The sequence below is a fragment of the Armigeres subalbatus genome, chromosome 3 (assembly GCF_024139115.2).
Source record: "Armigeres subalbatus isolate Guangzhou_Male chromosome 3, GZ_Asu_2, whole genome shotgun sequence".
Lineage (NCBI taxonomy): Eukaryota > Metazoa > Arthropoda > Insecta > Diptera > Culicidae > Armigeres > Armigeres subalbatus.
The window spans coordinates 326,746,639-327,034,996 of NC_085141.1; the positions used below are offsets into that span (position 1 = coordinate 326,746,639).

Below are 288,358 nucleotides of genomic sequence, written 5' to 3' on the forward strand. Positions count from 1 at the left end.
GTTTCGTGGATCGTGGTTGAATGTGCCTTGTTTGGCAGGAGGTGTCACGTTATTGGGGTTCCATTTACTCGAGCTAGGCATTTGACCACTCGGTTGCTTATCGAGTTTTTGTCGATATGCCGCGTTGGAGTACTGGAGAGTTATGTTATAGGCTTCTTCTAAAGAATCTGGCCTATGGCTCCTCACAAACATAGATAACTGTTCTCCCAATCCATCAACAAATCTGGTTAGAGTCATAAGGCTAATGAGTTTGTTGACTTCTGTTAAAGCCAATTTGTAGTCTTCAAGGGATCCGACAGTTGTTTTTATCGACGTGTCGATAGATTTAATTTTATTATAGTACTCGGTAAGAGAACGTTTCCTTGCCTAGCATAAAATAATGATAGGATGTGGGACGGTAAGTCTCTCCTATCGCCGTAAGAATTTAAAAGAGTGTTTTTAATAGAATCCCAATCAGAAGGATTACCCGCGGCTATTAAAATTTCCTTTGCTTCTCCTATAATTTTTCCTTTAATTGCCCTCACAATTTGAGTGTACATGGGTGTGTTCCGATAAGGTTCAAATAACTGCAAGGTGGTTTCCGCGTCTTCCACCCAGGCGTATGTTTCTTTTTATTTCCACTGAAGGGTGGTAGATTCTTAATGGGGTCGGTGTTCTAAATTGTAAGAAAGGATCCTCGGCCTTTCGTTGGAGTCCGTTTATTACATCAATCATTTTGCTTTGAGTTTCCGTAAGGGATTTTAGTTGAGCGATTAACTGCTCTTTCGTAAGTTCAGCAGGAGATGACGCTGGCGAGTTAGCCATAGCGTTCTGCTGGGAGGCTTGATCGTTCATTTTCGTTTCGCTCTATATATGCGCTATCGAGCTTAGAAAAAATTGATCTGCTTAGTTCGTTCACTCGGTATGTGAGCGTGAAAATTTGATCTGCGTAAGTCTATTATTACGCTTCGTGATCACTTTTTATGTTTATAATAACCCGTTAAAGCTCTTGACCCTGTTACTATGATTCACTTTTTTCTAATTGAGCCGCTTTAGTAGTGGTTGGATTAAATAATTTGGGAACTTCCAAGATGGTTCCTTTCATCAGGGAGTCCGATGTTCGTTGCGTCGATGTAGTAGGTTCCGAGGGCGGGATTAGTCCTCCAGATGATCACAAATTCCTGATATTCGCTCAGAAACAGCTAAAGTTGGGTCATCGGTGTCTTCCGTCGACTTAGGTCTGTTCCTCTTGATATAGATGCGTTATAGTTGTCCTAGATGTTCGCTCCAAAACACTTTTAACACTTCTAGCCACTCAAACTCCGTTAGACTGCGCCAATTATGCCGTGATATTCCGCGGTATAATAAAAAAATATTTATTTCACTTTAATTATTAACTATTACACTTTTACTTAAACTTCGGTGGATTACAATTAATTACATATGATATATCTCTGCAACTAGCACTGAATCGAGACTGAGCTTGCATTCCTATCGCTAACCCTTTTATAAACTATTACCTGCTAAGTAGACAAAAATCAATACCGTCGATGATGATCGGCCACGTTGTCCTCTTCAGGTGTTGAACCCTCGAGCTCCTGCTGTCTCAGCGTATCCGTGGTGTTCCAATTGACGTGTCGAATGTCCGTTACCATGTGGGTTGTGGGTTCGGTACTGTTGCTACGGGTGTAGCGGGTTCGATATTCCATAACTTATATATGTTGGCGAGGAGGTAACGAAACACCCCGTTCATAGCCACTCAAAGCATTGTCACGGATAGAACGGATCCCTGTGGAACTCCTATTTCCTTCGGAAAGGTCCTCGAACTATGATTACCAATCATAACTTGAAAAGAGCGCCAGGTAAGAAAATTACGGGAAAAAGCAAGGGTGTGTGTGTGTCCATTCTAACCCCCACTGTCTGGCATTTCAGTCGACTGATCCATTTCAGAGTGCCTGGTATTTCATGACCAGTCCAAGGTTACTTTTGCGTACAATAAGCTCCGCCTGTTTATGCTACCATTATCAACTGAATAATGGATCCATAAACAAACTTTCGGATTTATCAATCCGGCACGTATATAGTTTTTAAAATGACATTAAAGTACAAACAAACAAATCGAACAATCTCACCAAATCACAGCAAATCCAGAGGACCACGAATAGTCTTGATATTATCTTGAAAGGGCAAGTGAACTGGTAGAAATCACCGTCCAAATCTTGGATTTCTGCTGGCATAACTATAATTCCAAATAGACGATGTGGATGTTCACAATTGACACTACATTATACTACGGAATCCTTTCGTCCAGAACGGCACTAAATTCAAAAAATCTATGACCCGTCGCGAAAATCGTAAAAATTTAAAAATTCAGGAAAAACGCGCAGCGAGAAAATGTGACATGCGGTCTCAACCGCGGCACACTACGATCCTACGGGAAAAAGCAAGGAGGTTACCGGAAAATCCCCACTCTTTCAACTGCTGAAGGACGTAAGGGGTCCAAGTCCTGTTGAAGGCTGGTTGAGAAGGTCTAATGTTTCGGGAACAATATACAGTTTATTGATCCCGAAACATTAAACCTTCTAATGTTAAGATAGGGGTAATGACGGCTTTGGCAGGTTTTGTTCTATTATTGGCAGGGGGTTTTTTATGACTGATTATGCTCAAATTTGGCCCAAACATTCTTTGTATATCAAAGAATATTGTGGCCAAATTTCATAAAATTCGGACGACAAAAACCCCCCTGACAATAATAGAACAAAACCTGCCAAAGCCGTCTGTTCCCCTACTTACAAATCTGAAAACTGATTTATTTTCTCGTATGGTTATAGTATGGTACAGAGGTTAAATTCAATCTGAAAAATTCTTCGTGAAATTGATACGTGGCAAAATAACTTCAGAAATGCAGCTCTGAGAACATTTGTCGGCATCTGTGTTAAAAAAAAGGTTGTTCAAAATCGAAAGGCAAGCCGATACCAAAACACCGTTCATCATCGCACTTCAATCATTTCTTTTACGTGGGTGACGAAATAGTGGGTTAGTTTTCTTTTCGCGATGGCAAAACTATCCTCACTCGCAAAATTCTCGTAAAATTTTCGAAAAACGTGTTGGCATTTCTCGCTTACCTTTTCAAAAGGACCTAAGTAACATTTTTTTCATGAATTAATTTGAATAGCGCAATCAACAAAACAACATGAAAGCTTTTGATTGCAGTACTCAAATTAATTCATGAAAAAATGTTACTTAGGTCCTTTTGAAAAGTTAAGCGAGATTTTTTTGGTGGCATTTGAACCCACGACCCCATTATGTCAGATGATAGGTGTTATCCCTACCAAGCTACGAAGGACCTCCGTCGTCCTCAGCAACTTAGCGAATACTGATGAGTGATGAGCTATCTGTTGTAAGAAACAGGGGTTTCGATATGATTTACCGACGATTTGTCAAGGGAAGGTAGCAGATCCCACTCCGGCATTAATATGAATGAGAATGTTGTTTGGTCATATGATACTTCACTATACGTACAAAATATTAATCTCAAAGGTTTCCACAAATTTTCAATCACCGGGTTGGTTGATTGCTTTGTATTAAGAATTCACATTTATCTGTTACAGTTGTTACAATATATAATAGCAATAATAATAATCAGAGATACTTCTGGTTGTGATTTTTTTCCTCGTTCTGGTTTATGACACATCGATTCCCAATTCTGTACGAAACTCACATCTTCAACATTGATTATTGGGATTTTATTGTTAAAATAAAATTTGCTTCTCTGCGGCAAAATATAATAGAATACCTAAAAATAAATTTAACAAACTTACGATTCTTTTAACTTAACGAACGGAACGGTGGTGCAATCACTTCTTTAACAAAACAATATATTTTGTTGTTTTTTGTATCTATGAGTTTTGAACTGCTATCATGATAAAAATGGCAAGTTTCAGTGTGTGTAATTTTGGTTGTTTTTAGAAAATATAACCACATTTTGTACGTTTTTGTGTCTCTTTCTCTTGCTGTGTGTGTGTAGTTTTCAGTATCAGTCGAAAATCAATATATAGGAATCTATAGATTGCACGCCTTGGCTTAGCCGAACAGGAGTTTGTCTTTTATCTCTCCAGAATTGGATTGAGCTTGATTCTGAGGTTTCCGTTGGAAATAAAAGGAAAAAGGATTATACAAGTTAAGAGTAAGAAGTATTTTGTGCGAAAACACACATCGAATCTCTGGTCAGCAACTATTAAAAAGTAATGCTAAATTATGTTTGTGTGACCTGCGCTGTACCTAATCGATGATTACACGGTTCTAGGAGATTCCGCTTACACTTATTCGATCCACATCTTATAATACAAAACAGCTATCCGCTTCATAGTACACTCGATATTTAAAATAATGTTCAAAATCTCTTTACAGCTACGCTCTACTTGAGTCGCTTACCGATGCTGCTTTTGGCGCCGGATCGACTTTTGTTGGATTTTCGTTTCCGTTGCTTCTTGTTAGCAACGGATTTCTTCTCCGGCGCCTTCTTCGTCTTGGATTTCGTTTTGACCGCAGACAGCGACGATGATTTGCGGTTGGTGTGCTTCAACCGCTGATGCAGGATAAGCTTGTACTTCCGATTGAAACTGGCGCGACACAGATGGCACCGTTCTGTCTTCGACCAGGTGTCGTGGCGCCAGCGATTGTGCAGAATCAGCGAAGTTTTGCTGTGGTAGTGGCAGTTGTCCATGTGCTCCAGACGCTGCTGGTTCTGGCAGATCCGACAGCACAGCTTTCGCGTAATCAGCCGAATCATGTGCTTGTCCCGAATGACGTCGCCGATTTGCTGTCCATCGGGTGTACCACCAGATGGCGTCGTTGGTGGCGGTGGCGAGGCATTTAATTCCGAATCTGGCGCCTGATTGCGCTGAGGCTTCTGCTGCTTGCGACCGAGCCGTTTCTCTTCCTTGATGAAAACCACTTCGTCATCGTCCGCAAGTTTATGTGGTTGCGACGCGTGGCGGACGTCGGCCAGAGTGCTGATCGAGACCTCCTTGTGGTTTCGTAGAAACTCGGATAGGGAGAAGTTCTCATCCTTCGTAGGGGCGTTCTCCTTATCGGCGACAATCGGGGCGGGCTTGCAGAACGCATTCGTTAAAATCAAATTGTACGGTTTCTTATACACTCTATCAAAAATAGCTTCGTTTATATTCTTATTGTTAACGCTACTATTGTTATTGTTGCTGCTGCCGTTGTGGTTGTTGTTCCGTTCAATTCCATGTTCCGCGGGTCCTGTTAGGGTGCCGTTTGAGATGCTAGTGGTTAGATCTATGACTTTGCCGCCGGAGATGACTGCGGCGGTAGCGGTCGGATGGCGCTTGACGAGATTCTCCTTGTCGTTTCGGGAACTGCTTTTGCGACGTCTTTGCTTGGAACCATTATTGTTCGCCGGATCGCTGGTCACGTTGTTTGTACTATGCTGGTGGTGGTGATGGTTCTGTAGTTGTTGGTGAGGATGATGCGCGGGAGGCGAAGTGCTAATCGATGTCGACGTTGCCTTCTGTTGCAATTGCAGCTGCTGTTGTTGTTGCTGTTGCTGTTGCAAATGTTGCTGGGCCACGGCGGCGGTGGCCAACAGTTGGAGCAACGAGAGATGCTCCTCAGTCAGGTTGGCCATTGCCATCCCATTGGCGATGGGAAGTTTGCCGCCGCCACCGCCACCGGAGTGGTGAAGCTGCTTCTGGCTAGCTGTGTAGCAATCAGACGGAGCAGTAGTCGCCGGTCCCATCGCCGGTGGTGTCGACCGGGACGAGGACGGCGGTGATGGCGATCCCGTTGGCGAACAGGATGCCGACGAGGACGCTGCTACCAGGAGCGATAGCTTGTTGGTTCCCTTAGTACTGCTGCTGTGTTTGTTGCTAGAGTGTTGCTGGTTTCCGCCTCCCGCATTATGAAAATCCTGCGTAACGGAAGCTTTGTTGCGCCCTATCGCTTGCATGTTGAGTAAGCTGTAACGAGAAAAAGGTAGATTCGATTGAGCTAGGTGCATCTTTAGATTATGAATTGATAATGAATTGTGAAATTAAATTTAAAAAACTACAAAATGATTTTAAATATGTCTAGTTTAAGAGAATCAGAATAAATAGATTGCAATAGAACAGTGAGATGTGGACGTCTTTTTGGTACGGTCCGCAATTTAAATTTTTGTTTTTACTTCAACGACACAACCGCGTTGTGCGCTTCTCGTACTTCGCCAGTAACTTTTGTTTAAGTTTACTTTTTTTGTTACACTTACATAATCTTTCGACGCGCGCGAGTTATCGAGCCAACTGTGTCGTGTGAGATTTATTTTCCTCTACAATTGTTAAATCTTACGTGTGATGTTAAATCTTGCAACATAAACGACGACCGTTGTTTGTAGAAATGCGAGTACCGTGACCTGCCCTAATTCCGCGCATCGCCTAATACCGTGGTTTTCATCAAAAATCAGAACCTGGCTATCATAGACATCGTACTATTTAATGAAATGTTCAAACATAATATAAACATAACATTTCACCAAATAGCCAGGTTCTGATTTTTTATGAAAGCCACGGTATTAGGTGATGCGCGGAATTAGGGCAGGTCACGGTACAGTAATAAGTGATTCCATGCAGCCTGTATCGGAGTTCAACGACATCGGGACAAAGTTATCATGCGTTTCTGGTCCTTTTATGTGCGGACTGCCAGGACATACTACGGAAAGAGGCCGACGTGCGTATAATGCTACATCAACAGGAAGAGCTTTTAAAAGCTATTTGACCCAGATGGACCATCGTATTATTGCCGACCTGAAGAACTTTTCTTCAGTGTCATTGCTCTTTGAAAACATTGAGCACCTGCTCAATGATGCAATAAACGTGCTGGCTACGAGCAACAAAAATAATGAAGGCTTATGCATTTCGCCAGGCGATCGACATCCCCATCCAACTCCCGTAGCTTGAAAATAGCCACTACCGAGAGGCTGATTTGCCTACAAAATGACATGGTTCTTTTACCAAAACTTTGGGAAATTCACAACGAAGTAAAATTTGTGTCCGCAAATATATCCACCCCAACATTAAGTGCAGCGGGAACCAGTGCTTATCAGCTAAAATGCTTTCCTGGCGGGAAAACGAAATGTAGGTGGAGCCCAGACTGGAAAAAAAAAATTGGAACAAGAACGGCGTCATCGTCATCAGAACATCTCCATGCTATACAAGCGTCTCATCAACAGCATCAATGCCCGAGACATCAATATCAAAAATAATATCAGACAAATGTCAAACGAACCATTGAAATGGTTAAGCGACGCATCAAGAAATCAAATGATAAGCAAATGCTGCTTATGGTCAAAAGTCAATTTCCGATCCTCCAATAACAATCGAACATACAATTCTGCAAAATCTTTCATCAACTTTAAGAAGGGTGCAACCATCAATCCAACTAAAAAAATACAAATGGGACCCTAACCACCTTACGTTAATACTCGACAGAATCAACAGCAACGGCAGTAGCAGCAACTACAGCAACAAGAACAACCACCGAATCCTGACGGCCAATTCGAACTTGACCCATCGTTCGTTTGACGCAGCAATCTACGGAAGGTGACGGGCGGTTCCCAAAAAGCCTGAGTACGTGACCCTACCATAATGAGGGTAGTTCGGATGCTTCGGTTGTACCTTACGTACACGAAAGGCCAACCCCCAATTATTGTATGCATCGATGAAATGACGCTCCTTGCATCTGAAGAACTATCATCGTCTTCTGAACATCTTTATAGTGTATTCACCTTATCTACAATAGGGTATCCAATTATGGTTTGAACCAAATGGCGAGTTTCAGATGAGCCGTCAAAATAAAGTTGATTTATTTCATTAAAGGGACATGTTAGAACTGCGATTTCTAGTTTGTATGGAAGCTTAGTTCATTATCTTTCTAAAAACATTCTGGGTGCACATATTTATGCTTAGTTTCATTGAAAAAACTTAATAATTATATAACTTTGGTTCGTACCATGGTTTGAACTACACTGCTCATGGTTTGAACTAAATTCGTACCATGGTTTGAACTACTGCAGCAGCCAGCAGCTCCTAAATATAATACTAATCGCATGCATGAAACGCTGAGGAAATTTGTAGAAAAGCAAATTTGTTTTACTATTCATCTTCTCGCATTCGATTAGTAACTCGAACGTGTAGAAATCGTCTAAATTATCGATATGAAAATTGCGATTTTTTCATATTGGAAATGTAAACAAAATGCTCCAGCTAGGCGCATGCAGCGCTCCTAGCGGACAGCAGCAGAACATGACTGCATTTACAAGTTCAAACCATGGTACGAATTTAGTTCAAATCATGATCAGTTTTTACCTTGTATAAATGTTACTATTTTAACTATTTAAAACTGTTTCTCAATTGTATGATGACGTCAATCAATTACAGATTAAAATAGCTTTCTTTTGATATATTGATCTCACTCCTGTGTCATAAAATGCGTCCTTTACGAGCTTTTTAAAGTTATGCCACTGGTGGGGGCGATTTGGCGCAAATTCAGGACGTTTTTAAATCGCTTTATTTCAATACTTAAATAATATGTACGAATGTTTAAATAAACTCTATCACTTCCAGTATACCTAAATATTCCATTCATACTGTTTTAGGTTTATTTCCTGTCAATGAGATGGTAATTTCTACTGATTTCAAAATGGTTCAAACCATGATACGCTTTTCACTAGTTCAAACCATGATTGGATACCCTACTACAATATCTGTCCAGTGGACGGAAACATCGCTTGCGACAGCTAAGGGAGAAATTTTCGACTGAAGAAAGTAGCGCTATTTCATTAATCGAGGGGCTGCCAAAAACTTCTTCAGAATTTAAACAGAATGTGACTGAAGTTTTGATATACCGTCAAAATTTCAATCGCATGAAAAGTCCAGTCCAGTCCAGTCTAAAGGAAATTTATAAAAAAAAACATTTTAAGCACATCTTTTTCGGCCATTTTGGCTACCGAATCTAGCTGGGACGAACGCGTAAAAAGTGAAGTTTTTGGTAGCAGCTTTAATGTATTTCGAAGCGACAGAATTTTTATGAGTCCGATAGGAAATTAAGTGGGCCGCTTATTTGCTACATACATCATCTTTGTGAATAATTTTCTGCAGCAACTACTCGTCGACGGACGTCAATGGCAAATAAACCTCTTAATGTCCCTTCCCAGTCACTAACAGCAGGAAAACGAAAGTAAGAACATTGCGAGAAAATTTCACTTGTGCAACAATTTCCAATACAGCAAAAAAAAACTGCTTCTTTATAAAAGTGCTGTACAATGAGAGCTTGAAGTAGCTCGAAGTTTCTCCCTGTCCTGCTCATGCCCATTTGTTAACAAAAAAGAACGAGCGGGACGGGAACAACTTCGAGCTACTTCGAGCTGCTCATTGGACAGCATTAAAATGATGATCCTGAAAAGGACTAATTAAGTATGCGAGAAAATTTCGCTTTAATACTGCTTCCACCGACAGCGAGATTTCCGCAGCAACAACCGCCGACGGACATCAATGTTGGAGGAATTTCGAAATCTTGATGGTATTGATCTGCAGCATCTGCCAATTACACGAGCGAACATCACTGATGTCGATACTGTGACCGCTCTCCGAAGCACCTCGAACTAACTGGGGTGGCATTGCGCATCTCGAATCGAATCACTCGATTCGTACGTTTTTGCATTAGTTTCGAAAAAATTGCGGCATTATGTATTTCGTTCGACTTAGGCTGTAAACCATTCCACCGATTCGTTTAACTTTTAGTTAAAATTTGACAGTTAGATGGTTGTTTTCCCATTGTGGTTAAAATTGTACCCCGAAGCCGACCCATTTGAGTTTTGACAGATTGATGGTTAATTGGAGCAAAATGGATTTGGCGCCAATTTTCTCGCGAGCAAAGTTTTGCTATCGAACTGTCAAATCTAACCATGCTCCGGAGGAGGGTTGAATATTTTTAACCACAGAAAAATAACCATCGAACTGTCAAATTTTAACTAAAAGTTAAACCACGTTAAACGAATCGGTGGAATGGTTCACAGCCTTAATGCAGTCGCAGTACAAGATTTCGAATGGTGCTGTACTAGCTCAATCGAGTATATTCTGTCAAACGAAATGTAAACAGAGAGAAACATATCTCAGGATAGAGTCCTATAAAAAGAGTAACGTCATGTGCCGCGTTTGACAGGTCTCCTGCTCGTTTGGAACGCGCATTTGTATGGAACTGACAGACGATTCTGTTCTAATTCTGACACTTGACGACACTGTTATTATAGTCACTGTATCTCAGGACATATAGTGCTGTCCAATGAACAGCTCGAAGTAGCTCGAAGTTGTTCCCGTCCTGCTCGTTCTTTCTTGTAAACAAATGGGCATGAGCAGGACAGGGAGAAACTTCGAGCTACTTCAAGCTCTCATTGGACAGCACTAATAAGAGATAGCTGTCTCCGTGTTTAGTATGCCGCCCGCTGGAGAGACAACCTTCAGCGCATGGCGAATGTGAGTAAACAGAGAGAAAAAGAGTAATTTCACTGCGTGTAGCATGCTGCCTGTTGGAAAGAAATCCTTCGGGGCATGAATTGGCAGTTAATTTATAAACAAGCAAATTGTGCTCAATTACTATAAAAAGCAATATTATTTATTGATCAGTTGCAACCGATTAAAATGTTTTGTCGATACGATATGTTTTGTAAATTGAGATATAGTTACGACACAAATTATAAGTTTTATGTTTATTCAAGTTTATGCCACATATCCAATTTTGAGCTGAATAATTTAAAGCTAAAGAAGGATTCGATAATAAATTACTTTGATGTTTCCATGTGTTTTAGTTAAATGCACTTGGGTCATTTCTTAAGCGTTTTTTTTTTCAACTCAACTATTTTTACGTAGATGTTGGAATATACACGTTTTTACGCAGATTTCCCCAAAGATTTTTTCACGCGGTTTAGTGAAATACGCGAAATACGTGAAAACTGCAAAAAAAAAAAATTTTAGTTGAAGTTGTTTTTATGCGGATTTCGGGATAATTACATATTGCATATTGTCAGGAAACTATAAAAGTAGGTATACTAATGTCATTATTTTCTTCAAGATACAATAATGAAACATTTATTCTCTTCCCGTAGAGAAATAATAACAAATTTAATTAAAAACATTCAGCAAGAAATTATTCTCGAACAACATTCAAAAGCTATAAAGGTGACGAGTGTTTTTCATTCGAATTGAGTCGTTTTTCATTGTGCTATCGAGCTTCCATAATGCCAAAACATCTCGTTATTCTTGTACCTCTTCGAGCATACTCGAACGATAAGTCGTTTTCGAGATCGAATCGAAAGCCATAATGTCAAATATGTTCGACTCGATAGAATTACGTTCGAATCGAGATGCGCAATGCCACCCCTGGTTTCAGGTTGCGATACTGGAGCCGCATTGGACCGTTTTTTGTGAAATCTCGAACGAAGTGGCTCGCGCGCAGGAAAGCTGCTTTCTTGTTTCTAATGAAGTAAGCTCATTAGCTCCTCCCCTCCGTTATTCGTAATGAGTGCACATAAAATTTGCACTCACAAAGATTGACAAAGGGGCTGGGCTCACTATATTGAATACAAGAAAGCAGCTTTCCCGCGCGCGCGAGCCCTATTGTTCAAGATTCCTGCATCGGCATCAGTGGCAGTCGTCGGAGTCTGTTGCGTCCAGCGGGTTGTGGTCCCAGCATCGATATTGAACCACTGCGTGGCCATCCGCAACAATCGTCAGCGGATATGTATCGAGGCGCATAAACCGGTCATTTTCAGGATCAATACTTTAAATGGAAGACACTGGATATGTGACGAATATTATTTACAGGAACAGAGAATTGCATTGAAAAGTGAAATTTTAATGCTAGATTGTGTTTAATATTTGGAAAGGCGCATTCTTGTCTATAATTTTCTGTTGCATCTACCTGCCAACGGCCGGCACAGAGGTCAAGTACGAAGCTATTCCAAATTTTGACAGTGGTGAAAACTTCCCGCAATATTAAACTTGCTCTTGTATATAATAGTGGATTAAGAAAAATCCGATGTAAAAAGTGAAAGATTCTCGCAAGATTCGGGCAATCGCTTGATTGCTGTTAGTAGTTGTAAATGCTGAACAAGGTTTTAAGAAGCATAGATCAGTTCTTCAGCATAGATCAGTTGTGGGCCCTCCTTAGCCGTGCGTTAAGACGCGCGGCTACAAAGCAAGACCATGCTGAGGATGGCTGGGTTCGATTCCCGGTGCCGGTCTAGGCAATTTTCGGATTGGTAGTTGTCTCGACTTCTGTTAATAACTGTGGAAGTGCTTAATGAATACTAAGCTGGCGGCTTTGTCCCAGTGTGGGGATGTAATGCCAATAGGAAGAAGAAGAAGAAGATCAGTTCTTCACAGAACCCTCATTTGAAACGGAAGAGTTGATTGTACCTGTATTTCCTTCAAAAAGACAAACAATTAAATGGCAACGATTACGTTGTTATCGATCCCAATTTATTCAAAAATTTATGATTATTCGCCGCGATAGCATCTATAGCCATTCAATGGTAGAAAGTTAAAATCGGTTTCTGATATTAATTGTAAATATAAAAGATATTTTAGTTACTAGATAAACATTGTCGCTTCGGTTCCCTTTGTTCTGCTGTCCGAAACATGTGTGGTATCAAACTGTCAAATCGTATGTATTTTTCCTTCATTGACATTCAGATCCCCTATCCTCGCCAGCAGAAGATATTTCGGACAGCAACGACAGCGACAATCTTTATCTAGTAACTAAAATATCTTTTGTAAAGATGCATAATTGAAATAAAACAAACATTTTCTGATGAATCTTTTTCATTGGATATGAGCAGGGAATCATTTTTTTGGAATGCGCATGCGAAACAAGCGACAAAAGAGAACCAACGACAAAGCTTTGTTTTTGTCGGAGATAATGACAAAGATCCGGAATTTTTGTCAGCAACAAAAAAGAAGACAATCTTGTTGCCAACTTTTCATCCCGTTATTTTGCATTATTTATAGAGCAAATTTCGGTTTTATGCTATCATAGTTTCTGATTTTATGGAAATATTTGAGAATCGAACAATGATTACAAAATTAGCATCGTATTTTCGGAAATATCAGAGCATGCAAGGGAAATGATTCTTGTCATATTGTGTTCGGGTTCTGATAAAGGTTTGTCGCTAGGTGCGTTTGTCAGTAACAAACTCTGTTGATGACAGAGTGTAAAATAATCGAAAGTTTTTGGTGACGCCCACTTCTCTTCACTTGTCAGCTCACTTCCTGACACATTCATAGTCGGCTCTGGACTGTCAATATTCGATTGAATATTAGTCATTGAATATTTATGTACGTTCTACAAATTGATAAATTATCTGAAATCTGAACAAGTTTTAAATGAGTAAAGTAGTTTATCACATAGAACTGAATCCGATTTTCATCCACGAGGCACTTTCAACGGTAAACATCAATATAAACAATGCTAATTATGTTTTTTCCTGCACATAGTAAGCACATTCAGTGACAGCCAAATGAATGAGTTGGTGGAGTAGTCGTCTGACTATGTCATTCTATGTTTTGAATAATCATGCGATGTTTGTTAAAATTCGGACTGAAATTGCTTCATGAAGATGAATATTTCATGCTCTTGTTGATGATAAAGAGTATATTGTTATGGAACGTACACACGGTCAAGCAGTTTGATCCACATTGACTCCACCTCTCGTTTATTCAAACATCCATCAAGTTTTACCAACAGCGGCACGAACAATCAATTATTCGACCAACAATATCACACACGAGGGGGGTCCCGTAGCGTAGTTGGCTACACGTTCGCCTCATAAGCGAATGGTCATGGGTTCGATTCCCAGCCCCTCCACCAAACCATTGTCAGTCGCCAGAAGCGCAGTCCGTACGGTGGCGTTTTGGGGAACGCGCGTTCCCAACGTTCTTCGATCAATGGCAACCGAACAAAGCAACGATCACTGGATTCACCAAATGGACAAATGAACACAATGGACTCACGATGATATGGACTGGCAACGACAACAATAACGATTTATGGACATCTAAAAATAGATTCTGTGTGGACTCTGTACAGCAGAGTACCACAGTAGATTACGGCACAGTAGCGGTTACGAACACAGAGTGCCTGCCAAATAAACATACGAAAAAAAAAATATATAACACACGAACGACCAACTTGACCACCAACCATCAAAATATATATGGGAGTTTGTGCAACTTCACTACAAATGCTCAAACATATTCGGCGAACATTGACTCCGCCCCCGACTACTCAAACCAAAATCAAACCGTTTTAATTTTTTCCAACCGGGCCGCCAACTGTCAAATGGTTGGTCGAACAACTTCACACACGTTCAAACAAAGCAACAACCGAAGTGTTTTCTTGAAGGCGGGGTCACGTCAAACTGCTTGACTGGTGTGTACGTTGCATTATGCAACGTACACACCAGTCAAGCAGTTGGACGAACATTGGCTCCGCTCCGTTGTCGGGGGTGGAGTCAAGGTTCGTCGAACATGTTTGAGCATTTGTAGTGAAGTTGCACAAACCCCCATATATTTTTTCATGGTTGGTGCTCAAGTTGGCGCTTCGGTCGTTCGTGTGTGATATTGTTGGTCGAATAAATTGATTGCTCGTGTCGCTGTTGCTAAAACTTGATGGATGTTTGAATAAACGAGAGGTGGAGTCATTGTTGGTCAAACTGCTTGACCGTGTGTACGTTCCATTAGGCGTTGCTCGAATATTCAGAACAGAGTTAGACATAAATTTGATTCGACTCACATAGTTTACAAATCTGAAACCCAAGAATTATTTCAAAACCCAAAGAAATTTTTTAGGACTTACATTAATCTTTCTATGGGGATCCGTTACACGCTAAGTTTTTATTTCTGCAGCTCGACAAACATCCGCTCAGCCGTGTGCCCACACTCTAAATAATCATCACGTCATATTCACGTGAAAAATCACGTAACTGATCTGTCTTGAACAAACGACGATTGTTACGTGACGTTAGTAATGTTCACTTGAAATTCGCGTAACTTTTACTCAAAATTTAGGTGAATATGTTTGTATGTACTCGTAAACAACTTAGTGTATCATTTTCTCAACTGCATATATCCACTTTTCACAATTCCGAAAAAACAGCAAAAAACTGTTTTTGAACGAATTGGCACTGAATCTTTTGATTTCTTTGATACAGATCAATGGTTTTTGGCAAAACTCATCATCCTGAGAAAAGATATTTTAGTTACTAGATAAAGATTGTCGCTTCGGTTCCCTTTGTTCTGCTGTCCGAAACATGTGTGGTATATACCTGTCAAATCGTATGGATTTTCCTTCTTTTACATTTAGCTCCCCTATCCTCGCCAGCAAAAGATGTTCCGGACAGCGACGACAGCGACAATCTTTATCTAGTAACTAAAATATCTTTTATCCTGAGGCACTTCTAGTTTGAAAACTGCAAGCAGTACTTCATAATTGCTCTTTAAAGTGCTTGTACATATGTAGTTTCTTAAACAAACAAAAAATTCTTCATACATTTTCGAACATTTTTTTTCGTCTTTTTTGCCAGAATACGTATTTTTGGACGAGGATTCAGAATATGTATATGAAAATCTCAATTTGGCCAAAAATGTCACATATGCTGTTTCTCAAACAAACGGTTCAATTAGAAGTAAGATTGTTTTTCTTTCTTCTTTTCATATCCTGGAGCGTATAAAAAAATTAGAATTTTAATGTCTAACTACAATTTAAAAAAAAACGCAAACTAGTCTATTACATGAAATACAATTACTTAAAACTAAAGACTAGCGAATGATCCAACTTGAAATCATGACCAAAGCAACGAAACCACAAAGAGGAACAACTGTAACCAAAAAGCGAAAATCTAAAACGAACCAAAGGAAAACCACTCGAACGTTTCAAATTTACCGGGCATAATCCTCCGAGTCGCTTCCGTCCGCCTCCAGATAGCTGTAGAGGAGCTCAGCTCCCCGTTTTCGGTTGACCTTTGCTATCCAATGGTGGGTTGTTTGTTGTTGCTGCTGCTGCTGCTGGGGCTGCGATTGTGAAAGTGATGATTGTTGGTGTTGTGATGATGGCGTTTGCTGCTGTTGCTGCTGCGGTGCTTGTTGATGCTGTTGCTGGTGGAGGTGGTGCTGCGGGCCATTTGTGACCACTTGCGTTACCCCTCCACCTATCCCGTTTCCCGAATTGACAACAACGGTATTCTGGGTCGCCACCACCGCCGTCTGCTGCGCCAGGTGAGCGTTGATCGTGTCGATCAGGTTCGACGCGTTGCTGTTGGTCAGGATGTTGCCCGTCGAGGCGGATGTCGTGATCGTGTGGTAGATGTTGGTGTTGGCGGTCGTCCTAGTACCGTGGAAGGTTCATCGCACAGCGTAGGTCCGGAGGGGCAAGACATGTTGTTTGTGATCGATTTCAAAGAGATTGGGAACGAATTCTTTAAATTATTAATTTGGTTAGACGGTGGGTTGGAGACACGATTTACTGCGAACTGAGAATTTCGAACCTAATGCAATCCAAAGGAACAAATCTACACACACGGTGGCTTCGGTTCATGCCAATTTCACTAGTAGGAAAACTGTTTATTTTGCGTCCTTTAATCATTGACATTGGATAGAGCTGATTTAACATACTGTAAAATGTTTATAATTGTAAAATGTTTAATTATAAATTAATTCATTCAAAAAAGCTTTTGTAAATTTAATTTAAGATTTCACAAAAATGTACATGTTATAAACACATCCTAATGTATATCAAAATCAGCATGGTCCGTTGAAAACGTTCCAAGCGCCTGAAATTCACCCGACTAATGTTACCAATGAACCGAAGCCGATCTGGGCTAACAAAGATCCACTCAAATTGAACAGAAGAAAAAAAGGTGAAACTACCAAATACGAAACACTGCTCACCCGAAGGAATTCCCACTGATACTTCCTGTGGGGATATTATTGGTAACGAATGTATTTCCTAGATTGCGCAGCACGTTCCCCGTTCCGCCGCCTGCAGTGCTGATAGCGGCGGACGATGTAGTCGCAGCCACCACCGTCGGAACGTTTTGCGTGATTCCGCCCACGTTCAACACATTGCCGCCCGTAGGAGGATTCGCGCTGATAACAACCGTAGTGGTTTTAGGTTGTTGTGGTTTGCTTGTATCATGAGGACTGAACGATTCAGGTTAGTAAATCATGCTTTACTTATTTACAGTTGATAGTTAGAGTTAGAATGCTGTTAACGATTACTGAAAAGATACTCACTGTGACTCCAGCATGTGCGTGTTAAGCTGATCTTGGTCCTCGGCAAAGTAGTTACACTTGTTGCAGGCCTTCTTGTTGTGCACTTTGAACACGTGCGTGGCAAGCCGTTCGGAGCGGGCCGCCTTGTAGTCACACAGCATACAGACGAACGGTTTCGTGTGGGTGTTCAGATGGCGTTTGAGACCCCAGTTGTCGGCACCTGTAATGGGCATAAAAATTGGAATGAAAAAAAAATGACATAGTAGGCTAAGTTCTCCAGTTTGTGTAAATCTGACATGTTTTGGTTGTGTAAATTTTAAATTTCAGTAAAAATAAAAATGGGATTTGGAAACAAATAATAAATTCTTGTGAACAATGTAAGTAACAAAGTAACAATGTGGAGACGAGCCAGCCTCGGGTTGAAAGTCTCCTTAATAAAGACACAAAAAAGTAACAATGTATTGACAGAAAATTCGAATTGTCATTGATCATCAATCGTCAAAAATCATTTTTTGTGGCGTAAGGCTGAGCAGTTAATAGTGAGTCAATATAATACGTGTTATCAGTGGCGCAGGGAAGGGGGAGGGTGTTGGTTGGACATGACCGCCCCCTCAGAAACAAAATTTTCAGAAGAAATAAAAAAAAGGTCAGAAACACCCCCCCCCCAGACCAATTTTCTGGCTACGCCACTGCGTGTTATACACAGATAATACACTTAAGTGCATTGCTTCCATTTATTGATAATTGTAAGGACATAGCTGAACGTCATTTTTCTTTTATCAAAATCGATAACTAGAATAAATTAAATTACGAAAAAGCAATCCTAAGCATCATTCATTAACTTCCAGCAGATCAACTGACTGAATCAATTTCATCATTGCAACATGGCCACCGAACATGAACTTTCACAATTTCTGTACCAACTGACTAAAGAAATCTTAACATCTGGAGACTACTCGGATTGTAACATCAATCAAATTTGTGGCAAACACTATGAAACATCCAGCTATCCGGATAGGGATCGACTGCGCCGATTAGTTTCGGAACTGAAGCGTAAACTCAAAATTTTACAATACAACGAAGTCTCCTGTCCGTCTACTATTGTGCCCACTTTTGCTCTTTCTACTTGCCCACCTAGCCAATCGTCCGTCATCTCGCACAACTATCACCGTTGCGGTTGCCCAAGATCCCGGGATCACATCGACGACTACTGTCCGTACCCTCCACAGGCCTCATCCGTCAGGAAAACAACATCCGACAAGTGTGTAGAAACGACCTTCTCCACCCCGGTTTTCTCCCCAACAAGGTTACTAATCAATGACTCAACTCAGTTCTCGGCACCACGATCCTTTCAGTCCTACGCGACGGGGACCGCTTGTGGCAATTCGGCCTGTTCAAATTGCGGCAATTTAAATAAGGCAAAATCTCAACTTGAGGAACCATTCCGTACAGATTCGCCACGATCTTCGGAAGACTCGAACACGCTGGTAGAACAGTTGCTGCTCAAACATGCCAGCGCATTACAGGGTGATACGTCCAGTGAAATTCTGTTGCGCTTAGCTGCCGGCGATCGGGTTTTGTGCGAAAGCTGCCATGGAAAGTGTCCACTGCATCAGTGTGGACGGATTCGTGGCAGAGATGAGCAACCACCAGTTTGTTCCGGGAAGTGCGACTGTGGACCATCGTGTCGTTCGCCGAGGATGCCTACCCGAAAGAAGCAGAATTGTGACTGTCCGTTGAAGAGGTGCAAGCATTTTGATGAAGGTGGTGGACTGGACGGGGGAGGCAGTGGCGGAAGCGCAGGCCTGGGGAAACAAAGTGCAATTTTGCAACAGGAGAATGCGACTCCGCCCATAACGTGCTGTGGAGCGAGGAGGAAGAAAGAACGGGCACAGAGGAACGAACGCGGAAGGAAGAGTACCAGGAGGTAGGCTTGAAGGAAATGTAATACAGAACCTTGCTCGTTGATGATGACAATTGATCAGAACCGTAAAATTGAAACATCTTGTATTATCTTGGAATAAAATAAATTTCTAAGAAAATACACACCAAATTTTATCTCCATCATCCAGCTATTTGAATTATGTACTGAACATGGTTCAGCAATTCACTGAATTCCTTACAACATTTCATCCATCAGCCATGAACACATATTATTCTGCAGGTAAAATAGATAACACCCCTGATACATAATGTGTAGAGTATAGAGTGTAGATATACAGCTAAAACTTTGTACTGTAGACTTCCGCTAAGAAGCTGTCGATATAATAAAAATCATTATACGTCGTTCGCTTGAACAGTCCGGTCGTTTCATTCCACACGTGGAACATTATTATCGGAAACGTCTCGATAATTCGGCTCTTGCAAGGCTACAATATTTCAGAAGTGGGATAAATCCGCGAGTGATTACGATAACATGTCAGACGGAGAAGAGTTTCATGGATTCGAAGACGAAGAACCCGAGCTGCAAGCCCAAACTCGCCGGACGCTATATTGTGATGGCGCGGCAGGACGGAAAAGACGTTAAAAGATGGTGTGCACACGTGAACCATTTTAAAGCACTTTATTATTGGAAGGATCAGACAACTCGTCAAATCTAGGGAGGAAAGCTACGAACAATTTGTTTTTCGAGTGGAAGCTATGGCAGCGAACGTACAGATGAGTGAAAGAGCCACATTGTTAGAGGATTATCGGTAGACCCGATACATGATCAAATTTGCACCAATCGTTTCGAGAACAGTCTCGAGCTGCTCAACCACATCCGTCTTTGAAGCCAACAACAGCATTAGATGCTAACACACACCATTTTCTAGTTTCCCTTCGATTATTGTTCGCAGAACTTTTCTCTCAAAAACCCCGAAAGCTCTCCGGTTCGCCTCTTCATGCCCATAAAGGGCCACTGGTAGAATCAGAGCTTTGTATAGAGCAAATTTCGTTTCCGTCTGCATGTTGCGGGACCTAAGCTGGTTACGTAATCCGTAAAAGGCCCTATTCGCAGTAGCAATACGTCTTTTCACTTCACGGGAAACGTCATTGTCACATGTCACAAGCGTTCCAAGGTAAACAAATTCTACAACAACTTCAAACACATCCCCATCAAGCACTACCTCTGCACCAACACCACTAGGGCTTCCCCTATTTCTACCTGCCACCATGTACTTTGTCTTGGTAGAGTGATTGGTTAAACCTATCCTCGCCGTCTCCCTCTTCAGTGGGACAAAAGCCTCTACTACTGCTCTGCGATCGATTCCAATAAGGTCGATGTCGTCCGCAAAGCCCAGGAGCATATGCGACCGTGTAATGACGGTGCCGCTCCTCTGCACGCCAGATCTTCTAATAGCGCCCTCGAGTGCAATGTTGAACAATAAATTCGAAAGTGCATCACCCTGCTTCAATCCGTCTAAGGTCACAAACGAGGTTAACACTTCGTCTGAAATCCGAATACTATAATTAATTTCGAGAACTTAACTTAAGAACAAATTAGATCGGAACTCATCAGTAACAACTCTCGGGTTGATCTGGCTGCCAACGACGGATAAATTCATGCTAAAGTTAAATATCTCTCAGATAGATTCAGAGCATATAATCACTAAGCGAAATGTACTGTCAAAAATTGCATCCATTTTTGACCCTTACGGATGGTTTGGTGCAACAATAGTGCTGTCCAATGAGCAGCTCGAAGTTGTTCCCGTCCTGCTCGTTCTTTTTTGTCAACAAATGGGCATGAACAGGACTGGGGGAAACTTCGAGCTACTTCGAGCTCTCATTGGACAGCACTAATCACAACAGCAAAGGTGATCATGCAACAATTGTGGACGTTGTTAGATACCAACGGAAAACAATTGGATTGGGATCAGCCTATACCGTCAAAGGTGGGTGAGAGTTGGAGGAATTTCGAGGATCAATTACCAGTTCTTAGTTCAATAAGGCTAGCGAGATGTGTGGTCATTCCCAACGCTACTTCAATGGAAATGCACTGTTTCTCAGACGCATCAACCAAGGCGTACGGTGGATGTGTTTATTTGCGAAGCAGAAACGCAAATGGAGAGGTAATGGTTCGTCTGCTGAGCTCGAAATCGAGAGTGGCACCGCTCAAAATTCAAACAATACCGAGGTTGGAACTCTGTGGAGCACTCTTGGTGGCTCAGCTATTTAAAATTCTACGAGAAGTGCTGAACATTTCATTGGACGCATATTTTTGGACTGACTCTACGTGCGTACTCTGCTGGGTTGGAAGAATTCCCACGACATGGAATGTTTTTGTCGCAAATCGAGTGTCGAAAATTCAAACCATAACTGAAAACTTTCGATGGCAACATGTCCCTGGAACTCAAAACCCTGCTGATCTAATTTCCAGAGGTATTAAACCCCAGGAGATCGTTGATAACCGTTTCTGTTGGAATGGACCAGATTGGCTGGAATTAGGACCAGAGCATTGGCCGAATGCAGGAAACATAGCTGAAGATGAGTCTGTGGATACAGAACGACGTCAGTCGGTGATAGTGAACGTTTGTTCAGTTGTGCAAGAATTCAACGATTTTTATTTTGCCAAATTTTCGTCATATTCAGACTTAGTTCGTCGGACTGCTATCTGGTTGCGGCTATTTAAACTGCTCCGTAGTCCTCGCAAACGTCGTACTTCTGGGTTCCTTATGGCTGCGGAGTTGAAAGAGGCTGAAAATGTTCTAATTCGACGGGTTCAGAAGGAAAGTTTTCCGGATGAGTTGAAGGCGTTATCTGCAAGAAAAACGGTAGCTGTAAAATCACCACTACGCTGGTTTAATCCCTATTTGGACTATGATCAAATACTAGGCGGACGACTTGGCCATTCAAATGAATCAGAAGATGCTAAGCATCCAGCTGTCTTACCGGCTCGCCATCATTTCACACGGCTGGTTCTGCATTACTGCCACCTACGTTTATTGCACGCTGGACCGCAGCTGCTATTGAGTGTAGTCAGATTTCGCTTCTGGCCCTTAGGAGGGAGAAATGTTGCACGGAAGTGCCAGAGGTGTTTCTGAATGAAGCCGAAACCGGTGCGACAATTCATGGAAGAATTACCATCAGCGCGGGTGACAATTGCACGCCCGTTCTCGAAAACATGCATTGATTATTTTGGTCCCGTATATGTAAGACCTGGGCCACGGCGTACAGCGGTAAAGGCGTACGTTTGCTTGTTCGTGTGTATGGGTACAAAGGCAGTGCATTTGGAGCTCGTGTCTGACCTATCAACGGAACGTTTTCTTCAGGCACTCAGTCGATTCACGTCTCGCAGAGGACCAGTCTCTGAGATCTGGTCTGATAATGGGACCAATTTTGTTGGCGCTCGAAACGTAATAAGCATCACCAGGAGAAGGTCACTAAGGCATGCGCAAATCATGAAATACGTTGGATGTTTAGTCCCCCAAGTGGACCACATTTTGGTGGACTGTGGGAGGCAGCCGTTCGTTCCGCAAAACACCACATCTTGCGGGTATTAGGAAATGATCCTGTTTCAATCGAGGACATGAATACGCTGCTAGTCCAAGTAGAAGCCTGTTTGAACTCAAGACCAATCACTCCAATGTCAGATGACCCAAACGATCTTGAACCGCTCACACCAGCACACTTCTTGGTAGGATCGTCGCTCAACGCCTTACCCGAACGGAATTTCATCGATGTTCCAACAAAAAGATTAACAGCTGCAGCAAAAACAGCAGAGTTTTTGGAATCGATGGAGGCGGGAGTATTTATGTCAACTGCAAGGGCGCACAAAACGATAGCAATCTCCTGTAAAAATCGAAGTCGGTAAATTAGCAGTGATAGTCGATGACAATTTGCCACCTACGCAATGCAAATTAGCCCGGATCAGCGAAATACACCCTGACAACGATGGAGTGGTACGCGTTGTCACTCTTAAAACGGCAACAAAGTTCGTCAAACGACCTATAGAGAAGGTTTGTTTACTTCCACTCGACGATACTGAAGAACGAGCAACAATAGAGGAATTATAGTTAGTCCGCATACCCCGCATACCTGTCGTTTCCCATCCATGTCGAAGAGGAACATTCTTTAATTTCAGAAATGCTGTTATTTCTGGTTGGGTGAGGATGTTTAGTGATGACCCTTTGGACTACATCCCTGGAAATGCTTTACGTTCGTATCATCTGTCTCTAGTCAGTTATCCACAAAACACCTCATACCATGATACGCAGCATCACGATAGAACGGAGAATATCTACGCTAATGGTTCGTCATCGGGTGTGATATGAAGAGCTGGGAGAGTTGAGGTGTCGGAGTTCAACCGAACCGATGGTAGCGAGAGCGGATTCAAACATTATCGGCAGAATAATAAATCCGTAGTGTTGTCCAGGTCACTGACTAGAACGGTTTAGCTACCGAGTGTAGTGTTTCAATTGTTTAGAGATAAGTTTAATATGTTAGTCTAAGAATAAACTTTTGTCCGTGTAATAAATGTCCAGTTTGTCCGCGAATATATGTAGTTTGAAACAGTTAAACCGTGTTTAGTGTATCAAGTTTAGTTATGTAGGAGCTACAAGCTGAAGAGAGCGCTTGTTAGCACCATTGCAAGGCGATGTTCGGTTGGTTGCACGAACATAGCAGGAGCTATTGAGCAATCGAAGGTAAAAAGCGCAGAACCGTTCACATTCCAAAACTTATACTTTTCATTAACTTATGAATGTTATTAGGATTTTGATATGGGATCATTCATTAGGTGGCATAATGAAGAGTATAAATATTTTCGAATGGTTTATTGCCATAACATATATTATTTCTTTCCCGACGACGAAAACACGCACTGCACTTACTTGTTCGATGGCTACTCTTATTATCGGCCGCGCAATGTAGAACACAATATTTCGGCCGATCGCGCGATCGTTCTGCTGTCCGAAACAAGAGACCCCGGCACGAATGCGAGCGGTATTGAGGCGAAAAATACCGTGGGTCTCCACCGAACTGGAGGAATGTTCGAGAATGTTTTAGAAACGCGCACTCGTCCTGTGACGACACAAAATTCCGGATCTCTGGTCGCCGCTGGATGATCGGTCCAGTTCCGGGGTCACCAGATGCAGCCCAACGCCACTAGCGCTCCGCCCAATTTTTGAGCGGGGCTGGGCACGGGAAAAGCTTTTATCCAGGTTTTTAGTACGCGCGTCCAACCGTCTGAAAAAACTGCATCCTACCAGCCGAAACTGGTTTCCGCCGAATGACGTCACGGGGCCCAACACACGCGCCGAAAACAACCGTCACAGTTGTCGAAATGAGGGGCGGAACACTAGTCATCCGACACACTCGCCGGGAGATGGGGCGGAATGCCTGTCGTCCGATTTGCCTCAAATGGCTGACAATCAGCCGAGCACATGCCGATAAATAACACTCGATAACCACACGCGAAAACACGACCGACTCGGTTGCTAGCAATGGACTCGTACGCCTGTCACTGGCCCTAACAGCTCTCAAGTAGCTGAAAGCCTATAATTCAGATCAGAGCATAAAATAATCACCTTCACGAAGCTACTTCAGACCGAATATTGACAAACGTCGCATGTTCAGGTAATTCTTGGTTGAACTGAGATGTAACAATAGTTGAAGCTGTTTCCAATTTTTTTTTCTATGGATTACAGACAAGGTCATGAGGTTATGCGTGTAGAACTTAAGCCATGTGCTCCAAGGAATTCTTGAATGACTTTTTTTTAAAAGAGAAAACTGTTTTTTTTGCCTGTAGACCTTAAGACGCATACTTCAGGGAGCTATTGGATGATCTGGAAAGGAACGGTTGTTGAAGGTGACTCCAGGTGAACAGATTAAAAAGAGCGTTTAAAAAACATACCCTTGGTTACGCGTTTAGATCCGAGGTCTATATTCCTATATGGAGCACCTGAAGAGGACTAGCTATTGAAGGCATATTCAGATCAAATAGACCATGAACTATTTTCAAGAAGAGATAACAAACCTTTGGTTACGTGTGTGGATTGGATGGCCTTAAATGCAAAATTATTGAAGGAGTTTCCAATTTAATTTGATGGATCAAATAAAGCAGGTACCATTTAAAAATATATAGACTATCTAGTAACGCGTGTAGACCTTAACCCTCTTTTTCCAAATCATAAATGAAAAAATGCTAGAACAAAAGTTATTTAGCATAAAATTAGTGAAAAACGAAAAAAAAAGTTTTTGATTGTAAATCAATAGTTACTTGACTGTTTTCAATAGTTTCACTATTTTTACTCAAAATTGATTATATTTGCATTTTAATGAAACCATAAAGTTGTGCCAAATATTGCTTTTTGTTGTTAAAATAATTTGATGAATGATGGAAGGTGCCAAATTTAATGGAGCTACAGCTACCATGGGAAGGAAAGGGTTAAGGCCTATACTCCAGGGAATTTTTGGATGGCTTGGAAAGGAACAGCTATTGAAGGCGTATCCAATTTGAATAAATATATAAAATAGGGCATGATCCATTTTCAAAAAAAAAATTATCAGCCCTTCGGTGGCGCGCCCTTAAGGCCTAGACTTCAGGAAATTCTTGGACGATCAGATATTGAAGGCGCATACAGTTTTATTCTACGAATTGAAAAGGGCATGAACCATTTTCAAAAAAACGATATCAGCCTTTTGGTTACGCGTGTAAAATAGTTAAAATAGGGCATGAGCCATTAAACAAACATATCAACACTTTGGTTACGCGTGTAGACCCCATTTCTGTCCCATATGAATAGGAAATAGGAAATCCAGCAAAGATGGGACTGGTGTGCGATCATAGGCAGTATACTTCAGGGAACTCTTGGATTAACTGGAAAGGAACAGCTATTGTAGGTGTATTCAATTTAGTTCACTAGATCGAATAGGACATGAACCTTTTTCAAAAAGAGATAACAGCACTTTGGTTATGCGTGTAGACATTAAGAGCTATACTCCAGGAAATTCTTGGATGACTTGAAACTGAACATGTATTGAAGACATATCCAGTTTTGTTTCATGGATCAAATAGGACATGAACCAGTTTTTAAAAGAGATACCAGCCCTTTGGATATGTGTGTAGATCTAAAGATCTTGGTTAAGACTCCAGGGAATTTTTTGATGACCTGGAATGGAACACTTGTTGAAGGTAAATGTTGAACATTCAAAACAGGTACTTAGTTCTTTGGATTTCTAAAAGTGCTTTCTAATAGGTTTTCTTTTGGATGACAATATTGCTTTAAATTCTTTCCGTAAAAATGGGGACTTAAACGAAGTGACGTATAAAAAAGTGCCATAAAAAAGAGGGTCGAGTGTACTATCGTTGGAATTCCTCACGACAAGGAAACTTTAAACGATGAGAGAAAATAATCTAAAATCCACTTTTCGGGACGAAAAATATATGATTCGATGGTACAGTATAAGGAACGAATGGATACTCACCGGACCAGGGACAGTAGCAACAGGTGAACCGCTTCTCGCCCTTCACCTTCTTGATGAGTGACTTGTCGTCGCAGTTGGCCATATCGTCACCGGTACCGGCGATGTCATGGGGTTGAGTATTGTTGATCATGGTGGTAGGCGTTGCAACAGCGGCCGTCGTTGCGGTTGTCGTGGTGATCGTACTTCCCTTCTCCTGTTTGATGGTTACAATAGGAGGGCCCAGCACGATCTGCGTTGGCTGATGAGGGGGCGGTGCTTGTTGATGTTGTTGCTGTTGCTGCTGCTGTTGTTGCTGGTGTTGGATGTGGTGGACAACACCATTGATGGTGGCAATATCATGGGTTATGGTGTGCTCGATTGCCGTGGTTGCCGTTGATTGATTGTTGTGATGGGTTGGAATGGTGATTTGCGTTGGGAACGTTGCCGTCGGAATGTTAAGGGTGTTGCTGGCCTGGATGATGGTGGTGGGTTGCGTAACTAACGATTGGCTGACCGGTGCGGTTCCGGCGACGTTGTTGACAGAAGAGTTGGCTGCGTTGGGGCTGTAATAGTTGTTTTTTGTGCTAACAGATTTTCGCGTCTTGGCGATTTCGTACTCCATATCGCGATGCATCCGGAGGAAATGTTTCTTCACGTGATCCGCTCGGTTGAACTGTTTTAGACAGGCATAGCAATGGAATGGTTTTTCCTCTTTGTGGATGTTTTCGTGACGGGTGAACAGATCTCGCCGGTCCGTCGTATAAGGACAGGAGGTGCAACTGTAGCGTTTGCCGGTGGCAGCTCCGACGGCTGTGGAACCGAAGTTGGATTTGTTTTTATCATTCCCAGTTTGTGGAATGTTCAGAGTACTAATGGTGCCCACGGTCCCGGTCGGCGAACCGTCCTGTGGTTCGATTTTGGGCTTTTTGAATGGCTTTTGTGGCGTATATGATGTTGACGTGGATGCCTGTTTGCCACCAGACGCCCACGATGGCTCCTGACCAGCTGACTGTTGTTGCTGATCTTGGGGTGGTTGTGTGTGTTGCTGAGTTTGTTGTTGCCAGCGATCATCTGTAGTAGCAATGGCAATGTCTGCGAGAAGAAAAGGAAATAATTCCGCTATATTTCGTTGAAATTTATTTTACAGGCTTTGAAGATTTGAGTTCATTCGTTTCGGTAAATAAAAAAAATAAAGAAAAACTAATTGATATCATAACTTTAAATAGTTCGGTCGAACGGAATTGAAAAGGTTAGCGAAAAAGATGGAACATGACATAAAGTCGTTTGGCGTAATGGTTGACAAAAAAAAATCATTTTGTTTCCGTATGCAGACAAATTGTATTGACGATTTGTACATGATTCAACACTCTTCTGAGTTTAAGTTTAAGCGCCATTCAGTAATTGAGCTAAATTTAGACCGGATTTTGGTAAACAAATGTTACTAGCCATCTGGTGCATCCAGAACAAAAGTTGAGAAGCAACTATAAGTGAATTATCATATTATAAACATTATTTGCCTGGCCTGACAAAAAGCCTGACATGCTTCCAGAAATTTTGAAATTCAATCAGTCTCTAGAAACAAATTATTGTACGATAGATGTGCGGGAACTGCTTTAAACACACAATCATATAAACCTGCATAAAACTATTCTATTCGAACAAATACTGTATGTAAATTTATTGACAGGAAATCAAATATACGTTTTAAAACTAGATTTTAAGATACCGGTAACATAATAAGAAACTAAGAAGCTCAAATCAAAGCATAATTAAAACAAAAATGATTTTGACTAGTGCCGATACGTCAATGCACGTATTGGTTACCTATCTCAAACTCACTTGTGCTTGGTTTCAGCGCTGTTCCAACCGGGAAATGAACCGGATTCAGTATGGCACCTGGTGGAGGAAACCCGTTTTGCATAAGGGCCGCTAAACCGAAGGCCGTCGTCAGGTGCTCTTCGGTTTTGAAGTTTCCTCCCTGTTGTTGAACGCCACCGCCTTGTTGCTGCTGTTGCTGTTGTTGTTGCTGGACGTTGACGGTGGTTGTTTCGTAATCAATCTGCGCAATGTTGCGGTCCGAGACCAGTGTGGTGAAGGACCGTTCGCCACCTTCGGGTGCTGCCGGAGCACCCGAAGCCAGCTGAGCCACCTGGGCTACTTGGGTGTTGTGAGGGTAGAGGCCATGGGCGGATTCATCCCCGTACAGCTTACGGGTGATCTCTTTGAACATGTCCTCGTACGCCTCAACCCCGGTGGGCTGAGACGTCGGAATTAGTGTGGCCATCGTGACCACCCCAGTGTAGTTAGTAGCTCCGTTTGCCACTAACGATTATCTGAAAGAAAAAGAAAAAAACAGTAGAAATAAATTTAGTATTTTTATCCACGTGACACAACAGGCTGGTTTCATTCATAACATTCAACATCACACCACCCACCGTCGCTAACCTAAGCTAATAGACAAAACCCACGTGGTTTTCCAGTGAATCACCACGCTACAGTTTGTACGCCCCATCATTATTATCATCATCACCGTCAGCATCGGTAGTAGCTCCGCTTCGCCCAACCCTCATCTCAGCATTATGAGCCGGCATAAAAAAAATGTTGAAACTTGTTGAAGGCCACCCACTACTGGTGTTGCTGACTGCGTTAGCTAACCCCAACAGGAGGCTACCGGAAATTCCATGGGAGAAGGTAGGATTTTGGTGACGTAAAAATATCGTCCCACACGAACCGGGGAAGCCTTCCAACGCCACCCAGATGCGGTTGGCTTTGTGAAACTTGAGCAGCACAATTTACCGCCCGTATCCGTTGAACCCCACACAAACTAAGTGAGGTCGCTCGCTACTCTCAAACTGAGCTGCACGGAAATGGGCGCATGAATGTGGGAGGACCACCCGCTTTATTTGAGCCTATACCACAGTCAGCATCAAGTTGTTGAATGAAATGGGATTTTGTCGAAGGAGTGTGACGAGGGTGCCATCCCGAATGTGGGCGATGGATGATTATGATGATGATGGCAGTGGTGGATGACGTGAGGGGCCACCCTGAGGTGCATTTACTGGGGATGGTGAAGTTAGTGGAATGCGGGTGAAGATGCCCTAGGGACAATCTTCAACCTGTTGCTTGAGACTTGAAAAAGTAAGCTGTTTGGTAGCCAACAATTTATTCCTAGTTTTCGTCTATTCCACTTGATGCAATTATGTACAGTAGTATTTCGCGACCTTTCATATTTGGAGTTACTGATTTAGTTAACTCCTCGATAGCTCTAATCATTCAAGGTGACATTCAATTTCTATTTTCAAATCTCCAATTTTTTCCCCGGTTTTCCCGGTTCAGATTCTGAAACTTTCTCGACTGAGGTTTTTCAAGATAGGAAATAATTAAGGAAAAGTATTTTTTTAGCTCATTAATCAAATCTATTGTGGGGCTTGAGTAATTTACCATCAGCGTGTGATTATATATAAACACCTTAGCGTGGCAATCGTTGAGCAGCAAGCCATGACTCGGCCTCTAATCGTCAGATCTTCGTGGCGTGCATACCCATACGCATCCACGAAAAGCTGCTGTCATCGGATTTCGTTCAGAGTTACACATTTTGGCAATCCTGCTAGGTTATTTTTTGTATCCTGACGCCCCGGTTTCAAAAGGTGAGTTGAACTCAAGTGGTTAATATGCGCAGAATAAAATATTTGATGGTTTAAAAACCTTGTAACCTGTTCTCTTTGCTTGGCGACTGTGGCATGCAATCATTGTCTCCGCGTACTGAGCATCATTGTGCGCTCACAGCCTCGCCAACCGACAGAGAAGTTTCAGTCAAATGCAGTACCTATGTCAACCACTACACTGAATTCCAACATGCACAACAGAACAACAAGCCATCGGGTTGATCGTTGTCAATTATCGATCGATCGCGCTGCATGCCTCACAGCATGCCCCGCTGGGCGCAAGCTGCTTCTCAGATCGTTTGAATTTAGCCCGGCATCACCCAACACACCAGCTTATCACACCATTCGCCACCGCTTGACCACGACAACTACAATCAAACTAGCCGAAGTCCCTCATCACGAACGTTGACCACTCATGCTCTGTAACTGATAAGCATTCGAGAGGTGACCGCCACGACGCTCCCGTTAACTTGAGTGGCCACGATCCAGATATCGATATCCAGACCGATAATATTCATCTGATCGTCGGAAAGCGAGTTAGTTACCGGTACAACGTCAATCGGATCGTGCAGATCAATCTCGCAACCAAGTTAATTTTCGGTCAGTGAAGTGGGCAATATTAGCAGTTTGTGGAAAGTGGCCGTCTTGCAATCAAGGCAATGACCAACAGTGCAAAGAAGGAGAATATCAATATATTCAATTTTTGATTGTTATCCCAATAGAGCCAGATGGATGGGATAGAGCTGCTCCTGATGAAGATGGTTCGGAAGGAGTAAAATAATCCTTTGAGATCGGCCTTTCTGTTCACCAGCATGTCTCGCGGTGGTACATCGTCCTGGTTGGTTGGTGATGTTGTGGTGTGTGCAAGTCAAGGGCGTGCGAAGCAGCGGGGTAGCCAGCATGGTGCTGGTAGTCTTTGACCTCTAAACTGTCCGGACAGCATGTTTCTAGTGCCGACGCCGAGGGATACATACGAACACAATCACCACACCAACAGAACCCTAGGATAAGTAGGATAAGTACACCAATAAAAGTAAGTACACCTCTTTAATCACTCCATTTTATATTGTGAAACTGGAAGTCCTTTTTGAGTTGGGATGGCCCGTCAAGTACTTAGTTATGGTTCTACTTTGCATATCGAACCAGATTCTTGTTACAGGCCATGTTTTAGGTCGGGATCAAACCTGTGACACCTTTTTCTAGTTTACTGTATTTTTGTCTCCAGGTCTCATGCGCCCCTTGGACTGGGGTCCGAGGGTGGATGACAACCTCACAAGGCAATATCAATATGCCGTCAAAACAGGAAGTACTGCGGCGTGCATTGTACAATTCTTTCGAGCGAACAAAGATTGTGGGAAAAGTATACGAGGGACATATTTAAGCGTGAAAATGTTTTGAAAACTATTAAAGGATTTTTGGTCTACTGATCTCATTGTAAACAAAGGTGATTGGAAGGCCAAAGACACGAAGCAACTCATCAATAGGATCAGAAGCATCATCCGGAAATGGCAGCCGTCCAGCGGTCATGTGATACATGCAAGATCATTCCCAATCTCGCAAACGATCCCAATTCAGGCATGCATTGTCTTTTTACACTTTGTATGGGAGGGTTGATGCTTTTTCTACATTCCCAAGCTAGTAATCTATTTGACGTTATTTAGTAATTCAATTTCACTGAAGTGTCATTCTTCGATTTTGAAATTCCTTTGGATTTTAATTCGGTAATGTTTTCAAAGAAACTTTCCAGAAATTAGTTTGGAAATTTCTTCGGGAATTCCCTCAGAACTTCTGGGGGATTCCTTTACGAGTTCCTTCAGAAAATCGTTTAGCAATGTTTTAAGGAATTACTTTGAAAATTCCTTTAGGAGATCATTTGGAAATTTCTTTAGAAACCTGTTCGGAAATACAGTTGACGCAATAGTCTAAGATTGCTAAAGTCGCTCCCGTTTAACGTGTAACCAACATCTAGTTTGCTCGGACATAGCAGCTCAAGTACCCATGCTATAAATGTTAATGGTTACAGCGCCTCTAGCGTTTGGTAGTTATGTTTCTATTGGAAATACCTTCGGAAAATGCTTTAGAAACTCCTTGGGATTATTTCTTAGGAATTCATTCCGACATTTCCTTACGAAAACTTCAGAAAACACCTTAAGGAATGCTTCCGAATATTCCTACAAAAAATCCTGTCAAAATTCCTTCGGAAATTTCTTAAAAAAATATTTCTTTATTCCTAAAGGAGATTGTGTAACTGCCGGTTGCTCAGGGGGAGCCTTCCTGAAACTCCCTGACTACAATACACCTCAGGGTCGGTATGCTTAACGGGAAGATTAGAGATACAAGGAATGACCGCACGGAAGCACAGAAAAACTCACATTTATGGTATTGCTGACAATATTTATTCGGACTTTTTCGACTCACTTCCACACCGTCCCACCTTCTTAACCTACGCTAACCTTATTTTCCGGTAATCGCTTCTTATCCGCCAATCAGCGGCTAGTTCTTTCCACGCCACGGAATGGTTTCGGTGATATCCTGGCGACCTATGCAAGCTCGAGGCTATGGGGGGGGGGGGCAGTTAACACTACTTCCCGTAACGACTTGGTAATGGGATGCAATGGCGTTCTCTGCAGACTCATACACCATCCAGTATGTTGACGGACTCGGAACTGTACCGAAGGGAAAGGGGAGGGGGGTTCATAAACTTGGCCCTGTACCACCGAATGGCGGCGCACTCTACAGTTCCGGAATTTACTATTTCATTCGCTAGATTAAGGAGGACGATCCTCCACCTTTCGCCATCACCGTGTTACTCTTTTTTCCTCTCTTCTCCCATCTCCCCACCTGCCAAGCGTAGATCATCATGGCGTATTCCTTGCCATCCTTTTGCTACCAATATGGAGTCCGTAGCGAACTCTGGTGGTGGGATTTTAAAACCCATAAGGTAGCGAAGGCTGCGTACTACACAGTGGGTGAACAAAATACCAAAATACGGAGAAAACTGTACTACATATGCGGACACTACTTGTTCGGCTTAAACATTTCACGACGTAAAGTTCACAAAGTATCAAAAACACTCAACACTGAACTACGAACACTTACAATTGTGCCTGTGATTTCTTGAAAATTCCTCCAGTAATTTTTCAGAATTCCTTTGAGAAAACCATTTTATCTTTTTTAGGAATTCTTTCTAGAATACCTTTAGAATTTCCATTGAAAATTCCTCTAGGACAGTGGTTCTCAACTTTTTTCATGAGATGTACCCCTTCGAACTTTTGCAACAGTTGAGGTACCCCCCCTCGAAATTAGGCTTCCAATCCTCATGAAAGAATAATTCCCAGCCCTTAGAAAGGAAACTCCTTTCCCTTTAAAGTAGGCTTCCGCGCCTCTTAAGGTCACTCCTGACGGAATCCAAGTTACAAAGTGCTTGCATTTTCGGGGGCACATCATTCGATACGGAAGCAACGCACAACTGTCATTTTTATTTTTCACGCATGCTGCAACGCAGCAAAACTAAATCAACAAAAATGACAGTTGTGCGTTGCTTCCGTATCGAGTGGTGTGCCCCAGAAAACGCGAGCACTTTGAAACTTGGATTCCGTCAGGAGTGACCTTAATTAGAGGCTTTTGAGCCTCTTGTAGAGAGGCTTCCGAGCCTCTTGAAGGCGGTTTTCGAGCCACTTAAAAGGAGTCTTCCTTTGCATCTTAAAAGGACGCTTCCAAACCTCTTAAAAGAAGAATTCCGAGCCTCTTGAAAGGAGGCTTCCGAACCACTTGAAAGGAGACTTCCGAGCCTCTTAAAAGGAGGCTTACGAGCCTTTTGAAAGTAGGCAACCTATCCTCTTGAATGGAGGCTTCCGAGCCTCACGAAATGAGCCTTCCGAGCCTCTTTAAAGAAGGCTTCTGAGCCTCTTGAAAGGAGGCTTCAGAGCCTCATGAAAGGATCTTGAAAGGAAGCTTCTGAGCCTCTTGAAAGCAGGCTTTTGAAGCTCTAGAAAAGAAGGCTTTTGAGCTTCTTGAAAGGAGGCTTCCGAGCCTCTTGAAAGGAGCCTTCCGAGCTTCTTGGAAGGAGGCTTTTGAGCCTCTTGAAAGGAGGCTTCTGAGCCTGGAAGGAGGTTTTTGAGCCACTTAAAAGGAGTCTTTCTTTGCATCTTAAAAGGAGACTTTTGAGCTTCTTGAAAGGAGGCTTCCGAGCCCCTTGAAAGAAGGATTTCGAGCCTCTTGAAAGGATGCTTCCGAGCTTTTTAGAATGAGGCTTTTAAGCCTTTTGAAGGATGCTTTTGAGTCTCTTGAAAGGAGGCTTTTGAGCCTCTTGAAAGGAGGCTTCTGAGCCTGGAAGGCGGTTTTTGAGCCACTTAAAAGGAGTCTTCCTTTGCATCTTAAAAGGTTCCAAGCCTCTTGAATGAAGAATTCCGAGCCTCTTGAATGGAGGCATCCGAACCACTTGAAAGTAGACTTCCGAGCCTCTTGAAAATAGGCTTCCGAGCCTCTTGAGAGAAGGCTTCCGAGCCTCTTGAAAGGAAGCTTACGAGCCTCTTGAAAGGAGGCAACCTATCCACTTGAAAGGAGGCTTCTGAAGTGCCCAGGAGGCTTCCGAGCCTCTTGAAAGGAGACCTTCGAGCTGCTTTGAATAAGATTTCCGAGATGCGTAGAAGGGTGCTTCTAATCCTCTTGCAACGAAGCAACCGAGCACTAGTGAAAAAAAATCATTTTGTTTATTTTGTGTACAATATAAATTTTTGAAATAAAAATACACAATTATTAAAACTGTAACAATGAGTTTTGATTGGAATTGTAATACGTCCGCCATTACGCATTTTTGTCCGAGGTACCCCCTAGGGCCAGCGAAGGTACCCTCAGAGGTACATGTACCCCAGGTTGAAAACCGCTGCTCTAGGAAAATCTTTACGAAATTCTTTCGGGAATTGTTTCCAAAATCCTTCACAAATTCCATCAGATTTTTGCCTTTCTCGTACAACAAAGTTGTACCGAAAGGCTATACTGCCGTCATACGCATATTTGTCCCATGTTTGCTGGGATTTCCTATGTACATGGGACAGTTATGCGTATAACGGCAGTATAGGACTACTCCAAAAAACAACTTTTGATACAAGGTCCGGAGACCCATAGCGTTATATACCGATCGACTCAGTTCGACAAATCGAGGTGATGTCTGTATGTGTGTGTATGTGTGTATGTGTACAAATTTTGTAGACACACTTTTTGGAACTTAGCATTACTCGATTTACTCGCAAAAAGTAGCATTCGACGGGGAATGCGGTCCCACTGTTTGCTATTGAAAATTGTCCCGATCGGACATTGCATTTTGGAATTATTGAAAAATCATTGTTTTTTCCCAAGGGTCCCCCTTGGAAAAAAATTTCAAAGTCGTAAAAAATTTGTTTTTTCAAGTTTGGTGGGAATGCATACTAATTAATGCAAAAACATGCAAAATGATAGAAAATATGCGATCTATCCCCCTAAAACGCTTTTTTTACCTTTCTTATGTGATTTTTCCAGTACATTTTACGATGCACGAGAAAGGTATCATCGCCGCTAGGTGGATTAATCTGGGTTTTTTGAAAATCCCTTCAGGTTCTCCTTCAGAAATTCTTTAATGAATCCTTCGGAAATTCCTCCTGAAATTTCTTTTGAAAGTCTTCCAGGAGTTATTTCAGGGACTCATCTTGAAAATTTCGCCAGGAATAGTTTAGCAAATTATGCACATAATTTCTAGGCTATTCTCCTTTAGTGATTCCATTGGCAAATCCTTTGGAAATTCCTTCGAAAACTGACCGAAATTCTTTTGCTAAGTTCCTCTACAAAAAATCCCTAGTAATTTAGTATTTTTTTTATTACATTCCTGAAGAATTTTCGAGGGGATTCTAAAAAGAATTTACAAAGCAATACCTAATTAATTTACGGAATAAATATTTAGATTGCTCTACGTATTGCTTCGGGAATTCTCCAGGATTTTCTTCTTCGAAGATGTCAAAACGTTGTTTTGACCATAGATCGGAACAACACAAGTTATGGATCATTTTCATCTTTTGAAAGAGTTTCACTCATGATGTATTAATCACCGAGAAAAGTGTATGGATTAATGTTTAAAGTAAAGAATGCCTTCGTAAATTATCCAGGAATTTGTTCTGAAGCATCTTCAAAGATTATCAAGGATTTTTTTCGGAACGATTTTGGCGTTATATAATCTAATTTAAGCGTAAATATTCTATTCGGTGGGCCGGAAAACGAAAGTGGAGCTTACGTTAGGGCGAAAATCTGTCAACAAGCATTAGACTGGAAACCAGCTGGACAGCAGAGGCGGACCCAGCGATTCATAGCTGTAGCCTCCATAAAGAAATAAAAAAAAGTCGATTGAAATATATCTTAAGCTGGACATCGCTCTCAGAATGAAAATATTTTAAGTCAGCCCTTTGCTCCACTCGGTGTGGACAGGACCCATAAGTAAAAAGTATGTAAGCATGGGGAGAAGTTTAGCCAAACTTTTCTAAGCTAGATCCTTGTCTGAGATAGTCGGACCTGGAACGATCGGCGAGTGTGTTTTGGTGAGTAAATAGGTCGAACAGAATAAGCAAGTTCTAGTTTACTACAATTTGAGTAGTAAATGTAACTTAATTAGGAAAGCTTTTGATCACCGCGTGACTTTATCGAAATTATTTTTTTGCAATTCCTGATCATAATACCTGGTTTACAGTTGTCATTTGAGTGATAAAACGGCCTACTTTTCCATACCAACAGAATAAGTGCTTTAATGACTATTATGCAACTCAAATGGGTTGCATAATATTCATTATAGCACTCATTTGGGTGCTATAATGAAAAACCTACATTGGGACATTAGTTACATGACTACATTTAGCTGAATTAGTTTGGGTGAGTGTTTAAATAGTGTACTCTAAGCGTCTTGTAATAAATGAAAGGGTTTGTTGGACATAACATCACAATTTTCCAAAGGCAATTGCATCCATCGCTTCATAGCTTTTCAAGCTATGCAATTTAGCACGATAAGATGGAATCTTATTGTTCTCTGCCGCAACATAATTTATTGGCATGAATGATCATGTGGAGTAAATTCGATTGTACAATTTTGGTATAGATTTATCATATTAAAGCCCATTTTTCGTCATTGCAAAAAATTGCGTGTGCAACTCGTTGCAAAACTCGATTTTTTCAGCACTCGTAGTATTTATCCAACTCGGCAAGCCTCGTTGGATAAACGTACAACTCGTGCTGAAAAAATCATCTTTTTGCAACTAGTTGCACAAACTACTATATTGACTTTTTTCGGTGATAATTATACTTGAAGCGAAAGGGAGAAAATGAAAGTAAGAAATTTTATTACGATAACTTTCCTTGATTGTGAATTAAACATTTAAGTTTAATATTAAGCCGGTTGAATGACTTGTTGTTGATGTTAAGCACTAGTAATTGGTTTTTCAGGAAGGGCTGGGTTGTATCGTAAGCTTTTCCCAACTTCTCGTTTCGGCAGAACTGAGATGTGAATCCATATCAAAATCAAGATGCATAAAATGGATCCGTTAAGGGTCGACACAACCATATACCTAATTCATAATTAGTTCGATTTAATGAACATTTTTTCATTTTTTCATCACAGATTCACATGACGGACTGTAATAAAAAAAACGAAACCTTGCGTTAATGATACTGATGTATAATTGTATCATTTGTTAAAATATTTCTCGTAATATGTGAGTATACATACCTAGATTTAGGTCTACAAAGTGAGCACCGTACTTCCCCCACTCGGATAACAGTCCCATTTGAATTTTCGTCACTTTTGAGTTAACCCAATGAATAGGGTTCATTTCTAATGAACTTCCATAAATCATAATAAAAAATGTGATTTTGTATGCCCATGAGTGAAAAAAATACCTAGTCCATTTAAAAACTGTGCAGTAATTTTAATTGAATACTGATTTTATTTAATACAATACCGAAATTAATTTCATTCAAATGCAATTGTCTTCATAACGAATTGATATTGGCTAACATGTTACAAGAATATGTAGAACAGATTCGTTTTAGCAACCGCGCAAAACACCACGTGGTCGTATAAGACACATCATAAAAATCACCCAGCGGGTATGGGAGAGGAAGGCGGCTTGAAACGCCAACAAACCATGAAAAAAGATAAAAACGCAAAATCCACAGCACATTTACTCCACACAAAAACAATATCAACCAACCGTACGCATCGTTAGAATAATATTCCAACTGGGGATGATTGGTATCCCTATGTTTTACGTATGGTCGCAGTCGCCAAAACGCCCGCCGCTATTTCCAGTGGGTGGGTGGGCCGAGAGCAGAGCACAACATTCATAAGCCGGTTCTTCGTTGGTGAAATCTGTCTACCAACAACCAGAACTCGTTTGTGTGAAAAAATCAAGTTCATAGTTAATATGTATACCTAAGCACCATAACAACAACAACACCCTCCAAAATAACACCCCATGGACCACAACATAACCGGCGGCGTCGACGGACGTTCGCCTCATTCATTCACCAACACAACTGTTGCCTCGTACTTTGTACTTTGTAGTTGCGAGCAAGCAACGACGCCGACGCCGCGCGAATTGGCATCACGCGGGCGCGTTATTATTATTTATCCACAGTCGAGTAGGTTTTAGGCGAATAGGACTTCTATTAGCTAAACCAAAGCAAGCAACAAGCTCGTCGAGAGAACAGGAGAGACTTGGCGAGAGATTGAATGCCACCGCGGCGCACACGCGCTCGAGGTAAACGTGTCTGCTGCTTGGGCGGTGGGTGGTTTTCGATGAACGAATTTGTGGAGCAAGTGGGCGTTATGATGAGGTGACGACGTTGGTGTGTGAGTTAAGCGAGTTGGTTGATATCCCGCTTTGGCGCTGCCGCATGCCGCCCACGATCACGAGATAAGGTGAAGCGTTGTGACACTCAAATTGCAATGTGATTGTGTCATAAAAATCATCAACCACGGATTTGTAGTGGTGGACACTTCCAATACCAATTTAGTAAGCATACACGTGGGATTCATTTTTTGTTAACATCCAACAACAGTAAACATTGCACGCATTCGGAAGAATTCAGCCCAACTTAGAAGCAGTATTAATCAATACAGTCTAAGCATGGGATTAACTGATGGAATATGTCAGAAAAGCATCAGTTTTTCTTTGGTTTAGGTGAATATTTATGAATTATGTTTTCACGATGCTGGCTGTTTATGTTTACATCCTCAACTGTTGTTGCCAGCTGCTCAAACGCACCAATAACAAGATCATTTTTTGCCCCGATTTTTCAATTTTTAACAATGCACCCCAAAACAAAATCAATAAGGTATGATTATTGCATCAATACATAATGCGTTAGGAAAATAATGATTAATTAAATCGATATTTTACATGTTTCCGCTATGATTTCACAATAGTTCATATCGACATCACTGTCTGCTGCTGATCAATGATTGCTTGCATACGACGCTACCGACGACGTGCAGAGTGTTGGAACCGGCGACGTCGTTGGCATAGTGCGCTACTGGGGAATTTTTTCACTTTGTTCACTTGCTTATATATCTTCCCTAAATTAGCGCTATGTGATAATATCATTATATCGCCGCATAGATTGAACTTAGAACTAAGTCCAGATTTACTTTTTTAGTGAGAAGATGGTCAGGTATGTAGGCAATATATCAATTAAATTTATCTTTGCATATCTGGGTGGGTGGGGTGGGTGATTGTTTGACTGTGTTGGTAAGCCGCAAGGCAGCCATTCTGAATGACATGTCATGAAGCCATAATGTGAAATTTTTGCTCCCCCGTCAGCAGCGGCCGGTTGGGGTTTGTCGTCATGCTTCAGACGAAGTTTCACCATCTCGTCATTATCGTCTTTTCGTCACCATAGATTTAGGTACCAAAACGATAGTTGGAGCATATCCAGCTGTGGGGCATTTAGTTTTTAATTTTGTTTTACTGTCCATTTCGTGTGAATAACATTAATATCGAATCGGAGTAGCCCCAGTAAATTAGTAGATTATTTCATGGATTATTGTGTCCCGAGAATTGCGTAGTATCGTGGAATGAGGTTTCGATTCCTTGTCGAAGAACAATTTGTAAAAAAACTGATCATATTGGGCAATGAAATAGCGTATCATTCTTTTAGTAAAGACTAAATTCATGCGACATTTCGTTTATATAATGTTCGACCTGCTCAGATTGAAGAATGGAATGTAACAAATGAATATTAATTGCCTTATTGTTGGTAATTCTGAGAATTACCCTCGAAATTTTCTTCAGGAATTCCTTCGGAACTTCCTCCAGAATTTCATTCGGAAATAATTTTACAAAAAATTTAGAAAACACCTCACGGAATTGCTTCGGAAATTCCTTCAGGGGCTCCTTCAAACATTTCCTAAAAAAATTTTTTTTACAAGAATTCCTTAAGAAATTTCTTCAGAAATTTATTTTAGAATTCTTTCGAAAATTTCTTTAGGAATTCCTTTGGATTCCAATTCGATAATTTCTTTAGAGAAGTTTATGAAACCTTTCTTTAGGAATTGTTCCGAAAATATTTTTGAGAATTTCTTCAGGAATTCCTTCAGAATTCTTACGAAAACTCATTGAAAAACATTTGGGATTTCTTTTGTAAATTTCTTTACTAGTTCCTTCAGAAATACCGTCTACAATTTCTTCTAAAATGTGTTAAGGAATTGCTTTGGAAACTCCTTCAGGAGTTACTTTGAAAACTCCTTTAGAAATTCGTTCGGAAATACAGTTGATGCAAAAGTATGAGGTTGCTAATGTCGTTCCCGTTCGCGTGACCAACCAAAGTACCGGTATCGGTAGTGTCAAACCTTTAGGAATTCCTTTGGAAAATCCATTCCCTTTAGCCAAAATCCTTTAGATTTTTTTTAAACAATCTATTCAGGTTCTCCTTAGGAATTCATTTAAAAACCATACGGAAATTCCTAAAATTCCTTTTGAAAATACTCCAAAAATTCATTCGGGGACTCATCTAGGAAATTACGCTAGTAGTTTCTATGAACACTCCTTTAGAAAATCTTCCGGAAATTCCTTTGAAAATTGATCCAGAAATTTATTCCGAAATTCCTCCAGAATAGCTTTGAAAAATACTTAGTAATTTTCAATTTTCCCAATAAATTCCTGAAGAACTTCCAAGCGAATTCTCAAAATAATTTACAAAGCAATCGTTGGGAGATGGATACTTGGAAGTAGTGTGTAACGGTGTAAATCCGGCCATATCGTCAGGCTCAGTACAACACTGAAGCTGACAATATGGCGTCCTTAACCCCGAATCCCAAGGTGTCAGGCGACCCGTGCCGAGGGGATGAATGACCTGGGGGGTGAAACAATTAGCCAGGTCGTTAACGGAGCCTGTGGAGGTGAGGGCTGCTTCGGCGGCAAGCGGGTGGCAGTGGGTGGTACCCACACACCCCCAAGTGGTACACATGTGGTGCAAGCGAATGGGAGTTGGAGGTATTACTCGTAATACCCCCACAGAGTGAGGGACCGAGTGTATGGGTGAGCACACAAGTAAGACTCGCATGGTACGTTTGGTCGGTAGTGTTAGAATGACTGAAATCTGGTGAGGCCTGGCAAGAGTGTCGGGTGGCATATACCTCTGCGGCACCTCAGAAGTAGGGGACACGAAAGTCTCGCTACGACTGGCAGGAGTGTCGGGGGGTTGATGCTTCTGCGGCACCTCAGAAATCGGAGACATGTAAGGTAAGTGGTGCCATCCCGTTGCAGGATGGGGAGACCACCACACTGACTGAGGACTATCTGGGCTTCGAAATATCAATAGGTGGGTGCTACCTGCAAATTACCTGTCCTGGTACCTATTGGCAGTATCAAAGCCCGGGTAGGTGAGTGCTAGGCACGCGTTGCATGCCGGGTGTTTCACGCCCAAACGATGCACAGTGGGGAAAATCTGACCCAAAAAGGTACCTATTTATTGCGGCTACTTGCTGCGCCGGAAAAATACCTTTCCTAAAGGGAAAATCCACGACAAATCGAATGGTGCTATTTTCATGCGCCGGAAATTATGGGAACTGACCGTTTTGCCCCATTTACCCCAAAAAATCATATTTTTTCTATGACAGCTACAATTTAAAGTCGATTGCGGCTAACTATTTCTATGTTTTCTGATGCTAATTAAGTAGAAAATACGAGTGGTATCTATTCCGACCTTAAACCATGACTGGAAGTGGCTGTTTTGCCCCATTTACCCCCAGAATCGTATTTTTTCTAAGACAGCTCCGATTTAAAATCAATTGCGGCTGTCTATTTCTATGTTTTCTGATGCTTAGTCAGTAGAAAATACGAAGGGTATCTATTCCGACCTTATACCATGACTGGAAGTGACCGTTTTGCCCCAGTTACCCCTGAAATCGTATTTTTCTATGAAAGCTACAATTAAAAATGAATTGCGGCTAACTATTTCCATGTTTTCTGATGCTAATTTAGTAGAAAATACGAATGGTCTAAATTGTATATAATCGGCCTTGGACTGTCACTAGCAATGGCTGTTTTGCCCCCTTTACCTCTAAAAGTCATTTTTTCATATGATCGCTGAAACTTAAAATCAATTTTGGCTAATTATATCTATGATTCTCAATGCCAATTCAGTAGGAGCTACAAACCTGAAATGGTGAATAAAAATGGCCTATATGCCTCATTTAAAAAAAATCATTTTTTGTATGACCGCCTCGATTTAAAATCAATTGCGGCTAGGTATTTCTATGTTTTCTAATCATGACTGCAAGTGGCCGTTTTGCCCCATTTGCCTCTAAAAATTATTTTTCTAGTACAGCTACTATTTGAAATCGATTGCGCCTTACTATTTCCATTTTAATTATTGAGAAGAGCGTAAAATCTTCCTGAGGTGTGAGGCTACTTTAAGCATCAGAAAACATAGAATTAGCTGGCCGCAATAGATTTTAAGAAGTAAATGAGGGAAAACGGCCACTTCCAGTCATGATTAGAGGCCGAAATATATGACAATTGTATTTTCTTTCAAATTAGCATCGTTATAGCTTAAATCAATTTCAAATTGTAGTTATCATAGAAAAATACGATTCCAGGGGGTAAATGGGGCAAAACGACCACTTCCAGTCGTGGTATAAGGTCGGAACAGATTCTACTCGGCCACTTCCAGTCATGATTTAAGGCCAAACAAATAGTCAGCAGAATATGATTTTAAATTGTAGCTGGCATAGAAAAATAGGATTCCAGGGGTAAATGGGGCAAAACGGCCACTTCCAGTCATGGTTTAAGGTCGGAATTATTATTTTCTACTTAATTAGCATCAGAAAACATAGAAATAGTTAGCCGCAATCGATTTTAATTGTAGCTGTCATAGAAAAAATATGATTTTTGAGGGTAAATGGGGCAAAACGGCCAGTTCCCATAATTTCCAGCGCATGAAAATAGCACCATTCGATTGGCGTGAATTTTCCCTTTAGGAAAGGCATTTTTCCGGCGCAGCAAGCAGCCGCAATAAATGGGTACCTTTTTGGGTCGCATTTCTCCCACTGTGGCGATGCTCAGGAGGTGCACAGAGTGTATATAAATGGGAGATGGGGGTATTACAACCCCCACTGAGTGAGTGACTGAATGTCAAGAGAGTGGTGCACAAGTGGTGCAAGCGATTGGGACTGAATGTATGAGCGAGCACACAAGTCAGACTCGCATGGTACGTATGGTCAGAGTGGCTGCTTAGGCAGTAGTGTGATCCGGCTGCCAGGGACGGATTGAGTGAAGTCTCGCTAGGCCTGGCAGGAGTGTCGGGGGGCACAGAACTAGGGGACACGAAAGTCTCGCTATGACTGGCAGGAGTGTCGGGGGGTTGATGCTTCTGCGGCACCTCAGAAATAGGAGACATGAAAGGGTCTGCCTCGTAGCTGAGGTAGGAGCGGCATAGGAGCCACCAACCTAGGGTCGCCTCCGGCTTGGTAGACAAGTGGTGCCACCCTGTTGCAGGACGGGGTGAACACCATACTGATTGAGGACTGTCTATGTTGTGAGATGGCCCCCCCTGCAGGGGGTCTTGCAATTATTCAAGCGGCATAGGCAGGTGAGTGTTGGGGCACATGTGGTGCCAATGTGTCTTGTGCAAATGTGTTGCATGGGGAGTGTCGGAGAGTTGAGGCGCATACGTGCACTGTACGTCATGGAGGGGACGCAATGCCCAAAAGTCATCCCCCGAAATATTGCTTAATTGCGGGCCGGGGGAATGACTGGAGAGGAAGGAGTTGGTTTTAGTGGGTCGGGATTGGTGATCCCATCCCCACACTACCTGGGTTCGCCTCCCCAGGTTCTGGTTGCAGATTTCCATTACATTCGTTTAAAAAAAAACCTTTGAAAATAAATAAATTCACCCCTACAACACTCCAGTAAAATGCTAATATCTTTGCGTAATGAACTTTAATATTCTCGCGGTTTTCAGCATAACATTCTGTATTTAATTCTACAAGAACTGAATGAGTATCATGGTTCTTGATAGTAAATTGTGCCGTCCAACAGCAAATCACTGTTTTTAGATGCTTCTGCATACATTTTTCCATTTAAACTTCCAACGAGTTTAGCATCGCCCAAACGTTGACCGATTTGGCTGAAATTTTGTCCAGAGCATCAGGGCATCAAATAGAATAAGGGGGCGGCCCATCAAAAAATTTGAAAATGTGTTTTTTGAGCCACCCTACTGCCCACACGAAGGGAGACCCGACGACGAGAAAGAAGCGTTCTATGCACAGCTGGAGCAGACATACGATGGATGCCCACTGCGGGACGTCAAAATCGTCATCGGTGATATGAACGCTCTGGTAAATAGGAAGGGAGGAAATGTATAGACCGGTCATCGGACCGGATAGTCTGCATACCGTATCGAACGACAACGGCCAGCTTCCCGCGGAATGGTAGTCCGAAGCACTTTCTTTTCCCGCAAGAATATCCACAAGGCCACATGGAAATCACCTAATCAAGTAACGGAAAACCAAATCGACCACGTTCTAATCGATGGTAAATTCTTCTCCGTCATCACGAACGTCCGCACTTACCGCAGAGCGAATATTGAATCCGACCACTACCTTGTTGCAGTATGCCTGCGCTCAAAACTCTCGACGGTGTACAACACGCGTCGAAGTCGGACGCCGCGGCTTAACATTGGGCGGCTACAAGACGGTAGACTAGCCCACGAATACGCGCAGCAGCTGGAAGAGGCACTCCCAACGGAAGAGCAGCTAGGCGCAGCGTCTCTTGAAGATGGCTGGAGAGCTTTTCGATCCGCCATTGGTAGCACCGCAACCGCTGCACTTGGCACGGTGCCCCCGGATCAGAGAAACGACTGGTATGACGGCGAATGTGAGCAGTTAGTAGAAGAGAAGAATGCAGCATGGGCGAGATTGCTGCAACACCGCACGGCGAATGAGGCACGATATAAACAGGCGCGGAACAGACAAAACTCGATTTTCCGGAGGAAAAAGCGTCAGCAGGAAGATCGAGACCGTGAAGAGACGGAGCAACTGTACCGCGCTAATAACACACGAAAGTTCTATGACCGTTCACGTAAGGGCCACGTGCCACAGCCTGATATGTGTAAGGACATAAACGGGAACCTTCTTACGAACGAGCGTGACGTGATCCAAAGGTGGCGGCAGCACTACGAAGAGCACCTGAATGGCGATGTGGCAAACGAAGATGGCGGTATGGTGATGGACCTGGGGGAACGCGCGCAGGACATAATTCTACCGGCTCCGGATCTCCAGGAAATCCAGGAGGAGATTGGCCGGCTGAAGAACAACAAAGCCCCTGGGGTTGACCAACTACCAGGAGAGCTATTTAAACACGGTGGTGAGGAACTGGCTAGAGCGCTGCACTGGGTCATTACCAAGATTTGGGAGGAGGAAGTTGTGCCGCAGAAGTGGACGGAAGGTGTCATGTGTCCCATCTACAAAAAAGGCGATAAGCTGGATTGTAGCAACTACCGCGCAATCACATTGCTGAACGCCGCCTACAAGGTACTCTCCAAAATTTTATGCCGTCGACTAGCACCAATTGCAAGGGAGTTCGTGGGGCAGTACCACGGACCAGGTGTTCGCCATTCGCCAAGTACTGCAGAAATGCGGCGAATACAACGTGCCCACACATCATCTATTGATCGACTTCAAAGCCGCATATGATACAATCGATCGGGACCAGCTATGGCAGCTAATGCACGATCACGGATTTCCAGATAAACTGACACGGTTGATCAAAGCGACGATGGATCGGGTGATGTGCGTAGTTCGAGTTTCAGGGGCATTCTCGAGTCCCTTCGAAACCCGCATAGGGTTATGGCAAGGTGATGGTCTTTCGTGTCTGCTATTTAACATCGCTTTAGAAGGGATAATACGAAGAGAAGGGATTAACACGAGTGGTACAATTTTCAATAACAGAAAATTGCTTTCGGCAGCAGAACCATAAGTGCACGTTGGATGGAGCCCCTGCAAAAATGTATTCGCATGGATGGCGTCAATGCAGGGTTTGAATCCAAAGGAGAATGAGAAAATCTCTCACTTATCATGTCTGTATATACTCTCGATAGGTAGCATACCGTGAGAAACATTTTTCGGTAGCTTTTACGATAATGAACTGATTCGGGGGGGCTACAACCCATGATAAATTTCTGTTAATAAGCCCCAATTGCGGGGGCACCGGTTCTGATGATGCATTCACACTTGTTTTACACAGCTGTGCGAAAAAAATATGCTCCCCAACATAAAATGAGCGATTAAAACGTGGTTTATCAAACCCCCTCGGTGGGGGCCGCCTATCCGAATCAGCTTTTTTTCCCAATTTGTATACAAGTGCGATAGTTTTGTTTTCATGGCTTGTTATGATTTGAAGAGGTTTTTGCCTCTCTTTTATCGTTGTTCGTTATCTATCGAGAGCAATTTCTGCAAACCCTGCGTCAGTGGCAGACTAGTGAAGTTTGCTCTCAAGATTCTATTTTAGGTTTGTTGATATCAAGCTCTTAAGGACATTCCTCACTGAATCCAAATCTAAATGCACTCGCGTTTTCAAGGGCACACCACCCAATACGGAAGCAACGCACAACTGTCATTTTTATTATTTCACGTATGCTGCGACGCAGCAAAGCTGAAATAGTAAAATTGACAGTTTTGCGTTGCTTTTCGTTTTGAATGAGGTGGCCTTGAAAACGCGAGTGCATTTAGATTTGGATGCAGTGAGGATTGTCCTTAGCGCAACTCAGCGGAAACGGCAAGAAATTCGCATGAGGGCAAAGCCTCCCGGAATCCAAAACTAAATGCACTCGCGTTTTCAACGGGGGTCTGATGTTTTGGTTGTGTTTTCGTAGTATATAGATGCAGTCTCTTTTCTTCTGTTTTTCGTTTATGGAACTGTCAGTGTGGATCGCACCTATCCCTTTCTTTCTAGTGATTACTCATATGGCTGTCAGTGCGGAATTTCCAATGTTGGCTACGAAACAAACTGTGGCGGAGGTATAAAAGTGTCAGTCCCGTGGTTTTCAAGGCCACCTCATTCAAAACGGAAGCCACGCACAATTATCATTTTTATTATTCCACGCATGCTGCGACTTATAAAATTTGAAATGATGAAAATGACAGTCGCGCGTGGCCTCCGTTTTGAATGGGATGCCCTTGAGAACGCGAGTGCATTTAGTTTTGGATTCCGGGAGGCTTGTCCTTAATGGTCCATTTTTTTCAGAACCATTATTCTTTTCTTTTGAAAACTCTAATCAGATTGCTATCAGAAATCAAGGTGTGTATGTTCCTTGATTTCAATCTAGAACTAAAATCACAAAAGCATGAGGATTACTACTCCTGGCCACGAGAAATCTTCACCGTAACCATGGGAGGGAAGGAAGTGTTGACGTAGTCCTTACTTAATGAGAGGCTCCACGTAAAGGTGTCTAGTCTACCCTCTACACAATATTGAAAATTTACCTCTTCTCGATGTCCATCCGTACTTGACGGAGTCGTTGACGCTTCCATCAATATAAGTTAGAGTAAGTTCGACACTGTGGTTTGACAACGACCTGATTTAAAACGTAAAAAATGACTTCTTTTGCCGACTACTATAAAAGTAGGTACTATTCACCATCCGACGGAAAACACGGTAAAAATGAATGTTTACGTTTGTTTCTCAGGCGATGATGGACCAACAATGAAGAATTCAATGAACAAGAATAATGATGTACCTATGTTCCTTGTAGAATGAAAGGTGTTGAAGGCGTCAATATAATTCTATTTTATCTTACCTGGAAAAGAAGAGAATAACAAAAGAACAAATTAGATATCTTGTATTTTTCAATTTCACGATTGTGTTGAGAATTTGAACTTGTTAATACATATTTAATATATTTTTGTATATTTAAATCCATATTCAGGAATGAATTTGCCTTTCCATGTTAGTAATGCAGCTCCTGAATCAGTCACATGCCGTTCATGAAATATGTTGACATTGAGTAAACAGCCCAGCCCTCATCGCCACTTCTTTCACGAATACCATCATCATCAATATCACCACGCTGATTGAGTCCCGTGCCAGTAGTAGCAGTATCGCAATTTAGTGCGGTAGCAGTTGCCGCCGATTTACCGCCCACTAACACCTCCTCTTTGACCTCTTTCCACACTATTTCCAGTCTCAGTCAGTACGAAACCAAGCGTGAAACATCGTGTGGAGTTATTCTGATTCAAACTCTGGCAATTTGTGACAAAGTTCCTACACACTGAGGGATCATTTATAATACACTTCATCGGCGCAGCAATGACAGCAACAGGATCAAATCAACGGCAAGTCGCGGGTTCCTCATGCATGTTTGTTGCTTCCTTTTGAACCAAACCAAACAACAAAAATGCACGCCGTAGTTCATCGTTGTGTGCAAATACGAAATACACGCTGCTCCTCATCATGGTGCGCGATAGGAAGGAGGTACGCGCGACACCCACTGCGTCACCAGCAGCAGCAGCAGCAAAAGGTTGAGCGTGAACATGCTTTGATTACCTCCGCGCTCGCTTCGTTCGAGCTAGGACGGATGACTTTGAATATATGATCAGCTCCACGAAGCAAACGAGAACGGGTGCAACGTTCAGACAACGTCGACCCTCCGAGACAGCACACGCGGATCCTCCTATAGCCCAGGCAGGAGGCCTGCGAAGACAGCGATGGCAATAATTCACTCGCCTCTTCCACCCATCGGAGGAAATTCATTCGAGTCGTACAATGCCGTGGGGTTCCCCGTCTGCAGTAAGGTGGCGCGACCCTGAATTTGGGATTTTCAACCGATGCGTTGTGTGTTCAATATTGCACACTGAACACGCACCATCGCAGATTCACCTCCTGGGACGGTGGCTCCCTTTCGTCGAAGACTCAAAAGCATTGCGTCAGCCATTTAGGCATTGGGCAAACACCACAACTACGATAATGAAATTTATATTCACGTTTCTGTTGATTTTTCTCCGGATTCCACCCTATACGTTAAATGGCCAAACGGATGGGCATTACAGTGGAAAAGGGCAATCAAAAAACCGCTTCGCAGTGAAGCGACTTCGCATCGCGTCCATAAAAAAGAAGACGCCGTATGGTCGGATGGCTCCACACTCGTGGGGGGACTTATTGCACATGGCGGAGATCAGTTTGTCATTTTTCATCCACATGATATTATACAATTATAAATATATTCGTTAGTGATGAAATCAGTAAGGGTGTTAGCGTTGAATGGGTGGGACGGTGAAAGTTTACGCTACGAATGACTACCTGGGTTTTGAGAAGAGGGTGCACATTGCCTATACTTTTTTGTTGCAGGCGACAATTGACTAAAATCAATAATGATCATATTTTTCAAGATCCAAGATTTCAATTAAAAATAGTAAAAAACACTTGTCATAAGACGAGTTTGTACCATCCTTTTCAATTCCACCACTTGATTTTAAAGATTTGCGATTTTTAATCGAATTAGTATTATCATTCACGTTGTTTGTGACAAACAAGATTTGGGCAAAATCTCTTTCCTCTTTATCAATAGTCAAACACAAATCATTTTTCCTTCTTATGTATCTCCAAATAAATGCAACAGTCGAATAAAAAATTGTGAGTGAATCCACCTCCTAAACAAGAAACACATTCATGGAATGCACTCCCAGCATAATCGTCATCATCATCAGCGGATTTTTCTTTCGAGACGAATGAATCCAAGCACACATTGCGTAGTCCCTAAAGCGAGATCAGCAAAATAAGCATGACGTAAGCAAACTACCATGCACCCAATCAGTAGAGTGGTACCCGTATCGAACCGATGTTTATGACAGAAACGACCCAACAAACCAAACCCAGCCCAAGGGTTGGAAACAACAGAGAGAAGAACTTTCGAGAATTTACGAGCAAGGTTTGCTTGCTATGCAGCGGAGGAGCGTGATCACTCAGTGGGACAGGAAATATGTATCTTTCTTCAATTACCCCCAATTCCTTCATCTTTAATTCATTTTTCAATATTGAATATTAAACCGCTTTTCTGAATTAGCTCCCTTAGCTCAGCGGTAAGATGCATGGCCACAAAACAGACTATGCTAAAAGTGACTGGTTTCAAATCTCGGTCCAGAGGTCTAAAGAAATTCATGGCTGGGATTATTTTCTTTCCTCCCCTGGACATAAAATGAAATTTGGACCTTGTAGCCTCAATATGCATTTCTACAGCCTATTTTTTGTAAAGCATTTAGTTATAAAGCAAATTACAATAAAACTAGTATTTTTCTAAGTTTTTCCAAAAGATTTGCAAATATAGACAAAATCTTAGGGTAACTGAAATAGATCATCATAACATTTTCAACCTATCCATTCCCCACCTTCAAAAATTTAGCCGTTGCTCCCTGTTTTCTGCCTAGCTAGGCACGAAGCAATCAAAACGCAGTGACACAGGTTCCAATCGTTGCAACAACTACACCGCGTGTTGTTTTTCAACCTTCCGAACATCCTGCGGGAACCAACACTGTACGAACTTACGAGTGTGGGAGTACAAACGTACACCGCACTATTAATCGATGGCTGTGTTTGTGAAGTGGTGTAAGATTTCTTCCTTGTCCTTCGCGGGTGAAAGCGATGCGATTGCTGCGTAAAAACATTGCTCAGAAAATGCCATTGTCCTCCTAACGCCTCATCGTGAGTGGGAGAGAGTGTGTATTGGAATATCGGCGGAATGAGTCACGAAAAACTGCACCGTTGACGATGTGGCTCCCGGTTCGGTTGGTGGATCATCAAGTGCGACGGAATTTGTTCTTTCCCGTCCCAAAAATAGAATGACGTCTCTGGGAAAACTGAATGGAAAGCAATGAGGTGGAGGAGTTGTCTTCTTAAATAGGATAGTTTTCCTTTTCTTCGCGGAAGGACATTCACAAAGGAAGCACACATAGGGTGAAATGAATGAATCTCTATTCGATTGTGGGAGTTATTGCGTAGCTGTAGCAATATTGTATTTTAAAATCATAAATGAAAAGCAGCATTATTTGAATCATAAAATAAAAAATTGTCACAGTAATAATTTGGATGTCAATATTTTTTTTAAGTTTAAATATGTAGTCAAAATGTTCGATTTTTTTATTCGTTGGAATGTTGTCATAAGATTACTGCGACAACATTTTATATGACAATTGCATGTCAAAATTCTACCTTCTTAATTTGAATACTTTTCCGATATTTGCTAAATCTGAATTTTATGGAAATTAAAATTTTCAAAATAATGTTGAGTAGATTATAAAATGTTTAAAACGCATCTTTAGGAATACGGTGGATATGTACATAATAAGATACCAGTACGTACCAGTCAAAACGTTCAATGCAAGAGATGGCATTGATTCAGTGGTAGTAAAATCGAAATTTTATCACTATAAAACTACTAATCATTACAAAGTGCAGGAGATCATCTTTTCACCTCATACTGCATTCCTGATCGCCACTTTCTTCCAAAACACCGCCATTTTCCATAAATTTGCGAAATACCTGGTTTTCCCATACATTTTATCGATTTCCAACTACTATTCTTACATGAGCTCATGGATTGGTAAATTAGACACAATCTGACCACAAAGTTTAGTTTAGCTTTGGATGCAAAGATACTGTAGAATCCAGTTTGAACAAGAAACAAATGTTTGTTAGACTGAAATATTGTAAATAATATTCGAAAGAGCCTATCTAGCAAACAATAAACGGTTGGTAGGCATTGAAAATATGTATCTTGAGGCAACATTTGATCAACAACGAAATCAAAAATGATGTTTTTCTTGTAAATCGACTTAATATTGATATTTTTGGTGTAGGAGTGAATTTGGATTAAAAGTCTCAGTAAGCTATGCTGAAATGCGGACGCAAAAATTTATTCCTGTCTTCAAAATGAAGTGTAAATAAAATTGAAAATGAAAACCGAAAACTGAACCAAAGTTTTCCGAAGCTGCAGTGATTGATTTTTGGTTTAGACAGTGGTGGTTGCGAACCGGTTCTGCCCAAGGACCCTATTCCAAAAACTTGCGAAGCTTGACGAAGTTGATGAGACTACAGCAGCGCTACAGCCATGACCAAGATAAATACACATATATACATATCGTGAATTTGGCAGATTGGAACACCTAGTGGTGTATTCATCTTGGCCATGACCTACAGTAGTGAAGAGCTTGGGAGGCATACATCAGGATTCTTCATTGTGAATCAAAATGGCTTTTTCAAGAACTTTTTTTTCACGAACGAAATTCGTAGAGAAATAAACTGATGCCCCACATCCTCGTTACGATCTGGGGATACTGTAGACGGCGACAACTCACCTATTCAAGTGAGATCGGACCAATTTGACCTTTAGAACTCCATTTTAATATAACAATTAGAAGGAAAAAGGTGTTTGGTTATGCAAATTAAAAAAAAATGGTTCCATTTTTGCGTTTTTATCTTATACAAATATTTACGTACGACCCTTGTCCATAGATTCTATTTTCTGACAATATGTGAATAATGTAAACGTTCAAGACCCATGCGGTGAATAGAATTAATGCTCTCTCTTAGTAATCAGCTTCCCACGTCCAACCCGCATGTGCCATATATTATTTTTTTGGCTTAATAAGGGAACCACCCCATACACTGTGTATAACCCATTAATTATTTCCAATGTGTCTATTATACTAAACATACAAATTCTTTTTCATATCCATTCATCCTGTTTCCAAATCCACTCACTATATACTGATTCCTTTTATAGTGTTATTAATACGCTATGCCCAGAAAGTTTGTCTTGAACACATCCTGGTCCAGACAGAAAACCCAAATATTGATATTGTGTATATTTTGGGTAATTTGCCAAATGTTCACCGACTAATTTCTTCGCTTATTGTTGAAAGCACGTGCATTTCTTATGGTATAGTTCAACAATAGGTGACAATTTGGTGGTTCCCCTACTTCCTTGAGCTTCTTAACAATGAGCTCTGTAAATTTAAAGCTCAAATGGTAGTTGAATACACTTTGGCCTGCTGATGCCAGCTAGTAACGATTTTTGTTAAGCCAAATAGTCCATACCCCATGGCTATATGTTAATAAAAGAAAACATATATATACATTTTCTTTTGATTATCATTCATTGTTTTATTTTAATATACATTTGATGCTTGTTATTATGTTTGATACTGCCATCCACTTTTCTCCATCCTTTCGGTATTCAAGATTTTTCATCCGTGAAAGACTTCGGATATCTGGTTCCTCAATCAAGTTCATAATGAAATATACCCTCAGGATATTCATCGAAAGTAAGTTTGGTGAGCTAATTCTAATATATATTTTAAACAATTTATATCTGATATTGATTATGAAACCATTATATGCAACCACCAAGGAACCCGATTGAAGCGATTTGGATAGGAAGAGTGGAATCGCCAACTTCCTATTGTTAACATCTCGTGGATAAAGGGCGGGCTCTTCTCCCCATCTATTGGGTCAATCTGGAAAACGAGGGCTCGATTATATTATTGTATGTACGAACTTTCTTCTGGAAGGAGATTCTCAATTCATCCCGTGGATTCGCATAAGTGTCTCTGCTTATGGAACCACCCCACCCATTTTTGGCCCTTCATACAGGAGTTTGATGAAATACAAACAATAGTATAATCATGATCAAATCGTTTGTCAGATATGGCCAGTGCTATCGGCAGGTGCCTTGCTGCAATAGATGGTAGTATCATCATCATCAGAAGTGATTTTGGATAATTTTTGAGTATTTTTATTCGGAAACTTTATTAATGAGGTCAGTGGTTTGGTGGCTATCGCTTTTGCATTATAAGCTGAAGATCTTGGGCCCTTTTTTTGATACTTTACATCAATCTGAGTACTTTCTGTTTTTCATGTTTTCATGTTTGAAATGATTCCTACTATCGTTTAGATGAAGTGAAATCAAAGAGTAGATTCTTTGCACAGAGTGTAGGACAGTAGGGAGTTGAGGACTTCCGAGCCTCTTGAAAGGAGGTTCCTGGGCATTTTGAAAGTAGGCTTCCGGGACTCTTGGAAGGAGGTTTCCGGGCATCTTGAAAGTGGGCTTCCTCTATTCTTGAAATGAGGAATCCGGGCCTCTTGAAGGGAGGTTTCCGGGATTCTTGAAAGAAGGCTTCCGAACCTTTTGAAAGGTTGCTTTCGAACGTCATGAAAGGAGTCCTCCGATGTCCTCGAAAGGAGGGTTCCGAGCCACTTGAAAAGAGGCTTCCAAGCCTCTGAAAAGTTGGGTTCCGAGCCTTTTGAAAGGAGGTCTCTTAAAAAGAGGCTTCCAAGCAGCTTGCAAGGAGACATCTGAGAAGTGTAGAAGCAGGCTAACAATCCTGGTGTAATAAAGCAACTGACTTTCTTAACATATCATATCACATATCATTCATACACTGTGCTGGTTGTGAAGGGCAGGATTCAATTCGCTTTTACTGACGGCCATACTTATTATGTACAAGACAAACTATTTAAATAAATTGAATAATAATCGTAATACATCCGCCATAACGCTTTTTTGTCCGAGGTACCCCCTGGGGCCAGCGAAGCTACCCTTGGGGTACATGTACCCCAGGTTGAGAATCGCTGCTTTATAACAATCAAACGACTTCACAAAATTAGTTATTCTATAGTCATACATTGCCAATAAAGAATTGTCAATAAAAAAATTAGAAATTTTCAGAAACAAAACAATATTAGCAATTTTGAACGTTGTTTCAAATCTTTCGTTTATTTGGAAGGCTCATTTGCCGATAAACGTAAAAAATGCAATAATAACTTTTCATAAAGAAATCAATATCAACAATAAACGAAATGAACAATTTTCCGCAACATTTTCACTGCAACAATTTGATAAAAATCTCCGAATAATCAATAAGAAGCCATGAAATATTTTAAAATATTTAAAAAATCATTGAAAACCTCTGATTAATCCACCTAGCGGTGTTGGTGCCTTTCCCGTGCAAAAAAAAAATTTTAAAAACCCAGAATAATCCACCTAGCGGTGACGGTGCCTTTCTCGTGTATTATAAAATGTAACAAGAAAAGCACATAAAGAGAGGTCAAAATTGCACTTTAGGAAGATAGATTCAGTTATTTCCATCAATTCACATTTATTTACGTTCATTTGAATGCGTTGCAGCAGTTTTTGAAAAAAAAAATCAATGATATGGAAATGCTAATATCATCTTCCAAACTTGGACGTACATGATCATGATAGCATTAGAGGCGAAAGTATAGAATTGATAGTTCCGTTAGGATACGGCAGGCATGAAGAATGTTTTTATAGAAGTCGATTTGAAAGCGAGCGGAGGGCAATATTTGTGATGGCACATATCGCACGACCTTCCTTCTGCCAAGCTCCCGTATGAAGGGGGAGGGAAGAATATCAGTGTGGAAGCTGATATATCTCCACTGGCAGCTTCCACACTGATATTCTTCCCTCCCCCTTCATACGGGAGCTTGGCAGAAGGAAGGTCGTGCGATATGTGCCATCACAAATATTGCCCTCCGCTCGCTTTCAAATCGACTTCTATAAAAACATTCTTCATGCCTGCCGTATCCTAACGGAACTATCAATTCTATACTTTCGCCTCTAATGCTATCATGATCATGTACGTCCAAGTTTGGAAGATGATATTAGCATTTCCATATCATTGTAAATCGTTTAACTTCACGTAGAAGTAACACACACGAAATCCAGGGTTGTTACGGAGATCCTGAAATATTTTCCGCGCCAAATCCGCGCCGACTAAAATCAAACCCGCGCCATTTCCGCGCGTCATGAAATCCATTCCGCGCCAAATCCGCGGGATCCAGATCTAAATTCTAAGCAAATACACGTTAAATGTCAATTTTTGTATAACAATTTATTGAGCATCTTCTCTTCAAGTTCTTTTTTTACTGATTTCAAATATGATTTTAAACTGCAACAAATGTTTGTATCAAAATGCTAATAGGACTAATAAAACCGCAGTAAGTATTACATCCCTTCTAAATGGCCTTATTCGCCACTAGAAGTACTGAATCTGAGGGAACAAGAACTAAACAGTCAAAACTATTTGCTCCGCTTTTTGGATTAGATGATTGCTTTGGCATGTTTTGTTCCGTTACTATCAGGGTTTTTTTTTGTTGATGGATCTTTATAAAATTCGGCACAAGGTACGTTGATTACAAATGAATGTTAAGGCCAGATTTGATCATAATTGATTAAAGATAAACGTGGCAAATATTTAAAATTTGCCAAAACCGTAATTTTTTAAGCTTTGTTGTAGTTTTGATTACTACTGTGTTTAGATATTAGGGATTAGACAATGATGCTCCGTTTTTTTAACAAAACTTCTGTAAAACAAATATTTGAACCTGTCATAAGACGAGTTTGAACAATCCCATTGAATTCCACCACTTAATTGTATCCTGACAGATACGTATTTCGACCTCAACAGTAAGGCCGTCTTCAGTGTCTTGTACTTGACTCGACTTGAAGAAAATGATCGCAGCTTACACTATTTATACTATGCGTAGGTATAATAATTTATCTAGGTACTTATCTTACTACGGTGCTTATTTCTACTCGCTTGATGCGCTTAATGCTTAGGTATAAACTTGAAGAGCCAGGAGCTACCATTTCCTTGATCTTTATTCAACAACCGCGTTTGTACCTGTCGGTAGATTTCAAGCTCTCAGCAACATCAAGTTTCCACGGAGAAGAGACATTTCTTAAAATTTTAATGTTTGATGTCGTAATTGAATGATTTTCCTGATATACATGTTCAGCTACCTTAGACCTAAACTCATAATTTAATCCCTTATCAGTTTCCCTCTTAGCCTTACTTACTTCTGCAATATGTTCTTTGAACCTTACATCTAACGATCTTTTTGTTTGACCTACATATACTTTATCACACTGTGAACAATTAATTTGATAAACCCCGGCCTTATTTGACATTTCTACTCTATCCTTTGTGGAGCCCAACAGTGTCTTCAGTTGATTGCTTCTGCTGGAGAATACTAAATCGATGCCGAATTTCCTCAGTCGATGGCGTAGCTGGTGGGTGATGTGTCGATCATAGAGGATATCCTCTTCAGCGGTTCATCGATCGGTGTCAGTGTTGGTGTTGTCAGTTCGTTTTTCCGTAGGTTCCTCTGCTTCTTGTTGATGATTGCTTGTATTGTTCTTTCCTTGTATCCATTGATCCTCGCTGTTTCCAAGATGTGTTGTAGCTCCTTCGTTTTTCCTTCTTCGCTCAGGGGAATCGTCTGCATCCTGTGGATCATGTGATGAAAAGCTGCCATTTTGTGCTGATACGAATGATTTGATGAGGTGAAAACATTCCACTAAAAAGCTCAAAATAATTTTCTTATCAAAATATTTGAACTCATATTAAGAAACAAAAACTACAAAATCTAACATAGTTTCTCAAGCTCAAGTCAGAATCAAGCGTAAATTTCTTCAAAATTCAAGAGAAATATTTTTAGAAATTTCAGAAGAAATTTCTTTGGAAATACGGCAGAATAATTTGCCCTAAACTCCAACAGAAATTAGTCCGTTATTTCTCCTTCGATTCTTGTAACAAGCTTTTCTAAAAGTTCATGCAGAAATTTCTTACTGGAATTTCATTTAAAAACTCCGATAACTCCTGTAGAAATTCATCTTTCGTGCGCACATTCATCCCAGAAATTTCTGCGGGTCATCCTCCGGAAATTTCCATGGAAATGTTTGCAGAAATCCAACTGGCCTTGGATCTGCTGAAGTGCATAAGTTGCTCCAAATCGTCTGTGGAAAATCTTCCGAGAACATCTGTGGGAATTCCTCCGAGTATTCTTACAAAAATTCCCCTGGGAAATTATTTTGTAATTAATTTGGGAATTTTGTCGTGAGTTCAAGTAAATTCTCCACAAATAACCTGCGGAATATCTTCAAAGCTTACTTGCAGAATTCCCTTCATGAATTCCTAAAGAAATCGCTTTAGAAATTCTTGCAGAAATTGATTGGTGACTTCCTGCGGAAAAACTCCCGGTTCTATTTTTGAGCACTTATTAAAGAAATTTCTGTGATCATCGCTATAACTCTTTTGTAAATTCAAGGCGGCATTCTTATCAATTTTCTATAGTCATTTCTGCGGTCACCGCTCCAGGAAATTCCTCCAAAATGTCTTAATATTTTTCGGTTTTTAATGCTGCAAACCCCTCTTTACGCTGTGGAAATGTATTTGCAAGGAATTTATACAAGGATCATCATAGGGTCCTTGTGGAAATTACTTTAGGAAGTTTCTTCGTTTTCTGTTGGTAATCCTGTAAAATACCATCGGAGTTAAAAAACCCGCCAGAGCCCAGAAAAAACTATGTTAGACTTTTGAAAATCATCTTCTAATTTTTTTAAACCTTCTTCGGAAGAACTTATTAAAATGAGGCATCTGCATTAAATTACAGAACATTTTTATGTTTTCAATTGTTGTATAAACCTTTATTCGTACTAGATGAATGTTATAAAGGAAATATAAAATGTTCCAATATTATGAAAGAATTCCTGACGACTTTTGAAGAATGATATGCCAATCAGAAACTGACAAATATCTTGGAATTACGAAGAAATTTACAAGATGAAAATGGGTGTTCACGTCCTTCGATAGACATGCTTTGTGTGCATCGTGTTTTAGAATGGATTAAAAATGACAACAAGTGGCGTATCTCTCATCATAACATTTGTTTAAATAATGCTTGAGAGTGTAATGCATGCCATTAAATAAGGACTAAGACATATCCGAAAAATAATGTTAATAACCTTGAAACGTTAATTTGTTCTCAACAACATTTGAAAATAAAGACATAAAACTAATTTTCAAATAAACTTCCGTAGATTTTTTTCTTAGAAATTTCCACCTAAAACTAAATCCGCGCCAAATCCGCGCGAAACCTTAAAATCGTTATGTAAATCCGCGCCAAATCCGCGAAAACCGCGAAATCCGCGAAAATCGCGAAATCCGCGTAGTCGTAACAACCCTGGAAATCATTAATTTAGTTAAAAAAAATCGATTTTGAATATTTTTCCAAGGAAAAATGGGGGAAAAACAATGTTTTTTTCAAAAACTCCGGAACGCGTCGAATGCAATCTGTTGTAAGCAAATCGGATAAGGGTAAGAACAAAAAATTGTGTTTACAATGATACCTTTCTCGTGCATCGTAAAATGTATTGAAAAAATCACACAAGAAAGGTCAAAAAAGCACTTTTGTTCTTGCAATTTACTATGCATTTCCACCATCCTTGAACAATTTTTTTCCTAAGGGGACTTTGGTAGAAATCAATGATTTTACAATAATTCCGAAATGCAATGTCCGATCGGGCCAATTTTCAATAGCAAACAATGGGACAGTATTCCCCGTCGAATGCAAATGAATGCGATTAAATTGGGTAATGCTAAGTTCCAAAAAGTGTGTCTACATCGCCTTGGTTCGTCGAGCTGAGTAGATCGATATATAACACTATGGGTCTCCGGGCATTCTATCAAAAGTCCATTTTTGGAGTAATTCTATAGCCTTTCGGTACAACTTTGTTGTACGAGATAGGCAAAAAATATAAATGAGTATTTTTGTATAGTGTTTTGGGCTTAAAAAATAGTATTTTGGCCATCACTTCTGGTTCCATTGTGCGATCAGTCCAATTTTTAATAGCAAAGAATGGGACAGGATTCTTCGTCGAATTGAACCTGTTGCGAGTAATTCGGACAATGCTAAGTTTCAAAAAGTGTGTCTACAAAATTTGTACACATACACACATACATACATCACTGAGCTGAGTCGATTGGTATATAACACTATGGGTCTCCGGGACTTCTGTCAATAATTTGTTTTTGCAGTGATCATTTAGCCTTTTAGGTTCAACTTTGTTGTACGAGAAAGGCAAAAATTTAAAAAGTGATGTCATTGATTTAATTGTCCATGAACAATAAACGCTTTTAATGGCGGAGTCATCTATGGAACGAATGCTCAATTTTACTATTTTCTTTGCTAAATACTAATTTTTGCTTTTTAAATATGTACTGATAATTATTTTGGTCTGAATAGACTCAGGTCGTTTAATTTTTGTCGAATGTCCATGAAAAATGGAAAATATCAACAACAAAAATTAGGACATGTTTGTGAAAAAGTGGCATAATTAGTCTCAAATGCTAATGGGAGCTACACCTTTTTTTAGTTGTTTGTCAAAAGTGAATCAATGGTCTTAGAATTCCAGCATTGTTTTATTTATAGAAAGTTCAAATACTGTCAACTAGATGTCAGGCAACTACAACAAGCAATGAAACTTTATAACATCTTATGGAGTTTTCTGAAGAACTCGTAGAAACATGTTCCTAATTTGAGTAAATACCATACAATCTACTAAGTTTTTGAAGCGGAACAAATCTACTAAACATTAATTGAGGAGCTCCAGGATAAATCTATAGAAAGAACTCTTGGAAATTCTTAGAGATTTTTTTTATGTTAACGGGGAAATTTCTGAAGTAATTTGGAAAATTTTGTGAAAGGAATAATTATCTTCACAAGATATCCTAAAGCATTTTCACTGAAGTAATTTCTGGACAAAATTCTCAAAGATCAATCAGAATATTTCCTGATAAAATTATTTTATAAACATCAAAAGCAGTGAATGTGAAACTGAAACATTGCCATTGAAAACAACATTATCCTCCTCTTGCGTCCGAGTATGGTTGGTTATGAAGTTTCGAGTAACGTTTAATTGAAACAATCGCCACCTACGTAGATGAGGTGGACCATATGATGCTTTTATCCACTATTATTCTCTCTGCGTGACTGATAATTTAACCACCTAAAGACGTGAGGATCGGCCAATGACATTATAAGCCCATCAGCAAATGGAAGTTCACTAAATGTTTAAAAAACATTACCTACAGAATCTTGTTTGGAGATACTGCCGATGCTGTGGAGTGCCATCATAGGTCCACAAAGATAGTATTCGGCGTTTTCTTTTAACAAGCTTTCAAATATCTTACTAGGTTGATGATTGTTTGTTGACAGTTCTGAAATATGGCAAAATTTTCATAATTTTGGGCGATAAATGTTCATCAATAGGTAATGTGATATTTTAGGTTTTTCATTAGAGTTGGTTACTGGTGAGCAATTTAAATTTATCAAGATAGATCGCATTTTCTGTATCATAAGCACATCAAAATAATTTTATTAAGTATGACTCTCGCGATAATTAAGTATTTGAACAAACTTTTAGATCATCTTTTGCTTGATGGGAACATGACGTGAAAGCTACTGATGAGGAAACTGCAAAAAAAAAATCAAAACGACTCCGACACAACACCACTCAAACTAAATAATCTAAAATAAAAAAGGGGACTTTTTTATTATTTAAAAAAAAATATTTGGATCATGCCTCAACAGTGACCATTTGAGCAACGTGGCTTTGGAAACTTTGTTATTGATTAGAGATTCATAGATACAAATTCGATTATCATGGTGAATATGGAATGGGCCGGAAGTAAACTTTTCTAGGAACTGCCGACCCAAGAAAAGCTTGAGAGCAAATCGGTAACTTGTTTTGATGTTGTGAAATCGTCGAATATGATTACTCATGACAGCAAAACGAAAACTATTCCTGCTATCGATGAGAGCAAATCGAAAACTAATTTTGATATTGGTTCTGATAGCAAAATAAGTACACAGTTTGATGTCAGATCATACAATTTAGAAATTTACAGCAAAATGAGATCAAAATATGTAATCAATCATGATGATTCATATTTGAAAACAAACAATGATTTAAATGTGATGTCTAAATCAAAATATGTTTTCTATATGCTCTCTTATGTTTTCAGACTTTACTCGGGAACGACCACACAAAAAATAAGCTTTAAATATACTTTGATAGTGGTGATGGGATCCGAACTTTCGGTACCTTTATTGGTCCTTTTACAATGGATAAGCGTTTCATTTTTCAGTTTAATTTATAGTTTGAATTTAAAAAAAAATCACTATAAATTTTTAACATTGGTTTTTTTCCCTGACCTAAATCAAAATTCCCTGACTTTCCCTGATTTTCCAAGTTTTTCCAGGTAGTCGACACCCTGCCATATTGTTATGAAAAACTTCTAATTTTATACGTGAAATTTATAAGCTAGTCGTTTGGGAACCTATGTTCTAAATAAAGTTGCATGTAATGCGGTAGTTTTTTAATGGATATAATTTCAAATCCAGTACTTTTAGAAACGATTGTATTTAGAAAAAAATATTAAGAAACCAGTTTGGCTATTTAGTAATTTCTTGAGATAAGAAACGTATTTATTTCTGGTCACAAATATAAATTGAAAAAAAGTTTTTCCACAGAGTGTTAGAATTGTATCATAAATCAATATATTTTTCTGTAGGTATCGAAAATATTCTAAAATTCCTGTCTGTTTTGTATACCATCGTACAAGGCTTCTTTTGACATCCGGGGCTGCTTTGTACACTTGAGTTTTTCAATATTTTGAAACATAAATGCTGTTCATAAGCATATCATGACTTCAACATTTTGGTAAAATACAATTTTTTCGTCATTTTGCATGGACCCTCTATAAAATCAGATTACCACTGCTTATTAAAACGAGAAACTTTAGAAATACATTGATACCCCGATTTTATCACACCTTGGTAAATTTTTGGTGTGATAAAATAGGGAATGTGACAAAATCGACAATTTTTCAATTCAGTTTACAAATGGTTCAGCGAAACCGCACCAAGCGCTTTTTTGAGTAACTTGTGATATGAATGAACGTAGAATGAAAACGGAAATGAATTCATATCAATTCATTCATACATTTGTTGTTGGATATCCTCAGTTATAGGGTGGAAGGATATGCGATACGATTTGTGAATTTGAATTTCAAATTTGAATCTGCTACACGAAAACTTGTGCAAGAAAATGGGAAATTTTCCATTGACGGTTGGAGTGATTTGGCAGAGCCCCGACTAAATATGAATCAGTTTATGCCTTGGAGAGGTAAAATGCGTGATCGATACCCATTATTTATTGTCGAAATGTCTTTAAAAAATCTTGAAAGGTACTCAGAAATGCTTTATAATAAGCGATAGGCGGAGAAAGTTACTTAATGCAGGGTGGCCACTGAAATACGATTTTCGAATTCCCGGTTTTTTCCCGCTTTTCCCGATGAATTTTGTCAATTTTTCCCGGTTTTTATTCAACTTGAAAAAAAATAGGGTAAGAATTTTTGAGCTTTAACCACCTTTAACTAGGTGCTTTATTTTGCTTTTTTTTATTTATTTTATTTTGCTTGAATTACCAACAACGTGTTATGCAAAATGCTTTAATCAACAGTCACACTGAAATCGTGCGCCATGTAGGCCATGTAGGTAGTGTCAACCGGCATTTAATCAACATGGTCATGGTAATACCAAAATAACATCAAATTACAATGATTTGATTCTTTTCTTAGCGGCAAAACTTTGGTAAATATTTTTTCTTGGATGCAAAACCTTCGACAAAGCCAAAATAGGGACAATGTATAGCCAACATATTTTTATGATCAGCTCTTGGTTTTATCTTATTCAGACTATTAAAAGAAAGAATACTTTCTTAGGTATCTAATGAAGTTTTTCAAATTATCGCAAAATTATGTGAGAAAAGACTAAATTCACTCTAATAAAATAAATTTAATTAAATGGATGTTTTTTAACTTAGAGAACTTAGCAATGAAGTAAGGATAGCAGTGTTTAACCGCATCATAGTTATTGGTTTACTTAAAATCTACAAAATTATAAAACAACTATAATATGATATTTGTTTCCGATCAAGATCATTATTTGGTACGGCCACAGATAACAGATAATTAGGCTAGAATAAATTTTATTGAAAATCGTTTGTAAACTTTTGAATTAATATACGTTGGTCCACCACTGCCATCTACTCAACAGATTGCGGAAGTACATACGGACGCAACTGATTAGCAATCGTCGAGCGCAGCCAATGCGTTTGACGTTCGCATTGAAGTTGCGTTTTTCACAACATTGATCCTTGCGCCATCTCCAAACGATTGCCAATCGCGTTCCCAATCATAAATACATTTGAATTAACGGTTGCGGATATTTACACACGTATTAGATGCCAGCCTAAATATCTGTTATCTGTGTTACCCATATTCCTGCACACATTTTCGTGTAGCAGAATTGATCACAAATCGTATCGGATATCCTTCTAACTGAGTATGTCCAACAACAAATGTACGAATGAATTGACCTGAACTATTTTTGGTTTTTATTCTACGAACAAAATATCAGTCTTAAGTCAGTCAAAAATGCACTTTGTGCGGTTTCGCTGAATACCAAACAATTTTGTTTTCTAAAATTGATTTAAGCATATTTTGGGCAATCAAAACATTCGATTCGTAATTTAATCAATTTTAAATTTAAGATTTTTAGAATTTTGTTTTCTTCTTCCAGTTTTCTACCCATCTAAATTTTTCTAAAATTTTCTAAAATCTAAAATTTTCCCATTCTAAAATTTCGAATTTAACTTGACGAAAATTTGTTTTCCCAGTACTTATCCTAAATTCCGGTTTTTCCGCTTTTTTCCTTGGTGACTTCAATTTCCCATCTTTTTCCCGCTTTTCCCATTTTTCCTGGTTCGGTGGCCACCCTGTTAATGAAAATCATTGTTGTTTGCGGTATTATTTACAAAAACAAAAGGAAGGACTAAAATTTTCAATTTTTTTTTGGGGTGACAAAATTGGGTCGAAAACGTGATAAAATCTGGTTGAAAACGGGATTTAATCGGAGGTAGACAACATCGAAGAGTGACAAAATCGGCTGTATATCGAAAAATTCGGAAATTTTGTATTTTGTCATTTCCTATTTAGAAATTATGATAGAACATACTTTGGATACTCATTCAAAAATGTGAAGTAACTTTTCCTGTTTTCGCGTGATTCCTATAATCACATAAGATAAATGGGTTTATTATTTTTTAATGATTTTTGCACTCAGTGAGCACGCAGGTAATTAAAAAGAACTGATTGAATTACTTAGTGCTTTTTTTTACTGCAGAACATGAAATTTAGTCCTAAAATGTCATACCTATCATAATTTAAAGCTCTAGTGAAAAAATGCACAAGGGTTTATCACCCAAATCAAAATAAAACGTGTAATGCTTCAACATTGGGATCATAAAAATGTAATTGGCAGCGTGAGTCAAAATCTTATCGCTGCGACGACAAACTCCAAATTTTCCCTTTGCAAGCGAGAACAACCGCATCCAGCTTTCTGATTTGCTTCACACTAAATACTTCTCAACTGAGATAGGGGCCAGACGGCTCGAACCTGCATGAAGGAAAAACCCAACCCATCATTTACCGCTCGGATCAGCAAGCTCAACGACTACGAAATGTTCCTCGAAAAGCACCACCATCACCATCTCAGTCGCGCGGCAGTAGGTCGTGTAAGGAGTCGCCCACACATCCACGATCGTACCGTCGCCGTCGTCATCGAGTCGAGTGGAAGACAGCCAGTGTGGTAGCACATTCGATCGCGTTGAAGCTGTGCGCGACAAGTAGGTGGCATTGGTCGGAGCAATCAGTATAGAAAACCTTTATCTGAGAGCCGGGCAGCCCTCTACTCTTAGCTACCACATTGAGCACGTCTTCAACGAACGAGCGAACGACCCCGTCCGTCGTCGTCGAGTCGCCCGTCATCGATGATCATCATCACTACCTACTTCCAATTGGGAACACCACCCGTCGGTCGGTCGACCGTGGTTCGTTTTCGTTTACTGAGACGGGCGCTGCGTGGATGAGAGAATCTCACAACATTACGACCCTTGTAGCGACACATAGTGGCCGGAAGGCGATCAACACCTCGTGATCTTAAAGCTTGCATATTCCATTCCAGGAAACATATTGCGTCACTATTGATCATTGCTCAATTTTTAATCACGTTCTTTGAACTTAGGTAAGGGACTAGTTTTAAATTTGTTATATAAATCTGGTATGGAAAGCCAAATGTAACTTGATCAACCCAACATTAAACGGATTTCGTTCAAATCTTGTCCAAAAACCCGCCACGATGCGATGGGATGGGACGGGGATCAACACTCGCCTTGTTCGCTTCCTCGCGCGTCATTCTCCCGGCCAGCGCACCGGTCGGTCGGTGGTGGGACTGTGGGAGCAGAGCAAAATCGAAGACGGGTGCACGCGCGAGGACGTCCGTCGTCTCTGGAAATCCTACAGAGCTCTGCGGAAAAGCAGCACTACTGAGCTGGCATGGTGGAGAGTCGAGCGACGATGCGAAACAAGTTTTTCAACGAAGTCGTCGCGTATCGCTCTGTGCGTCTGTTTCGGAAGGGTGGATTCTTCGTTTTCCTCTTCTTGTGGACCCGGGTAGAAACCGCGCCTCGTCTGTTGTCGCTCGGAGCCACTTGCGCAGGTTATTATTTCTGTTTTCGGGTAAAAATGGAAAAATGAGACTGATGGAAGTCGGCAACGACGACGACGTTGGGCTGTGGGATGGATGATCGTGTTCGTTCATGGTATTTTTCCATTAGGCAAGCGAACAAAGACAGAATGGGGAAACGGTGGGTGAGGATTGTGGGTGGGGGTGGTTAAGGGTGGTACAACAGGAGGAAGCGGGTCTTCATATTCTTGGTACTCAGTGAGTATTTTTACTTTTCGTGCTGTGTTGGCACTCTTCAGCACACGTGTTCGTTATCATTTATATAAGAATGAAAAGCGAGGTTTGTTTTGGAATGATTTCATTCGTTTTGTTTGAAGATAACATAATATAAATTCATGATATATCAAATCAAATAAAACTTGATGTGCATATTCACAATATGTAAAAGATTTTATTTCATTCGCAAAATATATTGAAGTTCTATTCTAGTTGGAATTTGTCAACGATCTTTAGTTCGGGGGGTCGTGGGTTCGAATCCCCTCGAAGGAAAGTGGTTGCCTCTAATACATTTTTCGAATTTAATCTGTCACATACTGAGCATATCCATACACAGTTTTCAGGGGGTCAATACCCGGAAAATAGGCAATTAACTTTGAGTTGAACTCAATTGTAGATGAACAACGGCGCCGACCAAATCCTTATATTGTCGGCGTAGCACCAAGTTTGAATTCGGAAGTCGGGACTTCCGAACCGAACTTTCTTTCGAAGTTTTATCTGTCAAACTAATTGATGCGTTGTTTAGCGCATCTTTAGGCGAATCCAGCGGACTACTTCCGAAGTTGGGAAAGTTGCCTGTATCCGGAGGAAAATCCAACTTCGGTATAAAAAGCGTTATAAATTTATTCCGGATAGACAATAGTATGTTGGAAAAAAAGAAACATGCTATTGTGTAGATAGTTTTGTTACTAAGTAGATACCGAGAATACCTTTGCATCCACAAAATCATGGATGTCAATCTCTCCGGAGAATTCACCGTGGTGCGAATGTTGAATCCCTCATTGCGTTGAATCACCGAATATCACGCAATGTTTCAGGTTTCACTTACAAGGCTGGTAGCGACAAATTCCGTTTAAAATAGTAACTTTAGTGACCAACTATGACGAAAAAGTGACCAAATAGTGACTTTTGCAAGAAGTGTTAAACCGGGGATAGAGCTACAAGTTGCATTACCATTGTTTTGATATAATTTGTAGATTGCAAACTAGTGTTTTATTTTTTAAATCCTTATCCAGAATGCTATCACAAATCAAGAAAAGGCAAAAACAACATCTACAGGGTGACCACTTAACTTCCGGATCAGAGTAGTCATTTCTCATGAAAGGACGAGTTTTTTTTTGTGACAGAAGATTTTTCGCTGGAAAATTGTTCTCAGAATTATGTATTAAAGATCTCTTACGCCTCGTGCACATCTCTATCGGTGTCCCAAACGGTGTACAACCAGCTGCACAACTCTTATCAAGCTTTCAAGGATTCCGAAATAACAAACCGGCACTGGGGACAAAATGTAAACGGACAAAAGTTTGGGGGACCAGAAACATCTATATAACATCTTCTGAATCAATCCATAGCGTTGAACTACCACTATGAGCAGATTCAAGCGATCGATTATGCAACGGAATCGGAACAACTTATCAATGGCGCTATCCGGATTTCTTGCAAACTGTCGACAAGTGACCAGAATTGGTACGCGTCGAACTAGAAACTGTCAAATAATTTCATATAAACTATCTACAAGCGAAGTACACACGAAGTCACGAATTCGTGTACGTAGAGACGTGGTGGTTTGAGGCCCCTCTCCTGGAGAATTGTTTTATTGACCGTTTTCTAAATACATTTCCAAGATGAGACGAAGCTACAAAAAAATACTTTCGTCTTACTGCGCGTTTGCATAAACATGGCTATATGTTCGCTCCAAAAACAAACTTTTTATAGGAGGCTCGGAGACCCATAATGTTATATAACGATCGACTCAGCTAGGCGAATTTAGGTGATGTCTGTGTGTGTATGTGGGCAAAAGTTCGCAAAAAGTCTAGCTCATTTTTCGGGCACTTCCCCCAAACCGATTTCCTCGCAAGTTCCGTTCGACGCAGAATCCTGTCCCATTGTTTCCTATTGAAAATCGGCTAGATCGGACTATGGGTTAAGAAGTTATGACCAAAATACTTTTCTTTAGACAACATCTGTGTGGCAGCGAAACAGCACTTGCCGTTTACTATATAAAACAAATCTAGACCAACATTTGAAAAGGGCGTAACAGCCAAAATTTAATCTCTCCAGTATTTTATATATGTATATAGCTATGTATGTAGATAGTGAATCCGAAGGAATAAATTTTGGCTGTTACGCCCTTTTCAAATGTTGGTCTAGAAATACTAAATTACTTCAAAACCATCGAAGCAGGCTCAATGCGAACCACAACTGACAGTCACATCATTAGCAATCAAAGCAATCGGGCAATGTGTCGATAGCCACATGGAGTGAACCATCAAATGACATAAGGTGTTGGAACTGCACGTGGCTCCCGCTTGCCTACAACTCGCATTTCTCCTAAACCGATTTGCTCGCAACAAGTTTAATTCGACGCAGAATCCTGTCCATTGTTTCCTATCCAGCTTTTTATGCAGACCATGCCATAAATTTTGAATCACCCCCATTGACATTTCAGGTGTACACTATATTTTTTTCATAATTAGATCATAGTAAGTCATAATATATCTGAGATTTTGTTGTAACTTGACAACGTCCTCCAAATAATAACAAGCTTTTGTCATCGCCTCTGGAAACTTTATTTTATTGGAGCCTAGGATATTCGAACCAAAGATATTATATTTTTTCAAATTCTTGTTCATAATATTCAATTCATTTTAGGTATTTTCCAAGCAACTGATGGCAGAAAGCGGATCTGTTAACTTCTTCCAACCAAATAACATGTCAAAAATCCAATGGTCAAACATTGTTTATAGAGGGTGTACGTTGTCTTGCCTAATGATGCATAGCGAACGTGGTTTAGTAACGCAAACTCGTTGGACATGAATTTTACCTAATTTGTGGATTATAATATGCAACGTATTGATGAAGTAGCCGTGGCACTAGTAAATGCAACATTTCCAATAGGTCTCATTCATTTTTAAATACACAGTTAAAAATTCTGAAATTTACACGCTACGGAAATATTAGAACCCAGAATTTTGTGTTCAATAACATTTAATTTTACATTCAACTTTTTTCTTGTATACAATATTGCATGCAAGCTCCATAGTAATGACAGCCTGTAATTTTAAACAGTGATGGAAAAATGAGTCGAATTGAACGGAGCCTTTTTGTTACATCATATATGCTGTAACATTTTTATACTGTGTACAATCATATGTAATATCTCTTTCTGTTGTATGCTGTTAAAATAGGTAATTGGGAGAATTCATGTTTCTGATTTATATCTTATTATACAAAGTAATAGAATATCATAACCTAAAACAAAAAAATATACATAGGTACATATAGCAGATAGGTTTCGTTTCGGTTCAGCCTTATACCTTGAGAATCTTGTCCAGGAATTTGGTTATCATGCGTTTTTGAAGGACGTGTTTCATGGAATCTGAACAGGGTAAATCAAAAACAGTTTAAAATGCATGGAGATCAAAGTACGGCGAAAATTTTCCCGAGGTTTTCGGTTATTTCAAATATTTCACAACAGGTTTACAATTACTCCATGGCTATAGTATTTGGGTCTGTGCTGTGATTACTTTTTCATATAATCGAGTATATTACTGCACTCTGTTCTACATTAAAAACACTCAAAATTTCAGATTGACAATGTTGCAACAAGATACTCAATCACTTTAAGAATTGATTTGGGCGACTAGCGAAGCTTCATTCTTCGTACAACCCACGTTACAGTACTCAAACGGATTGTGACAAATCTGCGTATCATGTTTAATTTGAATCTTCATAGAATATGACTTTGGCAGATTAATTTAATTGCAATGTGGTCGAACGATGATGTGATTGCAGAATGAATCTTTGCCTATTATAAATATTTTCATTATTGCGAATTCGTTAGATAGAAATAATCTTTCGTGGTTGTTTTCCACTATATTGTTAGAAAAGATCCATAAATCTGAAATATATAAATAATAATTATACAAAATGGAATATTGTATCATGATTTGGATACGTTTTTATATCTCAGGTTTTTACCATGTGAAAATATTTGGCAGATAGCAAATCAATCCCAAAAAATCAAGGCTACTGAGATGCAGGCATAAATCAGTTCCCACTAGCTGTCATGGTTGAATCACCCCTCATCGGCTTTATGGCAAGCGTAAAAAGCTGGATTGAAAATCAGAAGTTATGGCCAAAATACATTTTCCTAAACAAAAACGAGTGAAAAAGTCTAGCCCATCTTTTGTTCTACTTATCCTTAGCCACGTAGTCTATAACAGTTCTATTAGGCTGTCACGTATTTTCCATTAATTTTATACTCAGAAATAATACTGAAAACAAATAAGTAATGATTTTCATCGTCTGTTGCTTATAATTATTTATTTCAAGAATTTGGAAGTCTAAAAAACAAGAAGAATTTTTCCAAATGTTTTGGAAGTTTATATGACAGTCAAAACCCATTAACTGCTTTATATGTCTGCTGTTTTGACCTCTCTATAGAACTTTTCGTGATACATTTTATAATGAGCGAGAAAGGCATCATCACCGCTAGGTGGGTTAAACCTGAAAATTTTCAACAATGTTCCTAGTGCTAATTAAACATCAAAGAGCCAATTAATTTTTAACAAAAACATTAATATTAAAATGTTTGTTAGTGCCATTCTTTTTCTTATTCCATACACCCAACCAGAGATTGCAACATTTTATTGCAATCTTGCATTAGCTTCGTGTACAGTTTGCCATAATTTGCGACATATGCACAGATTGTATTAAGTAAACGGCAGGCCCTTGCATTAGGTCTCCGGTCACGAGAAAATAAGAACTGGTTATGTGTTAGTGTCTACATTGAATCTAATTTTAAACTCCGCCATCGAGGAGTGAAATGCTGTATACTTCGACAACCTCAGCAACCATACAAAAAAATTCGGTCAAAGACGGGAATTGAATTCGGACCCTCCAACCTTAACACATCTAGAATGACGCGCTAACCATCTGGACTATTTACTAGATGAGGAATGACGCGACCAAAGGCAATCATAATCCACGTTTCATGCTAGGCGGATGTTACAAGTGGAAGGGTAACAGGGATAGCAATGGTGATACGAGTGGAATAAGCACCATGCATATTTGTGTCCTTTTCCGCTATCAAGCTAAATGGAATCAGGAAGATTGTGTGGGTTGAAGTTATATTGCTGTACACGATTCATATACTTGATCTAGAAGCAGCCAACGAGATTGGTTTGGATGTATTGATCGAAACCAAATAAACCGACTTAATGCAATGAGATGTATTAACAAGTATGACATTCTCTGATCGGTTTGAATGCGAGATTTGATGCAAAATGCTTAATACAAATAATGTCACACAGAATTGTTTTGGGTGTATCAATCAGATTTCATGGATTATAGGGGAACTTTTCTTATCTCCATCTCACTGTACATATATCCATCTCATCGCTAAACAAAGAAATACGGCACCAAATTCGTCGCTTCTTTTTGTCAACATGCGTGCTCACTGCTGAAAAAAAATCACATAAATAATATACAAACCAAATTCCTTTCCATTGCTTTGTTTTTGATGGGATGGAAATAGGAACTATGAGATGAAGTGGCGAACCGTTCCCCTATTTAATAATTAATATACAATAATTAAAATAATTATTAAGACAGATTATATTTGAAATTTTTCGGGTGTTTACCTGTGTTTCTGGATATCCTGTTTTGAATATGTTGTGTTTTGACGGGGGTAATCAAGATAACGATTGCGGGAGCGAAAAATATGGAGCTGCTGTAAATAATTTTGGTATATTATAATCGTCTTATGTTTTTTTGCTACTTTTAATAGGGTTTGTTTTCTTTTTCTATCGTTCCAGAGGGCGAGTAATGGCGCTTGAACCTTTTATGTACACTGATAGACATACATATTCATCTTGTTTTCATAGTTATGGTTGTATCAGGCCTACGAACGCACCCCGAGAATGATGAGAGATAAATAGTAATCGTCAGATATATTTACTCTATCGAATAAATGATGATCGCAGTTGATTTGCGACAACCAACTTTACAACATGTGTTTTAATGTGCTTCCTTGCTCCGTACTTTATTATGTCGCTCTTTCATCGGTTACAACCGTGACGATGAAGGTGAACTATTTTGATATTATCTTCTATCAATAATGATACGAATCGCGCGATATTGAAAGTGGCGAATAATGACACTGCCACGATATAGAGTCCTTTTACGTTTCTCCATTCGAGCCTGTCCAAAGTGAAGATGATGTGAAGAAGCACGTAATGGATATCTCTAACTCCAGATCATTCATCGTTAAAGTGACAAAGCTCGTTCCTCGTTGAAAGCATACCGACGATTTGTCTTTCGTGTGCCTCAAAGTGACTGTGCCTAAATCTGCAACGAATGAAGCTAGCGATCCATGGTATTTTCTAGAAGGAATCTCCATCCGGTCGTTCGAGCCCAACCCAAAAAATTGATCAGCAGTACGCCTTGAGAACGTGGATTTAACAATCATTCCATATTTAACTCTTCTTCAAAAACCAGTATCTCGATCTCATCACTTCTTGGGGCGCACAACACTTAGCAATATGGGAGTTCCGAAGCCCCCCATCACAGTCCAGACCATCCAGCCAGCACCTGAATACAGCTGATCATCAAATCCTAGTTTATTATCAAAATGTGAGAAGATTACGAACGAAGATTGATAAGTTTTTCTTCGCAGTAATAGATTATTAGTACGAACTCATCGTGCTGATCCTGTCCAGTTGTTTGGCCACAAAGATCGTGATCCAAGTATTCCAGGTAAAACACGTGGAGGTGGTGTACTTATCGCCGTAAAGGAAAAGGTTAGATCGTCGAATGCATCAATGTCGTCGACTCTGATGTTGACTGACAACAAGGTTTCTTTGGATGTCGTATATGTCCCTCCAGATCTGGCCAGAAATTGCTGCAATACATCAGCTCCATCTCGTCCGCGGTATAAACTTTCCCGATCTTTCCTGGTGCATGGTAGCTGATGGATACGAATACCCCGAGCCATCTGACTCTGTATCTGCTAGCATTGCGTTTATTGACGGTATGAATATGCTGAACTTAAAGCAGTTAAATGTAGCTAAAAACTGCCTGAATCGTATGCTCGATCTGATCTTTGTAAATAAAGACTCCTTGCCGATATGTACACTTGTTGAACCACATGATGCCCTGGTACCAATCGATCCATTGCACACTCCTCTTCAAGCCACTGTACGATGCCTAACTTGTATAACATTCGGAGAGTCAATCGATGATAAACGGCTTGATTTTTGGAGACCTAATTATGAGCACCTGAATGCAGCTTTTTTTGGGGCCCTTCTTAGCCGTGCGGACCATGCTGAGGGTAGCTGGGTTCGATTCCCGGAGCCGGTCTAGGCAATTTTCGGATTGGAAATTGTCTCGACTTCCCTGGGCATAAAAGTATCATCGTGCTAGCCTCATGATATAGGGGAGACTGGGTAGACTTGATCCCCTTTTCTGATTTCCGATGTATCACAGTCAAAAATAAATAAATATACGCGATTTCCACACAAACTCTCTTAGAAATATAGTATTTAACTTTACTGATGTATGACAGTCCTTAAATTATTGTTGTTATTGATACACAATCGATTTTTTAGAGTGCTGGCAAAAATCTACTTTTGAAATATTCGGGGGAAATTGATCCCTCTCCAAGAACTTGCTTTGATAAAATTAGAAAGGTGCCATCAGATTTTTAAAATATTTTTCCTTCAAAATACGCGGAATTTTCGAATTGCTGTGCGTATACATGAACGATTTTTGTTATTGAATTCGACAGCACATGCAATTTTAAAATTTGGGGAGACTTGATCCTCTTTCTATGATATCTACGCAATAAATATTTTTTTCCTGCCAACCCTTCATCAAATCTGTCAAATCTACAAAAAATTAGAAGCCTGAGAACAGGTTTATATTTTTTTGAATTTTTTCGCCAAATTTTTGTATGGATGACTAATGGGGGATCAAATGTCCCCATATTGAGGCAATAACTTCAAATCCAAATATCCTAAAACTTTGATGGAATGTTGACATTTTCATCAGTACAAATCATTAAGCACATTTATGGCTTTGTGCTGTGAAAAAACGAAAGCATTTGGTCAGTGTTATGAAAAGTTATTCAAATTTTGCGTGGCCAATAAAAAATCTTTAGGGAGGTCAAAACATACAAACCGCCCTGGAGAATAAATAAGGTTGTCAATCCAAAAAATAACTCACCCCATAAAGGTCATTTGTCTAGAGGATCTATACTAAAAAATACGCTAGAACAGGTGTTATGCTTCAATTTTCGTCAACATAATTTGGAGGATTTTTTGGCTTTCTCAGTCTCATGTACTCAAAACGATGAGTTTAGTTTTGCTCGACGTTTCAGACTTTTATTTGAACCTTTTTCAAGGCCGAGCAAAAGAAACGTCGGGCAAAACAAAACTTATCGTTTTGAATACATAAGACTGAGAAAGCAAAAAAAAAATTCCAGAACAAATTTTCCAGTCGATCTCTTTTTTTAATATTTTGGTTTTCGTCGCTACATCACGAATATTGATCGTTTTTGCACATAGTTCTTTTTTGTGATAAATGCAATGTGCAGATGCAGAGAAATAACACAAATTAACTTTTGCGACTGATTAACAATCGATTAACAGACAAACAAAAAATCCTTGATTTTCAGTTGTCACAACGCCCGTGGTCTTTCCCGTCATTTCCGGAGCTCTGTCAGTTGTTAGGCCTTAAGTTTTCCAAGAAGATTTTCAAGCTCCTTCATACAGGTCTCAACAGCTTTCCTCAGGTCTATATCTGTGGTAGTCGTTTCATCGTTTAGTATTTTCATCGATTGTAAGCAGGCAGATTCAGAAGCAGGTGGCTTTTTCACGGAACGTAGTTTTCACGACAAATTAATACTACTGAATGAGGCTTTTTCTTAAGAGCACACCATATCAACAACATCCCATATGCATTTCCTAACAAGTTTTCCGTCCTGGAAAGGTTTCATGGGGTTACTGCCAAAATCTCATAAACAGCAAAACTGGTCCGTGCTGCATCATTCGACTTCGTGCTTGCTCAGATTTATTTTTTAAAATTAGTAATAACCTACATTATTATTATTTTTTCAGTAAATAATAAGAAGGAGCTTCCCGAGCCAGACAGGAAAGCTTTCGGACCGGTTATGAAGTATTTTTTCTTACACGCCGATGGCCACAGAAAATGGAGCCAAGGTCGCATCCGGCCCGCGGGCCGTACGTTGGGCAGCCCTGGTTTACTACAAACCTTCATCGACCGTTTCGTAAGCTGATGTGATCGCAACAGTCTGACATTTAGCGTGAAGAAATGCACAGTCATCTCGTTCTCTAGGAAAAGGTCGCGAATTCTCTGGGACTACCACATTGGATGCGAACTACTGGAGAGGACGAACGTCATAAAAGACCTCGGCGTTATGCTCGACTCAGAACTGAACTTCCGTGAACATTTTAATTACGTAATTAGTAAGGCTAAAGAAATCTTGGATTCATTTTCCAAATTCCGCGACCCATACTGCCTACGCTCATTGTACTTCAGTCTAGTTCGATCGAAAACAGCTGCCGTGGTTTGGAGTCCTTGCCATTAAGTTTGGATCAGCAGAATCGAAAAAATTCCAAATTTATAAGATATGATCTGCGATCACTGCCATGGCGTAACCCTAACGACTTACCATCCCACGACAGCCGATGTCGATTATTATGAATGGACACTCTCCAGAAGCGAAGAAACAACATGAGGACCATCTTTGTTACTTAAACTCTTCTAGGTGAGATTGATGCTTCCTGGATTCTGGCGCAAATTAATTTGAACGTCATCCCTCGGCCTCTCAGACAACGAAGCTTCCTTAGACTACAGCAACATCGAACTGATTGCCGTTGGTACGAGATGTCCTCGTTCTGTTGCTTTATTGTTAAATCATGTTAAGAATTGATTCTCACAGTTATTTCCAACAACGCTGCACAGTATTCCTGATCGCTTTTACGCTTGAACTACATTTATGATGTGCTTGAAACATAAATATTGACAAGAAAAGTGATAGATGTCCATAGTCGAATATATCACTTTCCAGGATTCTGTCACGAACTGGCTGTGTATGTGTGTCTAGTTTACACTAGACTACAAAAAACTAAATGAATTGCAAATAAATGTGTACAGGGTGTTTACTCATCTGCAAAAACAAAATTCCCTGATTTTTCCAGGTGTTTTACCTTAATTTCCAGGTAAAAACAAACTTGCCATATATAGATTTTAGCAGCAAAATAATAGATTCAAACAAGTAAATATTGCGAAAAATAAATAAAAAAAATGTTTTTGGTTGACTCACAAAAACAATGTTGTAAATTACTTAATAAATTCTTCCAGGAATTTCTCCGCAAATTCTCCCAGAAATTCAATCAAAAATTCCTTCAGGAATCGCATAAGAAATTCTTTTGAAAATTTCTTCATAGATTCCGGAAATGATTACAGAAATTCCTTCAAAGAGGGAACTTTAAGAATTGCTTTAGAGATGCATTTGGCGATTCCTTTACATTTTTTTTAATTCCTTCTTTGGAAATTTGGTTAGAAATTCTTTCGGAAATTTCTTTGAATTTTATTTCAGTCATTTTTTTCAAAGAAACTTAAGAAATCCTCTTAAGGAATTGTTCGGGAAAAATGTTTGGGAATTTCCTCAGGAATTCCTTCAGAACTTTTCCAAAAACTCCTTCAGGAAATTTGTTGATGCAAAAATATGAGATTTCTGGGTCCATGACGTTAGGCGTAATACTACTTTTTTATGCCATGAGCTGTTTTTTGGACATTTTATGCTTAACATCCTTTATGCCTAACGTACTCATGCCTAACGTCCTTATACCTGACACGGGGTACAGCCGAGATTACTATTGTTGCTGTTGTGTGCGTGACCAACATCTAGTTTGTTTAGACCTAGCAGCCAAGGTACCGGTACTATAAGTGTCAAGCGATCAACTTATGGCCTATTCAGATAACGCCATTTATGATCATAAATATCATGATAAACAATGTAGTGACATTAAGCAGAAGAAGAGGTGAGATGGTTTGGGGCGTTTGGATATTCACTTCTCAGCCGTGGTGTAGCCACGGGGGTGGTTTTGGACATAACCACACCCCCCCCACCCCAGAGAAAAAATTTTTAGAAGAAATTTTTTTTTCGAACCTTCTCGAATTAAAAAAATGTTCAGAAAACCCCCCCAGACCAATTTTCTGGCTACGCCACTGCTTCTCAGACGTGAGGACGTCATAGGAGAAACAGCAATTCAATCTTCAATACCCATTTTAACACGGTGCAGGAGAGATGCAATGCTCGAATAAATCTGCTTCGCGAAAATTGCGGAAGAAAAATTCAGAATAGACGACGCCATTACCCCCAACCGATTGACCGTTTGAAACGCTCGGATCTGTATAAAACAAGGTTATAAAGGATATATTTCTATCATACTACATATTACCATACACTCCAGGGTGTCTGGAAGTTGATATTTCTTTCAACTAACGTATGTAAAGAACCAAACAGGACAATGCCATTTCTTCTGAGAGAAGCCTGAGTTGAAATCGGCGGCCAGCCGATAATCCGATATTCAGACGGCTCTAAGGCAACATGAAAGGGTGAATTAGAGTAGCCGGTCTAGATGCTACAGAACACTTTATTCTATCCGAGCCAACACTTTGGCTTCACCGCCGAAGCCTTTGCTGCTGTCCTTTAAAGCCTTTTGACATACGTTACAGATTCGCCCAGCGAGCTGAATTCTCGCGACACAGGTCCCTTTATATACAAGCGACCCAGAACTAAAACGACCATAAACACGACTCTACATCTCCATTTTCTGGATCTCGGATCACTCCATAGTTCCCGAAAAAAATGTCGTGTACCTTGACTACCCCAGGTAAACTGGTAGGCGATTTAAGCGGATGGTATTCGTCAGCGTTGCCAAAATGTAGCCAAAAACGACTATCCGACGCTCGATCACGAGCACAGGGTGGACGAAACAGGTCTGACAATGCCGAATATGATTAAACACAACATTACTGTATTTGCAAATCACCGAAGGTTATCCAAATTATAGAAACCTTATATGGCTACAATTAATCATTGTATTGGGACCTGCAAACTAACCCGTAATTGCAATGTTAAATTTGATTACAAATAATATTAGTTATCACATAAATAAAACAACAATAATATTTAAACTTATTTTGCCTACTCAAAGGTATTTTTAAATTACTTATGCTTTATTGACATAAACTTGATTTTTGAAGAAATGAGGCCTTCTACTCTTACGTATGCAGTAGGTACAGGCGCTTTAAAATTTCATCACCTGCTTTGGGATGGTAAAAATTTAGTGAAACTTGGACTGCCACAACAGCCTGCGACACTCCCCATGATGGAAACCGAAATCGCGAAATGCCACCACACAAGAGAGAGAGCAAGAAAAGTCCACAAACAATGCGAAGGGGACGGGATGACACCCAACCAGCCCATCAGCCGGCAGTTCTTTAGCGCAAGGTTGAAGATCACCATCCTCGTCATCACGATCATCATCGTCAGCGCGTTTGTTGTCACTTTTGTATATGGATGGGGAGTTTCCTTTGAAAATCCCGTGGTATTTGTAGTAATTCCATAAGGGGACGAGCTCTTGGAAATGTTCCTTTGGTGAGCGGAGTGTGACGGTGTGAGTTGTGAACAAAATGATCGTCATCGTTGTCGCCCGATGTTGGATACTAGTTCTTTTTTCTGTTACCACTGGAAACTGAGTGATGTTTTTGTGTGGGCTGCATTGGGTGAGTCCCTCGAGATTTTTACGATTTCTGATGCATACCTACCTCGATCTCTTTGATTTAAGCATTGGAAAAGTATTGAATGGAAGAAATACATTTCATCATAACATCAAATATATTTCAGGGTAATGGATTATATGATCTTGATGAAAATCATACAAATCAGATAATGCATCAATTTGGGTCCCTTCATTCGAATATATTTTTCAGGCATTATATCGTCATTTTTTCAGTTATCTAACAAAATTTAATATTTAAATTTAACATCTGTAAACATCCTTGAGCGAAATGGAATTTAAACGAAGAAATCCAGTGATTGCGACTCGTTATTACTTTGGCGAATTATTAGACCGCAAGAATCGCAATCGATCGACAGATAAAATTCAGCAATTATTATATCGTGAATTATTCGGCCACGTGTAATAATATGTATCCCAAAGTTGTGATTGACATTATAGCTATGAAGCATAATATTCAAGCTTTCCATGCATATCAATTGATTCCAAAATCTATAACTATCTACATTTAAATACCAAAAATGGTTTCGTTTTGATTGGTATTGTTATCATTTTCACCTCCCACTACCACCTTCCGCAAACCTGTTCGGACGAACAAGTGCGTATTTGTCAGCTTTCCGTAAAACAAAGAACGAAACAACCACCATCTAGACCGACTCGACTATCGCGCAGCCGGAGGAGCCCGTCCGGTAGGAGATCAAAAACAAAAACCACTTCCAACAGCACAGTCTCGATGATGACGAAGCCGATGCCGATGATGATGGTCAACCAGGAAGGAAGCATGTGTGCGATGAAGTGTTGTCTGCGTTGGCAGAGCTGACCATCGATACCGCTGCTGACGCCGACGCCGCCACACAGCGAACGCACGGAACGGTAGACAATAATAACAACAAATCAGTCGCAAAAACACTTCTGCTGGGCCCAGCCCAGCAGCCCATCGCCGACCGGAGCTGCGGGCGGCGAATATACCGATTGCGATTACGGACGACGTCGTCGTCGTCGCCGACAATCGACCGAGGGGATACGTGAGAGGAAGACACGACGAAAGAAGCGTAATGTATGATGAAGAGGAAGAGTCGGGTCGGGGCGAGAAAAAAATGAAAACTTATGGTGGTCCACCCACTGGCTAACCTCGTTTCCATCGTGCTTTGCTCAGCAGTTAAGGGTATGCGGTAAGGGTTTTTCTATTAGTGAAATTTTGCTCATCTATGAGGGCCTGGTAAAATGATTATGATGTCATTTTACTGCAGAATAATTGATAAGAAATTTTTTATAAAAGATTAAGGATACAGTAATTAGTTATTCACATTCGCGTAAGTTTGGTTGATACATTCTGTCGTCATTTAAAATGTTTTCTCTTGACATTAAATTGTCCACTTGTCATAAGACGAGTTTGTACTATTCCATTTAATTCCACTTCTTTATTATACCTTTGGCAGATACGTATTTCGACCTTAACAGTAAGGCCGTCTTCGACTAAGTCGAGTCGAAATACGTATCTGTCAAAGGTGCAATAAAGTAGTGGAATTACAGTGTTGACCCAATTTTGTCACTCCCAGATTTTGTCTACCACCGATTTTATCACGTTTTCGACGTTGTCACCCCAAAAATTTTTGAAAATTTTAGTCATTCTTTTTATTTCCGTAAATAATACCTCAAACAACATTGATTTTCATGAAATAACTTTCATTGGCTGTAGTTTACTATGAATGACTTCTGAGTACCTGGGAAGGATTCTGTAAGCAATTTCGACAAGAAATAACGGGTACCGATCACGCTTTTTGCCTTTCCAAGGCATAAAATGATTCATATTTGTGGATTGAATTAAAAAATTGGAAATAATTTTTTTTTCCGATTTTGTCACATACCCTGTTTTATCACCCCAAAATTCACCAGGGGGTGATAAAATCGGGATATTACTGTCAATGGAATAGGCAACACAAACTGTGAATTCCTTCCGAATCCAAAAGTTTTTGATTGAATATTCTGGTGAAAACGTCATAATCTGTCCGTAAAAAAATATTGATTCTTTTTTATATAACCTTAAAATTGCTACTATTTAAAAAAACATCGAACAACCTTGTTGTTACGGGTAAAAAGTGTTCCTTTTTAATGAATTTGTAGTAATGATTTAAAAAGATTAATGCAAAATCAAAAGGTTGGGTATACCGCAAGATGGGCTTCAAAACCTTCCAAATAGTTCCCACTTCCCTAGGGCAGCTTTCTTGGACATCTCCAATCGGAATGTAAAGGTTCAAACATTCTGTTTTAATGTCTGGTATTGAAAAATGATATTGAAGCCAGTGGGCCGTATCAATACATCTACACAAACACATAAAGCATAATGACAGCTTTCTTAATGAATTTACGCTGAAACAAGTTGAATGCTATGGAAAGTTTAAGGGGTAAAGCATATTCATTAGGGTGGTTCAAAAAATCGATTTTGCTCCACAACGCTCATCTGATTCTGTATCATGTTCTGAGTGTCCTCCGAAAATTCGAGCTGATTTGAATGAGAACTGATTTTTCACAATCCGTTTCAAGTTTGCATGCAAATTAGTATGGGGAAATTTATGATTATGGCGCTTCCCCATTATGCGCAGTTAAAAAAAATGTCTACATAGGTAAATTGAATAATCAGAGCTTTCAGTCAACGAAACCGCGTTTTGGTTAATAGCATCATTAATCAGTAATTGATTTTAATACAGGTTGCGAATCTTTAGTCATGATTGTTAAACTTCTTTGAGGGCATCACTGAAACGTGCAGTGCAATTGTCTCTGCCATCTTTCGCGTCAAGAACAGCAATGTCGGTTGAGTTATGCAATAAGTGCCAGAAAACTACGACATAGTTCACACGATCCTCAGAATTATCCCAAGGTATTGGGAAGTATTGAAAGGGTGAAATTTTAAGCGTGTGCTATGCCGAACAAATGTCTAGTTGATATTCGGCAAAAGTTCTGTCAAAGTCAGCCCTCCCGTCCTACTTAGTCACGCTTGGTCGACAACTAAGAAGCTTTGCCCAATTGCAAAAATTTATTTTCGTTTATTCAGGCTATATGTGTGCATATGAACGTATATGTATGTTGAAAAAATAGTCTGTCGTACGGCCGAACACCTTTATAGTCTCTTTAAAATGTGCCCTGTTGGTTACTATCAACTCCCCCAAAGCCAACATTTTGTGATCCCGCAGGTACGGGCTCGCACTGCTTGTGCCCATATGGGTCTCAATTGTGCATTGTTGGTTACTATCAACCCCCCAAAGCCAACATTTTGTGATCCGGCAGGTGCAGATTTTCTATACCAGCGCCCAGATTCGTCTCAGTTCCGCATTGGAAGTGTCTAACTGTTCCCCTAAAATCTCATTTTCACATTATATGAAAAAATTGTTATTTTGGGATACTTGGGTCATTCAAAGTCAGAACTGATGTCGGCTTGCATTCAGGTCTAAGTTAGCTAATGTCAAGTAAGATATTGGCATTGTCGATCTAAGCTTGAAATGTGTACCGGAATGTTTTAAATTAATCTTAGAGGAAATTTCTAGTCGATTTTGTGGAAAAATTCCCGTAGAAGTTTCCAAATGAATTTCACGAGGAATTTCGGAATCAGTTGTTGAAAAATATGGAGTAATTTGAAAAAAAAAACCTGAAGGAATTTTCGAAACGAATTCGTCAATGAATTTTTGAAGAAATTCCTTAAGAAATATCCGAAGGAGTTTCTGAACGCATTCCGAAAAGAATTTCCGACGAAGTTCAATAGATTTCTCCAGAATTTGCTTCGGAAATTCCATCTTCATCATGCTTCGAGAATTCCATCTGGAATTGCTCCAGAAATTCCTTCGAAAATATACTCATGGTTGTTATTCCTTAGGAAATTTCACCATAAATTCATTTTAAAATCTATTTTTTTAAAAATCTATCAAAAATTCCTTTTTAGATTGCTCCAGAAGTTTCCTCGAAAATTCCCGGAGGAATTTCTTCAAAGCATCCTTTGGAAATAAATTCAGTAATTCCTTCGAAAATTCTTCCAAGAATTCCTTCAAAATTTCTTTCCACAGTTTTTTCGGGACTTTCTTTAGGAAAATCATAGGACCTCCGGAAATGCCTGCAAGAATTTCTCTAGGAAAATTTATATAACCAGGACTTCCTTCGAAAGTTTTAGACCACAATTCTAGGAAATTCCTGAGGATTTCTCCAAGAACTCCTCTGGATATTGCTTCAAGATTTCCTCCAGAAATTCCTCTCAGGTTTCCTATGAAAAATCCTCCGGTAATAAATTTTAAAATTCCTTTTTAAATTACTCCGGATGTTTCTTTGAAAATTGAAAGAAGGAATTATAAGAACTACTTCAGGAAGCCTTTCGGAAATTATTCAAATCATTCATTTACAGGGTGTTTAATAAGTTCGAATACAAATGTTTGATCATTGTGTTTGTATGCCCAATGTACATATTCTGTATTAGTATTGGTGTCAGCTTTAGCTTCATATATACGCTAACGGATGTGTGTGGTGTTGACATTCTGTCACTTGTTGTTTGTTTATTAGGCACGTTGAAAGGGTATTGGGGCATCGTAAATAGCCGTTTTTGAAGGTCAAAATAATTGCGGCGTACTACAAAACTGAGGTTTTGAGGACGGTTGATGCCCCCAGTGGCCCGGTGCTAATACGGAGATGAGCCCTACGTGTTTCAATAGGATAATACCCTTTTATACACGGAAAATGCGATTTAAGCCTAATATGGAGGCAATTGAGTTTTTAGGGGTATTGAGATTATTACACATCTCGAATCTATTATAAAAGCTGAGCCTGAATCCAAATTTTTATGAATTTTGGTGCACTGTAACTGTTTTAAATCAATATCGAAAAACCTAATTATTTCGCGTATTGAACACCCCTATCTTGATTTTACTATGTACCGAGCTGTCTACCTGTGAGCTAATTGCCAAGTAGTCGAATTTTTAAAAACTTTCAAAATGTGTAGCTCAGAAAAAGGTGCTCTATCGAATGAACAAAAAAAAATCAACATGTTTTTCAAAATTAAAAAACCCAATTTCATCGACTTTTTGGACAAAACTTTGCGGCCTCCCAGCTTCCCGTATTTAAACCATCTTAACTTTCTTGTTTGGTCCTTTATTATGGCAAAGCTGGACAAATACAAGGTCAACGACTTGGACCAGACGGTAATTCTCAAAATCTGTAACGGAATGCCCATGGGTTTTAGAAACGTTTGAACCTCGTGAAGAGGTACAAAACAGATGTCATTCCTAGAGAAATGTTACAAACGTTCCTTATAAACAATACTTTCAACGAAATGAAACCGGGAAAAGAATTAATTTCAGGGATTGAATCCAAATCATAAAATGAGCGAGAACAAAGCGTTTTATCAAACCCCATCTGTGGGGTTTCTATTTTTTCTAAACATTTTTCGAAAGTGTATTCGAACTTATTGAACACCCTGTAGTAGAAGTACATTTACGAACTCTTTCAGATGTTTTGCCTTCCGAAATTTTTTAGAAATACTAATCCTTTCCAACCCTTGAAAAAGATGACATAGCCCATTGAAACGTTAGGAAAAGATAAAACGTTCGTTTTCATTGCTGAAGTGACTGCAAAGTTGGAAAAGAAATAGCTACGGAAAAAGTTTTGATTTTTTTTTCGGAAATTCTTTACAAAACTTCTTTGGGGATTCCTTTTGGATTTTTTCTTTCGAAAATTTCAGTAAGTTTTGAAAATTTGCGTTGGAATTTCTTCGGAAATTGGTTTAGAAATTTCTTTGGATTTTTTAGGAATTCAGAGTTCATTTATTGTTTAGATGCGTTTGCCTTATAAAGGGTTAAAATATTTTTTGTTTTTTAGCATTAATGATTTCCTCGGGTCTCTATTGGGCAATATTATTTTTCAAAAATCAGTATCTCTGAAACACCCACCACGCAAAAGTATAGGCTCTCCTCTATCATATAGTGGATAAACTAGAATGTTATATCGGGGGATCTAGAACAATTTTCACAATTTTTGGTGCAAACTCCATAGAAATCTAAAATGATAGCCGACTTAACCTCCCCAAAAATGTATGGAAAAATGACCCCTGATAGAACATTTTGTGCACCTACGTGAAAGAAGAAAACCATACTTTCGTGTAGTGGGTGTTTCAGAGATACTGATTTTTCGAAAATAAGCCTCTTCGGACAAAGACACCGTAAAATGATGTTTCATGCTGGGTCAAACTCCGCTCGTTATATTTTTTAAGAAATACATTTATGTAGGGGTAATGACGGCTTTGGCAGGTTTTGTTCTATTATTGGCAGGGGGTTTTTATGACTGATTGTGCTCAAATTTGGCCCAAACATTCTTTGCATATTAAAGAATATTGTGGCCAAATTTCATAAAATTCGGTCGACAAAACCCCCCTGCCAATAATAGAACAAAACCTGCCAAAGCCGTCTGTTCCCCTATTGCTATTTTGAGTGAACGTCTCATGAACCATTTACACTAAAGTGGCTTTTATGTCCTATGGCACAATTAAGTATGGCACCCTCAATTACCATTCGCAGTGTTTTGTTTTGGTTTTTGTGCCTTTTATTTTATAGTGTTTGGTTGGAAAAGCTTGTTTCAAGTAATTTCAAGATGCATATTCTTCCTAGGATTTCAACATACCGCATAGCAGAGCTGCTCTGGCTAACAAAACAGAACAAATCCAATGATGTGAATGGCGTTGGGCTAACGACTTAAAAGCCGTGTTACCAATAATACAATAAAACAAGAATAGTTATTACTTCAATCACCGAATTGGACTAGACTTTGAAAATTCGAACCACATTTTTCTCAGTTTAGCATTGTTAGCCTTTCGGCCCCAATCATATGTTGCTTGCGAAACCAAAACAAAATCAAGTGAAAACCATATATTAAATAGCACATACCCTCAAACCAAACAACAAACTCGATGGGTGGGCGGGTGCGTGCGTAGAGGTAGAGAACGAGAGTGTTGGAGATATAGCGAGAGCTCGAACGACGACGCTGCTTGCTATATGAGCTGCCCAGCCTTTATCAGCCCAGCAGCAGCAGACACGCTCGCCGCTTCAATGACACTCAATCCATCTATCGTGTCATCGGGTCCGAGAGCAACACAAAATTCATTGACGATCGACAGAGCCTACCGACGACTGCCGCTCGGTCTCTACCCCCATGACTCTTGACATTGAAAACAACCCAGAAACGGCACCTACGAGCCTCTTGTGACAATGTGGCTCGTTTCCTTCAAATCAACATCCCCCGGAAAACGCGAAACATGTGCTTTGGGTTAAAAATTGTTGTACAGAAACTTGCTTACCTTTTGCTTCGCCTTGAATTAGGGTGGTAGGCTTATTGAAAAGGACACTCCGAGAAATCACAAAATGATTTATTTAGTCACTATCACTGGAATGAAGGATTTACTCCTTTGGGTATGCACTGGTCACAACGGAGTTAGTGCTCACACAATATCGCAAATGTTGCACACTTCACTCAACTTCCGAGTTCCTCCTGGGAGGTAGAAGTTTCACTTGGGGAGAAACAAGGAAATGAAGAAAAAGCACAATCCGCAAGGGAGGAAGTTAAACCGAAACGAAGGAAACGGACACGCGACGACGACCGAAAAGGAAGCAAAAACGTGCGAACCGAACTCCAGCCAGACTCCACTCGGCGACGATTGGCGATGTATTGAAATGTGCTGCGGATCTCCTTTTCTGCGGTGGCGGTGATTCCCGTTTGGTTTTTCTCAACACTCTACACGAGCAAGTGAGCGAACGAGCGAGTGCAGTGGGATCGCTCACCAATACATTCACGGCACTGATGGGCCACACAAAGGCGAAGGTTGTGCGAAAAACTTTGGCTGATCTACCTAAAAGAGGAACCAAGCATTCTTAGCCAGTTTATGTGGGGGCACCTCATAATAAATAATTATCATGCAATACATGGCAATATTGATAAAAGATGTACGAATAAGGAGGACAGTCCTCCAGAAGGATACCAGCTGGTGAAGAAAAGCTGGTAAGCCTAGAGGTGAGAGGCAAGATGGCTCTAGTCTCAAATTTCACACTTAGAGCAATGTACTTATCAGCCCATAATTTCATAGTTGACGCATCAACCATTCAAAATTTCAGCGAATTTGATTTGCTACACTACTAGGGTAATTCAATTGCTGGAATATTCGTACGTTGTATGATTCAAACCTCATTTAAGGACAATCCCCACGGAACTTTTATTATTCAACGCGACGCAGCAAAGCTGGAATAATAAAAATGACAGTTGTGTGTTGCTTCCGTTTTGAATGGGGTGCCCTTGAAAACGCGAGTACTTTTAAATTTGGATTCCGTGAGGATTGTCCTTAAGTGTTAACCAGTTGAAATGTGTTGTGATGTTTGTCCGTAAATCATCCCTATTACATCGGAAAGTGCAATGGTTGTCAACTATGAAATCATTATTGGCAGTTGTGGGCATCAAGCGTTAAGGATCCATTGAAAATTATTAAGTGAAGGCTTATAAATAAAGTTTTGGACAAATCAGTCAAATGCAGTTTACATTTCACAACACTGATTCCAATACTTTTTTCTTGATAACAATATTCCTCTCGTTCTCTGCACACATACAGCCACATCTTCCACCCAGTTGAAGAGAGAGCACCGACTGGGCCAACAAAACGCAACCCACCCAAATACTCCAATACTCCTTCACCCACACCACAGCCGCTACAGGAGGAACAAACAGCAGCCACAGCCGCAGGCAAAAGGCACCGAAGGCATCCGCAATCCCACTTGTAGGTTGATCAGCTCGTTCATCATCAACATCATCGTCATCGTCATTGTAACTAACAGCCTCCATACAGCGATCGCGTTCGGCGAATGCGGTGGGTTTTGTTTTCCTTCTTTCGTAGATGGGTGCAAGGAAGGCGATCGTCATCGTTCGAGACAGGATGCAACCCAGCACGTAGGCTGGGAGGAATATGGTTGATATGCATCTCATGTTTTTAATTGACACTAGGAATGGATTTGGTTATATTAATTTGATTTACTTGATTTTCATTAATTTAGGATGCATATGTCTTAGCCACAGGTACAAGTTTGTTTGTCCTTTTGTATGAGCACAACGTAGGAAAACTCTACGTGGCGCAGTTCAGTCCATTTTCTTCTAGGTACATTGCGTGCTCTGTCGTGAGGAGCCCTATGCTGTCGAGGTGAGCAGGCAGCCGCCCTTCATCCAACTTTAGAGAAAGAGAAAAACGATATGCGCTGCACAGTGGACGGAGTAGTTTTTCAGTGGAGGTTGGAAATGGACTCCTTTTTGTGCGTTGGTGTGTGTGCGCGCATTCGAAGCATTTTATCGGTGGGTCGATGGGTAGTGAAGTTTGAGCTTTCTTTTCTCTCTCGTATCGAGACGAGCGAATGACCAATTTTCAAAAGTGTGTGTGTTAGGTGGTGGGACGGGATTGCAATTTGATTCAATTTCGTGAAGTTTTCAAACCGGTTTCATTTTTTGCGTGTAAGACAGTCGAATTTTTGGTTTACATACTATTGAAGAAAAACAGCCCCACAATATAGGTAGGTGGGAAAAGTTTACAAATGTCTATGAAAGAGGATGAGGTGTTATCCAAACGCTATTTTTATTTTCGCAGGAGCCTCGTGGAAATGTGTCAATGTTAATGCTTAAATGTACATTTTTTTAAATACACTGAAACCTCTTTCTATGTCACTTATTGGGTAAATTTTTTTTGTATAAATTATTAGTTTTTCACTACATCTGTTGATCAAAAATTTTTCAATGCGATACATCATCATCATTCAAAAACCTAAATCTTACATGTTTTCATCACATGTTCTAGGTCTTTCAGGGCTAGGTGCCCTCCCTAGCCGTGCGGTAAGACGCGCGGCTACAAAGCAAGACCATGCTGAGGGTGGCTGGGTTCAATTCCCGGTCCCGGTCTAGCCAATTTTCGGTTTGGAAATTGTCTCGACTTCCCTGGGCATAAAAGTATCAGCGTGCTAGCCTCATGATATATGAATGCAAAAATGGTAACCTGGCTTAGAAACCTCGCAGTTAATAACTGTGGAAGTGCTTAATGGATTGTATGACATTTGCCAGAAAACCATTTGCCAGAATCAATTTGCCAGAATGATTTTTGCCAGAAACCCTTTTGCCAGAATGGACCATATGCCAGAAAGCCATTCCCCAGAATAGACCATTTGCCAGAATGTACCATTCCCCAGAAATAGTAAAACTGGAAATTCCAATTATTATTGATGGCTAAAGAATAGAAAAAAAATATATAAAGAAGGTAATTTTGCATTATTTGGTGAATTTGGCATCATTTAATAATAAAGGGATTTGCGGTACAACTAATTTTCATAAACGGGATTATTAAACATATTAGACAATTTTCAGAAAGATGAAAACTATTTATCAAAAAAAAAATCATATTTGTCTAATACCAAACAAACTGTTTACGAATGGATATCATATTTCAAGACAAAATTTTCAAAACGACTTATCTGCTTTTGTAAACAAAGATTCAAACGACGATTTGACGAATATGATAGCTCTCCCACGCAAACCAATACCATCAATAGGTAGGTGAAGGATTCCGCTACCTGTTCATGGTGTTGGTTTGCGTGGGAGAGCTATCAGATTCGTCAAATCGTCGTTTGAATCTTTGTTTACAAAAGCAGATAAGTCGTTTTGAAAATTTTGTCTTGATTTATTCGTCTCATTCCAGACGCTGACTTCATTTCAAAATTAAATCATATCCTCAATTGAACCGTTTGTTTGAGAAACTGCATATGTAACATTTTTGGTCAAAATGAGATTTTTATATATTCTGAATCCTCGTTCAAAAATACGTATACGAAAAAAAAATTTTGTTCAGGAATGTATGAATTTGTTTTCGTTTGTTTGAGAAACTACATATGTGCACGCACTTTGAAGAGCAATTCTGGAGTACTGCTTACAGTTTTCGCACTGGAAGTGTCCCACAGTGTTGAGTTTTGCCAAAAACTATTGATCTGTATCGAAGAAATTGAAAGAATTGGGGCCAATTTGTTCGAAAACAGTTTTTTGTTGTTTTCTCGAAATTTTGTAAAATGGACTTATACAGTTTCTCAAACAAATGATTCAATTGGATAATATCATTTTAAGTCATACTAAACGCCATTAGCTTTCATTGAAGAAGTTATATCTACAAGTCTAGGCAAAATGTCTATTTCTAAAGAAGGAATCATATCCACAATTGACATACTCAAACACGGTCACGGGCAACCACCTACGTTTAAAGAAGGGATAACATCTTCTTCTTCTTTGGCATTACATCTCCACTGGGACATAGCCGCCTCGCTGCTTAGTGTTCATTTAGTACTTCCACAGTTATTAATCGTGAGGTTTCTAAGTCAAGTTACCATTTTTGCATTTCATGAGGCTAACACGATGATACTTCTATGCCCAGGGAAGTCCAGACAATTTCCAAACCGAAAATTGCCTAGACCGGCACTGGGAATCGAACCCAGTCACCCTCAGCATGGTCATGCTTTATAGCCGCGTATCTTATCGCTAGGCTAAGGAGGACACCGAGATAACATCTATCCTTGCCTTAATCGGAGCAAGCACCTTTTTTTAAGAAATGGATCATATCCACCATTGCTTCATTTCTGACAAACGCCTATTTTCAAAGAAGGGATCTCATCCACTTTTGATTTAATTTGGACAAGCGCCTACTTTTAAAGAAGGAATCACATCCACCATTGCTTCATTTGAGGCAAACGCCTAGTTTTAAAGAAGGGATCACATCCACCATTGCCATAATCCGGGCAAGCGCCTACTTTTAAAAAAGGAATTACATCAACCATTGCGTTAATCCGGGCAAGCGCCTATTTTTAAAGAAGGAGTCACATCTACCATTACCTTAATCCGAGTAAGCACCTATTTTGAAAGAAGGGATCACACCCACCATTGCCTTAATCCGGGCAAACACCTATTTGAAAGAAAGGATCACATCCGCCATTTTTGCCTTAATCCAGGCAAGCTGCTATACTCGGCTTATGTATGGATACGTCTTATGTACAGATTAGGTATTTTTAATTCTATGTATTATCGACCGGTGTGGTGTTTTATTCCTCAGTAGAAAACATTTATACAACAACAACAAAGCAAAATTATAAAAAATGTCCCTTATGCCAAATGACCCTTTCTTTTAACGCTGTTCATAGTTATGCCTACCCGAGTAGACGAAAATAGCTCAATAATATCAAATATTGATAAGATAGCAAAATGAGATATGGACATGATTGATATAAGAGATAAAAGATCAGACGATAATATCAAAATTTTGCACTAAAATATCATCAGGAGATCAAGTTATGCTATTTGTAAAAAGTGATCAATATCATGTGCGATTAGTTTGTTCTTATCCATAGCATATCTTGATATTTAAATGATATTTTGTTAAGAATTATTGCGCATACTGGGCAAATGCGCGCATGACAAATAGGTGACAACCAATTCTGGGGAATGGTGCATTCTGGGGAATGGTACATTCTGGCGAATGGCTTTCTGGGGAATGGTGCATTCTGGCAAACGACTTTCTGGGGAATGGTCCATTCTGGCAAATTGATTCTGGCAAATGACTTTCTGGCGAATGTCATACAACCGCTTAATGCACTTCTAAGCTTAATGCAAACACTAAGATGCGAAGCGGCTCTGTCCCAGAGTGGGGATGTAATGCCAATCAGAAGAAGATGAAGAGGATAATTTGAACACACATTGAAAGCTGAAAAATGGCTTATTTAGATGAAAATTTGCTTCTTCGGCTAAAATCCTAACTTGTTCAGATAAAATTTTTGGTTAGGGTTTCAATCCAGGCTTTAAAGAATTCCAAGAATTGGAGTACAGGCGTGTAACGAAAGATCTTGTAGCTCCTTTAACCTTCTGTCTGTGATAAAAAAAGCTTACGTTCTCTGTGCTCTGGGATCATATTGATCGCCTAACTGAAATTCTTATGAAATTATTGTTGACCATAGGCGGAAAGGGTTTGTCGTAAAAAAGGTACAAAATCAGTGATTTTTCATTGTTATGTTGATATCTGAAAATCCCGACTAATGCCGCCGCTGGCGCTGTATGAAAATTGACCACGCCATTGGCTATTGAAGTACTATTGAACCAGTCGGGCTTTGTACATTTTTTTTATATGTAGACGAAGAATCAGAAGGAATAATTTTTGGCTGTTACGCCCTTTTCAAATGTTGGTCTAGATTTGAGATTAATTAAATTATCGAAGCGTCCGTCTTTGCCGTACATCCTTTCTGGGGATGGCTCGGGCAGTGAATGAAAGTCACTGTTACCGAGACTGGCAAAAACGGAGGCAACGATACGCATATTTATTTATTCGGCTAATACTTAATTAGTTCTAGCGATCGATGTTCATCATTTGGAGAATCATCGATGGTCGTGTATGGTTTGTACACATTGCACCGTTCTCTCCCGATGCCACCATATGATGCTATTGGAACCACAATTCTTATTTACGCGCCAAATCATTTCTTATTAGACAGAAGCTGTACACAGATAGAAAAATCCACTGAAATTTACACTAAAATTCATGCACATAAATGGAACGCCATTATTGGCGTAATTCCGCACATGATATAGCCTAAATGTATACAATATTTGACGTGAATCGTCATTATTGCATACAAGTTGTAAGCAATCTTGTTAGGAAGAGACCCATTTCAGCGTAGAATAGCGTAAATTTCCGCATGTCAAGTTTTACGCGCTGTTCATTTTTCATTATTTTTTCTGTGTACGACCGTAATCAGTTTTAAATTCAATTTTATTGGCATATCGGTCTCGATGCTGCTCGTATAGAGGAAGGGAGCAGCGTGTGTGTGAAAGCAGATGGGAAAGAAACGGAGTCCAAATTTTATCGCTAGGCAGCGACAAGTGTGAAAATGTTTGAAAGGTGTTGAAGTGTGCGAGGGCCATTTGGGAATAATTAAGCTTCCAAGTTCCAAGTACATATGCAGAGTTTATTATCATCTCCGATCAAGTCTATAAATTGAAATCATTAAATGGCGACTTACCTACAGCTAGACCCATTAGATCCATTACGGGGCAGCAGGGACTATGTCCAAGGCTTGACGACCCCTCCCCTAGGGTTTGTGAGTTAGGGAGAACTTCGTAGTACGTGGTGAGGTTTAGCAGTGGGCTCTGCCACAAGTGTCCGTAAGCAGACTCTATCAAAGCGACTGTGCACCGCTTAAAAAACACAAGCCCAGGGAATGCCATCGGCACATCAGGCTTGATCCCAGTAAGATTCTGATTATGGCATACTAGTATAGTTGCATGTTATTGGACTATGTTTTGGATATTGAATTATTGTGAAGCGAGGGCTGGTAGTCTGGTTATTCTATTCTCTTAGTAAGGCCGGGTGGCACCGACCTGAAACAGCGAATGGGCTAATGGCCAGGATGTCTTCCGTCCGTAAAACCGGGCCTTGCAGCACGCGGTACAATCTTACCACTCAGTTGCCAATTGAGTGGTAGTAGGCTCAGATGCTCTTTTCTGACTAGCGCTGATCTGGCGTGAAGATGGACGACCCCACCCTGACCAGAGTCATCAATTCGGTGATGATGAACCACGAAGAACGCGGAGGCCAGACGATGGAGGTGATCTCGGACGTTGATCATGTCGTCCCTGGATAACCGCGATAACTACAGGAAGGATCTCAAACTAACTGTATAGGCGCTCTGCGCCCTGGTAGTGGGCTAAGTCCGAGTGGTGGACCCTACTAGAGGCCAGTAAAAGTGCGGAGTGAGAAATCATTCAATGGCGACTTATCTACAGCTAGACTCATTAGATCCCTTGCTATACAAAACACCAAACATCAACATTTTTAAGTAATCCAACTGATATTTGTTGTTTTAAAAAAAGTGGAAATTGTTCTACAGAAATTTAAGAAATTGCGTCAAGAACACCTTCGGAATTTTCTATCAGGAATCTTTCAGTTTTGTGGTCTGAAATTATTTGAAAATTGTTTGTGAAATTTGTTTTCAATTACAATAAGTTTTTTAGACATTCTTCTTGAACTCCCTTTGAAAATACTTCAAATTGTAGAAAATTTTCAACAATGTTTTCAAGATTTTTCGAGAATTCATTCAGTAAGACCATTAGGATATCAAAAGTTCATTCGAGAATTTATCCGAAAAATCCTCTAGGGATTCAAATAAGAAAATCCTTCGCGATTTTCTTCGAGAATTCCTTAAAGAAATCCTTCAGCAATTGCTTCATGAAATCTTTTCGAGTTTTGAGGAAATCCTGAATTATGATCAAGTTGATTTTTTGAAGGAGTTTGGGGGGAAATATCTAAAGAAATTTCCCAGTTAATTTCTGAAGGATTTCTTGAAGAAATTTACGGAAGATTTCCCGCGACTTGGTGGAAAGTGAATTTAGAAGAATTCCATGTGAATTTTGAAAATAAATTAAAAGGAATTTCTGAAGAGTTCTTGAAATATTCCATGAAAAGTTCTTAAAGGAAATTGTGAAGGGATTTCATTAGGAATTACTGGGGGAATTTCCAGCGGAGTATTTGTAAACAAAACAAAAGATTTCTGGAGTAGCTTCTAGTGGAATTTCTGACGAAGTAAATTCTGAAGAAATTTCGGAGGAAGTTTTAAACAATATTCTGAAGGAATTCCAGAACGAAGAAGAAATGCTGCATTAACTTCCGGAGGAACATCCAGAAGAATTCCTGAGGGTGGGGGGTCCCGTAGCGTAATTGGCTACACGTTTGCCTCACAAGCGAATGGTCGTGGGTTCAATTTCCAGCCACTCCACCAAACCCTCGTCAGTCGCCGGATGCGCAGCCTATACGGTGGCGTATTGGGGCCCTTACCGTTACGACTGCCTGATGACGACTGACAAATTGTTCTTCTCGGAGCTATCCCTCCAACGTATCCGGATAAATGCAACGATCATTGTATCACGATCTTTCGGAAGAATTTCTGAGCCAACTTCTGGAAGGACACTAAATTAATGATTTTGTGTGTGTTACTTCTACGTCAAGTTAAACGATTTACAATGATACGGAAATGCTAATATCATCTTCCAAACTTAGACGTACATGTTCATGATAGAATTAGAGGCGAAAGTACAAAATTGATAGTTTCGTTAGGATACGGCAGGCATAAAGAATGTTTTAATAGAAGTCGATTTGAAAGCGAGCGGAGGGCAATATTTGTGATGGCTCATATCACACGACCTTCCTTCTGCCAAGCTCCCGTATGAAAAGGGAGAGAAGAATATCAGTGTGGAAGCTGATATATCTACGGAAGGATTTCATGGAAGAACTTCTAAAAGAATTCGTTGTGGAAATTCCGGAAAAAAAAAACTTCTGAACGAACTTACGGCGGAAATCCTGCAATTACTCCCGGAGGAACAACCAGAGAAATTCCTGAAGGAAATTCCCAAAAAATTCTAGAATTATTTCTCGTAGTAACTTCTGAAGAAACATCTGGAAAAAATCCTGGAGGAACTTCTTTCTTGACGAACTTTCGGAATAATTCCGGAACGAGCTTCAGGACGAATTTCAGAACAAGCTTCCGGAAGAATTGCTGAAAGAACTTCCGAATTTTGGAGATTTTTCGAAGGAATTGTTGGAAGAACTTTCAAAGTAATTGCTGGAGTAATTTCTGGAGTAATTTCAGGAGGAATTCCTGGAGGTACTTCCGGTCGAATTCCTGAAAGAACTTAAAGATGAATTAATGGAGGATCTTCCGGATGAATGTCTGGACTAACTTCTGTACTAATTCCTGGAGGAACGTCCAGAAGAATTCCAGGAGGAGGAACCTACGGGGAATTCCTGCAGGAACTTCCGGAGAAAGTCCGGAATAATTTTGGATAAATTAGTGGGAAGATTTCCGCAAAAATTCTTTGAGGAGCTTTTGGAGTAAGTTTTAGAGAAGCTTCAGAATGAATCCAGAAATTTTTCAAAGCATGAAATAAGCCCACGCCGACGCCGACTATCAACGGCGTGACGCAGCCACGCCGCTGCCACTGGCTGAAAATGATCTACCACTGAATACTGCCTGAAGTTCGATGAACGGATAAGTTCAATCAACGTTAGCGACAACATCAACGATCTACGGCAGCGTTTCTCAACGTTTTGCTTGAGAGGTGCCCCTTGGAACTTTCGCATTCATTAATGTACCCCCTATTTTTTGCTGTAAATGAAAATAAGCATAACTCTTGAGATACGTGAAAAACTGATCTGAAAACTAACGGAATATAGGCAAACCAAAAAAAGCTTCCTGATTTTTTTTTTTCAGAAAGCAAGCTAATTTTATGCATCTAACGTCTTATAAAACTTTGAGGAGTTTTGTAGGCTTCCGTGTTTTTTGAACGGAGGCTTTCGAACCAAAAGGAAGCTTTCGAGTCTCTTGTAAAAATGCTTCCGATACTTTAGAAAGGAAGCTTCCGAGCCTCTTAAAAGCAAGCTTCTTGAAAGGAGCCTTCAGAGCCTCTTGAAAGGAGGCTTCCAAGCCTTTACAAAGATGGCTCCGAAGTAGAGGTGTGCGCCGGTCCAAAAATCGTCGGCGGCGGCGTTTGTCATAATTTTGGTCGGCGGCGCACAGAAGGACCAATCTTCAAAAAGACGGTCAAAAACCATTTTTTCAAAGTGATCCAAATTACAAACTTGGATCACGAATTGATTGTAGAATACTTGACGATGATGTAAACACAGTTTTGAGGCATTTGAATCGGATGGATATTAAGTTTACAGTCGATACAAGTTGAGCATGTTGTTGATTTTCAATTCTGCTGAATCTTGTAACATTTATCTTATTGCTTCAATATGGTGACATCACCCTAACCTATTACATTCGGTACCATTATAAAGTGTAGCCCTAAGGCTAATAAAGCCACACATTTACTTTCCTAAATTATTCTTGATCGTGCAGAAAATACTCGATCTTTATTATGTATAAAATTATTATTGTATTGTTTATTTACAATATTCATTGTAAAATTCAAAAAGGTACCCATCGGTACCCATCAATGAAATTCACACTGTAGCTTAATTTTTTTCTCAAGAATCCGATCCGACAAAAATTAGGTTCCGCCACCCTCCGCCCGCTTAGTTATTTCGGCGGAGGGCAATATTTGTGATGGCACATATCACACGACCTTCCTTCTGCCAAGCTGCCGTATGAAGGGGGAGGGAAGAATATCAGTGTGGAAGCTGATATATCTCCACTGGCAAAAGGAAGGTGGCTTGACTTGCTCATATGCCATCGCGTGCGGAAGGATTTGCTATCGACGAGTACTGTCTCCAAATTTCTAATATGACATCAGCATTTTGTCGAATAGGATTTTTATTGCACAGGTTCTGTTTTCTCATTGCGTCCGTCTCGTCGCAACCAAATTGGCTGCCTCGGAGAGAACAAAGCAGAGAAAGACACTGCTGCTGTACCGTCGACCAATAACCAATGCAATGGTTAATTTTAGGAGAGGATTTTGTTTTATTCCTTACCTCTAATTTTCCAAACTCATTCTGTGAAAAAAATCATGATTTTTTCACATAAACCGTAATTTTAAGTCACGATTTACGCCTTTACGGCTTTACGTTGATTAGCAACGAAACAAAACCCATTCCATATGTTTACAATTTTCAATAATAGAATACATTTTTCGTTAGCATTGCAGTGAGGCGACTGAAATCGGTAATTAAAGCTAGTAGTTAATATCTGTGGAACTGCTCATAGAATGCTACACAGGCGCCGCCAGACATTGGTAGTTGATGGCGCACCACTTGGTGCAAGCACGTTGTCTTTGAGAACTATAGCGTGCTTGCGACGACTGGTACCCTACCCTGGCTTACTAGTCAGTGAGCCCCACTTTGGAATGTACTGCGGAGAAGTTGAACCATGTATACAATGAAATATTCTCATTTATGGCTTGCTAGGCCATTTGCTCCGCTTTTAACATTTTTGACCGTCTTTTTTGAAATTGGTCCCACTGTGCGGCGGCGGCGTTTTCGGCGTCACGCCGATAGCCATTTCAGCCGGCGTAGGGTGACCATATGGTATCCTAAAGGAGGACATGTCCTCCTTTTTCGATAAAAATCGGATGTCCTCCTTTTGGGCTGAAATGTCCTCCTTTTTGTACATTTTGAGGAAACAATTAACAATGCTAGACATTAATTTATGGAAAGTTTTTTTTCTTGTTATCGCTGAAGAAAATATTACAAATATACATTCGCAAGTAGAACATACGGTTGTAAATATACACTTGCGTTTGATTCCTTTCCTACTTGGAACCCTTTGCAAATCAATGTTAATATACCAATCATTAGATGAGTGTATTAGAAGATGTTTTGAAATAATAGTTTGATAATTTCGCGAAATTGTGAATAATGGGCTATGAATAAAATGATTCAAATGCTTCTCAAGGTGTGCTGCGAGAAAGCATACATTGAGTGATTAAATTTGATTTCGATCGAAACACATGGTACGTGTCCTCAAAATAAGTCTAAAGAAATCTAAAATGATCACCTGTCATGAGTCGAGTTAAGTACTATTCCATTTAATTCCACCGCAACAGTCCCATAACACGTAAAAACATTCCACTAAAAGAGCTTGATAAAATGTGTTGGAAAAAACATGGGACTCAAACTTATGACCCCGACCCCATTGCAAAGATGGATGCAAAAATATATTCCGTAGTCAATGATGTTCTCTAATCAAACATAAAGTTCCAAAATTTATTTATAATAACCCGCAAATTTTCAAAATCGTCATGGAAATCTCCGTAGTTGTATCCAGCCTGAAAACATTTTTGAATTTCTACGAACAACTATTGAAAGCATCGTGGTCATGGTGTACGCCGTGCATTAGGTGCATTCGCATGCCATGAACTTGTTGGTATTCAAGGAATAATCTCCGCTGGTCTTTTGGGTGTCTTAAGTAATATACAATCAGTTGTTTATTGCTCAACGTGGCGATGTATGCGATGGTTAAGTCATTCGAAAAATAATAATATTTCAGATTTTCTTGCTAAAATTCTGTGCATTGCTGCCTAAAATAAATGCCCAGCATATTGATACACCAAACATTTGTGTACCATTATTCAGATAGGCTGAATCTTGTTTAATAGAATCTTACTATAAAGATGGTGAGTTCGTTGTTTCTTTTTTAAAATAAATTTGTCGTATTTGTAAAATTTGTCGTCGCCCCCAAAAATCAGTAAATTTAATATCAAATACAGGAAATTATCGGTTTGGTAATTTCTTTCACATGTCCTCCTTTTTTAACCAAATGTCCTCCTTTTTGGCACGATTTGAAGGAATTGTCCTTCTTTGGAAAATTTTCATATGGTCACCCTAAGCCGGCGGCGGTGGTGGCGTGAATCGGCGTGGCGTTTTTTATTACGTTTGTTTCTTTAATATTTTATTCTTTATTTTTTCATACCATTTTCAAGACATTACCTGAATTTTGTTGATCTTATGAACTCCCCCAAAAAATTTTCTTAGTTTTTCCAAATTATTAATTTGAAAATTATTTTTAAATTTTCTACAGAAACTACATTGAAGTTGCCACGAGAAATTCTTTGGAAGTTCCAAGGATATGAAATGGAAAAATTGTTCGGAATTTCCGTGGAAAATTCTTCTAAGTTGCACGAGAAGTTCTTCGGAAATTCGATTGAGAATACTTCAAAATTCCAACAGAAAATTCTTCATGGAAAAACACCCACGGAAAACTCTTCAAAGTTCAAAATGTGGATATCAACGAATAAATTTGGTAAACGGTAAATAGGGGAAATGACGGCTTCGGCAGGTTTTGTTCTATTATTGTCAGGGGGTTTTTTATGACTGATTATGCTCAAATTTGGCCTAAACATTCTTTGCATATCAAAGAATATTGTGGCCAAATTTCATAAAATTTGGTCGACAAAAACCCCCCTGCCAATAATAGAACAAAACCTGCCAAAGCCGTCTTTTCCCCTAGTTCGAAAATTTCATAGGAAATTCTTTGAAATTTGAACGATTTTTTTTTCTGAAATTTCTATGAAACATTCTTTGGAATTTCCACGGGAATTGCACTAAATCTCTACAGAATTTCTGCGTGTTATTTGAATTTTTACGGAAACTTCGGTATTTGAACCGAACGCTTTTCGGAATTTCAAAGGATTTTTGAAGGAATTTACGGAAAATTCTTTATATTGTTGATAAGAATCTTTTTGGTAATCCCACCAAAAAATATTAAATAGAAGGAAGGGTCGATTGACTGAAAAACTTCCGATGAAAAGCCATTAATTTGTCCAAAATTAATGTTCCAGCGAAACGGTAATTAAATCAAACACGGTTTGGCTGAAAATTTCATGTGCCAAGGCGTTTGCCCTAACAAGTCGTTTGGTCGAAATGGTAGTTTGATCCATTCAGTTATCTGGCCATAAAACCGTTCGGCTGAAATGGTTGTTTGACAGAAATCACCAATTGGCTGAAAATGCCATTTGGCCGAACAGGTCATAGGCCGAAAATTTCATTCGCTGAACCGTAAAATAAAGTCGAAAATGTCGACCCGTTTGGCAAAATGATATTTTTGGTCAAATGGCTTTTCTTTTCTACCGTTTCGGCCAAAGGACTATTTTAGTCATATGAATTTTTCGGTCCAGTGACCAAATGACCAGTTCGGTCGAACGATATTTTCGGCCTTATGCCCATTTCGGCCAAACGACATTTTCACCCAGATGGGTTTCGGCCAAACACCTTTCGTCCTTGTGGCATCCGCCCATTTGTCCCTCCCCGTCTTTTGGTCGAAAGTTATTCGGCAGAAAGCCATATGTTCGAATCGAACGTTTGTCCGAAACGGTTATAAGGGCGAAAATGATTTGGTCGTAAATATCATTTGACCGAAAGCGATATACAGTCGAAAGAAACATTTGCCCAAAGTAGTTCTTTGGATAAAAAAGTTATTTTCCCTTACACGTCGTTTAGCTGAAAATGGTCGTTTGGTAGAAAGGCAGATAGAAAACACAGCAATAAAAGTTGACTTAAAGTGGAAAAGGGCAATTATAAGACCGAATTAATGGTTCATTACTCATGTTGAAATAAAGCATCAGTAATGCATCGCTGCATTCGTAATGCTGATTTAGAGTATCGTTGTCTGACAGTTGATAAATAAATGTAACTGCACATCGTTAAAAATGACCTAATGCAATTAGCATTTAGCATGCCGATTTGTGATTGATATATGTGCAATATTTTTTTTACAAATTAACAATTTTCGTCCAAATTAGCTATTCGGCTAAACCAGCGGTAAATCAGTAAATCAAAACCTACTGCATCCGGTCCATGACAACCAGCATAGTGTATGAAGGGCTGTGGAACAAAAGAACAAAAGGACAAAAAGTTGAATAACTATAGTCTAGAATCTAAAGGTTTGGAAGGCAGCCTCCTTTCAAGAAGTTCGGAAGCCTTCTTCTAAGAGGCTGGGAAAGCCTCCTTTCAAGAGGCTGGGAAGCCTCTTTTCAAGATACTGGGAAGTCTCCTTTCAAGAAGCTGGGAAGCCTCCTTTCAAATGGCTCGGAAGCTCCCTTTCAAAAGGCTGGGAAGTCTCCTCTCAAAAGGCTCGGAAGTTTCTTTTCAAGAGGCTGGGAAGCCTCCTTCCAAGAGGCTGGAAATCCTCCTTTCAAGAAGCTCGAAAGGCTCCTTTTAAGAGGCTAGGAAGCCTCATCCTTTTAAGAGGCTGGGAATCCTCCTTTCAAGAGGCTGGGAAGCCTCCTGAAGAGGCTGAGAAGCCTTCTTCCAAGAGGCTGGGAAGCTTCCATTCAAAAGACTGTGAAGTCTCCTTCCAAGAGGCTGGAAACCTCCTTTCAAGAGACTGGAAATCCTCCTTTCAAGAGGCTCGAAAGTCTCCTTTTTAAGAAACTGAGAAGCCTTCTTTCAGGAGGCTCGAAATCCTCATTTTAAGAGGTTGAGAAGCCTCCTTAAGAACCAATGAGGCTCGGATGCCTCCTTTTAGGACGCTGGGAAGCCTCCTTCAGAGGCAGAGAAGTCTTCATCCAAAAGGCTGGGAAGCCTCTTTTCAAAAGGCTGTGAAGCCTCCTTTCAGGAGGCAGAAAAGCCTTTTCTCAGGAGACTAGAAAGCCTATTTTAAGAAGCGCGGAAGTCTATTTTCAAGAAGCTCGGGAGCCTTAAGAAGTCATAAAATTCTTATAGGAAGCTTGATGTATAAACTTAATTTGAATTGCATAGAATAACAAAGATTTCAGACAACATTTTGGAGAGCCATATATTGCGTTAGTCTTTAGGTCCGTTTCCATATATCTTATGAGTTATGCTTATTTTCATAATCAATGTGCTATTTGGCCAACCGACCTTTTCTGTCAAAGGAACTGTTTGACCGTACGTCATTTCCGGCTGTCTGCCCCTTTCGACCAAATGACATTTTTGGCAAAGCAGTTTGTTTGGTCAAATAACATATCGAGCCAAACAACAAATTACTCTCTGTCAAACAATGTATCTCCGTTCAAACCCTTTATTGTAATGAGAAATTCTATGGATTTCAGCGGGACATCCTTCGGAATTTTCATTGCTAGTTCGTCATAGTTTTTACTTAATTGCATTTTTTCTGTTGGAGCAAGCATGGAGCAAATGTAATTTGGTAAAAATAAGAATGACATTTAGTCGAATGCCGCTTGACCGAAAACACGATAGACCGAAAACCATTTGAATTCCATTTGTCCGAATTGGATGTTTGGTTTGGCCAAAAATGAGATATGACAAAGAGTTGGTTATACGGTCGAATAGTTTATTTGACAGAAAATGCCGTTTGGCCAAAATAGTCGCTTGGCAGAAAATACGCTCTGGCCGAAATGGTCGTTTGGCAAAAAGGATAACGACAAAGTTGTTTGCCCGGATAGGTTATTTGATCGAAAATACCGTTAGATCGAAATGATCGTAAATTTCCTTTGCAAAACGGGTCATATGACCAAACATGTAATTTGGCCGAACAATCTCTCTCTTCTCTTCAATGACACTACATTCCAACGGAAGATCGATTAATCACTTAACTCAAAAAACTGTTTATTTTCAATTCCCCCCTCTCCCTATGTTACACTTCTTGTATGCAGCTCCTGAACATTTTGAATGGGTGGTCATACATCAGGTAATTCCCTCCACTTCTAAGCATTACACCCAATTTTGTACACGGTTGGTATTCATTAATTTCAAGGCTAACCTGAACTTTCACAGCTTTTTAAATATCCCCTGAATTTTCTTTGATTTTTTGTGATTTTTTTCGTGGGGTTGACTCATAGTTTCATTGACACTAAAGGTCTGAGTCGACTAAAACTAGATTGCTTTGCGTGATACTTGAGAAATATCAGGAGGATTGAACGGTTTATTTGTATGTTTCTAAAAATTCATATTTTTGAGTGATTGTACGTCAATCTTATACCACATTTATTTTCGAATTACATGAATCATGTATCAAGGAGAAAATGAACTGCCCGAAGGCCTGACCCCGAAATTGAAAAAAATATTCTTGGCTCTCCATACCTAGCTGCCATATTTTCCGCCGCCTACATTATCCACCACCACCGTCAGCCAACCCAACCCAGTTGGAATCTAAAAATAAAAACACCCCGTCATCATCTTCGAAGTAGACACCCGTCGCCTCCAGCCAACTCAAGAAAAGCATTGCATCGACTGCTGTGCCGCGGAACCGTTCCACAGCAGACCGAAAACGGCGAGCGAGACCCGGCCCGGACTCAGTGCAGTCCGATGCACTGCAACGAGTCGCATGTTGCACACTCCTTCGAATGCCTTTTTTCGGTCCTTTTCTCCTTTGTTGTTCGCTTTGCTGTGCGCTGCTGAGCGTGGCAGGCGGAACAGCTCCTTCAACCGTCATCGTCATCATCATCATTTTCTTCACTTTATTGCTGTTTTTTTCTCTTCTGTTTCGGTTCAACGAGCAACATGCATTTTCCTCACTCAGCATCACCAACTTTAGGACAAGGCTTATTTTCAGATGCATTATGATCGACGTCTACCGCCATCACAACATGCAACAGCGGGAAACACGGTTACTGTTTTTGGGTTGAGGCTCAATCATGATATCCACTCAAATTAATTTCTAATAACTAAAAATTGAGGGATGTAATAGTGAGTTTCTCATTTTTATTATTCTATCAGTATTGATCTATTAATATTTTATATTTTTATTAATTTCCACGAAAATTACGTTTGCTGGATAATTTTCTTCAAATCATTTGTTGAGTTTCAGAAATGATTCGTTACGTTTACTGAGACTTCTTCAAACATGTTATTGTTGTATGAAGGGCCACCTAAGAATTATTGCCAAAATCCTTTGACGAAATAAAAGTCCCATGTTATTGAGTTTATTTTTTAATACAGGAGGAGATTTTTTATTATACATACCTACAACAATTTTCTTCAGAATTTCATAGCTTTTCAAAATTATGGAACAATCTGGAAATATTGACAAGTTCTACCAATTCCGTAAAGGATGGAATCGAGAAGTTGATAAAGTTTTTCGAAGAAAACGCTGAGAACAGCTTCCATTCATAGCATGCCGTCAGTGTAGGGTGAACACGTTTTATGATGAAATGTGTGTGACACCATGTGGGCGCGCTCATGCTCCACCGCCGAATAACGCCGGCCTTATCATCATCACCATCATCGTCATTGAACATACTCGACAGCGGCAACCCAACCCAAGACTCAACATTGAACAGCAGCAGCAACAGCTGCTGCTTCCTCGAAGACAAGGTTTGAGTTTGCTGTCCCTGCTCCATAATACCGTCGTTGCAACGCGTTGGGTGCCACCAAGGGGGTTTGTGGCGAATGTTTTCAAACTGCCCGGCTATGACTGGAAAGAGGATACCGTCGGTGTGTTGTGAGCGCTGTGCGGTAGGTAGGTGGGCTTAAGCTTTGAATTTTTCGGCCGTAGAGGAGCAACACCACCAGAATGAACCGGTTTGGAGATAGTTTGTGGTGGGCCCGCATCAGTACGTAAGCATCAGCGACACAACCAAATTTCAGCGAGCTACAGGTCTCTGCGGAAGGAGATGAGCAAATCGCCTCTTAATATGCGACACGTGGAATATCTGGTGCAATCGGTAGGCGAATAGTTCAAAGATCATCAGACTATTTAAACTTGCTTACAAATAGGTGTAAAAAAGGTGTAAACATAGGTGTGTTATCAACATTAAGGATTTTATAGGAGAATTTAGCCAGAGGAGGTCAAGGAGAATTAGGGCGCCCTCTCCTATAATTGGTTCAAAATTTCGATAATCATTTATTTGTTGTCTACATGGTGCAATAAATAATGGAAAATAATGATTATATTAAATTTTGATAAAGATTCGGTTTACTTAATTATCTTCGAATAATTATTGGATATACAATCCTATTGTCTCTTTACCACTGTAGTTTCTTTCGACCGTAGTGGCAGTCAGCAAACTGTGGCCAAAACATTGCCGGGCCTTTGTGTGCTTTGAAAATGAAAGAACGCGTTTTCAGAGCTTTTCCATGTACAGGGTGAACTCGATTATCCGGAGTCATATTTTTAACCTGTGTTTGGCACAGGACAACAAAAAAGCAAACGCAGTCGTAACGTAACGTAATGCTAGTAGTGATAGTGTTTTTTCTAAGGGAACCGAAGTCAACAACATTCATGATAGTGGCCAATTTATTAATTTTATTTCATGGCACAGATTTTCTTAAAGTATTTGTGAGTGAATAAGGCTATTTCACCAACAGTGGGCCATGCATAAAGTGCAACATCAGCGCCATACTCCCAGTAAGAAAAAAAATGGTGCTGAAAAATCCTTGTGCTTACCCATGTATAAACCACAATGTCATATACAGAATGTCGGACAAAAACCCAGAGAAAATGGTTATCGATACAGATCCGACGGGGACAAGAAGGCGAGGTGCACAGTGAGAAGACGATTTGCGGAGATGGCAGGAGACGGATTTTATGTAGTGCCGAGGCCACCTTGGCCTTAGTTTGAATGAATGAAAAATTTGAAGAATTTAATTAAAATAATTTAAATTAGAAAGAACTTTTCCTGGGATTTCTGAAGATGTTAGGTGCGCATTCCATAAAAAATCCAAAGAAATTCTGAACAGTTTCCCATGAAAATTAAAAAAAAAACGTTCAAATTTTGAACAACTTCTTGTGGAAGCTCCAAAAAATTTCCTGTTGAAATTTTTCCGATTGAAATCCAAATATATTCACGTTGAAATCGATTTTTGACAGGGAAGAGTTGTTTGGCCGAATATGTCATTCTGTCGAACAAACCATTAGACCGAAACTCGGCTGGCCGAAAATAATTTGAGTGAAATAGACATATGGCCGATAATGTCGTTCGGCCGAACAGGTCTTTAGGGTGGAAAAGTCGTCTGGTCAAATAGGTCATATAGCCGAAAATGCCATTTAGCCGCAATGGTCGTTTGGCAGAAAGGGCCATGAGGCCGAAAATGTTATTTGGTCGAAATGGTTGAGAAAGTGTGGTTTCGCCGAACTGCTCATGTTGCCGAAAAATTCATTTGGCCAAAAATGCCGCTTGGCAGAAATACTCGTTTAGCAGAAAGTGCCATTTAGTCGATCGGCCAAAATGTATTTTCAAACGCCATTTTCGGACAAATGATCTGTTGAGGAAAACATCTTTTTCGTCCAAATTATCAGTTCGACCGTATGGAGTGCGTGATTTATCTTGTTTCGGTCAGCAGAACGATCGCGCGATCGGCCGAATTATTGTGTTCTGCATTGCGCGGCCGGTAATAAATCAGTTAATCAATCCAGTGCGTGTTTTCTCGTGTTTCAGATTCCCCAGTAAGCAGAGCGATCGGCCGGTCACCGAAATTGTGTTCTACTTTGTGCGGGTGAGTAAGTTAATCAGAAAGTGAAAATCTGTTTACTGCGGTCGATATTTAAAATATTTAGCGTTTTTTGATTGTTTTTGTTTTAAATCAAACTACACGCTATACACGGCAGACCGTTTATCAAAACGAACCCTGCCACACTCCCTACCCCATATATCTAACATCCCAGTGATTTCTCGTGGAAGTGCAGATAACTTGTCGGCTTCTATCAAAGCGAGTATCACGAAAACAATTTCCTACATATTCCTTAATTGACCTGCATTCGGACACGGCCGGCGCTGGTATTGCTTACTTTTGGGTCACCAGTTCTTACACAAACTTCATCTATTGGTTCTCTGTGTAATTACAGCTGGTCTGGCAATAACGGAGTATCAACCGTGGGCGGTCAATCATGCTCATGCTGCTCATGCTCAAATTATCAGTTCGACCGTATGACCACTTTGTCCGTATGTCGGTTTAAGCCAAATGATATTTTCGGCCAAACTGTTATCGACCTTATAACCGTTTCACCCAAATGGAAGTCGGCAAGATGACTCTCGCCTTTACATGTTATTTGTTATTTACATTGTCGCCTTTTCATGTATACCGAAAGGCCACAAACCCATCCGGCCGACAATGTTATTTGGCCCAACGGGTCGATATTTTGGTCTCATTACCAGTTCAGCAAAAGAAATATTCGGTCAAATAGCCCTTCCTGCTAATCTACCATTTCGGCCTAATGAAATTTTCGACTACGACCTATACTGCCGTAATCTGAGAAAGTGACGTAAGCGCCAAATTACAACGTATATGTTTGCCAACGTAACCTTTTCAGCTTACTCCAGTATATGGGTAAACGATTGTTTCGGCGGGCAACGAAATGGTGAGTTGACATCCGGGAAGGGGCGCCTAGCATAGCTCAGATCCTCACAAGTTCCAATACTCACGCTTCCACGGGTCTTCCGATGACAATTGACCGCCAGCTAAGGGTTGCGTACTTAGCTGGTAGTGCAGCCTGGGCACTGTTGTCCTTCTGACATCAGCTAGAGTGATGGGGTCTGCCTAGGATGTGGTGGGGTTCGACAGTGGGCTCTGTTGAACTTCTATAAAAAGCTGCATGTGTCCCCAAGCAGGCCCTATCAAAGTGACCGTGTGCCGCTCAAAGCGCACTAGCCTAGTCCTGGTGTTGGGTGGGACTTTAAACAAATTTGACCCGACTGATCGAGCGTCTGTTCACCAAGAAGGTGCGGCTCCAACAGCGTCTGTTTGGGCATCCAGCGGCTGAGTATGAAATGCTATTCCCCGGAATCTACTTGCACAACTGGCACAACTTGCCAATGAGGTACACCGCATGAAGCTTGAGATCCTGGGACTGAGTGAAGTCCGTTGGCAAAACTTTGGAGAACACAGAACGCGCTCGGGCACACTCTGCGCTTATGAAGTGGGAACCTATAAGTGAAAGGATAATTGTTGCCAGATTTAGAACACGGGTCCGAAACCTTGCTATAATCCAATGTTATGCGCCAACCGATGCTGCCGATTTGCAAGACAAAGAGAACTTCTACAGTCAACTCATTGCCGTCGTAGATAGAATTCCGAAGGGTGGTATAAAGATCTATTTGGGCTACTTCAATGCGAAGATCGGATCCGACAACTCGAACCATGAGCACATTATGGGACGCCATGGTCTCGGAGAAATGAGCGAAAACTGAGAGCTGTTCGCAGAATTTTGTGGTAATAACGACATGGTGATCGGGGGATCGCTCTTCCCTCATCGACCGGTTCACAAGGTCACGTGGGTCTCCCGTGACGGCTTTACAGAAAATCAAATCGACTACATCTGCATCAACCGAAAATGGAAACGGAGCCTTCTTGATGTACGGAATAAATGTAGTGCCGATATCGCGTCTGATCATCACCTCCTCATCGGCGAAATACGCCTGCGCATTGCGCGAATTCGTCGGCAGGAGGAAAGAGTTGGACGACGATTCAACACACGCCGACTGGAAGATGCCACGGTGAAACGGTCCATCGTTGAAGAGAACTGGAGACGCGTGTTGTAGATATTCCGGAAGGTGGCAGCGTGGAAGACCAATGGACCGCCATCAATAATCCCTTCATCGCCACCAGCGAGAACAATCTGGGCGAACTGCGCACACATAGAAAACAATGTATCACCGATGAGACCTGGAGGAAGATAGAGGAGTGAAAAGAATCCAAAGCCGCGATAGAGCGATCAAAAACCAGAGGAGCCAAAGTTTTAGCCCGTCAACGATACTCGGCTCTTGAGAAGGAAGTAAAACGCTCATGTCGACGAGACAAGCGAGCGTGGGCAGTCTCTCTGGCCGATGAAGGAGAGAGAGCCGCCGCAACCGGGGACATTCGCCTCCTCTACGATATCTCACGACGCTTAAGCGAAAGCTGAATGCAACGGCGAAGCTGAATACAACGATGCCTGTGAAAGACGCGAATGGTAAGTTATTGACCGACCCAACTGACCAGCTGAAACGCTGGTTCGAGCACTTCGAACAACTTTTTCAAGTGCCAGCCAGGCCATCACCACCTCGGCATAATCTGCCGAGTGCTCCTCTTCAGCAGGTTTAGTCATCAACGTCAACAAAACCAAATCGTTGGATAAGATAAGTGAACGTTCCAAAATACGAATTTTCAACTCTAACGTAAAATCTGTGCTGTTATACGCTAGCGAAACATGGTGTGTATCAGTGGAGAACACTCGACGGCTGCAGGTGTTCATTAACACATGCCTGCGGTATATAATTCGGGCCTGGTGGCCTCACAACTGGATCACAACAACGAGCTCCACCGTGGTTGTCACCAGAGGCCGATAGCAACAAAAATTCGGGATCGGAATTGGGGCTAGGCCGGCCACACTCTACGTAGGGACGGAAACGAAATCTGTAAACAAGCATTAGACTGGAACCCAGTGGAACATCGCAGCAGAGGCAGACCCAGAGGCTCATGGCGGCGAAGCCTCAATAAGGAAATAAAAGAAGTCGACTGAAATCTAACCTGGCAACAGGTTAAAGCGATAGCCGGACAACGCTCAGGATGGAGGTTTTTCAAGTCGGCCCTTTGCACCACCGGAGGTGTACAGGATCCATAAGTAAAGTAAAAGGAAGATTGTTGCGGCCAAACAACCTGTTAAGGCATATGGCTTATTCGGCCAAATTACGGTTGACACACATTGCGTTCTTGTCTTTGTATCATCATTAATATGGCGTCGTTCAAAAGAAATAATTAGTTAATTAGGCGATTTCCAATAGATTTGCTTCTCAACTAACATAATATTCCTTTGCAGTGCGCTCATCGAGGTGCCGAGGATTCCTCGGTCTCTTTTAGCAATGAGTGTCGAACTAATTTTCCTCCACTTATCCTAATTGACTGCAGGGACGTGGCCGGCATCGTAATTGGTCTTGAATTGGGTCCTAAAATGAAGAATCGATACTCGATTTTCTTTCAGGGAACGATGAAGGTAATCATTCTAAACGTGTCAGTTTTTCTTTAGACTCAAAAATCGAAAAGAACATTGTTTAATTTGAAATTGAAAAATAGAAGAAAAATGCTTCCTCGACATTTTCGGTCTTGTTTGACGTACGGATTCAAACGCACTAGCAAAACACCGCAGGGCACTTGACTCAACCTTTGACAGTTAATATATGGGGCTGACGTTTTGGGCTGATGGTTCATTCGTTCTGAAATGTTGCACAGCCCAAAATTTGCCTTAAAATGTCTTAAACACAAAAATCTTATTTTTACTGATTTAGAATTTTACCAGAATTTTTATAAGAACGTACCAAGTATTCTTGACCGATGCACTATCGTTTGCAACCATAAACGAGGTAGGGCTTTAGGACCCAATTATAGAAACTCCGAAGCATGTACAGTGAAAATCTGTATTTGTGATGCTAGCTTATGTTCTGTCGTTATGTCAGCCATCAGCAAATTGAAAAGGTCGTAAACTGCCGGGCCGAATGGTATTCCGTCTTCTGTCCTCATGAATTGTTCGAACTCGCTGGCTTCCCACTTAGCCAGGATTATCCTACTGTCCACTCCAGGAGGGAAAGTTTCTTGATGAATGGAAGATGTCGCACATGTTTCCCGTTTACAAAAAAAGCGACAAAAGGAATGTACAAAATGACCGAGGCATCACACCCGTACACCCAACCAGCGGATGGCCGATTTTAATACAGTTCTGCATAAGAACCTTGCAGAAACTGTATAATACAGAGGTTCCCAAAGTTATGGATATGCGACCCACCTAGCAGAATCCCATATTGCTTGCGACCCACCAGGTACCAAATGCATTGATTTTGTAAAATTAGATAAAAATGAGTTCGCGTTAGATTAGGCAAATTATAATAAATTGCCTTATATTTCATCATTGTATTTGTCAAAAATTCGTCAATTTTTTGGATTGGGTGTGGATTGGATTTGGATGTAATTTGAATTGAATTTGGGTTGGATTGGGATTGGATTTGAAATTTATTCAGATTGATTTTGAATTGGATTTCGATTTGATTAGGATTGGATTTAGATTGAATTTGAATTAGATTTGGATTGGATTTGAATTAGATTTGGATTGGATTTTAAATAGATTTATATTTGATTTAGATCGGATTTGAAATGGCTTGTTTGGATTGGGTTCGGGGTTTACATTTGGATTGTATAGGACTTCTTTCCCAAATATCGTATAACAAAAAAAAGGCCGTTGACCTCGTCAGGTTTGTTGTTCTTTAATCATCCAATCATTAGTTAGATCTTAATTCAAAATATGGAATAGATTTGTGGGATAAAATAGTAACAAAATTATGAATTGAGATTTGTTTTTCGCGAACCACCACTGAACAGCCCACGACCCCCCCCCCTGGGGGTCGCGACCCACAGTTTGGGAAACTCTGGTATAATAATTGGGCATATACAAAATCTGTATTATTTCAATACAATTATTGTATTGAAATAATACAGATTTGTATTATTTTAATTCAATATTTGTATAAAAAGCTTATACAGAATTGTATATGCCCAGATTTTATACAATAATTGTCAGATTTGTTTTTTGGGTGTACGTTCTTGCTCCAAAGTATTCGAGATAACCATGAATGACGTTTTATTCAGTGCCAGTAAAGTGTATAACTCTAGTGCACAGCACGGCTTCTATCCAAAGCGATCTGTAGAAACGAATTTGATACTGATATTCTTCCCTCCCCTTCACACGGGAGTTTGGCTGAAGGAAGGTCGTGCGATATGTGCCATCACAAATATTGCCCTCCGCTCGCTTTCAAACTTCTATAAAAACATTCTTCATGCCTGCCGTATCCTAACGGAACTATCAATTCTATACTTTCGCCCCTAATTCTATCAGGAAAATATGCGTATGTATGAACATGTATATAACTGTGGAAGTGCTTAATGAACACTAAGCTGCGAGGCGGCTCTGTCTCAGTGTGGGGATATAATGCCAATAAGAAGAAGAAGTGGTTCCAAAACTGATGAGGCAGTCGCTCATTCGACAACGCCAACATAGAACGATGTGTTTCGGTGCATAACAAGTACATATTGCAGGATTTGCTCTCATTCAGGGATTGAATCCTAAAGAGAATAAACAAGTCTCTCACTTATCATCTCTGTATACATCTACGGTATGTAGCATCCCGCGAGAGACTTTTTTCGCAAGTTGTGATGATAGAGAACTGATTCGGGAGGCTATACCCCATGATAAATTTCTTTTAGAAAGCTCCAAATGCGGGAAGCACTGGCTCTGATGATGCATTTCAACTTGCTCTACACAGCTGTGCAGTAACCAACACGAAATGAGCGAAAACAAAGCGAGAATCACAATTTTTCTGTGGGGGCTGCCTATCCGATGTTTTTTCGCACTTGTATACAAGTTCGATAAATTTGTTATCATGGCTTGTTATGATTCGGAACAGTTTTTGCCTCTCTTTTATCGTTGTTCGTTATCTATTGAGAGCGATTTCTACAAACCCTGCTCTTATTGATTAATCTCCTTGATAATTAACGACGATAGATGAGATGCATAAGGGGCAAGCCAGAGTAAACGCGATGAGCGATGCGACGCGACGCGACTCACGTAAAAGAATAACAATCATTATCAACAGGCTGTCAAATTGCACTGTCGCGTCGCGTTGCATCGCACGTCGCGTTGCATCGCACGTCGCGTTTACTCTGGCGGGCACCTAAGGCTTTTTCGATCATAGCAAGACATGAAAACAAATTGCTCGTCACCTGATACATATGCGAAAAAAGGGGCATAGAAATATTTCACCTACCGACGATGTGATAAAACGTTCGTTCTAGTGCAATTGCCATTGAGAACTATGGGTAAAACCTGGGACGGGACTTGCAAAGAGGAAAAAATGTAACTTCAGCTGCTGCCAGTCAACTGCTGTCAAGAACTGTCAGGTGCAGCCAGCAGCTTTTAGTGTGAAAATATTGGTATCCCAAATAAAATATTTCGCATGATTTTTGATTTACTAAGACTTTTTCACTTTAAGGTCACTCCTGACGGAATCCAAGTTCCAAAGTACTCGCGTTTTCGGGGGCACACCATTCGATTCAGAGGCGGCACACAACTGTCATTTTTGTTTATTTAGCTTTGCTGCGTCGCAGCATGCGTGAAATAATAAAAATGACAGTTGTGTGTTGTGTCCGTATCGAGTGGTGTGCCCCCGAAAACGCGAGCACTTTTAAACTTGGATTCCGTCAGGAGTGACCTTAACGAGTACTCCAATTTATCCGTTTAGCTTATTAATAATCAGTTATAAACTTTTATTTGTTTCCGGTATAAAAATCCTTATGAAAATGAATCTACTAATTCGTAAATTGGATACACTTTTATTGTGCTCAGAAGAGTCCATCCGGGCTTAGGTGAAACAGTCAAGAAAACAGTTGAAACTTGATGATCAACTGTGATAAAAAGAAGAACAAGTGTCAAAACAAGAGAAAAGAAGCAGCGTCTTTGCAGGTCTCGTCTCAGGGTAAAACAAATCGAAATGCGTCATCAGCACCGATGTCCTTACGAATGGAGGTTATCTGAAGAAATTTATCTTGCAGAATATTCCCCCTTAAGGTATAATCTATTAATTTCGTAACACAAAAATTGGTCGTTTTCAACCCCTCTCGCCCGTCCCACCCGTCACACTTTTCATATCAATCATCTTAAAATTGTGTATGAATTGTCACACTTATGTAATTAACGTTCCATTAAGGTAAGCAGAGTTTTGGTTTAGTTAACAATATCAGCAAAACCAAACTGATGGTTGTAACCACGACGACCCCTTCCAGCTACCAGAAGAAATCTTCCAAATTTTCTTGAGTTTTTTTTTAACTTTTTCTGAATTTTCATTGGAAGATCCTCTCAATTTCCAAGCATAATTCCTTTAATTTCCTATTTAGAAATTCGTTTGAATTTCTTGTATTTTTTTTTTAAATTAATTTCCACTGGCAATTTATTTGCATTTTCAAGAAATATACTTAATTTCGGTGGATTTGAGTTTCCACCGGAAATATTTTTGAAACTACACGGAAGTTCTTATGAAATTGTTGCAATATTGAAAATTATGAATCGGGCAATGGACTAAAAAATTTAATTGTTTTCTGTTGAAAATTGACTAGATCGAACTTTAGGTTCGAAAAATAAAGGCCAAAATATTATGTTTTGTACAAAAAGCGCGTAAATAGTCAAGCTATTTTTTGCACCCAACAATGGAAATCCTGTCTTATCATTTTATATTGAAAATTAACTGGATCGAATTATGGACTCAAAACTTGTGGCAAAATACTATTTTTTCATAATATAGCTGAAAGTTACCTTTACCGCTATGTGGATTAATCAATGGTATTCCTAAAAAATTCTGACTACACAACTGCAAATAAAATAAAACATAAGTTTTTTTAATAAGATTTTTTTTCTGGTGATTCGATTATCCGGAGGAATTGATACTCCGGATAATCGGGTCCGAACTGTAATTCCTACATGGTTCAATTCAACCAGAGGAGAAATCCTATCTGCCAGAGGCAATTGAAATGTATAAATAAGGGGCTGTCCATAAACCACGTAGACTCTTGAGAAGGGGGGAGGGGTTTCGAAAAAGTTTACGATAGTCTACGAGGGGGGACGGGGGGGGGTATACCAAAAGTCTGCGTAGACTTTTTTACTTTAATTTTTTCAATTTCAACTCCAAATTTTTCTAAATTCTGAAAATTCTTCGGTTTTCACAATTTTTAACAGGCGCACAGTGACTAAAATCGTGTTTAGCGCGTTTATTTAATAGTACCGTTATTATGTGATTCAGCGTAATGGCGTCCTTGAGACATTTTATCAGTAAGTTGTTGCGCCTCTTTGGTGGTATTCAGCCTTAAGATCTTCTTCTTCTTCTTCTTATTGGCATTACATTCCCACACTGGGAAAGAGCCGCCTCGCAGCTTAGTGTTTCGGAAAGGTATACAAAAGTCTACTAGGGGGGACGGGGGGTTTGAAAAAGTGAAATTTCGGTCTACGTGGTTTGTGGACAGCCCCTAATAACTAAAAATGTAACATAGCAAATAAGGATTATAGTGTTAAGAAAACACGAACACCTAGTCTAAGAGATGAATGCAGGTATTAGATAATTAGCAAAAAAATCAGTAAAAAAACACGAACTTGCAAATCTTTTAACATCTATAGACAGATCCAAAATGTGCGTTCAGATCGCGTTCAATCCGGAAATGACTACCATGTAGGTGGCTTCAAATGCTACACCCGGGTAGAAGATAATAGCTCATTAACAGTAAAACGTGTTATTGATAACAAAACATGATATGAACTTGTTTGAAATAAGAGTAAAAATAACAAGCGGAAATAACAAAAATTTGCACCGAAATATCATAAAAATATCAGGTTTTGCCATTCACAAGAACTTATCAATATCTTGAGCTATTAGTTTGTTCTTTTTAATAGCAAAACCTGATATTTTTATGATATTTCGGTGCAAAATTTTGTTATTTTCGCTTGTTATTTTTACTCTTATTTCAAACAAGTTAATATCATGTTTTGTTATCAATATCACGGTTTCTACCCGGACAAGAAAGCGATCATAGGCATGAGTGAAAATTTGTGAAACCGCAAAGATTTGTAGAACTGTTTCAAGTTGAAAAAAAATCACTAATCTTATCTGTATGTTCTTTTGATAGATACCATACCGTGAGATACATTTTTCGTTACAATAATGAATTCTTTCGGAGGGCTTATTTATTTGCTCAGATTTTGCTCAACTGATCATCTGTATTTGTAAAATAATATTAATTCTCGTAATAAAGGAGATTAAAAGATCAGAAAGCATCTTGTTACCTTCCTTGTTGAGCAAGCCAACAGCTAGAAACGGCCTTTTATACTCAGCTTGCACATCCTGATTGTTCCCGTACAATCTTATTTTAACAACACCTGAATACATTTTTTTTTTCGGAATTCTTGGGTCAGTCATAAATCGAATCTGATATCTTTCAAGCCCAGGACTTAGAATATCCTTCAACAGTATGAATGGATTCGAAATGTTATCCGTTTTCGTTTTATGAACAAAATAAGGAAAGTCAGTTAAAAAGCCCGCTTGGTGCGGTTTGACCCCGACCAAATATACAAAAGAAACGAAAATACCGGAAATAGTTACTTAAATACCAATACTTGATTGGAATAGAATTGCTTTATTCATTTTTGTTCAGTTTAGTATAATACGGGCAACAAGCACACAATCAAAAATCTCTGATAAAGAAATATCCACAAATTATTCATCATCGATAGTAATTCCCTTGAATATTCATTCACCCGCCATGATCTCATACGAGCCACTTTTTTATGAATGAACCACTTCCTTCCGCGAAAAAATCTGTTCCTATTTTGGGTGCCCCCATATTTTGCTGTTGTTGTACGTAACCATAAATAAAATCAGCCATTTCCACCCACAAAATTCAGAAACAGCGGTGCGTACAAGCCGAAAGCAACAAACCCCATCGGTCCGAAAGGAAATGGCATCTCCATGCAGCTCCGACCAACAACAACCCGGTAGGTTTAGGTTTCGCTTTGTGGCGGCATGATATTCTCGGTCCGTTCGAATGATGAACGCACGGAACGGCACGAACCACGGAGGAGCAGCAAGCAGCCATCATCATCGACATTAGACGGCATGAAGCCTCCTAGCCATCAGCAGCAACAGCAACGCGGTACGTGTGACCAACAACCCAGGCAGACGGAGCAGTCGGAAAAATCGATAATCCTCTGACAACTGTGCGCAACCACCCAACGGTGCACAGTGGTTCGAAATGCTCGCTAGTAGAGCATTTCTGTCAAACCTGACCTTTGATGTTTATGCGTTTTATTGTTGCAATACATTAAGGGTATAATAACCAATAGTGAACCCCTGTGTAATTATTACATAATTACATTATTACAGCATAATATAAACATTTTTCTATAAAATCTCATCGGGAGAACAATAGCTTGTAACGATATGATTACATGCATTGCAAATGCCATATGGAATATAAAAAAAGATTATTTTTTACAATTTCGTAAAAAAACAAGAGTGCCCATTATAAGAATATTGATATGGGATAAAGAACATCCCGAAACGGAACATGAAAATCAAATAGAGAGCCGACTATACACAAAAGAAAAACAATCATAGGGAAAGGGGATCGGTTATGGGCACCCTTTTGTCTTTGATCTATAACTTTGGCCCTAGACGAATAACCCTACTACTACGTAGCTGTATGTAATGTACAGGTTTGCATCTTTTCTGTTCGATGAGACCAAAGCAAGCGGGTGAATCTGTTTCCGTTGTTTATCCTGTGCTCCTGGGATTGAGTGAACATTACGAACCCTAGGTGATGTATATAATTTTAAGATCGAAATTTGAAAAGGATGATAAAAATAAAATGTTCAAATAATCGAGGATGAACAACACTCTCAAGCGATCAGATATTCAAATTATCAATTGATAAAAACTCGCAAGAGAGTAAGAATCGCTCGATAATTGTATCTTAATTAGAAGCATTGGTAAATGCTACTTTTGAACTTACTTTCCTACATAACACCTCACGGTCGTGGGTTCGAGTGCCATCGAAGGGAAAGTGGTTACCTCCAATACATTGTTCAAATCAACATCTTCTACATAATGAACATATTCACATATGAGTTTTCATAACATTGTAAATCAACGTCCAAGTCGGTTGGTTTAATCCCCGGAATATAGGTAATTAACTTCGATTGAACTGAACTAAAAAAATGCTAATAGATTACTAAGTTGAAAAGAAGGCCAAGTTCCAGTTAGAATGTGTGCAATGGAAGAAAAAGCTTGCGATGCACTTACGAGATTGATTGATTCACCGAAACCGATTAGCTAAACTGTTAGCAATTTTTCAATAGTAAATAATCATACATACATATTGAAACGCACTGGAGTCGGTTTTTACGCAGAGGATATGGGCCACGTGAATTAAAACAACGTAAAAAACCGCGTAATTTCCAAAATATGTAGTGAACCGCGTAAATCCCGAAATTCGAGTGAAAAAAAAACGAGCAATGGGTAATGTTTTAGACATAACCGCGAAAAGACGTAAGGCTTGTATAAGCGTAACGTATTTATATTTAATTTTTGAATCTATGGGGCTTGATTATAAGTATTAATATTGGAAATGACAACTTCCATGTTGTGTAGAATTATTAGCAATTTGTTTATTTTCAAAACTTTTGGAAATAAAACTAATTATTGAATACATAATCAGAATCGCTTTGTTTCTAACTATTCAGCTGTTATTTAATCTAGCAAATATAGGGCATTTATAGATTTCTTATTGATGATAGTATTTAAAGTTTAAAAATTATTTTATAAACATTTTTAGCAGACTTAAGCAAAATGACTTTTTTTTGGGAACTATCCCGTATTCCATCTCATATATATATTAATCTTATCGCAATCTTATAACATATATTAATCTTATCGCCAAACAAAGAAATACAGCACAAATTTTGTTGCTTATTATTGCTAACATGCGCGCTTACTGCTGAAAAAAAGAAACAGGTCAAGGAGCAGTAACCCTACTACGTGATGAACTTAAAAAATAATAAAAAATATCGACATTAAAGATTTAAAAAAATAAAAAAAAACTTACAAAAATAGAGGAGGTTCTGCTAATACGTAAACGAAAAATTATTTAATGTTGTGGTTTCAAACTCCGAGTCTAAGTCAAGTTTATTGATATAATTTTTCAGAAAAATAAAACCAAAGTATAAAATAATGTTTAATAAAATATTTTTCTGGAAATTATTTTTTGCGGACTTTTTAAATCATTTACAATGATGCATAATCAGCACTATTGCTGATTATCTTCTTCTTCTTCTTATTGGCATTACATCCCCACACTGGGACAGAGCCGCCTCGCAGCTTAGTGTTCATTAAGCACTTCCACAGTTATTAACTGCGAGGTTTCTAAGCCAGGTTACCATTTTTGCATTTGTATATCATGAGGCTAACACGATGATACTTTTATGCCCAGGGAAGTCGAGACAATTTCCAATCCGAAAATTGCCTAGACCGGCACTGGGAATCGAACCCAGCCACCCTCAGCAAGGTCTTGCTTTGTAGCCGCGCGTCATACCGCACGGCTAAGGAGGGCCCCTGATTATTGCATCATTTAAATGCCAATGTCTTCTGTGAATGAATGAAAGTAATTATTTTTAATCGATTTTCATCAGTGTAGTTGAATTTTTTGCTGGGGAATCAGAACTGTTATAGGGGAACTGTCTCCATCTCACTGAACATATATTCATCTAATCGCGAATAAAGAAATACGACTCCAATTTCCTCGTTTCTTTTTATCAACATGCGTGCTCACTGCTGAAAAAAAATCACAAAAATAAGAAATAAATCAAATACGTTTCCATTGCTTTGTTTTTGATGGGATGAAAATCTGAGCCATGAGATGAAATCCAGGAGCAGCTCTCCTAGTATAACCCTGTTTGAATGGGTAGTACCAACCACAACTTAACATATGGTCAGTCATATGTCATGACTCGTTCTCATCCTTGAATGATGTGGATTATGAAACCAATGACTTTTCCCTGGATGAACAGACCAAACCTTTCTGGGCTAATTTTATTCTTCCTCATCCTTCACCGCTGCCATCGAAGCCTCAGCCATCATCGCCCTTTAGCCGTGAGCTCCGAGCGATGCGATGGGCGATTGCATCGATCGCAACGGACACCATTGCATCCGACCATCATCAAGCACAGAATGACGAAAAAATGCGTCCTCTACTTTCATGCATACTCGCAGACCCACCGGCAGCTCTCCCACTATGTTGTGTACGTAAACACAGCAAACGAACAAGAAAAAATGAGTGAGCAGAAAGCACGTCACTACGCGCTGCTGTCACAGACTGAAATGCCTCGCACACGGGAAGCACAGCTTCTTTTTATACTCAAAGAAAATCTTGCGGTGGACCCGAAGGCACGTGAGAATACATTTTGATGTCCGTGTTAGGAATGCACGAGATTGATTATATATAAAATTTTCATTAGGCTTGACAAAAATTGAAATTTTCAGTAGCTTATCATTAAAAATCTTAAGTTTCATTGAAATTGGCAAATTGCTGAAGAGTGTCCGAGTCGATTCATATATAAATCCTTAAATTCCATCGAAAGATAAAGGCGCTAGAAACGTTCGAAATCTTCCCTTCCAGCGTAACGCTCTCGATTTCCAAAAAGTGAAATGACACCAGTATAGTAAAGAAAGACGTAAGTCCTACGTCAAAACAGAAGGATTTCATTTGCCTTTGACTATGTGACTACTGTAGACTATTATTCCAATTGCTGAAAAGCATACAAGACAGATTTACAAAAATATGTTTCTAATGCGAGGAAAAGAGACAGCCTATGAAATTCTAGGTGTTATTGTTATTGATTCAACCCAAATCTCATAGATAGTAGCTCTAAATAGGTAATAATGAACCCCCTTATTCAGCTTGTATTCAAAGGACTGGTGAGCTTTAAGAGCAGAGCAGAATGGATACGTTTGCGTGCGTTTTGACAGTTTTCCCATGGCAAAACTGTCAAAACGCACGCAAACGTATCCATTCTGCTCAGCTCTTTATATCGAAGCGGTATATCCAGCATTTTGCGCGCGGTAATGGCTGCCGTTTTTTGACACTTGGCTACCTAGAAAAGTGTCAAAAAACGGCAGCCATTACCGCGCGCAAAATGCTGGATACCGATACAATATGCTCTAAGAAAGGTGTGGAGGAAATCGACATTTAGTAAACTGTCAACAAAAACAAACTTTGAGGGGAAATCCTGCGACGACACAAGAGTTCATGTTGTTAGTATGATGGTTGAGGCAGATATATTTTAAGCTTCTCATTAGAATGTCACAAGGTTATCGCGATATCAAACTAGAACCGTTAACCTGAATAACCTTAGAACAGAAAACTTATTGAGATACCTAGCAGAGTATCATTGAAAACAGGAAAAAAACTATTTTTGTACTTTTGCCAGTTGTTGAAGTTTTCTGCTCAAACTGATACGATAAACGTGCTACCATAGCTGCAAATGGATTGATTTGTTACAATCATGTGAACTAATGAATATCTTCAACATTGTTGTCAGTTTGTACATATCCATAGAATATCTTCTTTTGTCGTAAAGACCTCTCGTTCCTAAAAAATAAAGAAATTCAGCGCAAATTTAATGAAAGGTACCTCCGACATTCTATGCTGCAGCATATTTTTTTCATGTTTGTTCATGAATAACAACGTGGTTACCTTTAGGAACGGTAAGGGGAGGGATACAATCACATGCTTGTCTGGCGGAAAATTAAATAACAACTTTTGTGACGTAGGGCGTCGTCAAGATGCCGGACGTTGCTATATGAACAAAAGTAAACGACGCACTACCACACATAGACTGCTGTGTAATACACATGTTGATTTCCACACCTTTAGTAGGGGGGCAGCAGGGACTTTGTCCAAGGGCTTGACGACCCCTCCCCATGGCCACTGCGAGTTATGGGCCAAACACAATGGATACGTGTGCGTGCGTTTTGACAGATTTCCCATGGGAAAACTGTCAAAACGCACGCAACCGTATCCATTGTGTTTGACCCTTTAGACCGGGACCATCGTCCCTAACCCCTAATCCCAAGGCGTCAAGCGCATGGCCAGGGGGGTGAAATAATAAGCTAGGCCTTTAACGGAGCCTGTGGGGTACCTGGGCACCCTCCACAGTAATTGTCCCTTACCGCGTCATGCTGGGCTCTGGCGTGGTGGACTTTTTTTCTCGAGCAACTCGTGGGACCAAAATGGAAAACCAAGTCAAATCTTCAATTAGTGTTAGTAGTGTAGGCGACAACCCCTTCGCAAGAGGTGGGTTGTTCAGGTCTCCGCCTAGGAGGCCAGAGGCAATAGTCGGCAGCTCAGTGCGCAGCACCAGTGTGGGTCACTTAACCTTCATCTCGGCTAAAAAAACGCCGGTAGGGGTTATTGACGGCCCATGGCTTGAGGAGGCGATGAACCGCAAACGCGATGGGCTTTCGGCCTTCGAGGTGGCGACGGAACAGCTGGACACCATCATCGACTTTGCGTCATCGAAGCATAATATCAGTAAGGACCTCAAGAGGAGCTTGCAGAAACTTCGAAAGTCGATGCTGGACGCCAAGCTGGAGAGGGCGGTCGGGACGGCCAAATGTAAACCCGTGAAATCCGTGGAGTCGAGGTCTACCCAGACTGAGGCTCAAGGATTCGCGGACTCGGGCAAGGTCGAATCGACCGAAGGTGTGCCAGCGAAGACGGTGGTACCAAAGTCTACCCAGACTGAGGCTCAAGTATTTGCGGGTACGTCGGGGGTGACTGCTCCAACGGAACAGACACAAAAACGGGGGAAACAGTCTCCAGGGGATGAGCACCCTGGGGTCCGCTCCAAAACGCGGAGGGTTACTACCCCGAACAAGGGTAGTGGGGCTGGGAAGCTGAACCCCGGCCAGGTACCTCCAAAACCGGGGGAGGAAGGACCTGGAAAGGTCCGTCCACCCAGGAAAGACGGTGGTAAGGGATTACGGCAGGCTGAGAGCTCTCAGCCGCACCAGACCAGGGAAATAGAGGGGGATGACGCCTCCTGGACCCTGGTCAAGAACAAGAGGAAACCGAAGACGTCAAGGGACGAAAAGAAGGCCCAGGCGAATGCGGGTAGCAAGAAGTCTAGGGTAGGCGCCAATCGCTCCAGGGGCGATGCCCTAGTCATCACGGCGGACGAGGCTAAGTACTCGGACGTCTTGAAGGCGATGAGGAGTGACGTCAAGCTCGGTGGACTCGGCGCCGACGTACGTCGAATAAGACGTACTCAGATGGGCGAGATGATCCTCGAGCTGAAGCGGGGCGTCTCGCAAAAGTGCGCCGCCTACAAGAAGTTGGCGGAGGAGGTCCTAGGCGAGACGGTCAAGGTGAGGGCACTCACGACGGAGGGGAATCTAAGGGTTAAAGACCTGGACGAGATCACCGAAGTCGAAGAGCTCGTCACGGCACTGCGGCGACAGTGTGAAGTGGAGACGCCCACCGCAATCGTTCGGCTACGGAAAGGTCCGGCAGGGACGCAGGTAGCATTGGTTCGGCTATCTGCAGCGGACGCCTCCAAGGTAGTCAAGTTAAGGAGCGTCTAGGTGGGATGGTCGGTATGCCCTGTGGGCATATACGAGCAACCCGAAGTTTGCTTCAAGTGCCTGGAACCGGGACACAAGCAATGGGACTGCAAATGCCCTGACAGAAGAAATCTCTGCCGACGCTGCGGATTGGAGGGACATAAGGCACAATGCTGCATGAACCCTCCCAATTATTTGATTTGTTCCAGCAAAGCTGTGAACAGCAAGCACCCCATGGGAGGTTCGATGTGCCCGGCGTTGAGGCGTGCTGCAAAATCACAGTGCAGGTAACGCAGCTGGCTTGCTCGGCCTCGCCCGAGTGTTTGGTGTGCGCAGGTTTAGAGGAAACGAAGGAACACGTGTTGGAACACGTTTTCGCGCAATGCGTGACCACATACTTGCCACATGTGGTCTGGACACTACCCCGGACAACCTAGTTCGGAGGATGTGTAAAGATGAAGTTGGCTGGAACGCCGTTTTATTGGCTATCGCCCAAATCGTCTCGAAGCTACACAGAAGGTGGCGCGTGACTCAAGGATGGCTAGTTCAGGCGCAAATAAGAGGTGGTCCAAGGGATCGGAGTCGGCTTCATGGGTCATACCGGTGGTCATGCTTTGTGGTCGAACTCGATCCTTTTATCGAACAAGTGGCCGCGCGAAGAACAACATGGTATCGTCGCTTTCGCGGCGTCGGTCAACCGGGCGGGTTCCGAGCCCGAGGACGGAAAGGGGTCCTCGTCAAGGCTGGGGCAGGCGTAGGCACCGCGTCGGCAAGTCCCTCTGTGTTCTGGCGAATAGGCCCTATCGCAGAAAGGTCAATTTGTGGTGCACGCGGCATCATCATTCTTGATACCAGTCGTGCAGAGGGAAGTAGGCGCGAAGTCGACCCTTCTCACCTTCCGAGGAATAGGGCGTGGTAAGGCCACCTGGAAAGCCGGTAATGCGCTGGCACGATACCATGGTGTTCTTCTAAAAAAGCGAGTCACGAAGTTCGATGCAGCAAGGACACGCAGCTAACCTCGAGGGTGCGTTGTGCAGTGGCCCCCCTTTGAAGCATTACTTTCTGGTTGTACCGAAGGGACTATGGGCTTGGCGGCAATGGAAACGGTTTAGCGGGTCGGGGATGTAGTCCTGCCTCCCTCGTATGAAATGGGACTGAAATGTTGTTTTATGGTTTAAATAAGGCTTATTAGAGTGCTTAATGGTTTCCTGGGTATCATCCCTTCTAAACCTTCCAAAACATGCTAGATTTGGTTCCATTTGGTTGATTAATTCTTGTTTTATGAAGAAATTGGTGTTTCATTTGTATGAGAGCCCCCCTTTCCAAAGAGAGGAGGGGTCTCGGACCATCTTAAGAACTTTCCCCGGACCCAAAAATCTTCATACAAAATTTTCATGTCGATCGGTTCAGTAGTATCCGAGTCTATAAGGTTCTGATAGACAGAAATTCATTTTTTTATTCATATGTTTATTTGGTAGGTACTCTGTGTTCTTAAACGCTACTGTGCCGTGATCTACTGTGGTACTCTGCTGTGCAGAACCCACACAAAATCTATTTTTAGATATCCATTATTCGTTATTGTTGTCGTTGCAAGTTCATGTTGTCGTGAGTCCATTGTGTCCGTTTGTCCATGTCGTGTATCCAATGATCGTTGCATTATTGTTCGGTTGCCATTTAATCCGGGTAACGTTGGAGGAATGCCTCCGAGAGGAACAAGTTGTTAGTCGTCATCAGGCAGCCGTAACGGTAAGGCGCGTACCCCAAAACGTCACCATATGGGCTGCGGATCCGGCGACTGACAAGAGTTTGGGGGCGATTCAAATATGACGTCCACTACTTTTTGGGATTTCTAGACCCCCTCCCCCCCTCTGTCCCGCTTTTTTGTATACCTAGTACATGTACTGTCACAAAATCTTAGACCCCTCCCCTAAAATTTGTGACATCATTTTTGAACGACCCCTTGGTGGAGGGGCTGGGAATCGAACCCATGACCATTCGCTTATAAGGCGAATGTGTAGTCAACTACGCAACGAGACCCCCCTTGAAATTCATTTTTATGTATTTGGATTTGAAAAAAATTCGTCGATTTACTGCATTGTATAACTTATATCGATTTCGTCGATATATTTGATGTAACACCAGATAATTGATTTACAATGATATGGAAATGCTGAAAATGCTGATAATTGATTTATGTTTCAAATGAACTATAATTAGTATGAATTGATTTATGGGTGTAGCCAGCCTCGGGCTGAAAGTCTCCCTAATAAAGACACGAAAAAAAAGATTTATATGTGTAGTCTCAGTGTAGTCATAGGTGTAGTCAGCTACGCCCAAAATGATCAAAACCAGAGACAATGGTATTATCGAAGAAAGTAAAAAATATGTTCCATTTCAAATATGAAAATACAATAACGATATAATATGAAAAAAAACTATGTAAAAAAAGAATTAGAAAAAAATGCCAATAAAAAACCTTTTTCTTCTTGATTTTAAAATTAAGCATTTCTCGCTTAACTTTTCAAAAGTAACATTTTTTTCATGAATTAATTTGAATAGCGCAATCAACAGAACAACATGAAAGCTATTGATTGCAGTATTCAAATTAATTCATGAAACAAATGTTACTTAGGTCCTTTTGAAAAGTTAAGCGAGATTTATTCAGCATTTCGGATGCTGAATAAATGCTACTCAGCAGAATTTCTTCTTTATCGATAAAGTAGGATTGAGCATTTAAGCAGCCATATATTGGGCCAAAACCTGCATTAAAATAGCATTAAAGGCGACTATAGGGCTTATTGGCATTCAATGTTTTGCAGTAAAGGCGCATATAATTCCACTTAAATGCTTTATATAATGCTTACTGGTTACCTGGGCAGTGTTCAAAACTTTGTTTAAAGTATGCAAAACTTTATAATAACCCTTCCTTTTCCCAATTATTTCTACTATTATGCTCTAAAGACGTCTTTCTATTGATTTTGCCAGTTTTTGAATTGTTTCCGGGAAGATATTTCGTTATTTTTGCACGAGAACCTTCTTTAATAAGTTTAAGTCGAGGTTTAGGTTCTGTATCGTGTGATCTAGAACTTTCTGTACAAGAGCACCACAGATTTTCAATGGGGTTGAGGTCTGGAGAGGATGCGAGAGCGTTGTTTCGGCATTGTACAGCTGCCACTCTTTGACGAGATTGGAACAATGTTTTGGACAAAGTAAAAATTGGATCGAAATTTTGGAACGGAGCTTGCTTTCAAGTTATTTCAAGAAATGTCCTAATAAATGAAACGTTCCATAGAAATATTGATAAACCTTAGGTTTATGATTTCATTTGCACCTAAAGCATTCCAAACCATTACATGATCAGTCGGTGGCAATTTTGTTAGATCCAATTGGTTTGCGCTATTCCTTAACCAGTCCATCGGTCCCGAAATGGTTAAATTTTCACTCGTACATGAAAATGACACGGTTTTGAGCATACTTTAGTTCTTGGCAGATTTGATATTTTTCCGCGAATGGCGATCACAGTATTCTGCAACAACTATGATAACCAATATCGTTGCGGAATGTTTGCGGACTGACCTTAGAGCTCGCACACTTTAAGGGCACTACCCTTAGGATTTTGCCTAATTTCGTGAAGAAGAGTGCGGTTGTGATAGTCAGTGAGCTTCGACGGAAATTTCAAGTGATTTTGATTTTTAGAAGTAATGTATCACATACTGTACCGACGATCACGAAAGGTTACCAACACCGGTTATTACGGACAAGCTTTTGCCACCATTCTTGATCAATTTTCATGATTTTTCAATATGGAACAGTCATTTTTCTACAGAACAAACACTTTGGTGCTAAACATTATTAGAACTTGGCAGAAAGTTTCAATTTATACTTGTAATCACTAGATAAAGCTTTCCTTCAAGACTATATGTATGTGTTGGATATTGGCCTAATGACAGATCATTATTTATTAGAAAAAAAAATAAGAAAAGTGTACGGACATTTTTTTGGCGTCGGTTTTGTGAATAATTTTAATTTATAATTAAAGTAAATAAGTAAATAATTTTATTTTATTGATTGAGCGTTCTTTTTGATATTTCAAGTACTGACAAACCAAAGGGGTCTAATTAGACGTCAAATAAATCAAAGGTGCAGCAACTCTGGTAAGGTATAATGTATTTTATACCTGATTTTTATATGCGGATATGCTGTACGGACAATTTTTTGACACAGTATAGTTCTTAGTTTTATCCAAGAGAATATACTACAAAAACACAACAACTACACTACCGCCACAAACATAACTGTCTCATAAATATGAAATCCATATCAAGTGGATGCATATCGCGACAGCAGTGCAGTTCAACCCGTTCAACCGCTCCCGATTTGGCACAATCAAAAACAATCCAACATTTTTTCCGCTCCGAACCACCGTGCGGAGGTGGCAAAACATGACGGCATCCATTTTCCCGCTGCGACGCACAAAGCCCAGGAAAAAGCCACCACCCAGCCAGCCAGGCAGAGGACGCCCGCCGCCGCCGGGGGTGGTTGAAAAAAATTTTCACCATCATCGCCGCCCCCGCTTTGGCAGCTGCAGGCGGCGACGGCGGCATATGTTTACAACGGGCGCGCGAAAACTTACCTCATTTTTCGGGGCCGGTTCTATCCATTTTGAAAGTTATCCATTGTCGTTTTTTCGCGGCGGGGTCACTTCCTGGGCACTAGCAAATTTTCCTTGGTTTTCACCTTTCACAAAAGCTCACATTCTGTGCGCGGGGAGAGTTCACAACCGGACACAACCGCACGACTCGGCCAGTCACTCCGAAATACGCGATTTACGAGCGAGCGGTGAGCCTCTTCCCGTCGTCGTCCTTTTTTTTTGGCTGGTTTGATGCTCGTTTCAAGTCGCCCGAAAGGATGAGAAGTTGCACTTTCTCGAAAGTAATCGACACAGCCGAAAGAGAGCGAGAGGGGTGGAAAATCCACCCCTCATTTTCCTTTCGAATCGTTGTCGAATGCGCCTGGCGCCTAGGTGGGTTGTTAGGCGTATGCGAAGATAGTCGGGAACGCACACAAACACCCAGACACCCATGCACTTTTGGGCAACCCGGAAGAGGGTGTCGTCGAGTGCGCCGTGAGCGAGGATGACTCGTTTCTGCGATGGGATGGGATTGTATGGGTGAGAGAATGCAGTTGGGTTGGGACGGCAACGGCAACAAAGCTTCGTCGACGGACGCGCATGCATGATGGTGGAAAATTGGAAAACGTAAACATTTTGGATGGTAGTCATCGGATTGGTCACTGCAAGGCAGAAGAGCGCTGTTGTTTGGCGCGAATATTTAACAGGGTGATTGACAAATTTGAGTTCTACTCGCGTGAATTTAGTTCTCTGAATAATAATTAAACATGTTATTGATCACCTGTCATAAGACGAATACAGTACTATTCCATTTAATTCCTGATAATTAAATCCAAGATTAGTTCAGTTAAAAGTAGGGGAAGGAGGGGCAATATGCCTTAGCTAAGCAAAGACTGCTTTAATGTCTTAGCTGTAACGATTTTTGGGTTTTGGGGCCTCTTCCCCAAAATATATTTTTTTTCGGTGCGATTAGATGAAATCAAAATGCAGTATTATGACCTTTGGTATATCAAATTGCTACTGCGTAATTGACTGGAACTTGCAAAATTTGATACAGAACCAAATAGATTTGCTTGGGATTATCTATCTACTTCCATTTCTGAAGCGTATGCACTTATGGTAAACTATTGCAACGGCAACAATTAATGGAAAGTAAAGAATAATTAGTTCGATTCCCGGTTTGATTGCACGACAAGTTATGATATATAATCTTCCAGAATATTTCAATTCCCCGGACATTTTTTCCCGAAAAACAAATATTTTTCACAAAATCTTGAGAAAATCATGAATTATCTTCATGAAAATTTTGGGTATTTAAAATGATACTTTGAGTAGTTATCGAATGATTATCCATGGACATTCCGGTAATTTCTGTTTAAGCATTATTGTAATCTAACTTATGTCACAATATCGACATGTGCTCAATCTCATCATTTTACAATTCAGCGGGAAAGACTAAATAATAGGAAAATTATTGCGCACACAATTTAAGCAAAGCCTACGCTTAGGCGCAATTAGCTAACGCATATACCAAGCGACGTCTTTTTATCTTATCAGTAAACTGAAGTGCGCGCTAAGATAAAACGCGAAAAATCCACCTGGCTAAGGCGTGGTTCCGATAAGCATTCAGTTGAGTTTTAGAAGCAGGTGCACAACGAACGTTATTTTTTTTTCTTCCGGCTCGGTTCATTAATTGGCTGTGCCCCTTTTGGTGACTTATTCTGTGAGTCATACTTTTGTGATTTATAGAAACTGTTAAGTGTTTCGAATAAGTGCTAAACGTTTCTGGTGTTACGTGAGAGTTGTATTGTGAAATAAAGGACGTTAAAGGATTATGTTGCCCTGAACAACGAAGAAAGGTGAGCTAGAATCAGGTTTGGATGATTTTCATAGAAGTTGTGCTAATATTTGTGTCAATAAGGATGTTTCATGGATTGTGTAAGAACATGTGATAGCATCGTCATAAGCAAAAATTTAATTTGTAAACGGACTTTAACATAATCTTCTAATGAAAAAAAAAAGGATTTCATCATGGCTTATTAGGGAGGGGGCTAGATAATGGAGATATGAGTAATACCAAAGAATGTACTGTGCACCTAGACATTGACAATCGGTATCTCATAGGGTTTGAATTCGTAGAAGTGAACACAATCATCATCCATCGACGTCGAGCTGATAAGATAGCGTGGGCAAACAACTTTAGCAATAGAGCGGATTTACAGCAGGTGAAAGCGAAGTTTGCTGGCATAGAATGCGATGCGAAGTTGATTGAAGCATCGGGAGTGAAAAGTTTGTAAAGTGATAAACTGATGCAGTCAATAAGTGCAGGGCATTTGATTGAGTGCTATTTTGAACTAAATGCTTAGTAGGTAATGAAATTGTATTTTTCTTGTTCCGAGTCTCGACAAGTTGGTACTTATGGAGGGTTAAACTCATTCTATTCAGCTAAACTACTTTGTCGATCACTCATTTGGGAAGAATGAGTTTCAACATATGAAGCATTTTGCTTAGAAAGGGTGAGTCGTTAATTGTTGGGCCATTTTAGATTGATAGAGCAAATCGGCTACAGTTATTCAAATGAAACCATTTTTTCATAGTGTCCCGGATATATTTATCCCAACTTATACACAGTTCCATTTAGGATGCGCTTGAATAAAATTCACGACATTTTCGATTGGCGCTGTCCATTAGAGCCAATACCGAATGAAGTTAAATAAAAACAGCGGTTTTTGCCAAGAAAAAAACATTGGAAATTCAATAATGCAAGGGTCAATTATTTAAACCGAATACCGTCTTTGACCAGAGGTCGTACAGACTGAACACTTGACATCTAGCATGAGACAACGGACAAGACACACAACACCCAGTGGTCCAGGGGAGAATTATTCGATTACGAAAAGTTTACTCCTTATCGGGTGGGAATCGAACCCACACTCCCTAGCATATGCGTCTAGCCGATTGACGTTGCTAACCACACGGCCCCAAAATGCACCCAAGATTGTGTCATTCATATCGATTTCGATTTAATGTAACTACAAAACTACCGTCGTCGGGGGTGACAATGGGTCAAATGGGGGTGAGAATGGGTCACTGTTTCAAGTACTTAGAATGCTTGTAGAACAGAATGAATGTATCTGAAGGCAAGAAGACTAAAATATAAGAGACATTTTTGAACAATTTTGCTATCCGACCTCCAGGCTGCTGATGAGAGCGATGACCCATTCTCACCCCCCAGAGCCATTGTCACCCCCAATGGCGGTACACAGAAAAAAATGAAAACTATCCAGCACGTTAAACGACGTGGAAAAGTGGTTTGCAAAATAGGTCTATTGAAGAATAATAAAATGAACTCGTTTGTAATTAAAGGCAAATTGAAACATATTCGCAAAAGCGGTACTTCTAGTTGTTTTCTACAAAGATATAAACGTCGTATTCCCCCAAGCTCCGACATTCCTCAAGAGCCAAATACTGGATCTTAGTCACCTTCCCTGATGTTTCAAGTGAGACCTGTTCAAAAATGAAGAATTTTCATTTGAACTGTTGGATGAAATAGGCAAAATTGGAATGTCTAGGGGTATACCGTCGTCGGGGGTGACAATGGGTCAAATGGGGGTGAGAATGGGTCACTGTTTCAACTACTTAGAATGCTTGTAGAATGGATTAAATGTATCTGAGGGCAAAAAGACTAAAATATAAGAGACCTTTTTGAGCGATTTTTCTCTACGACCTCCAGGCTCCCGGTGAGAGCGATGACCCAATTTCACCCCCCAGACCCATTGTCACCCCCGATGGCGGTAGTACAATTTCACAGATGCATTCTACTTTAAAATAACATACATTTTTCTTCAATGGTTCATTCACTACTGCAATCCAGAATTAGGCCTCTGAATATCAAATTTCGCAGTCTGCCTTGAAGTCATTGATTGGTTTAGTCAATACCCACTTTAATGTTGACTTACCTAAAGATCCTCGTACGCTCATGAAAACTCTGTAAAAATCCGGGCTTTCTTTTGTGACACACCTGCTCGAGCTTTCATTAAGTGCGCAACAAACGTCAATGGCAAGTATGGGTACCTCAAGTGTACAACAAAGGGAAAGTATTCCCATGAGACACGATCCATGACATTTCCTGAAACACATGCTAAATTACGAACTTATCAAATGTTTAGACAATTTGAGTATCCAGAACATCAACGTGCTATTTAACCTTAAAAAAACTGCCAATTGACATGATAGAGGACGTGATTGTAGCAGATTCGTTGCATTTATTGGAGCTAGCTATTATGAGGAAACTAATGAATTCTTGGCGTACCAGGTCAATGACTAAACGAGCCAAATGGATTGTTCGCGGAAAATAGCAGATCTCGAAATATCTGGTTGCTTTGAGGTTTCCCATCATAGAGATACACCGTCGTATGCGATCATTGTAACATATTTCACTGTGCAAAGGTTCAGAATTCCAAATATTTTTGTTATTCTTACTTATTACTTATTCTTGAATTTGTGAATAAGTTTAAGCAGTTGTATGGAAAAGATTTTATAGGGAGCAATGTACATACATAACCTTTGTTACATAACAGACTAAGTTGAAAAATTCGGACCTTTAATGTCCCTTTCCGCGTATCCTTTTGAGAATTACCTGCACTCAATAAAGAAGCTAGTGAAAATCGGTGCTAATCCAATAGTACAAATAGCTAATCGTATTTTGGAAGCGGAGAATAATTACAAAGCACCAAATGTACCTAATCCTTTGTGTGTAAAGTTACTTTTCCTGAGTTTGTTCTAACCAACAAGTTTATCAACAAATGTTTTTTAACGAAAGTTTTGAAAATAGTTGGAATGACAGGAATTTGGAGATGTAAAGGAAAATGGAGATGTAAAGATCGCAGGTCGGTCAGGTCGGTTTATCCCAGAACCAATGAAATCCTCCTTCCTCAACGTATTTGTTTTAAATCTTGGTAGGAATAACATTTCAAAAGAACATCTTTATACACCTGATTCTTTATTGTGCAAAATAAACATGAAACCGTATTTATTCCTCTCATGCATTTAATTTAAAAGTGACAGTTCGAAATTTAGCAAATAAGGCCGTTACAAATATTTAAATAACTTTTTGTCCTACTGGTCTCCGAAAGTTCGAGGGGGGGGGGGATAATAAAAAATAAATATTAAAATGAAAAAAATCATAAAACTCCTCGGATTTGTTAAAGAATGTTTTGAAAATCCTCAAAATTATCCAAATTTTATTTTGTTGCCCCCTCAAAATATTATTTTTTGGCAAAAAAAATCCGAGGGGGGGGGAGACAAAATGGATTTTAAATATTTGTATCGGCCTAACTCGGTCATAAGAATGGTTGGTAATGGTAAAATGGTAAAAAAGTCATTTGATTTAGTTGTCAAAACCACAAAATCAATACGCTCTATTACGAGTCAATGCTGCTTGATAGCGACTGTTCTTCACCCCCTTCGTCATCAGATGATCATCAAGAAGATTGGTTGGTTGGTGGATTAATTTACTTTCGGATCTATTTGAGTCAAGGAAAATCCAATTCTGGTTTGGGGTCTGTTGATGGTTGAGAAGTACTTATGTACCTTATGTGGTGTGGTTTTGATGGTCAAAATCGTCATTGGACGTATGAGGGTAAGGAAAAAAAAATCAATTTTGGATTTTATTAAAACATATTAAAACAAAACATATTAGAAGAGACGAGCTTGGTGATGTAGTGGCTACTGCTTCTGCCTTTTAAGCATGAGCATGAGCATTATGACCGCACAATTCGTAGTTGCTACTCCGTGATTGACTGAACTTGCGAAATTGTACAGAGAACACAATGAATGGGGCTTGGGATTAGCTACCCATTCTCAATGTACACGTTTCGGGAGCTCAAATATATAAAGTCAATAACTGCGCCGACCATGTCCTTACGGTCCTATAGGGATGGAAGGATTGTTAGTCCGACTCTCGTTGCTACTAGAGACCGAGTATACCTCTGCATCTCCACGATTGTCTTGGTTTAGGATATCGTTTTAGTTATAAAGGATAATTTATCTGGATTCACTTTGGTGAGCGATACGATCTATGGGATGGGAAATAACACTAATTCGAGTTAAAAGTTAACACATGCACGCCCGGTGGCATATGAAAACTGAGGAGATTCGCGTTTTGGACGCCCGCACGGAAGCGCAGCACTCTGTAATCACTTGCTCGATGGCTACAGCAAACTATTGAAGAACGTGCTTTTTTCTTTCCCGACGACTAAATCACGCACTGCACTTACTTATTACCGTCCGCGCAATGCAGAACACAATATTTCGGTCGACCACGCGATCGTTCTGCTGTCCGAAAGAAGAGAAATCTCGCCCTAAACTGAATTTTATTACCGGCCGCGCAATGCAGAACACAATATTTCGGCCGATCACGCGATCGTTTGATTTTATTACCGTCCGCGCAATGCAGATGTCGCAACTGCATCGCAACTAGTGCGCATATATGCCACCGTCGTTCGCCATGATGCGCACTAGTCGCGATGTAGTTGCGACAAAAGGAAACGGGAAAAAACTCGATTGTCGCGAGAGCTGACTTCGGTTTTCAATTGGAAGTACAATACATATTTCGGCCGATCACGCGATCGTTCTGCTGTCCGAACCAAGAGAAATCGCGCGCTGAACTGATTTTTATTATCGGCCGCGCAATGCAGAACACAATATTTTGGCCGATCGCACGATCGTTCTGCTGTCCGAAACAAGAGAAATCTCGCACTGCTGTAGTGGCTACTGCTTCTGCGTTATAAGCAGAAAGTCGTGGGTTCAATTCCAGGCTCGTCCATTTCCTACTTTGTATTTATCCAGCTTTCCACGCTCACCATAATGGCGGCTGCTATAAATTATTTTGACATTAACTGCTTCCGACGTCTAATCCGTTCCGACGCCGAACTGTGTCTTAGCAACCCTTTCAATTTGTTTATTTACTGATGGCAGAAAGAAAAGGATTAGCAGATAAAAATGTACATTTTTATTCAAATTTATTATAGATAATTTTATATTTTTCAGCATGGAAGCATCGAAACTAATCATTTGGCGAGCATCCAATCAGTTTGTGTTGTGAAAGCGGCGTAAACTTATACGTTCTGTTTATGCATAGTACTGCCACAAAAACTATAAAACTACGTTACTTAACGGCTCACGATTACATCATGGATCTTTTGTGGATCATCATCCTTTTCGATCAGCCATTTGGTTGATCCAGATATTGTTGCAAATTGCCAGTGCAAACTGGTCTCCAACATGCTTACTTTCCATATAAATGTGAATACTGAATACTCTTTGCATGTCAGTTTGCTAAACTCCAAATCAAGTTCTTGCAGGAAGCTTATTATCAAAGATAATTAAAAATGACCTTGTCGTGTTTGCTTAGAAATTCTTTTGTCATTCTAATAATTAAAATAATCAAATGTACTATACTATGGTGCCCAAATATTCATAATGCTTTATTTACTCAGTACTAATATAGGGCTGCCGTACATTTCAATTCAATAATCAAATGTATTTACTATATGTATAATTTTGAAAAAAAAAAAAACCTGTTGCTGCTACTCCTACTCTTGGAATAGAAAACGCAAAAACTTTTAATAGAAGGCACAGCCAACACATGATTTCAACGCAACCGTATGTTGCCTTGCATAGCGTACAAAATTCAATAGAATAGCCACAAGGAACTCGGTTGGTTCGGCTAGGAACTCAAGGTGATTCCAACCAAATCGCGTGATGAGGTTACTGGTCAAGATCTTTGCCAATTATGCATGATTTTCTGACCAAACTTTGAATTGTAGGACGTTGAACTGCTTTGGCACTGGTACTGTTTTATGTAAAAAGACTAGCAATGAAGATAGTGTCCATGTACCATCAAACATACACCAAGTTGAAATTCTTTTGCTTCCATTCCCGGAATGTAGGACCTAAAATACAAAAAAAAATAATAATAAATAGTCTTAAAAAGTTTACCCATATAATTTGAATAGCTGATCGTTTCAATTCGCTTCTTTTTTCATTAGTAAATAAACAAACTGAAATGGTTGCTGAGATACGGTTCAGCGTCGGAATAAGTTGGGCGTCGGAAGCAGTTGCTGTCAGAATATATTATAGCAACCGCCATTATGGCGATCGTGGAAAGCTGGATAATTTAGTTCTTTCTGTGTTGCACGTTCTGCCAAAACGATTCCTACTGTTATAACCTTCCAAACAATAAAAAAAAATCTCCCGTGACACCTATGAGAGGTCGAAGAGTTCTCTGCATCTTTTTTAAGTAGGTGTCCAACTAATCATCCTTACCCTTCCCCAGTATTCGCAAGGACGTGACCAGGACAGATCTCGACTATTGGAGAGTGCATTGCTGCCATCTAAGAGATAGTGATTAGTCCCAAATCAATATCTGTGGTAACGGAAAAGTGATTTTACTCTCATACAATAGTCTTGGTTTGTACCACCTACGAATTTGTGTGAATTGCTCAATGCTAATGCTTATGCTAGTTAAAACCTGAGATTAAAACAAAACATATTAGAAGAAAAGAAGAACATCAGCACAAACTTACTTACTTACTTATGGATCCTGTACACCTCCGGTGGTGCAAAGGGTCGACTTGAAAGATCTCCATCCTGAGCGTTGCCCGGCTATCGCTTTAACCTGTTGCCAGGATAGATTTCGGTCGACTTCTTTTATTTCTTTATTTCTTTAGGCTTCGTCGCCATGAGCCTCTGGGTCTGCCTCTGCTGCGATGTTCCGCTGGGTTCCAGTCTAATGCTTGTTTACAGATTTCGTTTCCGCCCCTACGTAGAGTGTGGCCAACCCAGCCCCACTTCCGATCCCGAATTTCTGTTGCTATCGGCCTCTGGTGACAACGACGATGGAGCTCGTTGTTTGAGATCCAGTTGTGAGGCCACCAGGCCCGAATTATATACCGCAGGCATCTGTTAATGAACACCTGCAGCCGTTGAGTGTTCTCCACTGATACACACCATGTTTCGCTAGCGTATAACAGCACAGATTTAGAGTTGAAAATTCGTATTTTGGTGCGTTCACTTATCTGCCCGTTTTTCCAGATATTTCTTGAACTCACAAAGGCAGCCCTTGCTTTCTTGATCCGTGCGCCTATGTCGATCTTGGTACCGCCGTCTGACGCCATTTGGCTATCAAGGTATTGGAAGCTTTCAACATTCTCCACTGGTTGCCCGGCTACTGTGAAACTGGAAGGAGTCACCGTATTTACATCCAACGATTTGGTTTTGTTGACGTTGATGACTAAACCTGCCAAAGAGGAGCGCTCGGCAAGGTCGTTGAGCTTACTCTGCATATCAGAGCGCCGTTGAGCGAGGAGTGCAACATCATCCGCCAATTCGAAGTCATTTAGGTGCTCCATGGTTATAGGGTGCCACCCGGATAGGGTCGGACAGGACCCCGTTGTGCAACACTCTACACGAAAAGGCCTCGTACTGTGCTTCGATGAGGCCGATGATTTTCTCAGGAACCCCCTTGCGTCTCAGGACGCCCCACATATTCTCGTGATTGAGACGGTCGAAAGCTTTTTCGTAGTCAATGAATACCAAGTAAAGGGACTCTTGAAATTCGTTGACCTGCTCCAAAATGATGCGGAGCGTGACAATATGGTCTACACAGGATCTTCCGGCACGGAATCCGGCTTGCTGCCGCCGGAGAGTCGCATCGATCATCTCCTGAATCCGGGCTAGGATAATTTTGCACAGAACTTTGAGAACGGTACACAGCAACATAATGCCTCGCCAGTTATCGCATACAGTCAGGTCACCCTTTTTGGGCACCTTCACTAAGATACCTTCCATCTAGTCGACCGGGAAAGTTGCGGTGTCCCAGATATTACGAAATAAACGATGCAGTAGTTGAGCGGATGTTATGGGGTCAGCTTTGAGCATCTTGGCTGATATGCGGTCGACCCCTGGGGCTTTATTTGATTTCATGTTTTGGATGGCTGTTTGAATCTCTAGCAGTGATGGAGCTTCGGTATTGATGCGTGTTATACGTCGGATCCTAGGCAGATCATGCCGAGGTGGTGATGGCCTGGCTGGCACTTGAAAAAGTTGTTCGAAGTGCTCGAACCAGCGTTTCAGCTGGTCAGTTGGGTCGGTCAATAACTGATCATTCGCGTCTTTCACATGCATCGTTGCATTCGTCTGCGCCCCGCTTAAGCGTCGTTAGATATCGTAGAGGAGGCGAATGTCCCCGGTTGCGGCGTGTCTCTCTCCTTCGTCGGCCAGAGAGTCTGCCCACGCTCGCTTGTCCCGTCAACATGAGCGTTTTATTTCCTTCTCAAGAGCCGCGTATCGTTGACGGGCTAAGACTTTGGCTCCTCTGGTTTTCGATCGCTCTATCGCGGCTTTGGCTTCTCTTCGCTCCTCTATCTTCCTCCAGGTCTCATCGGTGATCCATTGTTTTCTCTGGGTGCGTAGTTCGCCCAGATTGTTCCCTCTGGTGGCGATGAAGGCATTCTTGATAGCGGTCCATTGGTCTTCCACGCTGCGAATCCGCGCAATGCGCAGGCGCATTTCGCCGATGAGGAGGTGATGATCAGACGCGATATCGGCACTACGTTTATTCCGTACATCAAGAAGGCTCCGTTTCCATTTTCGGCTGATGCATATGTGGTCGATTTGATTTTCTTTAAAGCCGTCACGGGAGAACCACGTGACCTTGTGAACCGGTCGATGAGGGAAGAGCGATCTCCCGATCACCATGTCGTTATTACCACAAAATTCTGCGAACAGCTCTGCGTTTTCGCTAATTTCTCCGAGACCATGGCGTGCCATAATGCGCTCATGGTTCGAGTTGTCGGATCCGATGATCCGATCTTCGCATTGCAGTCGCCCAAACAGATCTTGATATCACCCTTCGGAATTCTATCTACGACGGCATTGAGTTGACTGTAGAAGTTCTCTTTGTCTTGCAGATCGGCAGCATCGGTTGGCGCATAACATTGGATTATAGTAAGGTTTCGGACCCGTGTTCTAAATCTGGCGACGATTATCCTTTCACTTATAGGTTCCCGCTTCATAAGCGCAGAGTGTGCCTGAGCGCTTAGTAGGAAGCCAACTCCGCGATGCCGGGGAGCGTGTTCACCTCGTAAACCAGATTATAGCAGAACTTGTCCCGACGGCGTTCTGTGTTCTCCAAAGTTTGGCCAACGGACTTCACTCAGTCCCAGGATCTCAAGCTTCATGCGGCGTGCCTCATTGGCAAGTTGTGCCAATTCACCTTGCTGGGCTAGGGTTAAAACGTTCCATGTTCCTATTCGTGTCCGTTGTTTCGCGCTAAGAGTCGTCGTCGTAAAATCAGTCCGTATTCTTTCATTATCGGATTCTCGAACAAATTGGTGTTTCGGGAACAGTAGGTTGTTGGCCCAAGGTTCCCTATCCACCGGGATGGGGCTGCCATCTTAGGTATAGCTTCCGGGGAATAGCATTTCATACTCAGCCGCTGGATACCAGTACAGACGCTGTTGGAGCCGCACCTCCTTGGTGGACAGGCGCTCGATCAGTCGGGTCAAATTTGTTTAAAGTCCCACCCAACACCAGGACTAGGCTAGTGCGCTTTGAGCGGCACACGGTCGCTTTGATAGGGCCTGCTTGGGGACACATGCAGCTTTTTATAGAAGTTCAACAGAGCCCACTGTCGAACCCCACCACATCCTAGGCAGACCTCACAGGACGCACCCTCTCACTCTAGCTGATGTCAGAAGGACAACAGTGCCCAGGCTGCACTACCAGCTAAGTAAGCAACCCTTAGCTGGCGGTCAATTGTCATCGGAAGACCTGTGGAAGCGTGAGTATTGGAACTTGTGAGGACCAGAGCTATGTTAGGCGCCCCTTCCCGGATGTCAACTCACCATTTCTACACAAACCCCTAATCCTTATTCCTGGTAGCAGTCATGGGAGCAAAAGCACCCTTCGAAATTTGGTCAATCGGTTGGTAATGGAAGTAGTCCTTGGAGGAAATCACATGGAAATGCTTCATCATTTCTTCACTATTCAATCATGACTACTGTTAAACATAACGATTCCGGAAGTTCCTTCGGTGGCCGTAATAGTGGCCAAAAATTAATCAATTACAATATGGGTATCAATCTTCATGATTGTCAAATAACTTTTAAAATAAATAACTCTTAAACTTTGTTTTGTTCAACTGGCTCCTTCAGGTCAATCCTGAGGTTCCTGAAAATCCGGAATAGCAGTCAAAACTAAAACCACTACATATAAAATGTTGATGTGGTGATGAAGAAATATTCCTTATCTCTACCATGCATATACTCATAGACTTTTGGCCCAATTCATAGTCAGTTTGATTAGTGCATGGCCCCTAACTAATAAATTTGTTCCATTTCTCATAGAGCAAGCATTGATTTTGGCGCCCTTGGTAGGGGCCAACCTGGCCAACCGCACGTTACGGCGCTGAAGACAGATAATTGCTTTTGCTCTCCAAAGGCATTCCCAAAGAAACTTCGGAATGATTTCTCCTAAAGGAATTTCCGAAGGTATTCCTAACACAATTTCCGTATGTATTCCTGAAGGAACTTCGGAAGGATTTTCGAATTTTCTTACAATTCCTTCTTTGAAGGTTCGAGAAATTTTCAAAGAATCTACCAATTTATTTTCGAATTTATAATTATTTTATTTAAATTTTATCTATCTTTCAAAATTTTCTCGAAAATTCCTTGAGATAATTCTACACCCGAGTAGCACAACTCACACAGATTTCGTTGCAGCAACTTAAATATGATCAAATTTGGTTGTACATGAGTTACTGTATCTTCTCTAAAATATGTGTGCATGGATATTTTTTTCTACAGTGGTTAGACGAAAAGGTTGAGATAGGTAAAGTTTTGTTGAAATTCCAATCAGCATAACTTTGCGTAGAAAACTCCAATTTTGATAAAACCGGGATCATCGGACGCGGATACTCTTCTACTCTGTGTATATCTGACGGATTTTCGATCAGCCTGCATTGATCAGAATATTAGTTCTAGATTTCGGCATAAAACATGATGGAAGTAAACGTCACATAAAATGACAAGCAGGAGAAAAAAATGCATTTACAACATATCCTCGGTAAACCCGGAACATCTCTGATAGTCAAAGACCAATCTTAGGTTTTGCATGAGACAGTATACTAGAAGAGTTTCCGCGTCCGAGTGTGCCAATTTTATCAAAATCGGATTATTCTTCGCAAAGTTACTTATGCTTATGTATAGGATTTTTTCGAGAATTCCTTCACAAATTCTTTTGAGATTTTCTTCGGGAATTCATTTATAAATTCCTTTGGAAAATCCTTTGAGAATCCTTTTGTGAGCTCTATTAGAATTAATTTTGGAATTCCAACGGAAAACCCTTCAGAAATTTTGGAGCTTGAAACTGGTTCACGCCGATCCACGCCACCGCCGCTGGCTGAAAATGATCTATCACGCCACCGCCGGTAAAATTTCAATCAGCGCACAGGTCTACCGGGAAGTACCCGGAAGGTGGCCAATTCGATCTAAAATTGCCGAAATTTACTCCAGTGTACTTGTTTTGCAAAATTATGAAGTTTGACATGCCGCAAGGTGGATTCCAAGACTGATCAAAATTGATCACTTCCCCAAGGGAACCTGGCCCTGTAAGTATCCGGAGGGTGGCCAATTCGAACGAAAATCGAAATGTACTCCAGCGTACTTGTTTTGTAAATCATGAAGTTTGACATGTCGCAAGATGCATTCCAGGATTGAACGAAAATTGGCCACTTCCCCAAGGGAACCAGGCCCTGGAAGTACCCGGAGGGTGGCCAATTCGATCGAAAATCGCCGAAATTTACTTCAGTGTACTTGTTTTGCAAAATCATGAAGTTTGACATGTCGTAAGATGGATTTCGAAGCCGATCTGCAAGTGATCATTTTTTCCGGGAGGGAAGTAACCCCAGTACTCCCCGGAATATATCCGAAACCATAGTCATTGAACAAAAATTGACCCCGGTTCCTAAAACTATAGGAATTTTGTGATCGATTTCAGAAGATTGCTTGAAAATCCGTTGTAAATTGGCTGAGCTACGTGGTTTTGAATTTTGAGTTTTGTCGTAAAATGGGGGTTGGGGACGTACGTGTTAAGGAGAATTCTTTTTATGAATTTCTTTGAAAAGTGCCTTTGGAATTCCTGCAGAAATTGAATTAAGAACTCCTTCAATTTTCTTTAAGGAATTGCATCATCATTATTTCAGGATATTCTCGAACGAATTCATCCAGTAATTTCTCAAGAAATTCCTTCGGAAAAAGGAAGAAAAATGAAAAAGAAAATCTTGGAATTCCTTTGATATTTCACTTGGGAGTTTCTTCAGAAATTATATTAGGAATACTTCGGAAATTACTTCAAGAGCTTCTACGAAATTTCAATCTGGGAATCACTTTAATATTTCCGTTAGAGACCCTTCCGAAATTCCTTTAGGATTTCCTATTTCATTCTTCAATAAATTTCTGAAAAAATCATTCAGAAAAAAATCCGGAATAATTCCTGGTTTTTCTAAAAGGAAACTGGAAAGGAGTCTCCAGTAGCCTCGCGATCAAAGGCATAGGATTGCCAATCCGGAGATGGTGAGTTCGATTCTCGGTCCGGTCTAGGATATTGTCGGGTTGGAAACTTTCTCGACTCCTTGGGCATAGTTTATCCATTGTGTTTTCCAAACAAGATACCTATATACTCATGCAATGGGGGGCATAGAAAAGCTTTCAATTAATAACTAATAGAATACTTAGTTGAAAAGCAGACCCAGTTCCAGTTGGAATGTAAAGGAAAATGAAGTTTCGAAGGAATTTATGGATGAATTTGCGAAGGCCTTCCCAGAGGATTGTCCGAAGGTATCCCAGAAGATGTAAAAAAACAAATGGCGTAATATTCTAAATTATCTCTGGAGGGAATTCCTGAAGTGGAAAGAATTTTAAAAGAAGAAAGAAGAAATTTTCGAAGCAATTCCTGGAGAAATTCAGAATGAATTCCCGAAGGAATTTCCAAAGGAAAGCCTGAAAGATTTTCAGATAGATTATGCAAATGAATTTCCTAAGGAATTGCGAAGGAATTCTTACAGGAATTTATAATTGAATTTACAATAGAATAACCGGTGAAAACCCTATTTAAATTTCTAGATTTCTACAAAAAAAACGAAAATAACTCCAAGAATTCTTTCGGAAGTTTCTCCGGAGTTAATGAAAATTCTAGGAAAATAAATTTTTTTCAGAAAATTTTTGGCGTATATCTATATTAAAATTTCAGGGAAATATTCGATTCGGTGGGTCACGTGCCCCATCGTTCCTCATCTTAATTCCGGCAGTGCAAATCATACAGTTTGATACCATGTGGCAATATTCGTGGTACTTACGGTAGTGAGTAGGGTTTGGGTTTTGAAATTCTTCCCAAGGCCGAACGGAATTGTTTTTGTGTTACTCGAACGGGGGACATAACACCAGGCCTTTTGCAAACCTTTCATGTTGTTTAAAGCATTTAAAGTAAACTGAATGAAATTCTTGGAGAATCCCTTCCATTTTAGCTCGAATTTTGGTTGCTCACAACCGATACACGAGAATAAAATTTCCAAAAATGACCAATTAACAAAAAATCTCTCAAAATGTTTCAATTTCAAATCGAAGAATTCAAAATTACTAAGTCTGGTTGTTCATCTAGATTTCTACTGATAGATATATTTCAGCATAACATCAGTCAGGGTCTAAACGAAAGGGTGTTTACAACTGAACCACTACCCATAACATTTTTGTTATGGTAAATGAATCAAACTTGGCATTGTATTTCAATATAATCTATATCTGTTTTCTGATTAATCAGAAAGTAATAATAGTTTAATGAGTCACAAGTCATGTTTAGGTGAGGCAGGTGAATTTATTCGCAATCTGTGTACTGCCATTAATACACTTGAGTTGCATTGCTTTGTACATAGAATCAAATGACCTCATAACAGTTCCAACTTTGTGTCTAAAGGTTTTTCTATTTCAACGATTTCCTAATCTTTCAGTCGATATATTGTGGGCACCTGTTGTTATCTTATCAAATGCTAACGGTACTAACCCACACTCGCCGCAGCTTCGTACACAACTTTATGCAATATCCCTCGCCGCTGATAAGAGAAGACTGCTTTTTACACATCACGCATAAAAAATGACTAGACTTCTTAGGAATGGAACAGCTTTTCCACGAAACAACCAAAATTAACCCACATCACCGTTTGTCGGTTCCTTTCAGATTAAGTCATAAAACATGACCTCCACGATCGTGCTATTTACCGCAATACTTTTGGGAGTGCTGGTGCCTAACCATGGACAGGAAAATGTCCAAACGCGAGTGGCTCCGTCCTTGCTGGAATGTTACGAAAATGCGAACATTTTCGAACGCGATAATCGACTCCCGATGACGATGAACATACTGATTGAGCTGATCCGCAAGGTTGAAGACTCCCCGGAATTCAACCAGGATATGCGCCAGCTTTCCATTGCACTGCTACATCGATTCCGCCAGGACGGTATTGTGAGGGCTTCCGGTGTTCAGAACATTCCTGGTGTGCTTCCGTTCAGCCCGGTTGGGTTCCATTTTACCAAACATAGGATTCTATTCTCGCGACTTCTTCCGGGAAATGCTCAGACCTTCCCAAATGCTACGTTGACTGCGCAGGAGAGGGTAAGTTGATCGATACAAGTGCGTTAGTGAGTGCAAGTGAGACTAGCAATAACTTTTTTTTCTTTCAGTGTGCGCTCCACTTCATGCTGTCCAGCTCGATTGATATGTCGGTTCGCGGCGATGAGAACGTTCGTTGCGCTCAGTTGTCTCAGTACCGCGCCGCTCGGGTTCCCCGAGAGATCAGCTCCATAGGCCAGAGCAAACTGAAGTCCAACTTCCTAGGAGACATCGAAATGTTGAGCCAACCGGAGATGAACCAGATACGAAAACAGATCAAGAAAATGAAACATTCCGCCAGACTTGAAATGGATCCGGAAGAAGAGCCATTGGAAGCGGAAACCGATAATCCGGAAGCAGCCGCCGCCGCGGAAGAAGAACAAGAAGCAGAAGTCTCAGATGTAGAAACAAAGGAACATAGAGAACTTACTGACGATGCCGGGCTAGTGGATATTGCTACAAATGCCATCAGCGCCTGTCCAGTTGAAAACGGCGTTGTCTACACCAGATGGGGATCGCTTGCGGCCGGGACAGTTCTTGCCGGAATCGCTGCCGGCCTTGAACCGCAAACAATACAATTGCGGGATTTGATTCATCCACGTAGTTCGCCTTACCGTGCTCGTCAACAGGTGACACCAATGCGTGTGGAAAACCAGTGGGCAGCAACATTAGCAGGAGATCTCTCCGAAGTGACGTTACTGCATTTCCCACCACAGCCAGCAAACATTCAGGTAGGAGCTTCCGGAGCATGGAATTCGACCGTTGCGCCACGATGGTATTTCCTCAGCCAACGTACCGCTCTGGAGATGACCGATGCGGAAATTCGTGCCGGTATCGACGGTCTGGCTCTGGCCACCAACATTATCGAGTGGCGCAATCGGTTGAACACGCTTCGCCTCAGTCAGGTGTTGGACATGTACTACTCGCCGCGAGGAGTTTTCAACCAAAGTATGCGCTCATGTAACAGAAATGATCTGTTCACGACGGTGGCTCCGATTCAGACGATGCGGGATCAAGCAACGGCGTTCAGCAACATCCTGGAAAGGGAAATGCAAATGGCGGTCACCTTGCAGCAGGATACGATCGTACAGTTGTCGGCATCAGCTGCCGACGCGTTGGCTACCTATGTCCGTAAGTATCATATTATTGCATGATTTTGTGGGTTTTGGAGGTTGGAGATTCCTTTCGGGTTGAGAACACTGTTCAAGATCGAAACACCATTCAGTTTAACCCGTTTTTGAGCTTGGAGGGAAAATTCGCTCTGACTCTGCTCGTAGATATTATTATTATAACCTATGCTACAGATAACCGCACGTGCACATGGTAACGTACTTTAAGTAAATATAGGTCCCCTGATGACTCAATTTTGGATATCAAAAAATGCTAAAGCGAATATTAAAACGTAAACGTAAACGAATATATTTTTCTTATTGGCATTACATCTCTCTTTGAGACATTGTTGCCTCGCTGTTTAGTGTCTGTGAGGGTGAGATATATTAGAAATTGGAAATTCACTTCAAGCGTGCATTGATGACAGATATGCAAATATCATCCGTATAACGGTTCGGTTGCCAACATTGACTTGTGAGTAGCAGGCCATGACTTTGTCTGTTTTGTTGTCGGGCAACCAACGGAGTTGCACGCTTGATAAGACAGTACTCAAGCGATCAAACCAACGGATAGTTCGGCGGAATTAGGACGCACATTTGGCGATCGTGCCAGATTGTTCTTGGTTGGAAATTATTGTTTTGAAATTATCCTGTGGGCATGATTGGGACATTTTTTCTTTGGTTTCGACTTGCGATGTCGAAGGGAAAAGCGCCGGAATAAATCTGTTTTCTCATCGGTTTCGACTTGTAATGTCAAAGACGCTCTGGAAAATTGTCAGATTGAATGATTTGTCCATTAGGCTTTCAGCGATCGTGTACGTACACGCACGTTTCACTCACACTTTTACTCGGTTTGTTTGCAACCATGAGCAGCTGTCACGGCAAAATCAAATGGGATTGTTTGTAACCACGAACCTGCGTTCGTGTTGGTGAGAAATGTCGGCGAGACCCTAATTGGTTTCGACTTGTGATGCCGAAGAAGCTCTGAAAAAGCGTCGGATTGAATGATTTGCTCATCGGTTTTGGATTGTGATGTCGAAGGCACTCTGGAAGATTTTTTCTTCCTTTATTTATGTGAATTTTTAAATTTTAACTTCACTCGTCAAGAGCCCCAAGGCCAGAGGCACTTGGCGGGGGGAGGGGGCAGGATGGACTACGTCAGGTCCAACCGCTGGACCTTCCGTTGACAAACTTTGATTTATGGTCACTCCTCACGGAATCCTAGTTTCAAAGTGCTCGCGTTTTCGGGGGCACACCACTCGAAGCAAAGAACAACTGTCATTATTATTTTTTCACGCATGTTACGATGCAGCAAAGCTAAATCAACAAAAATGACAGTTGTGCGCCGCCTCCGTATCGAATGGTGTGCCCCCGAAAACGCGAGCACTTTGAAACTTGGATTCCGTGAGGAGTGATCTTAAACAAACTTAATATTAGCATTTTAAATCTTAATACTAACACTTTAAAAATTTGAGTAGAACTGATTTGCGAATAAAAATTGGTCGACGAAACGGAAACTATGACGTAACAAACAAACAATAAGATTAAAACTCCAACTCCAGGAAACTAGTACGGGAAATCCAGATAAACTTTGGTAGAATTAATTCAGGTCCAGGTGTCGTTGAGTGCTCTCCTCACCGGAGATAATTGAAACCGCTTGATCCAGGAAACTTACCCCAATTGTCGCTATCACGCCTCGTGAAATGAAATTAAGAAAATGTAAAAAAATGAAAATTTATCCGACCGTAGATCCAGATGTACAGAACGCCGAAAATAAATTAAACGAAATCAGAGAGCTGAGAATCATCTTTAGAGCTCTGAAATTGTTAAAAGCAGCATTTTCGTTCTTGCAGTAAAAGCCCAGCGAGTTTGTGGCTGTGCAGATGAGGCGACAGAAATGGGATTGGGGAAGAGCGAGGCCTCTCCAGCTGACCTTGATGAAGTCGATGGTTGATGTTGCGAGGGACTTAGAACCCGGGTTGAGGTTCCCGGGCTGCCCGATCACTGGAGGGAAGGGGACTTATAGCTTTGGAGTAAACCAAAGAAGGAAGCAGATGAGAGCGACGGTGCTGGCAGCGTCGTCGGACAGTGCATCCCTGATGCTAACAGGTATCCCGTAGGTATCCCTGGGAGCCTGATACTTAGGACATCGACAGACATAATGTTCTACGGTGTTGAGAACATCACAGACGTCGCAGGTTATATGGAAAAGTGTTCCCGCCGTAGTTATGCGAGAGCCGCGTGTGTCCGATTCGGAGCCGGGAGATGATTTCCTGTTTTCAAGCTGGGTAGGTCTGCCCATGCCGATGTGGTCCTCTTTATTTTCCAAAGGTATCCGGATGTGTTGGCAATCCAAGACTATTCCCAGTTCTCTTGTATGGTTTTCCTTATGCAGATTTTGTCGTCACCCAACGGGACGCATGACGTGAAATGCTGGCCCTGATATCCAACTCCGACAAGGAGATCTGACGTGATGTTTCCAGGCACTCCTACGGAATCTAAGCGAAGTTCAGTGTTCGGTAGCATGTTCGCTAAGGTGTTTCGGATCCAGAGGTGTTTAGGCTCGTCACTTTGGAGTGCATAAATGACGCTGGCAGAGTCAGACAGATTGAGGATGGGTTTCCTGGACGGGTAGGTGGCAGCGATGAATGCCGCGGCTGCTTCAGCCGAGAAGATGCTTCACATATCCGGGAAGCTGTCAGAGACAGTAAAACGGGTCCCGGCGACCCAAATTCCGACTCCACGGCCCGATACTGATCCATCCGTAAACCTGTGTTCTTAGTTTTAAAAATCTCTGTTGATGAGCTCGGCCACCGACCTTCTAAGAGCCATGGAATTATCACCCCTGCGGAAGTTGCAAGCTATAGAACTATTTATAATGACTGATGAGGAGTGCCAGCTCCTCGCTCCACTGGGGGAAGACCAACGCCGGCCATTGTGCGCAGAATTCGGTCCCCTTCAGTGAGGAGAGGGATTCTGTATTCTCCAGAGGTGGCTGCGGTGAACGTGGCGGCTTTGCGGCAGATAGGTACCTGCGCACAATAGTGAAAAGGCAAGATGCCTGCCTCGGCATAGGCAGAATCGGCTGGTGTTGAGGGTAAAAACCCTTTAGCGGCTCGAACGTAGGATTAAAAGTCGGTGACAGAGTTTCGACGAGGCTACGGTGGGCGATACAGATCAGCTCGAGGTCGTTGAGTAGGCGGCTATCAATGATAGCCTGCCCGATCTTAAACCGGAGCCTTCTGTTGTTGGTTCGATGAGGCTTATACAAGGTCCGAACTAGGTTGACTCTGGTCCGGCAGTTGACTTTAACTTCGCGGAAGTGAGGAAGGAACGAGAGGCTTCGGTCAATGGAGACTCCGAGAACAATCTTTTTGTTGGGGATGGGCGGATCACCCGGCCCGGAAAGCTGATGCCTCCACCTGCAGACGTGTCCTCGTACGCTTTTGCTGGCTGTCATGGCGAAGCCTACCGATTTGGACCAACCTAGACAGCACTTGCAGCGGATTTGGTCTTAATCCGTGTACGACCGGGTGTGTCACTAACCACAACCAGCAGAATGTCATCTGCGTATACATAGATGTATATGTTGGCGGGGAGGGAACGAAACAACCCGTTCATAGCCACAAGGAATAACGTGACGGCTAGAACTGAGCCCTGTGGAACTCCTGTTTCCTCTGGAAAAATCATCGAACATTGATTGCCAATCATAGCCTGGAAAGAGCGCCCTGAAAATCCGGAAAATCCCCACTCTTTCAACTGTTGAAGGACGAAGGGGGTCCACTTCTTGTTGAAGGCCTTGGAGATATCCAAGAAAACTAGATCCACGTGCTTGCCGTCGTTGGAAGCGTTCTGTAGCACATCACTCAGGTATGCAAAATAAATGCCCGTGCCGTATCCCGGGCGGAACGCGTGTTGGCGATAGCCGAACTTACCATCGGCTTCTAATTTGTCCCTCAGTCCAACAATTTTTGGAGTGGATATTCAATTGGATTTATCGTAAGTGGAAAACATCCAATTCCATAATATACGGAATTGTGTTTTTGTTTAAGTAAAAGATATCGAAACTGCTGCACGCTACCTGCGGCTGCACAACAACAGGCATATGATCTTTTATGAAGATAAGGGTTTCAAAATGTTATGTCGAAAGTTAATGTGTTACAGTGCGGGTTCACGATCTTCCGCCGGCGATGAAACATACCACGGTAACCGATTTCCTTAACAAGTATGGCCAAGTCTTATCGGTGACCTGTAAACGCTGTAAACGAATTATTTTCCTAGCGTGTACAATGGTGTTCGTATTCTTCATATGAAGATAAAACACCCGATTCCCTCGTACGTTTCTATTAATGGATATTCTACGACGATTTTTTACCCGGGGCAACAACGCACGTGCCAATACGTGCGCACGCACGTGCCAAAAAGCTGCTCACCCTAAGCAGAAATGCCTAGGGGTGGCACAGGCAACAATCTCGGCTTAACAACCTGGTGGGTGTCGTCCGACCACCAGCGAAGTGCCTTTCGTCCTGGCCGAGTGCTAGTTTGTGGTATGAACGCAACGGCAGCATCGAGGACGGTTTTGGTGAAGTCGGGAAGAGTTGTGGATTCGCGTCGAAGGTGGTGGTCATATGCCTCCCAGTCGGCGGAATCGTAGCGCCATCTTGGCCTCCGCGTGAAGTTTGGGGCGAAGCGCGGACAGTAACCGAAATCGGATAATGGTTGCTCCCGAATAGGTCGGAGGACACTTCCCATTTAAGAGATGGGAGTATGGACCGACTGGCTGCAGTCACGTCGATGGCGGTGGCCGAGTGGCCGTTAAAGAAGGTGGGCGAACCGTTGTTAAGAGTCACTAGGTCCGCGTTCTCGAAAGATTCGAGAAGAGCGATACCACGGGGATCAGACCTGGGATCACCCCAGGCTGGATGATGCGCGTTCATATCCCCCATGAGGAGAATATGGGCAGGGAAGTTGTTAATGATATCGCTTACCTTTCTTTCGATGCCCGGTAGAGGGCCACAGGGTAAATAGAGATTTACCACGCTGACTTGATAATTACCTCGGAGACGGACTCCGACAACTGGAAGGTCTTCGTTGAGCTAAAGTACGTCGAACGGGATATCCCAAAGGACCTCAATCGCCACCGAATGTCGGACATTCGAACCTTCCTTGTTGATCCATTTGTACTTCCCTCCAAAAGAGCGGTTCATGGAGTCGAATACAACCCGATTGACCTCCTGAAGGCCAATTAGCCATGGCAGGCTGTCGTGGGTGATGAGTTCTAGGTTGTGGAGGTTTTTCCAGAAGGCGTTGATGTTCGAATGGAGGCAGAAATTAACTTCCAGCGGAAGAGTGGGGGTCGGGAAGGAAGCAAGTGCTCTACCTTAGTCCGAACCAGTAGAATGTTGAGGTGATTCGTTCGATGTACCGGTCGAGTTGTGCTAGAGGGAAAGAAACCAGGAGAGCTACCGATATTGTTTTGGTTTTCCCGTTGGAATACCATCAAATTGGATATGGTCTACCGGATCGAATTCTGTTGGTTTTGGATTGCAATGCTGGATATATTTGCAAAAAAAAAATAAGAAGGAATACAGCTGAAGGATCATGAACATAAAAAATAGTTGACAGTTCAGAACGCTCAGAAAAAAAGACTGGATTAATTTGTTTAGTAAATATGCATTTGCGTATTTGTATGTGGATTTTGAATTGAAAAAATTAATTTGGTTTGTTTTTGATATTGGTTTTAATTGATTTTGATAATTAGATTTGAAAATTGGAATTGGCTAGAAATTGTATTTGAATGATGGACTTGGATTAGAATATTAGTTGTGAAAATTGGATATGAATATAAACAAAATAAATACTGATACAAGATACATAATCATGCAATGGCAGGCATAAATAAAGTTTTCGATTGATTACTGTGGAAATGCTATAGAACACGTAAATAGTAGAATAATGCAGTAATGCAGAGCCATTGAAGATAAAAAGATTGAAGAAAAAACTTGGATTATTTATATGAATGTTTGATTTTGCTATTCCATTATGAAAACGTTTCAATGTTGGTTTGGGATTAAAACTTTGTTCATAGAATAGGAATATTGGATTTGCATTTCGGGTTCATACATTGGATTTGAGTATTGGATTGGAAAATCGTATTAAACGTAGGATTGAAATATTTGAATTCGATGATTTTAAATGTGGGAATTGAGTACGGATATTGGATACTGGATTGTAAAATTGAACTTGGCAGTAATTAAAAAACTGCGGTTTTAATCAGGCCTGGGATTTGTCACCTTCATACAGAAAAACCATGCGACAAAACCAAAGAGAAAACAGTCACCTCAAACTAGACAACACAACCTAACCAACGTAGCTCGATACAGCGTACTACTGGTCTCTCGCTCCGACAAGACATTTTGAATCTTGTCACATACTTATTTTGTTACGATATATTTGTCGTGTGACGATTTCCATCACGACTAAGGTTTTGCACAACCAGACGGACTAGAATAGTTGTCAAGGTTATTGACAAAAAAGTTCGTCATGTCACCTTCGAATTTTGTCGCGACAAAAATTGTTGTCGTTGTCAGCAAAATGTTGTCATTATGAATTGATGACAAAATGTGGGGAAACCACTGAAATGGTGTGGTTTCTGGTTTTTACAGCAGTTGAAGCCGAGCTCATTATAAAAACGGCTAATATGTACGGCATAATAATGTGTCGAATTTTGGTGATTTTAGTCCAGCTCCTCCTGTTTTACCAAAATGCGTCATTTAATTGCATATCTAAATTGTATGTTTAAAAATCACGAATGGTTTGAAATGATCTATATCCGGAAATCTTTTAAGCGGGCCATTAACACTCGAGGACACAAGCTGTTGTATTTTGAACAACATAAGCCAAAAAACATATCACGCTGTACATAATAGCATGAACAAGCCCGCATGAGCGTTTCATGACCGTACACTCATTACGTAAGCACTTATGGGGGGAGTTCAATCATTTTCTTACTCTCCATATAAATAAAAAATAATGCGTAAGAAAATTTTTTTACAAAAATTTTAATTCGAAAAACACAGAAAAATGCACCGTAATAAGTGTACGGCCCCACTACAGCGCGTGCCTAGCGATTAAAATTTAATACTCCGCCCCGTTAACGTGCAGTAATTCCAATCAATCAAAAATGTATCGAATTTTCCTTAATTGGCCCTTATGTAGAATTCCGTATTTATCGTATACATAAAATATTGCAGTCAAATATTATTTTTACGGTTAAACCGTCTATCAGGCAATGAATTATTGGTAGTGGCTGATTTCCTACCCGCTGCTTCCACATCCAGGCGCTATCGTATATGCGCCAATAGCCAGCATGAGTTAACCGCCAGAAATTCGTATGGTGAAAGACATCTAACGCGGGTTAGGATCTTTTCATGAATAACTAGTTGGTACCGGTTATGTAGGAAGGTGTCCGCTACTACGCCTACAAATATTTTTTCGATAAAGGTGCTGAATTTTGAAGAAATCGAGCCTTAAATGCCTTTTGCCATACTGATTTCAGAAAGTTAACTCGTAGTGTGCCGCTGTAAGCACCCTCAAAGCAGGCGATTCATTGCTACAAACGGTGTACCGGTCAAAATCCACTAAAGTCGATACTTACGCGGACAATTGTACTGCGTCAAAACCGCGTAAATCACAAAAACCGCGTAAAAACGACCTTATCAAAAATCGCTGTTTCGTATGCTTCGACTTTTTTTTTTTCAAAACTACGTGAACAAAATCAGTTAAAAAAAACGCAAAACTCCATAAACCGCGTGAAAAGCGAGCAAACTTGCGTTGCGTTAAATGGCTCATTTAATCGACCCCCAGTGTCGATCTATGCAAGAGACACTTGTTTTTTTGTTTATGTATTATTATGTACGTAACAACGCAAAAATTGAATAAAATTTCTTATTTCTAAACAGAAAATCTGTCAAGAGGACAAAATAAAATAATTAAAAAGTGCTCTTTTCGGTATGATATTTCAAATTTGTCCGCTGCTATTGCTTCTCCACGCAGATGGACAACCAGAAGATGCGACATAACTTAATTTCGGAACCAATGTTGTGTCGTGTACAGAGCCGAAAGTGTATGCGTTGTCACACTTTTGTCGCAGATGTGTGCTCTAACAAGACATACAACAAAAGCAAATTGTCGCGGTTGGAAAAAGTTGTCATCTGGTCGTGGGGATTCAGTCGTGCGACGGAAAACTGGAAGTTGACAAGTTTTTCTTGACTGACCATGTTTTTATGTATCTTGTCAGGTGTCACTGACAAACGTGACAATTCCCAGGCCTGGTTTTAATAGTTGTTTATGAAAATCCCAACTCAATAGTTTTTTTTTCTCTTTTATAGTGAGAGAAGAAGGGGAATGTGAAGGTTAGATATATTATATGATGATGTGCAAATTCGATTGCCAACATTGACTAGTGAGTTGCACACTTGATAAGACAGTACTCGAGGGATCAAACCAACGGATAACTCGTTCGGCGGAATTAGACCGCACAGTGTCCATTTAGTACTTCTGCAGTGATTAACTGCGAGGTTCCAAAGCTACTTTACCACGGCTCATATTATTACACGTTTCAAAAGGAGGGACAGGGTCTAATTGACTCAATTTGATTAGGAAAATTATTTTGAGCTTTTAAGTAGAATGTCTTCACTTGTCATAAGACGAGTTTGTACTATCCCATTTAATTCCACCACTTGATTGTACTTTGACAGTTACGTATTTCGACCTCAACAGTAAGGCCATCTTCAGTTTCTCGTACCTGACTCGACTCAAGTAGGAGACACTGAAGACGACCTTACTGTTGAGGTCGAAATACGTATCTGTAAAGGTACAATCAAGCGGTGGAATTAAATGGGATAGTACAAACTCGTCTTATGACAAGTCAATTTGGTTGGTGAATTTTAGTTCTTTAACACTTATTTTTCTAAGCGGTATTACCCAGTATATTTGATATGTTCCATTTGTTTTCATGATTAATAATGGAGAAATGACAAATCAAATTGAAACATATTGTTTCGGGATGTATTAATTCATCCAAATTGTCCTTGAGTCCAGGACTTGCGATCAACAAGCACGACACTAGATTTTTTCGCCACTAGAAGCTTGGATATATATTCAGATGGATTTAGGATATACCGGGTCATCCAAACCGTTCTTGAGTTCAGAACTTACGATCTGCAGCCACCACTCTAGCCTTTTTCGTCGCTTGGATATGTATTCAACCATATCCATAACATATTCATGTAGATCAGGAGACATGGTCAGATGGTTTTGGGATATCCTGGGTCATCGGAACCATTCATGAGATCAGAACTTGTGATCTACAGCCACGAAACTAGCTTTTTTCGGCACTAGAAGCTTGGATATGTATTCAATCATGTACAAAATATATTTCAGAAGAACAGGAGACATGGTACGATAGTTTTGAGACATTCTGGGTTATCCAAACCGTCCTTGAGCTCAGAACTTGCGATCAACAGTCACCACTCTAGCTTTACTCGTCACTTCAAGCTTGGATATGATTTTTTTTACAACATTATGTGTATTTGTATGTTGCAGCTGTTACATTATACTAGTTACATTATTTCAGTCGATGAGGCAAGAAATAAATGTTAGCACAACTGTGAACAACGGATATTTGACTTTCAAATAAATGACACTTATACAGGTACAAAGTAGAAAACAAGCAAACTTGACATCATTGGGCATTTATTATAGTTTCACATTGAGCACCATTAAATCTAGCCTTTATTTCATCTTCCAGCTTCCTCCTTAAATGACTTATCGTGTGAAGCCACAGCCATAACCCCCAATGATCGTACGATCTGGAGAACAGCTGCCGATCTATTCATTTACGTTGATTCTCAATGGGCTTTCCAAGATGTCTATTCAGTCGTTTCGTAAGTACTCCCCACGGTTTGCGGAGTTATTCTGCCTTACATTTCATTTTATTCTGTTTTACATTTTAGACATCTTCTGGACGAGCTGGATGTTGGCCGCTTCGGCACAACGTATACCATTCTGAATGCCTTCAACGGAGAAGTTCTCGTCAATGCCACACAATTTCTGGTGGATTTCCACACAAACTACACCCACGCTCTCCATATTACCCGTAAGTCTTTATTGATTGTATTCCTCCAAAACATCTCTAATAATTTATTTAAATTTTTTATCATTTATAATTAAAGAACCAGCTGGTCTAAACCTCCCGACCGTGCTGCGATCGGTTCGGGAGCAAATCAACCCGATTATGTTGGCCGAGCGGCAAAACAACAGCATGAGTGGTCGCTCGAAGATTGCTCTTATCATCCCGAACACGGCTACCGTCAGTGAAGGGGACTCCAACTTTGCCATCGAACGTCTGCAGATTTTACGCGAGGAAGTTCCGGACCTGCGATTCCTGTACTTGGCCGGTGGAAGTTCGTCCCGGTTCAATCAGTTCGTCGAGGAAAGTCGAGATGTCTTCCAGATGCGCGAGGTTGGCTCGGGAGCTGTGATCGACAATGTGAACGTGCAGACGACTCCGGTCATTCAACGCATTCAACAGGAACCCAGACGGATAGTCAACCCCCGCTGCGGTAACGACTGGATCCAGTCCACCTGGGGATCCAACACGATCAATCAGTACGTGGAACCACAGGGCATCGTATTCTATCGGCTGCGACCGAATTACTTCTTCCAGCAGGCTGAGACCCGAAGGTTGAGGATTCAGGGAAGCGGGTTCGCTACGATAACCGTCTGCCATTCCAGATGGGTTCAACTGCCGAGGTAATGGATACGCCTAGAATCTGCGCATTACGAACATATCAATATTATTCAATTATTTTCAAACAGGTCTAACGCTACGCAGAATGCCGATTCGATTACCTGCCGTACGATTGGAACGGAAACGATAGACATTGATTTGTCCAACGCATGCGACGGCCACTCGGTAATCCACACCTGTCAACCATTGTTTTTCTCGGTCGAGTTCACCCAGCTTACCGAGGTGACCAATCTGCGATGCACCGAGCGTGAGTGTCGCTTCCCCGATAGTGCACGGTTCGCCGTTGTGGTGGAGAATCTGGGATGCTTTAGCAGTGCCGGGCAAGTGCTGGGCTCGTTGGTACTGCTGTTGGCTGCCCTGATCAGTTTGTTTGTCAGACAATAATCGAATGCGGTGACGTTAAATAGAATTGCTCCAAAATTCTATAGCATCTAGAGAACATCAAAAACTATCTTAGGGAACTACAATGACAAAGAAGAATGTGTTTCGTAAAGCTATGCGGCATAATGTTAATATAGTGTACCGTTTAACATAAAACAGAAAATAAACAATTAGATTAAGGAAAGTCGTATATTATTATTTCAGATTGAGAATATGCCCTAAAGGAACTTCACATACTACTCGGGAAATGACAACATTTATATATCATGCAGTCAGTCGTCCAACAAAATGACGGTTTGGAATGCCGGAGATATCTATGTGAACAATGTTCTTGTTTTGTTTGTTTAAACTAACCGAGTATGAATATATATGTGTTCACAATTACGAGCGAAAGGCACATGACCAAAAGGTAGACAGGTGACCAGACACGTACATTGATTTGGTAATTGTTAATTCGAAAGATGCAACTGGCAACAGCAACCTTAATAATTGAATTCAAAATCGAAATTTGTGCATTGCCTTATATAAACATTTTGACTATAGTCATATTCATCACTGCGGTTTATTTTCCTGGATCGTTTTGATCGCCAGGGATCCATTTGATCGGATACGGAAGCTGGATGTCTTCGCTTCCTGCCTCCATTTGAAGTAACTTTTTTCACGCCCATGGGCGGCTCTTCATTTGGAGGCACCGAGTTGTCTGGTAGTACATCATCTTCGTCTCTGGTCGTGACCAAAACGTTGCCATGGTTCTGCATTTCTACATATCCTGAGCTGCGTCCTGTGGGCCATTGCTTCCACGCTTCCAAAACATATCTGAAAAACATTTTGAGATTTTTTTTTAATAAACGTGGCTTTTATCCATCTGGATGGATGCTGGGGATTCTAATTTTTGTACCACACTTCATCCCCAGCCATCAGGTTATCAATAGCATCTTTTGAGATGTCCGGGATTCTCCCGCAGTGATGTTAATGATAATCATCCTTTGGTTGTGGTACGTCAATATTTCTTTTGAAATGGTTTTTAGGATTAATCAAATCTAAAACCGTCTTTGGTTTATATGAAAATATTCTTTCAGATGGGTATTGTCCATCTTTCGTTAGGTTATAGTTTCTAAAATTAAACAAAAATAAATTTATCTGGTCCTCCAGATCTAACTCCGAGATATCTGGGTCTAAAAGGAACCTTTTGAGGACTTCTTTCACAGTTCTGACCAACATCTCAGCTTGCCCATTACTTGATGGATTATAAGGCAGACTTTTCATAACTTTCATCTCTTGTCTCTGTAGAAAGTTTACAAATGTCCAAGAACTGAAAGGAGGATCATTGTCCGAGACCAAAACATCTGGCAAACCGTAACGTGGAAAATAAACCACCAACTTTTTTAAAACCTTTCTACATTCCGTGCCCTGTTTCATCCATTCTTTTTCGATCCATTTAGAAAAACTATCAACAATCAGCAGGTAATTGTGGCTTTTAAAAAAGAAAAAATCAATATGTATTCTGCTGAATGGTTTTGTAGTTGGTATCCATTTGGATGATTCCGTAGGTTTATGAACTATTGCCATACTATTGCAAGAAAAACATTCATTTACGTATTTTTCAATATCTGCATTTATACCAAACCAATACACCGTACTTCGTGCAAGTTGCTTCATTTTGATTATACCCGAATGATTAGCATGTAATAGTTTTAAAATTTCCTTTTGAAAGACGTTTGGTATGACCACTCTGCTTTTAAAAAGAAGACATTCATCTACTATATAATATTTTCTGCAAAAATGCATCCGTTTTAGTTGCTTTGGCTATGGACTCAAAACCAATAGGCATTTCTTTACTAAAGTTGATATTTTTTATTGCATCTGTGTCCAAATGTTCAGGAACTTCCTGCTGTAAAGGAAATCTTGAACAGAAATCTGCGTTGCCTAATTTATGTGATGGCCTATAAAAAATATCAAAATCGTAAATCGTCAAATCTAAAACATACCGTTGCAGTCTTGTTACATAAATAGAGTTTTTACCCTCTTTACCGAAGATTCCTACTAGAGGCTTGTGATCAGTATACACGATAAAATGTTGACCGAATAGGTACTTCTGGAACTTCTTGATAGTGCAAACTGAAGCCAATGCCTCCAAATGCAAAATAGGGTACTTTTTTTGTGCGGAATTTAGGGTGAAAGAGGTAAAACTAATTGGTTTCTCTTCTCCATTTACAACATGAGCTATTAAGCCTTCCAAACCATAGCCTGAGGCATCTGAAACTACTACCATAGGTTTCCTGGGGTCGTAAAATTCTAAAAAATTTGTATTGATTAGCATATTTTCACTCGCAATAAAGGCTTTTTGACAATTATCGTCCCAGACAAAGTTTACGTTATTTTTTAGTAAGCTGTACAACGGATAAAGCTTTGAGGCAAGGATGTTATCGATCATTTAGTAATTTGCGTTCGATCATTTAGTAGTTTGTCAAAAACTCATTTCAGAAGCTGAATTTTAAAATGTGTTGTATGGTGAACTCCTAGTGCGAAGGTTTTTCTACAACTCTGCCAAATGGTTCGTTGTTTGAATTCCACTAGTAACGGAGCTATAGCTATAGTATCAGTAACTTAGACTAAATGATAACAAAATTCCAATCATTTAGTTTAAGCTACTGCAACTAGCGCTATAACTCCGATATTAGTTGAATTCTAACAACAAACCATTGAGCAGAGTTGTAGAAAAACCTTCGCACTAGAAGTCCACCATACAACACATTTTGAAATTCAGCTTCTGGAATGAGTTATTGACAAACTACTAAATGATCGAACGCAAATTACTAAATGATCGATAACATCCTTGCTTTGAGGACATATTTGGTATAAATTTATGGTAGTAATTTAATAATCCCAGAAAATATTTCAGCTCCGTTTCATTTTTCGGAGCATTTGCATTTTCTATAGTCGATATTTTATCTGAACAAGGCATTAAACCTCTTTCACTGATAACATGTCCAAGATGTGTTAGCTGTGTTACAAAAAATTTGCACTTCTCGAAATTCACCTTTATGTTAGCCTTTGCCAAACGTTCTAGCACAATTAAAAGTTTCTTTCTGCACTCTTCAGGGGTCTTTCCAGCAATAAGCACATCGTCCAGGTAGCATGACACATTTTCAATATTTTCCAGTACCTTATCCATAACTTTTTGAAAAATAGAAGCACTAGAAGTGGCTCCTTGAGGTAATCGATTGTATCTACATAAACCTTTCATAGTATTGATGACCACAAATCAGGTCAAGGGCGCAAAAAACCTTGCAACCTGCCAAACTTGCAAAAATATCTTGTGAAGTGGGCAAAGGACATGTGTTTGGAACAATAGCTTTATTTATCGAATTTCGTTATTTTTTTTTTCATTACTATAATCATCGGTGAAGCCCACTCACTGGTGTCTATTTTAGTAATGAGTTTCTCTCTCTCTCCAGTTTATCTAGATACGTAGCTACTCTGTCCTTTAATCTGTAAGGGACATCGTATGCTTTTTTAAATAAGGTACACTGAGGGAAAAGGAAAAGGAAAAATCGATAGTGCATGTTTGAAGTAGTGTAAAACCAGTTTAAATAATTTAAATGCGTTCAATCAAAATGGGCTATCAAAAACAGTCAATTTTGCACCAACTGTGTGGTAATTCATACCATTTTGGTCGCTTAAAATTTATGGAAAAAGATTTTAAAATTAGGAGTTGTTTTTCCACTTACACTAGTGGGATGGGGTAAGTGGAAAACCCATGTTGCCTTGACCTTCAATAGTGATGAGTAGTTACATATAACTAAAATAAATAGGATAATTTCTCTGAGTATCTTTTGTGGAATAATTTCATTACCTTAACGGAATAGATCCTCAAGGAATTCTCGTAATAGCTAGGGGAGGGCTGGTTTTGCCTTCTCGAACACTAAGTGTACGTAAAGTCTATATGTTCGCCTCAAAGATGAACTTTTTAAAGGAAAAATGGGACTTACAGGGTTATAAACTAATCCATTTAGTTTAACGAATTGAGATGATGTCTGTATGTGCGTATTTGTATGTATGTATGTGCTCAAAGCACGTACAAAATTATCAGCTATTCTTAAGCACTTCTCGCTTAACTTTTCAAAAGGACCTAAGTAACATTTTTTTCATGAATTAATTTGAGTATTGCAATCAAAAGCTTTCATGTTGTTCTATTGATTGCGCTATTCAAATTAATTCATGAAAAAAATGTTACTTAGGACCTTTTGAAAAGTTAAGCGAGACTTGTCCTTAACCAATTTGTTCGCAAAAAAATTGCATTTAACGGCGAAACTTGTTATGAATAAAAATAATGTGAATTATACAATATATTTACCTATCAGTGCTATTTTTAACTTATATATTTTTTTTATATGTAAAACATGTGAAAGGCATCAGTACCGATAAGTGGATTAATCAGGTATTTTCTCATTTATATGAGTTCGATCACCACTGGAATCACAATGATAACAAAGAAGGAACATATTAAGATTCACAGCCATCGAAATAAACCCTGGAGGGAAGAAAAAAATGCGTAATTAGAACATTATCCACTTCCCCCGCAGTGTTTGATACCTGGGGTAAGTGTAAAATATTTGAATTATTTGCTTTCTTGGTACAAACCACTACCAATTGAATGGGATTAGTTTAATTGTATTATAATGGTATCCTGTGATATATATTCACTTGAAAAAAGAACAATTCTCGGGAACTTTTTCAAATCGGCGTATGTAACATTTTGATCAAGCTGAGAAAATGAGCTTGAAAGTTTTCAGATTTCATTTTTATTCCTATTTAGAAACTAATCATTTTTATTGCAATTGAATACACCTCAACGATACATTATGAAAAAGGTTCATCGTCACTGACCTTGAAATCTGCACTGCGTGTGAACATTTCAGTTATTTTGATAAAAATATATGTTACAACGTTCTGCAACAGATAAATCACATACGTCGTTTTGATACGTCAGCAGGGATGCCAGAGGATATTTTCAAATGTCTTCACAGTCGAGTAAAAATGTCTTCAAATGTCTTCAATATCAAAATTATGATTATCAGTGAAAAAATTTCAAAATCCAATAGGTTTATAATTTCAATCAACTCCTTGTTTTATGTATCGTTTATTTTTTAACACTCAAATTGTTAGAATTCAAAAGAATATTCTTTAAATCTTCATGAGTAAGGGCAATCACTTTCCCTTGGATTTTTTAATCAGTCTTTAAATATAATTCCAACGGATTTTTCTAAATGAATTTCTTTGTGGAATTCTTCTGAATTTATTTTTAAAGAATTGCCTGTAGGGATTTGGAATATATATATATATATATATATATATATATATATATATATATATATATATATATATATATATATATATATATATATATATATATATATATATATATATATATATATATATATATATACCTGAAGAAGCGTCCACAAGATTTTTTGAAGAATTTTCCGGAAGAATTTCTGGAGAAACTTCAGAATAAATTCCTGATGAATTTTCGGAGACTTCCTAATGGCACTTCTGAAGAAATTTTCGGAGGAATTGCTGTTGGAACATCCAAAAGATTTTCTGAAGGAATTTCCAGATAAATTTCTGGAGGAGCTTCCGGGTGAAAAGCTAATGGAAATGCAGAGGAATTACAGGAGGAATTCCTGAGGGATTTTCTGAAGGATTTTCAGGAAGAATTCCTGGAGGGTTTTCCTGAGCAATTACTGAAAGAGTTTGCAGTGTAGTTCCTGAAGAAATTTCTGAAGAAACTTCAAAAGAAACTTCTGGATAACTTTTTGGAGGAACTTCCTGAGGTATTGCTGCAGGAATTTCCGAAAGCATTCCTGGAGGAAATAACAGAGAAATTCCAGAGGTATTATTGGAGAATCTTTCGGCAACATTCTTGGAACATCATCAAGAGGAATTCCTGGAGAAACTTCCGAAGGGATTCTTGATGATTGGAAAGGATTCTTGGGAAATTCCGATCGAATGCCTGCAGGAGCTTCGAGAGGAAATCCTGGAAGAACTACTGGAGAATGTCGTGAAAGAAACAAACTAAGGAATTTCTGAAGGAATTCTTGAAGGATCCTACGGAGAAATTTCTGGACGAACTTATGGAGGAGTTCCTAGATGTACTTTAAAAGAAAATTCTGGAGAAATTTTCTTAAAAATCTGAGGGAATTGGTGGACGAATTCCTGGAGGAACTTCAATGGGAATTTCAAAAATAATTCCAGAGATGGATTTACTGGAGAAATTCATAGAGGGATTCCCAGTTAAACTACTGGAAGAGTGCCCAAAGATATTTTTTGAAAAAATACCAAAGGAATTCAAGGAAGAATTCAACAAGAAAGTGTAACAAGTTTCTTCAATAAAAACCCTGGCGGATTTGTTTATGAAATTCCTCTATAATTTTTTTTTCAAAATGTTTTCCTGTATAAATTGAAAATAATTAACCGTGACTATTCTGAGAAATATGTATTTAAAACCAGAACAATTTCAATTTCTTGTCGACATTCGTAAGAATTTTCCATGGAAACTAAAGAAAATTTTCTGAGAAAATTGAAAATAATTTCCTGTGGAAATTTTGAACTTTCCGTAAATTGTGGTACATGGAAAATCCGAAGAGACATCCCAAAAATTTCCAATACATCCCACGAGAATTCAAGACAAAGTTCTTGTGGAAATGAAAATGATTTTTTTGTGGGAGTTCAGATGATTTTCCCACAAGAACTTAGAAATTTTTTTGTGGAAATAAAGATGAATTTCCCGTTTCAATGTTGGGGTAATCCCTTTATTTGGCCATACTGAAATTGTTATAAATTTCCAAGATAATTTAAGAAGAATTTTCAATTTCAATTCTCTTGAATTTTCATGAAAAATTCCTCAAAACTTTTATGGTTAATTCTCCTTATTTAAAACGAATTAATTTTTTAAAACGAATTTTCACTGAAAATAATTTCTAAGATCCACAGAAAATTCATCGAGTTCTTCAAAATTTATTCTCATTCTCGACGGGTATTCTGGAAATACCGAAAAGATCAGATGAATTATAAAGAAATTTTAAAAAATTGGTTTCAACCAAAAAAGTCATAATAGAATTCTATTTTTTTTGCCGTTTGAAATAAATTAGATCGGTCATTACGTTCTGATACAATGATCGAAATACCTTTTAACCAAACACTTTGAAAACGCCATGCTACCAAGGAAAATTTAAACGAATGCTGCCATCGGGAATTTTTTAACCAGCACATAACTAAAAAATGTCAACCGGCTAGTGTAAATGTGTTTTTACGTTTGAAATTTTAAGCCCGAAACATTATTCTATTATGTATAACTTTTGTAATATTTATATTATTTGCATTTAGAAGTCGCAAAATTTATAAGTTAGTAATCAAATTATATTTTCTATTAGCTGGCTTATTGATTGTCTACATTATTATTTATTCAGACTAAGGCCGAAGTGGCCTGTGCGGTATATAAGAGTCTTCTCCATTCAGCTTGGTCCATGGCTACACGTCGCCAACCACGCAGTCTACGGAGGGTCCGCAAGTCATCTTCCACCTGATCGATCCACCTTGCCCGCTGCGCACCTCGCCTTCTTGTGCCCGTCGGGCCCACTGTCAAACCCCACCACATCCTAGGCAAGCCCCACAACTCGCAGATGGCTTGGGGAGGGATCGTCAAGCCCTTGGACATAGTCCCTGCTGCCCGTAGATTGTCTTCAAGTATCTTTAAATAAGAAGGTGAGTCTTCAAATATTTTGAAAAGTCTTCAAAATGTCTTCATGAAATAAATGTCTTCATAGAGATTCAAATGTCTTAAAATTGAAGACATGTCTTCAAATCTGGCATCCCTGTACGTCAGTATGACCGAGGTCATGCTACTTTCGTCGAAATGTTACGCTGCTCCGTACGCTGCATTGTTGATACGTCGAAATGTTGCGTCAAGTTGAAACGTTTCACGCACATGCGACAAACAAATTGCAACACTTACAACACGACGTAACAACATTTGCTGCAGAAAAACAACGTAAAATGTTGAAGTTGTTGTTGTTATTGGTGCAAATAAGAATTGATTTTATGAATGCAAAAATCAACTTTTCGCGAAACCTAAAATTACAGTTCATGCGTTAACCGTGTTAGTATATGTATTATACAAATTTCAACATAGTATTAGTGTGAGCATCAAAGTATATTCTTGCATAATGTTATGATGTGGTAAAAACTGTAAAATATTTACAATTCCAATTTTTCGAGTTGATTTTTACACTTACCCCCTTTTTCCACTTCCCCCAGTGTACCTTACATGTGAATTATTGCTACTCCATAATCGAACAGAATTAGAGTAAGTTGCACCCTGAAGGCATTGGTACTCTCATACTTACTTGTTTCATACTTATTATTCATATTATATATTTTATACGATATGTTTACCCAAGTGTTTACCATTTCTATACGTATTGAAACTACCAAGGGGTATCATGAGATGACAGTCTAACCAATAAATGAGGATTGCGTACCAAGAATGAATAAAGCTCGCAACAGATTCAATCGACAATATAATTGGTTTCAGTATTGCACGGAGGTGGGTGTTACTAAGACTAACATTCATATGTAAGAGTAAAATAATTTACGTATGAATAATATCACAAAATTTCATTTCAAATGCTTTTCTCCATACTTATCCCAAAATGAATTAAATGTAATAGCTAAAACATGTTGCTTAAAAATATCTCTCTCTCAGTTCCTCTGCAACCATTTGATGTGATTCTTCGAGATCGTCAACAGAAGGCGCTTCAGTAAAACTTTCGATTCGACATGATAAGCTCTGGTGCACTGCTGCAAACATGCAGCACACTAGGAGTAAACTTTTTGAAAGCAGTGTACCAAAAGGAATCAATAGTTAAGTTTCTCAATAATAATCTTCTTCATCGAAAAAATATTTAGTAGACTAACAGGTAACAGGTCATTGTTTTTATTGATGAAATTTGTGTAAGGTGGTTATTCACAAAGTGCGTGACGAATAATAAAAAAAAACTAGAGGTCCATTACAAGAAGTGGCGAAGGGGAGAGGTGTGTTGAAAATGGTAATTATTCCGTATGACGTACTACATCGATCTTCCCTAGATGTCCTTCACCATACAATTTTTTGGTGGTAAATACATGCTAGACCATCGTACATCTTCTTGTTGATCGATTTGAATATAAAGATTTGAACTCATGGACAATTTGTATTGTCGTACATGTTCAACGAATTCTATAATATGTCTATAATGGTGTAACGAAGTCCCGTAGAGCTATTCCAACTCATAAAAATAGATGGGATGACGTAGATCTTCATTTTGATCGATTTGAGTATTGAGATCTGTACTCATGGACAGTTTGGAGTGTCGTAGATGTTCAACGAGTTCTGTAATGTGTCTATAATGGTGTATCGAAGTCCCATGGAGCTATTTCCACTAATAGAAATAGTGGGGATATCAAAGACCTTCGTGTTGATCGATTTGAATATCGGGATCTGAGCTCAAAGACAGTTTGGAGTGTCGTAGATGTCGAGCGAATTCTGTGGCGTGTCTCTAATAGTGTAACCCAATCCCGTGGAGCTATTACAACTCATAGAAATAGTTGAGACATCCAAGATCGTTTTGGTCGTTTTGAATATTCTGATCTGTACTCATGGATAGTTTGGAGTATAATAGATGTTCAACGAAATGGTGTAATGAAGTCTCATGGAGCTATTTCAACTCATAAAAATAGTTGGGACATAAAAGATCTTCTAGTTGATCGATTTGAAAATAGGAATCTGAGCTTGCTTGGAGTGTCGTACATGTTCAACGAATTCTGTGGTGTATATCTAATTGTGTACCGAAGTTCCGTGGAGCTATTCCATCTCGTAAAAATAGTTTAGATATCGGAGATTGTTACGTGAGAATATAATTGTTAACTCCTGGTTACCCTGTGTGTATAAAATGACATATTTTGCATATGTGTATGAATCTAAGGTGTTATTATAGTCAGTCGAAAATAACGATGCAACAGCACGGGCGCGCTGAAATAGTAAAAACACCGAAGATGTGAGTACATAATTATTAATTATATATTTGATGCAGTATTTTATTAACATGTAATTAACGAAATCTATTAAATAATTAACGAAATCTATTTAATGAATTTTATAAAGATAAACATAATGATATTTCGATGTGAGAAAATCGTAACGTGTATGTTGAACACCGAGATGAAATTTTCGAGTTTCAAGCAAATTATCTTGAAAATTGGGTTCGATCGATTCCGCAGCTCCCAGGTGGGGACATCGAAGATCTTCATGTTGATCGATTTGAATATTAGGATCTGATCTCAAGGAGAGTTTGGAGTGTCGTAGATGTCGAACGAATTCTGTGGTGTGTCTGTAATGGTGTTACGAGGTATTCTGGAGCTATTTCAACTCATAAAACTAGTGGGGATATCGAAGACCTGCATGTTGATCGATTTGAATATATGGATCTGTACTCAAGGATAGTTTGGACTGTCGTAGGTGTGGAATGAATTCTGTGGTGTGTCTGTAATGGTGTTACGAGGTATCCTGGAGCTATTCCAACTCATAAAAATAGCCGGAATATCGAAGATCTGCATGTTAATTGATTTGAATATTAGGATCTGAGCTCAAAGACAGTTCGGAGTGTCGTAGATGTCGAGCGAATTCTGTGGCGGTTCTCTAATAGTGTAACCAAATCCCGTGGAGCTATTCCAACTCATAAAACTAGTGGGGACATCGAAGATCTGCATGTTGATCGATTTGAATATATGGATCTGTACTCAAGGATAGTTTGGAGTGTCGTAAGTGTCGAACGACGAATTCTGTGGAGTGTCTGTAATGGTGTTACGAGGTATCCTGGAGTTATTCCAACCAAGGATGTTATCGATCATTTAGTAATCTGTGTTCGATCATTTAGTAGTTTGTCAATAACTCATTCCAAAGGCCTAATTTCAAAATGTATTGGATGGTGGACCTTTAGTGCGAATGTTTTTCTACAACTCTCCTTAACAGGTCGAAGTTCGAATTCCACTATTAAAGGAGTTACGGTGCTAGTTTCTATGCTTATCTATATACATAAAAATGAATTTCTGTCTGTCTGAACCTTATAGACTCGGAAACTACTGAACCGATCGGCGTGAAAATTTACATGCAAAGGTTTTTGGGGTCGGGGAAGGTTCTTAAGATGGTTTGAGACCCCTCCCCCTTTTGTAAAGGGGGGCTCCCATACAAATGGAACACACATTTCTGCTTAACTAAAGAACTAATCAGAGAATAAATCCATTTTAGGCGAAACAAAGTTCGTCGGGTCTACTAGTACTAAATGATAACAACATATGCAATCATTTAGTCTAAGTTACTGCTACAAGCGCTATAGCTCCGTTATCAGGGAAATTCAAACAACAAACTGTTAGGCAGAGTTGTTAATAAACCTTTGCACTAGAAGCACACCATACAAAACATTTGGAAATTTAGCCTCTGGAATGAGTTATTGACAAACTACTAAATGATCGAAGGCAGATTATTAAATGATCGATAACATCCTTGATTCCAATTCATAGAACTAGTGGGAACATCGAAGATCTGCTTGTTGATCGATTTGAATATTAGGATCTGTACTCAAGTATAGTTTGGAGTGCCGTAGATGTCGAAGGATTTCTGTGGTGTGTCTGTAATGGTGTTACGAGGTCTTCCTGGTGCTATTCCAACTCATAAAACTAGTGGGAACATCGAAGATCTGCATGTTGATCGATTTGAATATTAGGATCTGTACTCAAGGATAGTTTGGAGTGCCGTAGATGCCGAACGAATTATGTGGTATGTATGTAATGGTGTAATGAAGAGCCGTGGAGCTGTCCCAACTAATAAAAACAGTGGGGACATCGTAGATCTTTTTGTTGACCGATTCGAATATTAGGATCTGAGTTCAAGAACTGTTTGGAGTATCGTAGGTATTGGAGAAGATCTGTTATACTGCTGGACAGGCGCGGGATATTATCGTAAAACATTTCAATTTCAATTATTTCATCAGAATGTGGTAAAATATGGTGTTGATTCCTTAGAACATCAAAATTAGAACTCAAGGATAGTTTGGATGCTCTAGATCATCCTAGTGACCATAACCTGACTTGGGCAATTTTGAACATTTTTGCTGAAGAAAGCAAGGCTCTATCTCGTAAAACTGAATTTTGACAGCTGATTTTGTCTTGGGTCATATATGACCCATCCGTATTGAACCGGTTAAGGAGGCATTGATGCAATACAGAATCGGGACAGGAGGAACATAACGGTTTTTGAATTGGCTGAAGCCATGAAGAATACCTTCGGTTACCACCCCCCGCGATCTCAATCGCCTGACTTGGCAAATACACTACATATTCAAGCGTAAACAACTTACAGGAAACAATCTCGTTAGCCTGCTTACGACCTCCAACAGTGACCCTCAACTTCTTGGAAGCGACCATGTCGATTGTGGTTACCAACGAGTAGCGTAATTTGCGACCTGAATTATGTCGTTTCGATTGTGCTCCGAACAGCACGGAGTGAACGACCATCATATGTATAGGTAGGTAATATAGAATGAAACAAAATGCTTGACCCGTAACCCAATAAATTTACATATTTTATTGAAACAGCTCACAATTATCCTACTTTAATATTTAAACTTGCATGACATTCTATTTTACCCTAATATAATTTGCCAGAAAAACAAAGCAATTGCCGATCAATAGCAATTCGGATAGAGGTAGTTAATGCGCTTGATGTCCTTGAAGCTAAGACCGGCTCGCTGACCAATGGTGACCCCTGACTCGTACGGAATGATCGTATCCTCACCAGTGGCAGTGAACGAATCTGCCCGGTAGTGCATCACACTGTTGTAGTCGTACGGGATGCCGTAATCATTGATGAAAGTAGAATCGTACCGATCGAAGTTGTGCGACTTGCCGGACTGTATTGCCGCCCAGTTGATCTTCACGTAAAAGTCCCTATCCGAGGCGCTCTGCATGTGCACAAAGCCCAGCGCGTGCAGGAACTCGTGGATAATGGTGCCGAGGACCATGCACCCGTTCGGTTGTAGGTTCACAAACTGCTGCCCACCGGTGTGACCCAGATTTGACCAACAGCCGGTGTACTGGCCCTGTACGGATACGTAAGCCGTTTGGGTAGTTCGCTCCACGAATTTGATGCAGCTGACAAGCATGATCGCACTCATCGCTGTCTTGATCTGGGTTATCTGGGCAGTTGCTGTAAGTAGGATAGACAATGTTTATTTTAAATTGGAAGTATTTAATTTTGTTTCAGTTTTGTTTCCAATATACTGCTTGAAAAAACATCAACAGATTTTTTTTTTGAAAATATATGAAACAAGAAATATACTTACTGAAATCCGCCGTTACTATGGAATAGTAAACGATGTAATTAGGCCATAAATATGATGATCCAACGAGGGCCGTGCGTTTGGACTCCAAAATCTCCTTCTGATTGCTGTCCAGGACTATGTCACCCTCAAAATGGCCTCCCAGCTGTTCGGCGTCATTAATTTGCTCAACTTGAATACGTTAAGGATCGATTTTATTAAATAAATAACACATTTAGGTTAAATTTTCGAATTCAGTCTTTTTCTCCTCTTTGATTAAAACTTGCAAGAAGTGCTAGTCCAATAGTTGTTTTTTTTGTGTGCATTAATTTTACGTCTTTTTATTTTGTTAAACAATAGTTATTTAACATATTTTTTTAATAAAATAATAAGACGTAAAATTCATGCGCACCAAAAAAAAACTATTAATCTATGAATAGGTATTTAGATGGATCGCCATCTAAGTGAAATTTTATCCAAGTAAGGAGAAAAGCAATAGAGAAATAGACTACCCCATCAAAGTAATAATTTAAACGAATGTAATAAATAGTTCACAGAAAAGTATTTATAAAATTCAGAAAGACTGTCGGTGCGGTTCCGTTGCTCTTCCTTCTAAAACACAAAACTGTCAAATCGTATGGACTTTGCGTTTATCACCAGCAAAAGATATTTTGACCAACGAGGACAGCGACAATCTTTCTCTCGGTAAGGTGTCCGGAAGTGTTGCCATACCTGTCACATCAGTATCTAGTGGTGCTCCAAGGGTAACTCCAGCTATCACTAGTGGAACGATCCACAAAAGGTAGCCGACTTTTCTGCACTAGAAACAGCACGAAAGTTTGCATTTTGAGAATTAAGATCACTTTGATGTTTGTTTATGAATAAATATAGTGCATTGACTCTCACCATCGTGAAGGCACGCGTGCTTAAAGTTCCGTTTCCACCCTAGCTAGCTTTTCCGAGAAGACTGAATCAACGGTAAAAAAAATATGCAAATTAGCAGGCCCTCCACTTTTAAGAGTAATAAAATTTTGCTCGTATAAATTCATTTATCTGAAGGTATGATAAGATAAAAGCGAAAAGTAAATTTTGGCAAATTTGTCTGCATCTCGCTATGAAGCCTGAACATTTTTTATATCCCCTTCTAGGTGATGATGTAGATGGTTTCGCATCGCGCATCGAAGCTCTGGACCACCTCCAGTCTTGATAAGAGTAATGTTGTTGACTTGGTTCGCTATCGTTACTGCTAAGTCAATCTTTGGAAATTCTGAGACAGGAAGTGATTCTCCAAATAAAATGGACTTGAATAGAGTTGTTTCTTCAAAAGTCGGCTTATAACATCTCGATGTAATGGTGTGAGGGATGTTTACCATCTTGAAAACATTAAATTGTTGATAACATTAAATTTTCTGTTGTACAGCGTATCTCAACTTTTTCGTTGTGATGTCCGAATAGAGGTAATAAACTGTCAACACGTGTGAATTTTTTGTTGAACCTTCTAAGTTCTCAGCTTATCTTCGTCAGCCAGCAAAAGATGTTTCCACAGTAACGACAGCGCTAATCATTACCTATGTTTTTTATTAGGGGAACCGTTCTCCTGTTTACCGCCGAGTATTATCCGCAGCACCTTATGCTCAAACACTCCGAAAGCTCTCTGATCAGCCTCATTCAACGTCCATGTTTCATGGCCGTATAAAGCCACCGGAAGAATCAGAGTAGTATACAGTGCGAGTTTTGTTTTCGTTTGCAGACTACGGGACTTAAGCTGGTTACGCAATAAGTCGTTACGCAAGTCCGCAATAAGCCCTATTTGCAGCTGCAATACGCCTTTCCACCTCGCGGGTAACATCATTATCGCACGTCACTTATATTCCAAGATACACAAATTCTTCCTCCAATTCAAATTTTTCACCATCTAGCATCATTTCACTACCACCACCGCTAATGAACCCACGTTGATTGCCAGCGACTATGTACTTCGTTTCGCTGGTATTTATCGTGAGTCCAATCCTCGCTGTCTCCCTCTTAAAAGGCACAAAAGCCTCTTCCACGGCACGGTGATCAATCCCGATAATATCGATATCGTCCGCAAATGAGCATATGCGATCTTGTGATAATGGTACCGCTTTTTTGCAAACCAGCTCTCCTAATCGCTCCCTCGAGCGCTATATTGAATAGTAGATTCGAGAGTGCATCACCCTGGTTTAATCCATCTAAGGTAACAAATGACGTCGATATTTCATCCGCAACGCTTACACTTGATTTCGATCCGTCCAACGTTATACGAATCAGCCGTATCAGTTTCGCCGGAAAACTGTGTTCAAGCATAATTTGCCATAATTCATTCCGTTTCACTGAATCGTACGCCGCATTGAAATCAATAAACAGATGATGTGTCTGTAAGTTGTACTCCCGGCATTTATCATGGATTTGTCTCAGGGTAAACATTCGATCCGTCGTTGATCGGCCCTCGCGAAAACCTGCTTGGTATTCGCCGACGAAGGACTCTTCAAGCGGTCTCAGTCTGTTGAACAGAATGCGGGACATAATTTTTTACGCCGAATTAAGGAGGGTTATTCCTCGGTAATTGGTGCACTCAAGTCTGTGCCCTTTCTTAAAGAGAGGCACGTGTTAGTACCTCTATCAATTCGTTACCGCTTAGTCCGGTAGTCCAACTTTCCCAGCGCAGCGCTTCCTCCAACAGTTCTTGATTGAACTGTGAGGTGCGTCATCCGGGATCAGTTGCACCGTCTTGTCTTGTCGTACTCTTCCAGATATACTCGACCATAAAACGTACCTCCTGATAGTCGCTAGAAGTATGACCCTCGTGGACCATCCATTCTGGTTCATCCGTCCATCCTGCGCTGCAGAAGGTGACGTCGATACATGAATCACCGCTCGGTTCTCTGAACGTTGGCACTTGACCTTCATTCAGCAGAACTACGTTCAATACCGCTAGTGACTCTAGCAGGATATGACCTCTAGCGTTAGTGAACCGGGAACCCCAGTCCACTGCCTACGCGTTGAAGTAACCTGTTACCACTACAGGTTTAAGGCCAGTTAGTTTCGCAGCAAGAATATCAACTACCCTAGTGTACTGCTCTATACTCCATCTAGGAGGGCAGTAGCAGCTACAAAAGTAAACTCTGTTTATCTTTGCTTTGACAAAATCCTCATCGTCGGGAGAAGATATTATCTTCTGGCCATACCGGACTTGTCCGAAATCCAACTGCCGTTCCCAGCAGGGATGCGGTATGGGTAGGACAGCAAGGCAACATCAGCTTTACACTCGATAACCGGCAGCAGTTGAGCCGCCTTGCAGTGGTTCAAGTTTAGCTGTGTTACTTGCATGTCTGGACCCTTCTAGAGGCCGGACAGGCCTGAGCACCGGTGAGATGCCTGTTGTCTGCTCCCGGAGGACAGATCAGACATCTTGGTGCAGCATGACAGGTGCGAGCCTGGTGGTTTTCGACTCCGCACCTACGGCACAGCTTACTACGGTCAGGTCCCTACGATCTGCTGAACGATCCGGCTGGAAAAATCTTTGTGCAAATGTTTCCAATTTGAGTGAAGCCAGTCGATTGAATAAAATTCTTGCGAGATCCAAGGATTTCCAAGTTGGCGAAATTCGCAAGCCAAATGGCGACTACACTTCTTCTGATGAAGAATCGTTAGAGCACTTATTTGATACGCACTTCCCTGGATGTGTCGATATAACATCTTCGGATGACCCTGATGTCTTTTCATGTAGCTATGGGTCTTGGGCTCAAGCACGTAGAATCATAACTACTGAATCGCACTTAACAGTTTTGCTCCCTACAAATCTCCAGGGGAGGATGGAATTTATCCCGTTCTACTTCAGAGAGGTTTTGAGCATATCAAACATGTTTTGAAAAAGCTTTTAGTATGCAGTTTTGCTACTGGGTATATTCCCATATCCTGGCGGGATGTCACTGTAAAGTTTATCCCAAAAGGAGGGCGTGCTTCGTATGAAGAAGCAAAGAGTTTTAGACCCATCAGTCTGACCTCATTTCTTCTGAAATGCTTAGAACGTATTATCGATAATCACATTCGTGATGACTGTTTGGCAAACATGCCTCTTCATGTTAATCAACATGCTTACCAATCTGGAAAGTCCACCGTGACTCTTCTACACAAGGTTGTGTACGATATCGAGAAAGCATTCGCTCAAAAGCAAACGTGCTTGGGTGCTTTCTTAGATATTGAAGGTGCTTTTGACAACGTGTCTTTCGATGCAATATTGGAAGCCGCACGTTGTCATGGGCTACCTAATATTATTACCAAATGGCTTCACCAGATGCTTAAAAACCGACATCTCTACTCGACATTACATCAAGCAGCGATTAGGAAATTAAGTGTCTGCGGATGCCCTCAAGGGGAGTATTATCTCCACTTTTGTGGAATCTCGTTGCAGATACGCTATTGAGGTTACTCAATAATGGCGGTTTTCCTACCTATGGATTTGCCGACGACTATCTAACATTGATAGAGGGTTTGTGCATTACTACCTTATTCGACCTGATGCAAAATGCTCTTCAGGTAGTTGAAAGTTGGTGTCGCCAATATGGCCTTTCGGTCAATCCGAATAAAACATCTATTGTTCTTTTCACGGAAAAACGTAATCGTAATGGTATTCGTCCATTACATCTTTTTGGTTCTGAAATCAATGTAACTGATCAAGTAAAGTATGTGGGTCTAATTTAGGATTCAAAGATTTCCTGGACTCCTAACATTGAGTTCAGAATCAAAAAGGCGTGTATGGCTTTCGGCCAATGCCGACGAACCTTTGGTAAAACTTGGTGTTTTAAACCCAAATATATCAAATGGATTTACATAACAGTTGTACGACCAATTTTGGCTTATGGATGTCTTGTGTGGTGGCAAAAGGGGGAAGTGAGGACAATTCAGTCTAAATTAGGCCATCTTCAAAGGATGTGCCTAATGGCAATGACTGGTGCGTTCTCTTCAACTCCCACGGCTGCTCTCGAAGTTCTCTTCGACGTGGCCCCACTACACATACATCTCAAACAAGAAGCATTTTCTTGTACTTACCGACTATGGGTACTCGGTTTTATGGAAGAGAATCCTGTAAACCGCACACACACTTCGTTGTTACCGCTTATGGTTAATTGGGACAAAATTTTCCTTACTCCAAGTGATCTCACACACGTTAGTAGTTTTCCTTATAGGACATTTTCAACACAATTCCCCTCGCGGGATGAGTGGACATCTGGCTATTTGGAGAGAAGTATGTCGGACAGCATTGTTTGTTACACTGACGGTTCCTTCCTTGAAGGTAGAGCAGGTGCAGGCGTCTATTCGCGTGAGCTGAGATTGGAACAGTCACACTCACTGGGTACACACTGCACTGTCTTTCAAGCGGAAATATTTGCCATCATGTGTGGAGTGCAATCCGCACTGCAGCAACGCATTATGGGCAAAGTAATATACTTCTGTTCAGATAGCCAAGCAGCTATTAAAGCTCTCGCCTCGGCCAACTCAAGGTCGAAGTTAGTAATCGCATGTCGAACTCAAATTGAGGAACTGAATTCAGTTAATACTTTACACCTTATATGGGTACCTGGCCATTCTTCCATAGCACAATGGTCGGATTCGTCAAATTTCACGACATAAATCGATAACTCGAAAACCATCAGTGTTAGAGTTTTGACGTCTTCAGAAGAAATGATCTACAAGAAGAGATCTATTTTTGGTGTAAGTTGTCATTAGGGTGGCCCTTCGGTGAAATTTTTTTGGAAATGTATTTTTTTACCCTTTTGAGTTAGGAGTTCATATAATTCTACAAAGTTGTAGAGAATTTAATTCTAAGCATTTTTGCTTAATAAACATTTATTTTATCTCATATAGGTGATGTTTTATGACAAAATTACTAAATTTAGATAGGGTGGTCCCGAAAAAATAGTTTTTAACTTCCACTTTCGTCAATTCAGAATATTTTCAAAAACTGTCTTAGCATCGCTTCACGGTCTTTGGATGGCGCATCTTTTGGTTACATAAGACGGCTGATAGCTTTATTTTCAAGCATATTATAAGCGTTTTTTCATGAAAAAGTGATATTTTTATGAGCATTCTACTGCAGCTAGTAGCAAATATTAGCAAAAACTTCAATCGTTATCTGAAAGTATACATGCAGGCCCATCAAATCCATGGTATTTCATTTGTCCATGTTTGTCCACTTTTGATTGATAATCATATTAGTTTTTGTATGAAAAATCAGCTATTCCATGGGAAACACATATACCAAATCTCTGATTTTTGCAATATTTGGTAGAATTATTCTGTTTCGAAAATAAATAAACTCTCTTTTTAATTTTGTCCGATTTCAATCCATGGTGGTCGAAAAAATCAACATTTTGGAAAAAATATTTTTTTAAAACATAATTTTTGAACTACTAGACCTATTATCAATGTCCATGGAATCACATGTAGTCATTGGCGACCCTCACTTAGAAACTGTAAAAATGAAATTATTCTGCGAATTAGCCATGAAAAACCAACTTTAATTTTATGATTTTGTATTTCGCCACAAAAGTAGCGCTCTTAAGCATTTATTTAATGACCTTTGAAAATCGTTCCAGTAGTTAAAATGTCAAAATGATTTTTTCGACTTCTTTTCCACGCGAGTTGATTTAAATATTTTAGGTAAAGAACGATTCTTTGTGTGCTTTGTGGCCGTGTGGTTAGCGCCGTCAATCGTCTAGAGGCATGGACTATGGAGAGTGGCTCGATTCCCGCCTCGGTAAGAAGGAAACTTTTCGTGATCGAAAAATTGTCCACCCCACTGGGTATTATGTGTCCTGTCAGTTGTCTAGGTGTTAAGTGTTCAGTCTCTACGTCCTCTGGCCGAAGACGGTGTTCTTGTCTTTTATTCTACCAAATATTGTGAAAATCCAAAAGATGATATATGTGTTTCACCCTAATTTTTCATACAAAAATAATACTATCATCAAACAAAAGCGGACAAACATGGACAAATTAAATACTATGGATTTGATGGACCTGCATGTATATTTTCAGATTACGATTGAAATTTTTGCTAATATTTGCTACTAGCTGCAGTAGAATTCTCAGAAAAATATCACTTTTTCATGAAAAAACGCTTATAATATGCTTAAAAATGAAGCTATCAACCATCTTATGTAACCAAAAGATGCGCTATCCAAAGACCGTGAAGCGATGTTAAGACAGTTTTTGAAAATATTCTGAATTGACGAAAGTGGAAGTTAAAAACTATTTTTTCGGGACCACCCTATCTAAATTTAGTAATTTTGTCATAAAACATCACCTATATGAGATAAAATAAATGTTTATTATACATAAATGCTTAGAATTAAATTCTCTACAACTTTGTAGAATTATATGAACTCCTAATTCTAAAGGGTAAAAAAATACATTTACAAAAAAATTTCACCGAAGGGCCACCCTAATGACAACTTACACCAAAAATAGATCTCTTCTTGTAGATCATTTCTTCTGAAGACGTCAAAGCTCTAACACTGATGGTTTTCGAGTTATCGATTTATGTCGTGAAATTTGACGAATCCGACCATTGTGCATAGCTGGAAACGAATTGGCTGATGAGTTAGCTCGTAATGGAGCATCGCATGACTTTATTGGTCCTGAGCCAGCTATTCCAATATCCAAGTGTTGGGTGAAGCTTTTGATCAACTCTTGGGCTGTCACTCAGCACAAATGGCATTGGAGTAGTCTGGATTCATGTCATCAAACAAAATTGTACATCCGGGAGCCATCTCCGGTAGTAGCAAGCTATTTAGCTAATCTGTCTAAACAGAATTGCAGTGTTTTAGTCAAGGCCTTGACAGGTCACTGCCGACTGAACTATCACATGGCAAATATTCAACGCGTTGAATCATCTGTTTGTGATAATTGTGAATCCGATTATGGAACTTCTTATCATCTAATTTGTAACTGCCCAGTCTATGCACGATTGCACTTCCAAATATTTGGTAAACACTTACTTAGTGAAATTGACTTCAGAAACCTGAACCTTCAGAGTATTTTGTTGTTCATAACCCGTTGTGGTAAGGAGTTATAAGCTCTTGTACGCTTATGCGTTGTATGCCCTCTTCAGGGGCCCTTTTCCAAATATTCCCTTTGTTCTTCCATCCACATTCCTTTCCTTTTTGTTCACTTCCTTTTCCGTCAGGTGTGTGATGAACAAGGCTGTGAATTCGATGGCACAAATCTCCCAAATTGAGGTGAACGTGCCCCTGGAGCCGACGTTCTGATACCTGCTCCGCTGATTGCCATACGGCTCTGAAGCTCTGCAGTCTGGCTCTCCGCCAGCTGCTTCCCCTCTGTAAGGAGGCGAATCTTCGATTCGGCCTCCTTCGAGGTCTTCACCGCTTGGCTAACCACCAACTCCTTCTTCTGTGCTCCGTCTCCTTACTGGCTTCCAGCAAGGACTTCCATTCTGACTTCGCCTCCACGACTAGAGCGCAGAGGGTCAGTACGGCCTGTTTCAAGTCCTTACTGTAGTTGACTCGGTTGTCCAGGAAGGACATATCTACGCCCGAAACGTCCGTAATTACTTCCATGGTCTAGCCTCCATTATCCCCATGGTTGGTCATCACCGAGTTTATGACCTTGGTCAGAGTGGGGCCGTCCATTTTAACATCGACCGGCACCTCGTCTGACCCACCACGAGCTTCACCATCGCCTCCCCCCGGCGACGTTTATCAAGACATACATAAAACGTGTCCTTCACGTCATCGGATTTATCGTTTTTCGGAGCGTGAACGTTGATTAGGCTGTAATTGAAGAATTTGCCCCGTATTCTCAACACACAAATTCGTTCGCTAATGGGTTTCCACCGCATCACTCGCTTCATCCGCTTGCCCATCACAACAAAACCAATTAGAAGCTCTGCTTCTCTGCCGCAGCTGTGATAGAAGTTATACTTGAATGCAGTGTTGGTTGTGGGGTCCAAGGCTCGGAATTCACGTTCTCCGGATCTGCGCAATCGGACTTCTTGAATAGCGGCCACGTTCACTCCAACCTTCTGCAGTTCGCGAGCCAGAAGGCTCACTCGTCCAGGTTCATTTAGGGTGGTCCTGACATTCCAAGTACCGAGTTTCAAATCATAGTCGATATTTCGTTGCTCGGTCGGTTGACAAAAATAACGTTCTCTTTTTCTTCTATCTCCATTTTTTGTGGTATTTGAGAGGCTTCAGTAAGCTACCTTACCGGGGTCGCGTTACCTACATCGCGCTGGTGGGACTGCAACCATAGGTATAGCTGACGCAATACAGCATTTCGTTAATCAGCCGCTGGGTACCAGGCAGACGCTGTTTGAGCCGCACCTCCTGCTGAACAGACGCACGAGGCGTACTTTCTAACTTTAGCTGATGTCAGAAGGACAACAGTGCCCAGGCTGCACTACCAGCTAAGTAAACAACCCTTAGCTGGCGGTCTTTTGTCATCGGACGACCCGTGGAAGCGTGAGATTGGAATTTGTGGGGACCAGAGCTCTGTTGGGCGCTCCTTCCTTGATGTCAACCCACCATTTTGCAGCCAAACACCTTCCCCTATATTAAAATATAAAGGTCGTTTCCCAAAATTAATTAAGGGCTGCCGTTTGATTGAACTTAAAAAAATCACACACGTTAAATATATTCATTGTCATAAAAATTATGTTTGTTATAATGACAACTGTAAATTGAATACCAGTAGGATTATTAAGGCTGTGACCGATTCGTTTAACTTTTAGTTAAAATTTGACATTCCGATGGTTATTTTCCCATCGTGGTTAAAATTTTACTCCGAAGCCGACCCATTTGAGTTTTGACAGATTGATAGTTATTTGGAACGAAATGGATTTGGCGCCAATTTTCTAGCGAACAAAGTTTAACTATCGAACTGTCAAATCTAACCATGCTCCGGAGCAGGGTTATTTTTAACCACGGCGAAATAACCATCGAACTGTCAAATTTTAACTAAAAGTGAACCCTTAAAGGCGCAAGGCGATTTTTTTAGAAATCGTCGGAAATATTTTTAACGTAAATAACCATTGAAATTATTAACATTAAACGTATTTTCGGTTTGTTGTTTTAAAACAACATTGCGCATTTAAGGGTTAAACGAATCGGTGGAATGGTTCACAGCCTAAATATTTAATTCAGCACAATCACCCGTGGAATGTACATTTTTTATCACCCCAGACGGATGCGCAATTATCAGTCCGGATGCTAAATACAAATTCAGAGAATACCGTCGCAAACTGTTTAGAAGTATTATCAGAATGCAAATACCCCAAAACAAAAACATCCAAAAATTATACAAGCAGCCTCAGTCTAGGTTGTGATTCTTTCAGGCGAGGGTAGCAAAGCCCGGAAAATGAAGGTAACATGCGCTTGATTGTTACGTAACAGTGTCTGGGGAGTGATAGTGTCTTCAAATTCATCTGCCTTCTACCAAAATTTTTGAAGGAATATTCTTTTATAAACACACAGATCCTAACGATTGGGACATTGCTTCTGGTCAGCGGTGTGGTATCCGCCAACAATTTCCACTACCACCCCTACGAGGAACTTGGTCAAAAACAGCATGGCGATCTGGTGATACAGCAAGTGTATAGCCCGGAATCGCAAGCAACGAAGAATTTAATCAACGTATGGCCAAATAGAACCATTCCATATCTGTTCGAAGAAAGCATCGGTAAGTGATTTATCTGCACGAACACGGATCCCTTTATATTTTGAACCCCTCTAGCGTCATTTCGTTGACTTCCAGGTTAAAAATAATATTTAAATCAGATAATTTGCCAGCAAATACGATAGAGTTTAGATAATTTGCCTTTGTTGCACTAAACCAGTGACACAAAACTATTATTAAGAAAATTATTTTGAGCTTTTAGTGGAATGTCTTTACTTGCCATTACCAGTTTGTGCAATTCCATTTAATTCCACCACTTGAATGTACCTTTGACAGATAAGTATTTCGACCTCAACAGTAAGGCCGTATTCAGTGTCTCGTCTTATGACAAGAAAAACTATTAAGTTTTCAGCTCCATATTATAGTATCAAATTCAGATGTTTAGATGATTAATTTGTTGTACCCACCAGGAGGAAATTATAGTTGTTTTATGGTGTACACATGCAAAAATAATAATTCAGCTACGACGCGGCAATGTTTCATGGGGATATTAAATGTGAGCAAAGTAAAAACAATATTGGTTAACGGACATTTTATGTGGTTGCTGTGATTACCGTTTTGGCTCAAATTCCGAACATGGCCGTTATTCCGAACAGTGTAGTTTGAGCACCCTAAAACGGAAAATTTCATCAGTTTTCAAAAAAGATATTTTAGTTACCAGATAAAGATTGTCGCTTCGGTTCTCTTTGTTCTGCTGTCCGAAACATGTGTGGTACCTAACTGTCAAATCGTATGTATTTTTCCATCATTGACATTTAGATCCCCTATCCTCGCCAGCAAAAGATGTTCCGGACAGCGACGACAGCGACAATCTTTATCTGGTAACAAAATATCTTTTGTTTTCAGTTATGAGGATCAAAATTAAAAATGAATACCTACTAGATCGTATGGATAAATACACGAATAAAGATAAAATCTAGACTAACATTTGAAAAGGGCATAACAGCCAAAATTTGATCCTTCTGATTCTTCGTCCACATATATAGCTATACATGTAGACGAAGAAACAGAAAGAATTAATTTTGGCTGTTACGCCTTTTTCAAATGTTAGTCTAGAAATGGCCATTTAAAAGCGAGTGTTCGGAATATGAGTCATGTTCGGAATTTGAGTCAAAAGGGTATTGTGTCTAACAGTTTTTATTTCTGGGATAGATGAAAACCAACAGGCAATTATCTTATCCGCCATGGAGGCAATCCAGGATGTCAGCTGCATTAGGTTCATCCCAAAACTGGAAAATCACATAAACTACGTCCTAATAACTGCTGACGCATCCGGATGCTGGTCGTCACTGGGAATGCACGGTGGCGAGCAATACATGAATTTGGATCCTCGTGGCTGTATGCAGAAGGGAGCAGTGCTGCACCAGCTGATGCATGTCCTTGGCTTCATCCATCCCTCCAGCCGCCCCGATCGGGATCTGTTTGTCAAAGTTGAGCTGGACAATGTAAACCTCTACGAGCAGTCGCAGTTTGATCAGGTTGAGCCAGGTGCATTTGACGATTTTGGAATGACGTATGACTACGATAGCATTCTACACCGCAGTGGGTTGGCATTTAGCGCTACCGGACAGCACACTATTATTCCATTGGTGAGTATAAGTTAAGTGGCATAGAATATTATTGTTGCTAATGACATATTTTTCGTTTTTAGCACGAAGAGGTTGTGCTTGGACAACGTGAAACCCTAAGCTTCAAGGATATCCGCAAGCTGAACAGATCATATTGCACATTAGTTCCCGATAACGAGTAAATGTAAATAATTCTATGCATGATTATTATTCTTGTTTATATTCATGTTGCAAAAGTGTTTATCAGTAATCACGTGTGGTATCAGAATAAACGTATTGAGTGCCCCCCGCGTAGCACACTTACGTATCTTGATCTCATATGAAGTGCTTCTCCAGTGTCTTAAAATACAAGACAGCCCTTTTCTTGAGGTCGAAATATGTATCTGTTAAATCAAGAGAAACAATTTTTCTTTCTAATGAGATGAAGTGATGGGAAATCGCGGTGTGAACGTTTGATGGTTTTCCCAGCAGCTCATGCAACTCGTGGTTCATTCGCCTCCTCCACGTACCGTCCGTCATCTGCACCCCTCCATAGATGGTACGCAGCACTTTCCTTTCGAAAACTCCAAGTGCGCGTTGGTCCTCCACGAGCATCGTCCAGGTCTCGTGTCAGTTTGGTACGGCGGCGAACTCTATTCGATCGGAGCGTCTTGCGGAGTCAAATAGACCTGTGCGCCGGTCATATCATCGGCGGCGGCGGCGTGGTGGTCACTTTTGCCCCGGCGGCGGCGGCGTCACGGCGGCGCGCCGTTGACTATTATCGGCGGCGGCGGCGGCGGCGGCGGCGGCGTGAACCGGCGTGGATGAAAAAATCAATGACTGAAAAAATCAATTTTATCGTGGATTTTTGGATAACTGGGTTTGATTCACACGGTAGGAATCGCCCGTATAAAAACCGACTTCAGTGGATTAAAATTGCAATATTCTGCGTTTGCCGATCATCAAACAGCACATTCAAAATAGTCAATTGCCGGCGATACTAATCATACGCACTACATGTCCAACCCACTGTAATCTGCCTTATTTTATCAACCTGTCTATGTCTGCATTTTTGTATATTTGGTTTAACTCGTGGTTCATTCATTCGTCTGCTCCATTTACCATTTTCCACCACGCGGCCAAGTATTGAGAACAGTATTTTCAACTCAAACACTTTGAGAATTTTATAATCTGCATCTTTTAACGTACATGATTCATGGACTGGACGAATCAACGATGTGTACAGAGCTAGTTTTGTCAGTGTCTGTAGGTAGCTTCATGAAGTTGCAAAAGAATTTTCTGGAGGAATTTTTAAAGGATTACCCTGAGAAATTCTATATTGAATTGCTTAAAGTAGTTTTGGAAGAATTCCTATGGGAATTTCAGGAACATTTATTGTCAAGGAACTTTCTAAGCAAATTGATTTTCAAAGAAATTCCAAAGCAAAATTCCGTAGCTGACAGAAATTTCCGAAGTAATCCGTTAATAAATTTCTGAAGGAGTTTTTAGAGATTTTTTTTTGAATTTTGAAACAATTTCCTAAGGAATTCCTAAAACATTTGAGGAAGCATTTTGGAATATCCAAGAAGAAGTCTTTGGAATTTCCAAAAGACATTCTTTGGAACTTGTCAGGGGAATTCTCCGAAATTTCCGTGAGAAATTCATCAGAATTTCCACTGAAGATTTTCTGGGAAGTCCCCGGGAAATTTTTCCTAATTTCTGAAATTCTTGGAATTTTCGCGAGGAATTCTTTGGACATACATATAAGCGAAACTCTTCGAAACTTAACGGCAATTTCTTCGGCAGTTCTAATGAAAATTCTTTGGAATTATCGATGGAAAAAGAAATTGTTGAAAACTTTCACGAGAAGTTATTTGAATTTCCCATCAAAAACTCTTTGAGTTTTCACAAAAAAAAATATTGCAATTCTTGTAAGAAAGCATTTTAACGGGAAAACTTTTGGAATTTAGAAAAAAATCTTGAGATTTCAACGGAATGGAATTTTCAAGAAAAATATCGGAATTTTCACGGAGAGCTCTTTGGCGTATTACTTGGAAACTTTGAAGGTTATCAATCGGGAAATTCTACGGAATTTCTACGACAAACTTTTTGGAATGTAGACTTGACGGTTCTCGGAATTTCAACTCGAAATTTTTCTAAATTTTGAAAATTCTTGGGTTTTCTACAAATTTGAACCGGCATGAAGAATTATAATTCAGATGCGTGAGAGATTTTAAGCAGTGGCGCGCCTATGCAAGTGCCGGTGGCGGTGGCGCACACCTCTAGAAGGAATCAAATCCAACAGAAATTAAATTAATTGGCTTCGAGATTTGGTTTCAGGAGCTATGGACAGAGGATTGAATTTGATTTCATTTTGAATTTTTAATTGATATTGAGTTGGATTTTGTTCAGCTTGATTTTGTTAGGTTTAAAAATTTGAAGTTTACTGTAGTGTTTACAATGGATTTGAAAATAGATTTGTATATCTGAATTGCTGAAAACGTGGTTGATTTCCAATTTTTTTCCAATCACATATGACATTTTGTAATTTGTATCACTACGTAGACTTCAAGGGGGTGGGGGAGGGGTTTTGTTAAAGTCTACTAGGGTGGAAGAGGTGGTGGGTTTTAAAATGTGAAAATTCGGCCTACGTGGTTTGTGGGAAGTTCCTAGTTGTAGAAATACTTTCAAAATCTCTTAAAGTGGTTCAAACGGGAATTATTTTCGAAAATTCATTCAGGCTCTCTTTTAAAAATGCCTTCGGAAATACATTTAGAAATTCCTGCACAAATCCCTCCAGGAATTTCTTTAAAACCTTCTCCAAAAATTCATTTGAGAGCTCCTCAAAAAAAATTCTTTGACTAATCTAAAAAAACTCCACCAATAATTCCTTTGGATATTGCATCAGGGATTTCTTTATAAGTTTCTTCCAGGATATCCATTGAAAATTAATCAGATAATGAAATAGTTTTCGGTTGCTAATTGAATTTTTGAAAAAATACAAATAAATAAAATAAACAACTAACACTGAAAAAATCTGAAGGTATTACTGAAAGAATTTCGTAAAGAACCCATGAAAGCATTTTCGATGGAATTCCTGCAGGAAGTTCTGGAAGAATTCTCGGAGAATATTTCAAAGGAATTGCTGAAAGAAGTTCTGAAGAAATTCCTTAGGAAAATTAGGAAAAATCCCTTATACAATCTCTGGAAGAATTTATTTGAGGAATTCATAGAATAATTGCCGAAGAAATTCATGAGGAGGTATTCCTTTAAAAAATTGAAGAGTTGCTAAACAGTTTTTGAAGAAACTCCAAATGGAATTTCTTGATAAATTTATTAAGAAATATCCGAAGGAATCGCTAAAGAAAGAAGGAATTCCTTAACGATTCTCCTAAGGAATTCTTAACAACATTTTCGTAGAAATTACTGAAACAATTTTTTGTTTGCATTCCATAAGGAATTTCCTGAAGAAATTCGTGAAGGATTTTCTGAAGAAATCCGTAATGGAATTTCTGAAAGAATTTTCGGAGAAATTTTGTAAGACATTTCCGGAAGAATGCATAAAGTAATTTTCTAAGGTTTTTTATTGAAACTTTTCGGAGGAATATCTGGAGGAATGTACTAGGAAATATACCAAGTGGTTTTGGCGCTTTGGGGATGTATTCAAGCCTTCACAAAAGCTTATGTGCCACAACAAACATAATTTGCGAGTCACCTACAGGCAGTGTTGTCTTACACTCTGTGCAAGAAATTCTGCTCTTTGATTTTACTCTATCTAAACGATGGACGTTTAGAAAATTCAAATACCCTTCTATTAGTTGCACTTACTTAGTTAAGATTGTAAAATCGTTTGGATGGAGTAAAATCAAAGAGCAGATTTTTTTTGCACAGAGTATAGGACAACACTGCCTACAGATTTAGGTGCCCGACTGAATGAGGCTTTGGCATAGACGAATTCCAAAGACCATTTCAACATTTTTTGTATTATTCTACTTAGGGTCGATTTCTTCACCTCCGCTTATGCCTTTAACCATGTTTACGCGTATGGGTAAGCACCGCTGAAGAGTTAAGCGGAGGTGAAGAAATTGGCCCTTAGTAGATTAAATCTACTAGATACAGCCAAATTCAAATTCACAACTAATCAACCAACCAATTCATTATCCAATGTTTGTCACCACACTGTCTTAGAGGCACCATCACTTGAGGTAGATTTGAAATTGAATTCTGACGAGTTCTACCACAACAACATTCTAACAACTAACTAACAACAACAATCATAACACGAGTTTAGTACTATTCCAATCAATTCCACCACGTTGTATTGTCTTACAAATACGTATTTCGTCTCTGTAAGGCCATCTTCAGTGTCTCTTATTTTACTCGACTCGACTCAAGTTAATTGATTTTTTTTATTGCGATTAGTCATCGGCGTGTCAAAATTATGATCGGCGGCGCGCCGAGCCAAAATCGCCGACGGCGGCGGCGTGAGTGAAACCACCGGCGGCGGCGGCGCACAGGTCTAGTCTAAAGTACGTATGATTTCCAGCCACTATGCGTCACCGAATTTCTCTGCTGGTATCATTTTCACCAGTGAGCCCAAGTACACAAATTCTTCTATCACCTCGATTTCGTCACCAACGATGCAAACTCGCGGTGGGTGGCTCATATTGTCTTCTCTTGAACCTCTTCCTATCATGTACTTTGTCTTCGACGTGTTACCTAACCGATCCGCATAGCTTCCCTTTTCAGTCTGATGTAGGCTTCCTCCATCTTCTCAAAGTTACGTGCCATAATATCGATGTCGTCGGCGAAGCCAAATAGCTGGAAGGACTTATTGAAAATTGTACTACTCGTGTTAATCCCTATTCTTCGAATTACCCCTTCCAAAGCGATATTGAAAAGCAGACACGAAAGACCACCACCTTGCCGTAACCCTCTGCGGATTTCGAAGGGACTCGAGAATGCCCCTGAAACTCGAACTACGCACATCACTCGATCCATCGTCGCGTTGATCAACCGTGTCAGTTTATCCGGAAATCCGTGTTCGTGCATTAGCTGCCATAGCTGGTCCCGATCAACGGCTTTGAATTCGTTAAATAGATGATGTGTGGGCACGTTGAATTCGCGGCAATACCTGACGTACAGCGAAGACCTGATCTGTGATACAGCGTTCACTCATAAATCCCGCCTGGTACTGCCCCACGAAATCTTTTGCAATTGGTGTTAGTCGGCGGCATAACATTTGGGAGAGTACCTTGCAGGCGGCGTTCAGCAATGTGATTGCACGGTAGTTGCTATAATCCAGCTTCTTCTTCCAGGTTGAACTTCTCATAGAACTTTCGTGCGATATTAACGTGGTACAGTTGCTCGGTCTCTTCACGGTCTCGATATTCCTGTTGGCACTTTTTCCTCCGAAAAATCGAGTTTTGTCTGTTCCGCGTCCGTTTGTATCGTGCCTCGTTCGCCCTCGTGCGGTGTTGCAACAAGCTCGCCCATGCTGCATTATTCTCCTCAACTAACTGTTCACATTCGCCTTCATACCAGGCGTTTATCTGATCCGGGAGCACCATGCTTAGTGCAGCGGTTGCGGTGCTTCCAATGGCGTATCGAATATCTCTCCAGCCATCTTCAAGAGACGCTACGCCTAGTTGCTCTTTCGTTGGGAGTGCCACTTCCAGCCGCTGCGCGTAGTCTTGGGCTAGTCTACCGTCTTGTAGGCGCCCAATGTTTAGCCGCGGCGGACGACTCAGTCGCGTGGTGTATACCGTCGAGAGTTTTGAGCGCAGACATACTGCAACGAGGTAGTGGTCGGATTAAATATTCGCATTGCGGTAAGTGCGTACGTTCGTGATATCGGAAAAGAATTTACCGTCGATTAAAATGGTCGATTTGGTTTTCCGTTACTTGATTAGGTGATTTCCATGTGGCCTTGTGGATATTCTTGCGGGGGAAGAAAGTGCTTAGGACTACCATTTCGCGGGAGGCTGCAAAGTGTATGCAACGTTGGCCGTTAACGTTCGATGCGGTATGCAGATTATCCGGTTCGATGATCGGTCTATACATTTCCTACCTGAGTGTTCATGTCACCGATGACGTCCAACAGTGGGCATCCATCGTATGTCTGCTCCAGCTGTGCATATAATACTTCTTTCTCATCGTCGGGTCTCCCTTCGTGTGGGCAGTGCACATTGACGATGCTAAAGATGGAGAAACGGCCTTTTATCCTCAGCTTGCACATCATTGCGTTGATTGGCTACCACTCAATCACACGTTGGCGCATCTTGGTCAGCACTATGAAGCAGGGCCCAGCACTTTCTTTCCTGTTCAACAGAATCAGATGATGCTGTCTTTTAATAAATATTGTGACAATATTGACCAAACGACGTCAAAAATACAGCTTGAACACTTCTTTACACATATTATAAGTTAATAGCACTTTATCACAATATTTCTTACCAAGAATATTATTTTATAAAGAACTATTGTTACCTATTATCAATTAAGGCTACTAGGTATACAGAATTGATTGATAACACAATAAATGAAAGTCATACCATCGATCCCGCTGCATCTGGACGCAGTAAGACTTTACCAGACATCAACAAGCTAAGACTCCAAAGGATGACAAATGTTCGACATTAGGAAGACAATCCACTCAATACAAACGACACAAGAAACAAGGGCTTAACGACCTCACCCCACGGCCTCTGCAAGTTAGGAGGCCTGCTTAGGACGTTGTGGGACTTGGCAGCGGGCTCTGTTAAACCTCTACAAAAAGCTGCATGTGTCCGCAAGCAAACCCTATCGAAGCGACCATGTGCCGCTCAAAGCGCACAGAAACCAAAGGAGTGCCAATTGGCAAAAAAGATCAATGCCAGCGAGTTCCTGATTATAGCATTCTGGCCGCATGTTAACGGACCTTGTGTTGGATATCGTAATATTGTGGAAGCGAGAGCTGGCAGTCTGACTTTCTACTCTCTTAGTAGAGCCAGGTGACACTGACTCGAAACGGCGAGTGGGATAATAGCTAGACTGTCTTTCGTTCCCTAAAACCGTGGCGGGCCTTTTAGCACGCTGTCCAATCCTACCACTAAACTTTGCCGGTTGGGTGGGAGTAAGCTCAGGTCAACTCTTGCATGGCCTCCCCGCAAAGATAACCATGGGATCATTAAAAACGTCTAAACGCCAGTAGAATTCAACGGCAGCCACAAGAGGAACCCAGTTACAATGAGTGAAGCAAAAAATCATTCTTTTGACGATGATGCGTTATGCATGGAGGTGGTAAACCCCTTTGCCAAGGGGGGTTTGGTGAGGTCTCCTCCCAGGGAGGGGGAGAGCGGAGTGACGGAGGCTGCAACTTGCAGCACCGGAGTCTCCTCAGCAGTGATGGGGTATAGCCCTATCAGCACGCTCGGCGGGCCACTACCCGGGATGCGGGTGGCCGCCGAGCAACTCGATGATATCATCGAGTTCGCGAACGCAAGGCAGAACATCAATAAGGAACTGAAACAGAACCTTTGGATGCTCCGCCAGGCTGTTCGAGTCGCAAGACAAGAACTGGATGCGTTTATCAGGCGGGTGGTGAGAAGAGAGAAGGCTGACAAAGGTGCTCAAACCGATGCATTCTCCCTTCTTGGAGGAGCGATCAAGAGGTTGATTTCGTCCTGACGGCTAATGAAGAAAAGACTACGCCTAGCCCGAAACGATTCAGGCAGCAATCCGGCGAAGGCGCTCAGAGCAAAGTCAAACGACGAGCGACCATAAATGCCAAACGTCGTCTGGATGGAGCAGATTGGGTTGCAAAGGAGCCGGAAGGGAGTCGACCCGGGCCGCAAGAGGGTGCCAGCCAGCCTGTGCCATCGGCACAAGGGACCGAAAATCCCTGGCAGCTGGTCAGTTGGGCAAAGAGGAAGTCTCATCTCGCAACGTATCTCGACCCGCAAAGAAAGCTAAGGGCAGAGGCGAGGCCTTGTTGGTGAAAACTGATAAGGCAAAGTACGCTGAAGTCTTTATATCGATGCGGGCGGCAGAAAAGCTTTCGCCGCTGGGTTAGGACGTGCGAAGCGTCAGATGCACCAAGACCGATGAAATGATCGTGGTTCTGAAACACGGAGCGCAGGCTAGTAGGACTGACTACAGGAAGCTGGCCCAAAAGGTCTTGGGTGACGACGCCAAGTTGAGCAAGCAACTGGACGAGTTCACAAACGCGGACGACGTCGTCACTGCCGTCAGAGACCAGTGCGGTACAGAGGTCGACAAGACGCTGCACCAATCGAAGGGGTCAAGCGTTACTAGAGGCGCTAGCGAAGCTCGACGCAGTACTAGTCAATGATGGTTCCGCTAGCACGTTCAGAAGGAACGAGGTCTAGTCATGGATTCGCGTACACGGTGCTCCCCTGACCGTTATTAACAATAAAAATTCTCCTTCAAAACTAGTACATGTAGCTGAATTCTGGGACTATACTGCATCTCTGGACGAAATTTGAAAAAAATCGTAGGGCCCGTTTTGGAGTTACGCCCTTTTTAAGACGTAACTGCATGATATCGAAGAAAATCAATATAATATCTCGTCAAATGCATTTTCCTCAACTTCCAAAAAGTTGTCAGCAATAAAAGTAGTATGCTGATATACCAGTTGTATACCATAATGTTGTACCAGCTTTTATTTAATGTATTGAAAACAGCATGCGTATCCTAGACGAAAATGTGTTGTTTATTTAAATTGGTATCGATAACGGAGCGAGGTATCAAAATAACGCTCTCACTGGTTTCAATAATTCCAAACCAAATAAAAAATTTTAAATCTAAAATTCGTACATTTACGGTTAGTGGTGACAATCGGCTACAAGTGCTGTCTGAAAAATTCGAACCGTGTTGATATGAAACAGCTTGCTTAAGGTCACTCCTGACGGAATCCAAGTTTAAAAGTGCTCGCGTTTTCGGGGGCACACCACTCGATACGGAAGCAACGCACAACTGTCATTTTTTAATATTTCACGCATGCTGCGACGCAGCAAAGCTAAATCAACAAAAATGACAGTTTATAAACCTAATAATAGGAATAACAGCTTATTCAGAAGTAAATACATGTCCAGAACGCGAGGCCGAGAAACATTTGTGAGCGGCGTTTCCAGGACTACTGGAAATATTCGTGATGACTGTGGCCGCGATACAGGTTCTAATATTGTCAGATTTTCTGGATATGATACACTGCGCGGCGTTTGTAATGTTCCCAAATGGGTACTTGCACAAAACTTCACGCGGCGAATGACTGTCGAAAGGTACGGCCGCGGCAAACGATACACCGCAATGCTATTCACCCATAAGAATCAAGTAAACGGGGTGCAGAAAGCGCGGCGGTACCTTTCATGAAGGGTTCGCCGCGTGCAATTTTGAGAAAATCAGACAATAAAAATTGAAAAAGTCGAGCATGCTGCGTAAAAATACCTACCTACTTCTCATTCCCGGCAATGACAGTGATTCAATATTGATGAAGTGTGTCCTCCTCTTTTTGCTTCACGTGAACTCTTCATATTTGTTAACGTTATATAAAATGCAGAGTAAAAACGAGCTAGGCAGATTCATGGATTTAAGGAGTAGGGTAATGTCTGACACCTTGAAGGTGAGCGATTCCAAGCAACAGCATCAAAATTTAAGAAAATTTTTAATTCATGATTTTCTATTGAGTTGAAACTTTGCACAGTTTTTCAATTTCATCTAAATCGTCATTTTTCGATATCAAATCTTCATATTGAGTCACGACTAACTTTTCAAAAGGGTGTATGTGAAAATGGTTCAAAAATATTTAAAAAGCTGCACAGCAAAAACGGAATGTTCGATTGTTATGATTTTTTCAGCAAAGTTAGACAACTAAATGGTGATTCTTAAGAAAATGTGCACAGTAAAAAAAATTTTTGCCTTTAAAAATATCATTTTTGTCACAAAAACTCAAATATCTCAAAACCCTATCTTTTTTCGAACGTAATTTTTTAGGGAAAACGGTCCATTATATTAGCTATCTACCATAAAAATTTGGTGATGGTAAACTAATAAACAAAAAGTTATGACATTTCAAACATTTCACAATTTTCACATATAGTAAACAAAAAAATTTCCGTGTATTTTTTTCAAGAATCGCAGCTTTGATGCTGATTTTATTGTTAAGGGCCTTGCGTGAGTTAAACAAGTTGTTTGTATGATATTCCATATTTATGTATTCATCGATATTATGTATATTATATGTATAAATATTATATGTATAAATAAATAAAAATGAATTAATATTATCCTAAGTATTAAATTAAATGTGGCAGTTACACAATGTTGTTATAGAAACTCTAAGAGTTTTGGGTTTGAATTTTGGTATGGGTTATGATATCATGAAAACAGTTTATTAATACTTATTTTTATTTATTTTTATTCAAATTTTTAAAATATCGAACACTTTTGAATTATTATCAGCACAGTTTGAGTATAGTTTTGCTTTAATTTTATTTTCCGACAATGGAATGAAACAGTGAAATTTTTGGGTTCCTTGGATCGTTTTCGCGTTATTAAATTGCTCGCTGAGCTCTGAAGCCTTTATTTCGTACTCTTCAGTAGTAGTAAAACAAAATGATAATTTGGTTAAATCTTTTTCTTTTCTACGATTTGCCCAAAAGTTCTTTCGCAGTTTTAATTGGATGCTCACGTTCTTTGGCTAAACTTGCTCTTGTGGCCATGCGCTTTATTGTTCCTCCAATAGCATCACAAGGACCTTTGCCATGTGATGTAGCAAAAATGCCATTCTGCATCAATTCCGTACATTGATTTAAATTGACATAGGCTCGAAAATGCTTACGATTTTTGTACTGCGACGCTGCTCCATCAGACATGAAATATATCTTTTTGACTTCTTTATGCTTATCAACGCGTAAAAGTTAATCATTTTTTCAATGAACAAGTTTACGGATACTGAATCGTGTCTTAAATCTTCGGAAATTATAATAAAACTTAAGTGTTCAATTTGCGTACTTCCATTAAAATAAATAACGAATGGATGAATTGTAGCTTGTTGTACGTTCCAGTGATGGGACTGCACTTCATCTTGCAATACAAAGCTGTAATTTTCAGAAAAATCACAAATGACTAAAATTCACCATTTTGTAATGTATTTTTCGTATTTTTTAAAAGCTGGATTGTTCTGTTTTAATGAAATCGTGAGGGATTAAACTTTCTAATTTCAAGCAAAAATATGACACAAACTCATCTACAGGTTTTACAATAGTTTCTATGTCACACCTATCCGTGGTCACCCATTGCTCAAATGATAACTGATCAATATATTTTTCTTCAAACTCAGCGAATAAAGTATTTTCCAATGATGAAGAATCTGGACAATCCGAACAAGATCGTAGATAGCAATTTGATGTTGTATTTTCACACAAAAGACTACCAGTTAACATTTTAATATCCTTTGTTAAATTGATTCTTTTCAAACTATGTAAAATAAGATTAATATTCTCATGGGTTGTGCACACACACACATTATGTGTTCCTGAATTGGAAAGAAGCTTACATTGCCTTGGCCGAAGGCTTGCAAATGAGGAAAACCTATTTTAATATTATCGTGAATTTCCTTGAAGCGTGTGTACGCTTCTTTCAAAGTCGTCATCATTAATCGTTTTTGGATTGCTTGACGCTTTCCATCTTTTTACTGATACATAATCTTTTTGACCAGGCATAGCTCGACTTACTTCATCATCTTCAAAATATTGAACTACTATTTCTTTTGTCTCATCTGTTAATGCAGTACTAGACCTAGTATTTTTGGTTGAAAGACAGTTATTCTTCAATTGTTTTGCCTCTTTTACTGTATTTCTATTGGTTTTGAACTCATCAATGGCATCCTGAATAGACCACGAACTTGGCAGCATCGACAAAATCAATAATTTTTCTTTCCTTGTCGTGGCTGCATTCGAGAACCTTTCCTTCATATTTATAATTACCTCATCGTAGTCTGTATTTTCCACATCATCAGGTCCTAATTTGAAGAGGTTTCTTCGTACAGCTTCGTTTATTTCACGGTATTTTTTCTCCGGGTAATAAACGTAGTCCATCTTACTCCATTTAATCAGGTCACTTTTATCCCAGCTATGCCCTCGTTAAAGCGTTCGATGTTGACCTTTTGGATACACTCATCTTCCGATTGATTTGTTGAAACAGATTTCGCTGATGGTACGGTGGCAAGGCTCTCAGCACTTAATACTTCTGGTAATTCCTCAGTTGTTGTCGATACATCTGGCAATTCCTCAGTTGCTGTCGTTTTCGAACTTCCTGCGCTCTGCTCAACCGATGATATACAGATTGCTCTTTTGTCAACGTTTAGACGGCAGGACGTGCAAATGCGTAAATTTGTATTCAATGTGGACATTGGAGCATAACCAGTCGCTTTCAGTTTATCTATGGTGCTTTCGGTCTGATTTCGTAACTCTTTTGAACACTTTTTTCCATCAAACGGCCTACAACAGTTGAGAAAGCGGCTACTCATGTTGTTCGTAATATTTCGATAAAAATAATCACTTTTAAGTTTTTACTGACTAGTTTGGTGTCATTTGCTTGACTGAAGAAAAAAAAATACTATAAGATCTTTAACAACCTTAGTAGTAGTAATTTTTTTGCTTTTTCGTGAGCATTGTCATGGTATGTACCTATCATGCATTTGTTGTTGTTGAAGATACCCGTTTCCTCCCGATCATAAAGTCTATTCTCTAAGAGGTATATTTTTTGCAGGTAAACTATAGACGTACACGTGTATATAAATCTTTGATTTTGCAGCTTTTGTCTTAAAAATAACATTTCTGATATGTTTCTATCAACGTTATTATCAACAGGTTTCAACACTATTAAAAGAATTTTTCGCCAGTCACGTGCAATGAAAATTATGACACTATCAATACTTTTGATCACAACACTGGATCGTGTCTAAGTTTCTTATAGATGCTATGAATAATTAAATCAAAATATCATGAAAACAACTTGTTTAAATCACGTCCCTTAACAATAAAATCAGCATCAAACTGCGATTCTTGAAAAAAAAAATACACGGAAATTTTTTTTTGTTTACTATATGTGAAAATTGTGAAATGTTTGAAATGTCATAACTTTTTTGTTTATTAGTTTACCATCACCAAATTTTTATGGTAGATAGCTAATATAATGGACCGTTACGTTCGAAAAAAGATAGGGTTTTGAGATATTTGAGTTTTTGTGACAAAAATGATATTTTTAAAGGCAAAAAAAATTTTTTTTTTACTGTGCACATTTTCTTAAGAATCACCATTTAGTTGTTTAACTTTGCTGAAAAAATTATAACAATCGAACATTCCGTTTTTGCTGTGCAGCTTTTTAAATATTTTTGAACCATTTTCACATACACCCTTTTGAAAAGTTAGTCGTGACTCAATATGAAGATTTGATATCGAAAAATGACGATTTAGATGAAATTGAAAAACTGTGCAGAGTTTCAAATATTTTCGAAATGGTCGCTCAGGATCGACTGACATGCCCCCGTGGAATGCCTCAATACAAGCAATCATCAACAAGAATCAGAGGAACCTACGGAAAAACGAACTGACAACACTGACACCGATTGATGAACCGCTGAAGAGGGATCGGTCCCCCTTCCTTTTTTTTTTTTTATATAGAGGGATGAAGGCAAATCTGCATACAGACACCTGAAATTATCACTCAGGGAGTGGGGTTGGCGCGGTTGGCAGAAGGCCAGACCGCCGGACCCACTAAACCCACCCAAGCAACAGAAGGTTACTTGAGTTACCCTCTCTTCTAATGCACAATTCCCCCCGGGACTACCTTTCAGTATTACTTCTGTGGGGAAAGCAGTACTAAAAGTACTCCTCCCAAAACAACACCTTTCACAGTGCCTCTCTTCGATGTTTTGTCATACGTCTGAGCCCTTTGGCTCCCTTATTGGTGCCAGCAAGCACACAAAAGCGTGGGCCCTTAAGCCCTTTACTTTTTTTCCTTGTACCATTCAGCAACGCATCTACTTTCCTTTTTATTTTTAGAGCCATTTAGCTCTCAACGTGCTCGCAAGCTACTCAGATAGTCCCCCGGCGGCGGATCTACCCTACTCCGACGGGGAGTCCCCCGGCGGCGGAAGCTCCCCCGATACCGACGACCCGCATTCGTGGATGGCTGTTACATTACCAACACTACACATTCACCTGGTATGCATGTTCATAGATCCGCTCAAGTCCTACGCACATTCTCACTTCAATGGGTGACCGGACGAGTGCCGAGGTCAGGCCAAAGATTCCGGGTGGAGATAGCTTCCGGTTCAGTGGTGCCCCGAAGACCCGAAGCAGGTGCATTCACGCGGCACGATCTACTCAACTGGTCCCCGGCGGTGGACCTAGCCTACTCCGATTAACCGATTTCCCATGAACTGCGCCTTTCAGCTTCTTGCTTAACCGATGAGCCATTCAGCTCTCACCTTGGTCGCGGACTACTCTGATAGTCCCCGGCGGTGGATCAATCCTACTCCGACAGGGAGTTCCCCGACGTCGGAAGCTCCCTGTAACCGACGACCCGTCTCAACGGGTGACCGGGCGAGTGCCGAGGTCAATCCAAAGATTCCGGGTGGAGATAACTTCCAGTTCAATGGTGCCGACGACCCGAAGCCGGTACATTCGCACGCCACGGTCTACTCAGCTGATCCCCGGCGGTGGACCTAGCCTACCCCGATAACCGAGTTTCATTTGCCTTGAGCCATTCAGCTCTCACCTTATTCATTGAGCCATTTAGCTCCCGCCTCGGTCGCGATCGCGAACGACTCGGATAGTCCCCGACGGCGGATCTAACCTACTCCGACGAGAAGTTCCCCGAAAGCGGGAGCTCCTCCGAACCCGGCCGTTTCGCCACGTTCTGCGGCTACGCGCTCGCCGCAAGCTGAATACAGTTGCGACGCTGTCGTTCCCATCCATTATCGACATATATATTCACGACTTCCACGACTCATGGTCCGCTATCCGTAACGGCTGCCTGCTGCTGCTCTATGCGCCAACTTCGTTGCAGGATGTCGGCTATCCTGGACGTCGCTCTTGCAACCGCTCTCCACTGTTCTGGGTTCTGGCACATTTTTATGACGATGTTATCGGTGTTGGTGTCCGTTCCGCATGCCCCCAACATCGCACTCCTCTCCGTTTCGAACCGAGGACATGTGAACAGGATGTGTTCAGCCGTTTCTGTCACGTCTGGGCATTGCGGACAGGTGGGAGAAGCCGCGTGACCAAACCTGTGTAGGTACCACTTGAAGCATCCATGGCCTGTTAAGAACTGGGTCAAGCCAAAGTTTAGCTCCCCATGAGGTCTGCTAATCCATGCCGACACACTTGGGACTAAGCGATGGGTCCACCTTCCCTTAGGCGAGTTGTCCCACTCTCTCTGCCATTTGGCTACCGTTGCTGCCTTTATATTCCTTCGAGCGTTATCGGTGCCCCTGAGGGCGTAGCACTCCTCGTCTTCCTCTACCACCAGTTTGATAGGCATCATGCCCGCGAGTACACATGCCGCTTCGCGAGATACGGTGCGATATGCGCTGATAACTCTCAGGCACATTAGCCTATGAGTACTCTCCAGCTTTCGCACGTTGCAGTTTACGCTCAACGCTGACACCCAAGCTGGTCCTCCGTATCGTAGTATTGAAACCGCCACGCTTGCCAGCAGCTTGCGCTTGCTGGAGCACACACTAGAGTTGTTCGCCATCATCCTCGATAGTGCCGCTATCGCCGTCGACGCGCGCTGGCAGGCGTAGTCGACATGACTTTTAAAGCTCAACTTATCGTCGACCATCACCCCCAATTGTTTCAGAGATCTCTTGGAGGTGATGTCGCAGCCGCCGACTCTAATTGTCGCCTCCTGAACCGATTTCCGATTGTTAACGACTATCATCTCCGTTTTATGATGCGCCAACTGTAGCTTCTTGCTGCGCAACCATTCCTCCACTAGGCTGATCGAATAGGCTGCAGTCAATTCGACCTCTTCGACGGATTCTCCGTACACGGTCATGGTTACGTTACATCGGCGAATCCCACTAACTTGACTCCTGGCGGGAGCTTCAACCGCAGCACGCCATCGTACATCACGTTCCACAGCAATGGACCCAAAATTGATCCCTGTGGGACACCTGCCGTGATGGGGGCGGTAGCCAAGCCTTCGTCTGTCTCGTAGATCAATAATCTATTCTGAAAGTAGTTTCCCAGAATCTTATACAGCCCTACCGGTACTCCCAGCCGAAGCAACGAGTTCGCGATCTCCATCCAGCACGCACTGTTGAATGCATTCCGCACGTCGAGTGTTATTACTGCGCAGTAACGTATACCGCGCCGCTTGCATTCGATGGCGACCTTTGCAGTGTCAACCACCGATTTAAGGGTGGGGTATCGGTCCCCTATGATCGACACATCATCCACCAGCTACGCCATCGACTGAGGAAATTCGGCATCGATTTAGTATTCTCCAGCAGACGCAATCAACTGAAGACACTGTTGGGCTCCACAAAGGATAGAGTAGAAATGTTAAATAAGGCCGGGGTTTATCAAATTAATTGTTCACAGTGTGATAAAGTATATGTAGGTCAAACAAAAAGATCGTTAGATGTAAGGTTCAAAGAACATATTGCAGAAGTAAGTAAGGCTAAGAGGGAAACCGATAAGGGATTAAATTATGAGTTTAGGTCTAAGGTAGCTGAACATGTATATCAGGAAAATCATTCAATTACGATATCAAACATTAAAATTTTAAGAAATGTCTCTTCTCCGTGGAAACTTGATGTTGCTGAGAGCTTGGAAATCTACCGACAGGTACAAACGTTGTTGTTGAATAAAGATCAAGGAAATGGTAGCTCCTGGCTCTTCAAGTTTATACCTAAGCATTAAGCGCAACAAGCGAGTAGAAGTAAGCACCGTAGTAAATGTAACTTGATAAGTACCTAGATAAATTATTATACCTACGCATAGTATAAATAGTGTAAGCTGCGATCATTTTCTTCAAGTCGAGTCAAGTACGAGACACTGAAGACGGCCTTACTGTCGAGGTCGAAATACGTATCTGTCAAGATACAATTAAGTGGTGGAATTCAATGGGATTGTATTAACTCGTCTTATGACAAGTGAAGACATTGCACTAAAAAGCTCAAAATAATTTTCTTATCATGCTCTTCATGTCAATCTCCAAGAGTTCTTATTGTTATTCCACCAAATTGCAAAGAGCAGCCTTATGTGCAAAAATACAATTGTGAAAGAAAAAAAAATACAAACTCATTATGTGATCTACAAATAAAAGATTTAAATATATGCTTTTTTCACTTACCAGCAACCGTAAGTATAAATAGTTGGCCCAGGTTATGGAAATTAGCAGCCCAAACCAAACTGCGAGTGTTAACTTCACAACGAACCTTTATTTACGTCATGCAATTGTACAGAATATTTGTTCACTTTCAAAACTTTTTTTTTAATTTCTGCGAAAGCCAAACGTTATGTGTTATGGCTCAAGATTTTAGTCGATTCGATCGTGAAATCGTGAGTCAAAATCATGATTTCATAAAAAAAAAGATAGTTCATGAATTCATGATTTTAAAATCATGAAAACGGTAACCGATTTGTTTCCGTGTAGTCTCTTGAAAGGAGTTCTCCGATCCTCTTGGAGGGAGTCTATCGAGCTGCTTATAAGGAGGCTTTCGAAAAGCGTTGAAGGATGCTTCCAATCTTCTTGCAACGAAGCAACTGAGCTTTTCGTCCTTCATGTCTCTCAAATGGTGGCTTCATAACGTGTAGACTCTAACTTTTAGTTCAGAAGCATATTCTCAACATATCATTCAACATTTTGTTTCAATGAGGTATATTGCATAAGTAAGTAAGGCAGCAGCAGGGATGTAAGCGGGCAGCAGGGACCATGTCCAAGGGCTTGACGACCCCTCCCCAGCCGTCTGTGAGTCAGGGGGTTCTGCCTAGGAGGTGGTGGGGTTAACAGGGGGCGCTGTTAATTCCCTCCCAAAAACCACATATCCGCAAGCAAACGTTATCAAGCGACCGTGTGCCGCTTAAAGCATACAAGCCCCTAACCCCGAATCCCAAGGTGTCAGGCGACCCGTGCCGAAGGGATGAATGGCCTGGGGGGTGAAACAATTAGCCAGGTCGTTAACGGAGCCTGTGGAGGTTCCACAGAGTGAGGGCTGCTTCAGCGGCAAGCGGGTGGCAGTGGGTGGTACCCACACACCCCCAAGTGGTGCACATGTGGTGCAAGCGAATGGAAGTTGGGGTATTACGAGTAATACCCCACAGAATGAGGGACCGAGTGTATGGGTGAGCACACAAGTAAGTCTCGCATGGTACGCATGGTCGGTAGTGTTAGAATGACTGAAGTCTGGTGAGGCCTGGCAGGAGTGTCGGGGGGCAGATACCTCTGCGGCACCTCAGAAGTAGGGGACACGAAAGTCTGGCAGGAGTGTCGGGGGGTTGATGCTTCTGCGGCACCTCAGAAATCGGAGACATGTAAGGTAGTGGCGCGACCCCGTTCCAGGATGGGGAGACCACCACATTGGCTGAGGACTACCTGGGCTTCGAAATGTCAATGGGTGGGTGCTGCCAGCAAAGTACCTAACGGGGACCTATTGGCAGGACCAAAGTCTGGGTAGGTGAGTGTTAGGCACGCTTGACGCTTGAAACGCTTGAAAAAAAAAAAAAAAAGGTATATTGCATAAAAGATTTTTAAAATTTGTTCATTCGTCGTTCTGTCCTTTTGATTTTTTGTCCCTCAGCCCTCCATCCACTGTGCTGGGTGTGGAGGAAGGATTCAATAGTCTTTGAGTTAATTATCGCCGTGCATATTATGTACAAGACAAAATTTTGAAGTAAAAAAAGAATAAACACAAAATATAAGGGGATGACAGTGGGTCAAATGGGAGTGTGAATGGGTCACTGTTTCAACAACTTAGAATGCTTGCAGAATAGATTGAATGTATATGAGAGCAAGAAACCTAAATTATAAGAGACCTTTTTAATTGATTTTTATACCCAATCTCCAGATTGGCGGTGAGAGCGATGACCCATTCTCACCCCCTAGACCCATTGTCAGCCCCGATGACGGTAAATCAAACAACTATTAACCAATTTTTATTTCAAATTGATTAAAATCCGCCATTATGCATTTTTGTCCGAGGTACCCCCTGGACCCGGCGAAGGTACCCCCAGGGGTACATGTACCCCAGGTTGAGAACCGCTGATCTAGCAATTTGCTTTAAAATCAACTATGGCGTGCAACATCCGAGGTCTGCGGATCCCTGTCAGGTCCGTGGGTTAAGAAACAATCACTTCGACAGCAAAGTTTTCACCGTGGCCCTGGACACTGAAGGTCTAAGCGGGGATGCATTGGTAGCTGTCCTATCATGCGCGTGCGACGTCACCATGCCAAGGGAAGCCCTGCCAAGAAATGGCAGAAGCCCGGTATACTGATAGAGTCCCAAGATTGCGACCCTTCGATCAACCTGCCTCAAGGCTAGACGAAAGATGCAACGTGCCCGCACCGAGGATAAAAGAGCGGACCGCCGTAAAGTGTTTCGAGCTGCAAAACTGGCCTTTAGCAAGGCCATCAAGAGCAGTAAGAGAGCGTGTTTCAACAACCTATGCGAAGGAGCCGACGCGAATCCGTGGGGTGAGGCCTACAGGATAGTGATGGCCAAAGCCAAAGGGAGCTCTTCACCCCGCCTTAACTTAACTTTGGTCTTGTGAATGTTTAATCATAAACTTGATTGCGACTGAAATATGTTGAAAATTGCAATAATTTTTGGGCTGTTTAGGTCGTGTGAATGTTATGAAACAAGTTTGTCAGACCAAAATTTAACAAACCTGTATGCTTGAAGGATGTATTTTTAACTGCCATGCAACAAACTGTGTTACTTGGGTACCAAGATTTTGGAAGCTTCAACATTCTCCACTGATTGCCCTGCTACTGTGAAACTGGAAGGGGTTGCCGTGTTTACATCCATCGATTTGGTTTTGCTGACGTTGATGACTAAACCTGCCAAAGAGGAGCGCTCGGCAAGGTCGTCGAGCTTACTCTGCATATCAGAGCGCCGTTGAGCGAGGAGTGCAACGTCATCAGCCAATTCGAAGTCGTTTAGGTGCTCCGTGGTTATAGGCTCCCATAGCAGTCCTCAGTTTGGTTCACGGCCAATAGCACCTACCAGTATCTCGTAAATTTCTATGAAGAACAGTAATGGTGATAGAATGCATTCTTGCCTCACAACCATCACACCGCTCTAGTAACATTTTAGGGTTTATACTGGTTTTATACTAGATTTATGACACATTTGTAGAGTAAGCTATGGTCTGCAAGAGCGTTATAAAACTTAAAATTTTACTTGGGCAGCTACAACCCAGATTGGGTCGGACAAGACCCCATTGTGCAGCATCATCCAAATGAAAGAACCTGACCCCCAATTTTATGGAAAACTTAATTTGAAAACGATGGTTCTGTTTTCTGCAACCGATAACAAAATTCATTTAGTTTTTGGGGCATTGGTCATCATTTTGAAAATGGACATGTTTTCGGAGATGTTGATGGGAGTACTGGGGTAACCTCCCGTCCCGGTAAAATGGCCACTGCCTGATCGAGCAGGACCAAGTCTCAAACTTCATGATTTTGCAGAACAAGTTCATAGGAATATGTTATAAGGGTATTTGGTCCATCTGGTCGCATTTCGGAACGCTCTGGAAACGAAGAAAGTCAAGTGTTGAAACGACATACTTCTCAAACCAGGAAGCTATCTAATTGGCGTACATGAAGACAAGTAAACAACCCCACTGATCTAGAATGCAGAAGGCACTGCTCCAGCTAGAATAAGGACTACTCCAACTACTCGTGCTACAGAACTACAGACTCAGAATGATTTTGAAATAAAGAATTATCATTAAAACAAATTATTAATTCCAAAAGGTATTTTTTTCACACACTACATAATTTAAATTTAGGATGAGTTTTGCTCTAAAATATTAGTTGCTCCTGATTTGCTCACCCAATAATATGCGTACTGCAGGATCTCCCTCCCCTCCCTCATGTAAAGATTCACATTTTTCGCCAACAAGACAGGAATAGGCAAACACATAATACGGTGGGGGAAAAAACTTTAAATTAAATTATAAACTAAATAGAAGATTCTTTTTATTTCAGTTTGACGAATTTGTCTGTGTGTATTTGTTTGCGCAAAAAATCCACTCATTTATCAAGCACTTATCCTTAACGAATTTGCGATATTGTCAGGGTGCTTTCAATATATATTGCGCTCAAATGTCAAAAAGTGGTGTGATAATAGTTGAACAAAGCCTTCCAAAGCCGCAATTTTTCCTATGAAGGAATTCAAAATTTATAATCATTGTTTTCATAATTTTTCTTGTATACCTATTGAGAAAAGAGCTACATAGTTGGAAAGATTTCTGCTGAACATTTATCTACAAACCTTGCCATATCTAAAATGAATCATGATAACAAACCAGAAAATGTACTTTTGTCCATTTGCTAATTGATATCTCTATGTATAATAAGCGGTTCAGCATCGTGTAAGCAATGTAGTGGTGGCCCTCAAATTCCCAGTTTTTACAAATTTTTATCTCGTTGTGTCTCCCGTGTTGGACATTTCCCTTCTCCGATAGAGAGCCACTTCCCAGAACACAGGTAATTACATCCATACCTGTCTTATTCTGGCTTTCGGTCGCCTCCCGAGAAACGATCCACGGGGGTCTTATCGCAATGAATGATGATACAGTGGAGGCAATCAATGGCGAAGATGTTGACGCGATATAAAACCTACGAACAAGCACATCTTTCAGTTCATTAGTGCTTCCTAAGTGAAGACTGAGGACTCGGCGATGATGGGTAGATCGGTAGTAGTGGCTGTAGTGTTCCTAGCTGCGGTGTTGGGGAGTGCCCTTGCGGGTCCAAACATCCACACACGCATCGTCGGCGGCCAGGATGCCTCCATAGAGCAGCATCCCTACCAGATCTCGCTCCGTCGAGGTGCGACCCACACCTGCGGCGGTTCGATTCTTAGTGCTGATACCGTGTTGACAGCTGCCCACTGCGTTTACTAGTGAGTGTTATTTGTGGTTATTTAAAATGGTGATTTCATCAGCGCATTTCCGGTATAAATTTTCAGCGCTAATGTAGAACCTAGCGATTTTTCGATACGTGCTGGATCCACTCTACGCAATGAAGGTGGGCAATTGATTACGGTGTCGCAAATGTTCGTTCACCCGGACTACGATGATTGGACGCTTGAGTGGGACATAGCTGTCCTAAAGTTGTCGGTGAACTTGGTTTTCGGTAGAAATGTCCAACCCGTCGCCTTGCCCAGCAGTACTCTCAGGGTGTCTCAAGGAACCATCGCATCAATTGCCGGATGGGGATCACTTTATGTAATTATGATCTAAACAACTAACATTACACATTCCGGTAAAGTAATATCCGCATTGATTTCAGTATCAGGGAGCCAGTAAGAACCACCTGCAGCAGGTTTCAGTTCCGGTTGTGGAAAACAGCATTTGCAGTGTGGCCTATCAGAACTTCGGACCCATCTGGTCATTCCACCTGTGTGCCGGCGCATTCGGAATCGACGCGTGTCAAGGCGATTCCGGTGGTCCACTGGTTATAGATGGCACAGTCATTGGAGTGGTGTCCTGGGGGTACGGGTGTGCCTTCAATGGGTACCCGACGGTCTATTCGCGCGTTTCCGAGTTTATTGATTTCATCAAACAACATTTATAATCATTTACTAATAAATAAAAATGTGCTGCCCTTCTGTGATATAAAACTAATTTTTGAATGCAATCAAATCCGTCTCAAACATTAAATTATAATTAGAATTGTCAAATCTGTAGTCTTAATGGGTATATACTACCAAAATATTTAATAGAAAAATGAATGACAATCCTCATATAAAGTAGGGGAACTGTTCCGATCCCCATCTCACTGAACATATATTCATCTCATCGCGAAACAGAGAAATACAGGACAGGAATTTTGTCGCTTCCTTTTGTCAATATACGTGCTCACTGCTGAAAAAAATCACAAAAATGAGAAACAAATCAAATTGCTTTCCATTGCTTTGTTTTTGATGGGATGAATATCGGAGCCATGATATGAATTCCAGGAGCAGTTCCCTTATATCTGTGCCAAAATTCAGCTCACATGATGTGCCACAAACTATTTTGGTAGGGAAGAACGATCCAAAATGCACACCTTAAGCTTTTTCGGTGTTTTCACTAATAAAAAAAAGAATACCGAACCATTACAACGTGTAGATGCAAAATTTACAAAACCAGCTACTTTTCGCAATGATCTCCTATTCAAAACAATAAGGTTTTCAGAACTTTCTAACGCATTTAAAAAATGTTTTAAAAATAAGCCTGGGGAAAAACGCCCGGATGGTGGTGTAAAATGACCCAATGGCATGTAGAATAATGATGAACGCATGGTTGTTTGTTTTTTCTTAACGGATTGAACTACAATCTTGCGGGTGAGGTGGAAGAGTCGCAATTTGTTAAATTTTAGTGAATAGAGTATATTAGTTCATGTTTATAGGCCTGTCCAACGCCACACATCTCCCCTCTTCTCTAAAAAAATAACGACTGGCATCTATGTTTAAAGAAAAAAATAACTTTACCGACATATTATTAATGATGGGAATACTCTCTCACAATGATAAAAAGGCATCTTGAACCAAACGATCACTTCCGGCGCATTATTGTACAGCGAGCGTCTAATTTCGTTATCGAAAAACACTGTCAATAAACCATCATTATGGTTGCCCAACTAAATATGGAAAAACATTCTCAAGACATTCCCGTGCAGTGGTAACTTGCAATGTAAACACCATTTTTAATAACCCTTTTTTGCTTCTAGTAAAAATCATCAGTACTAATACTACCTTTACTTTCTTTGAGCACACGTCTATTTCAATATGAAACTATAAATGTCAAACAACCAGCAACAAAAACTAGAAACCGATCCAGAATAGTATCGATAAACTGTTCTTAACTATAGGTGGATATCTTTTCTCAATGCAAACAATCTCCACGAGCACCTTACGAATCCACGATAAAATCTTAGTTCTTATGGGCGTTCTACCATTGTGGGGAAATTAAAATCTTGCCTGCGGACGTTCTACTACAGAGTTCTCACCATTTCGATCTGTACTATTCTTCTTGCGGGCGCCCCACCAACGCAGAGGAAGAATCTACTGAATGCGGGCGTCCCACCACACTGAATTGTGATCATTCCGATCCACAATAACACCATTCTTCTTGCGGGCGTCCCACCAACGCAGAGGAAGAATCTACTGAATGCGGGCGTCCCACCACGCTGAATTGTGATCATTCCGATCCACAATAACACCATTCTTCTTGCGAGCGTTCAACCAACGCAGAGGAAGAATCTACTGAATGCGGGCGTCCCACCACGCTTAATTGTGATCATTCCGATCCACAATAACACCATTTTTCTTGCGGGCGTCCCACCAACGCAGAGGAAAAAACACTTGAACGCGGGTGTCTTTTCACGCTTAAATAAAACAATAAAACTCTCTTTATTGAACTCCTCGCTGAACTTACATCCTTAAATTTTTCAACAGGAAGATCAACAACATTCAAAAAATACTTTTACGAATTTTTGTCAACACAAGCCACCAACAAAATTCACCTAATCGAAATATTACTTTCTAAGCACAATACATCTAATCCACGCGGCATTGCAGATATTTTAGGTCACAGTATCATTCGATTTCACTACACTCCGATACAAGAAACATTGCGATTGCATATTTTCGATAAATTCAACTATTGCAATTAAGAAGAAAATTCTGAAAACAACAACATTGAACATAACACATAGTTTCGAAAATGGAACTTGTAAATAGTAATTTATGGAACAACTCTTTCTCATAAGTAAATTTCAAATATTCATTCGTCTTACTGAAAATCATTCCTTTACTTTTTCAACGGTACTTTCAATTTTATCAATAATTTTATTGTGTGTGTATTGATAATCATACTTTAATTTAAAAAGCTTTACTAAAACCGGTAACTTGCTCCGAAGTTAATCATATTTCACACATCGCACACTTGGAATAATCCATCAACAAACAAATTCTACTATACTCTTCTACTACCAAGTCTACTACTACTTTAATTAATCTAAAGAAAGCCTTACGAAAGTTACTCTGTTTTACATACCAATCAAAGAGTATGAACCATAAAATGCCAGCACATAAACGCCCGATGTTTTTCAAATGTTCAAGAACAGCACCCAACGGCATAAAAAATCATTGTCAGAAAATCTCCATAATAAGCTGTAAAAAAGTATTCTTCGCATAGATATGTGCACAGTTAAAAATTCTGAAAAGTACATGCCATGGAAATATTTTAACCCATATTTTTGTGTTCAATAACCTCTAATTTTACATCCAAGTTTTTTCTTGTACGCAATATTGAATGCAAGCCCCATAGTAATGACAACCTGTAATTTTTAAAAGTGACGGAAAAATGAGTCGAATCAAACGGAGCCTTTTTGTTACATCATATATGCTGTAACATTTTTATACTGTGTGCATTCTGGGAGAATTGAGAGAGTACACCTGAAAACAAACTCATACTATTGAGGTTTTTATAATTATCATTGTTTACAAATCATTTCTTTGTTTTCTGTAAGAAATGTCAGTCTTGCCTGTTTGCTGCTAGATTATTCATGTCATTACATTCTAGGCATAACATGCTGAAGAAAACATTAGTAAAACGTTACAAACATCATTTCTAGATTGCTTTGAGAATAGGTCGTATGTGCAAAAGAGAGATTCTCTTTGTTCACGCTCTCTTTCGCTAATAGATCGGCAAGTTTAGCATTTTCTGCTACATTTTCACTTTAGCACGCTAGACAAAGTCATTGTCTTTAGATATCTGCCAAAAAATCCAACATAAATTTGTGTATAGCTTTGCAATAATCGAAAGAGAATGTAACCGAAGAGAGGCTCTCTTTTGCACATACGACCTATTCTCAAAGCACTCTAGATTTTGTGTTCGGATCTACCGGAATGTTCAATCAGAATCATATCAAAACAAAACCTTAAATGTAAATAATCGGGCTACCGCTATACGTCTCATAAAATATCTTATAGCCACCAACAAAACTCAATAAGTGAACGGTATGAATTAATTTTATATTAGGCGCAATCACTTATGCAATGCGGAAAATCGAAGAAATAGTTGTAACTAATTAAAAAACAACACAATGACAATTCCACGTGAAAAAATCGCTGAGAGGAGAGTTGCGGGTCTGTACCAAAACATTTTGAAAATTAGAATCTCTCGAGTCCGCGGCTCCCAGCCCGAGAGCGGCATCCACACAAATTTAACGAAACCATTACTCCTTACCTATGCAAAAAAAGCTTCGCCGCTCCAGCCTCTTTTCGGCTTCCCGTGAAGTTCGTTTCAAAACTGCTAAGTACACATCTTTACACAACATGATGGGTGATTCCACAAGCAACGCCAGCACACACTCCTGGCAGGATCGCCAAATGTGCAATTTAACATCGCATATACAAATCACCCATCATGTTTACATTGCTTGCACTCGCGACTGACCTCGTGATGAAGGAAGAATTGACTGACCGCGAATGTGTCTCTTGCATGCGATGGTTGCTACGATCTGTCATGTGACTGAAGAACAGTATATTAGACTTGTTCATGTTTATAGGCCTGTCCAACGCCACCTAATGGGGGGATTTGGCTCATTTTTTTCCAATGGAGCTCAATAATGAAAAACTAATTATGACATGTAATGGTAATATTCGTTCATAAATGTCCTGCAGCAGATTATATTTTATGAGTTAGGCCATTTTGCCCCGGGGGTGCATTATGCACTGTTCTCCCCTATCTACAGGGTGGGCAGGGTTGGTTGTCAGTAAAGAAAATGTACATAAAATAGAAGCGCAAGCTTCAAATTGACCAAACTTCTACACAGTATAAAAATGTTACAGCATATATGATGTAACAAAAAGGCTCCGTTTGATTCGACTCATTTTTCCGTCACTTTTAAAAATTACAGGTTGTCATTACTATGGGGCTTGCATTCAATATTGCGTACAAGAAAAAACTTGGATGTAAAATTAGAGGTTATTGAACACAAAAATATGGGTTAAAATATTTCCATGGCATGTACTTTTCAGAATTTTTAACTGTGTATTTTAATCAAAGACTGTACATAACAGTTTAAAAGACTATTATTTTTCCATTTACTTCCACTATTAACTTTTTTATGTATCAACAAGCAGATACGTATTTCGTTTCCTACTTGGAAACTTCTTCAGTGTTTGTTATCGACAAATACGTCGACGTCGATAACAAACACTGAAGAAGTTTCCAAGTAGGAAACGAAATACGTATCTGCTTGTTGATACATAAAAAAGTTAATAGTGGAAGTAAATGGAAGAATAATAGTCTTTTAACCTTGTAGCATTTCCCCTAAGACGCTCTAAAATAATTAATCATAACAGTTTGTAAATTTCGGGTTGAAGTGAATTTTGAACGAGCCTTGGGCAAATTCATAACAATATCACCAGCATTAATTAAGTATTTCATGATTGTACTTACAAAAAGATTTAAACCTAACTTGAGAACGTTGAAAAAGCTCACTGTTTTCAAACACTGACTTCAAATGCTGGGTAAAGCGTACCATTGGTACTTCGCGTACCTGAAAGAATAAAATAGACCCCATCTCGCGGTCCTTAGCCTCTTACCCAACAACTCCTTTCCCTACCACCCGCTGTGCTGGCCGGGATACGAGCAACCATAGGGAAGATCGGGTAACCAACCCCGGTGGGAGCAATGGTCGTATGCTGACAGGGAAGGGGGGGATGGTTTGCTCCTCTCCGGAGGTGCAAATCTTACCGAGCGTCTGTTCTCCATGTTAGGGGCGGCTGATCATCGTCTGAGTGCCAGCGAGGGACTCTAAATGAAACTGTACACCATGGTCCACCGGGAATAAAAAGGAATGGTCCTCCGGAAATCTAGGGGGTTTGGTGTCAGGCCCGACAAGCCAGCCTTTTAAAAAACATACGCAACGAACTATCAACAAGAGAGTACGGACCGGAACCATCGGCGAAGACCACTGCGACCAAAAGGGACTAGCGATTGAAAATTCGGTTCGTGGAACTGCAAATTTCTCAACTTCATCGGGAGCACACGCATACTCTCCGATGTGCTCAACGACCGTGGATTCGGCATCGTAGCGCTGCAGGAGATTTGTTGGAAGGGATCAATGGTGCGAACGTTTAGAGGTAATCATACCATCTACCAGAGCTGCAATAACACACACACAAGCTGGGAACAGCTTCATAGAATGTGCAGGTTGAGGATCAAAGGCCGGTTCTTCAACTTCAGCATAATCAACGTCCATAGTCCACACTCCGGAAGCACTGATGATGATAAGGACGCATTCTACGCGCAGCTGGAACGTGAGTATGACAGCTGCCCAAGCCGCGACGTCAAAATCATCATAGGAGATTTGAACGCTCAGGGTGGCCAAGAGGAGGAGTTTAGACCGACTATTGGAAAGTTCAGCGCTCATCGGCTGACGAACAAAAACGGCCTACGACTAATTGATTTCGCCGCCTTCAAGAATATGGCCATTCGTAGCATCTACTTCCAACACACATACACCTGGAGATCACCACTGCACACAGAATCACAAATCGACCACGTTCTGATTGATGGACGGCACTTCTCCGACATTATCGACGTCAGGACATATCGTGGCGCTAACATCGACTCTGACCACTATCTGGTGATGGTTAAAATGCGCCCAAAACTATCCGTCATCAACAATGTTCGAGCGACTGAAACAACCTGATGTCGCCACTGCATACGCGCAGTATCTCGAGGCAGCGTTACCGAAAGAGGGTGAGCTCGATGGGGCCCCTTTCGAGGACTGCTGGAATACAGTCAAAGCAGCCATTAACGACGCAACGGAGAATATATGGGACGTATGGGTATATATGGGACGAAGTCGACGGAACGATTAGTTCGACGAAGAGTGCAGACATTCATTCTTGAGGAGAATGACGCAATGCCGCCTACAAAGTGATATCCCAGAACATCTTTGTCGTTTGTCATCAAATGTGAATGAGTTTGTGGGAAGTTATCAAGCCGGCTTCGTTGAAGGCCGCTCGACAACGGACCAGATCTTTATTGTACGGCAAATCCTTCAAAATGCCTAGAATACCAGATCCCAAAGCACCATCTGTTCGTTGATTTCATGGCGGCATACGACAGTATAGACTGCGTAGAGCTATGGAAAAATATGGACGAGAACAGCGTTCCTGGAAAGCTTACCAGACTGTGTAAAGATTTCGGGCGAACACTCCAGTTCGTTCCAGTCGCGCTGGGGACTAAGACAAGGTGATAGACTTTCGTGCTGTTGTTCAACATTGCGCTAGAAGGTGTCATGCAAAGAGCCGGGTGTAACAGCCGGGGTACGATTTTCAACAGATCCAGTCAATTTATTTGTTTCGGGGATGACATGGACTTTGTCGGCCGAACATTTGCAAAGGTGGCAGAACTGTACACCCGCCTGAAACGTGAAGCAACAAAAGCTGGACTGGTGGTGAATGCGTCAAAGACAAAGTACATGCTTGTTGGCGGAACCGAGCGCGACAGGGCCCGCCTGGGAATCAGTATTATGATAGACGGGGATACCTTCGAGGTGGTCGAGGAATTCGGATCCTTGCTAACGGTTGATAACAATGTTAGTCGTGAAATACGAAGGCGCATCAGTCGGGTCTACTGCGGGCTCCAGAAGGAACTGCGGTCCGTGGTGGAGCGTTCGCAGATAAAACCCGCCTGGTACTGCCCCACGAACTCCCTTGCAATTGGTGCTATTCGGCGGCATAAAATTTGGGAGAGTACCTTGTAGGCGGCGTTCTGCAATGCGATTGCGCGGTAGTTGCTACAATCCAGCTTATCACCCTTTTTGTAGAAGGGACACACGACACCTTCCATCCACTCCTGCGGCAAAACTTCCTCCTCCTAAATCTTGGTAATGACCCAGTGCAGCGCTCTAGCCTCACCACCGTGTTTAAATAGCTCTCCTGGTAGTTGGTCAACCCCAGGAGCTTTGTTGTTCTTCAGGCGGCCAATCTCTTCCTGGATTTCCTGGAGATCCGTAGCTGGTAGAATTATGTCCTGCGCGCGTTCTCCCAGGTCCATCACCATACCGCCATCTTCGTCTGCCACATCGCCATTCAGGTGTTCTTCGTAGTGCTGCCGCCACCTTTGGATCACCTCACGCTCGTTCGTAAGAAGGTTCCCGTTTATGTCCTTACATATATCAGGCTGTGGCACGTGGCCCTTACGTGAACAGTTTAACTTCTCATAGAACTGTCGTGTGTTTTTAGCGCGGTACAGTTGCTCCGTCTCTTCACGGTCTCGATCTTCCTGCTGGCGCTTTTTCCTCCGGAAAATCGAGTTTTGTCTGTTCCGCGCCTGTTTATATCGTGCCTCGTTCGCCCTCGTGCGGTGTTGCAGCAATCTCGCCCATTCTGCATTCTTCTCTTCCACTAACTGCTCACATTCGCCGTCATACCAGTCGTTTCTCTGATCCGGTGGCACCATGCCAAGTGCAGCGGTTGCGGTGCTACCAATGGCGGATCGAATATCTCTCCAGCCATCTTCAAGAGACGCTGCGCCTAGCTGCTAGTGGCTCCGTTGGGAGTGCCACTTCCAGCTGCTGCGCGTATTCATGGGCTAGTCTACCGTCTTGTAGCCGCCCAATGTTAAGCCGCGGCGTCCGACTTCGACGCGTGTTGTACACCGTCGAGAGTTTTGAGCGCAGGCATACTGCAACGAGGTAGTGGTTGGATTCAATATTCTCACTGCGGTAAGTGCGGACGTTCATGATGTCGGAGAAGAATTTACCGTCGATTAGAACGTGGTCGATTTGGTTTTCCGTTTCTTGATTATATGATCTCCATGTGGCCTTGTGGATATTTTTGCAGGTGAAGAAGGTGCTTCGGACTACCATTCCGCGTGAGGCTGCGAAGTTTATGCATCGTTGGCTGTTGTCATTCGATACGGTGTGCAGACTATCCGGTCCGATGACCGGTCTATACATTTCCTCCCTTCCTACTTGTGCGTTCATGTCACCGATGACGATTTTGACTTCCCACAGTGGGGGCATCCATCGTATGTCTGCTCCAGCTGTGCGTAGAACGCTTCTTTCTCGTCGTCGGGTCTCCCTTCGTGTGGGCAGTGCACGTTGATGATGCTATAGTTGAAGAAACGGCCTTTGATCCTCAGCTTGCACATCCTTGCGTAGATTGGCTGCCACCCAATCACGCGTTGGCGCATCTTACCCAGCACTATGAAGCCGGTTCCCAGCTCGTTGGTGGTGCGCAGTGTTGGTAAAATCACTCATAAATCTCAATCAACGAGCGCTCCCGTGCGATCGAAATCGTCTGCGATTTTAAAGGAATGCATCACACTTGAATTTTTCATGCTAAAACGCATCATTTCACTCATTTGCCAAAAAATCATTTTGGTTTAAAAACGCATTTGAAATCAATTTGGGGGCAATTTATTGCTTATACATAAAAGAGTGTCTAATATTTTATGCGACAAACGTCAATTCACTGTTTTTGACGAAGGAGAACAAAAGTAACCCTACGATGATTCAAATGGATGATTCAACTCATCCATGAGTTTTTAGGTGCTGAGTTGGGTGCGTTTCAACTCACGCTTGATTTGAATCATCCATGAGTTTTGAGATTTTGAGTTTTTACCAACACTGGACTGGTGCCACAGCTTTGGTAGAAGGTAGCCGCTCGATGCCCGCTTTTCCACACTTTCTGTCCTGTCCAGCAAATCTCCTGCAGCGCCACGACGTCGAAGTTGCGGGGATGTAATTCATCGTAGATCATCCTGTCGCAACCTGCGAAACCAAGCGACTAGTAGTTCCATGTTCCAAGCTTCCAATCGTGATCCTGTATTCGTCGCCAAGGTCTTTGCCGATTATATCGAGTCGCATTATCTCTTATATTGCGCAAACCTCCTGTCTCGTCGGAGGACCGTCGTGCCAGGGCTGCTTAGCGTCTCACCTAACACCAGGACTCGGGCTAGTGCGCTTTGAGCGGCACACGGTTGCAAGTAGGCCCTTGCGGATACATGCAGCTTTTTATAGGAATTTAACAGAGCCCACTGTCAAACCCCACCACATCCTAGGCAAGCCCCACAATTCGCAGATGGCCTGGGGAGGGATCGTCAAGCCCTTGGACAAAGTCCCTGCTGCCTGAAAGCTGCGGATTGAATATCCGATGCTTGCCATTGGGTTGCTGAGAAACATATTAATCCACTCAGCGGTTAAGTTTCATTCGTAAATTACATAATGCTAAACTCGATCATAGTCAACCCACACCAAGCCCCTAGTAACACTTGATGTTTGGTAGGGTTTTGAAATTTATGTAGTCCTTAACGCTCATATATGTAACCTCCCACAACCTAAAACGTCATGTAGTTTGTGGATGGGCGTTCATGACGCTTTTCTCGAATCTCGATACAATCGTTTTCTTTCGCCGTGCATACCAAAAATAATTGCCTGCATTACGGCTTCCACAAACCCGATTCAACAACCTTCATGGTTGAGCACTGGGGAGTGAGAAGTGAGGAATAAGTAGAACGGAAGAAGAAAAAAAAGAAAATGGAGGGAGAAGTAAGAAGTAAGAAGGAAGAAGAAAAAAGGAAAAAGAAGGAAGAAGTAAGAAGGAAGAAGGAAGAAGAAAAAAGGAAAAAGTAGGAAGAAGTAAGAAGGAAGAAGGAAAAGTAAGAAGTAAGAAGGAAGAAGGAAGAAGGAAGAAAAAAGAAGGAAGAAGAAAAGAATGAAGAAGGAAGAGGGAAAAAGAAAGAAGGAAGAAAGAAGAACGAAGAACGAAGAAGGAAGAAGGAAGAAGGAAGAAGAAATAAGGAAGAACGAAAAAGGAAGAAGGAAGAAGGAAGAAGGAAGAAGGAGAAGGTGAAGGAAGAAGGATGAAGGAAGAAGGAAGAAGGAAGAAGGACGAAGGAATAAGGAAGAAGGAAGAAGAAAGAAAGAAGAAGAAAGAAGGAAGAAGGAAAAAGGAAGAAGGTAGAAGGAAGAAGGAAGAAGGAAGAAGTAAGAAGGTAGATACAAGAAGGGGGAAGGAAGAAGTGATAAGGTGAAGAACGAACTTCTCATTTTTCACTTTTTGCTTCTTTTTGCTAATTCGGCCTAATGGCCATTCGACCTAATGACCGTTCGGCCTAATGACCATTCGGCCTAATGACCTTCAGCCAAATGGCCTTCAGCCTAACGGCTTTCGGCCTAATGGCCTGACACCATTATATTATTACTATATAAGGGTATCTTATCATCGTGAATTATGATACTGAGGGCCTAATCAGTAATCAGTGTCGGAGATGTTGATGCGAAATAAAACCTATGAACGAGCAAATCTGCCAATTGATTAGCGCTCAATACTGTGCACACAATGGTGATGGGTAGATCGGTAGCGGCTATAGTGCTCCTATTATCGGTGCTAGGGTGCGCCTTTTCGGCACCCAACAGCAAAGCACGCATCGTGGGCGGCCAAGATACCACCATAGAGCAGCATCCTTACCAGGTCTCGTTACATCACGGTGGGACACATTCCTGCGGAGGATCGATTCTCAGCGTAAATACTATTTTGACTGCTGCCCAATGCGTAAGGTAAATGTTGATTGCGGTTAATAAAAAATAAGACTTGATTAGTCGATTATAATTTGATAATCTTTCAGCGCAAATGAAGAACCTAACGACTATTCAATTCGGGCGGGATCCACTGCGCGCAATGAGGGTGGGCAGTTGGTTACGGTCACCCAAATTTTTATTCATCCAAACTACATCGATGCTTCGCTGCAGTGGGACTTAGCGGTTTTGAAGTTGTCAGTGGATTTGGTTCTCGGCCAAAGTGTTCAACCCATTGCCTTGCCCAGCAGTACACTTAAAGTACCTCACGGCACCGTAGCATCAATTGCCGGATGGGGATCTCTTTATGTAATGAAAAATCAATGTTACGACACGTTCCGGTAATGCAATATGTGAATCGATTTCAGCACAAGGGACCCAGTACCAACATCCTACAGCAGGTATCAGTTCCGGTTGTGGAAAATGGCGTTTGCAGTTTGGCCCTTCAGAACTTCGGATCCATCTGGTCGTTTAACCTGTGTGCTGGTGCATTTGGAGTCGACGCATGCCAAGGAGATTCCGGTGGTCCATTGGTATTAGATGGTGCAGTTATTGGAGTAGCATCCTGGGGATATGGATGTGGGTTCGATGGGTACCCGGCAGTTTACTCACGCGTTTCTGAGTTCATTGACTTTATCACACAATATTTGTAAGAAACACAATGAAGTAGAAAGGGACAATCGAAAGCAATGACGAATAAAGCCGAAAGATTTTGAAAGCGACATTTTTATCTAAGAAAAGGTAAAAGCAATTCAATTTGGATCCAAATCCAATCCAAATCCAATCCAAATCTAATCCAAATCCAATCCAAATCCAATCCAAATCCAATCCAAATCCAATCCAAATCCAATCCAAATCCAATCCAAATTCAAATCCACATCCAATCCAAATCCAATCCAAATCCAATCCAAATCCAATCCAAATCCAATCCAAATCCAATCCAAATCCAATCCAAATCCAATCCAAATCCAATCAAAATCCATCAAAATCAATCAAATCAATCAAATCAATCCAAATCCAATCCAAATCAATCCAAATCCAATTCAAATCAATCCAAATCAATTCAAATCAATCCAAATCCAATCCAAATCAATCAATCCAAATCCAATCCAAATCAATCCAAATCAATCCAAATCAATCCAAATCAATCCAATCCAAATCAATCCAAATCAATCCAAATCAATCCAAATCTAATCCAAATCCAATCCAAATCAATCAAATCAATCCAAATCAATCCAAATCAATCAAATCCAATCAAATTCAAATCCACATCCAATCCAAATCAATCCAAATCCAATCCAAATCAATCAAATCCAATCCAAATCAATCCAAATCAATCCAAATCAATCAAATCAATCCAAATCAATCAAATCAATCCAAATCAATCCAAATCAATCCAAATCAATCCAAATCAATCCAAATCAATCCAAATCAATCCAAATCAATCAAATCAATCCAAATCAATCCAAATCAATCCAAATCAATCCAAATCAATCAAATCAATCCAAATCAATCCAAATCAATCCAAATCAATCAAATCAATCCAAATCAATCCAAATCAATCCAAATCAATCCAAATCAATCAAATCAATCCAAATCAATCAAATCAATCCAAATCAATCCAAATCAATCAAATCAATCCAAATCAATCCAAATCCAAATCAATCAAATCAATCCAAATCCAATCCAAATCAATCCAAATCAATCCAAATCAATCCAAATCAATCCAAATCAATCCAAATCCAATCCAAATCAATTCAAATCCAATTCAAATCCAATCCAAATCCAATTCAAATCCAATCCAAATCCAATCCAAATCCAATCCAATTAAAATCCAATCCAAATCCAATTCAAATCCAATCCAAATCCAATCCAAATCCAATACAAATCCAATCCAAATCTAATCCAAATCTAATCCAAATCTAATCCAAATCCAATCCAAATCCAATCCAAATCCAATCCAAATCCAATCCAATCCAAATCCAATCCAATCCAAATCCAATCCAAATCCAAATCCAATCCTTTTCTACCTTTTGTGCCATTCGACTTTTTGTCCTTTCGACCTTTTGTTATTTCGACCTTTTGTCACAGATTCGTTTTTCACGTACCATCCGACGGATTGGCGCTTTGATACTACATGAAGAAGAAGAAGAAGCAGAGAGATGATAATCGAAAAAATCTCCAAAGGGACAGCATACGAAGAAGTTTTTAAAACTCTTCTAAAAAATTCTAAAAGCAATTTAATTAAAAACATTTGGCAATACGGGGTTGGACTTTTCTTCTACTGCAGCCGTTCTCACCCTTTTTCTTGAAAGGTACCCCTTCAGACTTTTGCATCTTGAACTTTGCCTCTTGAACGTTGGCTTGTAATCCTCTTGAAAGATGAATTCCGAGGCCCTTGAAGAGAGGCTTCTAAAATTTTTGAAAGTAGGCTTCCGAGCATCTCGAAAGAAAGTTTCCGGTCCTCTTAAAGGAGGCATCTGAACCTCTTTAAATGAGGCTTCCGACCATCTTGAAAAGAGGCTTCCGAGCCTCTTTAAAGGAGGCTTCCGGGCCTCTTGAAAGGAGGCTTCCGGGCCTCATGAAAAGAGGCTTTTGGTCCTCTTGAAAGGAGGCTTCCGGGCCTCTTGAAAGGAGGCTTCCGGGCCTCTTGAAAGGAGGCTTCCTGGCCTCTTGAAAGGAGATTTCCGGGCCTCTTGAAAGGAGATTTCCGGGCCTCTTGAAAGGAGGCTTCCGGGCCTCTTGAAAGGAGGCTTCCGGGCTTCTTGAAAAGAGGCTTCCGGGCTTCTTGAAAGGAGGCTTCCGGGCCTCTTGAAAGGAGGCTTCCGGGCCTCTTGAAAGGAGGCTTCCGGGCCTCTTGAAAGGAGGCTTCCGGGCCTCTTGAAAGGAGGCTTCCGGGCCTCTTGAAAGGAGGCTTCCGGGCCTCTTGAAAGGAGGCTTCCGGGCCTCTTGAAAGGAGGCTTCCGGGCCTCTTGAAAGGAGGCTTCCGGGCCTCTTGAAGGAGGCTTCCGGGCCTCTTGAAAGGAGGCTTCCGGGCCTCTTGAAAGGAGGCTTCCGGGCCTCTTGAAAGGAGGCTTCCGGGCCTCTTGAAAGGAGGCTTCCGGGCCTCTTGAAAGGAGGCTTCCGGGCCTCTTGAAAGGAGGCTTCCGGGCCTCTTGAAAGGAGGCTTCCGGGCCTCTTGAAAGGAGGCTTCCGGGCCTCTTGAAAGGAGGCTTCCGGGCCTCTTGAAAGGAGGCTTCCGGGCCTCTTGAAAGGAGGCTTTCTGGCCTCTTGAAAGGAGGCTTTCGGGCCTCTTGAAAGGAGGCTTCCGGGCCTCTTGAAAGGAGGCTTCCGGGCCTCTTGAAAGGAGGCTTCCGGGCCTCTTGAAAGGAGGCTTCCGGGCCTCTTGAAAGGAGGCTTCCGGGCCTCTTGAAAGGAGGCTTCCGGGCCTCTTGAAAGGAGGCTTCCGGGCTTCTTGAAAGGAGGCTTCCAGGCCTCTTGAAAGGAGGCTTCCGGGCCTCTTGAAATGAGGCTTCCGGGCCTCTTGAAAGGAGGCTTCCGGGCCTCTTGAAAGGAGGCTTCCGGGCCTCTTGAAAGGAGGCTTCCGGGCCTCTTGAAAGGAGGCTTCCGGGCCTCTTGAAAGGAGGCTTCCGGGCCTCTTGAAAGGAGGCTTTCGGGCCTCTTGAAAGGAGGCTTTCGGGCCTCTTGATAGGAGGCTTCCGGGCCTCTTGAAAGGAGGCTTCCGGGCCTCTTGAAAGGAGGCTTTCGGGCCTCTTGAAAGGAGGCTTTCGGGCCTCTTGAAAGGAGGCTTTCGGACCTCTTGAAAGGAGGCTTTCGGGCCTCTTGAAAGGAGGCTTTCAGGCCTCTTGAAAGGAGGCTTTCGGGCCTCTTGAAAGGAGGCTTTCAGGCCTCTTGAAAGGAGGCTTCCTGACCTCTTGAAAGGAGGCTTCCGGGCCTCTTGAGAGGAGGCTTCCGGGCCTCTTGAGACCACTCAAAAAATTCCTAGAACACTATGTCTTGCTATACTATGAATGGTCCCAGCATATGTTTCATGTTGTTGGGATTCCTGTCCGCATGTCGTACCGTTGCGCTACGGAGGCCCCTGGGAAAAAATGTTTTCAATCTTATTTTCAATGCATATAGGTAGGTTTATTGCGCATTGCTGATTTCGGGTATTCCGGTCAAGTACACTAATCTTACTCAGACTAGCTTTATCTGCCATGAAGATAATATAATAATTGGCAATAAAAATGTCATCAAAAATCTATAAAAGAATTAGCCTACAATGTGAGATGATTCGTTCGAATTAATATGGTGCGATTAGCCATAGCATTAGTACCCGTGCTGGTGGCAGTGGTTTGTGCCTTGCCAAGGCCCCAGCCAAACACTCCAGAAAATAGTAAGTTCTTAGATTTAGCTCTGGCGAAACCATCTCTCATTATCAGAACATTTCAGTTGAAAGGCTTCGCAATCTTCAGCCAAATGACCTGAAGGAGGAACTCAGTGGTCAATTCGAAGGAGACATCGTCCTCACCGAGGAGCAGGAGACTGCTCTTTCGTCGCTGACGCGAAACGGGCTTCTGAATGAGGTCTATCGTTGGCCCGACAAGGTGATTCCGTATGTCATCGCCGAGGACCACTTTAGTGAGAGCTAATTGGTACAATCAATTCGGAGAAAGCGTTTTCTAATCGATCTAATCAAATCTTCCAGCACCGGATCACGTCGCTCAGATTCTTCGCGGTTTGAGGCTACTGGAAACGCAGACTTGTCTGGTGTTCAAGCCACGAACCGACGAGGTAGATTACATTCATGTCGTTGGAGACCAAGGGTCCGGCTGTTGGTCCTATGTCGGCTACAGGGGATGGGGAGAACAGCAACTGCATCTGGATCCAGACCCGCTCGAAACGGGTTGTTTCCGGATTGGTACGGTTGTGCACGAGTTTATTCACGCCATCGGGTTCTATCACATGCAGAGTGCTGCTGATCGAGATGAATATGTTGATATTATATTGGAGAATATAACAGAAGGGAAAGAGCACAACTTCAATGCTTACACGGAAAGCACGGTAACGAGTTTCAACGTGCGATATGACTACGGTAGTGTAATGCATTACAGTGCATATTCGTTCAGCAAAAATGGATTACCAACGATTGTGCCAAAGGTAAGTAGTTCAATTGGGAACTTTATTGACTGAATAACCTAATGACGAATTAATTCGTATTGAAGGATCCTACTGCTACAATTGGACAGAGACTAGGCATGAGCGAACGAGATATTTCAAAGATCAATTTGATGTATCAGTGCCTGAGAAAGAATTAGTTCATATTATCTGAAATAAATGCATTTCCATAAAAAAATCGTATGAACACGAAATGTGAAAAAACATGCATTTTTTTTTGAAAAATACATGACCGCATTTTCATAAGGGTGGACAATAATTCACGATAGCAATTAAAACCATTGGTTGCAATAATAGTTCAAAAGCATATAAGTCGATAAACAATGTCGTTTGTTGCTTCAGTGAAAAAATTCCTTTATGCCGCTCGAGTTAGATAATTGTACAAATCGAGCAAATTAACAGTGACGGAAAAAATATTTGTTATAGCGATGTTATTGAACAAAACCCACGTGATCGCAATTTACTTTCACTATAACATATATTTTTCTTGCCGTGACAATGAATTCGTATTTTTGACGTACAAAAACTATGAAGTTATTTTAAGGGGTCAAACACAAAGGGGTGTGAGGGACAGAAACCCAGTTTTCCGAAAAATTGGTTTGAAGTTTTAAGCATAGCATAGCATCCCGAGTAGGCGAAAATAGCTGATGAGATAGCAAAATGAGATATTGACACGATTGGATATAAGAGATAAAAAATCAGACGACAGTATCAAATCGAGAAACGGAAAACCAAATCGACCACGTTCTGATCGACGGTAAATTCTTGCCCGGCATCACGAACGTCCGCACTTACCGCAGTGCGAATATTGAATCCAATCACTACCTCGTTGCAATATACCTGCGCTAAAAACTCTCGACGGAGTACAACACGCGTCGAAGTCGGACGCCGCGCCTTAACATTGGGCGGCTACAAGACGGTAGACTAGCCCAAGGATACACGCAGCAGCTGGAAGTGGCACTCCCAACGGAAGAGCAGCTAGGCGCAGCGTCTCTTGAAGATGATTGGAGGGATATTCGATCCGCCATTGGTAGCACCGCAACCGCTGCACTTGGCATGGTGCCCCCGGATCAGAGAAACGACTGGTATGACGGCGAATGTGAGCAGTTAGTGGAAGAGAAGAATACAGCATGGGCAAGAGTGCAGCAACACCGCATGAGGGCGAGCGAGGCACGATACAAACGGGCGCGGAACAGACAAAACTCGATTTTTCGGAGGAAAAAGCGCCAGCAGGAAGATCGAGACCTTGAAGAGACGGAGGAACTGTACCGCTCTAATAACGCACGAAAGTTCTATGAGAAGTAAAACCGGTCACGTAAGGGCCACGTGCCACAGCCCGATATGTGTAAGGACATAAACGGGAACACAAACGAGCGTGAGGTGATCCAAAGGTGGCGGCAGCACTACGAAGAGCACCTGAATGACAATGTGGCAGACAACAGTGGCGGTATGGTAATGAACCTAGGAGCACGTGCGCAGGACATGCGACTTCCGGCTCCGAATCTCCAGGAAATCCAGGAGGAGATCGGCCGGCTGAAAAACAACAAAGCCCCTGGAGTTGACCAACTACCAGGAGAGCTGTTTAAACACGGTGGTGAGGCACTGGCTAGAGCGCTGTACTGGCTAATTACCAAGGTTTGGAAGGATGAGGTTCTGCCGCAGGAGTGGATGGAAAGTTTCGTGTGTCCCATCTACAAAAAGGGCGATAAGCTGGATTGTAGTAACTACCGCGCAATCACATTGCTGAACGCCGCCTACAAGGTACTCTCCCAAATTTTATGCCGCCGACTAACACCAATTGCAAGAGTGTTCGTGGGGCAGTACCAGGCGGGATTTATGGGTGAACGCTCTACCACAGACCAGGTGTTCGCCATACGTCAGGTATTGCAGAAATTCCGCGAATACAACGTGCCCACACATCATCTATTTATCGACTTCAAAGCCGCATATGATACAATCGACCGAGACCAGCTATGGCAGCTAATACACGAAAACGGATTTCCGGATAAACTGACACGGTTGATCAAAGCGACAATGGATCGGGAGATGTACGTAATTCGAGTTTCAGGGGCATTCTTGAGTCCCTTCGAAACGCGCAGAGGGTTACGGCACGGTGATGGTCTTTCGTGTCTGCTATTCAACATCGCTTTGGAGGGAGTAATACGAAGGGCAGGGATTGACACGAGCTCTACGGCGAACCCAGTATCCAGAAGGTAGTTAAAGCCGGAAGGGTACGATGGGCAGGACATGTTGCAAGAAAGCCGGACAGCAACCCTGCAGAGATGGTGTTCGCTTTCGATCCGGCATGTACGAGACGGCGTGGAGCGCAGCGAGCGAGATGGGCAGACCAGGTGCAAAACGACTGGGGCGTATCCGTGGATGGAGAGATGCGGCCTCGAACCGTGTATTGTGGCGTCAAATTGTTGATTCAGTGTTATCTGTTCAGATGTAAACCAAATAAATGAAATGAGGATTGACACGAGTGGTACGATTTTCACGAAGTCCGTCCAGTTTCGCCAACGACATTGATATCGTGGCACGTACCTTTGAGAAGATGGAGAAAGCCTACATCAGACTGAAAAGCGAAGCTAAACGGATTGGACTAGTCATCAACACGTCGAAGACGAAGTACATTATAGGAAGAGGCACAAGAGAGGTCAATGTAAGCCACCCACCACGAGTTTCTATCGGTGGTGACGAAATCAAGGTGGTTGAAGAATTCGTGTACTTGGGCTCACTGGTGTCCGCCGATAACGATACCAGCAGAGAAATTCGGAGACATGTACTATTAAATAAACAAAATAAATATTACTTTTGTGACGACAACACGAACCTTCATACACCGGTCGTTCGCTTGAAGTTTTTAGGATTCGGCTGAGGCGTTTGGTGCGGGATACGACAGCATCATGGCAGAAAATCGTACGTACTTTGGACTCCGCAAAACGCTTCGATCGAATAGAGTACCAAACTGACTATCTACAAAACGCTTATAAGACCGGTAGTTCTGTACGAACACGAGACCTGGACGATGCTCGTGGAGGACCTAAGCGCACTGGGAGTTTTAGAAAGAAAAGTGCTGCATACCATCTATGATGGGGTGCAGATGGCGGACGGTATGTGGAAGAGGCGAATGAACCACGAGTTGCATGGAAAACTGCGGTGGGCCGGGCACGTAGCCAGAACGTCGGACAGTCATCCGGTAAACATTGTTTTTTTGTTTTTTTAATAAAGTGTTTATATAATAGGCTCAATAGTGTATTCCACTTAACGGAGCCGAACCTTTCGTGAATAATTGATTACAATTTTACAATAAATAAAACTATATAATATCATTTTTGGCTTTACGCGCTGTTTTTTCGGCCTTAACATTTCCGTCGAACTTGATTCCATCGCTGCGTATTGGGCTCTTCTTTCGCTTGCTTGATGCTTGTTAACCGCCTCAGTCACCATGGTGACAACTTTAGTCAATCCCGCAATTGCTCTCTCCTGTTTTTCTTTCCGTTGTTCTGCATCTTCTTGTTCTTTGCTTTCCTGGCTTTCCCTTTGACATAATTCTGTTCTGCATTCTACTGTTGCTCCATCAAATGTTTCTTCGATAATTTCCTCCTCGATTACGACTATTTCCTCGGATAGCAGAGGCACTCCGGATTCCACGACTCCTGCATAGGTAACGAAATCTTGATTCTTCTTATTTTTCATCGATACTCCTTTTTTCCGTTGTGGACATTGTCCAAAAAATAAGAAAAAATGTATTTATAACGAAGAAAATTGTTCATGGGGTACAAATTTCGGAAACAGTACTAATGCTGAACGAGATACTAAAGGTTAAGTGCAGCAATGACTTGCGGCTGAACTTCACGCCGAACAACATTCTGAGAGACGCATTTTTTCGGACAGCCGGAAAGAGAAAGCCCAACGTTTTCGAAGTTTTTTGGTGGATATCCATAAGCTGTGCCTTGAAAAAGTCCCTGATGAGTGCCAATTAGAAGTCGTACAATGCTGAAGGAAAAGACCTGTCATCCCGATAACCAGACGGGGATTGCAAGGCGGTTGCGGTCAAGCGGATTGCGAAGTTGTTCTTGTCGAAGTTTCGAGAGGGTAGTTGCAGCCTATAATGGATATGCCTAATCATCTGTAACACTGGACTGGGGTCGACTAGATGGGGAGCATGCGTTTGATAAGTAAGGTGTTGCTTGCTACTTCGGTAAGTCCGTTCCTTTGTCATTCATACCTGCATGAGTTGACGATTCTATGTGCTTACGCGACATTATCGCACCACAGTTGTCAAATTTTGAATATTTTTCATACGGGCCCCTGGAACTTTGTTTTGCGTTGTCTCAAGTATTCTACAAAAGTACAAAAGTAAAGTTAAAAAGTACCGTGAACCGTACCGTACCGAAGTTGAAACATTCATTGGAAAACATGTAGTGCCTCTTTGGGAACATTTGCTACTCCAACACATTGTATAATGATTCTGGGTTCTAAAAAATTGCTACTGGCAAATGTTGCTGATATATACAAAAATTAGTTGGAATGTCATGTCCCTGTGTTCTGCAGAGGATATTTTCAATACAAATACTTTATTGAAAAAGCTTCTATAGTTATTTGCTTCTATGCAGAGTTAGTACTTTCGTTCGTTTGATGAGAAGAAATCATACAATTTTCTGGTCGATGGAGAATGTTTCGTAGTTTGTGGTGAAAAACATCTTTGAATCATTCCTCATTTCTTTTGAATGAACCTGGGAGATAAACGATAATCGGTTTTGGGGCCTCTTCCCCTAAATTGTGTTTTAAATGGAAAAATAAAAAAAGATTCCAAGCACGGAAAATATGAAGATGTTGTAAGTGAAAATTTGGTATAATTTTATCGTCCTGAGTTTTCGCTCTTGTTTCCTTTTCTTTGTCTCGTTCCAGAGAGCAAGTAATGGCGCTTAAACCTAGGCCTATATGTACACTGATGTACATAAGTATTCGTCATGCTTTCATAGTAATCTATCTGAATTTATGCGAATACTTTTGTCCATCAGTATATAAGCCAGGGCACTAGACTAAAAACTGTGTCCCATCCCAAGACGTCGAGGACCCATGGAGTGTACATTAATCTTCTTAGCAAAGTCACTCCCAACGAATCTTTCCCCCTGAATGTGAAACGGTTGGTACGGCTGTCCCCGTTTCTTCCTTTCGTAGATTCAAAACTCTTCGTTGATCATGTTATTTATTACTAAATAATCTGATTGCCGGGGAATTCTGGATTTTCTCCCAAATTCAAGCCTGCACGGTGGGCCTGGCCGTTTTAATACTTGTTTCATATTTATGATATGCTGCAAATATTAATGCAGACAAGAAAATGTTCGGGAATACAACCGACATTTCCAGGATGCTTTTCAATACTGGCTGTGCATGTGCTAAGACAAGACAAGACAAGACAAGATACTCCTTTTTTCCGTTGTGGACACGCATCTCTATGATGTCCCTCCAGGTTGCACAAGAAACATTTATTCTTCAAACCCTCATAGAAAACCCTCACTTTCCAGCTACCTATTTACAAAGACGGCGGAATTTCTTTTGCTACCTCCATATATAGACCCCGGGCACCGGTGAATAGGTGATCGAGGCCCAATCCGATCGGAAATTTTTCTCGATAAATCTTTCCCGCTTTTCCGTATCCTGCGAGCACCGGTATAAGAACATTGTCGGGTACTTCCGGCGGGAGATCGGAAATTCGTACATATGTAGTGTTTCTTCCCACAATAAACATATGCACATCGACTGTCTTTCCGTTGGAGTAATGAAATTTGATTACTCCCTCATTCTGTCTTAAAGTTTGCTCCATCGCCTGCAGCGATTTATATTTTACGCATAAAGATTTTTCTTGTGGTTGCTTATACACTGCTTCCAATTGCCTTGGGTCAGAATGAATCCGCTCTATAAATTGAGCAATCTCTACCCATGACGGAGCGGGAGCTCCTACGGGGAATAGAAACTGCACTGTGTTGCAAATCACTTCCATTGTCCTCAATATCGAAATCGAAAAAAAACCGTACCTAATAAAGCTGAAGCTACCGTGACTGTACCGAGAGCAGAATACTGCGTCCGAATAGCACAAAAGCAAGAAAGCAACTGGTGAACATTGTTCTTGATAACGATCTGACGGGATCAAGAAGGCGAGATGCACGGCGGGCAAGGTGGATCGATCAGGTGGAGGACGATTTGCGGACCCTGCGCAGACTGCGTGGTTGGCGAAGTGCAGCCATGGACCGAGCTGAATGGAGAATACTTTAATGTATTGCACAGGCCACTCCGGCCTTAGGGTCTGTCTCATTTGGAGAATTAAACTGAAATTAAACTTAAAAGTGACATTTCAATAATTATCAAATAACCCTGCTCGCAGAGCAAGATTACTTTTGACAGATATCGAATCATTTTTCATCGATGTCTTATTGGAATTGCTGGGTAGCACCAGCCATTCTTATGACTGGGTTATTTAATAATTTTCGAACAGTCACTTTTAAGTTTAATTCTCCAAATGAGACAGAGCCTTAGTCTGGTAACATGGTATACAGAATCAAGGTAGGCTCATAAAGAAAATGACAGTTCAAAAGTGACGTGATTGCTATCTCAGTATGAACGAGTGCAAAAGAGGCCAAACTAAATCGTAGAGACATTGGCTTGCTTCGTCCCGAGAAGCGATAGCAGTGACGTCAATTGTTTACAATGATGTTTACATACGTGTCAATAGTGACTTGTTTTTATATGCCATGGTCTGGTAATAACTAAATAAATACTTTCGCTCCACTTGAATCCAAGATTGGAAGAGTGACGAAGCCGATAGCCGTGCGGTGCCGACTTGGATGATCATCAAGGCTTCAATGGAACTGCGCGATGCATACAAGCGTTTCGCGATCACCAAAGTTGTTAAAGAAAAATAAATTACTACGCGGGACCGACGAAGGAGTTGGACAGGCAGTTGTATGTGCAGCTCGAGGAGTGCATCAGCATGCGGTATCCAATTTGGCGATGTTGTAGGGTTGAAGGTAAATCCTTAAGATATGCAGAACTGCAGGATGTTACGGGCTGGGTTATATTAACACCGCAGTTGGCCCAGTGAGCTGACCAACACTACCACCTTTGTCGAAGATACGGGTGATATAGGGGAACAGGTGGTAAAATGAACACGTTAAGGAAACGCATTGAATTCAATTATAAAACAAGGATAGTTCACCAGTTTTACCACTTGGCCCAACAATTTAACTCATATTCTTATTGCACTGAACAATTTTTTCGCTAATAAACATTGTTTTATATAGTTTTTCTTCGAAATAAAAAACACCGAAATTTCGCATGTTCAAAAATAGTGCGGGTAAAATGAACACTACCTGGTGTAAAATGAACATCGCTTCTAAAACCCTTTTGAAACATTTAATTATCTTTTTTTAACTCTAGCACTGTATATACAACTAATTGTGATTACGAGAACCTTTTGAAAAAACTGGTATATCTTTTGAAAAGCTCTTAATTATCAATATAACAAAAAGAAAAAAAAAAGTTTTGAAATATCAGTTATTTTAAAATTAAATCACCATATTCAAAGTTTTATCTTGGTTATTTGATATGGTTTGTTTCTTCAACTTCCGCTTCACAAATGCACAACTTTTATCATAAATTTGTGAAAGTTTGATACAAGTGTTCATTTTAACCCCATACCCCCCATGTGATGAAAAACTCTTCGTATAACGATGCAAACCAATAATTTGACTATTTACCCCTGCAACATCTTTGTGACGGTTGTCCTATTTGCCGCTGTAGTTTGCACAGGTTTGGACCAATGTTATGAAGAACTTATTAAGAATTAAAGCTTGCGGAAAAATAGTTGAAAATTACATCAGACCCAATTTTTACGGCCTCGTTTGATATTTTGGATAGTAAAAGCTATTCGTTCGGTCTCAAAACCAAAATATTAGCTTTGGTACCTTATTTTATTCAAAGAAAACGTGTGCATGGTTACAATACGCCTAAATAGTGTTTTAATATAAATATAGCCAACTGTTCATTTTACCACCCCTGTTCATTTTACCACCTCTTCCCCTACCTATTTGCTTTTGCCGTCTTGTATCGTTCATTGCGGACGCTTGGAAAAGAGAAACAACAAGTAGAAACAACAAGTGAAAGTAGAATGTTGAAGTGTAAAGGTAACAACCCGCTATTTGAAGCTTGAACTTTAACTATTTCAGTGAATTTATAATATTAATAATCAATAGAAGAAGTAAGGATTGCGGCCTTTTCGGAACAAAATTGCTAGTTGTACTGCCCGTGAAGATGGAGACATGACAGAGAAGGAACATAATTACTCTTTGTTTAGTCGTAAGTAAATGAGATGGCGAATAAAGTGCAAATTATTAATTAAAGAAATGTACACAGGAACGAAATAATATAAGCAGGAAAGGGTCAAGAAATATTGCTAGAAGAAGGTATCGCTCGCTATTATGTGTAAAAGGAGTGTCGACCCATCGTTGTAAGTTAATTTCAGGTGATAGATTCAATAATAAAAATATTAATTTAGTCTTAGCTGCTACCAAAAAAAAGTACTGCTTAAAAACTGGTTCTTTTCCGAACACTTACGTTGGAGAAATGATGACGCTGGCGCCTAATCCCATTTTCCCATTTTGAGCGATTGATTGTTCATCCTCGCGAAGGATGAACAATTGAACAAATTAAGGAAATGCTATTACTGTTGTGTAGAAGTTGCATAGGCCACATAACTTTCCATGGTGAATCCCGATCTATGTTACTGATTACCCCACCCAACTAACACAACTTCCTTCCCGTGGTAATTGTGGAGATGCAGAGGTATTCTCGGTCTCTGATAGGAACAATAGCCACACACTAGCATGGCCTTCCCTCCATTTCCCAACTGACTGTAAGGACTTGGCCGGCACCGTTATTGATCAACATTTGCGAGTTGCTGAAACGTGCACCAGTGGTGGAAATCTGTGAACCTTACTCACAAAACGAGAAGTAGGCAATGCAAAATACTCGCGAACATTTGTTTTGCTTTTTTCTTGCCTACCTTACTCGCAGAGAAAACAAAAAAAAACGAACCCCGAAAAATGTTCGCGAAGCTTCGCGAGTCATTCGGGTTAATTTGCAAAACGTCATTAAACGACCTCGAAACATGTTTCTCACGGATATTCGAGCAAGAACAAAATTCTTGTTTGTTATTGTGTTTATGTCAAGTCAAATTTATCAATTGTATTCGAAGTAATTACAAATACTCGCGGCCGCGATTTTTACTCCCGAACAAAATACTGCCCTGATTTTTGTCTTTGCTCTGTCCGTACTCGCGAACAAAGCAAGCAAGAAAAATGCAGGCAGTAGGTTCGCGCGAGTATGGCATTTTTGGTAAGCCTAATTACACTCTTTTCTTACTCGTGAAGCGAGTATTTCAACCACTGACGTGCACTTCAAGAATAGATGGTCACTTGGATCACTTGGATCGTAGTTCAATTTGCACCAGTTCTGATCAATCACGGAGTAGCAACTGTTGATATGTACAGTCAGTCTAAGCTAAGCTAAGCTAATACTATGTTAGCTCATCTATGAGTTATTTATAATAAGAATGATGCTTCAAGCTACCAAGCGTTTTATTCAACAATCTTATAAACATCCAACTTAAAGCAACGACTGAATCCATTCTCGGAAGGCATACACTTTCGAGTACACACCAGGATAATTTGGCTCACCGCACTCATAGCCCCAGGAAACAACCCCAACAAGGTATCCGTTCTGCACTACCGGGCCGCCAGAGTCACCCTGACAGGAGTCTTTGCCGCCCCTTCCGACCTGTCCCGCGCAGAACATCGAATCCGTAATGTTGTTGAACTCAACGTACAGCTGTGAGCATAGTTCGTGGTCAACCAACGGAATGGAAACTCCTTGCAATCGATACGAAAGCGATGAATCGTACTGTGAAAAGGACAACAATTTGAATTGATGTCATAACTCGGTCACACCAGTTCCTCTCACCAGAATTGATCCCCAGCCAGAAACGAAGACCTCCTTCGATGTCGGGGAGAAAGATTCCGCATAAGGTAGACTAATTAGTGTGACAGTGTTACTGAAGAAAAGATTTCTTTCCAGTCGTAACATTGCGATGTCGTTCGCCAGTGTGTGATTGTTGAATTCCGGATGAACACGACTCTCAAGAACTTCCACCAATTGACCACCGAACCCATAGTAGTTAGATCCAGCGCGTACGGCATATTTTCTGCTTCTAAAGGAGGGGACAGATTAAAAAGAGATTACAGCCAACAAGAATATGTTACAAATCCGTACTCTTCAATGCAATGTGCTGCAGTCAGAACTCTATCGGCACTCAAAATTGCTCCGCCGCATGTATGTCGGTGCGATGATTTGGTTTTGACCTGTACCGAAACCTGATACGGTACTTGCTCGATGCTGATTGGGTGTCCACCAACGATTTTGGTACGATCTTCGTCAGTTTCAGGAACTATTCTGTTACCTGAAACAATGCCTTCAGTTTGATTTTGTTTTAATATATTTTGAGGAGTACCTGTAGTCAATGAGAGTCCTATTGTTATCACGACCAAGACTGAACTACGATAGTGATACATTGTATCTTTTTCTGAATAATCCGTTTACGGAGTGATCTACTTTTTGTACTTCGGTCAAATATTCATCTGAGTCTTAGCTTATATACAATTTCTAGCATAGTTTTATGATTATATCCAGTTTATATCAGGAAGGTAAGCTTCTTTAGATAAGTTAGTTAGTTTATCTTTCGAGACTAAAGGGCATTAACGACTATTAACCAAACGACCTTGTCGTTGACCCAATTTTGGAATGAACAATGTTAAGGTACGATAACAGCATGCAACTAACTTCCATCCACCGGCGCGTCATTAAGCAGCTGCTTATCACCGAAACCAAAGAAAGATAACGAAAAATGCAAGTCTGTCATAGAGAGACAGCTTCTCGTCTTATTTTGACACATGGAATTTTAGGAATGCTATTGTTGTGAATACTTGTCTTCCAAACTACAGTGAGTCAAAGAAACATCTACGTTTGAATTTATTGACATTGGGAACATTGGCGCCTCTCAGTTCAATGTTCATTAAGCATTTCCACAGGTATTAAGTGAAGTTTCTAAACTACTTTTAAATTTTATGTATTTGTATATCTTGTTAGATAGTGCCCAGTCCAGTCAAAAAAAAAAAACTTCACAAAAAAAATCCGACAGAGATTGAAGCCGCATTCCTTACACGCAAGATATTTTTAGGAACTTTTTTCAGATAGGCATCTTTGATTTTGACCTTGATTATGGAACGGCATTCAACTTTTATGGTCAACTAATGTGCTTAATAGTAATATCAGTTTCCAATCTATCTGGTAATAAATCAATAGAACGAAATATGAGAAAGTATTAGTTGTTTAAAATTTCGAGTTCAAGTACTGTTTCCCCGGGAAGAAAGAGCGTGGCAGCGGCTTTCGGTGGATGCATGTGCACGCCCCGGATATCTGACAAAAAAGGGAGAGTCATGGCTTGATGCTCACCGAAGGACGCGCTATGAGGTAAATCTATGAACACACTGTGAAGGTAACTTACTAAACCCCCACATTCTCCATCCCTCATCAAAAAACGAAAATAAAACCTTTAGCATAGAGTGCAATACTTCTTTTTCCGGTATTATATGAACGAGATGAGGATAGAAAACGAACAAGGCTGCTTGTAGGCGATTTTCAAAACCCTCTCCCATCTTCGTCACAATTTTTGTGCTAGGGTCCTCTAGAATTTTGATAATAATCGTCACGCTGCTCGGAAATCCCCTGCTCCCTAAAATAGTGACGTACTTTGTGGATGAGCCATAAGTTTGATTTCAGTGACCCGATCTATTTCTTTGTGTAAAATTGAATTCTAATCTTATGTGAGACAACTGACAACTGTGCAGATATTGAGATACTATAACTTCAACAAAGCGTTCTACGGAGTTATGACTGTACTTTTGAATTGAAATACCTCCTCGGGACATCATTTCGCTATTATACAGGGTCCGGCTATTGAAGTGCATCATTAGAATTAACAGACAGATTAATCAAAACAAACATATGGGAACGGTTCGCCACTTCATCTCATAGCTCCTATCCCATCAAAAACAAAGCAATGGTAAGGAATTTGGTTTGTTTATTATTTTGTGATTTTTTTCAGCAGTGAGCACGCATGTTGACAAAAAGAAGCGACGAATTTGGTGCCGTATTTCTTTGTTTAGCGATGAGATGGGTATATGTACAGTGAGATGGAGATCGGAACATTTCCCCTATTTCATTTCCATTTTATTCAGTTTCACAGGAAAACATATTTAAAAGCTTACGGGTAAAGTTCATCTTGAGCTAAATCACTCGTCGCAGACGATCGAGGAACGCATCGTACGAGGCCCGTAGATGCTCTTGTGTTATTTTACCAAAGGTCACCAGATGTAGCCTCAATACTTGCACAACAAACATGATAATTCAGAGCAGCCTCGGCCTCCAACATACGGGCGATAAGTTGGATTGTAGCAACTACCGCGCAATCACATTGCTGACCGTCTACAAGGCTCTCTCCTAAATTTTATGCCGCCGACTAATACCAATTGCAAGAGAGTTCTTGGGGCAGTACCAGGCGGGATTTATGGGTGAGCGTTCTACCACGGACCAGGTGTTCGCCGGACGTCAGGTATTGCAGCAGAGAAATTCGCAGACCAATCATGGCAGGAAATCGTACGTACTTTGGACTCTGCAAGACACTCTGATCGAATAGAGTTCGCCACCGTACTAAACTGACTATCTAGAAAACGCTCTAATACGAATCACATCTGATGGTCTTATACTCTTATAATAATAAACGAAGTAGTCAGGGAAAATAGTAAGTTGCCAATCACATGTGTTGAATCATCTGTGGGGTTTGAGTAACTTACCATCAGCGTGTGATAATACATTAACACCTCAGCGTGTCAATCGGTGAGCAGCAAGCCATGACTCGGCATCTTCTTGACAGATCTCCGTGGCGTAACCACGGTGCACACGCACCGACGGAGAGCTGATGTCATCGCATTTTGCTCCAGCCACACATTTTGGCAATCCTGCCAGGTTTTTTCTTTTTTTTTTTTTTAACTAATTTTATTTGCTAATTATCTAATACATGCATTCATCTCTTAGACTAGGTGTTCCGTGTTTTCTTAACACTATCATCCTTATTTGCTATGTTACGCTTTTAGTTATTATTAATACATTTCAATTGCCTCTAGCAGTTAGAATTTTTTCCTCTGGTTGAATTGAACCATGTAGGAATTACAATGTTTTCTACTTGAACTAAACTTAACCTATTTTATACTAAGGGTACAAGGAGTTAATCGTTGCAATAGAAGATTGCAACGATTTTTGTCTAAAATTGGAAATTATTTTGTTGGACATTTGTTGCAATGTCTCAATATTAGAAATTCTATGAAGTTCATTGGTACTATACCACGGAGGCAACTTCAGAATCATTTTCAAAATTTTATTTTGAATCCTCTGGAGTGCCTTCTTTCTGGTATTGCAGCAACTAGCCCATATTGGCACAGCATACAACATGGCAGGTCTAAAAATTTGTTTGTAAATCAAAAGTTTGTTCTTAAGACAAAGTTTTGATTTTCTGTTCATAAGTGGATATAGGCACTTAATATATTTGTTACATTTGGCTTGAAGGCCTTCAATGTGATTTTTAAAAGTTAATTTTGATCTAGCAGAAGTCCTAAATATTTAGCTTCGCTAGACCAATTAATTGGAACCCCATTCATAGTGACAATATGTCTGCTAGAAGGTTTCAAATAAGAAGCTCTCGGCTTATGTGGGAAAATTATAAGCTGAGTTTTGGAAGCATTCGGGGAAATTTTCCATTTTTGCAAGTAAGTGGAGAAAATATCCAAACTTTTTGCAATCTACTACAAATGACACGAAGGCTTCGCCCTTTGGCTGAAAGGCCCGTGTCATCTGCAAACAAAGATTTTTGACACCCTGGTGGTAAATCAGGTAAGTCAGAAGTAAAAATGTTATACAAAATGGGCCCCAGTATGCTGCCTTGGGGGACACCAGCCCTTACAGGTAATCTATCAGATTTAGTATTCTGATAGTTTACCTGCAGTGAGCGATCTGATAAATAATTTTGGATCAGTTTAATAATGTACAGAGGAAAATTAAAATTCATCAATTTTACAATCAAACCTTCATGCCAAACACTGTCAAATGCTTTCTCTATATCAAGAAGAGCAACTCCAGTCGAATATCCTTCAGATTTGTTGAGCCGAATTAAATTCGTAACTCTTAATAACTGATGAGTGGTTGAATGCCCATGGCGAAAACCAAATTGCTCATCAGCAAAAAATAGAATTGTCATTAATATGAACCATCATTCTATTTAGAATAATCTTTTCAAACAGTTTGCTTACTGAAGAAAGCAAACTGATTGGGCGATAACTAGAAGCCTCAGCTGGATTTTGTCCGGCTTCAAAATTGGAACAACTTTGGCGTTTTTCCATTTATCTGGAAAGTATGCCAATTGAAAACATTTGTTAAATAAATTAACCAAAAGGATAAAGAGCTCTCAGGAAGTTTTTGATAAGTATGTAGAAAATACCATCATCACCCGGGGCTTTCATATTTTTAAATTTTCTAGTAATATATCTCACTTCATCCAAATTAGTTCCCAACGAAGGGTCAAAAACATTCTCTTGACTGAGAATGTCTTCGAAGCTCCGTGTAACCTGATCCTCAATTGGACTAGTGAGACCTAGACTAAAATTATGGGCACTCTCGAACTGCTGAGCAAGTTTTTGAGCCTTTTCGCCATTTGTTAATAAAATTTGATTTCCCTCTTTAAGCGCTGGAATTGGCTTTTGAGGTTTTTAAGAATTTTGTTAATTTCCAAAAGGGTTTCGAACTGGGATCCAACTTCGAGACATTATTCTCAAAGTTGGTATTTCTCAGAATAGCGAAACGTTTTTTAATTTCATTTTGCAAATCTTGCCAAATAACTTTCAACGCGGGATCGCGAGTTCTTTGGTATTGCCTTCTTCTTACATTTTTAAGACGTATCAGTAGCTGAAGATCGTCGTCAATAATAATGGAGTTGAATTTAACTTCACATTTCGGAATTGCAATGCCTCTGGCTTCGACAATTAAATTTGTTAAAGATACGAGAGCATTATCAATATCACTTTTGGTATCGAGAGGAATATCAACATCAAAATTCCTATCGATATACGTTTTATATAAATCCCAATCAGCTCTATGATAATTAAAAGTAGAGCTGATTGGATTATAAATGGCTTCTTGTGAGATTTCAAATGTCACAGGAAGGTGATCAGAGTCAAAGTCAGCATGAGTTACCAATTGGCCACACAGCTGACTTGAATCCGTTAAAACTAAATCAATTGTAGAAGGATTTCGACTGGAAGAAAAACAAGTTGATCCATTGGGATATTGAATAGTATAATATCCCGCAGAACAATCTTCAAATAAAATTTTACCATTGGAATTGCTTTGAGCATTATTCCATGAACGGTGTTTGGCATTGAAGTCACCAATTACGAAGAATTTTGATTTGTTGCGAGTCAGAATTTGAAGATCAGCTTTCAACAAATTCTTTTGCTGCCCATTGCATTGAAAAGGCAAGTAGGCTGCAATGAAGGAAAATTGTCCAAAATTTGTTTCAACAGTAACTCCCAAGGTTTCAAAAACTTTGGTTTCAAACGAAGAAAATAATTTATGTTTGATACGTCTATTAATGACAATGGCGACCCCACCACAGGCGCTGTCAAGACGATCATTTCTGTAGATAAAATAGTTTGGATCTCTTTTAATGGAGAGTCCTGGTTTTAAATACGTTTCAGTTATAATGGCAATATGCACATTATGAACTGAAAGGAAGTTGAATAATTCATCTTCCTTACCCTTAAGAGAGCGGGCATTCCAATTTAGAACTTTCACACAATTATTTGGATCCATTGAAACGGAGTCCGATAACAATTTTTGTGTGTACTTTATACCAACCTGAACAGCTTCAGGAATGGTATTTGCTTTGAACATTGCATCAATCATGTGATGCAATTGTTCAGTTAAAAAATCAAAATCGGAAGCAGTCATGCTACCTGAATCGGCAACATGACCATTATTTTCCGTTGGGACATGGGTATAAACCTCATTTTGAGAAGAGAAATTTGGTCTACCAGCAGCGATGTTTGCATACGTAGGTACATTGGAAAAATTGGAATTTACTGAAGTGCTTGCTACCCGTTGACGAGCGGCAAAATTTGTTTGTGAATTGTGGTGGGTATGAATTGCTCGAACGGTAACCGGTTTCGAAGTTTGAGCGTTTGAAAAATTTCTACCCGTCGAATCTGGGATCCGATTGGAATTTCCCGTCATCAATTTTGCACGGGAATTCAAAACTTTTTTGCGTGAAGGGCATTCCCAGAAATTGGATTTATGATTGCCCCCACAATTTGCACATTTAAATTTATTGGAATCTTCTCTCACAGGACATGCGTCCTTGGCGTGAGAGGTTCCACCACAAATCATGCATTTAGCATCCATGTGACAATGTTTGGTTCCATGACCCCACTTTTGGCACTTACGGCACTGGGTAGGGTTTTGGAAATTTCCCCCAGGCCTGCGGAAATGTTCCCATGTAACACGGACATGAGACATAATACAGGCCTTTTCCAAACTTTTCATATTATTTAGTTCACTTTTGTTGAAATGAACTAAATAAAAATCTTGAGAAATGCCCCTCTGGGAAGTACCAGAATGGGATTTCTTTTTCATCTTAATTACTTGGACTGGTGAAAATCCAAGTAATTGAGAAATTTCAATTTGAATCTCATCCAGTGATTTGTCATCACTGGGGAGACCTTTCAAGACGACTTTGAACAATCGCTCAGTTTTGTCGTCGTATGTGAAGAATTTATGGCGCTTCTCAGTTAAATACTGAAGAAGACGTTTGCGATCGTCAAAGGATCCCGGCAAAACGCGGCAGTCACCCTTCCTAGCAATCTGAAATGAAACCTTGATCCCCTGAAGGTTACTCAAAATCTCATTCCGGAAGCCAGAAAACTCGGCAACAGATACCACAATTGGCGGAATCCTTTGCTTTTTTCGCATGAATCGAATCACCTGGGCTAGAGGTAGATTCGATTTGCTCAATTTCATCATTAATCAAATCGAACTGATTGCTCAGTTCGATTGGAGAAGAATTATTTCCGATATTGGAGTTAGAAGGAATATCTGAATTCTCCAGCTTCCTTCTATTTTTTCCGCGCTTGGGCAGGACGGTCTTGAAACCTTGTTTCTTTGAAGGAAGTGGAGAATTCAGAGACTCTCCCTTCCTCTTGTTTTTGTTAATACTCATTGCTGAGCGTGGAGACGTGACCTTCTAAGAGGTTTTTTCCCAGAACGGTGTCCCTGCAGGATTACCACCGCTTGTCGGAATTTTACTTCCGCAAACGGGTCCAACGTAAAACGAAGGCACGGGTCCTTGCAAAGATCGTAACGGGATCAGTGGGTACAAATAGCGCTAAGAAGCACCGTTGAAATTAAAATAGCTTCGGGTAGTATTAAAAACTTCCTTCCGCAAAGAGAGAAAGAACCGCACAGCACGAAAGCACGATGCGGTCTGAATCCTGCCAGGTTATTTTTTGCATCCTGACGCTTATTTCAAAAGGTGAGTTGAATACAAATAGTTAATATGCTAATCACCCATATTCTTGTTTACGTACGAACGCGCTTTCGAACGAAAGTTGAAGCGCATTCCCGTCTACGCCAGCAAAATCAAATGGAGAAACGGTTCGAACGAATCGCATTCGTTCGAAAATATCGTTCGTCCGTAAACAAGAATAAGGGTGAATGTATTGAAATGTTGGATGGATTAAAAAAAATCACAAAGCGCGTTTCAAAGACCAGAAAACGGATTTTGGTTTGGAAAATCACAAAGCGCGTCACGAAGACCACTGGAAAACCACAAAATAGTAAAATGGTTTGTGGTATGGAATTCCTCAAGGCCCGTCTGGGAGACTGCCCAGAAAAGGCTTCACGATCTAGAAAATCCCATGGTGAGTCTTGAAAGCATTGATTTTTGGTTAAAATAAATTTTGTTTGAAATTTATACAGTTGGCAGCTTCAGTTTACATTAGACGAGACTACCGGGTAAGCTAGTTCTAACGGAATCTTGGATATATGGAAAGCTATCGAATGCTATAAAGTTGCTTGGCCATCATTTACAGAGCTGTTAGTTCGGAGCTATTGGCTAAAAGTCTACAATTCAAGTATGATATCTCATTCAAGTATGATATCTAAAGGAAATTAAAAATCAATATCATTTCCTAGACGGTTGTTAAGAAGTTCAACATCGATATGTCGAAGGTCAACTTGATGGTGATACTATACACGAGGCTGAAAGTTGGATTAAATGGACGGAATAAGATGTTAAGATTATTGCTGCAATCTATAATGTTTCTTGAGAGATCAATATCATAGCACTAGGCACCAATATAGTTTAACATTTAAACGAGGTTTCCGCTTGTCTGAAAAATTATGTTCTTTAATAAAATTTTAAGAATTTCTCATTTTATAAAAAAAAATCTTGAATAACCTGTATGTATAAAAATCTGTTTGCATTTTTTTGAGCCATATATGTAACTCACGAACGGGTTGATCGATTTTATTATTCCTTTCAGAAATCATCAGAAGTTTCTATGGATTACCAGGAAATCTAATGATTGGCCATGAATCATTTAAAGTTTCCTAACGGATCAGATCTTTTTGAAGCATCTAAGATCTCGCACATTTCTATAGATTTTCAGATTTCTAGAAAACTTCCCCATGAACCAATTCATTCAAACATCCTAGAGTTACACTAAATTAATGATTTTGTGTGTGTTACTTCTACGTGAAGTTAAACGATTTACAATGATATGGAAATGCTAATATCATCTTCCAAAGTTAGACGTACATGTTCATGATAGAATTAAAGGCGAAAGTATAGAATTGATAGTTCCGTTAGGATACGGCAGGCATGAAGAATGTTTTTTTTTTCGACTTCTGTAAAAACATTCTTCATGCCTGCCGTATCCTAACGGAACTATCAATTCTATACTTTCGCCTCTAGTTCTATCATGAACATGTACGTCTAAGTTTGGAAGATGATATTAGCATTTCCATATCATCCTAGAGTTATCATAAACTACGGAAGCTATCAGTACACACTTTGTCATGACTAAAATCCATGTCGATGTCGAGTCACGCGTGCTGCACCATCGTAGGCAAAAGGTTTTCTTTGAGACTCCCGCTTGTATATTAACGGAACAAACTCCACAAGCTTTACGACGTCTCATAGATGCCAGGGGTGGTTTTGGAATTGTTAGTGTATAAAGTATAATAGTGGAAATCGTTTTGGTGGACCCTTTATTGTTTTCGAAGACCGAACGGTGGAATCGGTAAAGATCAGATTTAAAGTGATCACTAAAGTTTAATCAGTTAAGGTTTAAATACAAATGTGATGACAATATGGTGAATTGTAACATGGAATGTGAAATGTAACATGGAATTGGCCGGCTGCTCTCCAGTAGTATCAAGAACCTACGGCTTGGATCAACCATCGAAGCTAGAATATGCCTAATTTCCTATACTGAAGCTGACAATAAAAGCTGTTTTTCATAACGATAATGGGTGATTTCGTTTCATGCTACACTAATCGTATCTTCATTCCCTAACTACCGTCGTCGGGGGTGACAATGGGTCAAATGGAGGTGAGAATGGGTCACTGTTTCAAGTACCCCCGATGGCGGTACTGGTTTTTACATTGTTGTTTCGGTGATTTGATAGAATTGAACAAGAAATTACCGCTCTTAAGAGCTCCGCACATGTATTATTCCACTTGAACAATTTCCTATAAAAAATTGTCAAACGAAAAACAAACGTCCCTGTTTGCCGGACTCTGTACTCCATACTACGATAAGCTAACTGTCGTCTGTCAAAAGCAAGGAGAACTTAGTAAACCAAAGTAATATGCATTTATTAAGTCTTCTATTGTCTTGTACATTTATTAATTGTTGAAATAACATATATTTAAAAATATATATTCTGAATTTCTAATATTGTTTGAAAACTTTACCTTTTTATATTTGAGAGTTTTGATTATTCTATCACGGATTCCTCATATTTAACATTTACTATTCCATATAGTTCAATTGATTCAAATAGCGTGTATTTTTACAAAATTGTATATCATATAAGTCATTCTTATCGTATATGTCCCGAATTTTAAATATTTCAATAGTTGGTGTCATAGACAATCCATTAATTTTACAGTGTTTTCTGAGTAATATAAATAAATTAAATATTCGTATTATGCTGTGAAATTGTGCACTGTTTCGTGCAAATGGCTGTTATTCAAACAACAATATATCATTTAAATTTTTGTGGCTGTTCAATTCTTTCGTTGACGTGCGTGGAAAGCGCCTTTTATGGAAAACGAGTCCGTTTGTTTCTCATCAGAGAAATATATTTTATTAAAAACTTAGATCCTGCATTTCATAGTCAGCATATTAAAAGTTCGCCCAATTACGCTTATTATATTTATTGCATTCACCATATTAAAAAAATGTTTTATACTTCCAGTTCCAATGGAATAACTTTTACAGAAGTTGATCCGATGTTTCGATGGAGTAATTTCCGAATACAACTAACTTTGATTCAACCAAAGTACAGACTGTTATTGGCTTTCCTCAATATTCCCATTTTCTCGATAAAATTTTCTGTGATTGTAAAGTTACATATTGGTTTTCGCTTATTACTAAGGGCATATATTAATATGAGTACATAATTTCAATTGGGATCGCATAAGGGGAAGGGAAAATTAATATATTTTATATTCTTTCTCGTTTCAGAGAGCGAACAATGGCGCTTAAACCTAGGCTAATTACCCGAGCAGCACAAGTCAGACTAAAATGGTTGCAGCAACTTGATAGTGACCAAATCTAGTCGCATATCCGTTGCAGTAATCTATGTGGGACATGTGTGCTACTTGGGTAGCCAGGGCAAGTTTAATAGCTTCGCCCCATCCCAGGACAATTAACAATGGAGTGACAAAAATTTCTTAGCATGGTCACTCCCAACGTCTGTTTAATTGCATTATATCATTTGCTTATGATGATATTCCTAAACTATATTCCCTACCAACCATCCAACTCCTTGACATCTATGAGGGCGTCGGTGAGTCGCTGGCCTCTCGTTAAGTAGATGTCATATCATCATTTCCTTCCCTTCCTTAGTAACAGAGAAGATGGGCGTGGCCGGCAATGGTAGCTTTCATGCTTTATCATTTTTGACCCCAAATTGGGTTGCTATTAAATCCCAAATTGTAATCCATAAGCAGTTGGGGTAAGAAAGTTAAAGAAAATACATGACAGCTATCAGTATGCAATCTACGAAATACTCTGTTACAACGCAACGCAACGCAACTAAAATCCATGTCGATGTCGAATCAGTTGTATATATATAGATGAATAATGAAAATATAGCACGGACTTGAAACATTTTTAATTAAGCGTATTTGCAGACTTCTTTTTCAACAGGTTAAGTCAACTGCTTTTTTTAACCGATTCAATACGGATTTTTTTTTCGTTGTATTTCAACATAAATTTTGGACATTCTGCTTCAAAAACGTATGCAAACCATGAAACTGTAGAAATATGGGGGAAAATATTTTTTTGAGTTCTTCTAGGACTTCCAAACCTTCCTTGAGTTCAGATCTTGATGATCTACACAAACAACAAAGCGTTTTACGGGGTCCCAATCCTAATTTGAAGTTGGTAATGCTACTTGAGACATAATTAAACTATTTTTATCAAATCGCAGTGATACCAGAACATCAACGGCACTCCAAACTATTCTTGAGTTCAGATCATGGAGGTCTACAAGATCAACAGAGTAATTCATAAGTTCCCGAGATTGTGTCTTAGTTGGAGAAGCCCCATGGAACATCATTACAGCAGTATATACAAAATACAACATTCCCAGAATATCTACGGCACTCCAAATAATTCTTGAGTTCAGATCTTGGAGGCCTACAAGACCAACAGAGTGATTGGTAGGTTCCTGAGCTTGTGTGTTAGTTGTAGAAACCCCATGGGACATGATTAAGTCAATATATAAGAAAATCTACAATCCCAGAATAGCTACGGTACTCCAAACCATTCTTGAGTTCAGATATTGAAGTTCTACAACACCAACAGAGTGATATTGAGGGTCCTGAGCTTGTATGTTAGTTGGAGCAACCCCATGGGACACCATTCCTCCAGTATATGCAAATCACAACATTCCCAGAGTTCCTGCGGTAATCCAAACCATTCTTGAGTTCAGATATTGGAGGTCTTCAACAGAGTGATTAATTGATTTCCGAGCCTATGTGTTAGTTGGAGAAGCCCCATGAATCATCATTACACCAGTATATACCAAATACAATATTCACAGAATATCTACGGTACTCCAAATCATTCTTGAATTTAGATCTTGGGGGTCTACAAGACCAACAGAGTGTTTCAAAGGCTACTCAGCTTATATGTTAGTTGTAAAAACCCCACGAGACATCATTACACCAGTATATGAAAATTTCAACATTCCCAGAATTCTACGGTACTCCAAACGATTTTTGAGTTCAGATATTGGAGGTCTACGAGGCCAACAGAGTGATTCATAGGATCCTGAGCGTATGTGTCAGTTGTAGAAATCCCATGAGACCATGTACCAAAAAGAATCAATAGTTAAGTTTCTCAATAATAATCTTCTGCATCGAAAAAATATTTAGTAGACTGGTAACAGGTCAATGTTTTTTTTCAAGAAATGCTCTCATTGTTGATAAAATTTGTATAAGGTTCGTAAGACCATTCACAAAGTACGTCACATCCTTACTGGGATGAAGGAGAGGTCTGGGCAGCGTGACGATTAATAAAAAAAACTAGAGGTTCATTACAAGACAAAGGTGACAAAGGTGACAAAGGAGAGATAGGTGTTAAAATGGTTATAGATCTGCATGACGTACTATATGTCTCTTCCCTAGATGTCCTTCACCATACAAATTTTTGGCGGTAAATTCATGCTAGACCATCGTACATCTTCTTGTTGATCGATTTGAATATAAAGAATTGAACTCATGGACAGTTTTGCCCAGCCAACCACAGATCGTATATGAAAAGACATATTTCATCGCATATGATGCTATTTAGTATCAAAATCGTATATAAGCACTAATAAAGGTGGCCAAAATATTATAACTATCGTATCTAATACCTGAATTTGGAATATTTACTATTCATTTCGAGAAAGTCATAAATCAAATTAAACAATATCGGTTTGATCGGATTGAATCGGAAATATCGTTTATACGGACGCGCATTGTTATACAAATCGTATATTGACGAGCGTTTCACATATATAGCTACTTACTCCTGTACGCCTACCGAAGCCCACTGAATCTTATCGACAAATTAATTCATTTTTACTTACTTCATTCCTTTCGATATGCTTAAACGCCGAATTATCCATAAAGTGTTATTGCGCTGCTGATTACCGTTCCGTTTCAATCCCAAAAATGCGTGTAAGAACTTGAAATACAACTAAATAAGGAGGTAAACACGGTGAAATAAAACTTTGCTGTTGTTGACGTTTCAACATCGTAAATATGTGCGCAGAATCATTTGGAATGCTGCGTAATCATTGTTATGCATGAACATTATCGAAATAATTCTATACAGTTTTTATATGCGATTCAAGTCACGTTTATACATGTAACAACGACGTACTTAAATCGCATAAATGTATTATGTATTGTAATTTGTAATATCGAAGCTTTTGTCAGTACTAAACTTTCATCTACATTGTGATTGTCAAAATAGTTCTGCTTTTCAAGAATTGCTTAGTAGCACCGATGGTAGGGTATGGGACTTTAGATCCAGAGGTCTAATGTTCGAGACGGGGCTTGTTTTTTTATGTTTACTGTTCACCAGATCGTATTAATGCTTCCGAAAACTCAAGCAAGTCATTGTTCAGTACGTATATGGCCTCCACTTTAGTAGGTATATGGCGGTTTTGTGCATTATATACATGTTTCATTGTAGACATATGATAACCTATATCATTTGCAATACGTATCAAAATGTTGACTGGGTGATTGTCGTACATGTTCTATAATTCTATAATGTGTCTATAATAGTGTAACGAAGTCCCGTGGAGCTCTTTCAACTCATAGAAATAGTGGGGACCTCAAAGATCTTCATGTTGATCGATTTGAATATATCTGCATCTCCACAACTACCACGGGAAGGAAGTTTTGTTAGTTGGGAAGGGTAATCAGAAACATTAGATCTGAATGCAGAATGGAAAGAGATATGACCTATGAAACTTCTAGTATACCAATAAGTTTGAAAATTTTGAATATTACATTTCCTCACCATGTTTTATTGTTCATTCTCACGAGGATAAACAATCAACCGTTCAATAATAATTCCTCGATCAATTTGCTCGCAGCCAGTTGCATTCGACGCAGAAAAGTGTCCCATTGTTTCCTATTGAAATTGGCCAGATCGGACCATGGGATCGGAAGTTATGGCCAAAATACTTTTTGCCTTTCTTGTACTCTAAGTACGAGTAAAGGCTATATTCGCTCCAAAAACAAACTTTTTATCGGAAGCCCGGAGACCCATAGCGTTCTATACCGATCGACTCAGTTCGACGAATTGAGGTGATGTCTGTGTGTGGGTACGTATGTTTTTTTTTTTCATCCTAAGCAATGGAGAGGGAATCTGCTCAACAGACATCCTGGGTTGTCCAAAAAGTGCGCGGTTAGGGACCACCTCCAACAGCAAACGAGGGAGGCAGGACTACATCCCCGACCAGCTAAACCGTTTCCATTGCCGCCAAGCCCATAGTCCCTTCGGTACAACCAGAAAGTAATGCTTCAAAGGGGGGGCAGTGCACAACGCACCCTCGTGGTTAGCTGCGTGTCCTTGCAGCATCGAACATCGTGACTCGCTTTTTCAGAAGAACACCATGGTATCGTGCCAGTGCATTGCCGGCTTTCCAGGTGGCCTTACCACGCTATATCCCGAGCAACACATTTGTCATAGATGAGTTACTAAGATCTATATATGACCAAATCAAGTCATATATAAGTTGCTGCAACCAAATCAGTCTGAATTGTGTTACTTGGGATGTCCTCGTAAGGTGGGAAGGGTCGACTTCGCGCCTGCTTCCCTCTGCACGACTGGTATCAAGAATGTTGATGCCGCGTTCACCCTAAATTGACCTCTCTGCCTACGCCTACTCCAGCCTTGACGAGGACCCCTTTCCGTCCTCAGGCTCGGAACCCGCCCAGTTGACCGACGCCGCGGAAGCGACGATAACATGTTGTTCTTCACGCGGCCACTTGTAACTCTGAGACGATTGGGGCGATAGCCGATAAAACGGCGTTCCAGCCAACTTCATCTTTACACATCCTCCGAACTAGGTTGTCCGGGGTAGTGTCCAGACCACATGTGGCAAGCATGTGGTCACGCATTGCGCGAAAACGTGGGCACACGAACAACACGTGTTCCGCCGTTTCCTCTAAACCTGCGCACACCAAACACTCGGGCGAGGCAGAGCAAGCCAGCTGCGTTACCTGCACTGTGATTTTGCAGCACGCTTAAACGCCGGGTACATCAAACCCCCCATGGGATGCTTGCTGTTCACAGCTTTGCTGGAACAAATCAAACAATTGGGAGGGTTCGTGCAGCATTGTGCCTTATGTCCCTCCAATCTGCAGCGTCGGCAGAGATTGCTTCTGTCTTTAACCCTTAGACTCCAGGTCTTTAACCCTTAGATTCACCTCGGACGTGAGTGCCCTCACCTTGACCGTCTCGCCTAGGACTTCCTCCGCCAATTTCTTGTAGGCGGCGCCCTTTTGCGAGACGCCCCCTTCAGCTTGAGGATCATCTTGCCCATCCGGGTACGTCTCATTCGACGTACGTCGGCGCCGAGTTCACCGAGCTAGACGTCACTCCTCATCGCCTTTAAGACGTCCGAGTACTTAGCCTCGTCCGTCTTGATGACTAACGCATCGCCCCTGGAGCGATTGGCGCCTACCCTAGACTTCTTGCTACCCTCATTCGCCTGGGCCTTCTTTTCGGCTCTTGACGTCTTCGGTTTCTTCTAGTTCTTGACCAGTGTCCAGGAGGCTTCATCGCCCTCTATTTCCCTGGTCTGGGGCGGCTGAAAGTTTTCAGCCTGCCGTAACCCCTTACCACTGTCTTTCCTGGGTGGACGAACCTTTCCAGGTCCTTCCTCCCCTGGTTTGGGAGGTACCTGGCCGGAGTTCAGCTTCCCAGCCCCACTACCCTTGTTCGGGATAGTAACCCTCCGCGTTTTGGAGCGGCCCCCAGGGAGCTCATCCCCTGGAGACTGTCTCCCTGTTTTTGAGTATGCTCCGTTGGAGCAGTCACCCCCGACGTGCCCGCGAATACTTGAGCCTCAGTCTGGGTAGACTTTGGCACCACCATCTTCGCTGGCACGCCCTCGGTCGATTCGACCTTGCCCGAGTTCGCGAATCCTTAGGCCTCAGTCTGGGTAGACCTCGAATCCACGGATTTCACGGGTTTACACTTGGCCGTCCCGACCGCCCTCTCCAGCTTGGCGTCCAACATCGACTTTCGAAGTATCAGCAAGCTCCTCTTGAGGTCCTTACTGATATTATGCTTCGATGACGCAAAGTCGATGATGGCGTCCAGCTGTTCTGTCGCCACCTCGAAGGCCGAAAGCCCATCGCGTTTGCGGTTCATCGCCTTCACAAGCCATGGGCCGTCTATAACCTCTACCGGTGTAGCCTGGGAGATGGTTAAGTGACCCACGCTGGCGCTGCGCACCGAGCTGCCGACTATTGCTTCTGGCCTCCTAGGCGGAGACCTGAACAACCCACCTCTTGCGAAGGGGTTGTCGCCAACACTACTACCACTAATTGAAGAATTGACTTGTTTTTCCATTTTGGTCCCACGATCAGTGGGTACAAATAGCGCTGAGAAGCACTGTTGAAATTAAAATAGCTTTGAGTAGTATTAAAAACTTCCCCAAACCAATAGTTTACTATTGAAAATTATTAGATTCCAATGGTGATTTTGAATCTGAGATAAATTAGCAATCGATTGATGACAATCTGTTTAGAAAAGATCGATTTATCAGCGTCCAATACTATTATATTTTCGTGATGGATTCATTGTTCCAAATTCTGAAATGTATCTCCATATTCGTATCGAAAACAAAGACGTAGTCCTACGTCAAAATCGAATAAATTGATGAAATCATGATATACAAATTTGGAATGTGACTGTTATGCGAATAAATATCAAGATGGATTGGTATGGATGGATGGAGTGGGTTTTAATTTCCAAATTTTTCTTGTGCGAATTGGGCAGGGTACGTCTGTAAGCATATGCATCAGTGCACTTTGGGCCTGATTTCCTGAAGGGCTATTATAGGCTATAATTTATAGCCAGTGTTTTTTCAAACAATCTGGTTAATAAACTGTGCATGTAATGCAGACAATGGTTAACCGCAAAATCCAATAAAATCTGTTGAAACCAAATTTGCTTTGCAGATCGGTGGCTCATTATGTGATATTGCAATGTCATATAGGCGCTTGAAGAACGTTATGCTTTTATTGCTGCTGCAGGGTAGCGAAGAATGTATCCCTAAACCTGGACGCAACAAGCCCGAAAATTCCATACGTCACAAATCCTGATCTTATCAATCAATTCGAACACGAATAAGGGGAAATATTTCAGTTATGATTAATGATGCCCCCATATCAGACTGATTGATTCGAAAAGCCTGGTTTATTTTAAATTATACTCACGTCAATGGATAACGCGACTAATCAAAACTGCTTATCTTGTACTGAGCTTATATGCTATCAGCCCTAGTACAGAAGTCGTAACTCATGTGGCCAATAAAGAAATGCAAAATATGATTTGATCTGATCATTGCTGGTCATGACAAAACAATAATCAGAGAAGGGGGTCTGCTATAAAATCAATAAACTCCCAATCAATCGGTTGCTGGCTTTTGCCAATGGCAATTCCTAATCCAGATCAGTAGCAAATAAACAGCAGCTACCAAATCGCTGGCAGGGCTCTGTACTGAAATAAGTGTGAAAATGACTTGTACTAGCAGCAAAGTAATTGTGCCGTCAATTGTGGTGATCTTTCTGGCAGTGTTTTGTAAAGGGGCACCACAGTTTCGTGTAGCAGAAAACACTCCCGAAAACAGTAAGTACCCAATGATCGGTTTATAACAGGAATTGCAATTAGTGATTTTTTTTTCATCAAGTTTTCGGACAAAAAGTGATCTGTGATCACCTTTTAAATTCTCGCGTAACTACAAACTGTGGAGAAAATTGCATATTCCAGTTTCTTGGGATATAAATCTATATAAATATCTAATCTGATTTATAGGTTTCAGTCATGTCAGAAGTACAGCGGAGAATTTTTTGGAGATTTTCTTTCCCCAGTTACATCAACTGACATATAACAATATTTATAAAATGTTTAAGACACAAATACGCTCAGGAAAGGCTGGAGAAGATATGAATTCTTTGGAAAAGGTTATCTCAAATCGCTATATTAAAATTGATCGCGAATTACAGCATGAATGAGATAAACGCAAATTTAGAACACAGGAAACGAAGGAACCCCAGCAAACACAAGATCGTATATCATAGCGAATAAGTGTACAAAGTGGAGGCCATATACGTGCATTTTGCACGCAGTCAAAGGAGGAATGCGCCTATATCGCCTCCACCTTGTACACTTATTCGCTAGCATATACGATTTTGTGTTGGCTGGGACGGTTTTTGGCGGTTCGGCTAGCGGCACAAATTTAGGTATCAAGACAAAATTTTCAAAACGACTTATCTGCTTTGTAAACAAAGATTCAAACGACGATTTGACGAATCTGATAGCTCTCCCACGCAAACCAACACCATCAATAAGTAGGTGAAGGATTCCGCTACCTATTGATGGTGAATCTTTGTTTACAAAAGCAGATAAGTCGTTTTGAAATTTTTTTCTTGGTATCATGTTTCTCATATCCAGGCTGTAATAAAACAAATTTTTTAAGTATTTTTTTTTAAACTGTCCATCCACTGAACCTCCTAAACTTTGATATTTCCTACATCGATATCAACTATAATATCATATGACTAGATATTGATGCTCTATCATTTCAGTTGCCCGCTTACAGAACCTCAAACCATGGGAGCTGGCAGAAGAGCTGAGCGGCCAGTTTGAAGGGGACATGATCCTTACCGAAGAGCAGTATCGGGAGATGCATAGCAGAAATGGGATGATCGACGAGCGCTACAGATGGCCGCAAAACGTCGTGTTCTTCGAAATCGAGGAAGAGTGGTTCACCCGCGATCAGATCCTGCACATCAGAATGGGAATGAAAACAATAGAAAGAGTGACCTGTATCCGTTTTCAGCAACGTGACCCCGATCAGTCTGATTACATCCGCATCCACGGTGATGGGACGGGATGCTCAGCGACGGTGGGACACGTCGGCGGGCGTCAGAACATTAAACTGCAACCGTATCCGGTAGGCACCGGTTGTTTCCGTATGGGAACTATAGTGCACGAAATAATTCACGGACTGGGCTTCCGACACATGCAAAGTACTTACAATCGAGATGAGTACGTAGAAATTGTTTGGGAGAATATTACACCTGGCACGGAGAACAATTTCCGACTGTACGACTCGAACGTTTTGACCAACTTTGGCACGGAATATGACTACGGAAGCGTGATGCACTACAGCTCGACGGCTTTCTCAATCAACGGAGAGAAGACTATTGTGGCACTGCAGGTGATTGTTTGATTATTAGTGTTGTAAGAGAAATTTCAAGATTATTAATTGTGAAAATTCCCATTTTCAGGAAACCGATGAAGTTATGGGTCAACGAGTTGGAATGAGCGAAAAAGATATTCTAAAAATTAATCGGATGTATAATTGCACCCGTCATAATATATAATTCCTATTATGTGTAAATAGGTCTACTCAATTTGGAACTGATGGAATTGCAATGAAGAATCTTTGAATACTCTCTAAAGAGAATCCAAGGAGCAATATTAACACTAGCACAAGTGACGATGTGATACCGGACTGCGTTGGCATAATCTATTCAATATATGTAATATAAATACAATCTAATCATAAGACGAGTTTGTACAATCCCATTTAATTCCACCACTTAATTGTACCTTGACAGATACGTATTTCGACAATCTTATGTTTTCTGTCGTAATGAATCGCTGTTGAAATTAATTTGATGCACTTTCTTTTAGCCGTCAAACTCAAGCAAGGTTTCTGTTTAGCTTAATCTAGAAGTTATATTTCAATTAAGATTTATTTAGTTTCATTGAAGGTATTTACGAAACACCAATGCACCAAAACATTGCATGAAGATGTCAAAACTGTTCGAATTGTGATCAATGTTTAAAAAACATTGCAATACAAAACGTGTTTAGTATTTAGAAACAAACAACCAAAGAATATCGCACTGCATTACCATTATTACCAAACTAAGGCAGAAGTTGCCTGTGCAGTGCAATAAAATCTTCTCTATTCAGCTCGGTCCATAGTTGCACGTCGCCAACCACGCAGTCAGCGAAGGGTCCGCAAATCGTCATCAACCTGATCGATCCTGATTGTTGAAAACCATTTTCACCGGATTACTATCCGACATTCTGGCTATGTGCCTGGCTACGGTGGGCAGTAGTCGTTCGATTTTCACGGTGTGAACCATGGATGGTTATCCCAATAGCTGATGCAACTCGTGGTTCATTCGCTTCCTCCGCGTACCGTCCGCCATCAGCACCCCACCATAGATGGTACGCAGCACTTTCCTTTTCGAAAACGCCAAGTGCGCGTTGGTCCTCCACGAGCATTGTCCAGGTCTAATGAGCGTTTTGTAAATAGTCAGTTCCGTACGGCGGCGAACTTTATTCGATCGGAGCGTTTTGCGGAGTCCAAAGTACGTACGATTTCCTTCCATGATGCGTCACCGAATTTCTCTGCTGGTATCGTTATCGGAGATCACCAGTGAGCCCTAGTACACGAATTCTTCTTTACATACTTACTTACTTATGGATCCTGTATACCTCCGGTGGTGCAAAGGACCGACTTGAAAGATCTCCATCCTGAGCGTTGTCTAGCTTTCGCTTTAACCTGTTGCCAGGGGGTATACCCCGTTAGGCATAAAGACGTTAGGCATAAAATGACCCAAAGAACAGCCTATGACATAAGAAAGGCAGAATTATGCCAAACGTCCATTATGCCTAACGTCCGTTATGCCTAACGCCCATTATGCCTAACGTACTTATGCCTAACGTCGCGGACCCGTTGCCAGGTTAGATTTCGGTCGACTTCTTTTATTTCTTTATTGAGGCTTCGCCGCCATGAGCCTCTGGGTCTGAATCTACTGTGATGTCCCGCTGGGTTCCAGATTAATGCTTGTTTACAGATTTCGTTTCCGCCATTATGTAAGGTATGTCCGACCCAGCCCCACTTCCGATCCCGAATTTCTGTTGCTATCGGCCTCTGGTGACAACGACGATGGAGCTCGTTGTTTGAGATCCAGTTGTGAGGCAACAAGGCCCGAATTATATACCGTAGGCATCTGTAGATGAACACCTGCAGCCGTTGAGTATTCTCCACTGATACACACCATGTTTCGCTAGCGTATAACAGCACAGATTTCACGTTAGAGTTGAAAATTCGTATTTTGGTGCGTTCACTGATCTGCCTGTTTTTCCAGATATTTCTTAAACTCGCAAAGGCAGTCCTTGCTTTCTTGATCCGTGCGCCTATGTCGATCTTGGTACCGCCGTCTGACGCCATTTGGCTACCAAGATATTGGAAGCTTTCAACATTCTCCACTGGTTGCCCGGCTACTATAAAACTGGAATGGGTCGCCGTGTTTACATTTAACGATTTGGTTTTGTTGACGTTAATGACTAAACCTGCCGAAGAGGAACGCTCGGCAAGGTCGTTGAGCTTACTCTACATATCAGAGCGCCGTTGAGCGAGGAGTACAACGTCATCAGTCAATTCAAAGTCGTTTAAATGCTCCATAGTTATAGGCTGCCATAACAGCCCGCGGTTTGGTTCACGGTCAATCCCGCCAGTATCTCGTCGATTACGATGAGGAAAAGTAACGGTGATAGAATACATCATTCCCTCACACCAGTTACTACCCGGATAGGGTCGGACAAGATCCCATTGTGCAGCACTCTACACGAATAGGCCTCGTACTGTGCTTGATGAGGCCGATGATTTTCTCAGGAAACCCCTTGCGTCTCAGGGCGCCCCACATATTCTCGTGATTGAGACGGTCGAAAGCTTTTTCGTAGTCAATGAATACCAAGTAAAGGGACTCTTGGAATTCGTTGACCTGATCCAGAATGATACGGAGCATCGATCTTCTCCTGAATCCGGGCTAGGATAATTTTGCATAGAACTTTGAGAACGGTACACAGCAACATAATGCCTCGCCAGTTATCGCACACAGTCAGGTCACCCTTTTTGGGCACCTTTACTAAGATACATACCTTGCATCCAGTCGACCGAGAAGTTGTGGTGTCCCTGATATTACGAAATAAACGATGCAGTAGTTGAGCGGATGACATTGGGTCAGCTTTGAGCATCTCGTCTGATATGCGATCTACCCCTGGGGCTTTATTCGATTTCATGCTTTAGATGGCTGTTTGAATCTCTAGCAGTGATGGAGCTTCGATATTGACGCGTGTTATACGTCGGATCCTAGGCAGATCATGCCGAGGTAGTAGTTCGAAAAACTCGAAAAAGTAGTTCGAAGTGCTCGAACCAGCGTTTCAGGTGGTCAGATGGGTCGGTCAATAACTCGTTCGCGACTTTCACAGGTATCGTTGCATTCATCTTCGCCCCACTTAAGCGTCGCGAGATATCGTAGTGGAGGCGAATGTCCCTGGATGCTGCGGCTCTCTCTCTCTCCTTCGTCGGCCAGAGAGTCTGCCCACGCTCGCTTGTCTCGTCGAGCGTTGAGCGTTTTACTTCCTGCTCAAGAGCCGAGTATCGGACGGACTAAGACTTTGGCTCCTCTGGTTTTAGGTCGCTCTATCGTAGCTTTGGCTTCTCTTCGCTCTTCCAGGTCTCATCGGTGATCCATTGTTTTCTATGGGTGCGCATTTCGCCCAGATTGTTCTCGCTGGTGGCGATGAAGGCATTCTTGATGGCGGTCCATTTGTCTTCCAGGCTGCCACCTTCCGGAATACCTGCAGCACGCGTTTCCAGTTCTTCAACAAAGGACCGTGTCACCGTGGCATCCTCCAGTCGGCGTGTGTTGAACCCTCGTCCAACTCTCTCATCCTGCCGACGATTCCGCACAATGGGCAGGCGTATTTCGCCGATGGTTAGGTGATGATCAGACGGGATATCGGCACTACGTTTATTCCGTACGTCAAGAAGGCTCCGTTTCCATTTTCGGCTGATGCAGATGTGGTCGATTTGATTTTCTGTAAAGCCGTCACGGGAGACCCGCGTGACCTTGTGAACCGATCACCATGTCATTATTACCACAGAATTCTGCGAACAGTTCTCCGTTTTCGCTCATTCCTCCGGGATCATGGCGTCCCATACTGCGCTCATGGTTCGAGTTGTCGGATCCGATCTTCGAATTAAAGTCGCCCAAACAGATCTTCATATCACCTTTCGGAATTCTATCTACGACGGCAATGAGTTGACTGTAGAAGTTCTCTTTGTCTTCAGATCGGCAGCATCGGTTGGCGCATAACATTGGATTATAGTAAGGTTTCGGACCCGTGTTCTAAATCTGAAAACGATTATCCATTCACTTAGGTGTTTCCACTTCATAAGCGCAGAGTATGTCTAGGCGCTTAGTAGGAAACCAACTCCGCGATGTCGGGGAGCGTGTTCACCTCGTAAACCAGAGCATAGCAGAACTTGTCCCGACGGCGTTCTGTGTTCTCCAAAGTTTGGCCAACGGACTTCACTCAGTCCCAGGATCTCAAGCTTCATGCGGCATGCCTCATTGACAAGTTGTGCCAATTTATCCTGCTGGGCTAGGGTTGAAACGATGCAAAAAATGGCTGCGGCGGTGGCGTGCCAAAACTGTCGGCGGCGGCACACACCTCTAAAGCAGGGTTTTCAGAAATCGCTCTCAATACATAACGAACAACGATAAAAGAAAGGCAAAAACTGTTCCAAACCATAACAAGCCATGATAACAAATGTATTAAACTTGTATACAAGTGTTAACAAACAAAATTGGATAGACAGAATTGATTTGTTGAGGACCGCACAAATGTGTAGAACAAGTTTAAATGTATCATCAGAACCAGTGCTCCCCGCGTTTGGAGTTTTTTTTAAAGAAATTGATCATGAGGTATAGCCTTCCGAATCAGTTCTTTATCATGATAGCTTGCAAAAAAGTCTCTCACGGTATGCCACAAACTACATATCGTATATATATACAGAGATGATAAGTGAGAGACTTTTTCATTCTCTTTTGGATTCAATCTCTTCCCAAAATAAATTATTTCAACACTACCACAAAAATAGGACGTTTCCCCCCATTACTGATTCTCAGCAAAAAATATTTTCCGTATCTCAGTACCTTGATCGTCACTTTTACTGAGTCCAAACCCTAAGGTCGAGAATGACCTTCTAAAAAGGGAACGAGACAATAGACCAACGCAAAATAAACTAATAAATTATGTCGTTTGAGCGAGTCGTAAATGAACGCAAAATGAACTTTTGTTCAAATGTACTCCGCTCATTTGTCAAAATCCATTAGGTGAGTGAATTTGATGAACTCCTGACAGATCTGTAGAACCGTCTAAGACAAGTTAAGTACTCTCCATTTAATTCCACCAATCATTTCGATATCTTTGCAAATACGTATTTCGACCACAACTGTGTGGTCGTCTTCAGTGTCTCGTACTTCCCACCGTCTCGAGGTCTCGAGGTCTATAGATCTGTTTCCCCACGGAGCCACGATTCACCCAAACCGATTCTTCTCTCTCTACCGTTCAACAGTCTAACTTATTGTCTAGCATTTCTCCATCTGTCGCTGCCACTAGCGGAGAATCTCCAACCGTCCTCCCCGCTATCCAGACATCGAAAAATGAAAACGACTACTCGTCTCCCCAGGTCACGACGTCATCTATTCACCGCAACCAAAGATATCTAACAAAGACCTAACCATCGCTTAAACTACCACCTCTAATGTCAGCGTTGGCTCTAGAGCTTCCAATACTCCGAAACGGAGTTTTACGAACACTTCACCAAACACTACAGGCTGTTAGCAGTAAGTAGCATCAAGCTGATCAACCAAGGCCATCGAGAAGTTAGTACGGATGCTACGAGTATGTGCTGCTTAGGGTACCCTGGGCTTCTATCCCTGGAAATAAGTCCCTTTGGCCGCATTCCGGGCATCCAGGGACACCAACCCGGGTTTTTCCTGTTCATGTGTGCCACTGCGAGCAATTATTGGATGTATTGTAACATTACCCGTATCCTTAGTATTTAAGTGCATGTCGAATTACTCCAGTGCTATTGGGAAGCAATGTAGTATCGGTTTCGATTTCGATACAGTTGTTGTTTTGTTTTCTCAATACCACCATGACAAGGTCCTGCTATGGGTCCGCGTCGTTAGGCATAAGTACGTTAGGCATAAGGACGTTAGGCATAAGTACGTTAGGCATAATAGACGTTAGGCATAATGGACGTTTGGCATAATTCTGCCTTCTTTATGTCATGAGGTGTTCTTTGGGTAATTTTATGCCTATCATCTATTATGCCTAACGTACTTATGTCTAACGTCTTTATGCTTAACGTACTTATGCCTAACGGGGTATACCTCCCGCTATTTAGATCCTTCATAGAGAGCAATCTCATTGAAGGCGCGCCCCTTATCAATAGGATATCAACCCTTTCTTGAGAAAACCAAACAGTAATATGTACTGTTATTGGGCCATGCATCGGAGCCCTAGCCACATCCTTGTTTTGCTTCTAGAATATTACCAGTAAAACTCTTAAAATCCGGGATTTAGCTCTGTCTACAAGACCATTTCCAGCAAGAGAATTTGTTAAAACTTCCGAGGGTTCCTCTCACTACCATTGTTCACCAGTTCAAGAAGAGTTAGTACGTATTTAAAACCCTAAAGAGCTGAGCAGAATGGATACGTTTGCGTGCGTTTTGACAGTTTTACCATGGGAAAACTGTCAAAACGTACGCAAACGTATCCATTCTGCTCAGCTCTTAACTCGATTTTTCCTGCAGTCAGTTCAACCTAGGGACGGGTACCGAGGTTTTTAACTAATTGTTTCCGCTGCATACAGTTTAGCCTCAAATAAGAAGAATTCTAGTCTTTCAACTGTCTGCAAGGTAACATTAATTATGTTTTATTTCTGAGACTGCTGTTGGTAGCGGGGCCTTCCGGATACCTCCGAGGATATCCACTCCGACTTCCAAAGCGCTCTCTTCCCTTCTGATCAGCGCAACACAACTGATACAACGTCATCATCGCCCCTACCTGCATCGGGTACGGATGTAGGAAACACTTCTGCCTCTTTTCCGACCCCTACGCTTCCACTAGAGGTCAAACTTTGTCTTCAGTGGAATATTAACGGATTCTGTCCATCCTGGAAATATTGACAAACGATAGGAATTCAACCGCACCTCACCACACAATTTTTTTTTCTTCATTATCTAGACTTTCAACCTGAGGCAAACATAAATTGATTTTCAAGGTACGCCTCCGAGGTAGCATTCCTATTAGCATTGTGAATGTCTACCTCCCCTGTGGAACGCTTCCCGCCATCAAACAAAAGGTGAGTGACATCATCAGTGAGACCCCGTCTCCCCTTCTTCTTTTGGGAGATATGAATGCCCACCACTCGACCTGGGGAGGTACAAGGTCGGACTCCCGTGGTGTTGCCCTACTCGAAAATTTTGCGGAGGCAGATCTAATTCCCCTAAACGATGATTCACCCACCTTTTCTAATGGCCATTCGGCCACCGCCATCGACGTGCCCACGATAAGCAGATCTCTCCTTTCTATGCTAAATTGGGAGTTTGCTTCCGGCCTCTATGGGAGCAAGCATTTTCCAATTCAGGTCACTGCCAACGCCTCTCCTCCTACCACTTCTAAGAGGCCGCGATGGCGTTATGATGCCACCGTCTGGGAGTCCTTTGATAACAGCACTCGACACGCATTTGAGCACACTACCCCACTTACGCTTTCCGGCTTCTCCAAGATCGTTCTCGACGCTGTTGGTCTATCCATCCTTCAGACCAGTTCTCGGCGTTGGAGGTCGGATGAAGCTTAGTAGCAAGTGTAGATCTTCCCCCATCCACATCGATTCGCAAGACCCTACTATTTCCGATCCACCGGATGTGGCCAATGCACTCGGGGAGTACTTTGCATCACTCGCATTAGTAAGCGGCTACTCAGCCGATTTTCAAAGGCTCATGACGCTGCAGAACTTTCGAGTCTGCTAAGTTCCCTAATAAACCAGCCTTTCCGTTCGCCGAGCTTTCCTTCGCTCTTGCCAGAAGCAAAGGTAAGTCTTGCGGTCCGGATGGAATAGGGTATACGATGCTGAAAAACCTTCCCCTAAAATAGTATTCCTCGATCTGGTAAATCAAGCCTGGACAAATCAAACTTTTCCCGACGAGTGGCGACTTAGCCACGTTATTCCGATACCTAAAAACAGCATCTCCTCCCGCGACGTCGCTGATTACCAGCCTATTTCGCTGACTTCTTGTGTATCAAAGGTCGTCGGGAGGTTATGGTCAACCGTAGACTGCGTGAAAAGCTTGAGTCTGACGGACGTCAACACGCCTTTCGCCCGGGGTATGGGGCAAGTTTATACTTTGCAAGGTTAGGAGACGTACTCCAAAGCGTCGATCTAGTTTCCCTGGATATTTCAAAGACGTTTAACCGCACTTGGACCCCACTAGTGCAGCTGGTGGACTGGGGTTTCATTGGTAGCATCCGAGCTTTTGTGTACTACTTCCTCACCCGCCGGTGCTTCCGGGTCTTTATCGGCAATTCCGCCTCCAGAACCTTCCAACAAGGGTCCCGCAGGGGTCAGTTGCAGTAGCCCTGTTTCTGGTTGCCATGAATGAGGTCTTCAAGGGTCTTCCCAAGAACATCTATATCCTCGTCTACGCGGACGACATCCTGCTTGTGGTAGTCGGAGACACTCCGGCGCGAAAGAGTATCCAAACCCAAGCAGCGGTTAGTGCAGTTCATCGGTGGGCCTCGTCAGTCGGCTTCACCATGTCAGCCGGAGAAAGGGTCCGCGGCCATGTGTACAATGGACAGCATCGTCTCTCCGGCCATAGTATCAAGATTAATGGGCAGCCGATCCCAAACCGGAAACTCGTCAAGGTCCTCGAAGTCTCCATCGATCGAGGACTGACCTTTGTCCCTCATTTCCAAGCGGTCAAAATCTGCTGCAAATCAAGGATCAACCTTGTTAAAACTTTATCAAGACCGCATAGGACGAACAGGGCCACTCGGTATCGTATCTGCATCCAAACACCGGTCGGCTACCGGCGAACGGGGTTTAGCTATTGCCGACCCGCTAAAACCACCCTGTTCACAGACCCTGAGTCTCCCCGGAACAGACTTTTCGGCATTACTTCTGGGAGGGGTCCGTGCTACTGCGCACGCCCACATACTAGCTACCCACTAGCTTCAAATCACAACTAGCTACCCACTAGTTCCTCTACCTCATAACTAGCAACCCACTGGTTCCACTACTACTTAACCAACTACCCGCTGGTACCTCACCCTCGAGACTAGCTACCCACTAGTCGGCGCTATCCGACTGCTGCTCGGCGCGCCAATTGCGCTGCAAGATGCTGGCAATCTGAGTGGTAGCGGCCGAGACCGCGTTCCACTTATCAACCTCTTGGCACATCCTCTGGATAAGATTATCCGGAGTAGTGTCCCTCCCGCACACCTCTAGCATTCCGCTCCTAACATCGACGAAACGAGGACATACGAATAGTGCGTGCTCGGCAGTTTCGTCGACCCCTGGGCAGTCCGGGCAGACGGGAGAGTCCATATGCCCAAACCTATGTAGGTACCACCTAAAGCAGCCATGGCCTGACAGGAACTGTGTCAGATGGAAGTGAACTTCCCCATGACTCCTATTAACCCATCTTGATACGCTAGGTATCAGCCGATGGGTCCACCTACCCTTAGAAGAGTTATCCCAGTCCCGTTGCCACTTGATAGTCGAAGTGACTCTAATGGCTTTACGGGCTCCTCTGGTTCCGCGCATGTCGAAACTCTCCTCGTCTTCCCGTATGACTAGTCCAATGGGTAACATACACGCAATCACGCAATCACACTAAGCGTCGAGGCCCAAGCTGGACCGCCGTACCTGAGGATAGATACTGCAACCCCAGCTAATAACCTGCGTCTGCTGGAGCGCACTCCCGAGCTATTGGACATCATCCTGGATAATGCCGCAATAGCTGTCGAAGCTCTCCTGCAGGCGTAATCTACGTGACTGCCGAAGTTCAGTCTATCGTCGATCAGCACCCCGAGGAGCTTCACCTCCCGCTTGGAAATGATCTCACAGTCGCCCACGCGAACCACTGCCTCCTGTACCGACTTACGGTTGTTAACAACAACTAACTCTGTTTTGTGATGAGCTAGCCCCAGCTGCCTTGAGCTCATCCATTCTTCTACTATAGCGATCGCGTGGGCCGCCGTAAGTTCCACTTCTTCAATCGACTCTCCGTAAACCTCCAGCGTTATGTCGTCGGCGAAGCCAACGATCTCAACACCTGGGGGGAACTTCAGTCTTAAAACACTATCGTACATAGTGTTCCATAGCACCGGGCCCATGATAGATCCTGCGGTGATAGAAGCACTACCCTCCCCTTCATCGGTCTCGTATACGAGTACGCGATTCTGGAAATAGCTTTCCAAAATGTTGTACGGGCCCACCACAATGCCCAACCGGAGTAACGAGAGCGCGATAGCATCCCAGCTTGCGCTGTTGAATGCATTCTTGACGTCGAGCGTCACTATCGCACAGAATAGAATTCCCCTCCGCTTGCGTTGTATCGCTACTTCCGCAGTTTTCACAACCGAGTTGATAGCATCCACCGTGGACCTACCCTTACGAAACCCAAACTGATTGCTTGACAGGCCGTTCGTACCTTCGGTGTACGGGGTAAGCCTGTTGAGGATAATCCTCTCAAGCAACTTAGGCAGATTGGTCTGTACGCTGATGGGTCACCTGGTGGTTTCCCGGGCTTCGGCAACAGCACCAGCTTCTGTCTCTTCCACCTATCGGGGAAACTGCGCTCGTCCAGGCAACTCTGCATGGCTGTCCTGAACATGTCCGGGTTAGCCATGATCGCTGCCTTCAGAGCGAGGTTTGGAACTCCGTCGGGCCCCGGAGCTTTGTTCGTGTCAAGGGTTTGGGCCACCGCAAGCAACTCTTCGTTCGTCACCGCTGCCATTTCAGCCACTTCAGCACTCGCGTTCTGCGGTGCTGGGGGTGGCCAAGGGCTTGTGGCATGGGACGGGAAGAGAACCTCGATAATGCGATTCAACCTTTCCGGCGACCGTTCGGGAGGCGCCAGCCCCCCTCTGGTCTTCGCCATTACTATCCTGTAGGCAACGCCCTAAGGATTAGCATTGGCGTTCAGGCATAGGTGGTCAAAACACTTCCTCTTACTGCTACTGATGGCTTTGTTAAGGGCCAACTTCGCAGCTTTGAACGTCAAGCGGCGTTCATCCCTCAACTGCTCAGAGCGAGCTCTCTGCATCCTTCGCCTAGCCCTAAGGCAGGTTGACCGAAGGTCTGCGATTGCTGCACTCCACCAGTATGCTGGAGTTCTACCGTTCCTCTGTGATGCCCTCCTCTGCATACTGGCATCGCATGCACGTGACAGGACAGCTGTCAGTGCGTCCCCTGTAAGACTGTCGGTGTTACCCTCCAGTCCCAGCGCCGCGGTGAATACTTCGCTGTCGAAGCTTTGGGCCTTCCACCCACGGACTTGACGGGGATTTCACAACCTCGACTGATGCACACCACAGCTGATCACGTAGCGGATGGCTAGGTGGTCGCTGTGGGTGTAGCCTTCGTCGACCCTCCAGTTCAGTCCCCCGGCTAGGCCGGGGCTACAGAACGTAACGTCAATGAACGACTCCACCCCGTTCCTACGGAACGTGCTGGTTGAGCCGTCATTGGCTAACACGACCTCCAACTTTGCTAGAGCCTCTAGCAAAGCTTGACCTCTCTGATTGGTGCAGCGGCTTCCCCACTCCACCGCCCAAGCATTGAAGTCCCCCGCTATGACAACCGGCTTCCGACCTACGAGGTCGGACGATAGCCTATCGACCATCCGGGTGAATTGCTCTATTGGCCACCCATCGTGGTGGGGCATAGCAGCTACTATAGAACACCCCGTTGATCTTAGCTATGGCGACATCTTCGACAGGTGTGTGTACGACCTCTTGGACCGGAAACCGGCCCGTTGTGCAGATCGCCGCCATCTTGGAGTCGTCCGCGACCCAGTTTCCATTATTGACAGGGACACGGTACGGATCTGCAAGAATAGCGACGTTGGTCTCTGACTCAGAGACCGACTGCCACAGCAGCTGCTGGGCAGTAGCACAATGGTTAAGATTCAGCTGTGCTACCCGCACGGCGATTTATTATTGCCACCACCGAAGGGACAAGTAGGTCCACCCATAACATGGTTACGGGCTTGCTTCCTACTAGCGCAGATAAGGCACCTTGGTGGTTTATCGCAGGCCTGCGCAAAATGTCCCTCCTCTCCACAACGACGACACAGGTTACTTCGGTCCGGCCCCTTGCACTCCCATGACTTGTGACCAGATTCGAAGCACCTAAAACACTTTTCGACTAAAGGTGGCTGGAATATGCTTACTGGGCATATTGACCATCCAACCTTCAGTTTCCCGACCGCCAGGACCTTTTTGGGGTCCGCTACCGGTAACTTGAACCAAGCTACCTGCGTGCCAAAGGGTCCACCTCTAAGACGAATAGAAGACCGCTCGACTTCTATATCGCACTGTACCTTTAAAGACGAGATGAGGTCCTCTGCCTCGGTGACTTCGTCCAGCTGTTTACACCGGAGGGTCACCTCGGTGCCCAGAGACCTCACTTCCACTCCCTCACCCAGGACCTCCTGGGCCAACCTCTTATAGGCGGTACCGCTCGCCTTTGCTCCACGCTTCAGCACCAAGATCAGTTCGCCTGCCTTGGTGCGTCTGACGCTTCGCACGTCCTCACCCAGTGTCGAAAGCTTTTCGGCACCTCGCATGGTCTTAAGAACGTCGGCGTACCTCTCTTTGTCGGTCTTGACCAACAAGGCTTCGCCTCTGTCCCTAAGTTTCCTTGCGGGGTGAGGACCCTCTCCCCTCCTCTTAGATCTGCTAACGAGCTGCCAGGGATTTTCGGTCCGCTGAGCAGTCGTCGCAGGTTGGCTACCATCACCCTTGGGTTTAGTAGCCTGGGCCGCACCGTTGCCCTTCCCTCGTGGTTTCGCCTGATTGGGTGCCCTCTCTCGACGATCGGGCGCCCTATCGGACTCGACCGTACCGCTGTCCGTAACAGTAAGGCGCCGCTTAACGTTACCGGACCGACCCTCTGACTGCTGCCGGGCGCGTTTGGAGCGCGCCGCAGCCCCTCCCTCGCCGACACTCGGGGTGGTACCAATCACCTCTTGCGTCGAAACCTTCCCTCCAAGGAAGGAGAAGGGCCCTGCCCCCTTCTCGCTTCCAACCTCCCTCCTGGTGATGTAGCCATGTTCGCGTTTTACCGCTTGAACCGACTGTCGAAGTACCAGAAGTTTCTGTTTCAATTCCTTGCTGATATTATTTCGACCGCTCGTGAACGCGATGATCTCATCGAGCTGCTTGGCGACTAACCGGATACCGGTTAGAGGCTCGCTTGGTGTGTTGACTGCCTGAGCATCGCTCTGGCTATCAACCCCTCCCGCTGGGGTAGCGCTAGTCCCGTGCAAACTAGCAACTGCCTCAACACCTCAACACCTAGTGGGAGGAGACTTCGCTAGACCCCTACTTGCGAAGGGGTCTCCCGTTGCGCCTACGGCGCCCCTACCTCTTGAAACTGGAGTACTTGACATAGCTCATGGGTCTCCCTTGCAGCTGCCATCGAATCCTACTGAAGTAGTCGCCTCTATGATCTCATGGTTGTCTATGCTTGCAAGCAAGCAGGGAGGCCATGCGTGGGTTGACACTTTCGTGTTCAGAGCCAGATCGGCGTTAGTCAGGGAGTTCATCTGAGCCTACTTCTGTCTGGTCACCAACCAGACAGCAGAATTGGACAGCGTGCCGCAAGGCCCGCCACGGTTTTATGGGACGGAAGGCAGCCTTGCCATTAGCCCACCCGCCGTTTCGAGTCGGTTTCACCCGGCTCTACTAAGGGAGTAGAATGACTCGGCTGTCAGCCCTCGCAATACACAATATAACAATATACAAAACACACAACCCTTAACACGCCTGCCATAACCGTAAGTGAGACTTAAATGGCAGCCTAAGTCTCAATGCGCTACCGCGCTCCCTCGTTTGTAGTCCATTTAGCCGCCTAGCCCTTCAACTGCCGTTGATACGCTATCGTTTCCAGCGAGCACCGCGCGGAGGCGAACTACGCTGCCCACCCCGCTGCGCGAAAGAGTATTCTCAATCCAGTTGAAAACCGGAATTGGGGGATAGCGAAGTTGGATTTTTCTCACAATCCGTACGTTAAACCTAACTTCGGAAGTGGTGCGCTGTTTTCATATCGCGAAGCGCTATTCAGCGCACCACTTCCGAAGTTAGGTTTAACGTAAGGATTGTGGGAAAAATCCAACTTCGCTAGCACCCAATTTCGGGTTTCAACTGGATTGAGTATATCCAAACCCAAGCAGCGGTTAGTGCAGTTCATCGGTGGGCCTCGTCAGTCGGCTTCACCATGTCAGCCGGAGAAAGGGTCCGCGGCCATGTGTACAATGGACAGCATCGTCTCTCCGGCCATAGTATCAAGATTAATGGGCAGCCGATCCCAAACCGGAAACTCGTCAAGGTCCTCGAAGTCTCCATCGATCGAGGACTGACCTTCGTCCCTCATTTCCAAGCGGTCAAAATCGGCTGCAAATCAAGGATCAACCTTGTTAAAACTTTATCAAGACCGCATAGGACGAACAGGGCCACTCGGTATCGTATCGGCCAAGCGCTGATTGACAGCAGACTGCTGTACGGACTGGAACTGACTTGTGTAGCAAGTTGTGAGCTTGTCAACATACTCTCCCCAATCTTCCGGACTTCTTCTTTCCACATCCGCTGAGCCCATTGTGTGCAAGTAGCTATTTGCCTAAAAGCCGCCGCATACGCTTCCACCACATCCAGAAACCATAGGAACCATCTCCTTGTTCAAGGGGATTAGATCATGCACACGATGGCCGGCGCCAGTCTCCCCCGGTGACTGGGGTTCACTGGCATGGAGCGAGGAGCTGGCAATCTTCCACATCCAACATAAACAACTCCATTGCGAGGCGCTTTAAAAGAAGGGACAACATGGAAGCTCTTCGAAGATCGGTCGCCGAGTTGCTAAACACTGAGTTTAGGGACCATGCCCATCCTCGCCTATCCTCACTAGTAAACAACAATCAACAACCTCCGCCTGGATTCCAGGGCACTGTGGGGTGCCAGGCAAGGTCACTGCGGATATTCTGGTCGGAGCCGGCCACCAAAACCGGCCTTTCGCAACATCGTTTCCCTCGGCTGACGTTAAAGCAAGGATCAAAAAGATCGTCAGCCAGGATTGGGAAAACCAATGGGCTGCTTCCAGAACCACGCTATTGCGGAAGGTCAAGGGATCCACGGCACCCTGGAACGACAGGCCCACTCTAAGAAACAGCAATTAATCTCCCGCCTCCGCACCGGCCACACCCGATTCTCACATAATTTCGGCGGAAGACCCTTTCGTAGCGTTTGTGACATCTGCGCAGTTCAAAACTCAGTGGTACATGTTATCTGCCGACGTCCAACGTTTGACATTCCTCATCTGCATCCTCAAAGATGGAGGACTGTACCACCACTGCCGTAATCTGGAAAAGTGACGTAACCGTCATTTTACAACATGAATTTTTTCCATTTTTCTGTTAAAGAGCTCGTTAACACCATTTTTGGAGAATGGCGTATATGTCACCTGCCCAGATTACGGCAGACCGGGCACCCCAACCCGGAAATAAGTCCCACCCTGGTGTGGGCTGGTGTGCGAGCCTCCCTGGTCTTCCCAGGGTTGCGTTTCCACGTCAATTTCGCTAACTTCGTATCCTCATCATGATACCAACCGACCACGTCCTGCGTAGCAGGAATACGAAAGCTGTCGCTCCCAGAGTGAGTTACGCTTTCTCCGAAGTGTTTTTTTTTTGTTTTAAAATGCGATATGAATTTTGTCATCTTTTAACTGAAGTTCTGATCAGTTTATTGAGGAAATCTTCCACTGCGAATATTTCTGTTTCGAATAAGTCCTTCGCTCTGGTCAGTTTTATGAATCGATGTTATGCACTAAGATTGGGTTTCCTATCTGGCTGGAGCGATTGAACTCCGGAGAACAGCGCGACTCAACAATTGGACATCCGTACAGCTGGCAATGTCATGACAGGTGAAGAATTGAAGTAATTTCAAAATTCACAGAAATAAAAAAAATACTGGGATCTCGAAAATTATGTTTGCTGAAACGTGGCGTTCAGGGTAAGAGCATTCGGGATAATGGAATTCTAGAAAGTGAAAGATTCCTTGCGATTGCACAATATGACAGTCTAACAACTTACATCCACTCGATGTTTGTCTGCGGCATACACCATAGACACATCTCATACTGTTCGAATCTCAGGTCGCAAGGTCTCAGGTCGCAACTAAGTTAGTGACTATTTAACACACACGAACAGGAATAAAAAACTAAAAAGCGACAATGTCCAAATTGGGGAATACACTCAATTTCACGTGCTACCCCTTTTAGCTGATAAGCGTGAATCCCAAAACAATTTTCATTCGAACGCCATCAATAAAGCGATAGTTTCTATACACTAATCCACTCGGGCCACATTCTCGGATTTACTGCACTTCAGATTTTTACACATTTGAAGTGTTGCTTCCACTATGATAAAGATCCTATATAAAGATACACCAGCTGCTGCTAAACGTTGTCATTTAGAGTTGAAACCACGGTCAAGTGAATCGAATACAGCATGATGGTATATTTTACGTTCTTCTTAAAAACAATACAAATATCATAATCCACGGTCAAGTTGATCAAGGACTTCATCAACTTCTCCACCCTAATCAAACGTATCGAATCTTGCAAATTACAGAACAAATTCATCTTTAGCACTATCTGCGCCCTCTGTGCCTATCGGATATTCGCACTCCCGGTGACGACCATCCCTGACGATGCCGAACAACAGGGCGGAAAGTTCGAAGGAGACATGGTTCTGTCGGAGCAGCAGCGCCTCGCTATAGCTGGATTTCGCAACGGCCTTACCGCCGACGAGTACCGGTGGCCTAACAACACCGTCTACTATCGAATCATTCCGGACAATTTCAGTAAGTGTGCTTATCATATCATCACCGTTCAGAGGACTCATCAACGGTTCATTTTAACTTGAAACAGCTACCGAACAGGTCGATTATATCCGACGGGGTCTGGATACAATTGCCAATGTTTCCTGCATCCGTTTCCTGGAAGCGGATGAAAACTCCACTGCCTACATACGGGTCGTTGGAGACAACGTAGGCTGCTTCTCGGAAGTTGGCTATATTGGATCTGTTCAGGATTTGAATTTGGCGCCCAACAAACTGGAAAGTGGATGTTTCCGACTGGGAACGATTATGCACGAGTTTCTACATGCGCTTGGTTTCTACCACATGCAGAGCGCCACCGAACGGGACGACTATGTCACTATAGTGTGGGAGAAAATTGAGCAGCGATTCCAGCACAATTTTGAAAAGTATAACGCTAGCTTTATAAGCGGATTCGACGTCGAGTACGACTACGGTAGTGTGCTGCATTACCCGGCCGTGGCTTTTAGCATCGATGGCAACGTGACCATCGCCCCAAAGATGGCCAATGTTACAATTGGACAGCGTGAAAAAATGAGTGCAAGTGACATTATCAAACTCAATCGAATGTACAAGTGCGAATAAATGTGTGACCTGTTAAGGGATAAACTAGTTTACAGATCTCTCATCAAGGACAATGAACTATAGCAATTAACACTACAAAGTGTAGTAAGTACTTCACACTCCTGCGCTTCACACGAGTTTCAAATTGTGGGAAAAAGATAAGCGAAGTAATAAAATAGTTCAGTTCAATTGCATGTTTTATACCAATGTTAAGCCTCTATCAATTTACTCAAAACTAGGGTGGTGCAGAAACCGGTAATACAGGTATTACTGGCCAATTTTGAGTACTTACCGAAAATACCGGTATTACAGGCGGAAAAATATCGGTATTTTCGGTATTTCAAATTATCCTGTCAGTATAAAAAACTCGAATAAAAACTCGTTTTTATCTAAATATAACAGCTAAACCCGACTAGAAGGTCATATCAAAATTATATCAACCTATGTTATTATGTTATTCTAAATTTTTATAACAAAATTTGTTAGAAACGTGGTGCAGGATGTTGTTAAAATATCTAAATTTATATCAAAATTATTCTGCTGGAAACAAAAAGCAATTGTTGAAATTTTATCACAAAAATAACATATTTTGTTACAAATTTATAACAGAATCAGATACAAAATATATTGTTTCTGTGCAGTTGCAAATTTTTACAGTTCGTGATAGGTCTTCAGATTGTGATCAACAATCAGAAACTTTTATTTTTGTCTGAACAAGAATATTTTTCGAGAACATGAAACTAACAACATTACAAATAAGGCAACCTTTGCAAATAATATCAGCGTTGTGATATCTATATGGCTGGAAGACTTTGCTACATCTATTTTAATTGCCTACTGTTGGGCAATTCGGTGTAAAGCATTTTTTAAATCATATTATGATAAAATCCTGTTACAACATTTGAAAGATAATGGCTAGTAAGAACAAAATTGTATCAAAATAAGTTATACATATCACAATATGTTAATATTGTGTTCAGTTTCTGTTAGGCTCTTCTAGTCGGGAAGACTTACCGTACATCAAACACTTACATACAACATTTGAACGGGCGCATGAATGAACCTTTGCACAAGTAAGCATCATTGACGACGCACACGCTACAGAAAAAAATCAATCACCATCATCAGTTGCTTCATCCAGTAAGCTAAGCCATCTGTCAAATTGTCCATGATTTTTTCTCCAATGAACATTGTTTCTATTGTCGAACATTTTCCGGCAATAGGGAGCGGGACCATTTGGGCAGCACCCCGTATTCCCGTCCGCAACGTTAATAACTAGACCGCGTTCCAACCAAATGGCTTGATTTTTTGTACATCACTAGATGTCGACAGAAACTAACGATGTACAGGGTGTTCAATAAGTTCGAATACAAATGTTTGATCATTGTGTTTGTAAGCCCAATGTACATATTCTGTATAAGTATTGGTGTCAGCGTTAGCGGTATATATTGAGTTCTCCAAGCGCAGTTTTTCGCACACCAACGCAACTGTATAGGATATTTAACATAAAAGTGGGTGGTAATCTTGTTGCGGCAAAAATATCACGAATACTTTTGGAGGAAGACAGCACACATTGACAGGAATACAGCAAAGTCACGCACACTTTCATTTATTTGGAGAAGTCAATACGCTAACGGATGTGTGTGGTGTTGACATTCTGTCACTTGTTGTTTGTTTATTACGCGCGGTGAAAATGGATTGGGGCATTGTAAACAGCATTTTTTGAAGGTCAAAATCATTGTGGTGTACTACAAAACTGAGATTTTGCGGAAGATTGATATCCCCAGTGGCCCGGTGAAAAGACGGAGATCAGCCCTACATGTTCCAATAGGACGATAACCCTTTATACACGGAAAATGCGATTTAAGCCTTATATGGGGACAATTTCATCGACTTTTTGGACAAAACTTCCCAAATTTGAACCCTCTTAACTTTCTTGTTTGGTCCTTTATTATGTTAAAGCTGTACGAATACAAGGTCAGTAACATGGACCAGTTCAAGACGTAGAGTAAACAATGTATTTTGGACATCTGAATATATTTTGGACTTTTGGCTATATTTTGCGTGTTTTTCTACTTAGCTTTCTTTAAGTAAATAGAAATCATGTATCGGTTTAGTGTCTTTCATATTCACCTTTCTAACCATATTTATATAACAAATTGAAGAAAATATTGCCAAAAGTCCAAAATATATTCAGATGTCCAAAATTCCATCGTTACCCTAATTCTCAAAATCTGGAACGAAATGCCCATGCAGACCGTGCGTGCCGCTTGCGATGGATTTCAGAAACGTTTGAAGCTCGTGAAGAAGTACAAAATAAAGGTCATTCCAGAAGAAATGTTACAAACGTTCCTTATAAACAATACTTTCAATGAAATGTAACCGGAAAAAAAAATAATTGAATTACAATTTTTAAACATTTTTTGAAAGTGTATTCGAGCCTATTGAACACCCTGTACTAAAAAACAAGTAGGGGGTAAGACGGCTTTGGCAGGTTTTGTTCTATTATTGTCAGGGGGGTTTTTGTCGGCCAAATTTTATGAAATTTGGCCACAATATTCTTTGATATGCAAAGAAAGTTTAGGCCAAATTTGAGCATAGTCAGTCATAAAAAACCCTGCCAATAATAGAAGAAAACCTGCCAAAGCCGTCATTCCCCCTAATTAGGTTGTAATGCGATCGAGTAATGAACGTTGTGGACGGGAATAGGGGGTACTGCCCAAATGGTTCTCTACCCTATATGAAATTGTGAAAAAGCTACGTGCCCTTCCGGGGATCACCTACCTGTGAGAAATGATATTCTACAAAACCCAGATTAATCCACCTAGCGGTGATGGTGCCTTTCTCGTTCGTTCAAAAGGTTTGGAAAAATCTAAAATAACACCAATATGTGGATTGGTCTTATTTTTCATATTTGTTTATATGCATAAAAAAAATTCTCGCCAAACGCAATTTGTTGCAAACAAATCGGATGAGCATAAGAGCAAAAAATGGCATTTTATTTTGTAGTTTTAAAATTAGTATTTTCGCCATAACTTTTGATCCAATTGTACGATCCGTCCAAGTTTCTATAGGAAACAATGGGACAAGATTCTGCGTCGAATGCAATCTGTTGCGAGCGACCTGAGAAGCACACATATTGCACATCAATCACAGTAACTTATATATGACCGGATTCAGTCACAATATGGTTACTGCAACCAGATTTGTTGAACTTGTGTTGCTTGGGGAATACATGAGGTCTTAGTGCCAAAAAAGTGAGCTAGGCTTTTTTGAACTCCTTTTCATAATAAATAGTAATTTGACCATAACTTCTAAGCCCATAGTCCCATCTGGCCAATTTTCAATAAGAAAATATGAGATATTCTGCCTCGAATGCAATTTAATGCGAGCAAATCGATTGAGGAAAAGTGCCTGGAAAATGAGTGACATTTTTTAGCGATTTTTCCATAAAAAACCCAGATTAATGAGTGACATTTTTTACGTGATTTTTTCGTATGAATTTGTATTTTGGCCATAACTTTCGATCCCATAGTCCGATTTGGCCAATTTCAAATAGGAAACAATGGGACAGGATTCTGCGGCAAAACATGCTTTTGCATATAAACGATAAAGACGGATCCTTAAAAAACCGGAAAACGATCCATAAATAACATCTGAATGTTCCTTAAAATGCTACCCTAAATCCATAAAATAGTTAATGAGATTCCATAAAGAATAATTTTTCGATCCATAACTAATCTAAAATTTAGCAATTAATTGGGAAATATGTTCCATTAACATGGTCAAAACAAACAATACAATTCTAGCTATTTTCCCATGAACACAAATGTGACAAATGATCCATAAATCTTTCCAAAATGATCCATAAAAAACTATATTTTGATCCATAAAACTTCAAATTTGCGCATTTTTTTATCGTGATGATGATCCATAATTTTAGTCATATGATCCATAATTCTGGCCATTTGATCCATAACTTTGTTTTGGTGATATGATCCATAAATTTTGATAAATGATCCATAGATTTTATAAAATGTGTGGATCAATTAATATAGTTTCATTGGCCTTCTTTCCAAGTATTATGGATCACATTATCAAAATTATGGATCATTTGACCAAGATTATGAATCATATGGCTGAAATTATGGATCATCATCAGGATATAAATTGCGCAAATTTGAAATTTCATGGATCAATATATAGTTTTTATGGATCATTTTTCAAAGTTTTATAGATCATAAAAATATTCTTTATGGAATCTCTCGAACTATTTTATGGATTTATGGTAGCGTTTTATGGAACATTCAGATGTTATTTATGGATCGTTTTTCATTTTATGATGGATCGCTTTCCCACATTGAACGGTGCAAAGTAAGGGCTGCCGGATTCTGCGTCGAATGCAATTTTTTGCGAGCAAATCGGTTGAAGATAAATGCCCGAAAAATGAGTGACATTTTTTACGCGATTTTTTTGTATGAATTTGTATTTTGACCATAACTTTTGATCCCATAGTTCGATCTGGCCAGTTTCAAATAGGAAATAATGGGACAGGATTCTGCGTCGAATGCAACTTGTTGCGAGTAAATCGGTTGAAGATAAGTGCCCGAAAAATGAGTGACATTTTTTACGCGAGTTTTTCGTTTGAATTTGTATTTTGTCCATTACTTTTGATCCCATAGTCCGATCTGGCCAATTTCAAATAGGAAACAATGGTACAGGATTCTGCGTCGAATGCAACTTGTTGCGAGCAAATCGGTTGAAGATAAGTGCCCGAAAAATGAGTAACATTTTTTACGCGATTTTTTCGTATGAATTTGTATTTTGGCCATAACTTTCGATCCCATAGTCCGATCTGGCCAATTTCAAATAGGAAACAATGGGACAAAATTCTGCGTCGAATGCAACTTGTTGCAAGCAAATCGGTTGAAAATAAATGCCCGAAAAATGAGTGACATTTTTTACGTGATTTTTTCGTATGAATTTGTATTTTAGCCATAACTTTTGATCCCATAGTCCGATCTGGCCAATTTCAAATAGGAAACAATGGGACAGGATTCTGCGTACAATGCAACTTGTTGCGAGGAAATCGGTTGAAGTTAAGTGCCCGAAAAATGAGTGACATTTTTTACGTGATTTTTCCGTATGAATTTGTATTTTGGCCATAACATTCGATCCCATAGTCCGATCTGGCCAATTTCAAATAGGAAACAATGGGACAGGATTCTGCGTCGAATGCAACTTGTTGCGAGCAAATCGGTTGATGATAAGTGCCCGAAAAATGAGTGACATTTTTTGAGTAGTTTTGCGCACACATACACACACAGACATCACCTCAATTCGTCGAACTGAGTCGATTGGTATATAACACTATGGGTCTCCGGGCCTTCTATAAAAAGTTTGTTTTTGGAGCGATCATATAGCCTTTACCGTATACTTAGTATACGAGAAAGGCAAAAATGGTATAATTTTCGATCCCATAGTCCGATCTGGCAAATTTCAAACAGAAAACAATGGGACAGGATTCTGCGTCGAATGCTACTTGTTGCGAGCAAATCGGTTGAGGATAAGTGCCCGAAAAATGAGTGAGTTTTTTACGCGATTTTTTCGTATGAATTTGTATTTTGTCCATAACTTTTGATCCCATAGTTCGATCTGGCCAATTTCGAATAGGAAACAACGGGACAGGATTCTACGTCGAATGCAACTTGTTGTGAGCAAATCGATTGAGGATAAGTGCCCGGAAAATGAGTGACATTTTTTACGCGATTTTTCGGTATGAATTTGTATTTTGGCCATAACTTCTGATCCCATAGTCCGATCTGGCCAATTTCAAATAGGAAACAATGGGACAGGATTCTGCATCGAATGCAACTTGTTGCAAGCAAATCGGTTGAGAATAAGTTCCCGAAAAATGAGTGACATTTTTACGCGATTTTTTCGTATGAATTTGTATTTTGGCCATAACTTCTGATCCCATAGTCCGATCTGACCAATTTCAAATAGTAAACAATGGGACAGGATTCTGCATCGAATGCAGCTTGTTGCGAGCAAATCGATTGAGGATAAGTGCCCGGAAAATGAGTGACATTTTTGAGTAGTTTTGCGCACACACACACACATACACACACACACACACACACACACACACACACACACACACACACACACACACACACACACACACACACAGACATCACCTCAATTCGTCGAACTGAGTCGATTGGTATATAACACTATGGGTCTCCGGGCCTTCTATAACAAGTTTGTTTTTGGAGCGATCATATAGCCTTTACCGTATACTTAGTATACGAGAAAGGCAAAAATGGTATAATTCGATCCCATAGTCCGATATGGCCAATTTTCAATAGGAAACAACGGGACAGGATTCTACGTCGAATGCAACTTGTTGTGAGCAAATCGGTTGAGAATAAGTGCCCGAAAAATGAGTGACATTTTTTACGCGATTTTTTTGTATGAATTTGTATTTTGGCCATAACTTCTGATCCCATAGTCCGATCTGGCAAATTTCAAATAGGAAACAATAGAACAGGATTCTGCGTCGAATGCAACTTGTTGCGAGCAAATCGGTTGAGAATAAGTGCCCGAAAAATGAGTGACATTTTTTACGCGATTTTTTCGTATGAATTTGTATTTTGGCCAAAACTTTCGATCCCATAGTCTGATCTGGCCAATTTTAAATAGGAAACAATGGGACAGGATTCTGCGTCGAATGCAACTTGTTGCGAGCAAATCGGTTGAGAATAACCCGGATAAAAATTTACAGTAACTTGAATGACATAACCCATTGAAATACAATTGATTATGTGGTAAACAATACAAACTATTGTACGCTTATTGTAAAATGTTCACGGTTGTAAAAGATCTTTATTGTACTTACATTAACATAACAATATATTTAAATGTTACACAGTTACTTTATTTTACCGGAGTCGGTAAAATTTTACTGAGTTTTTGGACTACGGATCGCCCAGTAATTTCAACAGCAATATTTTACATTACCGAGTTGTCAGCATAAACGAGAAATGTCAAATAAATATTAAAATCGGTAATCAATGTAGTTTGTTTATGTGTACATAACCGAGTTAGTCAGTAAATGAGGATTTATTTTTTGGAAAATATTTTATACTGATTGCACAGAATATCCAATCAATGCTTCTTCAGATGAAATATAAGTACTATGGAGGAATTTCAGGGTTTGTGATAAATTCTGCAAGTTTTTTCAGACATTGCGTTATAGGTGTTTCTGCCGATTGCGCGACTTCTCCTTGAGAACCCCATAGTCGATCTCTATGAGACGGCATTACTTCAACAATGAGGAAACGAGTTCTTTCAAGACAAAAAAATGGGCTCCGCGCAGTCCCAATTGTACCGCAATGTTGTCCGATATGGTCATATTCATCAACTTCATGGTAACTTCATCAATGTTCTACGGTGGCTGGAGCAACTGGATGTTCTCCGGGTTCGTGTCGACGAAATTTTAATTCCCGGTTACGCTGCGCTTCAACACGATGCTGCAGCGGGTTTTCGAATTGGCCTCGCTAGGTGTGACCTGAGTATCATCTGCATCTACACACTGGTTCTGAAAAAAAACAATGCCGCTAATCAAACGCAGACCAGATATCTGGAGCAGCGGTAGCCATGCCGCAGGTTCCCCAAGGCGCCTTCAAAGCAGAGTGGGAAGCGCACGAAAACACCGAGACAAACATTGAAACGCAGATACTGGTGGCGGTTAATGGTGTATGTCCTTCGGATGCTGTCTACCACAGCTCTCGAAAACTAGAATCGAAGCTAAATATTGATGTTGAATGATTATTTGTTACTGTTTTTATTTGATAACGATTATTTTGCACTTTCGAAATTCCGACTTGTCTGACGAAATATTTTACAAAATGGTAAATAACCAAGTAAACAACAGCAAAGGGCTCTACAATAGCGTTCAGTATTTTTCTAATAACTATAGTTATAAGTCGGTGAATTTTCATTTTTCACCGGTGATGCTGTTTCGATTTGTACCGACTTTTTTAACAGTTCAGCAATTTACAGATTTAATGATTTTTTCAGTAAAAATAAGTAAACGTCAGATCAATAAACATATTTTTTTACCGAAACTCGGGAATTTATTACTGACAATCATTGGATGTCCAATAAAAAACTAGTATTTCAGTAAAAAATAAATTTTGCAGTTGAAACTCAGTAAACAAAATACCGAACATCGAAATGCTGGTTAAGTGTGTACCAATACATTATATTATATTTTTATTGTTCGCTTATGTTTGGTATTGCACATCCAAAAACTAAACAAATTATGAAAGTATTCGGTTTGGATGATCTGGAAATTCGTCTAATGTAATTGAATTAATATAATTTTGGAATATTTCATGGATTTATTATATTACTGAAATAACAATTGAAAACAATAAAATTACAGTAGCTTTGCTCATTAACCCTTAAAAGACTGGGACGACACTTCGACCATACTTTTGGTCATAACTTATGATGCCGTGGGCCGATTTTCGGAATTTATATAGTTTTACAAAGGGGAATAGCAGCACTTTCAAATGCCATTACGAAATTCCGGTTCGTAGATTCCCGTCCGGAGGAATAACCGGAAATGTAGGGGACACCTCGCATATTTCCATGTATCGAAGGTCAAATTTTAATTGTAGTCAATAGTATTCTAATAAAAATAGCTCAAATCGACAATAATATTAATATATGATTGCCAGGAATCGATATCTGTGAATCAATAGACTTATATTGAGAACTACGTTCACTATTCCGGGACCGGAATCACCGGTATGTGGTTCCGGAGGACCAAATCAAAATTTCAGAGAACCATACCATGCGACACATCAAATTACACTGCCGCAACGAGATATGACGAATGAAAGTGTATTCGGACCGTTTCGGACACATGTGACCACTCTGGCACAGGTTCCGGTACGCCACTATCCGGTTCCGGAGGACCAAATCAAAATTTCAGAGAACCATACCATGCGACACATCAAATTACACTGCCGCGACGAGATATGGCCAACGAAAGTGTATTCGGACCGTTTTGGACACATGTGACCACTCTGGCACAGGTTCCGGTACGCCACTATCCGGTTCCGGAGGACCAAATCAAAATTCCAGAGAACCATACCATGCGACACATCAAATTACACTGCCGCGACGAGATACGGCCAACGAAAGTGTAATCGGACCGTTTTGGTCACATGTGACCACTCTGGCACAGGCTCTGGTACGCCACTATCCGGTTCGGGAGGACCAAATCAAAATTTCAGAGAACCATACCATGCGACACATCAAATTACACTGCCGCGACGAGATACGGCCAACGAAAGTGTAATTGGACCGTTTTGGACACATGTGACCACTCTGGCACAGGTTCCGGTACGCCACTATCCGGTTCCGGAGGACCAAATCAAAATTTTAGAGAACCATACCATGCGACACATCAAATTACACTGCCGCGACGAGATACGGCCAACGAAAGTGTATTCGGACCGTTTTGGACACATGTGACCACTCTGGCACAGGTTCCGGTACGCCACTATCCGGTTCCGGAGGACCAAATCAAAATTCCAGAGAACCATACCATGCGACACATCAAATTACACTGCCGCGACGAGATACGGCCAACGAAAGTGTAATTGGACCGTTTTGGACACATGTGACCACTCTGGCACAGGTTCCGGTACGCCACTATCCGGTTCCGGAGGACCAAATCAAAATTTTAGAGAACCATACCATGCGACACATCAAATTACACTGCCGCGACGAGATACGGCCAACGAAAGTGTATTCGGACCGTTTTGGACACATGTGACCACTCTGGCACAGGTTCCGGTACGCCACTATCCGGTTCCGGAGGACCAAATCAAAATTCCAGAGAACCATACCATGCGACACATCAAATTACACTGCCGCGACGAGATACGGCCAACGAAAGTGTAATCGGACCGTTTTGGTTACATGTGACGACTCTGGCACAGGTTCTGGTACGCCACTATCCGGTTCGGGAGGACCAAATCAAAATTTCAGAGAACCATACCATGCGACACATCAAATTACACTGCCGCGACGAGATACGGCCAACGAAAGTGTAATTGGACCGTTTTGGACACATGTGACCACTCTGGCACAGGTTCCGGTACGCCACTATCCGGTTCCGGAGGACCAAATCAAAATTTTAGAGAACCATACCATGCGACACATCAAATTACACTGCCGCGACGAGATACGGCCAACGAAAGTGTAATTGGACCGTTTTGGACACATGTGACCACTCTGGCACAGGTTCCGGTACGCCACTATCCGGTTCCGGAGGACCAAATCAAAATTTTAGAGAACCATACCATGCGACACATCAAATTACACTGCCGCGACGAGATACGGCCAACGAAAGTGTAATTGGACCGTTTTGGACACATGTGACCACTCTGGCACAGGTTCCGGTACGCCACTATCCGGTTCCGGAGGACCAAATCAAAATTCCAAAGAACCATACCATCCCGAGCAGCACAAGTCAGACAAAAATAGTTGCAGCAACTTGAATGTAACTAAATCCGGTAACATATAAGTTACAGTAATCTATGAGGAACATGTGTGCTACTAGGGATGCGACACATCAAATTACACTGCCGCGACGAGATACGGCCAACAAAAGTGTAATCGGACCGTTTTGGTCACATGTGACCACTCTGGCACAGGTTCCGGTAAGCCACTATCCGGTTACAGAGGACCAAATCAAAATTTCTGAGAACCATACCATGCGACACATCAAATTACACTGCCGCGACGAGATATGACCAACGAAAGTGCAATCGGACCGTTTTGGACACATGTGACCACTCTGGCACAGGTTCCGGTACGCCACTATCCGGTTCCGGAGGACCAAATCAAAATTCCAGAGAACCATACCTTGCGACACATCAAATTACACTGCCGCGACGAGATACGGCCAACGAAAGTGTAATCGGACCGTTTTGGACACATGTGACCACTCTGGAACAGGTTCCAGTACGCCATTATCCGGTTCCGGAGGACCAAATCAAAATTTCAGAGAACCATACCATGCGACACATCAAATTACACTGCCGCGACGAGATACGGCCAACGAAAGTGTAATCGGACCGTTTTGGACACATGTGACCACTCTGGCACAGGTTCCGGTACGCCACTATCCGGTTCCGAAGGACCAAATCAAAATTCCAGAGAACCATACCATGCGACACATCAAATTACACTGCCGCGACGAGATATGGCCAACGAAAGTGTAATCGGACCGTTTTAGTCACATGTGACCACTCTGGCACAGGTTCCGGTAAGCCACTATCCGGTTACAGAGGACCAAATCAAAATTTCTGAGAACCATACCATGCGACACATCAAATTACACTGCCGCGACGAGATATGACCAACGAAAGTGCAATCGGACCGTTTTGGACACATGTGTCCACTATGGCACAGGTTCCGGTACGCCACTATCCGGTTCCGGAGGACCAAATCAAAATTTCAGAGAACCATACCTTGCGACACATCAAATTACACTGCCGCGACGAGATACGGCCAACGAAAGTGTAATCGGACCGTTTTCGACCCATGTGACCACTCTGGAACAGGTTCCAGTATGCCATTATCCGGTTCCGGAGGACCAAATCAAAATTTCAGAGAACCATACCATGCGACACATCAAATTACACTGCCGCGACGAGATACGGCCAACGAAAGTGTAATCGGACCGTTTTGGACACATGTGACCACTCTGGCACAGGTTCCGGTACGCCACTATCCGGTTCCGAAGGACCAAATCAAAATTCCAGAGAACCATACCATGCGACACATCAAAGTACACTGCCACGACGAGATATGGCCAACAAAAGTGTAATCGGACCGTTTTGGACACATGTGACCACTCTGGAACAGGTTCCGGTACGCCACTATCCGGTTCCGGAGGACCAAATCAAAATTCCAGAGAACCATACCATGCGACACATCAAATTACACTGCCGCGACGAGATATGGCCAACGAAAGTGCAATCGGACCGTTTTGAGCACATGTGACCACTCTGGAACAGGTTCCGGTACGCCACTATCCGGTTCCGGAGGACCAAAACAAAACTTTAGAGAACCATACCATGCGATACATCAAATTACACTGTCGCGACAAGATATGGCCAACGAAAATGAAATAGGACTAATAAGAATAAGAATTTGAGGGAGCAACCGCATAATTTCCGGAATATTTTGAGGATTTTCAAAACATTCTTTTATAAATCTGTGGAATTTTTTATGTTTTTACGGACACCTGTTCTCTCTTCACCTTTCGGAGACCAGTAAGATATAGTGTTGATTAAATATTTGTAACGGCCACTGACTTACTAAGTCAATGCCACAATGCATTGAAATTCCAAAATTTGTACATGGATAGCTAAAAATTCAAGCTTTATTCACTTGGTGGTCAATACAATTTCTCAAGTTCTAGTCATTCACTAAGTAGCAGCTACAAGTTGTACGGTTACCCTGCTCATGCTCATGATATGTTGTTTCATTGTCCTTGTATCTTTGATACACTACCATCTGGTGGGTTCCATACTACAGCTCATCCATATTTTGATATTGTCTTCCAGATCTCGAGCTAGTATGTGCATTTTGGCTTAATTGAAAGGCCAAATGAGCCCAAAACGCTTCAATTGCAATTCCTGAAATTTCGATTCGATGGTTCTCAGCACTTTTTATTTGGTCTCCCGGATAGTGGCATACCGGAACCTCTGCCAGAGTGGTCACATGGGTCCAAAACGGTCCGATTACAATTTCGTTGGCCATATCTTGCTGCGGCAGTGTAATTTGATGTGTGGCATGGTATGGTTCTCTGAAATTTTGATTTATTCCTCCGGAACCGAATAGTGGCGTAGCTGAACATGTGCCACAGTGGTCACATGGGTCCAAAACGGTCCGATTACACTTTCGTTGGTCATATCTCGTCGCGGCAGTGTAATTTGATATGTCGCATGGTGTGGTTCTCTGAAATTTTGATTTGGTCCTCCGGAACCGGATAGTGGCGTACCGGAACCTGTGCCAGAGTGGTCACATGTGTCCAAAACGGTCCTATAACACTTTCGTTGGCCATATCTCGTCGCGGCAGTGTAATTTGATGTGTCGCATGGCATGGTTCTCAGAAATTTTGATTTGGTCCTCTGGAACCGGATAGTGGCGTACCGGAACCTGTGCCAGAGTGGTCACATGTGTCCAAAACGGTCCGAATACACTTTCGTTGGCCATATCTCGTCGCGGCAGTGTAATTTGATGTGTCGCATGGTATGGTTATCAGAAATTTTGATTTGGTCCTTCGGAACCGGATAGTGGAGTACTGGCACCTGTGCCAGAGTGGCCACATGTGCCCAAAACTGTTCGAGTTTGCTTTCGTTGGTTATATCTCGTCGCGGCATTGTCATATGATGTGTCGCATGGTATGGTTCTCAGAAATTTGGATTTGGTCCTCCGGAACCAGATACCGGTGATTCCGGTCCTGGAATAAAGTTGTAAATATAAGTCTATTGATGCACAGATATTGATTCCTGGCAATCATATATTAATATTATTGTCGATTTGAGCTATTTTTATTAGAATACTATTGACTACAATTAAAATTTGACCTTCGATACATGGAAATATGCGAGGTGTCCCCTACATTTCCGGTTATTCCTCCGGACGGGAATCTACGAACCGGAATTTCGTAATGGCATTTGAAAGTGCTGCTATTCCCCTTTGTAAAACTATATAAATTCCGAAAATCGGCCCACGGCATCATAAGTTATGACTAAAAGTATGGTCGAAGTGTCGTCCCAGTCTTTTAAGGGTTAACCTTGTAGCATTTCCCCTAAGACGCTCTAAAATAATTAATCATGATACTGGGCTGGCAAACAGCTTATACTCACCACCGGTAATTGTAATCTTATACTACAAAAGTTCAATGTACATAATGGACGCAGTGGTTCATCCCGAATAAAAAAAATATCGTCATAATACCTGATGACATACCTGGTAACATGTATCCTTGTTTCTTTACAGAAATGAAGCTTATGATGAAATACTGATGCTTGGCCAATCTCACCCACGAGATATAATAAGAACTGATGCAGGTATTTTTTTCTTTTCTTCTCGAAGTACGTTCTAAAACTAACATTCTTTTATAATTTACATTTTGCACAGGTTTATAACTACATGTATTGTATCCGGAACAAAGTTAGTACGTCTTTTATACCGAAGTTGGATTTTCTCCAGATACAGGCAACTTACCCAACTTCGAAAGTAGTGCGCTGGATTCGCCTAAAGATGCGCTAAACAACGCATCAATTAGTTTGACAGATAAAACTTTGGAAGAAAGTTCGGTTCGGAAGTCCCGACAGCAAAGCGAGGTAAAATGAGTGAAAATGAAGTTTAAACTGATTAAAAATTAAATTGAAAATAAAATAATTTGTAAAACAAATAATTGTATTGTATTTTTATTGTAATGTTGGAGTATAATGTATTCTAAATCCTGTTGTATTTCTATTGTAAAACAATAGAAACAGTAATTGAAAACATTTGAAACACAATGTTTTCTATTATTTTCTCGCTCGAAATCATCCCATTGAAGAACCGTAAAATCAATTGTTTTGCTCAAAATTTTGTATGGAAATTTTTCGATTTTTTATTGTAAAGATACATAACAACCCCTTTTTTATTGTAAAAGACCCATTTACCATTCATTTTATCGTGGAAAACCATTATTTCTCATGTGATTTTATTGTCAAAATTCCATTATATTCAATGGTAAAACTATGTCTTAAATAGGGTTGTAGCAATAAAATTTATGATATTTTAATGATATTTTTTATCCGAAGTGCCCGAAAAATGAGTGACATTTTTTACGCGATTTTTTCGTATGAATTTGTATTTTGGCCATAACTTTCGATCCCATAGTCCGATCTGGCCAATTTCAAATAGGAAACAATGGGACAGGATTCTGCGTCGAATGCATTTTGTTGCGAGCAAATCGGTTGAAGATAAGTGCCCGAAAAATGAGTGACATTTTTTGAGTAGTTTTGCACACACACACACACACACACACACACACACACACACACACACACACACACACACACAGACATCACCTCGATTCGTCGAACTGAGTCGATTGGTATATAACACTATGGGTCTCCGGGCCTTCTATAAAAAGTTTGTTTTTGAAGCGATCATATAGCCTTTACCGTATATTTAGTATACGAGAAAGGCAAAAATGTGTCCGTTCTGAAAAGAACTTGAACTGATGGCTGATATCAAGACACGCGGAATAGCATGTTATCCATGTTCAACCGGTTTTATTAGTTGAAAGGGGCCCGTTAAAAACTGTCATTGATTTGAAGCTTTAATCCAAATTCAACTTCAGTGAAGACGATTTTTTGACGGAAGGTGAAAAAATTCAAGCCATCGAATCTGTTCAAGCTGCTGCAGTGAGCTCTGTACTGTATATGAAGCCGAGGTGGTGCTTCAATTTATGTTGGAGAAATTTCAAATCAAACCACAGAAATTGCCGTTAACTTATTCGATGCCTTCATAGAACGAATCCAAGAGAGATGATCAGAATACGCGGATCTTTTTGCTTCTTTGAATAGTTCTGCCGGAAAGCAATTGATCAGAAACGATTTTGGCCACGGTATAGTATGCCGTGGATTTTGGCATTTTCTTCAAGTTTATGATAGACAAATCTCGAACAACGAGTTTTTCCCATTAGTCCGTCAGAGTACTCTTCAAAATTGGCAAATGAATTGGTCACACAATGAACTTGGACGGTTGCTATTTTCCATAGTTCCTAAAGTTTCTGCGCGAACGTGATTCACAGGTGAGGACTTAAGCCGAGGCTTTACTCGCACGATGTCGAGGCTTATGTTCAATCACTATTCACTAAACGCACATCTCTATAGAATTAACCTGGTCGATAGCAATCTATGACATCGATCACGTAGTTTGGTATTGCACGGAAACTGACGCCTCCTGAGAGAAACTATTGGATACCCTTGTGGCCCGAGGTAAACAACCCTTCCGGGAACTAAGAGGAGTTTTGGTGTTAAGCCCAGTATCTACTTAAAAAGTTGAGAGGTTACGGAATTTTGTTCAATATTACCAAGCAGAATTTTGACAACTGATCTGCATGGAGCAAAATGTCACTTTTACTTGTGGAATAATCGAGCAAACTTTTTTTCCAAAAGTAAAGTGACAGCTCCCATTAATTTGCGTGGGAACCTTACAAATTGCCTTTTTGATTTTTGTTCTTTTCAGGTGGATACTGTTAAAGAAATTTCATTTCAATTTTTTACTTTTCCGATTCAGTAAACGGAATTTAACATGGGATTGGGATAGAAAAAGGATTTTTTTTTTGAACACGATACCAACCTTTACGTCAGTAATGTTAAGCAATATTATTTTTTCTGAGTGTGCAAATTTTGCTATAAATATGTGCTGCAGGGAACATTTCGCTTGAAAATAAACACGAACGAGCGATTAACTTGCTAATCACCAACCGAGCGGAGCTGTCAAGTCGACTTCCCTTCAGCTGACACAACCGTTGAGTGCAGAGTGAACGTGCGGGAAAATTTTTCTGCTCCTCGTTTGTCGGCCGAAGTGGTGCAAGTGCGAAATTGCACAAAAAGTAAAAGGAGTCGAATCATTCCGCTAACCTCCACGAATAGTGCCAGTAAAACGCTCCCAGATTCCTCGAAGTCGGTGTATTCCAGATCGATATCGAAAGCGCGAGCAAGGCGATAGCGAAAATAAAGGTTAGTTTTTCCTGATAAATATAAACCAAGAAGACGCTTAACCCTTATGCGGCCAACAAAAAAAACACACGTGGATGGCCGACAGGGTACCCGTGTTCCCATAAATTAATATTCTCATAACTTCAACAATTTTCAACCGACTTGGATAATTTTGACAGTTTTGGAAACAGGAACTCATATACTTTTTACCCATTGTCAAGGTTTACAGCTTATGCCCATGGTTTTACAAGAAATCTTTGAAGTAAGGCTTAAGGGTCTACACGCGTAACCAAAGCCCATTCAACCAGTTTCAAATATGCTACAAGCTCTTTGCGCTTCTTAGAATTGAAGGTGTTCACAGTATATGCTTCGGGTAATGCAAAAATCCTTGAAATGAGGTCTTAGTCATCCAAGAAATCTCTGGAGTAAAGCCTAAAGATCTACTCGCGTAACCAAAGGCCTATTATGCAAATTCAAATACGGTACATACTCTTTGTGGTATTTAGCGTAGCAATGCATTCACAGTATATGTTCCGAGTCATCCAAGAAATCTCTGGAGTAAGGCCGTAACCATGGGTCTGAGGACTTGTCTCAAAAGTGGTACATGCTCTTTGCGCATCTTGAAATCAAATGTGATCACTACATATGTTCTGCGCTATCGAATAAATTTCTCGGATAAGTCATCTGGCGCCTTCATTGAATATATTCATGGTCATCCAAGAAAACCCTGGAAAAGGCCTTCAGCTCTACACGCGTAACCAGAGATCTTTTAGATTGTTTCAAAAGTGGTTCATGCCCTTTGTGGTACATAGAAATAAGCG

At 41.1% G+C, this 288,358-nt stretch overlaps 11 protein-coding genes and 1 long non-coding RNA gene across 15 annotated transcripts; 9 read left to right on the forward strand and 3 right to left on the reverse strand.

Annotated features, from left to right (window-relative positions):
• Nucleotides 1-3,513: 3,513 nt before the first annotated feature.
• Nucleotides 3,514-129,837, reverse strand: LOC134225562 (protein charlatan). 3 transcript variants are annotated; one of them, XM_062705746.1, is made up of 7 exons: nucleotides 129,655-129,837; nucleotides 28,527-29,020; nucleotides 26,709-27,779; nucleotides 17,325-17,523; nucleotides 16,980-17,231; nucleotides 15,976-16,416; nucleotides 3,514-5,963 (listed from the first exon to the last, which is right to left on the reverse strand). In XM_062705746.1, exons 2-7 carry the CDS (start codon nucleotides 28,969-28,971, stop codon nucleotides 4,397-4,399), a joined length of 3,975 nt encoding a protein of 1,324 aa, XP_062561730.1. In that variant the 5' UTR covers nucleotides 28,972-29,020; nucleotides 129,655-129,837; the 3' UTR covers nucleotides 3,514-4,396. The 3 variants fall into 3 exon arrangements, with proteins under 3 accessions (XP_062561730.1, XP_062561729.1, XP_062561731.1); XM_062705745.1 differs by lacking the exon at nucleotides 129,655-129,837 and adding an exon at nucleotides 87,745-88,154; XM_062705747.1 differs by lacking the exons at nucleotides 15,976-16,416; nucleotides 16,980-17,231; nucleotides 129,655-129,837 and adding an exon at nucleotides 87,745-88,150.
• Nucleotides 17,552-19,702, forward strand: LOC134225563 (uncharacterized). 2 transcript variants are annotated; one of them, XM_062705748.1, is made up of 2 exons: nucleotides 17,552-17,680; nucleotides 18,152-19,702. In XM_062705748.1, the coding sequence occupies exon 2, from the start codon at nucleotides 18,188-18,190 to the stop codon at nucleotides 19,232-19,234; it is 1,047 nt and encodes a 348-aa protein (XP_062561732.1). In that variant the 5' UTR covers nucleotides 17,552-17,680; nucleotides 18,152-18,187; the 3' UTR covers nucleotides 19,235-19,702. The 2 variants fall into 2 exon arrangements, with proteins under 2 accessions (XP_062561732.1, XP_062561734.1); XM_062705750.1 differs by having other exon boundaries at nucleotides 18,155-19,701.
• A 1,439-nt stretch (nucleotides 129,838-131,276) lies between the features above and the next one.
• On the forward strand, nucleotides 131,277-158,860 carry LOC134225564 (uncharacterized). Its single transcript, XM_062705751.1, has 7 exons — nucleotides 131,277-131,510; nucleotides 145,945-146,376; nucleotides 146,445-147,504; nucleotides 157,294-157,429; nucleotides 157,499-157,641; nucleotides 157,718-158,297; nucleotides 158,364-158,860. The coding sequence occupies exons 2-7, from the start codon at nucleotides 145,960-145,962 to the stop codon at nucleotides 158,677-158,679; spliced, it is 2,652 nt and encodes an 883-aa protein (XP_062561735.1). The 5' UTR covers nucleotides 131,277-131,510; nucleotides 145,945-145,959; the 3' UTR covers nucleotides 158,680-158,860.
• A 12,492-nt stretch (nucleotides 158,861-171,352) lies between these two features.
• LOC134221142 (high choriolytic enzyme 1-like) lies at nucleotides 171,353-173,060 on the reverse strand. The gene is made up of 4 exons (XM_062700332.1): nucleotides 172,998-173,060; nucleotides 172,824-172,911; nucleotides 172,116-172,283; nucleotides 171,353-171,979 (listed from the first exon to the last, which is right to left on the reverse strand). The coding sequence occupies exons 1-4, from the start codon at nucleotides 172,998-173,000 to the stop codon at nucleotides 171,459-171,461; spliced, it is 780 nt and encodes a 259-aa protein (XP_062556316.1). The 5' UTR covers nucleotides 173,001-173,060; the 3' UTR covers nucleotides 171,353-171,458.
• Nucleotides 173,061-182,367: 9,307 nt separating this feature from the next.
• Nucleotides 182,368-184,693, forward strand: LOC134221143 (zinc metalloproteinase nas-14-like). Its single transcript, XM_062700333.1, has 4 exons — nucleotides 182,368-182,495; nucleotides 182,606-182,810; nucleotides 183,960-184,396; nucleotides 184,459-184,693. Exons 1-4 carry the CDS (start codon nucleotides 182,490-182,492, stop codon nucleotides 184,555-184,557), a joined length of 747 nt encoding a protein of 248 aa, XP_062556317.1. The 5' UTR covers nucleotides 182,368-182,489; the 3' UTR covers nucleotides 184,558-184,693.
• Nucleotides 184,694-206,268: 21,575 nt separating this feature from the next.
• On the forward strand, nucleotides 206,269-207,238 carry LOC134221146 (trypsin-3-like). The gene is made up of 3 exons (XM_062700334.1): nucleotides 206,269-206,498; nucleotides 206,565-206,823; nucleotides 206,888-207,238. Exons 1-3 carry the CDS (start codon nucleotides 206,278-206,280, stop codon nucleotides 207,170-207,172), a joined length of 765 nt encoding a protein of 254 aa, XP_062556318.1. The 5' UTR covers nucleotides 206,269-206,277; the 3' UTR covers nucleotides 207,173-207,238.
• Nucleotides 207,239-217,826: 10,588 nt separating this feature from the next.
• On the forward strand, nucleotides 217,827-218,904 carry LOC134221147 (trypsin-3-like). The gene is made up of 3 exons (XM_062700335.1): nucleotides 217,827-218,170; nucleotides 218,239-218,497; nucleotides 218,557-218,904. The coding sequence occupies exons 1-3, from the start codon at nucleotides 217,953-217,955 to the stop codon at nucleotides 218,839-218,841; spliced, it is 762 nt and encodes a 253-aa protein (XP_062556319.1). The 5' UTR covers nucleotides 217,827-217,952; the 3' UTR covers nucleotides 218,842-218,904.
• Nucleotides 218,905-222,478: 3,574 nt separating this feature from the next.
• Nucleotides 222,479-223,518, forward strand: LOC134222711 (seminal metalloprotease 1-like). The gene is made up of 4 exons (XM_062701876.1): nucleotides 222,479-222,566; nucleotides 222,623-222,811; nucleotides 222,879-223,330; nucleotides 223,396-223,518. The coding sequence occupies exons 1-4, from the start codon at nucleotides 222,479-222,481 to the stop codon at nucleotides 223,486-223,488; spliced, it is 822 nt and encodes a 273-aa protein (XP_062557860.1). The 3' UTR covers nucleotides 223,489-223,518.
• A 9,453-nt stretch (nucleotides 223,519-232,971) lies between these two features.
• LOC134221149 (trypsin alpha-3-like) lies at nucleotides 232,972-234,050 on the reverse strand. The gene is made up of 4 exons (XM_062700338.1): nucleotides 233,919-234,050; nucleotides 233,681-233,867; nucleotides 233,372-233,618; nucleotides 232,972-233,311 (listed from the first exon to the last, which is right to left on the reverse strand). The coding sequence occupies exons 1-4, from the start codon at nucleotides 233,977-233,979 to the stop codon at nucleotides 233,018-233,020; spliced, it is 789 nt and encodes a 262-aa protein (XP_062556322.1). The 5' UTR covers nucleotides 233,980-234,050; the 3' UTR covers nucleotides 232,972-233,017.
• Nucleotides 234,051-251,594: 17,544 nt separating this feature from the next.
• Nucleotides 251,595-253,628, forward strand: LOC134221151 (seminal metalloprotease 1-like). The gene is made up of 3 exons (XM_062700340.1): nucleotides 251,595-251,730; nucleotides 252,690-253,324; nucleotides 253,395-253,628. The coding sequence occupies exons 1-3, from the start codon at nucleotides 251,619-251,621 to the stop codon at nucleotides 253,488-253,490; spliced, it is 843 nt and encodes a 280-aa protein (XP_062556324.1). The 5' UTR covers nucleotides 251,595-251,618; the 3' UTR covers nucleotides 253,491-253,628.
• A 16,100-nt stretch (nucleotides 253,629-269,728) lies between these two features.
• LOC134221152 (zinc metalloproteinase nas-4-like) lies at nucleotides 269,729-271,164 on the forward strand. The gene is made up of 3 exons (XM_062700341.1): nucleotides 269,729-269,783; nucleotides 269,901-270,132; nucleotides 270,200-271,164. Exons 1-3 carry the CDS (start codon nucleotides 269,778-269,780, stop codon nucleotides 270,730-270,732), a joined length of 771 nt encoding a protein of 256 aa, XP_062556325.1. The 5' UTR covers nucleotides 269,729-269,777; the 3' UTR covers nucleotides 270,733-271,164.
• A 13,646-nt stretch (nucleotides 271,165-284,810) lies between these two features.
• LOC134223552 (uncharacterized) lies at nucleotides 284,811-285,178 on the forward strand. The gene is made up of 3 exons (XR_009982615.1): nucleotides 284,811-284,882; nucleotides 284,953-284,966; nucleotides 285,025-285,178. It is a non-coding gene; the product is annotated as an uncharacterized LOC134223552 (long non-coding RNA).
• The last annotated feature ends 3,180 nt before the right edge of the window (nucleotides 285,179-288,358 follow it).

Excerpts from the sequence above, each read along its gene's own strand:
- LOC134222711 (XM_062701876.1), top strand. The coding sequence starts at position 222,479 with ATGGTGCGATTAGCCATAGCATTAGTACCCGTGCTGGTGGCAGTGGTT. Across the intron at positions 222,567-222,622 it reads GCCAAACACTCCAGAAAATA|TTGAAAGGCTTCGCAATCTT; the intron begins GTAAGTTCTTAG and ends AGAACATTTCAG. Across the intron at positions 223,331-223,395 it reads TACCAACGATTGTGCCAAAG|GATCCTACTGCTACAATTGG; the intron begins GTAAGTAGTTCA and ends TTCGTATTGAAG.
- LOC134225562 (XM_062705746.1), bottom strand. The coding sequence starts at position 28,971 with ATGGCCACACTAATTCCGACGTCTCAGCCCACCGGGGTTGAGGCGTAC. Across the intron at positions 17,524-26,708 it reads TTGCTACTGTCCCTGGTCCG|GTGCCGACAACTGGGGTCTC; the intron begins GTGAGTATCCAT and ends TGCCCATTACAG. Across the intron at positions 5,964-15,975 it reads GACTCGGAGGATTATGCCCG|CTTACTCAACATGCAAGCGA; the intron begins GTAAATTTGAAA and ends TTCTCGTTACAG.
- LOC134221149 (XM_062700338.1), bottom strand. The coding sequence starts at position 233,979 with ATGTATCACTATCGTAGTTCAGTCTTGGTCGTGATAACAATAGGACTC. Across the intron at positions 233,868-233,918 it reads AGGACTCTCATTGACTACAG|GTAACAGAATAGTTCCTGAA; the intron begins GTACTCCTCAAA and ends GCATTGTTTCAG. Across the intron at positions 233,619-233,680 it reads GCAGCACATTGCATTGAAGA|AAGCAGAAAATATGCCGTAC; the intron begins GTACGGATTTGT and ends CCCCTCCTTTAG.
- LOC134225564 (XM_062705751.1), top strand. The coding sequence starts at position 145,960 with ATGACCTCCACGATCGTGCTATTTACCGCAATACTTTTGGGAGTGCTG. Across the intron at positions 147,505-157,293 it reads CGCGTTGGCTACCTATGTCC|CTTCCTCCTTAAATGACTTA; the intron begins GTAAGTATCATA and ends TTCATCTTCCAG. Across the intron at positions 158,298-158,363 it reads AGATGGGTTCAACTGCCGAG|GTCTAACGCTACGCAGAATG; the intron begins GTAATGGATACG and ends ATTTTCAAACAG.
- LOC134221143 (XM_062700333.1), top strand. Across the intron at positions 182,811-183,959 it reads TCTGTTCGAAGAAAGCATCG|ATGAAAACCAACAGGCAATT; the intron begins GTAAGTGATTTA and ends TTTCTGGGATAG. Across the intron at positions 184,397-184,458 it reads AGCACACTATTATTCCATTG|CACGAAGAGGTTGTGCTTGG; the intron begins GTGAGTATAAGT and ends TTTCGTTTTTAG.
- LOC134221151 (XM_062700340.1), top strand. The coding sequence starts at position 251,619 with ATGACTTGTACTAGCAGCAAAGTAATTGTGCCGTCAATTGTGGTGATC. Across the intron at positions 251,731-252,689 it reads AGAAAACACTCCCGAAAACA|TTGCCCGCTTACAGAACCTC; the intron begins GTAAGTACCCAA and ends CTATCATTTCAG. Across the intron at positions 253,325-253,394 it reads AGACTATTGTGGCACTGCAG|GAAACCGATGAAGTTATGGG; the intron begins GTGATTGTTTGA and ends TCCCATTTTCAG.
- LOC134225563 (XM_062705748.1), top strand. The coding sequence starts at position 18,188 with ATGGCCACCGAACATGAACTTTCACAATTTCTGTACCAACTGACTAAA.
- LOC134221152 (XM_062700341.1), top strand. Across the intron at positions 270,133-270,199 it reads AATCATTCCGGACAATTTCA|CTACCGAACAGGTCGATTAT; the intron begins GTAAGTGTGCTT and ends AACTTGAAACAG.
- LOC134221142 (XM_062700332.1), bottom strand. Across the intron at positions 172,284-172,823 it reads ACTAGATACTGATGTGACAG|TTGAGCAAATTAATGACGCC; the intron begins GTATGGCAACAC and ends AACGTATTCAAG. Across the intron at positions 171,980-172,115 it reads CATAGTAACGGCGGATTTCA|CAACTGCCCAGATAACCCAG; the intron begins GTAAGTATATTT and ends TCCTACTTACAG.
- LOC134221147 (XM_062700335.1), top strand. The coding sequence starts at position 217,953 with ATGGTGATGGGTAGATCGGTAGCGGCTATAGTGCTCCTATTATCGGTG. Across the intron at positions 218,171-218,238 it reads ACTGCTGCCCAATGCGTAAG|CGCAAATGAAGAACCTAACG; the intron begins GTAAATGTTGAT and ends ATAATCTTTCAG. Across the intron at positions 218,498-218,556 it reads CCGGATGGGGATCTCTTTAT|CACAAGGGACCCAGTACCAA; the intron begins GTAATGAAAAAT and ends AATCGATTTCAG.
- LOC134221146 (XM_062700334.1), top strand. The coding sequence starts at position 206,278 with ATGATGGGTAGATCGGTAGTAGTGGCTGTAGTGTTCCTAGCTGCGGTG. Across the intron at positions 206,499-206,564 it reads GCTGCCCACTGCGTTTACTA|CGCTAATGTAGAACCTAGCG; the intron begins GTGAGTGTTATT and ends ATAAATTTTCAG. Across the intron at positions 206,824-206,887 it reads CCGGATGGGGATCACTTTAT|TATCAGGGAGCCAGTAAGAA; the intron begins GTAATTATGATC and ends CATTGATTTCAG.